The following is a 243,793-nucleotide window of genomic DNA, read 5'->3' on the forward strand; positions in this document are numbered from 1 at the left end:
GGAGTTTCAAGTGGTCATGAGCCACCATATGGGTGCTGGGAACCAAACCTGGGTCCTCTGAAAAAAAGAACAGCTGTTCTTAACTGCTGAGCTATCTCTCCAGCCCTAAATCATAATGTATAATGATCTGTAAGTAATCAGTAGAGACCATGTTAGGATTCTGACGGTGGCTATCACCATACAGCGTCAGACAAAAAGCTCAGGACTTTGTATTGTCGGCTTTGCACGTGCTGTATGATCTTAAATCAAAAGCTATGCATGAAGTTACAACGCCTCAACTAGGGTATTACCAATAAAGCAAGCTTGGATTTTTAAAATATCAGACCCTTCACCAGTTAAATATGAGAGCTAAGAAAAAGGATTTTATGTAAATTGATGGTAGACAAAGACCTTTTTTTCTTTTCTTTTAAAGCGAAGCCCAGAGGACCAAGATAGCATGTATATTCTCTCCCCTCTAAGTCTTTGAGCTCTAGCTGAGCACTCACCTAATCTATAAAAGCCTGCTGTGATTCCTTACCTCTGATTTCCTGTTATACTTACAGTCCCTAACACATGGCTTAGCCCTTAATCATAGAGTCTTTTATCCTTTCCCAATTATTGCCCTCGGCTCCCCAGCCAGGCTGTCAATTCCTTGAGGACAGAGTTGGTCCGGCCACCATCCCCTCCAGTGCTGACTGTTTGGGACGTTGATATCCAATGTAGCTCGAGACACACAGTAAGTATCTATTAGAAACATTTGTTGATCTCCAGTCTCCCAATCCAGTAATCTTTCTGGCAGACCATTCCAGTTACTGAAGCATATTTTAGGTCCCTAAAGACAAATCTCTAGGAATACAGAAACTTACAAATATGTCAAAGATAGCCACTTCAATTTAGACAGTCTCTAAATAATCTAGCATTTGAGGTTTTTTTTTTTCCCTTCCTTCAGCTAGAAACCTAAGCTCCCAAAGCCCCCTTTTTCCTATTTTTCACCAAATGACAGTTACAGTGACTCCCAGAGTTCCAGCCAGTACACAAATCATACAGAGGACCATGGACATCTGCAGTTCTGTGTACTTGGTGAGCTCATTACACAATAAAACTTGAGGTCAGAGATTCAATTCTGTCTCTCAGCAAACAAAAATCGGTCTGAAAATGTGCAGCCAACAGGCTGTTTAATACAGTGTTTCAAATGGCAAGTTTTGCCTCTGTTGCAAACATTTTCATATTTTTAACACTTGGCTATAAAACTAACAGAAATAACAATCCTAAAATAACACAGAAGTGATGAGTGGTGTTTTCTTTCCTTGTTGACATGAACTTAGGACAAATGACCATGAAATTGATCACTCACTTTTAGTATTGGCATTTTTTCCATGTGATTGCTTTTTATTTTTATTAGGTGTGTGTGTGTGTGTGTGTGTGTGTGTGTGTGTGTGTATGCACACACACGCTCACAGCCTGTGAGTGGAGGTCAGAAAACAATTTTGTGGAACCAGTTCTCTCCTGCTACCTTTAGGTGGATCCCAGGAATTGAATTCAAATGACCAGTTTGCTCAACAAGTGCCTTTACTCTGTAAGCCATCTCACTGGCCCACTAATATAATTTTTATGAAAAAAGAAAACAATTAATCTTTAATTTTTCTTTCTTTCCCCTTTTCATTCCTTCTTTCACTAAATAATTAATGCTTGTGATACATAGACACATTTAAATACCTCAAGAAATCCAAGAGTTAAAAGAAAAAAAAAGTTATCTAGGCTTTTAAAATATTTTATTATTTGAGAATGTCATACATGTATCAATGTGTTATAACTGTACCTCCCAACTCCCCTCAAACACATCTCCCTGCCAACTTCCTGTCTTCTTTTCTTTATCTCTTTTTTAATATATCCCATTGCATCCAATTAATTCTGTAGTGCTGCTCCTTTGCACACGATGTAGGACCATCCACTAGAGCATGGGCAACCTAGCAGTGGCCGTGTCCCCAAAGAAAATGACTCTCCCTCCCCCAGCCACCATCAGCTGCAATCTCTCCTCAGCTGGGAGTGGGGCCTTGTGACTCCCCCACCACCATGCTGGAGTTATTGACTGCCTTGCTCTTGCGCAGTTAAACACTGCTGTTGTGAATTCACCAGTGCAGTAGACCTGTCATATCTCAAAACAGCATTTCACAACACTTGTCATCACCCTCTGGCTGTTACACTCTCTGCTCTCCTCTCCTCTGTTTCCTGAGCCTTGGGGGAGGGAAGTACAGGTCTATCCTAGGCTTAGTGTGTGTGTGTGTGTGTGTGTGTGTGTGTGTGTGTGTGTGTGTGTCTGTGTCTGTGTCTGTCTGTGTCTGTGTCTGTGTGTGTGTCTGTGTCTGTGTCTGTGTCTGTGTGTGTAATCAGAAAGTTTCTCTGATCCTGCCCAGCCACCTGTGGTCTGGATGAATCTTTCCTACCTATGTCTTATAGCCTCTTGGCCCCAAGTAAACACACAGAGGCTTACATTATTTATAAACTGAATGGCCTTATAATTTGTCTCATTTCTATTCATCTATAAGTTGCCTTGTGTATCTGCATGAGTGTATGTGCACATGTGCATTCCAGTGCCTAAGGAAGCCAGACTTTGGATCCCTAGAGCTGGAGTTACAGGACTTTGTGAGCTGTCCAACTACCCTCATGATAGAACAGGGTGTACTCTTTTTTTTTTTTTTTGAGACAGGGTTTCTCTATGTAGCTTAGGAGCCTTTCCTGGAACTCGAGGCTGGCCTCAAACTCACAGAGATCCACCTGCCTTTGCTCCCGAGTGCTGGGATTAAAGGCATGTGCCACAGCAGGGTGTACTCTTACCACTGAGATAGCTCCCCATCCATCTGAAGCTTTATTTATTTATTTAATGTATATAAGTGTTGTATTTGCATGTATTCCTGCATAACAGAAGAGGGCATCAGATAGAAGAGACCCCATTATTGATGGTTGTGAGTCACCGTGAGGTTGCAGGGAATTGAACTCATGACCTCTGGAAGAGCAGCCAGTGCTCCTAACTGCTGAGCCATCTCTCCAGCTTCCTCCGAGGCTTTTAAGAGAAATATTTTTAGTGTCAAACAACAACAGCAGAATTGGAATTTCAGAGAAAAAAAAAAGAACAGTTCACAGGAGCTAAAAATCAAGAAACATTGTCAATACTAGTTGAGAAACAAACTATAAAACAAGAAAGCACCACAGTGGAAAGATGTCTGAAAGGTAAACTTAGAGTTAAGTCGTTGCTGATGACGATTTGAGACACAGTATCATCTATCCTTAGCTAGCCCAACTCATCATGCCCAGTTTAGGCAGCATTGGCCAGCTTCCTGCATGCTAAGCAAGCACTCTACTGTCCTCAGACCCGTTAGTGTTTTATTACTGTTCTAGTTTGCCTGTTGTTGTTGTTGCTGAGATGATAAAACCTATGACCAAAAGCAGCTTGAAGAGGAAAGAGCCAATTTGTGTAACAGGTGACAGCCCATCATCCAGGGAAGCCAGGGCAGGAACTATTAGCCGCAGTCTGAAGAAGGAACCACAGAGAAATGCTGCTTCCTGGCTTGCTCCCAGGCTCAGAGTCAGTTACCCTTCTTACATGGTTCAGCACCCCCTGCCTAAGGATGGTATGGCCCATGGTGGTGAGCAATCAAAAACATGCCCTGCAGACGTGCTGACAGGCCAGAAGGATGGAGGCCGTTCCTCAGTCAAGGCCCTTCTTCCAGGCACGTCAAGCTGACAGCCAAGATCAGCCATCACACTTGCTTTTTCTGTTTGTTTTGTTTGGGTTCTTGTTTTTCAGCCCATCACACTTTCTTAAACTTCACTCCAATTTTTCCCCACTGATGTCTTGTATCCTTCAGCCACCTCGTCCCCTCTGCTGCCCTGGCCTCTGGGAACTCCCATTCTACTCTGCTTCCATGAATTGGATTTGGTTTTAGGTTTACTTATTTTTATTTTGCGTGTTTGTTTTGCCTGCCTCTATGTATGTGTACCATGTGCATACCTGGTGCACACAGATCAGAAGGCATGAGATCCCCTGGGTAGTACTGTGGATGTTGTGAGCCACCATATGAGTGTGGGAACTGAATCCCAGTCCTCTACAAAGGGCCGAAGAGCTCTTAATCATGAGCCATCTCTCCAACCCAAATGAAGTGGATTTGGTTTTTCATCCCATATATGTAGCGATCATGGGGTCTTTGATCTCTGAAATGAATTTATTCCAATCAACATAATGTCCTCCGGGCCCTCACAAAGCCTCCCTCCCTTAACACTGAGTTGGTAACTGCTGTGTTGGCCGGTCACAGAAATAATACCTGCAGTATCAATCACAATGCATGCCATACAAGAGAAGGCTCCTGCTGGGTGTAGTGGCGTATGGCTTTAATCTCAGCACTTGGAGACAGAGGCAGGCAGAGTTCAAGGCCAAACTAGTCTTTACAGTTTGTTCCAGGCCATGAAGAACTACACAGTGAGACCCTGACTTAAAAATAAATAGATAAGTAGGTCCTTATTACTCTCTTTATAAGAGGGTGACCCAATTAGGCTAAAAGTCAAGAATGACTCTTTTTGAGAACACAACAGACGTTGTTGTCGTTGTTGTTTGAAACAGCATCTCAGTATGTAGTCTTGTCAGACCTAGAACTCACTACCTACACCAGAACAGCCTCAGACTTGGAGTGATTCTCCTGATTCTGCCCAGGCCATGGCATTTGTTTGTTTGTTTGTTTTTGTTTTTTGTTTTTCGAGACAGGGTTTCTCTGCATAGCTTTGGAGCCTGTCCTGAAACTCGATCTGTAAACCAGGTTGGCCTCGAACACACAGAGATCCGCCTGCCTCTGCCTCCCGAGTGCTGGGATTAAAGGCGTGCGCCACCACCGCCCGGCCAGCATTTTTTTTTTAACTTGAGTCAATATTGCCACTTACCATGCCTAAGACATTTATCCAAACAGTAAGTGTTTGGTTGGCGCTCCTCCAGCTCGCCCTGCACAATCCAGAAAGTCCCATTCCTCTCTCTTTCTCCAAACCCTGCTGCTAAGAGAGTCTCTGAACAAAGGAAAGGCACCTAAAAGCCTAGTTCCGAATTCCCGGTGGCCATTGTCACTTCCCTCCCTGCGTAAGTCCCCATCTAAACACTTAGTTTTGACTGTACTCGGACACAAATCCAGCTTGTGGTGGACATGACATCACCCCTCACATATAACCTATAAAATCTCCTCACCCTAGTGCAGGGGTGTGACTTCTCTGGCACTGGAGAACCCACGCAGGAGTTGCTCTCAAGAAACTCCTTGTTATACTTTTTTGATTTGGTTTGATCTGACTTACTGTGTCATCAGAGAAACCTATTATGAGGGAGGGGAGGGCAGAAAACGTATAAATAGGCATATTTGTCAAGAGCCTAAAGGTGTCAGGGGTCTTATTTAATTCTCACAGACACTACTATATAATTTCCATTTTATTGATGCTGTGGCTGAGGTAGACTTTGAAGTTCAAAGTCAAGAAATTAGCTCAAATACACAGAATCAAAGTGACAAGACTCTTTAAGCAAAGACAAAGCCCCAATTGAGCCCAGACTCCATACATGCCTATTCAAGTTAAAAGAGTAGCTTCAGTTGGTGCCTGTCCAGTTCTGTGTGTGACAATGATGCCTGGCATAAACAGCTTATGGAGACGTGTAGCCGGAGAGCTTCTCTCCAGCTCCCACCAAGCCCCGGCCATCCCACAGCCCACTTATAAAATAAACACACAGACTCTTATATTATTTAAACTGTTTGGCCTAATGCCTCAGGCTTCTAGCTATCTAGTTCTTACATCTTAAATTAACCCATTTCTATAAATATATACCTTGCCACATAGCTCGTGGCTTACCAGTATCTTACACTTTGGTACTCATGAGGGCGGCTGGTAGCATCTCCTCAGCCTTCCTGTTTCCAGAATTCTCCTCTCTCCTTGTCCCCGCCTATATTTCCTGCCTGGCTACTGGCCAATCAGTGTTTTATTTATTAACCAATCAGAGCAACACACTTGACATACAGAACATCCCCCAGCAGAGAAGAACAGTGTGTTTAGGCTCAGAGCGTCACATGTCTCCAAGTCAGCTTGGCCAGCTCCATGTTTCCGGGTCTGTGATGAGGTGTAGTCCTCAGAAGATCATGATAGAAGAAAAATGTTCATCTGACCCAGAGCAAGGGAGCAGAGAGCAGGGTACTTATGCTGGCTGTCTTCCTCTTTTGCTCCTTTTGGGGCCCTCAGCCTATATGATGGTGCCCCACACCCCAGTGTCTCCTCTCCTTAGTCAATCTTCTTTGGAGACACCTTCATAGATACACCCAGAAATGTGCTTTACTGACCCAAAGATACTTTTCAGAGCAAGCAGGATGACAAGATAAAACACAGATTCTTGAGGTCAGTTCTCTACTCCTCTAAAAACACATGGCAAGAAGATCCAGTGGGAGCCGTTGCCTTTGTCTTTGTAATGAGACTGACCTTGTCTTGGACATTTCTCCTGCTCACCCTTACTATACAGCAGGTCACTGTTTTAGACCAGCCTGTGATGGAACTGAAGCCCAGAATCTCTGGGTGAGACTTGAGGACTAGTAATATCTTCAATGATTGTAAACTGAGCCACATGTATACAGTCCCTTATTGTCAGTACTCGCCCGCCATATTGGAGGGTACTTTCTGCTCTCCACCAGACCCAAGAGTTCAAGAGAAAGTCCTAGTAGATGAGACAAAGTTCTTTGAGACGACCAAGCATTGGTGAAGCAATGTAACCTGAAGGACATCTAAGTTCTAATACTCCAACTGTAATTTTTTTTGTTTGCTTGTTTGCTGGAGAGAGAGAGTACTCAAATTCCTTATCGCTACACCCATTCAAAGTTCTCCACCTCATCCATGATACCAACTTAACAGTGAGGGGGAGGGACCAAAACAGCTTGACCACACAACTACCATGATAGGCTTAGAGGCCCAGACACAGCTTCTGTGACAGGCTTGCTGGCAGGCAACACCGGAATCCAGGAGAAGCCATAAGCTGACCCCACCCAGGGAGGGCCTGCATCTAAGGGGAAATACCTGACATTCCAAACATTCCCTATACCCTTAGACAAATTTCAGCCAATCAGGGTCCTGAACCCTGGAAATTGCCTCACCCCAACCTCTGCTATAATAAAAAAAACAAACCCACCCTTCCTGGGCTTGGGGCTCTCCGCTCTCATAGCTGCATCAGACTGAGTCCAAGCTCTGAGCTTGAAATAAAGGCTCTTTGTTTTTACATGTGGGATTCAGTCTCCATGGTGGTCTTTTGGGGGATCCTTGGAATCTGAGCATAACATTTGGGGGCTCGTCCAGGATCTGTCAAGCCCATTGGGACCACCGCCCCTAGAGCCTGAAACAGGCCAGTGTATTTTCTGTGTCTGTGTTTGCTTTCTTGTTTTCTTTGTCTACTTTCATTTGGATCCCCTTTTGTAAGTGGGCTTTTGGGATATGCTTTTGTAAGTGGGCCTTTTGGCCTGTTGGATATCCTTTTGTAAGTGAGCTCAAAATTTGTAAGTACCTGCAGAAGGTCCTTTGGACGGGTTTGGATCCCTTTTGTTGATTTGTATTTGAATTGGATTTGTATAGATGGAGACAGCATGAGGCCCGCGTCTTCCTTTGGGTTTTGTCTCCAGGCACCAGGAGAGCTGTTTGTTGTCTTGTGTGTTGTAATTTTGTTCTTTTCCTGACTTACAGAAACTGTAGACTCTTACTTTAGGATTTTGAGTTGGTCAGCTGATACTGTTGCCCTGGGAAAATTGTTTGCCTTTTTGTTGGAATGTCCTGCCTATATGAATATATGAGAAATGTGGCATGTGTTATGTCTGGGCTTATGTATGTGTTATGACTCCAGATAGGAAACTGTACATGGACAGCCTTTGGGGCCGTATGGCCAGCAGAAGGGACAGAGGGTCCCTTTGGTTGAACTGGGACAAAGAGTACTCCTACCCCCATTGTTCCTTGTTCTCTGACCCAAAGCACACACAGGGGTAGGCAGGGGAGCACACTGTTGAAGTGCTGCACACCACGTAAGTGGCAGCCAGGGCAGGGATTCTGGAGGAGTGGCCTACAGGGGCCCTACCTTCCCCCCACCAGTCTGCCGCTCTCAAATCAGGGAGAGAAGCGACAGTGGCCACAAAAGTCTATGCAAGTTTTGAGGGTCTAAGAATGTTTTAAGATATATAAAGGTCTGAGGATATGAAAGCTTAGAAGCTTTGAGAATCTCAAAAAAATGATTTAAAATATAGGGTCCAAGAGATGGCTCAGTGGTTAAGAGCACTTCCAGAGGTACTGAGTTCAATTCCCAGCAACCCCATGGTGGCTCACAACCATCTGTAATGAGATCTGAAGTCCTCTTCTGGTGTGCAGACATACATGCAAACAGAACACTGTATACATAATTTAAAAAAAAAAAAAGAAAGAAAGAAAGAAAAAACAACCTTTGGGGGAAAAAAAGTATTTAGCTGGGCAGTGGTGGTAGCACACGCCTTTAATCCCAGCACTCGGGAGGCAGAGCCAGGTAGATCTCTGTGAGTTTGAGGCCAGCCTGGTCTACAGAGAGAGTTCCAGGACAGGCTCCAAAGCTACAGAGAGAAACCCTGTCTCAAAAAACCAATTTTTAAAAAAAGATTTAAAATATAAATGCAAGTTATAAAGATATAAATAAATGGTTTAAACTATGAAACATGTTTCAGATTGCTTTCCCCTTCTATGATATAAAAATTCAGAGCTTAACATTTAATAGAGTCCTGATAAGCTGGTAGAGCAATGACTATTTACTGTTTAGTCACAAGTTCAACATATTAGACTTATTTTGGTTGTCATCTAAATATGAACTTAAAAATGCTTCTCATGAGGACAAAAAAAAAAAAATCTTTGTCCAATTTATACCAGGCTTTCTGGACAGAAGGAAAATGTACATGCTTTTAACCCAAATCTGTAGTTCTTGCTAGGACTCAAAGGTATGAGTCCACTTCTGGTGTTTTACAAATGCCCATTACCTGCTTTGTCTACAATACAGATGTCAGTACAGATTTGGTAATACTAATGTATCTAAACTTTTATGTCATTTTGTAAGATAATTCATATAGGCCTCAGAGGATTAAGAGAGTCATAATACTTGGATCTGAAAGGCCATTGTAAGGGAAACAAGCCCCCCCCCACTAGCTCTGCTAATTGTAGATTCAGTGGAAAATACTGCACTCTACCCCCATGCCCCATACCAGAAAGTTAGCCCATCATGCTGTGCTAACAGGATGCTTGCAGGATAACCGCCTGCGGTTGTGCTTGCAAGATAAATTGCTTGCAAAATAACCCCTTGCTAGATAAGCTTGGAACTCGTTTACCCACCCAGACTCTGAGAAAGACTGAGGAGACATCTGGCCTCCAGATGTCTGCACTCTGGATGACCCCACTCCCCTGCCCTGATAGAACCGCCTCATAAAAGGCCTGCGAGCCTTAGACTCGGGGTCACCAGTTACTTCTCGAGCTGGTGGCCCACGAGCTTGTGCTAAATAAAGTTTCTTTTGTGACCCGATATCAGAGTGAAGCTCTCTGTTTTGGACGCCGAACCTAACAGATCCACTTCACGGAGGTTGGAAGGACTCCAGATAAGTACAGCTTAAATTTTCTCAACTTGTCTATTCCTAAGGTATTTTTCTCTCTCCTGGTTTTGGGACTCCTGTCCTTCTCAATTACTAAGACTATGGGCCTAAAAGTTCCAAATAAGCTCATAAGTTTTAACTTCCGTTCCTAGTTTAAATTTGTCTCAGCAGGCTTCCACTTGGCTGACAGACATCTCCAAGCTTCAGTTGCTGACTTCACTGCTCTGGATGACTATGAGCTCTGGACTTGTTAAAAGCTGAGGTGGACCCACTCAACCAATGTGATTGTTCCCTGTCTCTACAGCTGGGTCCGATAGCCACATGCTTCTGATGGATGCCCCATTGCCCAGCATTAGGAGGGCATTAAGAATGTCAATAGATACAGATGTCAATAACCTAGAAAATTTGTTAACTAGTGATTCTTAGGTCCCTATACCCTTAAACCCCTGGGCAGATAAGACTCATTATTGAGTCCTGTCATTGGTACTTGTGAAGGGGAAAATGGGGGGGGGGATCAGCTTGACCACACAACTGCCATGATAGGCTTAGAGGCCCGGACACAGCTTCTGTGACAGGTTTACTGGAAAGCAACACCAGGATCCAGGAAAAGCCTAAACTGACCCCACCCAGGGAGGGCCTACATAAAAAGGGGAAATGCCTGACATTTCAAACATTTCCTATACCCCTAGATAAATGTTAGCCAATCAGGGTCCTAAACCCTGGAAATCCCCTCACCCCAATCTCTACTCAGGGCTCTCTGCTCAGGGCTGTGTCAGATAGACCATCTAAGCTCTGAGCTTGAAATAAAGGCTCTTTGTTTTTACGTATGGGATTCAGTCTCCATGGTGGTCTTCTGTGATCTAGGCATAACAAACAGAACCAGGAAGAGCTTTCCAGGGCTTCACTGCTGCTACCCTCTCTGCTCCTTTGTGTGTGGAGGACACCAGGGAATACTTGCAAAGCACTCTGTCACCAATGAATACCCCTAGATTTTTAACTTATTTTGATACTAGGTCTGGTCAAGTTGACCAGGCTGAACTTGAACTTGATATACTCCTGCCTCACCTTTCCAAAGAGCTAGGATTAAAGGTCTGCAACACTAGGCAAAATGTCTGTCTATACAAATTCAAATCAAATGTTAAAGTATGACATGATTTTTTGCTTTGCTTTGCTTTGTTTTGTTTTGTTTTGTTTTTCAACACTGGGTTTCTCTGTCCTGAACAGCTCTGGCTGTCCTGAAACTTGCTTTTTAAACCAGGCTGGCCTCAAACTCACAGAGATATAATTGCCTCTGCCTCCTGAGTGCTAGGATTCAAGGCATGCACCACCACCACCCAGAGATGACATGACATTGGGTTTTTGTTTTCTTTTGTGAGACAGGGTTTTGTAGACGTAACTGTCTTGTTAAATAAGAAACACAGAACCAATTGCAGAGTTAAAAGCCAAGAGCAGCAGTGAAGAGTAAGGTTTTTAGCTCTCAGCTATTACTCTGACCTCTTGGCTTTTAATTCTGCAATTGGTTCTGTGTTTCCTATTTAACAAGATGGTTACATCTACAGGGTTTCTCTGTGTAATTTTGGTGCCTGTCCTGGATCTCTATCTATAGACCAGGCTGGCCTTGAACTCATAGAGATCCACCTGCCTCTGCCTCCTGAATGCTGGGACTAAAGGCATGCGCCACCACCACCCAGCTGACATGACATTTTTGTTTATGTAATCAATTAAAAGATACAGAGTGTTGTGCCCAGATTGAGATCCCCAGAGAGAACACCGAAGACGAGCATGCCAGAATGCAAAAGCAAGGTTTAATTGAGGATATCCAAAAGCAATACACGCCTAGGCAGGGACTTTGTCCAACAGATCCAAACACAGTAGAGGCTAGAGGAAGTGTCCGCCCCTCTGGAAGCTCAGTTTTTAAAGGCAAAAACCACAAGGTTACATCAGTTAGGGGTGCTAGTACAGGTACAATTCTGTTTGACTCATTTCTAGGGACTTTCTAGAAATCATGGCTTAATCTTACTTCTAAAGAGGTGGTTGCCCATCACCATTTCTCATTGGCTGCCCTCAGGTGGGGACATTTCTGTGGTCAGTTACCCTGGAAACCAGGGCTGGAACATTCTTTGGTTAAACAGTCATCACCAAATGAATACCTTGTGACTCTGTACTTTGCACTTTCTAATTTCTGGAATCTGGGTTGACTGGTTCCAGTAACTCAAGGTCTATACCTAAAATAGAGAAAGCGTAGGCCTTGTTTCTAAGATGAAGGCATTTTGTTCTCATTTTGGTCTTACAATAGATAAATCCTTTATTTAAATTGTTGTTGCTGTTAATTACTATTATTATACAAAGACAGAAAAGCAAAAATCTAAGTATCCTAGGATTTGAGGAGGTGGGTTTGTTTCCTTAAACATAGTTTTGTTCTTCAGCCTTGGATGGCCTCAAACTTATGATCTTTCTGCCTCACCTCTAGAGTACTGGGATTACATACTGGGCCACCATTCCCAGCAGTTTCCAGCTTTCAGAAGTAAGATCTGTAAATCCACCTTAGCATCATAACACTGCAGCCCTGGCCACAAAGGCATCGCCATCACTGTAAGGGTGACGGCCAGCACTCCCATAACAAAAGATGGATTAACAAGAGAAAAGCATGGCTCATTTTCACTCTTGAGTTTCACAGACACAGGAACCTTTCTAGTGAAGATTCAGTGCTACAGGAAATTCTGTTCATTGTTATGCTTATTTCAGTGTAGGATGATCAGCCACTGAGAAACAAAGGGGAGTGGACTCATAGTGAGGTACTGAAAAGGGACGCTCAAGCAAGGTCATCCATTCAGTTTCCTATTGGCCTCTCCCAGTAGGGCTCCTTCCTCTTGGAGATAGAGTGGGACCCCTCCAGGGTCAAACAAGGTGTGTCTGGGAATTCCTGTGCATGAGCTCTTCTGCAGGAAGACAACGGAGGCCTGGCAAGGTTGTATACACCTGGACTCCTAGCCTTCTGGAGGCTGAAGTGAGTCTAGATGATCTAGAGTTCAAGCCTAGCCTGGGCTTCAAAGTGAGAATCTGCACCCACTCACACACCCCTCAAAAAATAAGGGGTGCTGAGAGAACATTTCTAGGCTTTAATGGACGCTTAGAGGAAGAAGGGTTCTACCTTGGAAAGACAGGGAGTATGAAAAGGGGAGAAAAGGAGCTTCAGAAGAATCTTGCTTCAGAACCCTTTTCTTCATGTAAAGTATTTAACATGCCAAAGAGCCCTGCTCAAAGGGGTGGGGTGGGGTTAATGTTCTGATCCCCAACAGTAAGTCCATTTGGAAGCTTTCAGGCTTCACACTAAAAGAGATAAACTCACTACTATTCCTTTAGTTAAAGGAACTTTGCTTTGCAATGACTGCTCTCAAAATCAACCACATGTTCTCATGGTAAATGACTGGATGGAAAGGTAAGGTTTAGAGCTTGTATACGTGCTGAGGGTCTAAGAAAGTGTTTAAGGTGTGTAAATACAAGTTGTAAAGGTGAAAGGCCATTGTAAGGGAAACAAGCCCCCCCACTAGCTCTGCTAATTGCAGATTCAGTGGGAAATACTGCACTCTGCCCCCACGCCCCATATCAGAAAAGTTAGCCCACCATGCTGTGCTAACAGGATGCTTGCCAAATAACCCCTGGGGTTGTGTTTGCAAGATAAATTGCTTAAGAAGAATGCTTGCCAAATAAACCCTTGCTAGATAAGCTTGGAATTCGTTTACCTACCCAGACTCTGAGAAAAGACTGTGGAGACATCTGGCGTCTAGATGTCTACACTCTGGGTGACCCCACTCCCCTGCCCTGGTAGAACTGCCTCATAAAAGGCCTGTGAGCCTTAAACTTGGGGTCACCAGCTACTCCTTGCGCTGGTGACCCACGAGCTCGTGCTAGAAATAAAGCTTCATTTGTGACCCGATATCGGAGTGAAGCTCTCTGTTTTGTACACCGACCCTAACAAAGGTCTAAGGAAGTGATTTAAGGTATATAAAAATGAGAAATATTTCAGATTTCTTTCCATCTCTACGCTATTGTTATATTAAAATTTCAAGCCAAGCAGTGGTGGCACATGCCTTTAAACCCAGCACTTGGGAGGAAGAGGCAGGTGGATCTCTGTGAGTTTGAGGCCAGCCTGGTCTACAGAATGTGTTGTACCCATTTCACAGAAGCCCCAGAGACCACCAAAGAGACAGTTTCCGATGTAAGCACATAAGGGTCCTTTTGTTCAGGTTCAACCTGGGCCGCCGCATGGCAGGTGAAAGGAAATGTGGCCATGGCCACAAGCCCGGGTATAGAGGATTTTTTATAGGGAAAAAACATGAGCTGGGAATTGGCAACTTGGGATTAGGTAGAAGGGGCAAGGTGATTTTTTTTAAACTATTGGTCTAGGCTTTTGGTGGGGAACCACAACCCGCTGAACAGGATTATATGGACTGCTCAACAGGATTATCTAGATACCTCCAAGGGCCATAAACCACAGACAGGATCTTGTTAAGCTTCCCTTTCCTGTATAAAGAGCAGACAGGATGTCTGCAGGAGTATCTGGATCCTGTTAGGCTTTCCTGTATAAACTGCAGACAGGATGTCTGCAGGAGGATACTGCTCTGTATCCATTCGAGTTATCATGGCATATTCCTGAGCCTGTAAAGTTAAGTCTAGGCCTTCACAAGTGAGTTCCAGAACAGCCAGGACATGGAGAAACCATGTCTTGGGGGAAGAAAAAAAAAATTCATGCATGCTTCCGGGAGTCGATTTAGATATACCTTCACAGGTCAGACAGATTCCGGATGAGTAGTACTGCTGTCAGTCAGTAGCCTAAGCGTCCCTGCCTGTGGCCTATTTTTAAGGGTGGGATCTCTCTCTCTCCCCTGGTCTTGAGACTCTCACACCCAACTACTGGGACCATGAGCCTAGAAGTGTCAAGGGTACACGCAAGATAAAGACTGTCCCTGAGTTCCTTAACTTGACCCTCTGTCCCTAGGCTCTATATGCCCCAGCAGGCTTCCAGTCAACTGCAGACCGCTCCAAACGGTCAGCCCGAGACGCTCCTGGCTGAATTACCCAACCAGACTGAGGTTCTGACTGCCCCAAAGTAGCCCTCACTCCCCAGCCTCAGGTGGTCCGGCAGATGTCCCCAGCCTGCACAACTCTCTCCCTTCCCACCCTCTGACCACCATTCCAGCCTTCCTGTGTCTCCACCTCCCCACCACCACACACACACAAACACCTCAATTTGGACAGGAAGTAGTTACAGGAGAGATGATGTCACTCTTTATCAACACAAAGGCTGGAACACGTTGGCTCCCACTCAGTAGCTGTGGCTCCTTCCAGCACTTCCTACCCCACAGGCTACCCCAAACCTCCCTCTCTCGGGGATAAGGCTTTTACTTCCCTTCCCCCAGCCTTATCCTGGGTCATGGCTGGCTCTGCTCCTGGGTCCCTCTTAGTTCCCTTGTACCCCCATCTCTTCTCTCTCGCCCCTGACCACATGACCTGGTCAGTTCTACTGGCCATGTTCAGATGCCTCTGGCTGTGTTCTCCCTCATATCTACAATGAACCTTCTCCTCAGCCATGCCTGGGAGCAGCCATGTCCTCACTGTTTTCAACCAGTAGCTCTCCTCCTCTCTCCCCTGAGATACCTCCTTGCCTCTGATATTTACCTCCTTCTACTTTCATGTCATGGTTTGTTTTATTTTCTTTTTTAAGATTCCACATGAGAGAAAAATATGTGTCACTTGTCTTACAGCTTATCTTGCTTGACATGGTGATCTCCACTCCCATCCATTCTCCTGGAAAGAATACAGTTTCACTTCTCTTTAGGGTAGAATATCCCACTATGTATACACACTACATTTTCTTTTTCCATTCATTTGTTGACTGACACCAAGACTGGTTCCATATCCTAGCTGTTGAGAACAATGCTGTAATAAAAACTGGATGTTTGTGTAATTCTGTGGTACATTGACACTGATTCCTTTAGGAAAATACTCAGAAAGGGCAGAGCTAGATCATGTGGTAGATCTATTTTTAGTTTATTGAAGAACCTCCATACTGATTTCCATAGTGACTAGACTAATTTACATTCCCACTAACAGTTGAATAAGGCATCTTTTCTCTCATTTGTTATTTGGGAGAGGAGGTTGTTACTTGTTACAGCTTTGTTTTGTTTCATTGAGACAGGGTTTCTCTGTGTAGCCCTGGCTGTTCTGGAGCTCGCTCTGTAGATCAAGCTGGCCTCAGATGCAGACCCACCTGCCTGTGTCTATGGAGTGCAGAGATTAAAGGCCTGTGCTGCCACACCTAGTCTTAATTGTTGTTGTTTGCATGATTTGGAGTTTTCCTATTTTGTTTTGTTTGTTTTGGCTTTTTTGAGACATAATCTCACTATGTAGTCCAGACTGACCTCAGAGTCAAGAATCTTCCTATGTCAGCCTCTGGAGTACTTGCACATGCATGTATGTGCCACCTCACACAGCAATGTATGTGCATGTATGTGTATTGTGTGTTGGGGGGTACATAATAACACTTGTATATGTGCATGTGCTCTTAACCACTGAGCTATCTCTCTAATACCAATTAAAAGTTTTTGACTCTTATGATTTTACTAGACAGGAGATATTCTCTTCTGGCCTCTTTGGGCACCTGAAACTTGTGACATACAGACACACATGCAGACACACAGAGGAGAGAGAAAGAGAGAAAGAGGCAAAGAGAGAGACAGATAAATGAATTTTAAAACATCATTTTAAGAAAGAAAAGAGCTGAATGGTGGTGGCGCACGCCTTTAATCCCAGCACTTGGGTGGCAGAGGCAGACGGATCCCTCTGAGTTCGAGGCCAGCCTGGTCTACAGAGTGAGTTCCAGGACACTCAAGGATACACAGAGAAACCCTGTCCCCCAAAAAAAACCAAAAAAGAGAAAAAAAGACAGAAAGGAAGGAAGGAAGGAAGGAAGGAAGGAAGGAAGGAAGGAAGGAGAAAGCAATGACTTACTTTCTCATGACCAGTTTTTTGTTTGTTTTGTTTTGTTTTGTTACTCAAGACATGATTTCTCTGTGGTAACAGCACTGGCCTAAAGGTATGCACCACCAACACCCTGCCACCTTTTTTATTTACTGAACAAATTGTATCTAAGAACACCTCCTGGGTGGGCCGTCGTGACACAAACTTTTAATCCCAGTACTCAGGAAGCAGAGCCAGGTGGATCTCTGTGAGTTTGAGGCCAGCCTGGGCTACAGAGTGAGCTCCAGGACAGGTACCAACGCTACACAGAGAAAACCTGTCTCAAACAAACAAACAAACAAACAAACAAAGAACACCTCCCAATTCAATGTCAATAAAAGTAACAGTAGTAATAACCACCCACCCCACTTTGGTTTTTTGAGAGAAGGTCACCATAGACCCCAGGCTGGCCTTGAACTCACCATCTCCTGGTCTCTGCACTTCAGCTTCCTGAATGCTAGGTTGACAGGCTTCACCACTGTGCCCAATTCATAACTCCACTGTATGCTTGTGGATTTCACAAAAAGCCCTCATACAAAGAAAGGCAGTTCATCAGCCTTAATTGTGCTCTGAAATTCCCCCTGCACCGGGTTGAAACACTGATCTCTCTGTGCACATCAGTCGCTCAAGGGCCGAAGGGACGGTTCAAGTGCATTGGTGCAGAAGGGTAAATGGCACCTTCTGACCTGCTGGAGTTGGTAGGAAGCCCTCCCCCACGTGTACTGCTAGAGAGATCTCCGAAGGGTCACTCAGTCCTGGAAAGAAAAGACCCATTTGTTCCCAAGGTTTTTCACTCACAAAGTCCAGCCGAACCCACCCCCCTCTCTCTATCTCCAGCCTCTACTGCTGTCTACCTTAAAAACCATATTCTGTAAACCAAAATTCTCAAAACTCCAAGACTGGCTTCTCTCGTGAGGCAAAGGAAAAGCATCCATGATTAATGCCTCAGCTAAAAGCATAGGCTGCAAAATGGAAGGATTATTTATGGTCCTTCTCTTTGGGAGCTAATAGAGTAGATGTTAGCCTAAAAGGCTAGGAATCCTACAGTGGGTTGTTTTTTCCCCCAACTGATAAAAGTGACTCTGGAAAGCAGGATAAATACTGTCTGCAGCAAGCTATAAGTACTAACAATTTGGCTGTAAGTGCTCAGTCAAAGGGAGATGAACATGTTAAATGTTATTTAAAAATGGACGACACGTTATCTTGAAAGCCACCGTGAAATGGTAGCCAGATGACAGACAGCACTGTCGGCAGTGCCCAGCTTTAAGACGGGCCGTGGCTGGGGCAGCAGGCCATTGAGCTATACAGTCAAATCACCTCCAGCGGCTCAAATGTAACACAGATTGAGTTTTCAATCTCTAGGTACATTTTCCCTCAAGGCTGTTAAACTCTATTTCCCCCCTGAACCTTTCATGCTTCTTAGGTTAATTCTGTTTAAAACCTGCCCTGCTAGTTATCTAGGATGAGCAGATGAACCCAAAACTTGATTTCACTACTTTTGACATGGCTAAATCTGTTTGCTTGTTTGTTTGTATGTTTGTTTGTTTGTTTTTATTTTTGAGACAGTGTTTCCTCTGTGTGGCCCTGCCTGTCCTGGATCTCACTCTGTAGACCAGGCTGGCCTCAAGCTCACAGAGATCCCTCTGCCTCTGCCTCCTGAGTGCTGGGATTAAAGGCGTGCGCCACCACTGCCCAGCTATGGTTAAATCTTAACTTGGCAGAGAAGATTGTGTTTTGTTTTGTTTCTGGCATAAGGCCCGGCCAATGAATCATTTTTGTATTCTTGTTCTTTCTTGGTATGTACATGTTGCGAATCTGGGGTCTCACATGCTAGGTGAGTACTCTTGAGCTATCTCCAGGCCCCTTTTTGTTACGTTTTCGAAAGCCAGGGAAATCAAAAGTTTCCTAGATGTACTGGGGAAGGGGCAGCTATATAAAGGCACACGGATGTAATCCCAGCATTTAGGAAGTTGAAGTTGGAAGATGGTAATCTGAGGCCAGCCGGGAATACCTAGTAAGAATCTGTCTCAACTGAAAAAGAATTGGATTCAGTGAATTTCTGAGAATAAATCAGTAGCAACTTGAAGACAAAAAGTCAGAAGTATAATGCTATGACAAATACATTGTCCCTACACAACAGAAAGATTTCCATCCAACAAATGCGTTGTCAATAGGCAATGACGTAGTTATTGATTACCATCTACATTAGTGGTTCTCAAACTGTGGTCTGTGACCCCTTTAGGGTCAAACAACTTTTTCTCAGGGGTCACATATCAGATCACTTGCATTTTAGATATTTACATTATGTCTTATAACAGTAGCAAAATTACAGATATGAAGTAGCAACAAAAAATTTTATGGTTGGGGGTCACCACAACATGAGGAACTGTATAGAAAGGTTGAGAACCACTGGTTTACATTCATCCACATGCCTGGGAATGATTGTTGCCAAGCAATTCATGAATGACTTTGGTCAAAGTGATGAATAAATCACAGCATCATGGGAACCAGATAACTACAGAAGAGCCCACCCACATGAGGATGGACAGGGGCAGGTGTGGGCTGGTGTTAGAAAAATGCTCTAAACCAAGCATCCTGAGTGTATTCAGAATATTGTGCCGACATGGTTACTGTCATGAATATAGGCTAGACTACATCACAGTGGCATGGACACAGGGGAGCCAGCAATGAAAAGGGGGCACTCACAACATTCTTAGAGCGAATAAGGCATAAGCTGATATAATCCTAGGGTTTGGGATATAATTCAATGGTAGAATTCTTGCCTAAAGAGAATAGGACCCTAGGTTCAGTAAGCATAAAAGAAAAGCAAACACAATAAAACAAAAACACAGCTTTTAAAAAAACTAGATAAACTATAGTCCTAGCCTAATCAGTTCCAATACGAGACCAATGACATTCAAACTGGACAATTCAGTGTCGTCACATGAAGGAATTATTTATAAAGGTGTTGTAGCATTTTACTACAGTGGCCACAAGAAGTTAGCAGGAGCTTAGATATGTGTGTGGACAAGTGCACCATGTAATGTTATCAAGTTCAGATAACGGTTTACAGGAGTCCACTCTTTCCCTCCATCCTGTGCATCTCAGAGATCAAACTCAGGTCCGTAGTCTTGGTGGCAAGCTCCTTTATCCCCTGAGCCATCCCACAAGCCCCAGAGTCAATTCCTTTTGAGGACTGTTGGAGATTTGTGGGCACAGTCTTCTCCCAGGGTCCTTGACTGTCTTCCTTCTGTGTACACCTGTTTCTGTCCAGGCTTACCCCTTTTGTAAGGACATTCACTGTGTTCGGTACCCTCACCTCGCTGTCACCAACATATCTGACAAAAACAACCCAAGAGCAACAACAAGAGAGAAACTGCTCATGGTTTCAGAGGGGTCGATCCATGGTCACATGGCTCTGTGTTTCTGGGCCCATTATGAGGGAATACATCATGGCGCTGGAGCTTGTGGAAGGGAGGGCTGTTCACCTCATGACAGACAAAAAACAGAGAAAGATAAGAGCAGACCAGGTTCAAGGGTATACTCTTGTAGCAGATTTTTTTTTGGGGGGGGCACCAACTAGCTCCCAAATCATGACATGGAGACATATTATTAATTATGAATGCTCAGGCTTATCTTGTGCTGGTCCCACTAGCTCTTATAACTTATTTTAACCTGTTTCTCTTCATCTATGTTTTGCCTCAAGGCTTTTTACCTTTCCTTCAGTCTGTATGTTCTACTTCCTATCTGGCTGGCTGGCCCCAGGCATCTCCCTTTTTTTCTCCCTCATTCTCTCTCCCTTTTCTCCCTCAAGCCTAGATTTCTCCTCCTACTTATTCTCTCTGCCTGCCAGCTCTGTCTGTCCCTCTACTGTCTAGCTATTGGCTGTTCAACTTTTTATTAGACCCATCGGGTGCCTTAGGCAGGCAAAGCAACACATCTTTACATCGTTGAACAAATTCAACATAAAAAAATGTAACACATCTTTGCCTAGTTAAAGTAATATTCCACAACATACCCTTAAGTATCCACCACAGTGACCTACTTCCTCTAGCTGGGTCCTACTTACTTAATAAGCTTTCCAGAACCTCCCAAACTAGTGCCAACAGCTCATGGGGACCAAATCTCAATGCATGAACCTTTAGGAGGAACACTTCATGTCCGAATCATAACACTAGTCATAAAGAATTAGACTCCACCTTCATGCTCTCATTTTAACATGATGTAAGATACTTTCTCTGCCTGACTTCAATCCCCAGCACTGCAAATAACAATAACATCTCTCAGGGCTGGGGAGCCATCAATGGTTAAGAGCATTTGTTGCTCTTGCAGAGGATCCTGGTTCAATTCTGAGCATCCACATAGCAGTTTAGAATTGTCTTTAAGTCTAGTTCCAGGGTATTGAAGGCCTCTTCTGATATCTGTGGGCACCAGGCATGCGTGTAGTACACTTGTGCACACAAAATAATCATTTAATAATAATAATTAAAACAATTAGTTAAAAAATAGTAGGGGTTGGGGATTTAGCTCAGTGGTACAGCACTTGCCTAGCAAGCACAAGGCCCTGGGTTCGATCCTCAGCTCCAAAATAATAATGATAATAATAATAATAATAATAATAATAATAATAATATTTCCACCGGTGGCAGTGGCACACACCTTTAATTCCAGCACTCGGAAGGCAGAGGCAGGCAGATCTTTGTGAGTTCAAGGCCAGCCTGGTCTACAGAGCAAGATCCAGGACAGGCATCAAAACTACATGGAGAAACCCTGTCTCAAAAAACATAATAATAATAATAACAATAATAATAATAATAATAATAATAATTAATACTTTCCCAAATACAGTCACATTGTGAGGTACTGAGAGTTGGAACTTGAACCCCTTACAGAAGCCAATGACAGAGTGTGCAGTAAGTACCCTGGAGGTAACCATAGCAGAGAGCTCTTTCCATTCTAGGCTGGATGATTAATGTAGAACCAAACAGAACCAAACCATCAGAGACAATGATTCAAGTGTCTTGCATTTTGAGTAAGAGTCAAACATTCAGGGGCAATGTAGGAGGGACTAAGGAATTACATACAAATTAATTATATGTTAAAGCCATCCATCACTGCCACATAATATTTGAAAAAGACTATTTAAAGGAAGATTGATTTTGACTCATGATTTCAGGGATTTGGTCCATGGTCACTTGCTCCTCTTCCAGCGGGCCTGTGGTGAGAACCTCATGGCACAAAGGACATTGTGGAGCAGAACTGCTCACCCCCTGGCAGCCATAAAACAGGAGAAAGACAGGACGGGGCCAGGAACAAGGGCCACTCTCCAAAGGACCTCTCCCAGTCACCTACTTCTTCCAGCCAGGCTCTTCATCCAGTTTCCATCTCTTCTCAATGGCAATGGCAAACTGTGACTCTACCAGTGACTAACACAACGATTGGATCCAGAAGTGAGGGCCATTCAACAATGAGACTTTGGGAGCCAGGGAAGTGGCTCACTGGTTAAAGCTCTTGCTGCACAAGCTGGCGGGGGGGGGGGGGGGGGGGGTTAGATCCCCAGAACCCACATAAGCACTGGATGGGCCTGGTAGCCTACCTATGAGCTCTGGGCTCTGCCTCAATTAATTAATTAAGCTCTCCCTCAATGAATTAATTGAGCTCTGCCTCAGATAGTAAGGTAGAAGAGGGGCTGATGCTCACAAATATCAGTAACTACAGTTCCAAGGGATCCGACAACCTCGCCTGGCCTCCACAAGCACCAGGCACACATGTGGTTCACATACATATGTGTAGGCAAAATACTCATACATAGGGAACAAAAGAAAGTCTTTTTAAAAAATCTTTTATGGAGCTTCGCAAAGACCCTCTCACCATAGAGTCCAAGAACACCCAGCCTCCTGTGATGGAATGTGGACAGAACTGAGATCATTTTTGGGGGTGTCAACACCATAAGGCATTCTGTTTGGCCTCTGAAATGTCATAGTAGGATTTCAGTTTTTATACTGCTTAACAAATGTTAAGTTTTAACTTCAATATCAAAGTTACAGCATAAATTTCTTACGTCTTTGTAACATCTCTGACATGGTAAATAAGGTAAAAAAAATTTTTAAGTGGCTACATATATGGTATGAAAGTCTCATATCAGTTTTCATCAGCAGATGAAGAGTCACATGCCAAGCATGTACAAACATGTAACATTAGAGCTATCCAGCTCAAAAATTACTAAACTTCTTCTCAAACTAACGACCATTGTATTCCTCAGAGGGCTGTGAATATGGGGAGTTTGAAGGTTTTATGTCTAACTATTCTGAAAGTTATTTGAGGGCAAAGAAAGGTCACCCAGATTTTTAAAAAATAATTTCTATAGAAAAGCAGCTGAACTAGTGTGCTCCAACAAACACTAACTATGAAATCCACCCAGTTTAAACGGCAGACGGGTCTTCAGACTGAGAGCAATGAGACTTTGGAGTTGGAATGCTTCCTGGAGTCGATCAACTGCTATATGTTAAAGCTGCTACCATTCCTAAGAACACAACTTTTCATAAAAATTTATGGAAACTTTTTTAAAAATTGTTTATTTTTTGCTGAGATTGGGTAATAGTAGGTAAAAGAGAAGATAAGAATTCAGAACCTTAAAACCAGGCTGGGGAATTGACTGACTCAGTGGGTGAAGGACCTGCTGCACAAACTGAAGAACCAGAGCTTGGATCTCAGCACACATGGAAAAGCCGAGTAGGAATGGCGACCTGCCTTCAGTCCCAGCACGCAGTAAGCAGAGATGGGGAGCCCCAGAGCAAGCTAGCTAGTTAGGCTAAGTTCAGTCAGAGACTGCCTCAGTAAAGTGGAGAGCAATGGAGGAGAACACCAGATAAAAACTTCAAGCATGCTGGGTGGTGGTGGTGCATGCCTTAAATCCCAGCACTCGGGAGGCAGAGGCAGGCAGATCTCTGTGAGTTCGAGGCCAACCTGGTCTACAAAGCGAGTTCTGGGAAAGGCACAAAGCTACACAGAGAAACCCTGTCTCAAAAAACAAAACAAAACAAAAAATTCTAGCATGAAAGTGTACACACATGCACACACACTTGATGGTTTATGGCTTTCTGAGAAAAATCAGAATGATACCCTTAAATTATTTAGCATTGGGGCTGGAGAGATGGTTCAGTGATTAAGAGCACTGGCTGCTCTCCCAGATGACCCCAGTTCAATTCCCAGCATCCACATGGCAGCTCACAACAGTTTCAAGCTCCAGTTCCAGGGGATCTGACACCTTCACATCAATGCATATAAAATAAGTAAGTTAAATAAATTTAATAGAAAAAATATTTAGCATTAAAATTCAAGATAGGAACACTTTAAAACTGTCTAAATGTTGCTGGGCAATTAGCTTATTTGTGGAGTGTTTGCCCAGTAGGCTCTGGTTCTGGGTTTCAACAAAAGCTCTGAAGAGAAGAACAAGAACAACAGAAAGTCTCATTCCCTTGTAAAGAGTTCTTTAAGACAAAGAGTAGGAAAATCCTCAGAAATTGTCTGTAACAAGACCCTCACTCAACAGGTGAACTTGGAGAGACATGGAACAGGAACAATTCAGAACAGCCTCTCTCGAGGATGAGGGGCAGGTGGGGACGACATGGGAAAGAATGGAAAAAACACACAGTCCTGGGGGAAGATCAAATTCCAGAGGCCTCTGGGCCTGGTGCTAAATCACTTAGATTTTTATTCTGGAGGTGACATTCAAGCTGGGGATAGGATTTGTGTTTTAGAAAGATAACTCTTGCAGTCAGCTGAAGACTGGATTATGAAGAGCAACTGGAGCCTGGAAGGCCCTTCACAGATCGGATAATGAAGCACTCATGGCTCTTGGGGTTTGGTTTTGTTTTTTCCAGTTAAGAATTTTTAAATTATGAGGGAGGTGGGGTTATCATGTTTTCAGGGGTGTGTGTGTGTGTGTGTGTGTGTGTGTGTGTGTGTGTGTGTGTACGTCTATGTGGAAGCCAGACATCAACATCAGATGTTTTTTCCTCCATTGCTCTCCACCTTATTTTTTGAGATAGTCCCTAACTGAACCTAGAGCTGACTGATTCGACTAGGCTGGCTGGCCTATGGTTCCAAGCATCTGCCTACCTCCACCTCACCCAAGCCCCAGACCCCCAACACTGAGGTTACAGACATGGCACCCAATTTTTTGTCTGTCTATTTATGTAGGTGCTGGGGTCCAAACTCGGGTCCTCATGCTTTTATAGCAGACAATTTACCATCTGAGCCATCTACCCAGTCCCTTGGTATTATGAATCTGTTTGTTTGTTTATTTTTGTTTTGTTTTGTTTTTTTTGTTGTTGTTGTTTTTGCTTGTTTGTTTGTTTTTTGCTTACTTGAGACAGGGTTTCTCTGTGTAACTGCTCCAGCTGTCCTGGAACTTCCTTTGTAGACCAGGCTGGCCTCGAACTCACAGAGATCCACCTGCTGGGATTAAAGGGGTTCACCAGCACTGCTGGGCTGGAATTATGGGTCTTAACCCTCTAGTACAAAAAACCCAGACATCAGATATTGACAAGGACAGCTTCCGCTTGATGTTGACCAGGCATTGGCTTCCTCTGAACCTCACCACCTTCACCTCTTCCTGGGAACAGAGTGTTCCTTTCACTTTCTCTCGAGTGCATGGAAATCCACTCCTATTCCCATCATAGAACTTTTCTCCAGCGGGGAAATGGGATCTGTCTGCCTACAAAATAGAATATAAACGGGACAAAGAGGCTTTGGACTTGTAGCTGAAGCTCTGCTCACAAAGCACGGAACTTTAGAAAAGAGCTAGTCACTCAGGGAAACGTACAAAGAAGGAAAGGAGGAGGCCTGGGCGGGGTAGACAGACACAGGACTAGCAGAAGACTTAGAATGAAGACCATCCTCAGACCCCTTCTACCCATCTGCTGAGATCAACAAGGGCAACCAATGAAAAGTCCCCAGACCCTCCCGGCAGGCTATTGGTATATGATCCAAAATTCAACAGTTTGCTGACACTTGTCATCTCATGTCCTTCAAGATGGGTGGGAGATCAAAAGTTTGAGACCATCCTGTCACTTCGAGGACAAGGAACAAGCTGACGTTGTTGGTGTCTGGTGATAAAATATGATCTTTCAAGTAAATAGAATTGTTGAAAATGTAAAAGCGCTACTGTAAACTCAACATTTTCCTAATATTTAAGAAATTGTTTGATGAGTGTAGCCCATTGGTAAAGAAATTATTTTTGTTTAGTGTGCACACAGGGTAAGTTAGAACCCCGAACCAAAAATATAAGCAACCTTGATGATACTGCCAAGCATGGTGGGCACACCTGTAATCCCAGCACTTGGGAGGCTGTGGATTAAAGATTCAAGGCCAGTTTGGGCTATATAACAAGACTCTGTCTCAGAAAACAAACAAGAAAATCTGATGAGATTAATATTGGTAATAATAAAAGTATATCCAATCATGAGGTGGAAGCAGGAGGTCCAGGGTCATATTTTCTGACCTGACAAAGTCTATCTCAAAGCTTGGTCATGGAAATAAACCTGCTTGGTTCTGGGGGATATCTTTCTGTACACTGTGAATATATGTTGTTCCCATTGGTTAATAAATAATAAGCTGCTTGCCCTATAGCAAGGCAGCTTAGAGGCAGAAGGGAAATCCAAGGAGAGAGACAGGAAAGAGATAGGTGGAGTCTGGGGAGACGCCAGCCTGCCACCCAAGAAGCAACATGCCAGCAGACCATTAAAGCCACAGAACACATGACAAAACATAGATTAGTAGAAATGGGTTAATTTAAGATGTAAGAGCTAACTAGCAAGAGGCCTGCCATAGGCCATACAATTTGTAAATAACATTATGCCTCTAAGTGATTATTTTAGAAGCGGCTGTGGGATGGTGGGGCCAGGTGGGACTGGAGAAAACTTTCTGCTACAGCTTGGGGATAAGAGCATCCTGGGAAGAAGCAATCACACCCTGCCCCTTTCTTTGAGATTCACTTGTAGCTAGAGTTTTTCTCTCTGGGTCCCACCAAGCCCTGGCAGTCCTGTAACCCACTTATAAATATACAGACGCTCATATTATTTAAACTGCTCGGCCATTAGCTCAGGCCTACCATTGTCTAGCTCTTACTCTTATACTCAGCCCATTTCTATTAATCTGTATGTCGCCACTTGTTCCGTGGCTTTACTTGCTGCCTTTACATGATGCTCCCTGAATGGAAGGCTGGTGTCCTCTCCTCTCTGCCTTCCTGTTCTCTCAATTCTCCTCTCTGCTAGTCCCGCCTATACTTCCTGCCTGGCTACTGGCCAATCAGTGTTTTATTTATCAATCAATCATCCACAGCACTCACTGTCTTGCAACCTCTCTGAAGGCTGGAGAACTGGTGGGAACAAAGGACATCAACATTTTCAAAGTGGGGAACTCACCAGGAGATGGGGAAGGATGGGACACAGGCGGCCGAGAGCCTGGTAGAGCATGACAAGGAGTAGCTTTCTGCAGAGTGTGAGGCTAGGGTAGCTAACCTGGCCAGACCACCCCACTCGGTCCCAGTGTTTAGAACTCAGAAACAAGGCTTCCATGATTGTAAGCTTTTCTTTGGAGACCCTCTGCTGGCTTCTGCAGAGATCCATGAAGCTATGTCTGGACTCACTCCTGCTCCCCTTTTGTGGTGATATCACAGGACACAGACTAGAAGAACTGCAGTCCAAAACCAAAGTCCACTTAAGAACCCATTCCATTCCACAGCTCTATCTCTGCCTTGTGTTTACTTCCTAATAGTTGCATACTATTGTTTTTTTATGTCGATGTGTGTTTTGCCTTCATGGATGTCTATGCACATTTGTGCCTGGTGCCCACAGAGGCCAGAAAAGGACATCAGACCCCTGGAACTCGAGGTACAGCCGGTTGTGAGCTGCCATGTGGGTGCTGAGAATCACACCTGGGTCCTCTGGAAGAGCAGCAAGTGCTCTTAACCACTGAGCTATGTCCCCAGACCCCTCTGCATGGTGTTTAAAAGCAGAACTTGTCCTTTTGAGGTTAATATGCCCCCATTATTATTGGAAAACGTGGGGAGAGGCCTACAGTTGCAAAAGATAGGCTCTGTGTGTATATTTATTTTTCTGTTGCTGTGACAAAACACTATGATCAAAAGCAACTTAAAGAAAAAAGAATTTACTTGAGGTTATGGCTCCAGAGGGATAGAGTCCACATGGCAAGGAAGACATGGCAAAGCTGCAGGAGCAGGAAACTACCTCATCACATCTTCATCCACACAGAGGAAACACAGCGAAAAGAAAAGACAGGATGAGGCGGGAAGTCCACAAAGTCCTTTCTCCAGCAAGATTCCACATCCTAAAGCTTCCGTGACCCCCCAAAACAGCACCACTGACTGGGAAACAAGTGTTCACCTACACCACGAGCCTATGGGGACATTTTTCATTCAGACCACCCACTGGGCTTCATGCAAGCAGGAGTACTCATTGATTAACAGGATAAAGGCTGAGGGTGTAAGCACCTCCTTAGCACTTGCTGATTAATAGGATTAATGCTAGGGGTGTAAGTCAAGGTCAGGATACTTGCCTAGCCTGTACGAGGCTCTGGGTTCGATCCCCAGGACTGCAGTTACTCAAGATAAAAGATGTGTCTGCATTTGTGTGGCAAGCTGACAATGAGTAACAATTGTACACAACGCTATGATAGGCAATAATGAACAAGATCCAATCCCCAGCCTCAGAGAACTTACAGTTACCATAAAGAAACTAGCAAATGAAACTTTGTGTAATATAATGATAATTCTACACCGAAAAGAAAGACAGTGCTGTGGAAAGAGAGAGAGAGAGACAGAGAGAGAGAGAGAGAGAGAGAGAGACACAGAGAGAGAGACAGAGAGAACCAGTCAAGTCTAAAGCAAGTACAGAAATGGATTCTCAAAATATATTAACCAGGACTTTTGGTGCTGGCTGATTAAACCATCCCCATGTCAGAGAATTAACACAATAAATTCATTCTCTCTCTCTCTCTCTCTCTCTCTCTCTCTCTCTCTCTCTCTCTCCCTCCCTCCCTCCCCCCCCCCCTTAGTTTTCTTAGTGTTGTCCTAAAAAGGTGTCTTAGGCTCCAGGCTGCTTCCTCCTTGCCTACAGCATCAAGCTGCCCTGGAATCGGCTGACCGGCTTGTAGGGCAGGGGCCAGAAGTGGCTGGTGATGGGATGTTGCATCAGCATACTTAACAAACTTTAACAAACTGGCTCTGGAAGTAAAATATGCAACTTTCATTTCTGTTTTATTCACCAGGACTTGTCACAGGGCCCCAACGCAGACAAGAAGACACAGGCTTTCTAGGTTATAGGAGAAAATGGAACGATTTGATAAACATACAGCATTTACTCTGCCACATTAAAGAAATGACTTCTAGAGTGAGAAGGATGAATAAAGAAGATGAAGTCAGAGAGGCAGAGGGGCTCCGTTGATTTTTTTTTTCTTGTGCTGGGGTATAATCCAAGATTTGTGTATACACTAAGCAAATATTTTAACCACTAAGCTATGCTCTCTACCTCAAATTGATTTTTTTTCTGTTGTTATTGTTTGTTTGTTTGAGACAAAGTCTCACTATGTAGTCCTAGCTGCCTTAGAACTCACTATATAGTCTAGGTTGGCCTTGAATTTATAGACATCTACCTGTCTCTGCCTCACAAGTGCTAGAATTAAAGGTGTGTCTCATCAATCTGGACCAAAGCACATCACATGGAAGTCCAAGAAGTGAAAACTCTTAGTGGGAAGGGGATGGGTTAGATGGGGTCAGGAGAAGTTGCAGTAACCCATGCGGCTGACAAGAGAGATTGGAGACTAGGCTCAGTCAGCAGAGTGCTTGCCTAGCATGCCAGAAGCTCTGGGTTCAATTCCCAGCACCATATAAGTGGAGCGGAACAGCACATGCCTGTAATCCCAGCATGGAGAAAGGACACATAAGAGGATCTGCAATTCAAAGTCATCTTCAGCTACATATCAAGTTCAAGGCCAATGTGGGCTACAGCAGACCCTGTCACAAGGTGGGAGGGGACATAACAGGACTTAGTGTGGTAGTCTGTGCACTATGTAAAACCAGCCAGACTTTTATCACTAAGAACAGTGGCTATAAGGCTTATGCAAGGGTTCCAGACGAGGGAATGAGATGAGATGTTCATATTTGTGCGTCTGAAAGATCATTCTGGCGGCATTGAAGAGAACAGATTTGAAGGAGGGAGGACCAAAAGGAGGAAAGCCAATTTGGAAGAAGTTTTTGCAATAATCTAGAAAAGAAATGTTGTCTTGGGGCTGTTGCAGTGGGTCTAAGGAGCAGAGGCATTTCAGAAAGAATTGGAATTGCCAGGTGTGGTGACACCCAACTGTCTTCTCATCATTCAGAAGTTCAGGTTCAGCCTGAGCAACAGTGAGAGACCTCCGCTTCCAACAGCAGAGAGCTGACAGTGTAGTTCAGCGGTGGAGCATTTACCTAGAATCTGTGAGGCTCTGGGTTTGATTCCCAGAATGAGAAAGGAGGAGAGGGGGGGCAGCTGGAGTAGTAATCGCATATTTCAGGATGGAATGAGGAATGGAGAAATGAGGGTGAGAGAGAGGTTGTTGATGGTGCCAATCATGGAGAGAGAATTAAAAAAAGAAAGAGCAGTTTTAAGGAGAAATATGATGGGCTGTGGAACAGCCAAGTGAAGCCAGAAGGAGTTTGAAAAACTGGGCCTACAGACAACTCTTCCCTGGAGGGAAAAGACGTGACAGTACAGAGATGATTCTTGAGCCTGTAACTGTGGATTATGCAGGGAGAGTGTGAAGAACAAGCACAGTGATATTCGGGGGTTTAGCTTCCATCTCTGCAGCTAAGGGAGGCCTCATTTGTAGCATTGCTGGTGTCTGTGGTATAAACACCGGCACCAGTTTCAAGCCACCAACTTGTCATCACTGAACACGGAGTTGTGAAGGGGTGTGCCCAGTTGGGTCTCCGGAGCTTCTGTGAGCTGGCTCCAGCTCGCCACCAAATACAAGAAAGCCTCAAACACAGTCTTACCACTAGTTCTTAATGAATGGACAGAACAAAAGAAGTGAAAGAAGACGCCATCGCAGGAACTGGAGGAAGAAAGGACAAGAGAGGTAAAGTAAATATCTCAGGGGTGGGGGTTGGGGGGTAAAAATTGGTTACTGTGAAAGCAAGAGGATCTGAGTTCAAATTTCCAGCACACAGATAAAGGCAATGCATGTCTGTAACCCAGCACTCGGGACAAAGATGCATATATCACAGGAGCTCCCTGGACAGCCTGAAACACTGCACTTTAGGTTCAGTAAGAAAATCTATCTTTTAAAAAGAAAGCAAAAAGATAGAGAACAGAGGAAAACACCCAACAATGTCTTCTTGTCTCTGTATGCATACACACAGGCCCATGCACCCCATACACAAGTGCACACACTGCATAAAACATGCTACGTACACACAGAAAAAAAGGTGTATAAGGAAAGAAGTGGTAAATTCTCATTTTACCTCTGAAGATAAGTTTTTTTTTAAGTGCATTGGATTTAGTATCTAAGAGTCATTCACATCCTTGACAAGATCCATTTCAATGGGGTGGCAAGAATATACAACATAGGATATTGTGTATAGATGTAAATGTGAAATCATACATTGAAAGCCACTGGTGTAGAATAGGAGAACTGAACTCTATTTCCCAACAGAAAATCAGATTGTATGAATTGTCTTTGTTTTTTATTTTATTTATATATTTATCATGTGCACCATGGTGCATGTGTGAAGGTCAGAAAACAACTTGCAGAAGTTCATTCTCTCCAACCATGTGGGTTCAGCTATTAAACTCGAGTCATCAAGTTTGGCAATGAGCACCTTTACCCACTAAGGCATCTCATTGGCCCAAGTTTTACCAATTTGCAAAACTTTTCCCCTTCTACTATATGCCCCCTATACACATAAATGCATGGTTTCTGTTCTGTGGTATCATTTCCATAGGTGCCAAGTAGTGTATAGGTTGAGTGTTGGACTGTGCTACTGTCAACTCAGATAACTACAAGTCCCAGAACGTCCTTCCCTCTAAGTTTAATGTCAGAATTGATAAAAAAAAAAAAAATTAGTATCAACTGGAACTTGAAAGGTAGACATGAAACAGCAGCAATTACCATTGGGGGTCTACAGTCAGACATGGAAGACAAGCTCCGGTGTTTGGTGGCCCCAGCTGATCAACATTCTCTTTTACTATGCATCCAGCTACTCTTCCCAACCATCAGACGTCCAACTAACAGGCAAACCACCAGAAGCCATAGAGCAGCCCCACAGAGGCAATAGCAGCCCAAAGACCTTTCCGGGGGCCTCTCCACTGCAGGTTCTGAGCAGTATATAATGTCAAGAATTTCTCTGCAGCAACAACTGGTCTATGCCTTCCAGACCTCACACGGACTGGATGGACAATGTATCTCTTGTGAATCTTTCCAGCAGACCTTCACTTCTCTGGTTCCTCTTACTTTTGTACAATGTCTCTAGTTTCTCATTTCCCTAAAACTTCTCAAGACTCTGCTTCCCTTACTAATCCTACTCTTGGTACTGGTCGTGAAGTACAACCAGGACAAAATCTAAAATACATGAGCGTGGTTTGGGGATTGGAGAGAGGCTGGAGAAGCAGCAAGGACACTATTAGTAAAAGGATATATGTATGTGTGTGTGTGTGTGTGTGTGTGTGTGTGTGTGTGTGTGTGTGTGTGTATGTATATATACATACATACATACATACATATATATAGAGAGAGATAAATATAGATATATAACAAATCATTAGCACAGTCCAGAAAGTGAAAGTCTTACTGTAAGTTAAAAAGGATTATTTCTATTCTACAACTCAGAAATGGGTGAAGAAATGTCATGGTCAGTAATGTGGATAATAGTAAATACACCTAGTGAATTTTTGGAGTGTGCTACAGTGATTTCCAAGTAAAATACTAAAAGAAAGATGGGTCTGGTGAATGTCTAAAATCTTAGCTATTTGGGAGACTGGGGCAGAGGAGGATGAATTAGAGACCTATGTGGACTACACAATGGAGTTCAAAGCCAGTGTATTAGCTACTTCTGTGTTGCTGTCATGAAGTCCATGACCAAAAGCCACTTGGGGAGGAAAGGATTCTTTGGTCTTCCAGCAGCTTATAGTCAGTCACGAAGGGAAATCAGGGTAGGAACTCAAGGCAGAAACCTGGAAGCAGGAACTGAAGCAGAGGCCATGCTGGCGTGCTGATTCCTGGCTTGCTCCCATGGCTTGCTCTGTTCACTTTCTTGTATACCCCAGGACCACCTGCCCAGGGATGGCACTGATGGCAATGGACTAAGCTCTTCCATACTAATTAATCATCAGTCAAGAAAACGTCTCACAGGCTTGCCTATAGGCCAATCTGATGGACATGGTTTTCCTTTCTTTTCTTAATTAAATTTATTTGTTTTACACCCCAACTGCAGTTTCCTCTCCCTTCTCTCCTCCCAGCCCTTCCTCTAGCCCCCCTCCACCTACTCTTCCTCAATTTTACAAGGTATATCAAGTTGGTATAGGATTAAGCTCCTCCCTCCCTTGTAGTAAGGCTGGGCAAGGGAACCCAGTATGAGGAATAGGTCACCTGCAACTCCAGTTCCGGAGGATCTGATGCCCTTTTCTGGTTTTCTTGGGTACCTGCATGCACATAGTACACATAAACTCATGCAGACATATGCACATACACATAATAAAATAACTGTTTTTTTAAAAAAAGAAAAATCGCTGGGTACCATACATGTATAATCTTTCTTTCATGTCATTGTTTTCTAAACAATACAATTTAAAAAAAGAAAAAAAAAACCACTTACATAGCATTTCCATTATATTAGTTATGGCATGCAATCGAGAGGTGACTTAAAGTACATACATGGAAGGACATGTATGTTACATGCAAATACGTCGCTGTATATGAAGGACTTGAGCATCTGCAGTTGTTGGTATCTATGTGGGTCCTGGAACCAATCCCTTCATGGTTTTTTTTTTGTTTGTTATTTGTTTGTTGTTGTTATGTTTTTCGAGGGGCTCCCTAATAATACAAGGTGGCCACACTAGGGAAAATAGACTTGAACTTCTGATCCCTCTGCCTCTACCTCCAAAATGCTGGGGTATAATAAGCAACTCTGTAATTCCAATTTTAAAACCACAAACCACAGTCTCAGTTACTGGGAAGGCTGAGGCAGTAATATGGTTTAGGCCCAGAAGTTCAAGAGTCAGGTTGGGCAAGACAGCCAGAGCCTGACTCAAAACCAAGGGCCTAGAGAGATGAGTCAGCCATAGAGAGCATTTGCTGTTTGTGTGAAGGACCCAAGTTTGGTTCCCAAGACCAGTTATAGGAGTTCCCACACTTTCTGAGGGTGACAGGCACACATGTAGTACACATACATATTTGTAGGCAAAATACTCCTAAACATAAACTAAAAATGAATAAATCTTAAAAGAAAAAAAAAAAAAAAAGCATCGGGGACTGACCGATGCTGAGCATGTGGTTCAGGACTAATGCACTTACCGAGCAGGCCCTGGGTGAAATCTTCAAGCCAACAGTAATAATAATTGTAGTAGTTCTCATTTCTAAAACATGAAGCAAAAATACTCACACAAAGCTATTTGGAAATTATAAGTTTATTATTTAAAAAAAAAAAAAGTGAACCTAGTGGTTCTTGACTGCAATCAGAGGCTTGCAAACTAGAGGCCAGCCTGCGTTATGTACACAATGAGTTTAAGGCCAGCCTGTACAGTTAATGGATACCCTGTAAACAAGAGGCCTGGGGCTACAGCTCAGTAATAAAGCAGTTGCCTAGTAGGGACAAGAATTGAGATACAAAGGGCTCACATGCAAATAGTCTCATACATGCACACACACACACACACACACACACACACACACACACACACACACACACAGGTGCACACAGAATCAAAAATAAAAATACATAGGAAAACAAAAGAATACTTCAATGGATTCTGAGGACTGTTTCTCAGTTTCCACTTAGTCAGCAAACTGCTTCCTTCACCTACTTTTAACCATTTATCATAAAATAGGATCGATTTGGGTCCTGAGTTACAAATTTGTTGAAGATGGCATTAATTTTCCCACTTATTGAAAACACTAGCCGGGTGGTGGTGGCACACACTTTTAATCCCAGCACTTGGGACGCAGAGGTAGGTGAATCCCTGTGAGTTCGGGCCTAGCCTGGTCTACAAAACAAGTTCCAGGGCAGCTAAGACTGTTCCACAGAAAAACCCTGTCTCAAAAGAAGAAAACATTGGAGGGGCTGCAAAGATTGCTCACTGGTTAGGAGCACTGGCTGCTCTTCCAGAGGTCCTGAGTTCAATTCCCAGCAACCACAGGGTGTCTGTCGCACAGCCATCTATGGTGGAATCTGAAGCCTTCTTCTGGAATAAAGGCATACATGCAGATAAATACATACATACACACACACACACACACACACACATACATACATACATCTTTAAAAAGAAACAAACACTGACTTGCCAGTGATGGTGCACATCTTTGATCCCAGCACTTGGGAGGCAGAGGTAGGTGGATCTCTGTGAGTTTAAAGCAAGCCTGGTCTACAGAGCGAGTTCCAGGACAGCCAAAGCTACAACGGAGAAATCCTGTTTGGAAAAAAAGAGAAAACACTGGTATCTGTCATTGCAGACAAAGGAAGTTAAAAATCTAATCTAATGCAAAACTTGGTAGAGTGCTTGCCTGGTATGCATAAGGACACACACACACACACACACACACACACACACACACACACCGTAAGTTTTTTAAATATGTCTATCTAGTGCCAAATGTTACCTCTGAGATATTTTTTAACCCTAGATTTATTTGTTTTATTTTATGAATGAATTTTTACCTACACATGTCTACAAATATCGCCTGTGTGCTTGGTGCTTGGGGCGCGCGCGCACGTGGGGGTGGGGTGGGGTAAAAAAGAGGGCATGGGGTCCCTGGAGCTGGTGTTACAAATAGCTGTGAGCTATCACGTGGGTGCTGGAAACTGAACCTGGTTCTTCTACATCAGCAAAAAGTGCTCATAACCTCTCCAGCCCCTACCTATGAGATTTTATGATTTGTGTTTGGTACTATTAACTCAGTTAGCAGTATTTGTTCACAAGGAAGTAAATCAAACACATAAAAAGAGAAATTGATGTAAAAATAGTAAACTCCCAAATTTTCTGCTCAAAAGAATAGAAAATAATTTTAAATGATAAATTAAAGAGAATTTAAACCTGTTACTTTTCTATTGAGTTGAATATCATTTCTCATTAGTAATTTTGAAATTCTCATATTTATTTATTTCATAAAAGCTATCAAATACTTTAATAGTGGGGCTATACCACAGTTTCTAATCAATGTATTTTATTTCTGAAAAATACGTTCAGTTCATAAGTCTACAAGCAAAATATGAAGATTTCTCCCTTTTTGTATCCTAGGCTGGCCTCAAACACACTATGACCTTGATTTTCTGATTTTGCCTCCACCTCTGGGTGGGAAGGTTGACATTACAGGCATCCACATTGATTTTCTGTGATCCTGGAATAAAACTCAAAAGTCCCTATATTCCAGGCAAATGCTCCACCAACTGAGCTACATCTCCAGCCCCTAAATCATGAACTTTTAGATGACATGCATGGTTTTTTTTTTTTTTCATTCCTCTTAACATGTTGGTCATATTTGTTCACCTAAGATAAAACTGGTATTTTTTTTTCTCTTTCTTTCTTGCAGCTATTGTTTAGATTTTTATTTATCTAGTCAGACACTAACTTTTAAGCTTTCGGATAGTATATCTGTCTGATATACTACTTCTTCCAGGGTTTCCCCCAGGGAACTATAAATCTGCAACAAGAAGGAGGGTAGAAGTATGGGTAAGTGGCTAAGAAAAAAAATTGCTCAGGAAAGAGTCCCTGTGAAAGACAGTATGCAGCAGAATATTTCATGTTTTAAGTTATTCCCAATATTGTGTGTCTTCTAAATGGTCACTCCTTAAAGCCTTACCCACCCAGATGACCTTAATTAAACTTGGTTCAGATTTATGAAGACTATAAAATTAGGAAACTTTCATTTAAAAAAACAATCCAGCAGCCCTGGATGGTTTCCCAGAGCACACCCAGCATTACTTAAGGCTTCATTGTTACAGCTGGTTGGAGAGATCACAGCCACAGCGCCAGCCAGGTCTCCAAGAGTTCTGTGACTGATGCCTAATGGAACCAATTTTCACTCTGGCAGAACAAATTCAAGTTCAATACTAACTTGAATTCGTTGCCTTCAGATGCTAGGGATCAGATCTTTGGAGAGGAAATTGTATCAACGCCTCTGTCTATTAAGTGATATTCCATTTATTTCATCTAAATAGCTAGCAGGAACCATCGACAAGAGTCAAGTCTAAAACAGAAAACAAATCTTGTTTAATTATGGAATTTTCTCTATTCTGTTTTTAGCCTTCTTTCTTTCGTCTCCTTCCTGGCCTCCATTTTCTACAAACTCCCCATCTCAACTGTGGACCACTGAGCTTTCTTAAACAAGAGGGAACGCCCCAGTGCCTCCGCTCACCTATGCTAACAATCATATTGCAGTCACAGGCCATTAACTGCCACTCACATTTTTATCACCCTGAGTTTGATGAACATTGACACCCTTGCATGTCTCCCTCTGCACCGGAAAGAAAAGTCATAATTTAGCTAGAATTCTAAAAGTTAGTATGTTTTGTCAATAGCTTCATTGTCCCCCTGTTCATTCATCACTGCTTGCCTGCCATTGAAATCCTTCCTCCCTGACATTATTAAAGTCAGTCATTATTAAAGTCATTTCAAAAAGAGATACATGGGCCACTTCTAAGGTATTGTCAAGCTGGAATCATATTTTCAGTACTTTATAGTGTATTGTATTTTCAAGCATCCGAAGCAAATACAATATTCTTGCATATTTCCTGTGATAGAATCTCATGTAGACTCTGATGAGCTAGGAAGAGCGATGCTTATCACATGATTTTGGCATCATGCCTTCTGATAACTAAGATGCCCTGAGAAAATCAGCATCAGTTTTCCTACTATGAAACAAATTAAGTGCATGAGCTGGAGTTCTTATATGCCTTATACTTGTGAGAAGAAAAACAAAACAAAACACTTAATAGTTGGATCTGTATTCATCCAGTTTCACTAGAATATCGCTTGGGGATATAATTTCTAAACAACCATACATTGTTTTACAAGACCGTTTAGGGATCCTTGAATTGTGTCCATCTCTCACACATGCACAAATTAAATTTAATTAAAACTTCATAAAAGGCCCAAAACACAAAAACTGCACAGTTCCTAATTTTCCAACCCCTTTTTCTGTAGGCATTAAGTAATTTAAACCAGATAGTTCTAAGTTATTGATGGCATATAGCAAAGTGAATAAGCCTGTCTCTTTATGGGATGCACACACTGGGTAGTCATTTTCAATTACCATGATGTAACTTTACAAAATATGACTACAAATGGGAAGCCATCCTTCCGAACATTTGGAATGACTGTGGCATACTTTTCAATATCTTTTGATATTTTGATACAAAAACATGGCTTGAACAGTTCAGTAATGTTATTTCCCCTTTTAGTTACAAAGAAATAAATTCAGAGCAAAGACGGTCATTTTATTTGCTAACAAATGATCTTTATAATAAAGTGCATACTCAGACAGAAACAAGGTAGGTCCCAACTTCAGTGAAAACCGAAAACAAGTCTACACTGACAAATAACTTTGGTCTGCATAAGTCTGCGCATGTGCACGCTCATATGTGAGTAAGAAAACACACCAGTGTGTGTTGAGGGCTGAGGGTCACAAATTCACGAGTTATTTCATTTAAATGTATTGCCTCTTGTCCCTGAAATAGACCAGAGTACTATAAAGTACTATACACATTTTCTGTTAATAAAATTGTGATCCAAGTTTTGCATTACATCAAAATTAGTTGATCTTCACACAGAGACAACAGCAAATGCTTTCGAAATGAATTAAAGAGCAGTATCTCTCAACTGTACAAACATGTTACAAGACTTCCTGCCCCTCTAACATTTTTGGATTTTTAAAATGTTCTAGGTTTCAAAGGACAAAAAAAGAAGGGAAATGCCACCTCCATCCATCTTTCCCTCCCCCCTTCCAGTTTCACCAAGTAATTTCTCTGTTTTACTTTTTAAACAAAGGTCATTCTCCAGGCTTTCTTTTGCCTTCCTTCCCTTTCTGTCGCCGTGAGCACATATTTGGGCAGTGAGAGAGAGTTCCTAAAAGGGACCCACTATCCTGGGACTTGCTCACTTGACCCTCAGCGTTCCCCATTCGACCCCTCGCTGCTCTCCCCCTTTCTCTGGCGGTTCCTCCAAGGGCCTAAGCAGGTCAGGTCTGCCCGCGGTAAACGGACTTTTGCTGAGTGAGGCACCTAACAACTTCGGTAGTTTCCCCATGGAAAGCTGTGAGAGGCGTCTGTGAGTGTTTCTTGTGGTCCTCACGTGCGTAGATGCTCAGAGCCCCTGCACAGTCGAGCCAACCCCAATCCCTACCCTGCCGGTAGATCCACCGACCGAGCAGGCTCTCTCAAGGAATGCCAACACTCAAATGCCACCCACTGCCCTCTAGTCACAGCGAGAAAGTACTGGATGGGGCTTGCCTGGAGCACGTGGCCTGCGATGACCCGCGGCACTCGGGTGAGAAGCCCGGGAAGAACCTGGCAGTCAGGGCTGCAGCATGTGCCTGGATCCCCGCCGGGCTCCCTACGTGCTGAAGTCTCCCCAGCAATCCAAAGTGCAGATCAATTTCCCTTGCTACCAGAAACATAGCTTTTTGCTGAAAAGTGTAGTGTGTGTGCGGGGGGGAGGAGGGGTGCTCACGACAGTAAGGAAAGGAGGAAAGGAAGTGTGCTCTCATGTTAATTTTTTTTTCCTTCCCTCCATGTGCTTCCAAATTAAAAAGTTGCTTCTTAGGCGACAGGCCTGCGGTTTTCACAGTGTAAAACGGATTAGTGGGCAAGCTCCTGCCCTTCTCGGCTTTCGCTTGCGGTTTGCAACCCCCGGGGCGGGTCTGACCCCGCGGCACCTGCCCAGGCGAGCTTCGCCCACAGCTGCCTAGCGCGTGGACTCCGCTTCTCCGGCGCCAGCACCCACCCCGGGGACCGTCGGCCTCCCACCCCGCGGGGCGGAGCCCAGGCCCAGTGCCCAGGGGGAGGGGAGTTCCCACGGTGTGGATGATCCGCACGCCCAAAGCCAGCAGCCGGCCTTCATGCCGTTGCGCGCTCGCGTCCTCGTTCCCTTCCGTGACTCCTGGGTCCTGGGTGTACCGGAGTCTAAGGACCGCCTTGCAGCCGCACGCTCCCAGGCGCCTCCAGGAAAGGGTCCAGAGGGAATTTGCTGAGACCACGCAGAAACCCGATTGCTTGTTTCTTGCTTGTTCATAGGCTTTCCTCCAAGAATCTGGAGTTCGTGGAGGACACTTCCAAGAGGCGTTGAGTTCTCATATTCTTACCAGTCGGTTCAAGGAAGAAAAATAAAAGGATAAGCTATCCGAGCTGAGTTCACTGAAGCTGAGATGCACGAGACGTGGTTTCCCCCACGTGCACCTGTCCACGAATTTGCAGAGAGTGAGAAGATTCCGGGATTGGCCAGTCTCTTCCCATGCTCATGTCAACCCTTGGTGACCTTTCGCTTCTACGTTTAATAAACAAAAGTAAAAGTTTGCTTTCCAGTTACAGAAACACCCTTCTGGTCTTACCGCCTCGGCGCGGGGATTTAGGCATCTTCTTACACTGCAGGGAATGATCAGGATGACTTGTCGAGGTCCATAGTAGGGCATCCACAAAAGAGGTCTTGCTGGCGGTGGGGCCAAGGGTCCAGAAAATAGCAGCAGTAAGCGATAGGCTCCGGGGTTCTGAACCGTCAGGCTTGTTTTGGTTAGGGGACACTTGAGCCGGAGGGTGGAGCGGGGACTCTCCGCCGCCACCCACGGCCGCTAGCGCGGTGGGGAATCAGACGGGTTCCACTTTAAGAGCCGGGGAACGCCTGACACCTGCAGGGGGCGCTGCTGCTTCGCGGTTCCTCCCGCGCCAAGGCACAGCAGGCTCGGGCAGCTTCCTGGCCTTCGTCCCCGGAGGGGGTGGGGACGCTAGGGGAGGAAGGGCGCGAGTGCCGCCGTTTAGGTAAGGAACCCGAGCTCTTCTGGATTGAGAAGCAGCCTCAGTGAGGCGCTTGCAGCGTGGAGCTTTCCATCATTCGGCCCAAAAAGGAAGTGCAGGCAGGCGCCCTCCCCTGCCCCCACCGCCTGCCTTCCTGCCTCCCTCCACCTCTCTTCTCCGACCCCGACCGTGCTTCCCAGACCCTTTGTTCTCCAGGTTGGGAGCGGCTGGGTGGGTTCCCCAGGGAGGAGGTGCCCCTGCTGCACACGGAGGGGAAGGGATTGTCGCCTGGCTTCCGACCCGCAGCCCTCGCCCTTAGAGTCCCCTGCGCCCCACCGCCCCTTGACTTAGGCTGCTGCGGGCGGGCGGGCGGGCGGGCTTTTCCGCCCCTCCGGCCACGTCGCCGCCTCCCGGGTCTCCAGGAAGAGGATGGGTAAAGACTGACGCCGGGGGCTAGAGAAACCGTGTCTACTTCCCGGCGCTGAGAAGTCCCAGGGACCCTTTTGGGCCTGAACCTCCAGCGCCCGCCGCAGGTCGCTGGGGACATCCTCGGACCTTGGGCGCAGGGTCCCGGCAGCGAGGCGAGGCGCGCGGCGGCCTCTCGTAGTGAGGATCCCAGGTCCCCAGTGGGGAGAATGGGACCGTGTATTTCGCGCCCGGGAGAGTCTGATGGCAAACGAGAGCTCTCACCACACCACACCACCCTCGGCGGCGCCACCCGCGTCGCCTCTCTGCCGCGCGTGACCCCAAGGGCTTGGGCGATTGTGTCTCCCTGAGTACAGTTACAATTGTGTTCAGCTTAATTTCTTACTCGGATGGAGGCGTCTCATCGAGTAAAGCGCGGGGAGCAGGATGTGGGGGAGGGGAGCTAGAGCGGGAAACGACGGGGGATGGGAGGGCCACGGCACAGTCAATAGCTTCTGCGGGTCCCGGGTCCGAGGTGACCAAGTAACACTGCTTATCCAGGCCCAGGATCTGGGCCCAGCAGCCGCAGCGCGGCCGAGCCCTCCCCAGCCTCGGCCCAGCGCGTGAATCTCCATAGAGTGCCATCCACACTCCCTGCACTCCAGCACGTCTGCGCTAGGCCGGGTGTGGGGGAGGGCTCCTTACGAGCAGGGTGTCACCAAGCTGAGGCTGCAGCTGGAGCAGCGGCTCGGCCTGTGGCTGTCAGCTCCAGGCTTCCTGGAGCCCCCTCCCGCCTCTTAGCTTGACCCAGGTCCTCACTGGCTGGTCTAAAGGCGCGCTGGCAGTTCTCTCCGCAGCGGGTTCCGGGGGACACACCCCGTCCCCACCCCCGAGAACTGGCGGCCAGCTCGGGATGCCAGGCGACCAGACGGGCGCCCTGCCAAATTCCGCGTTCCTCTCTAGGAGACGGGGAATTGCGTCCTAGGCTCGGGAAAGCCCGCAGTTCGGGCTTGGGACTCGCTTGCAAAGCACACCCCCCACCCCAAGGCGCCAGGGACGCCTCTGCAGGTTGAATTCCTGCTCCGTATCACTTCAATTTTAATTAATCTTTTAAAACACCGCTGTCACGTCGCTTGCAGAAAATTAATCAAACTTGAATCCTTGTTGCATAGCAAGAATTTCGATCCAAGTCTTTTAAGAAGGACTTGACTTTGCAAAGTCACGTCTTTTACAGTTCCCTCATTCCCCCTTTAGCAAGGGAAATACTGCAAAAGTCAGGACATGTTTGCTTCTTTCTGTCTTTAAAATGAAACTCTGCTTATTTCTGGTCTTTATTTTCCCATCTTTGGGAAAAAAAAAGTTAGGCGATAAATTGCCTACCTCTGTTAATTCAAAATATAATTAGTTTGAATGATCTTTGTTTAAGAGCCCAGATAAACTAAGATAATCTTAATTTTAATGTGACACGACCCCTATTTTTCCTTGTGAATAATGAGAATAAAGAAGTCATTAATTAATACCAAGGTATCTCCATAGAAGATGGTATCTGGTATCGCTGAGACACTGAAACATCGGTTGTATTAGTAATTGATACTGTATAATTGAACATGGAGATAGTCGTCTGTTTTTAACCTCAAAGCTCGGAGTTTATTTGGTGATTACTGAGCTTCTAATAATTAATTTTAGTCCCTTCTTAATGCAAAAATAATTCTTACGATTCCCATGCAACAGAGGCTTCTCATTAAAACCTACCCCTCAAAATGATTGTGAAGCTACATCATGTAGCAACCCTTTCTGTTCCTTTATTTGTAATAAATTTGCTCTATTTTCATACCCCATTACATTTTTCCTTTGCTGTAATTGACCTACTAAAATGCAAGAATGTAACTATCTTCTACTATTGCTTTGTCTTCCTCCTGGAGTCGATTAGTTCAGCCTCATACATGAATCCCAAGACTTCCAATATTTTAAGTTTCTAAGATTTGAAGATGAATTCCACTGAAGAATCAAATGTTTTGTACAGAGTGCTTGCCACACACCAGACTCTGATCAAACCCACAACCTGCATTAGCTTACACTTTTCTGTTATTAAAACAGACTGCAAAACACGTTCCCCCTTTCCAACACGAACTGAGAAACAGCTATTGCAATTTCCTGGGCTAAATTTAGAGTTAACACAACTTTTGGCATTAATATAAAAATTCTCTCCAAAGTAATAAGGTCTTCCAAATAACAATGGATGTTTAAACTCTAGCTTTAAAGCGTCTGGTTATTTCTCACCATGAATTTGCTAATGGCCCTGATTTTTAACCAATAGGAGGGCTATGATATTTTTCTCTTACAAAGAAAAAAAAAAAACAAAAACAAAAACAAAGTCTTCCTATACCTTCCTCCAAACATGTGTCACCCCAAGTAAGTATGGAGTATTTCATACCACATCAATAGTCTTAGTACCTACCCTACCATACCCAAGCATCCTACTTAATTGTCAGCTCTACTCCTGAAATGGTTGGAAAGTAGGTTCAGTTTCACACTTTAATTTCCCTTTTACCACAATTAAAACTTTAGGTCAGTATATGCTGGCGTAATTCTCTTCTCCTGGATCTTATATTCCCACTATAATTTAGGCTGAAATGGGATTAAAACAGGATCTAGAGTTCTAATCTCGGCTGATGTTTTGGTGCATTCACCGTAATGAGTCCTATTCCCTGCGGTCATGAAGCTCCCAAATGTCAATCAAGCAAACTGATTCAGAAACGCCATTGTTCGGCTCCCACGTCACTCGCCTTCCTCTCATTTTATTGAACAATACCAGAGTTCTCTGATCAGTCATTCGGAATATGAGGCATTATCTGGGGAAAATTCACAAAGTGTCTTGATCTTTCTTTGGGCGATACTGTTAAGGGGCTTGGGCAAGGCAAAGTGCTTGTTTATATTTCTGTCTTTGGACCGCACTGTGGAGAGACCGAAGCAATGAATACCTCCTGAAAGAAAATCATACCGTAAATCCGTCAAAAATTAATTCGTCCAGTCGAATGTTACATTTCTATTTTCGTGTTGGAAGCGTACTGATTTGTCATCTGGGAAAGTATCATGGGGTCGGGGTCCAGTTGACATGCCCCCACATCCAACCCCCTATGTTTCACTCATTTAATAATACTAATGTGTTTACACTAGTTAACTAAGAATTTATTTGGGAGCGAGGAAGAGCTAAGCTTCACTAGGAAGCTCTCTCCCCTGCCCACTCAGGCGTCAGAGCGTCTCAGCCACTCGCTTTTCCCAGTCACAACCCTGGGTCATTCATGCCTGCGTCCCCGCCTCGCTACAATTCCCAAAGCCGAAGGCATCAAGAGTGTTACCAGCGCCAAACAGCCCAAATTAATAATCAACTTAATTCATGGAGGACTCGAGCCTTTATCCTCAGTTCCCTGAAGGCACCGGGTATGGAGCCCGGCTCCTGCGAGGACTTCCTTGCAGGGAGGCAGGCGTGCAGGGACAGATGTCAGGGGAAAAGCGATCGATGGAGACTTTCACCTACAGGGTTATGGGCAAGGAAGCACGAATCAACCCTCTCAGTCCCCTAGCTCTGGGTTCTTAGATCGGAATTCCTGCAAACGCGACAGTCTTGCAGGCTCGGGCTATTGGCGCTTGCAGCACCCTTCGCCACACGCACACGGCGCGCGCGTCCTCCGCGCACTTAGAGCCGAGGTGAAGAGCGAAGGCCGCAGAGGTGGGGACAGAAGGTGGAGCCACTATCGGGAGGGACGTGATCGATCACTTTAAAGTAAATGGTTTAAAAAAAAAAAAAAAAATCCCAGGCTACTCTTCGGAAGACAGAGGGAAAGCTTCCCGCGGCCTGCACGATTCTGCTATCCGCGGCTTCCGAGCAGCGGCGCCAGGCGTGGAGGTCTCGGAAGCCTGGTGGTGGGACCCGGGACCCCAGGCTCCAGCCGGCTCCGCAGGTCGAGCTTTACCCAGCTGGCCGAAGGCCTCCTCCCGGAGGATCGGGCTCCCCGGGCACAGACGCGCGCGCCTGGAGCACGCCGGGCCCGCGCCGCATGCGCTTTTCCCTTTCTCAGCAAGCGGGAAAGGCCTGTTCTCCCGATGAGCTGAAGGCAGCTGGCCTAGAGGCCCCAGGGTCTAGGAGGAAACCCGAGCTCCCTGCGACCAGCTCCGCGAAAAGGGGGCGGGGGAGAGCCTAGCAAGCTGCCCCGGAGGCCGGCTGTACGAATTCCAGAGGAAAAACCCCTCTGGAAGAAGCCGAAGGCTTCCGCCCCTCCCCCGTCCTTCGACCTTGCTTCCAGTTGCCTGGGCACCGCCCTGCTCAGCTCTCACCTGCGACCTAGCCCCTCACCCTACCCCATCCCATCCTTCAGTTCCATCTCCTCCCTGACCTTTCCGAGGCCTGGGCCAGAGCGCTACAGAGGAAATGAAATTGTTCTGGAGATTACAGTGGGGCTTTTAGCCTGCATGCCACCCCCCTTTCTCCTGCGTCCACGTTAAGTACCGACGTGTATCTCCCTTCACAAGAATAGGCAAAGTTTCTCGCTTATTTGCAGTTTTGCAAAGTTCTACATACAGATCAGTGAACCTTAAGCGCCCTTGTGCAGACATACATTGTGGAGGTTTGTCAACAACTCTGGGCAGCGATCATAATGACAGGTGAATCCCAGCAGCCCCATGGAGAGCCCAACATAACCCCAAGATTTACAATATGTTAGGGACTCAAGGCTCCTCAGACACTTCAAGCAACAGGTACCTACATCAAGGAGGCCTTCAGGAGTCTGCTCAGAGCTTGGCCCCGGAGTCAGTGACCTGGGAGGAAAGCCCCCACCACGTGTCTTCCCCCAGGAGATCCCTTCTCTCCAGATTACTCAAGAGTCACATAAAACCAGAAATCTCCATACTCTCCTCCCTGCCCAGGCTCAGTCAGGCCTGGCTTCCGCTTCAGCAGGCCCTCACCTTATACATATTCTCATACGATTCAAAAATAGAGGAAGAGGATAAAAGAAGGAAAGATAAAAAGGAAATAGAAAGGGACCAGGGAGGTACAAAATAAAAGGTGGTAAAATGGGGTCCATAACAGGGCACAAGAACTATCTTACTCAAATTCCCCCAAATCAGCCTTCCCCACTTTAGAGAAGAGATAACTGGTTTCAATAAGTACCTTCTCAAGGTCACTTCTTGGAGTGATATTTCACACCTGAACCTGGTTGGACACAACCTGAAGAGAGGAAGAAGCCATGTAGCTTAAGAGAGATAAACAGCTTTATAGGACATAATAGCCTCCCTGTAGTCACTGTGCGTTTCACAGAAAGCCTGGGAGATTCAAGCTGCAGGAACCTAAGTGCTCTGTTGCACAACCAATCTCAGCCTTAACCCACCATGTTCAGCCCGTATTAGATTTAAAGAAATGGGGAAGCTTAGGGTTCCTTCTCTTGCCTGGTCCAGTGCATGATGGGGAGATGCTTACACAGAAATACAGCTGGTCCTTTGGGCCATATTGCAAGTGAGAACTACTCATCACGGTGACGAATAGAAGCCAAGACAACTGATGACGGAGAAGGAAGAATTTTTATGTGTGGTGGGGGGAGGGGGAGGATGCAGAGAGGCTTGCTTCTGCCCAACTCAGAAATTCAGCTCCACTCAGACCTTCTATGCCATCCTTACTTACCCACCAGGGTAAAATAGAAGCCTGTGTCTGGGTTACCAAGGAGTGCTGTGTGGGGTGGGGGTTGGGGGGGGACCATTTCCAATGCCCAGTTATCATGTAAAGAAACACAGGAAGGGAAAGCATCTTAGGGGAAAGACGAGACAGAGTATCAACACTAGCACATCATCAGTCTGAGGAACTCTTCCTCATTAAAGAAATCCTTTGTATGGTGCTGCATTTCTTTCCCAGATTTGTAGCCTGGCCACACTGAAGGAGGAGGGTAGCTGCAGTAGCTGCTGCAGCTACCTGGAGGCATCCAGCAATGTCCCTAGCAGCAGACTTGGTGTCCCCAGTGTGTAGAGCCCAGGCTCTGCCCATTAGTCTGTGACTGAAAACAATCCCCCTGCTCCAAGCGGCCTCCACCATGACTACCCCAAATCCCTAAGCAGATTCCTGGACTTGGAGAGAGAGCAAACCATTCGTGGCATGAGTATCTAAGAGCAAGAATCCCACTCAGTTCCGCAATCACTAATAAAATCACATGTGGTAGCAGGTATTTGTGCCTATGTGTAGGACAAATTCATACTTTTGCTCCCAGAATGACACTTGGAAAATATTTTTCTCCTTCATAACACAAAATGCTGTTTCCACATCCCACTATGGTGATTAACCTTCTGTAAACCATATTGTGCATTTTTCACAGGGATTTTAATGAAAGAAGAATTGGACAAGCTGCTGCTTTGTCCCGGCGCTGAAACAAAGACTGACTCACAGGAAAAGCTCAGCTCTCCAAAATGTCCTCTGCTCTGACTTGGGAGGAAAGCTCCTGGAGTCACCAGCCCATAATTGTGGCTGCTCTTTAATCCTCCTTGGTACACAGCTCATCTTTCCACTATGCAGAAGTGCCATTGAGATATGACTAACCTTTAGGGTTATATCCCAAACTGGGAGTCTGGGGCTTACACTTGGATTGTCTGGGCCTCTTCTAACCTGAACAAAAAGGATTTGAAGAAAATCACATTTTTCCCCTCACAACAAAGCATTCCTAATCACCTCAGCTTGTTGGTGAATTTTTATTCCCGTGTCCACTTGGGGTATTGAAATCGATCGCTGCAATATTTAATATATTACACCTCTAGGGTCATTGCTCTCCTAAGACCGAATTCTCTCCCTCTCGCCCTCAACTCAGCCTGGCTCCTGCCCTCCCACTCCCATCTGTCCGAAGGCCCTCTGTTTATCTGTCCACATAACGCCTTTAATTCCCAGCCCACCCAGGGAACTTCACCATGTTTATTCTGTTTTCTTCTAGTATGGACAATTCTGAAAGCTCTAGGCAGCAGCGCACTTAAAAGGGAAAATGAGGAGCTCAGTAGATTGGAGAAAATTAACCTGCTACAAACAACCTCATTAAAGAACTGCCTACCAAGAGTTAAGAATTAATAGCAAAATGGATGGGAAAAAAAACCCTTGAGTGAAGAGACCTTAAACCCCCTTCCCTGAAAGGTGCATAATTTACAGACCAAACCTAACAGTGAGTTTATTCCCTGTTCCTAGTGACCTGTCCCATAACCTTGTAATCCACTGTGGGGGCACTTTTCTCTTTGGTTCTTTTCTTTTTTATAAAACCATAGATTTGCAGGTCCAAATACTTTCATATATATATGATTCCATTCATATATATATTTGGTCAAAAAATGCACTTAAATTGTTTGGAGCCTTTTAATTTAGAAAGGCACTTTAAGAGACTCCTGGGTTCCCTTTGGGAATTGCTAGATGATTTGAAGAGTGCCCTTAAAAGAATTATGTTTGGATAGGAGAGGGGGTGGGGGAGTCATGCAGAAAGAAGCATGAAAAACCAGAGTGAGGACATGGTGTAGATTTAGTGTTCTGATGGTGCTGTGGTTTATTTGGTATATGAAGTTCAGATTTAAGTAAAGCCTATGTCTATGGGCTGTAAGTTGCTCTTCTAATGTTTTATTGGGCAGTGTATTCTATATTGGCATTTTATATGCATAATCTCATTTCAGTGCAGAGCTGCATACTAAATCCTGGAGCAAGCAGATGAGAATGCTGTATGGATATTACACTCAATTTCATTGGCTTCAATGAGACTTTGCACAATGCGATTTCCATTGTAATGGCTTATCTTTGGCTAGAATTTTACACATCGACATGCTATTCCTTTGGCCAGGATCCTGAATGAAGCAACCATGTCAATGGATCGGCCAGCCATAATGATTCCATTCACATTATAGCAGGTAACTGGGATCAATGGTCCTAACAGTATTTATAAAAAGGTTCCTGCTTTGGTTTTCTTTAACAATTATTATTATTATTATTTGCACCTTTTTTTCCCCTTGAAAATCACATTTAAGATCAGTATTGAAGTATTCACTAAATCATTAGTTCAGATCAGGAAGAAATGGGAAGTTCACTGAAATCAGGATGCTTCCAGTTCATCTGGAAATTCCTCTGTTGTGTCAGGTCCCTGTGAGGTCAGACCAACAAGACCCTGATGCAAATGAGAAGATTTTAGAATCCCTTCTACCCCACCTGCACGATAAATGATATTTCCTCCCCACATAAGGTCCCCCAAATGAGTTATGTCCCCCTTGTATGTCATTGCGACCTCATATTACAGCTGCAAACACAGGGTGGGATGTTTGAGATGGTATGAAATGGTGACAGTGTAGGGAAAGTGGATGTTTCATGGATAGGTCTTGTCAAGAAGATGGTGTGAGTATATGACTAATTTCCCAGTTTACTTTTTAAAATTCATGGTTTGTTAGAAATGAAAAAGGATTTTTCTAGAGAATCTAAGTATTTTTATTATTTTTTAAAAAGCATGTGAATAGCAGAACCACTGAACAAGTCTAATGTTACTCAAACTTCTACTAAAAAACAACAACAACCAAAAAAAAACTTCCTTAGGAAAGAAAACAAGTGTACTAGTCCTCATTTAAAAATCAGATAAGAAACAGTGGTAAAGATGTACACTCTTAATTCTCAATCACATACTTTAAGCTTGTTTAAGAAGTCTTTATTATTAACAGAAAAAAAAAATGAAATAAAATTGACTTTCCGAAGGCCAATTTACCACTTGATATGTAACACTTGGAAGAAAATTAAAAGCACTTCTGGCAATGCACTCTGTGTTAGACCTGTAGCCACGTGTTTATGGAATGGAGCTCTTTGCGTTTGGTATACATGCTGGTTTTGATACTTAAAGCAGGGTATATTGGTATCTGCAAGAAGAGGTTGGGACACTCTGGCCCCTCACCCCAGCAAGAGAGCTCAGCGTGGCTGCAGCTCTGCACACTGCCTTTCTCAGCTCCGGGGTCAGTCTAGTGCTTCTCTCTTTCCACCCCAGGAGAAAGGTTTCATAAATGTTGGCCTTTCCCCCACAGCCTTCACCTGAGTGTGAAGGTTAGGCAGGGGAGGGGGGAAGAAAGCTAAGAGCATGGGAAAAGAGAAAGAAGGGGGGACGGATGGGGAAAGGGGGAATACACCTGTCCATGGCGATATCTACAATACTATGCAGTTTCTAATGTGAATAGGTGTGATAATAAAAACTCTGAAAGCATAACCATCCTCTTGACTGCATTTTTGGACCTAATGGAGAGGAACAAAACTAACCTTTGACATTTGCCCTACTGACAATCAGGGTATTCATTCACAGGAAGGGAAAAACAGGGAAATTTGAGGGGAATGTGCTTTGATTCCTGGAAGAGCCAGGAGTCCAGGCCCTTTCAGGTTGTTTCAAAGATTGAACTGTTTCCCCTCTTACCCCCTGAGCAAGTTGCGGTGGTAGGAACTCCCATGTACCTGCCTCTGTGTCCTATCCAATTTTCACAGGAGAGGGGCAGGGCTGCTGCTAAGTTTGGCCCAGTCCCTCTTCCTGTTGTTCCCTGACACTGCTCATCACTCATCAAGAGCATTGTGCTCTTCCTGGAGCTAACTCTAACTGCTCTGAAAGAAGGCAGGCACTAACAATGGAAACTCTGCTCCAGTACCTTCCAAGTGCTCCCTTAGTAGCCTACTCTCCAGGAGCATGTTGGCTTGTTTGTGGTTTGGGTGGCTTGGAGAAGAGGATGGCATCCACTCAAATGCTTTCCCTCCTGGTTCCCTCTTCCTTCCTTCCTTCCTTCCTTCCTTCCTTCCTTCCTTCCCTCCGGGCTGGGAAGGCCTTTGCAGACCACTGAGCTCTTTCCTAAGCTGCTACTATTTTAGGGTCAAAGTCTACTGAGTGCTAAGTCTTTATCCAAAAAGGGTCAAGCACAAACATATTGGTAGCACCAATCAGAATACTGGATCTTTCTGGAGAACCTCAAAGCCTTTCTCCACCCCCAACCCTGCCACAGTTTTCTGTCTTGTTCCAGACACCTAACCTGAAGGGAGACAGAGACAAGAGCAAAAAACTGGGATACTCGAATGCATTAAAAACCTAGGCTCTTCGGTCGTTGTCCTTGGGTATCCTTTCAGACCACATGTGCGCCCCCCCCCCTTTATGGGCAGCAAGCTCTTCTAATTCTTGTTCAAAAGCCACTCGTGTCTCTGGTCTTAATCTCACTGTCCCTTGCAACATGAGGACAACTGCTGTCCACCCCTCACCCTCCTTAGGCACCAGTCCATGTAGCTATGGTCTGCCCCCCCCCCCCAATAGTATTGTATAGCATGTACTGTAACTCTAACATCGCAGACCTAGAAGTCCTGGGGGTCAAGTGGTGGCTGCTCCCTCACCAATGAAATTTTAAATTGGGCAAACGTTTATAGGGCACCCACTAGGCCACTTCTAGATGCTCCTGTTAGATCTTAGGAAAAATAAAGTGAGGATATCAACATGAAAGCAGATGATGACGGTTCGGCCACAAAAGTTTTGGGGTCGTGTTTTTCCAAATGATCTTTAGGTAAAGCCAAATACACAGAAGGAAAACATCCTGTTTTGAGAGAGGCAGGAAGTGTGGACGCACAGCTATAACCCGTGAGTGTGTTAATTACTCAGGAAAGAGGCTTGGGAGCCCAAGGCTTGAATTTGGTGAATTCATGCAATTTGGAGCATTCCGACTTAGTATTGATCCCTAAACTCAATTTTGAAAACAGCCTCCACCGCAGATGTGTGGGTTGTGTTATCCCAGTATTTGTGTGCATCGATTGAACTAAAATAAAATGCATCATACTCTCCGCAAAGAAGGGAGAAGCAGGGACAGTCACAGGAGGAATAGCAGAAAGTGCATAGTTAATATGGGTTGTACGCCAATCCGCGGAACAAGTGCTCCAAACCCAGGGGGATTTCACGTAATAGCTAATTTGGTGAGAGCCAGAGTGTGCTAGCAGAGGGCCATCTAAGAAGGGGAAGGAAGACAGCTGAATACAGGTTTTTCCCTGGCTGGAATTAACATTTCCTTGTGATTTGCATCAACTAATGTCCAAACCCTCACTTACAGTCCACACAAGCCAGGTTTCTGCCACCAGTGTAAGCTTAAGAAGAAATTCGCTTTCTTCTAGTGTAGTGCCAGAGCTAAGAGGCTGCAGAGAGGCAGCAGCTGCTTTTCCCTTAGACCCACCCGGCCCTTAGGCCCTGGAAAGGCCGGCCGGACCTAGTCCTGGAGGTGCTGTCTGCCTGCTCTCCGGCCTTTCCAGGACCAGCAGGACCCTTGGGATTCTGTCCTCAAAGTTCTAGCAATGAACCCAGAGCCGGCCTGGTTTTGCCTATTCGAGTCCCGGATCCTAACTGGCTGGACAGGGACCCGGAGGTGACCGGAAGAGGAGATAGGAACATTCCATCTTAGACTAAAGAAATTATTTTCCCATGTTAAACAAACAGAACCAATCCCCTTCCTCTTATTTCTCCCATCTTCTGAGTCCTTTGCTGGTTTCTAATGAAGAGACTTGTGTGTGTCCCCGCGCGTAAGAGAGAGGAAGAGAGAAAATGAGGGAGGGAAGGAGAGAGCGCTTTAAACAAAAGACAAGCAGGCCCAAGCTGGGCCCTGGAGCAGTCCCCGGAGCCTGCTCAGCCTGCAGACCCTCCAGCTCCCCAGCCAGCCAGGCAGTTGGGAGAGGCTCTGCCACCGAGGCGGAAGGTCCGGAGCTCGCGCTGCACGCGGCCGAGGAAGAGCTGGAGACAAAGCCGGGGATCCAGTGCATCCCAGCGAGGCTCCAATCAGCGCCCCGAGCTCGCAGGCCTGCGGTGGAGGCGCGACCCCCTGCGGGCTGTGACCGGGGACCGGAGCCCAGGCCCGGCTCTGCAGCCCTGGGTAGCCCTGGCTAGTCGGGGTTCCCCCTGTGGCACTCAGCCAGCTGCTCTTGGGTGCTTGCGAGTTCAAAACACGCTTTCTCGTTAACTGCAAGCTGGGCAGCCTTGTCACTTTCTCTCCAGGCCGAAGCAGCACCTCTAGAAACCCCGCGCCTGCTTGCGCGCGAGGCCTCGGAGGTCGAGCGGCCATTTACTGCCCTCTGATTGCGCCGAGGACCAGGTTAGCTCATAAAGCCTTTCACACTCAACAATGGGGATTTTCTCAACAATTAACAAGAAACAACATAATAAAGCCATTTACAAAGACCTTGCTATTTACTATAAATTAGGCACTCTTTAAGAGACCAGTGCGTAATTTCACACACTTTACAGCTGGGGCTGCATTTTAAACACCCGGGAAAACAAGCTTGTTGCACTTTCCGGTGACCCTCGGCGCAGTGCACCTCTGTTTCCCCTCTTTCCCAGGAGCGGCTTTGTTTGCATTGCTTCTCTCCAACCTCCCAGCCCAGGGTGGTTTTCCAGGTCACTGTCTCACGTTTCCCGTTTCCAGGTCATCATGACTCCACTTGCAGACACACTGAAAGAAGTTCCAAGGGACGGGAACCACGCAGCCAAAGCAAGCAAGCCTTGCCCCGGGTTACTCCCACGCCAGGAGTTACGCTGGGCCTGCTTAACGCGCCGGCTCCCTCCCCACTCGCTAGGCCTCTGCTCCTGAGCTACTTCCCTGGAGGAGATCGCAGCCATGCTGGCCCAGTCCCTTTGCCACTCGCCTCCCACAGGCGCATTTTGGAGGCCATGGAGTCCGCTGAGCAATGAAAAGAGCTGGGTTCCTTTTGCCTGGGGAGTAGGGATGAGGCCTGGGCAAGAAGGTGAGCAAGACTGGGCGGCAAGTGCAGGAATGGGCACACAAAAGAAGTGCAAAGTGAGAGGAAGCATTCCAGTCTCTGATGGGGAGGAGGCCCAAGGCAGCCCAGGCGCCTAGCTGCCCTCTGCTCTCGCCTTATGGCCGCTCGGTTTGGAGGCTGCGCAGGACGAGCTGGGGTGCAGGCTCTTCTGCCTAGAGGAGCGAAATCGTCCCAGGTTCAGAGGAGAGCAAGATCTGGGCGGGAAAAAAAAAAAAAAAGTCACAAAGAAATTTGTTTGCCACCATGCAAAATGGCGGCACTTACACCACTTTCTGGTGGGGATGGTGACCCTGGTCAGGGAACCCAGGGCTGCCCTGGGTCAGGGCAGTCCCCAGAGCTCTGTGGCTGGGGAAAGCGACCCTTGGAACCCCCTCAGCCCTTCCGCCTGCGGTCCTTGGCCGGCTCCATGGTCCCTGGCCTCCCCTCCCAGGCCGCGAGGCCCGAAGCCCGCGCCAGCAGCCCCTGGCCACTGACCCCTGTTTACAAACACAGCCTGGGGGCGGGGAGGGGCCAGCCGGAGCCCGGGCTGGAGGGCTGGGGGGTGGGGGGCCGCTGCCCAGGACGCCACCAGCAGAGAGGAACCAGGAGTTGGTGCGAGAGAGCCGGCCCGGCAGCTGGAAAGGACTGAACGCCTTGTTTTTGAAACTGTCAATTCCCTCAACCCCTATTGTGAGGGCTTCATGCAAAACATCTCAGGCCTTTTAAAGTAGGAGCTTGTGAGGCCGCCACAGTTTGAAAAGGAGCGAGAGGAGCGGGGGCCTAGGGCATGGGCAAAGACTGATAGCTGCCTGCCCCCACTCCCTCCTCGCCTCTGTATTTTAAAGCAAAAGGGGGCCTGCCAAACAGGTAAAATGCGGCCCTCCCCCACCTCCTGGATGGGCCCTACGTACCCAGCCCCCAGGCTAGTTTGCAGAATGCCCTTTGGCCTAGGGAGCAAACCATAACCAAAGCCAGAGGAAAGTAGTTGTTCCTCACTGGGAAGGGAGAGGCCTAGGGATGACTAGGATAACAGGGAGGGCTCGCCAAGGTAGGTCCCTGTTTCTCCTGGCCAGTTTCCTGAGTTTGGTTGATAGGAGGCTTGATTTTCTTTTTTTTGAATTCCTTTTTGGACCCTGGGAAATCCGCCCCCCTCCACATATCCTTTTCAGTAGGAAGATGTTTTCAAGGTGAAGCAAAACTCACATTTTCTTTCTTTTATAGGTGCTGATGTTTTATTGTTTTTTAGAAAATTTTCACCGTGGAGTGTTTTTGTTTTCTTTGAAAGAAGAAAAAAAAAATGCTTTTCAGGAATTAGTTTCATCTCCATTTCTTCCTGCATGCATATAAAACTACTGTTCTCAGAAATTCCCAGCCCAATTCTTGCTGGCTGAGGACTTTGAGGAATCTCTGGACCACTGAAAGTCACCCAGACACACACACACACACACACACACACACACACACACTCCACACACCAGTCCATCTAGTGTGTGTTATTGCTGTTTAGTGGTGGCTCCTTGTTGGTTTTCAAATAAACAACCATTATTGAGATTACTCCACTGTAATCAAGTAAGGCCATAGAAAGGAACACCCACTCTAAAAAGTAAATACTGGGGGGGGGAGGTGCTGCATTTTCTATAAAGGCAGATAACCTGACTGGGGAAAAAAAGTACACACATTTCTTTATAAAATAATTAAATCTTCACAGTCTATCAGGAAATTACATTTATAGGAGACCAGAAATAAGTTTGCTTCACCAAAAAGACAGCAAAAGCAGCTTTTCCTACCCTTTCCCCATGTCTGTGGAGCTAATTTAGACACAGGAACCAGTGACCCTAGAGCCTTATAGCACTTAAAAGAACAATTCTATTCCCTGAAAACATTTAAATGTAAAAATGCAATCTGTCAATGGAGGTAACTTTTGTTTTTATCTCAGTAAGGCTTAACTTTTGAACAAATGTGACATTTATAGCAGCTGAGAAAGACCTAGAAATTGTCTTTAATCATAAAACGACCCAAATAAAATAAACTCTGCTGGGAGTAATTCCCCAGCAGGATGGGAGACCAGCTGAGGACTACTAGGAATTGAAAGGGTACCTTATATTTGCACACTAAGACTTACTATTTGGTACACTTTACTGACAGAAGCCCCAACTCAAGAGTTTGCTCTGGTTGGATGGCCTATAGGAACATTGTGGAGTAATATTTGTGTTGACTGCTTAATGTCTTTCCTTTTGATGGTATCACTCTGGAATGCCTCGGCCTCCATACTGCTCATTCCCCAGTTCCTATAAGCTGAAACTACTGATTCTCTGAGGATTAGAGAACAAGTGTCCAAGGTAGAGGCTGATATTTTGTGCAAAATTCTATGGGTTATTTACTTTAATTTGTGCTTATTCCATCTCACAGTGTTCCCACATTCAAGATCTGTAGACTTCAAATATATTCTCAGTTTATAACAGTCTATAGCCAACATAGAAAGTCCTAGTCTAAATGCAGTAGTCACTGTACTTGAACTTTCTTGTCTTGGCACTAATTAAAGAGTAGAAATTACAGACTTCCCTTGTGTGGGTGTCATTCCTTTTACAGACTGATTTTTTTTTTTCTGACAACTCACTGTCCCTAAGTTCTTCATTGCCTTCCAAAGGGGAAAGAACTCAGGCTCAGAAATCAGTTGTTCAGTTCTTTAGGACTTTTAACTGAGAATATGGACTAGTCTTTGGAATTATATACAAGCACAAGTTCAAGGATAACATCCCCCAATTTTCGCTTGGCCCATATCTATGATTCCAATAAAAAATGACCCAGAGAGCCTACATCTGGCAACATTCAAGAAGGAAAGGAAGGGAGGCAGTCCAAAGCATCAATTTACTCCATCCAAATGTATCTGGATGCAGGTACTCTGAGCCTCTGTCCTTTACAACAGGGGAAAACCACAGATCATACACAGCAATTAGGCCTGAGACCATCCAGAACTGTCTGAAACATTTATAGACAAAAGGAAATTTTCAAAAGGAGTAGGAATTAAAAGGTTAAGGAAAATAAATAGCTGAATTTCCATGAGAAATAATGATTTAAATCCACACAGTAAACATTTCATTGGTGTTTTGTTTTGCTCTGTGATTTATGGTCTATAGATGCAATGTCTTAGACTAAAGATAACAAGGTCTGAGATACATAATTTGGTGGCCCAAGAATTACTGGATTCAACTTTCATTAAAATAACAACTAATCATTGCTTTACTTTCTTAAATATGAAACTTGTCGGAGTTGGTCTGTAACAAGTTTGGAAAGTTTTTCTCTGATTTGAGAAGAAACCTGCCGGTGTTATGCACAGAACCCGATTGGTCTCATCACCAAGTATTCCCACCAAACACTGCACCCAATGAGTGCATTTCTTCTAGGCAGAAACATTACAAGTGAAAATGTCAACAAAACCATTCATTCCTGTTAACCCTTCTTCAACCTGGAATAAGTAGAAATGTATGGAACCAGGAGTTTTAAACAGTGTTTTTAATTGAAAATAAAGCTAAAGCATGCTTTCCAACAGTGCAAATTTCCATAATTCTGATTTACTGCTCTGAGCATTACAGCACAGTCACCAGCACGGCCCTTCCAAGGGGTGGGCCATTTGCATGTGGGACTCCTTCGATTTTAAGTGCAAATATAGATAGTCACCTCTGATTGTCACTTGCAGTAGAAACTCCTGTTCTATACCCAGGATGGCCTGAAAACAGAAGTTTAGAGAGATGCAGGAGGAAACAAAAAGCAGAAGGTAATACAATCCAAGTGCCTGAGTTCTGGTACCAAAAAGCCCTGAAATAACTGTTATTTTTCACTTGGGGTGTTACGACTCTGACTCTTTTTCTTTTTCTTGCTTGTATTTAATGATTGGTCACTATGAAGAGTTAGACCATTAAATATCCTGCTATTAAGAGAAGTGTTCTAATTGTTTTGAAAGCTTGAAGAGTCAGCTTCAGACCACAAGCTAAGCAGGACCACACTGAGAGTCACCCTATTTTAGATGTTTGGGTAAGAGTACAGAAAGGACCTTTCCAATTGCAAGGAGTGACTGTAAAGGTAAAAAAAAAAAAGCACATCCTTTAAAACAAATCCCATATTTCTCTTACTTCTTATACAAGGGACAGCTTTTTAATCAGCATCCAATCAGGACTCATACCCCAATCTTTCCATTAAAAAAAAAAAAAAAGTTAAGTGCAACTACTCTTGGAAAGGGAATGAGGATAGTTTAAAAAAACAAAAAAACAAGACACCCCACAAATAAGAGCTCCAGAAAATTACATTTTGGGCTCACAGAAACTTCTTGCTACCTTATTGTGTAACCATGTAACCTAACAAACTTTCACTGAATACCAGTTACACTTTCGGGTCTGAAATCTAGTGCATAAACTTAATGGCTCATTGTAATATTTATTATTCAACCTTTTGACATTTATTTGTAGCAGTTGAATTGAGGTACCGGTGCAATATTAGCATTGAAACAGTAAAGTGTTCCAGCTCTACCATAATAACTGAGTTTTACTTGAGTCTTTAGCCTGAAGTAGTCTGTGGTATGTAAACCAACCCTTCTCCCACCCCCCCCCCCCCCCACTTAAAAAAAAAAAAAAAACCCGCAATGGGAAAAAAAGTAATCCGATTTCTGTCTTCAAAATGCGATAAACCAGGACTCCAAAGGGGGGTGTAACACCATTAATGGACTTGTACAAGCCATCCTGTGCAGTTTACAACAAAAGGGAGGTGATACGGTTCGAGAAAATATCTTCCAAAACATTTCTATGAATTAAATTTCCTGAATTTGTGACTAGGTGGAAGAGGTATTGCAGAACCGCCCAGCTGCCATTTCCATACAGGATGGGCCTTGTGAGGAGGTTGGGAATCCTTGGTGGTGGTTAAGGTATACGCTGGCCTCAAGTCCCCGTCCTTCCCAAGAATGAGTGACGGTGGACAAGGAAAATTTGCCATGAAATTAAACGGCCTTTTCACTGCTGATGCTACATTGCTGGCTACCTTTTTGCGTCTGTTTAAAACTGTTAAGTCATCCAGTGTTCCTTCATGTGTCTCAGTTTTACCTGTAGGACGAGGGCTTCTAGCTGATTTCAAATTTGGTTTGACTGGAGGTGTCTGAAGGACTGGTCGTTTACCCAGTACTAGTGTCCGGTAATTTTTCCTCACCCTGGCACCAAATTTATATTCCCCATCCTCAGGTTTTGGAGATCCTAAAGTGCATGAAAGGCCCTGACTCTGAGCCAGTGGATTTAAGGAAGGCGTTTCTTTCTCAGGGCATGCAAAACCTTCCTTGGCTGTGGTTAAAAAGGCGTCCTCCTCTTTCTTCTCAGTGACACTGTAAAACTCACCCTTTGTATCATTGCACTCATACTTCAGCTTATTTGTGATAAGATCAGGTTCATATTCTTCATTAGCACTACTGTCTTCTACTTTGATTTTAATATTGTGCAGAAATGGCAGTGTCTTGTCGCCTGGGTCGGTGCAGAGATTCTCAGCTTTAGCTGCTGCTGCTGCTGCTGCTGCTGCTGCCGCTGCTGCTGCATCCACTTCGGGATCAGTCTGAGAAGAGGCCAAATCCGTAGCAAATTCAAGACAATGAGGGATTTTGGAATCTTTTCCTGAATTTGTTGCTGTTCCACAAGAATCATTATTTAAGAACCTAGCAGCTATTGTGTTATTATCTGAACAGTGTGTAGTAGGAGTTGCTTGTAGGCATTTCCTAGCCTCTCGGAGTATTCTTTGTTGTGGAAATACATTGTTTGTCTTTGGGCTAGGTGAAGAGGCCCCCTCTGCCAGGCAGTTAATTGTCAGGTCAGTTCTCTTTACAGTACTGGAAATTTCAGAGTGTGGGAATGTAATCTCAGATACCCTATCGTTTCTTATCTCTGGGAAATAACTCCCCATGCTGGCCGGGCAGTACACCGGAGCCCCTTTGGGAGCCCAGCCCTGCAGGCTCCACTCCTCTGGCGACTCGGCTTTGACACTACTCTTGAGGTCGGGAAGTCGGCCGGCATCCTCGAAAGCAGCGGGTTTGGTTGCAGCGGCGGCGGAGGCCAGATGGTACAAGAAGTTGGCCTGCGCCTGCACGCTGGGAGGCTTGCAGAAGCTGGTGCGCCTGAAACGGATGCTCTGCACTGACACTTGGCTGGAACCGGAGCTGGAGTCTGACTCGGTGGACGAATCCTCCTCCTCGGAGCTGATTTCACTGGAATCCGAGGCCCCGCTGCCCCCCTCTTCCTCCTCCTCCTCTTCCTCCTCCTCCTCTCCTTCCTCCTCCTCTTCCTCTGAGGACATCGAGTTGCTGGAGCTGGACAAACTGGAGCCAAAATCCGAGTCGTTGGCTGCATGGTCGGAGTAGGAGCTGGACTCGGAGTCGCTGCTACAACTCTCGGGAAAGCTTCCTAGATGGGGCTGCGGTCGGTGGTGGTGAGGGGGGTGGTGACTCGGCGTTGGCTGCTGGGCCCGATGGTGGTGGTGATGGTGATGGTGGTGGTGGTGGTGATGGTGGTGGGGAGGCGGGCAGAAGCTGTTGACCAGATGAAACCTCTCCAAGCAAGTGGCCCCGGCGGCCGCCGCCGCCGCCGCTGCCGCCGCTGCGGCCGCCGCCGCCGCCTTGGCTTTGTAGGACCTGGGCAGCAGCAGCAGTCGCCGGGCGCCGGCGTGGGGCGCGAGCAGGCAGTTCTTGGCGCCCCCGCGCTTGCGTTTGCAGCGGTAGGTCAGGCTCACCGGGCCTCCGGCTCCGGTCGCCGCCTTGGGCTGGGGCCCGGCCGCCGACGCCTGGTAGTAGGCGGCGGCGGCGGCGGCGGCGGCGGCAGCGGCAGCGGCGGCGGCGGCGGCGGCGGCCGCCGGGTGCTTGCTGCACAGCAGGCTCCGAAAATAAGCGGGATCCGAGTGGAAGGCGACGTAGTTTCCCTGGAGCGGGGCAGTTTCATAGTTTAAAGGGGGTTTGCAAGGCGAGCGAACGATCTCCGGGTAGTGCGAGCCCGGGTATTTGCTAAAAATCTGAGGTAGATGGGCGGCGGGGCGCGCGGCTGCGGCGCCCGGACGCTGGGACTGCGCGCTGATTGGCAGGGGCCGCGCGGCTCCGCTCAGGCCCCGCCAAAGTTGGTGCTTGTCCTTCCAAAAAGCCGGGCGGGGGCTGGCGGCGGCGGCGCGCTCTGGCGGCGGCGCCTTTGTGGCCAGGGCCCGTCCGACCCTCCTGCGCTTGGTCTTGAGCACACGCTCGGTTTTGCAGGAGGTATAGAGCGCTTCTACGTCTTCCCGGGAGATGAGCGTGCATTTGGCCGCGTGGAAGGCGATACTGTTGATTGCTTTGAGTTTCCGCAACTCCTCCAGATCGCAGTGGTGCTTTTTCACTTTCAGATGATCCATGCGCTTGTGCACGGTCGTCCTCGGGATGTTTTTCAGCAGATCTGTGAAGACTTGGGAGAGAGCAAACATTTGCTTTCCTTTAATGATGAGGTAGCCGAGCCTCACGCCATCCACCTCTTCGAAACCTGACTTCAGGTCTCCCATCCTGGGCACTAAATGATCCCCACCATTTGCAGTAAATATATACGTGACGCATACATACACATGTATGTATGTTAATCCTCCGCCAGATGCTGCGTGTGTCTCAAGGCATCCTGCTAATAAAATAACAAAGACTGTTATTCCCGGCGAAGGGAGTGCCAAACTCTAGGCGAATTATTGGGGGGGAGAAAAACCCCATGAAATTACACTGACTTGATTCTTGCTTTTTTTTTGGTTTTCGTTTTTTTAAAAAAGAGGGAAAAAACCATCCGGTTTCAGATCTGCCAGCGTGTTGGTCTGAGTCCTCGATGCGGATCAGTACCTGGGCCCCTCTACTCCTTCTCTCTCCATTGGAGCACTATGATAATGGAATGTGAAGGGAGAAAGAGAAAAGAATTGCAGCTGCTATTCCCGCCGCTGCTTTAGCTACAAATAAAATGACAGAGTGAAGTGAGCTCGTCCGGAGACACCTTCATCAATTAATTCCCCTAAAGCCAACGCTGATTGGACACTCCTGACAGGTGATGCAATAAAAATTGATATTCCACCCCTTCCCCCCAAAATCTCCTACTAATTAGCATACCCTTATACTGCCACCTCCCCTCCCAAAGTAAATAATACAGCCGGTATATAAATCTTTCCATTAAACTATCGGAGCTCAGAAACAGCCTGACTCACAGACTTCATCAGAAGCAGTGTGTGTACGCAAAAAAAAAAAAAAAAAAAAAAAAAAAAAAAAAAAAGCCACCGTATATTCCCCTTTAAAGAAATACTGCCTATTTTTTGCTTTATTTGCATTTTACCGATACAGCTATTATCGTTTCAAAGGAAAGCATTTTAAAAACATTATCAAACCCAAATAGATATACCCCACCCCTCTTTTCTTTGGAAAATGAAGCTTAAGGGGAAACGTGCCAGAATAGCCTGGTATTTCCCTTATGGGAGTGAGGAAGGAGACAGGCTGGGCGCTCCAAAGTTAAACCGAGAGGTGAACCAACCCAGGACAGACTTACGTCTGCAATTTCTTTGGATCCTCCCTCCCCCCCAACCCCCCTCCAATGCCCTTTTACAACCAGAAACAAAGTTATTTGACCAAGAAAGCAGTTCAAGGCTCCAGCTCAGGAACGTGTAACAATTCAACTAGGTTTCTCTGTTCTCTGCTGGCGAGTGGGGTAGGGAGGAGGTAGTTTCACGTCAGACTCATAACAAAGCATAGATAAGCCAGAAATGTGTACAGTTTTCAGATTGACCAGCGTGGACTAGAGGTGGGGTCATTCTAGAGTGTCCAGCACACGCTTTAGCCAGGGTCCTGATTTCCACAGGGCAGAATTCCAGGGACCAGATTACTTCCTTCTGCAGCAAAGGGAAGAAAATGTCAAGCCCCAAGGTGCTTCCAGAAGTTTTACATAAAAATGAGGAAAAGAAAGTGACGATGTATGATGCAGACCATTTCAGTGGTTGATGATGGTTTACCTGGTAGTTTAGATGAATCTTCTACCCTCAAGAAAGCCAGGCATCTGTTTTAACAAAAATCACTTTGGATGAATATCAATCTGGTTTAACCTCTTCTTAGTCACTAGCATGGCTTACTGTCATTTTCAAGAATATCCAAATTATTGCCAAGTGAGAGCGAGGGTCTTCCACTTGGCATATGTAGGACCTCAGGGTGGTTAGTTGGCTGCTTGGCAAAATTAGACAAAATCTCCATCCATGTTTGCAACTATAGCATAAATGCAACTCAGGCATCTACATGTTTCCTTCTTCCTCCCAAAATAGACACATCCCTGAGGTTAAAGAATGAACAGATATTTCTGAACCTACAAGGGAAAAAAATGCACAATGATTTCTTTCTTCATATTCAAAAGTTCCAGTTTCCCCTGCTGTGGTCTGGCCAGCAGGAGCAGGTATGAGTCAAAAAAGAAAGGCAAAAAAATCTTAAAAAAAAAAAAACCCACAAAAAACCAGGAATCAGACATATAAAAAGGTAGTTTGCTTGACAAGATGAAATCTCAGCCATGGTTCCCCACCCCCACCCTCATCTCCCTTGTAATTTTCCCAGGAATTTTGAAGAGAATTGGGAATTTCAAGAAGTACATCCGGAAATTAAGGAAGTCTATTTAAGAGCGTCTGTAACTCAGGAGGTTGGGATTTGAAAAGTCAGCCCTGGACTACTGTTGCACTCAGCACAGATGTAATCGCCGCTCTTCAACTTAATCAATGTGTGTACAAACCGCGATGTCTAGTTCTTGCCTTTGAAATCTAAGGCTAGCATTTCCATCCACGAAATCAGAGCTACAGCAAATTACATTTTTGTCCCTGGAATGAGAGAAGGATCATTGAACGGATCTCGTGATATTTCAGGCTTTAAACGTAACCGAGAGGCAGCAACGAACAATGCCTCGGCACAGCTAACACCATCCACCGACTTGGCTCTCTTTTGCATCTGGTTCTAGCACGCCGAGTTTTTCTGTTTCACTTTCACAGGAGGCAAAATGTGCAAGCTTTAAGCAGAAATCGAAGTTTCCAGGAAAAGCAAATGCTGGTGTTTGTTGTTTTAAAGTGGGATGACCAGAGCCTTTCTATTGCCAACGACAGTGTTTAAAATTCCTCCTGATGCACTTATATACTGCCAGCCCTCTCCTTCCCACCCCACCCCCGCCCATTCCCCTCCTCCAGCTCTAAGATGTAGACCAAAGAGTCAAACAGCTAAGAAACAGTAAACTAAAAAAAAAAAAAAAAAAAAAAAGAGGGGGTGGTGGTGGTGGTGGCTTTAAGAAGACAGTACAAAAGGTTGGCTAAGGCGTCTTTTTTGAAGGGGGAGGGGGGGGAGGTAGTTTTAGTTGTTCCTGGTTCTTGTTTAGATTCTCTCCCCCTTTGCCCCCATGCGCCTATTTACCTTGCACGTAGGAGCATACTTTAGTAAACATTTCAAATTTACCATCCTGTCCTCTACCTTTAAAACACTGGGAATGTGGGTGCTTTTGAAAATTAGTACAATACTGAGTATTATTTTTAAACTAAAGGTATAATCTGTTGGATCAATTACAAAAAAGGTAAAGAACAAGGGATTTGGGGGGATGTACCTATGTATACTTAGAAAGTGTCTCTATGTACAGAGACATACCTTTACATTTATACATTTTAAATGCTCCTATTACACATCTTTCTTTTTGTCTAATACATTCTTTTGTTCCTATAATGTCCCCATCCTAGGGTGAGTGTGTTAAGGCTCCAGGACTGGGGCTTGTGCACACACACACACACACACACACACACACACACACACACGCACACAGAATGTGACAGACAGCTTTCTTGTGGCCATCAGCACACGCTGCATATCCGGGGTCTTCTCTAGGCACATTGGGGGTCGATCTCGATAAAAAGACCTAGCAGAGGCCCCTGAGCGCTCACACATGAAAGGCAGGGGACTTTAGGATGGATTTGCATGCACACCGGGGATTTCGATCAATAGCTACCAACATTTATGGCTTAGATTATTAATGTGAAAGCTAGCCCAAAGAATAGGGATAAAAAATTAAAGGTATCTGTTATCAATTATGCTTAAAGTTATGCAATAATTTACTTAGTTTGCCTGGATGTGCAGATCCAGATGTATGAAGTACTATTCTTCAAAAGCCAGGGGGTTTCTTTGATAAATTTGTTGACCATGTCAGCCGCCTCTGCAATCAAAGATGAACCCAATTCAGATGATGGACTGTATTCAAATTCTTTTTAAGAAAGGATATATCAACTTCTATGCTTCTCAAACACATGTACATATGTGGGGGGATAAGCTTAAATGAACATTTACACAAATACATATACACATCTCTGTAAGTCTAGGGAATAATTGAGAATTTAGGTGTATCTATATGTATATATGTACATACACACACATATATGTTATGCACTGAGTTTGTTAATGAAATGTGATCATTTACTCAGGGAGAAATGCAAAGTCTACACTATCCTAAGAAGTATTTCAGCTTTAAAAACAAAGCTGCTTGCTAAAGAAAAATCCTCTGTAGCAAATACAGTTTCAAATGTATTCTTAATGTCCACTTATTTCTGCATTTATTGTTAAAAAAATCAGCACTTTCAGTTTTTAAAGTGATGGACTATGAAGATCTGAACATATTTGTCTTTACTTATCCCATATGACTGTGCTAAATTCACCTTCAGATGCTCTATTTTGATTTATTTTCACTGTATTTTATGTTTAAATACCATAGCAATTCAGTCTGACCTCTTTCCTCTGGAGCGAAGTAATGCACAAGGCATTCACAGTCTTTTAAATGGTTAGCTGGGAAATGCAACAGCAATTTACAGGAGTAGTTTACTAATGGGGAAAGTTCTTTTGAAAATCTGAAGGAAAACCTAAGAGTACTTTTGCATTTCTAACCTACAACTGTTATATAATTAAAGTATTGAAGGGCATTAAAATAATCCTTTTTCATCCATGCTCTCACCCATACATACATAATTTAAATGAGGATCACACACACCACAGCCACCACCACCACCACCACCACTACCACCAAACTCTTCACCATATATATTTGTTTTAATGATTGCTGCAGACATCTTGTTCAAAGTGAATTCAAATGGAAAAAAGTAAGGGATATCACAAAGGCCCCAACAGTGTAAGTACCATGGTTAGCAGAGTAAAAGAGTCTCTTATACTGTTAACTAAAATTAACTTATAATAATATGAGGTATAAAATGATAAAATCTCATATGACTGAATTAGTTGAAGATATAGGACAACACAATCTAAAGGATCCTTTAGCTACACTTAACTGATACCACATCTTCTTTCCTTTCTGGGAGGTGAAAATGGGAAGAGAAGAAGAAGAATTAGCTAAAAGGAAGGATAAACTATAATTTAGGATATTTTCTTTAAACTCTTTCTTTTCTTTTCTTTCTTTCTTCTTCTTCTTCTTCTTTTTTTTTAATCTCATTCAAATATATCAGGGCATGTCTCCCAATGGGCCCATCCTTCTGTTCTTAGACATTTAAAAATCCTGTCTTTAACAGAAGTTTGGGACACAGAGTATATGGCATGTTGTCTATTGACCCATAATCAAAATGCAGTGACCTTCTACCCCTTTTTTGCCCCCTGACCCATCTTGAATTCAATGCAGCCTTTATAAATTTGCAAATCCTTGGAGGTAAAGGGTTTTTTGTGAGGCTTTGTTCTGAAAAAGCCCTAAGAGTGTGCTTTCTAAATTAGACAAAGGTAAAGCTGAAAACCTTAGTGGATGAGATTTTATGCAGGTGAGCACTAGGCAACTCTTCAGATACGAATATTGCAAGCTAAACAAAACAGTTATAAGCACAGGAGACAAGGAGGTTACAGATTGCATTAGAGTGTGGTACAAATCACTTCCATGATGTAAGAAATGGTTAGGCCACAGTCTTCCTGCTTTTCTCATCTCAAGGGCTGTGGGGGACCCTAGTGACCAAGGAAAGAATGGGGGGGGGTTCACAGAGGAGGGAAGAAAGGTGGGGGAGGACTGAGACCTGCCTTGAATCTGGAGGCACATCCCTTATCTCTTCTGCTATCAGCCAGTTTAAAGGACACCATAATTATGATGGTGATAAAACAATGCCTGCTTATGTGTGCTGAATAAATAAAGAATGTTTACAGCTCAAGAATCTTTTAATTCCAATTAAATGCTATCAAAGAAAAGCCACTTTTCCTACTACAACTGCCTTTCCCCCAATTATCCTGTTTTGTTGCAATATTTTCCTGTGAGACACAAGGGCCTTTCACAATTGATCCTGAACATAGAGGACAAACTCACAGAAAGTAGAGTTCAATCTTCTATTAAATAATACACAAATCTCAAGAATGAACATTTATTGGGGTTACCCAAGTTTTTGTTTATTTTACACTAAGGCCAAATGTGAAGAAACTGAAGTGACGATTGATTCTAAGTGTTGAGGCCTATCTAAGGGCTGCTCAAGCCACACTAAAATCTTGAGCACCCAGGAAAGCGGGAAAGATAAGGCAGAAACAGCGTGATGGTCTGGAAAGGGAATCCTCTGGTTCTGTTCCCCTGGCTTTAGCCCAAATCCTCCGAGAAGCATTGGAGCCAATCACTGACTTCCATTTTCAGCTACTGGGAACACACAAAAAAGCGGGAGATTAAAAAAAAAATAAATAAAAATCACAAGTTTGATTTTTATGGGTATGTATCATTTCATATTCATGACATCAGCAAATCACACCATGATCAGATTAAAACATGGTTTGAACGCTAGTACCCATCAGGATGGTCACTAAACACCACTAAGCAGAAAATTTGTTTTTTATTTTGTGATTATAGAGTAAAAATAAAGTCTGTTATCTTAGAAAAGCTTACTTTTCAAAACCTGGGAACAATTCACCCTAGTAAATCTCACATAAATGCTTCCTCTAAAGTTGATCCGCAACAGTTTAATTCAAATCTTTGTCTCCTTCTTTTCTGTGTGGTAGTGTTTTGTTTGTTTTTAAAAAGCACGTGGCACAGGACATATGACGGAAAATGCACGCATTCTGTTAAATGCCTACACAAACTTGCTCTTTACTCCATCTCTAAGTGATGCTTTGCTGAGCAGAAGCCGAACAACAAAAAACTATTTTCCTCGAAGAAATACATTTTTTTTTTTAAATTTCAAAGTAAATAGTATTGGTGAGGTGGTTAAAAAAAAAATCAATCGCAAAAAGAAAAAAAAAAAGCCAAACAAACAAAAACTTAAGGTTATTTCCAAGTTTTCTGGAGAGTTGCAGGCCCCTTCCCCTTTGAAAGTTTAGAGATCCAATACCCTCAATTCTACTGGCAGAATTAGGTGGACTTAGAGGGTCCTAAACGTGACCGATTCACTAAGGCGGGGGGGCTACAGCATGCAGCAACGTGCTCGGCAACTTAATCCTACGCTAAAAGAGGGCAGAGAGCGAAAAAGAATGGAATACAAACTCTCCCGACGTTCCTAGTTACTTTCAAGGTGGATTGTGTATTTTAAGGCCGATGGGAGCGTCTGGTTTTTGGAGGAAAAAGAAGAGAAGGTAAGTGTTTGTCCTTGTATCCACCAGTTGGTAGAGAAACAATGAAAGAACAAAGGGAACCACTTCCTCATCTGAACATTTTCTGATTCTCCTGGGTTTCAAGCCTCAAGCTTGTACAGGGATTCGCCTTACTCTATCTTAAGTTGTAGATTGCTATGGTCGTTGAACTAAGAATGAGAGAAAAGTTGAGAGGCAGTCTAAATAGGCTAAATAATAATAAAGCCTTGCGGGTGGCGAATCTGCACTCCGCCTGGCGCGGCAACTTGCAGAAGTTGGAAAACGCGTGAAGGCACAGCCCAGGAAATAACCTTTGCATACTAGGTCTCGAACTCAGTTTTTAAACAGCCTTTCTCGTTGTTTGAAGGAATCTCTGCGCAGACTGTGTAGTAGGAAAGAGAGTGGTGTTCGATTTAGGTCTAAAGTTGATTTCTATCGCTATCCTAAAAAAAAAAAAGTATTTTTAAAAGGAAAGAGGATTCAATTATTGACGCTACTGCTTGCTAATGGAAGAAATGGCAGCGGTGGCTGAGGGAGGAGAGGGATGGTATTTAAATATATTTGCTTTGGGGGTACTCTGATTATTGGCAAGTCTGCTTTTGTGGGTCTGTGTGACTAAGTGACTGGGCGCTCTCTGCATTCTATATAAATGGATCGGCGTGTGGGGGGAGCCCTCAAAGACGTCGAGCACGTGAAACATGATTTTTTTTTTTACTGCCCCCCAAGCAGCGACCAAGCCCCCATCCACCCCACCCCACCTCAAAAGGCGTATATTACCTGCCCTGTTACAGTGACACATGTTTATGTTTATAGTGCTGGTTTGTAGTAGTGTCAAGAGCCGCGGCGAGGAGGGGGGGGGGAGAGGAGGAGAGACGAGAGGGAGGAGTAAATGCAACCACCCCCACTTGTTGTTAAAGCAAATTTACTGCGTTCTTGCCAGCCCCGTGCGGGGGGCTGGGATGAGTGGAGGGGAAGGGGAGAAGAGTTGGGCTGTGTGTCGGCAGTGGAGGGGGGGGGGTGGGGCGGGCTGGGAGCCGCTAGGCAGCGCCTCTCTTTCCAGCAGCCCGGTCAATAGGGGAGCATGCTGGCGCGGTGGAAAACAAAAAGGTTCCTCCCGCTCGCTGCGTTCACGTGGGGGAGCTCTGCGCGCCGGGCTCCTGGGGCCCTGACCTCTGACCCCGGCTCCTCTCGGCTCTCTCCCGGTGTGGCTCGGCCACTTTTTACCCAGCATGCCACGCGCGGGCCGCGCTCGTGTCGGGCCCGAGCCCTTCCTAATCCTCCATTGCCGGGACTGGCGGCCCCTCCCCCTGCGCCGCTCGCCCCGCGGGAGGATTCTCCGCCGGGGGAACCCCCGCCCCGCCCCCACCGGGGCCCTGGTGGCCGAGACGGCAGCCGGGCAGGGCCGGCGGGGGCGGGGAGGGCCCCGGGCGGCGAGAGGAGGCCGGGCCCGCGGCCCTGCCGAGGCCTGGACCTGTTGACTGCCATTGGTCCGCTCGGTCCGCGCCCTCTCTCTGCCCGCGCCGCCCCAGCCCTTCCGCAGAATCCAGGGGAGGAAACGGGGTGGCTCCTCTCCCCGCCTCCCTTCCACTTTTTTTTTTTTTTCCCCTTCCCCTCTTGGGGTGGGGGGGAGACGGGAGGGTGAGGCCGATCTGCAAACTCCTCGGCTGCCCCAGCCTTCCTCGGAAAGTATCGTCACGCGCGGGCCCGCCGCCCCCTCCGGCCCCCGCTATTTAAGTCCTTCGCCCCTGGCGGCCCGGCTCGCGGCCGAGAGCCCGCGGGCCCTGCGCCCCCGCCGGGCGTCCCGCGTCCCGCGCCCGCCGGGCTGCTCTCCGCCTGGGTTGAGCTCCCTCGTCCTGGTTACTTTCTCCCTAGTCCCAGGAGGCGTAAGCTAAGACCCTCCGGTTTGCTGCGTGCTGCTGGGCAGGCACATCCTCTCTCTGCAGCGGAAGGCATTCGCTGGCGAGTTTTAAAACAACTGTAGTGGAAGGAGGAAATTAAAGAGGAATTAGTTCATTGCAGGTTTTTTTTTTTTTTTTAAGACTACGTGCTTCAAATTTTATTTTCCCTTAACACGGGAGACGGTAGTTATGGTTCAATAAGGGGTATGTTGGATTGCCTGTATTTCCTTCTAGATTGGGATTTCTGGAGGAAATCTTTTTCCGGAAGGAAACAGCAACTCAGCATGACTCTGGCGATGAGACTTCCAGACACACTTCTGGAAACCAAGGGAGAGAGTAAAAATACGTTTAGAGAATAGGAGGAAGGAGGCCACGCTAAAGCTGGGGCCACCAAAGGAAGCGCCCCATGTGGCATGGGGGCGGGCCGGGCTCGGGAGGCCAGAGCGGGGCTGGCGAGCGGGAAAACCCGCGGGCTGAGGCGGAGGAAGCGGGAGCCGCGGGGCTGCAGGCTGCGCCCATTGTTCGGCCCTAGCGCCAAAGCCCTGCGACGCCCTTTTCCCGGGGGAGGGGACCGGCGACTCGTCCTCCCCAGCCTGCGGCCCGCGGAAGTCCACAGGGCTCCCCCGGCTCGGCCCCGCCGCTTTTATGACCCTCCGTGGCCTGCGAGGGGATGCCAGCCGCAGACGGCCGAGAAAGGCGCTTTCCCAACGTGCAGCTGCCCGGCAAGACTTTAGGCCAGCTCACACGTTACCAGGGAAAGCTGCATAGATGTTTATAAAGTCATCACTAGATAAGCGACGATGTGGCCCCCCCCCCCTGGGAAATTAGAGCAGATTTTATATAATATTTAAAATGTCTTTCAATGTATGGATTCGAAAATGAGCGTTAGGGCTCAAAGGAGTTCGGAAAAGCACGTTTTTGTTTTTGTTTTTTCCCCTCATTTGTTACTACTCCGCTCTTTGTTGTGTACAAGAAGTCTGGTTTTAAAAGGAAGGGCTCTAACAAAAAGGGGCTTGGTTTGTTAAGGTGAAACGCGTTTCCAAAATCACAGGGAATTTCAAAGGGGAAAAACGTCCATTATGACTTTAAACCACGGTTTGGAAACAAAATAAATTGCAACCCATCCTAAGAAACTGTTTTCCTTTGTGAGTCATGTGGAAAAAAATATTTTTGGCAAACGTCAGTTTTTAAAAAATGAAGATTTCCAACAAGTGATCCTGGTCTTGTAGACAAAAGTCTTCCTGCGTGAGAACTCGTGAAGAAATAATTTCAATCCTGTGACCCAAAGCTTACTAGGAAAAAGAGTAATTTGGATTTAGGAATTATAATAGACTTTGTGGAAATTCCTTCTAAAATACTCATTACGAGTCTGTATTATGCAGCACTGTTTCCCAAGGTGGATTTTAAAAAACCAATTAGAATTGATCTCTAATGGAATATTATATTTACACGTCATCATGAAAACATCATTTGGCAAGAGTTTTGAATTAGAAAATGAAGTTAACAGATGATGTCGTAAATAGCATGTTTGAAAAGACCCCTTAAGAGTCAGTTAAAGGTGGTGAAGGTTGTGATTTTGCATTTGAAATGCTAGAGAAGTAGTCTGCATTTGAACACTTTCATTTTGCAGGTCTTCTTTCTAAAGCTCCATTTCCTCCTGGAAATCCTTCACTTATTTCGAAGCACAGGGAAAAATTTTATGTGAGAAGTCATTTAAAGCATAACTATGGGAAGGTTGGAATAGGAGAAAAATCGAGGTTGAGAATTAAGTATTTTCAATCTGTTCATTCTGTTTCACACTCATCCCCTGCTCAATTTACATTTTTTATTTATAAGCCTTTGAATATTTAGAATAGCTTTGCAAGTTTATATGTTATGTAGTTGATAGCAGATGAATCTTCTTTACGTCTCCTACTATCTCAGATGTTTTGTGTTTCATTCAAAGAAAAAGAAAAAAGGAAGAGTCAGGATACACTTGTGAGAAAAACAACAAATGGGCAGGAAAAAGTACGAGTGGGGGTGGGGGCGAAGAGGGGTAGCGTTCCTGGCCAGTCTTTGTGAATCCTTCCTTTAATAGTATGTCACTATATTTGCCCCCTCTGCTTGTGCCAAAGATACTGCTTTTTTAATTGGGCTAAAGTGCCACCATATAAAAATTACCTACATTCTGGCTCTCAGTTCCACAGGAAGGAAAGACTGACAAAAAGATCTGAGGCTTGTGTGCTTAATTCGACAGGAATGTTAAGCTTCATAAGATTCACCCTATGGGGTCATGTTGGTCCTTGGCACTGTTACTGTACAATGGCAAATATACACATTATAGATTTAAAAAATCTTAGATGGCTAGACAAACACTTTATTAATTGAAAGAATAAAAATGAATTTGTCAAACTCATTCTTTCTGGGACACAATGCACTTAATTAACATATTCGTAGGCTTGTTTCTGGATTTGGGAAGCAGTGGCCCCTTTCACAGAGGAAAACATTTAAATCTTAAAAAGTGACCTTCTTTAGTCCAAATACTATTTAGCAATTCAGCTTAATTTGTTCTTTTCTTCTCTTTCCTTTCTTTTTTCAGTCCCAGATATGTTTCATTTCTTCTAAGGACTCTTCCATTTCCAAAACTGATTTTCCTCTTTACATGTTGGGAATCTTTCACTTAACATAATCTTATTGTGTCCTATCAACAGACAGCAGAATATGTCACTTTAATTACACTTTAATTATACCAGAGATGGAAATCTTCAATGTCAGTAAAAAAAAAAAAAAAAAAAAAAAAAATGGAAAATGGGCCCTACATTATATTGATGACACCCTGAAAAGTCAGCGTTAAGTGTTGTTGATCATAGGAAAAAGCACCACTTTGAATGTTTAGGGTTATGTAACACCCACAAGTTTTAAAGGCCTTCTAGAGATACTGTTTTTCTGTTGGAAATTATGTGGTGGTTTATCTCCTAAAATGTGAAAATGTAAGTGTATTATGTTTTTATTAGTATTAATTTTATAGCAAAAGAATCAACTCGGAAGCCAAACACAAGGTTAAGTAAAGCAAACTCTTTGAGAAAATACTAGATCTTGGTCTTTAGAAATATTTTCAATTTAGATAACATAGATTTAAATTTGAGAATCACCCCACTTTCCAAGAGTTAAATGCATTTACAAACAATATTCATTATAATTGATCCTAAGAGACTCTTGCAAATACAGTTGTGACTTTTATGTGAAAGTCACAATGTGGACAACTGTAATAATCTGGGAAATGCAAACTCTTACCAGACTCAGAAAGAGAAATAGTGCATGTTTTCCTTCATATGCTGAATCTAGACTAAGAAACACAAAGACTGGAAAACAGAAGGGACTGTTTGGAAAGGGGGAGATGACCAGGGGGGGGGGGAGGGGAGAGGGGGCTAGAGAAGGTAATGGAGGAGTAAATATGATGAGAGCAAGGACATGCTATACACTCATGAATATACCATAATGAAACCCATTATATTGTACAATTATTATATGGTAATAAAATTAAAAGCCCTCTTCTTTCATGTCTAGAATATTAATTTTAACTATTGAAAATCTTCGAAGATTTCACTTATTAGAAATATTTTTAGAAATTTTAGTTTGTGTATGCAAAATAAAGGCTTGCTTTATCCTGAAGTATAAATTTCAGACTGCACTCATCTTTTCAACACCAGCATTGTATATTAAATGTTTCTGTGGGCTTACTTCTTCCAGGGTACTGGCCAGGCACTTGGTAAGCACTATGGCAAGGGAAAAAAAGGATCAAGAAGACTAACATGGCTCATTAAATGGAATCTTGCAAAAGTCATTAACAGATTTTCAACTGAAAACATAATTGGAAAGAATACTCTTTCATGAAATTTGAATATGTAATACATATGGGAGACATGTGTAGGGTTTGCATCTATAAAGACACAAGAGCCACTTATTGTAAATAACAAAACCAGTTTCAAAATACTTATTAAAATAATATAAATATATATAGCTTGTGATAAACTTTTCACACTAAAGGTAACACTTTAGGTATCAAATGAAAAAAAAACAACTTTTTACACAAATTTTATCTGAAAGTGTATGTGGATCCTAAGAAACTGGATTTTTTTTTAAGGTTTCCAGCTGATTTATTTGGAAACGATATTATAGTTTTCAATAAAGTTTTATAATAAATGAGTTCCAATTGTTTAGAAAATAAGTGTGAGGGTAATATAGCATCTAAAATGCTTCCTCAAAGTAAAGAAGCTAGCTAAGGAAAGTATATAGTGTTAACTATTATAGAAATGTTCAAAATCATACAGAAATATACCGTAGTTTCTATGCCATATTATAGAAAATAATCTTAAACAAGATATAATACATACAAACAGAAGGCAAATAAAACTGTAGTTTAAAAAGGGGCTAAATACGAAAACAGATAACCTATGAACCAAATATAATTTTAAATATTCCTTTTATAGAGTCTACTTAGGTAAATGATTATGGAAAACTAAATTGGAAAAGTTAGTGTCCAGGTTAGGAAATAAAGAAAGTTATAAGGAGGTATATTACCTATGGAGTGAAAGTAGATTTTCCTGTTATAGTAGGAATAAAGATTACATCATAAAATACTTGACTTGTGTCTTTTTGTGGTTTGCCTCAGATGATTAATTTAGAGAAAATAGATGAGCCAGTACCGTGTTAGACACTATTATGTGAAGAATATTCGAGACAATAGGCTTTGCGTTCTTTCCTACAGGTACAAGATGTAAGTGAGTATTTGGGGAATATGGAATTGGATTTAAATGGGAACATTAAGATTGAAGTTCTTTTCTAGAAAGATATTCTATCAATCACATGGCAATATAATTTGTATCACTAATTAAAAAAAAATGTTCTTGAACAAGTTTTACCCATTCTGAGACATTAGTATTAGCATATTTAGCTTAGTGTTTTTACTATATGTATCTGCGCAGTCTGTGATTGTACGTATCTCCTAAAGGACAAATACAGTTTTCTTATTTCTATATTCCCTATATACAAGAGTTCCTGGCACACACTGACTGTTTAGTAAATATTTACTGAGTGAATATTCCACTGCATATTTGAGCACATTCTGCCTGTTCTTTTGTACTTGATATATTATAGAAATATACCAAATACTGTACTTTAGACATAAAACAACCAAAAGTTCAGTATCTTGTACATCAGTTAAAATTAAGTGTCCTATGAATTCCCAATAATTTTCCTTATTTTTATGACTCCATTATAGAATGTTAAAAATTGATTTTAAGTAATTTGAATTCTAGTGTCAACATGTATGCATTTATGTATCTTTCATAAATTTTCTGCTTCAGATACTATTATTTACATTAAACACCTGTTAAAATTGTGCATCTTTCCTATTTTTTCTTTTACACATCATCCAGTCCCCCCCGCCTTTTTCTTTGGTATTTCAAAACTTCATATAAATGACCATTTTTTTGTTGTTTTGAAAAGAGTAAGCATTTACCTATATTTATTAGGTGTTACAGAAAGAGGTAAGGTACTTATCCTTCTTTACACACAAATTAATTTCATCACAAGAACTAAGCTTCAATGCATTCAAAATAAAATGAATACATTTTAAAGTAATTTAGTGCATTAAGGCTTGACTGGAGTGTTTGGGAAGTTCCACATTGATTTGAACTCAAAATTACTCTACATTAGGAAGCAGAGCATGAATTAGACATTGAACTGATCTCTTTTGTATAAGGGTGAAGTGAAAATATTCTGTACAGTTAAGATAAACAAAACAGTATACTGTTTGAAGGTTGCTGTAGATTCAACACTTCATAGTTAAGAGCATCATTCGAGGTCCAGAAATTTATTATTAGCATATCCTCTTGAAAATGTCATTTTACTAATCGGCAGTCACTATTTCCAAATGTATTAAGATTAAAAGAGAACGCTCAGTTTTGTATTTTAGAGTAATTTCCCCCCTAGCCCAAGCTTTGGTAGACTCCTCATTAATGTAGGTACCTCTCATAGCTTTGGAACATTTGGATATATCTGCCAATAGATGCTTGCTGTGCTGTGTTTATTGCTATTCTTAGACTTTTACTATGAAATAGAAAAAGAGCAGCCACACATTACCATTTTTGAATATTTTAAAACTTAAATTATTACGTTATCTGGGGAGTGCCTAGAGCATTCTAGCATTGAGTAAGTGCATTTTCCAGACCATACAATATGGTTAGTTTCTAATAAACACCTTTGTTCCCCCAAGTAATTAACCAAAAGCCATGAAGTTGTCTTGGAACTGTTTGTCATTTAAACAATCTATCCATAATTCCCATGCTAAACTTTATAATGACTTAACACTTTTTACTTAGTATCAGTGTTGGATGTACATGGAGAAAGGACTAGGGAGATGGTATTTTTTGCTTGTTTTTTTAGCCAAAAACTACTCAGCATCCAGCTCACTAGTCTACTCACATTGGTCTAACCTATTTTCTATTTGTGTATGAGAGCTCCTGTATTTCTCCCACTTAAATGACATCACATTTGCCAAGGTAAATTTGGAGAAACAAGCTAGATCAGAGGAATCCTCAATCAGAACTGAGCACCACACTCTGGTAATGTTACCCTTTGGTGACAGGCTAGAACGTGGGTTCCTTCGTCCTCTAGCTGCATTTTCCAGATCACTCCATTAGGCTGCTAATGCCTCCTATCATTTGTATACCTACCAAGCTATAATGTAGTCCTGGGGCTCCCGCTCAGAGTCAACCCAAACACAAGCTTTTGACCTGTTGCTGCACTTTCATTTGTCACGGGGGGGGGGGGGGGGCGGCAAGGTGGTGCGTAAGTGGGCGGTAGATATGGCAACGCTTCCACTGGGTGAACTTTGGGAAGAATCCAGGTTGTGAATTTAAATGGGAGGTGAAGCAGCGACAGCACTGGGAAGTTAGAGCGGCCAACTGCAGGAAGCCATGCTTCATTACACCCTTCATGGAAGCTGGCACCCTCGCCCAACCATTGTTACCCGCGGGCCAGTTCCCGAGGCGCAGGCCTTCAGGTAGGTGCCCGGTGCCACGCGAGACGCCCCGGGGACAGCCCCCTTCAGCGACTCCGGCCCCCGCCCGCCCGCCCGCCCGCCGCGGCCTCTTCCCCCACGCGCGCCCCGGGCCCGCGAGGCGAGGCCGGCCCAACGTCCCGGGCCCCGCGCGCGCCCCTGAGCCCTCCGGTAGACTCACTCGGGCCGCGCCGAGCAAGCAGCCGGCTCCGCTCGCCGGTCCCCCACCTCCGCACACCTCGGCGCCGCCGAGCGGTGCGGGGGAGGGGAAAACCTGGAGGTAGGCTGGGGCCAGGGGACGCGGCGGCGCGCACGCAGGCCTCGCCTCTCCGGGGCCGCCTCCCTGACGCCGGCCGCAGGGCGGGCCGGCGCGCACGCCGGGTGACGCTCGGAGGAGGAAGCGCAGCCCCTTCCCCTCCCTCGCCGCCCCGGGCCCAGCGGGAGCCCCCCAGTGCGCCTGTGCGGAGGCCTGCTTGATTATGTGTGCCCTCCTCGGGCGGCGGCGTTAGCGGCCGGGTGGAGGTGGGGAGGGAGGACGCCGCGGAGGAGGAGGAGGAGGAGGAGGAGGAGGAGGCGGTGGCGGGGAGGTGGGGGGAGTCAGCAAGGACATGGCTCCTGACTCCTGTGCGGAACGTGAGTGACTGAGCGGCAAAGCCCGAGTGAGCGAGCGGCCGAGCGGGCGGGCGGGGACGGGGACGGGGACGGGGACAGGGCCCGGGCCGGGGTCGGGGCGGAGCGGGCGAGGGGGCTGCGTGTGGGGAGCTCTGGCTGCCTTGCTCGTGTTTGTTAATGGTCGCCCCCCAACTCCCTCTTAGATGGTCTCTAGCGACCGGCCCGTGTCACTGGAGGACGAGGTCTCCCATAGTATGAAGGAAATGATTGGAGGCTGTTGCGTTTGCTCAGACGAGAGAGGCTGGGCCGAGAACCCGCTGGTTTATTGCGACGGGCACGGCTGCAGCGTCGCGGTGCATCAAGGTAAACACCCAACCGCCTGCCGGGCCGAACCGGCCTGCTCCCAACCGTCACTGCACCCCCTCCTCCCCTCCCTCCCTCGGCGGCAACTGCCACCGCCGCCCCTCCCCCGGCCCGCCCGCCCGCCCGCCGGCCGGCCGGCCCGCGGCCCCGCCCCGCCCCGTGCGCAGGCCGCGGGAGCCCGGCGTGGTGGCCGCGGGCGCGGGCCGTGCCTCGGCCCGTGGGAGAAAGTGCGTGTGGCCCCGGCTGTCATGTGATTCCGCGCTCACTCTCTCAAGTGTCATTGGGTGGCTGCCTGCCCGCCCGCCTGCCCGCCTGCCCGCGTCGGGCCGGGGCTGCGCCTGGGGAGGGTAGGAGCGTGCGACCCGTGCTGGAGTGAGTCCCCAGGACGCACGGTGTGCTTGGTGGCGTTGGGAACCGGAGGCTTTCTCCTCCCTCCCCTCCCCTGCCCGCTCCCTCTGCCGCAGTGTGTCAGGAGACTTCCTGCGGTGCGGGGCGACCTGCCCCTTCAGGTGGAGGGAGAGAGGGAGGGAGGGAGGGTGGACCCTGCTGCACCCCAAGCTCTTTGGCAGAGACCCTGCTGCTGCCGCCGCCGCCGCCGCCGCCGCCGCCTGCCACTGGGTGCTTCTGTGAAGACAGTGGAAGGCGCCCAAGAGGGAGTGAGTGTCTGGGCTGAGCTGACTTGGGCTGTTGGAGGAAAGCTGGTCAAGGGCTGCTGCAGCACACAGCCCCTATGGCTCCACACTGGGGAGGGAGATTCATAGTTTATTTTTGGGTGCTGTCACCCAAAGGCTTTGAATCACACAACCCCTTCCCCCCCAGAATAACTGGGGGACCTAAGATAACCTTTCTGGTCATTGAAGTTTCTGGCCGTCCATTTCGAGTGGTAGAGGGATCCAGGAGGCAAGACTAGATACTGTTTGTGGTGGCTAACTGTGTGGTCATCCTTCCTATCTCTGAGGCTAACACTGAGTGGTGGGAGTTTTTGTGTTTTTTCGATAGGGTCTTTCTATGTGGCCCAGGTAAGACCCAGGTGTGCAGCAATCCCCTTGCATTAGCTCTCAAGTAGAGAAATTATAGGTGTGAGCCTAAGGAAGTTGTAATGAGAAGTGTCCTACCAAAGGGGGGAGAGGGCAATTGGAGCTTAAGATGCCAAAGTGAAATTTTTATTTCAGGGGGTTGGGGATTTAGCTCAGTGGTAGAGTGCTTGCCTAGCAAGCACAAGGCCCTGGGTTCGATCCTCAGCTCCACCACATACAAAAAAAATAAAAGAAAATTTTATTTCAGTTTTTATTTTTTTGAGACAGGGTCTCATCAGCTCTTTCTCATCTGGAATTCAATTAATTATGAAGCCCAGGGTTACCTCAAGGCCCAGAGTGTTCCCTGCTTCTGCCTCCAGGGTGCTGGGATTAAAGGCCTATACCATCACACCCCCAGATTGTCCAGTAGCCCAAGCTGACCTTGAGTTCCCCATCTTCATGCCTTCTCTGTGCTAGGATTTCAGGCATGCACTACTATTCCTGGGTTACACGGTCAGGAGGATGAAACCCAGGGCTTCATGTAGGATAGGCAAGCACTCTGCCAGTTGAGTCAAATTCTGGCCCCAACTTGCACTCGCCAGACATTTCCTCTGTAACAGCACTGGCTGTGCTGGAGCGAGATCGAGATCCGCCTGCCTCGGCCTCCCAAGTGCTGGGGTTAAAAGGCATTTGTCACTACTCCTGGTCCCAAAGTGCATTCTTTAAAGAATCAAGTATTACTGTTTGGGAGGGACACATTTAGACTTGTAATGATACTGAGAGAGTAACTTAACTTTAAAAGAAACTTAACTGGTTTCTTTTAAAAGAGAAAGTTACACATTGTCCTAGATACTTGAGTCTTTTGCAAAAATCAAATACAAAAAGGAATGAAAATTTATGTCAAACATACATAATTTCTGTTTTCATTGGCATTTGTATGTGTTATGATCTTTAGTTGGGATAAAAATTAATGGTTATGGCATTCTCGTACATATATCTTGTTACACTTTGCTCATTACACTTTGCTCAAATATATTTCTCCAATACCTTTTCCCCTCTGCTTTTCTGTCTGGGGGCAGGGCATATCTCATAAATTGGATGAAAAACTTTTTTGTTATGTAATCTTTGCTTGTCAATACAGAAAATGTACATCTAAATCTTTTCCCTTCTAAAGGTGCTTAAATAAAAGTGTGTGTTTGGACTCTGTGCTGTTTCTTTTCCTTTTTTCTTTTTTGATACAGGGTCTCACATAGCCCAGGCTGGCCTCAGAATTGGTATGCAGGTCTTGAACTCCAGTTTTACTTCTGCCTCCCAAGTTGTTGGGATTACAGATGTGTACGATTACCACCCAGTCACTGATGCTGTTTTCTTTAATTAGACTTTCACAGGTTTAAAAGAGATTAGCTGAGGCATGGTGGTTTATGCCTGTAATCACAACTCTGGGGAGTGTCAGGCAGGAGGATCTTTTTGAGTTTGAGGACAGCCTAGATTCAATTAGGACAGCATGTCGTTTAGTTGAAGTAAGTAGGTATCATACACAAGGCCCTGGGTTTAAACCAGTGTGGAATAAACCTGTCATGAAGGCATGTGTCTGTAATCTCAGTACTCAGTAGGCTCAAAACCTCAAGTCCATCCTAGGGGTTGCGTAGCAAGTTTGAGGCCAACCTGTGCTATGGGACACTCTTGAGTCAAAAAGTTTAGCTCTTGGTATTTAGAAAGTTCTGTGATTTTATTTTATTGTTTCCCAGTATTTTAAGACATTTTTCTGCTGAGTATGATGGAAATGAATGTGTTTATAAGTTCTCAGAAAAATTTAAAATCTTAACAGATTAAATATGAACATTAAAATCAACTTTTTCAGCTGGAGAGATGACTGGGTGAAAGGCACCTGCTACCAAGCCTGACCAGTGTGATGGTTGAGACTCATGGTGGGAGGGAGCGAGCCAACTGCTGAAAGTCCTTTGACCTCTGCTGCTCACCCTGGCACACTGGCCCCCCACAACATACATAAGAATAAATAAATAGTAAAAACATTTTGTAAGTTGCTAAACCAAACAACAAATCTTTAAACTTTTTTTCTCCTTTTCCTTTTGTGTTTTCATGCTGAGGGTCAGATTCAGGACTTTGTTCATGCTAGACAAAGTTGTTTTAATCTGTGAGCTGCTCCAGTAGCTCCCTACTTCTCGCCAATCTCTTGGATTTTGTAGACAGATTCTCACTGTGTAACCCAGTCTGGCCTGAACTTGATTGAGGTCCTCCCGTTTCAACTTCCTGAGTGCTGGTGTTACACCATGCCCAGTTTAAAACAAAACAACTCCGTCCCCTAATTCCATCCCCTTATAAACAAGGAGCCTGGGCCAGTGACATGGTCTAGTTATAAGGCACTTCTTGCTAAGCCTTGAAATCAATTGTTGGACCCATATAGTAGAAGGAGAGAACAAATCCCTGAAAGTTGACATACGCATGTATATACAATAAATAAAATACATTCTAAAAAATATTTTTAAAAAGTGAGGCTGTGAATTAGGTATGTGAGAATGAGAATACTTGGGGTATGCAAATTGTATAAAAGTTTTTTTTTTTATATAACAGTTGTATTGAAATACAATTGCATACTGTGCAGTTCACCTGTTTGGAGTGTGTATAGTCCAGTGATTTTTGATATATTTATAGAGTTGTGCAAACACCACAGTTCATTTTAGATCTTTTTCATCACCCTAATAAAAAGCTTGGATCCATTAGAAGTCACTTCCTGTTTCTACCTGATTCTCATATAGCTAGACTACCACAACTTTGTCTATTAATTTGCCTTTTTTGGATACTTCACATAATTTTTTTTAAGTGCTGGAGATTAGACTCAGGTCCTTGAACATGCTGTGTAGAGTGCTCTACCATAAACTATCACTTTAATATCGAATAACCTGGGCTGGCTTTGAATTTGCTGTGTGGTAAAGGTTGACCTCCATTTCCTGAGTGCTGACGTTGCAGGCTTGCTGGAGATAAACCTGGGCTTCACACATGCTGTGTACTGCTCTATGCTGTCAGCCACAGCCCTAGCAGCCCACAAGTATCTCACTGTGGCATATTCTGTTTTGTATCTGTTGCTTGTCTTAGTCTTATTTTTTTGTTTTTAATCTGTTTTTGTTGTTTCATTCATTTGTGTGCTTGTAGTCCCAGCACTTCAAGTGGCTGAGGCAGGCTGTAGTCAGTAAAATCCTACCTCAAAGCAACAGGAAACACTTGGTACTTAAACCAAGGAATGAATCAATGAATTTCTGATTTATTCTGTACATAAACTTGTGCTGTTTACACAATCACTGAAAAACAGTATCCCAACATGCAATTAAAAAAAAAAAAACATTTGTAGCATTTTGACTTATTTGAAAATAGAGTTTCTGTGCAGTTCAGAGTGACTTGAAACTTAGAATCATCTTGGTTTAGCCTCTATAGAGTTTTGTGATTACATTTATGTACTGTCATACCAAACACTTTTTGGATTTTAGTGGAAATAACTCAGAAGGTTGAATTTTTAAATTTTATTGTTATAATTTTACTTATTAATTAAATGCACACTCAACATAATATAAAATAATTTATAAAGTAAGTTGTTGAATAGTGTGAGAAGTTGGTAGGGTTTAAATTTTTTTTTCTTAGTTTTCAAATATAAATATTTTGTTTTCAAATTCAAACAATTTTGTTTCCCCACAGCTTGCTATGGCATTGTTCAAGTACCTACTGGACCATGGTTTTGCAGGAAATGTGAATCTCAGGAGAGAGCAGCCAGAGTGGTAAGGACTGTTTATCAAAAATATTAAAAAAAACTTAAGTAGTTTAGGATGTTAAATTTTAAATATTGGCTTCAAGTTTTAAACTGATTTTGTAAAATCTGAAAAATTTAAGTTGTGTGTGTGTATGTGTATGTGTGTATGTATGTATGTGTATGTGCGTATGTATAAGTGTCTAAACTTTGAAAAGTAGAGAGAAATGATACTCAGGAGCTGAGGATTAAACTCAGGTCCTCTTCCATGTCAGGAAAGCGTAGCTCTGAATGGTGTTCTCAGCACTCTACCTGGGGCTCTTTACTGGAGCTGTCTTGCTGGTGTGTGTTAGGTTTCATGAGTACAGGGGGGGTTGGGGGGGCTCAGGGCTTACGTTACTGTCATCTTACCGAATCTGTGATGTGTAGTTTAATTTTCCGTGCCTTCTGTCTTCACATCTTAACAAGTTTGGCAAGCAGCAGAGGGTTTCTGTTTCTGTTGTTTTAAACTTGTCACCGTCTTTGTGAGCACTTTGGTGACTTTTTGGGAAATGAGAGAGGTTTGGCCTGAAGGTAGAAAACAGACATTTTAACTTCTTTTCTTAGGCATATACCAAAAGTAGAAGTTTTATTTTTGCCTTGGGGTTCTAGGTGAATAGACCTTATGGCTCGGTAGCTTATAGAAGATAGTGAATCTCAGTTGATTGTATGTGAAAATCCAGTGTAGCAGAGTTACAGCTAATTATTGTAGTGTTAAAAAAATAGGACTTAGCAGTGGAAGATGAAGTCAGTCATGCACATTTCAAGACTTTCAGGGGATGTAGTTCAGTTGGTAGAAAACTTGCTTAGTGTTCGTGAGGGGCCCTAAGTTCCCTCCAACCCTGCATGAAAGTGGATGTGGTACCATATACATCTGTAATTCCAATGCACAGGAAGTGAAGGTAGGAGACCTAAGTTAATAGTCTTCCTTGGCTACATAGTGAGTTCTAGTTTGAGACTAATCTGGGCGTCAAAAGGGGTGTGTGTGTGTGTGTGTGTGTGTGTGTGTGTGTGTGTGTGTGTGTATAGAGACTTGAAATATGGAAAGTCTACTGTTGACTTCTTCTCTGTGTTGGATGTTATGTTTAGGGTGGTCTCTAAGCAAATGAAATTAGCTTGAATTACCAGAATTATCAGTAAACACTAATAGTGGAATGAGGAGGACAAGGTAGGAGCATTACATACATAAGAGGAAAAGTACTGGTCGGGATGTGGTGGGATGCCTCAGATACTAGTCGTTTTTATCCCTTTGTTTATGGAAGTGGTCAGAATGTCAAGGTAAATATGGCAGCTGTATTGGGAGCATGTTTTATTTCAATTTATTTAAATTGGTGGGATGTGGGAAACCATTAAAAAAGAGGTATAGTCTTTTAAATTCCTGTAGTGACAATTATGAGACAGAAGTCCGATTCTAAGCTTGTATGAACAGAGCGGAGTATTTTTTGTTGTGAGGATACAGGAACCAAAAGTCTTACTATGGACAGGGACTTGAGCTACTCCTGTGTCTCTTCTGTGGTACCTTCCTTTATCTTGGTGGAAATTACTGAGTAGGAGTTAACCTCTCCAAGTGTCTAACTATGTTGCAGATACTGTGCTAAATATTTTACACCAATTACTTCATTTAACTGTCAAATTGCTGAAGTAGTTTTCATTGTATGGATTAGCAAGCTATAGTTTTAAGGGAAATACATATCTAGAATTGCAATCTAGGCAGCCATTAAGTTGTTTCTACCTTCTTATATTGCCTCCTGTGGAGAGGGATGACTGTTTCTCAGCTCCTCTTTTCACCTTTCTGTCTCTCCCAATCTTTTTTTGAGACAGGTCTTTAACTTACTGTGGAAACTGGGCTGGCTTGCCTCAAACTATTAACCTCTTGCGTGCTGAGATTGGCGAGGGCCGCCAATACCTAGGTAGCTTGTGGCTTGAAAAAAAATCTTTTGGCATTAAAAAAAAATAGGTGTATGTGTGTCTCTCTCTGTGTGTGTGTGTGTGTGTCTGTGTGTGTGCACGTGTGCACTTGAAAAAGAATGGGGGGGTTGGGGATTTGGCTCAGTGGTAGAGCGCTTGCCTAGCAAGCTCAAGGCCCTGGGTTCGATCCTCAGCTCAAAAAAAATAAAATGTGGGTTAGAGGACAGCCGTTTTATCAGTCCCACCTTTCAGGTTCTTTAAGATGGTCTTGGTGAAGCATGGTGGCAAATGGCTTTAATCTCTGCATTCAGGAGGCAGAAGCAGCCTGGTCAATACAGAAAGTTCCAGGATAGTCAGGATTACATTGACCTTGTCTCAAAAATTAAAAATAAAAGATAGATAGATAGATAGATAGATAGATAGATAGAGAGAGTGTGTCTCTTTCCCTCTGTATAAACAAGTGAGCTGGCCTGTGAGCAGATGTCCCAGCTCCACCTCTGTATAGGCTTGCTGGGCTTACAGGTGCTTTTTACGACTGAGTCTGCCTTTTCCATGGGTTCTGGGCATATGAACTCAGGTGGTCAGGGCTGATGTGTGGTACTGGTGGCAAGTATTTATACACTGAGTTGTCTCTCCAACCTGTACCTCCTGTCCTAAGAGCCTAAAATCTCAGTCTGAATCTGATATTCTTTTGGTTAAAATTGCCCTGGACTAGTTTGACTTGGATATGGTGCCTACCTCTAGACCTCTTTAAGATCAGATCAAGTTGCTCAGATCCAGTTAGGGAATTCTGGATCAGAAATGGCTCACTTGCCATAAGCTTGTTGTAAGAACTTTGACAGATATGGAATAGTAATGATCCAGAAAGATAAAGCCCCATTTTCAGAAAACTTTTTTGTTTTTAAGACAATTTTCTGTGTAGCTTTGGAGCCTGTCCTGGAACTTGTCCTGTAGACTAGGCTGGCCTCGAACTCACAGAGATCCGCCTGCCACTGCCTCCCAAGTGCTGGGATTAAAAATGTGTGCCACTACTGCCTGGCCAAGAAAACTGTTTTTGTTGAATAGTATGTAGAATGCATTTAAAAGGTGAGATTAGAAAAAGGTACAGGATGATACTCTCAGAGATGAAGGACGACCTTAAAGAGAGGACATAGAAATCAACTGGGAGCACCTTAAAAGGAAGAATGATGGGTGACTCAGTGATATCGTGATCAGTTACTCTATAATGACTTTATTATCGTTAATTGTGTAGGAACGTGTACTTCAAAGCCCAAGGCCCTAGGAACACCAAAAGTTTCTCAGTAATAGTAGTCGAAGAGGAGGCAGTAGAAGAGAGAACAAATGAAAACTGAGGTGGCTCAGTGGGTAAGGGAACTTGCCACCAAGACCGACAAGTTAAGTTTGACCCTGGGAACATGCATACCACAGGTTGTTCTCTGACTTCCACCCACACCCCAAGTCACACCTCCAAGTAAAACACAACAGGAACAAAATGAAATAAATGTCAACTTAAAAAAAGACCTGGAGTTTTTATCATGTTGAAACATGGGCGTAATCCCAGCATTCTAGAGGTAGGGAGAGGATTGTGAGTTGGAGGGTAGCTTGGGGTGCTGTCTCAAAAAGAAAGAAAAAGAAAAGAAAATCCAAAAGTCAAACATGGTCGCTTATGCCAGCACTTGGGAGGCTGAGGCAGGAGGGTTGCTATGAGTTTGAGGTCAGTCTGAATTGCATAGTGGTTTCTAGGCCAGACTGGTCTCTATAGAGTGAGACCTTGTTTCAAAACCAACAAAACAACAATAAAATCTCCCCCCACAAAAACCAAAGACCCCAAACAGACAACAACAAAAAACCAAAACATACATCCCTTATTGTATAGCGGAGGACGGCCTTAAATCTCCTTCTTTTTTTGGGGGAGGGATTTATTTTATTTACTTATTTATTTATATATACAGTGTAATGTCTGCATATATCCTTGCAGGGCCAGAAGAGGGCACCAGATCTCATTACAGATGGTTGTGAGCCACCATGAGGTTGCTGGGAATTGAACTCGGGACCTCTGGAAGAACAGCCATTGTTCTTAACCTCTGAGCCATCTCTCCACCCCCTTAAATTTCTTAAAAATTTTTTTTTTAATTAAAAAAAAAAAAAAAAGGAAAATATATGTGTTGTTCCTGAAAAGGCCCTGGGGAGTTAAGGTGTTTGAGCTGCATGGGAACTGAACATGAGAGTCCTCTGCAAGAACAGTGTGCATTCTTAAACCAGTACTGTTCCCACTGATGGCTAAGCCATCTCTCCAGCTACCTAAAGTAAACAAATATTTCTGTTATTGAAACAAGTCTCACATAGCCCAAGCTGACTGAAAACTCATTGTATAACTAAGGATGACCTTGAACATCTAATTATCCTGTCTCTACCTCCCAAGTACTGGCATCACAAGCCTTCACTTATTCCAGTTTTATAGTTTATTTTTTATTATCTGTATATCTGTGGATTTGGAAATTAGATTTTCCATGAGCCTGTTGTGGATGCTGAGAACCTAACTGATCCTCTAAGACCAGTACATCACTAAGCCATCTCTCCAGCCTCTAACAGATTATTAATAGGCAAGTTTATTTCCTGCACTCAGTTATTGAGACTCTGTTTTCATCACTCTCCCAAAAGAAAAAAAGAAATTAAAGATTAAGTTGAGCTGGGAGGTGGTGGCGCACACCTTTAATCCCAGCACTCAGAAGGCAGAGGCAGCCGTGAGTTCGAGGCCAGCCTGGGCTACCAAGTGAGTTCCAGGAAAGGCACAAAGCTACACAAAGAAACCCTGTCTCGAAAAACCAAAAAAAAAAAAAAAAAAAAAGATTAAGTTGATTTTTGTTTTTTTAACCTTCACAGTCTGAATTTTTATTAACTTACTCTCTTAGACCATCCACATTTCATTAGTCATATTATCATATGTATACATCTATGAGTATGTATAATTTGTATTATTTTATAGGAATAGCAGCCTATGTATTAGATTAAAAGATGCTGATGATTAAACCCAAGGACTTGGACATACTAAGCAAACCCTTGACCAGTGAGCCAAAGCTGCAGCCCTGCCCATGCTGGACTGTCTGGGCCCTTGGTCCTCCTGAGTAGTTGTGACTGTAGGCACAGTGATGCTGTGTTTTGTTCCTTCTTCTTTAGTGCTGGGATTGAACCCAGGTTGTCACTGTTTTACCCTTAAGCTGCACTGCAGCCCATTTGCCTTTATTTTGAAGTTATTTGGTATCTATCTGTTTAGCATTTTCATTATTTTGCTTTTGTGTGTTAGTTTGAATTCTAGGATAATAGCTATTTAGCTGGAAGTAAGATTTCATTCTAGTCTGCCTTCTCGTATGTTTGAATAGACAGTTGGCAGCCTATTCTCTTCAGGCTTGGCCTTCTTTTTTCATCCAAGGAGGAACGTTCTTTTACTTCAGAATATGTTCTTTTCTAGAAGAAAAGTATGGTTGACACCTGTAGCCTCAGCACTTTGGAGGCTGAGACAGGATTGATGTCAGGTAGCATTACATAGTGAGTACCTTGGGTTACAGAGTGAGACTCTGAACTCAAAAAGGAAAAAATGTACTATCTTCTTTGTCTTCAAATACTGTCAACTCATTTAATTTTCTTCTCTATGATTTAGGTGTATGAGACTTTCATTTTGTTTTTCATGTCTTTTATTCGGTTTTTTTTTTTTTTTTTTTTTTTTTGTGTGTGTGTGTGTGTGTGTGTGTGTGTGTGTGTGTGTGTGCTTATATTATGGAAGCCAGCTGTCTTCATATTTATGCTTATTGTTTATCTAATGAGTTAAAAAATTTCAGCCTAAACTGGGCGGGGTTGGTGCACCCCTTTAATCCCAGCGCTCTGGAGGCAGAGTCAGGATGATCTCTGAGTTCAAGGACAGCCTGGTCTATAGAGCAAGTCCAGCCAGGACTGTTACACAGAGAAACCCTGTCTTGAGGGGAAAAAAAAAAAACAAAAACCAAAAAGGTTTTACCCTAAACCATCTGTAGACTACTAACCATTTTCATTCATGCTTTTGAGAAGATGGATTCATTTTTAGTTTTCACTTTGTATTTTGTATTTTGTTTCATGGTAAACCCCCCCTGGTTCCCCTCCGTCCCCGCCCCCTTCCAAAGACAGGATTTCTCTGTAACTGCCCTGGCTTTCCTGGAACTTGCTTTGTAGACCAGGCTGGCCTTGAATTCATAGAGATCCTCTTGCCCTCTACCTTCCAAGTGCTGGGATTAAAGGTATGCACCACCACACCTGATTTAGTATTTTTATTGTTTGTGTGTGAAAGTTCTGAAATGCTTCAGATATATGCAGTGCCCATGGAGGCCAGAAGATGTCATTGTATCCTTTGGGACTGGAGTTTTAGACTGTTGTGAGCTGGCATGTGAGTGCTGGGAAATATACCTGGGTCACTCTCCTCCCCCCCCCCCCCCAAAAAAAATTTTGTAGCCCTGGCTGCCCTAGAACTTGCTTTGTAGACCAGCCTGGCCTCGAATTCAGAGATCCACCTGCTTCTGCTTCCCACATGCTGGGGTTAAAGGTGTCCACCACTATGTTCTCCATTTTTTTCTTTAACCAATTTGTTTTTATTTGTATATGTGTGTGTGTGCTTGTCCCTTGTGCATATGTTGGAAGACAGCCTGAAGTTCCTTCCTTCTCTTCTTACACTATGTTGGTACCTCAGACTGCCAGGATTGGCAGCAAGTACATCTACCCTTGGAGCCATTCTTATTTGCCCTAAATTAAAAAAAAAAAAAAATTTCCTCTTAAAACCCAAGGTAAATCTTTGTGTATTTTGTAATTGCTCCTCTTATAATTCTGTATGGTTAGGCTTGGTGTGGTGGCCCATACCTTTAATCCTGGCTCTCAGGAGGCAGTTTGAGGCCTGCCTGATCCACATAATGAGCTCCAGGAAAGCCAGGACTACATAGATTTTGTCTCAAAAAAAAAAAAAAAAAAAAAAAGTTCTATATAGTTAATCTTCATGGTAGTCTATAAATTCTATAAATTGAGTCTTCTTCCCCCCCCACCCCCCAAGACAGGGTTTCTGTGTGAAACAGTCTTGACTGTCCTGGAACTCACTCTGCAGACCAGGCTGGCCTCGAACTCAAGGGATCTACCTGCCTCTGCCTCCCGAGTGCTGGCATCAAAGGCGTGCACCACCACCGCCAGGCAGATTGAGTTTTCTTTTCAGCATCTTTTTCTTTTCTCTCCTTTCCATCCCTTTGTATGTGTGTGAGCTGCTGTAGAGTGAACCCAGGAACTCATGCATATCTAGCCTATGCTGCCTTTCTTGTCTCACTCTATGGCCCATGTTCATGTGGAACTCACCATATGACCTAGACTAGTCTTGAATTTGGTGGCCATCTTTTTACCTCTGTCTCCCAAGTACTGAGATTATAGCTATATACTGTCAGTTTCTAATTATTTGTGAATGTTCTTTCAGAATTCAATACCCTTTTCTCCAAATGCTAGGGATTGAACCCAGACTCTCCTCCATGTAAGGCATTTTCTCTATTCACTGAGCTACATCTCCAACCATGATTTTAATATTTTTTTCTTTTCTCCCCCCCCCCCCCCTTTTTTTTTTTTTCTCCAGAGATAGTTTCTCTGTGTTAACAGCTCTGGCTGTCCTGGAACACACTGTAGACCAGGTTGGCCTTGAACTGGCAGAGAGCTACCTACCTCCCAGTGCTGAGATCCAAGGGTGTATCTACCACACCTGGCTGATATTTTCTTCTTATCCAGGTTAATTCTGATACTGTAATACTGGTTTACTTTTTTTTTTTTTTTAAGTGATTATTCTAGACATATAATGGTTTTTGGAGGCAGGGTTTCTTTGTGTAGCCCTGGTTGTCCTGGAACTCACCCTGTATACCAGGCTAGCCTCTATCTACCTGCCTTTGTCTCCCAAGTGCTAGGATTAAAGGCATGTACCACCATGCTTGACCTGGCACACATTGTTTTAAGTTGCTAACTCATGTTAGGAAAAACTAGTTCAGGTCAGAGATTATATCTTTTGGATTATATCTTTGATAATTTCCTCATTTTTTGTTTTTGTTTTTTGTTTTTGTTTTCTGAGACAGGGTTTCTCTGTAGCTTTTGGAGCCTGTCCTGGACTAGCTCTGTGGATCAGGCTGGCCTCGAACTCACAGAGATCCACCTGCCTCTGTCTCCCGAGTGCTGGGATTACAGGCGTGCGCCACCAGCGCCTGGCCCTTATTTTTTAATATTCATTATTTGAGGGTTTTTTTTTTTTATGCTTTTGAGTTTGGGCTTTGGTTCATCTGTTATTAATTGATCTTAATTTTTATTTAGTATTTTGTATTTAACTTTCAGTTTTTTCTTTTGTTATTTTCATGTGATAGTTTGTTTTTTTAATTCTTTAATAATCATTTGAAGTTCTGTTGAGGGTTTGCTTTGTTTTAATTTTCTGAAATATTGTTTTGTTCCTAGGCTTCCATTTAGTTCTTCGTTTTTAGTGTGATCTCACTGTTCTGTCTCAGCTGTCCTGTCTTGTGATCTGGATTTACTTGCCTCTCTTTTAAAAGACAGGGTCTTATAATATAGTACTTATTGGCCTCCAACTCCTTACGTTGTCAGGCTGGTCTTGAACTGCCTCTGTTTTATGAGTGCTGGTGTTGCAGGTGTGTGTCACCATTCTGTTACCTGCCTCGATTTCTTTTGTTTACTATCTCCAGAAAATTCACCATTGTAGTTTCTTGGTTGAGAAGAAAGATAGTTACCTGATAGTGTGTAGTGGAGAGATGAAATTGATTTGATTGCTTTTCCAGTTGCATCTAGTTCTTCCTGATTTCACCCTTACTAGAGAACACTTGTGTATTCATGGCTCATCACTGTACACATGAATTCCTCCATCCTGCTTTGGCTGGGATCTAGTTGCTCCTGTTTTCCAAACTATGTAACACGTTGTGAATTAATTTTGGAATTGTCTTATTTATGGTTTATGCAGTCTGTAGGTTTTCTTGTTTTGGTGCTGGTCGAGTCTAGTGCCTGCTACATGCTAAGCACACACTGCTACAGAGCTATACCCTATTCTCCTTGGAAGTTTTTTACTTCTTGTCTGTTTCCTTTTTATGTCTAGGATTTTCGAGCTATTTTTTTGCTGTTTTATATTTGTGGCTTCATGCCTTTGTATCTCACTCTTGTTACCCAGTAGATGCTTGAGGGAGAGAGAAGATAGCTTTTAAATGAAATGAACTACCTGCACTACTTTTCCAGTTGTTTTCCAACTTGAAATTCTGCCTCAGCCTTCTGAGTACTGATACTATAGACATATGCTACCATGTCAGCCTTTTTTGAGGTCTTGCTTTAGAAGGTAATAGTTGATGACTTCTATCTTCAGTTTGTCAGTTTCTACTTGATTTTTCCTACTCACAAATGATTGAAATCTTCCCTTTGGTTCTGCTTTCCTTTTATATGTTCACTATTGACTTTTCCCCTTCATTGGCCAACTTTGTGGAAGAATAAACAGTAGTTTACTTTGTCAGCTGTCTGCCGTATTCTCTTAGCTCAATGATTGAGAAATGACTACTTGTCATTTGCAACCTGCCTTTGCTGTTTACCCTTTCATCATGGGCACTGCCTGCCTACATTATCCCTGTTTCCTTTTGGTGACCATTAAACAAAGTTCCCTGCCTAGGAAGATCTTTACTTAGCATCAGAGAAATGATCAACCTTGGAAATTTCCTTCTTTTTGTTAGATAAGTGAAACGCTTTGTGTTTTTCTTTTGTCCTTGATACTAGGCAGCCCAGAATCAAATCTGGTCTTTAGTTACATCAGTCACATTAATCTTATTAGTATATTTGTTTTCTCTTCCTCCTTTCATTGGGGTTAGGACTTCACTTCTTATCTTTGCTTCTCTGCATGTTGATTTCATTCTCTTATACTACAGACTCTCTACTACATGAGGCTGGAACCATGACTGCTGGCAGCTCTTGACTTTCATCTTTCCAGCCCCTTCTACCAGGAAAAAGGGGCTCTTTTGAAGAATCCTGAGAAGGACTCTGACCTGTCTTGGATCATGTACCCACCATCCCTCTGGCTGGAGTGGGGGGTTCTATGAATGGCAGCCCTCACTAGAGCTACATAGTTGGAGTCAGGGGTAAGAGCAGTTGCCTGATTCTGGTGGGTGGGTGCTGTTTGAAGAAAGTGAGTATTATGAACAGATGAACGAACACTAGATGTCTTTAATTCTGGCTTGTAATACTTATTATATAGGTCCTTTACTACCTTAAGTACTTTTCTGAAAATTTAAGCCTAAGTTCATAGAGTATTATAAATATGTTTACCCTTCAAACTACTATATTTGGCTTTTAATTCTTCTACAAGTTATTTTGCTGTTATTTTAATGACCAAATCTAATTTTTTTCATTAATTTGATTCTATTTGATTGATTTTTGACATTTAAACCATTTTGCCAAGCTAGGTGTGGTGATATAGATTACTAATCCTAGCACTTGGGAGGTAGAAACATGAAGATCAGAAATGAAAGCCCAGCCTCCATGTTACATGAGACCTGGTCAAGAATCTCAGACAACAAAATTAGAGCTCCAGAGATTGTTCAAGTTTCTTCAAGACTTCCTAAACACTACTAGTTTTTTTTGTTTGTTGAGACAGCGTTTCTCATTGTCTCCCTGGCTGTCCTGGAACTTCTCTGTAGACCAGGCTAGCCTTAAACTCACAGAGATCTACCTGCCTGTGCCTCCCAAGTGCTGGGATTGTGTGCCACCACCACCCTGCTGTTACTTTGTTTTTATCCCAGGTGTTTGAACAGTGCTGTTTTGATTCCTTTTGACATTATTTTCTTACTGTAAAATTTAAGTTATGCAATTGCTTTTCTCGCTTGTTTATTTGATTATCTCATTCATGGGAACAATACTGTTAATTTTTCTACTTCTGTTATCATTGCCATGAGGCTCTAAGCCCTTTCCCCCCCTAGATTATTGCATTAGCTTTATTTGGTTATTTAGTGTTTTTTTTTTTTTTTTTTTTTTACATTTTGTGTGTTTGGTGGGTATGTGCCTGTGCATGCAGGTGCCCATCATGGTCAGTTCCCGGAGCTGAAATTATAGGCAGTATGGCGGATGGGAGGGAGGGAGTGCTGAGGACTGCATGGAGGTCCGCTGCAAGTAAAGAGCCGTCTCACTAGCCCACCCCTCAAGTTTTCGTATTTCTGTAGTGTGATACAATTGACATTGTGTAAAAAATAAAATGTTAAATAGAAAAGAATAGGGCTGGAGAGATGGCTCAGCCGTTAAAGGCTAGGCTCACAACCAAAAATATAAAACAGTTAACGTTAAAAAGAAAAAAAAAAAAAGATGAAAAAATTATCCTTCTCCTAAGGCCTAGGAGTATGGTTCAGTGGTAGTGCTTACTTACATCAGATGGGAATCCATGGATTCAATTCTCAGCACCAAAATCGTACATTTGTTCATGTATTTCTTTCTCCTTCAGTTCTGTTGCTTCTAGCCCTAAGTAAAGCACAGTTTTTGTTGTTAATTCCTTTCCTGCTTGTGTAGACTAAACTAGCTTCAAACTTGCATCAGTACTCTCACTGTGGCTCAGCTCCTTATTATTAAGTTTGCAAGTCTTTCTGTATGCCCATGCAGTCCACATTGCCTGCCTTTTCCTTGTTGACCTCTCTCTCAGTCTTACCCCTAGGAGGGTAGGGATTGCTTGTTCCTGTCGGTAACGTACCACTTCCTCCCCACAGTTGAAGTGCTCGTGCAGGGCAAAACATTCTTTCTACTGTTCTGTATTTTTACTAAAAGTAAAGGGAGGCTAGGGATGTAGCTCAGTTGTAGATTGCTTATGTAGTGTAGTGTGTGTATGGCTTTGATTCCAGCACCCCTTCTTCCCCAAAGAAAAGAAAGAAGAAAAAAGAAAGCAGACCAAAAAAAAAAAAAATCCCACAAAATTTCTTTTTTTCTTTTATTATTTATGTGTTTATTTTTGAGACAGGGCCTTTCTATGTACTCCTGTCTGAACTGGAACTTCCTGTGTAGATCATGCTGGTCTTAAACTCACGGATCAGCCTGCCTCGGCTTCCTGAGGGCTGAGACTAGAATGCAGTGCTGCCCCAGGGAAAAATTCTTTTCTTTTTTTCTTTCCTTCTTTCTGTCTCTTTTGGATTTTTTGAGACAGGGTTTTTTTCAGTGTAACAGTTCTGGCTGTTCAAGAACTCACTTTGTAGACCAGGCTGGTCCTGAATTCACAGAAATCTGCCTGCTAGTGTTAAAGGTGTGTGCCCCACCACTGCCTGACTGAAAATTACTTTTTTTTTTTTTTTTTTTTTTGTTTTAGAGACAGGGTTTCTCTGTAGCTTTGGAGCCTGTCCTGGACTAGCTCTATAGACCAGGCTGGCCTCGAACTCATAGAGATCCACCTGCCTCTGTCTCCCGAGTGCTGGGATTACAGGCATGCGCCACCACCACCCGGCTTAATTTACTTTTTTTAAAGATTTATTTTGTGTGAGTGTTTTACCTGCATGTATGCCTGTGTATCTCATGTAATGCCTGGTGTCTGAGGAAGTGGTGAGTCTCCTGTGGCTGCTGGGAGTCCAGCCCAGGCCTTTGCAAGGATAAGTGCTCTTTAACCACAAGCCAGCTTGTCTGTCTCATGTCTTCAAGGGCCGTGCTGACTGAGATGTGCAGGCACTGTTTATTTATCTGTCGTTTTTGGCATACACTGTTGAACATCTTTAAAAAATTGTATTATTGCTTTCTGTGCATAAGTGTTTTGCCTGCATGTATGTCTTCACCATATATGTGCCTGATGCCCACTGAGGTCAGGGGAGAGTATTGGTATTGTGGGTGCTGGGGATGGAACCCATGTCCTCTACAGACACAAGAGTAACAAGTGCTCCTACCTGCCAAGCCAACTCTCCTAGTGAGCATTTTAAGCCTCATGTCTTCTTCTTCCTCCCTCCCTCCCTTCCTCCTTCCCTTCTTTCCCTCCCTCCCTCCCTCCTTCCCTCACCTCCCTCCCTCCCTCCCTCCCTCCCTTCCTCCCCCCTCTCTTTTTTTCTTTTCTTTTTTGGAAATATAGGGAGGGTCTCTCTTACTGTGTAGCCCAGGCTGGCCTCTGCTCGACCTCCCAGATGCTGGGATTATAAGTATGTACCATCACTCCTAGTTTTTCTGTAGCACTTATTTCTTAATCAAAGAGGAAATGTGAGACATGGATAAATATATCGTATTTTGTTCAGGGTCCTGTGAAAAATAGCTTGAGACTTGGGTACTTCAAAAATTGGTGATCTTCAATATGCCGTTATATGCTTTAGTTTATGTGTTCAGTGTGTGTTTCTGAGACAGATAGATTTGAACTGACAGTCTCATGAATGTAAACTTGACATTATTTTAGAATAGAAGTAAAATGTAATAGCATCTATGTGATAAGGCTGGAGGTGTACCATCATTTATTAGAACAGTACTCTTAAATGGCTGGATTGTCTCATAGATTTATTTTACAAATTTTGCCATTGTTCAAGTCCCATAATCTCTATTTTTAGTCTCTTTATCTTGAAAATAGGATGGAAAAATTTGTAAGAAGGGATTTTCTACTCTTGTTAACTTTGGTAGCAGTGGAGTGTTGAATTTTTCCCCTCCTCTCTTTCAAATATACTTTATTCTTGGTTATCTTTTGTTTAGAGCCAGCTTTTTGACTTGCAGTTTTGACTGGCTTTGGACTCATGATCCTTCCATTCAGTATTCAGAACGCTGGGATTATGGGCCTCTGACTCAGCATTCCTCAGTTGCCTGTCGTTCTTTGTGTAGGCCGAAGCCTTACGGTTTCCCCTCTCCAATTTGGCATGTCTGTTGTTGTCCTTATTGAGCGCAGGGCTAGTCAGTCATGGTAGTGAGGCTTTACAGGAGTAGCTTCTGATACTACCAGCAGATGCAGTCTCACAGTGAACTCCTTGACTCTTTTGGTCTCGTAGTCAATCTCTCCACCATTCTTCCACAATGTTCCCTAAGCCTTAGGTACTGAAGTGTTTGTAGATGTAACCATTGCAGGTGGGCTCCACAACTATGTATTTTGATTGAGAGTTGTAATGGTCTCTGTCTGTTAGAAATCTCTCTCTCTTTTTTTAAAGATTCATTTATTCTTGGGTGCTGGAGAGATGGCTCAACCATTAGGACCTGGGCTTACTTTTCAGCATCCACATGGCAGCTCAAAACTGTAACTCCAGTTCCATGGGCTCCAGTACCCTCACAGAGACATATATGTAAACAAAACACCAATACACATAATATAAAAATTAAAAACAAGTTTTATTTATTGTGTATGAGTGTTTTGACTACTTGTGTGTGTATGTGCACTGCACATGTGCAGTGTCCATGGGGCTACAAAAGGGCACTGGATCCCTGGAACTGGAGTTGCAGATGGTTGCGACCCGCTGTGGGTGCTGGGAACAGCAACTGGGTCCTCTGCAAGAGTAGCCAGCACTGTTTTAGCTGCTGAGCCATCTCTTTCCAGCTCTGGTTTTTGTTTTTGTTTTTTAATCTAGATTCTATATATGAGATAAATTTTAGTCGTATGTATGTATTTTAGTCCGTTTGGTGTTAGCTTTTTAGCTTTTTATGTAAGGCTAGATCCTAGCAATCCCCCCTCCCCCCCCCCCCCTTTTTTTTTTTTTTTAAAGAAATGGTGGTTTAAATCTGCGATCTATTTTATGTTAATTTTTTGTTTTTGTTTTTTGAGACAGGGTTTCTCTGAGTAGTCCTGGCTGTCCTGGAATTCTGTAGACCTCCTGTGTGATGGGATTAAAGGCATGTGCCACTTTGCCTGGCTATTTTAAGTTAAATTTTAAGCCCATGGGTGTCTTGCTCTGGTACCTCTGAAACATGTCTTACCTTTTTCCCACCTGTGCCCTCTTCACACTTCAGAGCTCAAACTATAGCCTTGTGCATTCTTGCAAATATCCTAACACTGAACTATCCTCAGCTCCAGCCCTTGGCTTCTTAGTCTCTACCTCTTAGGTGCTAGGATGAACACCATGCTGACCTTGTTTTTTTCCTTTCTTTTTGAGACAATCTCTGAATGTAGCCCTGGCTGTCCTGGAAGGAACTCTGTGTAGATCAGCCCTGCCTCTGCCTCTTTAGAGTTCTGGGATTAAAGGTGTGCTCCACAATGCCTAGTCAAGCTGAAACCTTTAAAATACATATATATCAAACGCTATACATTTCCCATTCAACTATGGTGTAAATCCTTTGAAAGTATTGCCTATGTCCTCATTTGAGTTTCAGTTTTAATTTTGTGACAATATGAAAGAATTTTTTTGTTTCTGGCTTTGTATGATTTATCATGTTTTACATTTCCTTTTGTTGTTGTTTTGTTTTGTTTTGTTTTGTTTTGTTTTGTTTTGTTTTTGAGACAGGGTTTCTCTGTAATTTTGGCTGTCCTGGAATTTGATCTGTATATCAGGAACTTGATCTGGCCTTTGGGAGATAAGCCTGCCTCTGCCTCCTTAGTCCTGCGATTAAAGGCGTGTGCCACCCCTCTTGGTTGTTTTACCTTTCTGGATTCTGGTAGTTGATACTTATTAGAGTGCCTTTTTATGTATAATTATAATTTTTTTTTAGTTTTAATTATGTGTATATATGTGTGTTTCTGTAGTTGATACGTGTATGCAGGTGGCTAGAGGACGTTGGATTCCCTGGACCTGGAGTTGAGATGCCTGAACTATGCTGTTTGGGTGCTAGGACTGGAGTCTGGGTGCTCTAGAACAGTCTGTCTCTCCAGCTCCTCTCTCTAGTTGTTTAAACAAAGTTCATGCCTTGGAGCCCTGGCTCGCCTGGAACCTGCCACCTAAACCAGACTGGCTCAAACTTGCAGTGACTGTCCTGGTTCTGCCTACCAGGCATTAGGATTGCAGGTGTGAGCCAACATGCTTGGGGTATACTTGAGGTCCCCCACCCCACCCCCTGCAGACAGGGTCTATGTCCACATTTTTAACCAGATGAAAATGGTTTACTATTAGATTCTCAGTATGTTTTCTATATTACCTCCTTTGTGACTGACTATAAATACATTTTTTTTTTTTTTTGACATTGTTAAGCTAACTGAAGTTCACCTTGTTTGACTCAGGTTATTGAAAGTTACTTGAGGGTCTGGGAAGATGGCTCAGCGGTGAAGTGCTTGTTGCATAAGGATGAGGATCTGGGTTTGGATTCCCAGCACTCACATAAGCCAGGAACGGTGGTCCCGACACAGAAAGGCAGAGTTAGGGGATATCTGTGATTCTTCTAGTCAGACTAGCCAGTTGGCAAGCTCCAGGCTCAGTGAGAGACCCTGTCTAGAAAAATAAGGTGGAGGGTCATAGAGTAAATCATTTGATGTCAGCCTCTGGTTTATATGTTCATATGCATGGGTGTGTCTACTCCTATACTCCACACATTTGCAAAGACATGCATATATCACTCCATGTGTAATAAACAAACATTACTTGGTTTTATGTGCTGTGAACAAGTTTTTCTGTTAAACCTTGTGCTTTTTATGTTTATAATTTCAAATTTTTATTTTATTTATTTTTTGAATCAGAGTCTCAGGTAGTCTAAGCTCCGGATCCTCCTGCCTTTTCCTTTCAAGTGCTAGGACTATAGGCAGGTAATAAGATAGCTCAAATTTAAAATTTTTCTCCCCCTAAGATTTCTCTGTATAGCAGTTCTGACCGTCTTGGAACTCTATAGACCAGGCTGGTCTTGAACTCACAGAGATCTGCCTGCCTCTGCCTCCCGAGTGCTGGGATTAAAGGAGCATGCCACCACTGCCTACCAAATTTTTAAGTGTTATTACTTGCTTAACTTCCTTTAGCTTTCTGCTTATTTAGCCATTATAACTGTTTTAAAGGATTTGTCTAATAGTTATCTGCATTTCATTACTGGTTTGATTAATTCTTATTTCATTACAGGGTAGAATTTCCTGCTTTTGTATTAGTCTTATAAATTTTTCCCTGTGTGCTTGCATGTGCGTGTGTATGTGTGTGTGTGTGTGTGTGTGTGTGTGTGTGTGTGTGTGTGTGTGTGTGTTTGGCTCTGTTCAAGAGTGTGAGGATGTACATGCCATGGTGAGTGTGTGGAGGTAAGGGGGCAACAACTTCAATGTTTGGGGGTCAGTTCTGGTCTCCTCCCATGGGTTCCAGGTGTTAAACTCAGGTTATCAGGATTGCCCTGCAAACACTTAACCACCAAGCCATCTTTCCAGCCCTCTCCTGTTTTTCTTAATCCCTCTGATGTGATGTTCTGGCTTTTGGGAGAATGTATTAGTCCCTTTGTGTAATGCTGGACCTTGTTCCCTCTGATTCTTCCTGGCTTTGGATAGGCCCTTACATGTAAGTGCTGATTTGGTGTTCAACTAAAAGTTCTAGAATGAGCCTTTGTAGATTTCTTCATTTCTCTCTCTCTCTCCAGCTGTCTACTCATTGCTGGTCTCCTTTGTGAACTCTAGCCACCTTGGCTTCCTTGGACTCCCAGCTCCATTTCCTCAACTTGGGGAGACCACAGGCCCTGTCTGGGTACCTCCTCCCTGTTCCTCGGCCTGAAAACTCTCCCAAGGCAGTAAGCTGGGCACTTTGTGGCTTGTGTCGTATGTTCTCGTCTCCTAGGTATCATTGTCTTGTTTCTTGTCTAGTATCTTCAGTGCTATTGTTTACTCATTTTGTTAGGTTTATTATTTCATATAAGAAAGCTGAGTTGCGTTCCTTTTGTTCACTGCATCTTGATGGAAGTCATGTCATTGTGATACTTGGGGTGTCATTGTGAGCAGTTGATAGTGAGCATGTCGTGGTTTGTGTGCTGACCTGAGTTCTCAGTCTGCTCAGAGCTTTAGCTGCTTTAATCTCTCTCTCTAGTTTAATTTGCATAAGGTGTTTATGTGTTGGAGATGCCAGTCTTTGTTAGAGAAATGTTTTATATATACTTCTTCAAACCTATATAAATCACCTATTTATTTTCTTAATTGTACCCGTAAGCAGAAATATTTAAATCTGATGAAGTCTAATTTGTCAGTGTTTTCTTTTATAGTTGTTGCTTACTGTGAGCTAAGACACTTTGCCTAACCCTGAAGTCATGAAGGTAATTTCCTTTAAATTTTTTATTTTTGCTAATTTATATTTAGGTCTGTGACACATTTCACATTATTTTTGTAGGTTTCAGTTTTCATATATGGCTATGCAGTTACTTTTGTAGGAACCTGTCTTCACTGCATTGCTGTTGTAGAGCATGCTGTATTGTAAAGTGAGCCCTCTGAGAATTTCACCTTCTTCAATTAGTCTGTTCATCTAGCCTCATTTTTACCATGTGTTCCAAATTTTTGTTTTGTTTTTTTGTTTTGTTTTGTTTTTTGTTTACACAGGGTTTCTCTGTGTAGTTTTGGTGCCTGTCCTGGATCTCACGCTATAGACTAGGCTGGCCTCGAACTCACAGAGATCCGCCTGGCTCTGCCTCCTGAGTGCTGGGATTAAAGGCGTGCACCACCACCACCTAGCTGTTCCAAATATTTGTAATTTATTATAATTCTTTTTTTTTTTTTCATGATAGGGTTTCTTTGTATAACCCTGACTAATCTAGACCAGGCTGACCTCAAATTTACAGAGATCTGCCTGCCTCGACCTCCCCTGTGATAGATTAAAGATATTTGCTACCACTGCCCAGCGTTTTATTATAAATCTTGAAGTTAAAATTGCAAGTCTTTAATCTTCCTTTTTCTCTTCAAGAGTGCACAGTCTGAATTCATATTCTGTATTTCCTCTAAAGCGTCAATGAGATGATGACATTTGCTTTGAATCTATAGATAAGTGTTAGAATTGACATGTGAAGTTTTGAACCCTGGTATCTATATCAGTATGTATGTATGTTATGTATATATGTATGTATGTATCTTGGACATGTCCACCTGGAATTAACAGTTGTGCAGCATCATATGTCACCCCATTTTTTATTTTTCCTTTTTTAAAAGACAAGGTATCACTGTGTAGCCTTGGGTGACCTCAAATTTACCAGTAGACCAGTCTGTCCTTGAGCTCATAAGAGATCTCCTTGCCTTTACTTCTGGCTCAGTCCTATTATTCTTTTGCTTTTCTTACATTTGTGGGAGTTTCTTTTGTTTCCCTTTTGTAGGTCTTGGGGATCAGACTCAGGTCCTTAGGTTTGTCAGCAAGGACCTTTATCTGCTGAGTCATTTCACCAGCCTTGGCCTATTTTTAAAAATCTATTTATGTGGCATTTATTTATTTATCCATTCATTCATTTATTGTTTTGTGTTTTGTTTTTTTTCGAGACAGGGTTTTTCTGTGTAATAGTCCTGGCTGTCCTGGATCTCACTCTGTAGACCAGGCTGGTCTGGAACTCAAGAGATCCACCTGTCTCTGCCTCCTGAGTGCTGGGATTAAGGTATGTGCCACTACACCCTGGCTTGTTGTTTTAAAGGTAACCCAAGCTGGCCTTGAACTTGTAGTCCTGAGTGCTGGGATTACTGGCTACATTTTTTGCAATCCTTTTGAGAGTTGAGGTATGTTTATATACCTCACTGTTGCCTGGCTAAAATGGCAGTTTCTAATTATTCTGAGAATTGATTTTATTTTTGATTTTTTTGAGACATAGTCTTCCTTAGTATTCCTGGCTGACCACAACTCACTTACGTAGACTAGCCTGGCCTCAAATTCAAGAGAGTTGTATGCCTCTGCCTCCTGAGTGCTGGTGCTAAAGGCTTGTGGCTTTTTATTAGTGATGTTTATTGTATTGTTTTTAAATACAGGTTTTATTATTTAAAATGTATCAAGAAACCAGGACAAACTGCCATTAAAAATGTCTTTACATTCACCAGTCACTAGAAGAAGGGAGCAGTGGGCCATGCCACAGTGTCAACCTTCAGTGGTGCTGGGATTGGTCATGTGGCGGAGGGAGAGAAGGGAAACCTGAAGGAATGAATGAGTTGGTCTGTACTTGTTTCTCAGGTTGGGGAATACCATGGCCTAGACTTGCGTAGGCTGAGAAGGTTAAGGTTTAGGTTTGGGTTCTTGGTTTGCAAATGAAAGCTGTCATACTGTCTCAAGAATTTGTAGTTCTGGGAAGGACAGTCTCTTCAGAATAAGCATTAAAAATACAGCAGGTGCTGGTGCTTAGCATATGTACAGCCTTGGATTTGACCTCTAGTACTGTGAAAACAAAACCCCAAAACAACATGAAAACATAGCTGGTGTAAAGCAAGCACTTGGGAAGCTGAGACTGGAGGATTGTAATGAGTTATCTGAGAATTTGTATTGTAAATGAGTACTGAGTTTTCTTAAATGCTGTTTTTGTATTGAGATGATATATTGTTGGATTCAGATTGTTAATATTAGATCTTTTTACATTTATGTACATCAGAACTTTTATGATTTTTGTAGCTATTTGCTAGATATGATTTTATTGGTTTTTTTAAAATTGTTTGAATTTTAGAGTGTCACATAGCTCAGGCTGACCTGGATCCACTTTTTATTTTTTAAGATTTTTTTTTTTTTTACGCTGAGAGGCAGTGGCGCACGCCTTTAATCCCAGCACTGGGGAGGCAGAGCCAGTTGGATCTCTGTGAGTTTGAGGCCAGCTTGGTCTACAGAGTGAGACCAGGACAGGCACCAAAACTACACAGAGAAACCATGTCTCGAAAAATCAAAAAAAAAAAAAAAAAAAAAAAGTTTTAATTTGTATGTGTATATTTATCTGCATGTATGTCTGTGTATGCTGGGTGTCTGCAGAGTTACACAGATGGTTGTTAATCGCCAGGTGCAGGGAATTTAACTCTGGTCCTCTAGAAGAACAGTGGTGCTATTAACTGCAGGGTCATCTCTTCACGCCCGCCTCCTCTTCCCCCAATTAATAATGCTCCTGTTTTCCCAAGTTCTAGGGTTACAGGGATTTATCACCAGCCCGGTTATTGATTATTGGTGGGATTTTGGAGGGGGGCAGGCGGGAGTTTGAGACAGGGTTTTTCTGTATAATACTGGCTGTCCTGAAACTAGCTTTGTAAACTATGCTGGCCTTGAACTCACAGAGATCCATCTGTCTCCTGGTGTTGGGCTTAAAGGCAGTTGCTACTGCCATCCAGCTGTTTATTATTAATTTTGAGACAAGATTTCACTGTGAAGTTCTAGCTGGCTGCCCTCTTGCTATGTAGACCAAACTGGCCTTGAACTTCCGATGATTTTCCTGTATGTTTCCCAAGTGGTGTGATTATAGGTTTGTAACATCATGTTCTTATCATGTTCTTGTTACCCCCTTAAAAAAGGGGGGGGGGGCTTGCAGTTTCAGCTTTATTATTAACAAATGTTTGATGGACTTTGCTTTTAGGCTTCCCTGACCGATTTTTTTCTGTTTCATCCATCCAATTCGTTATTATTTTTTCAACTTATAAAAAGAGAGCATTTATTCATTTGCTTATTTGTGTGTGTGTAAGTCAGAGAACAACTTGTAGTTGGGCTCTACATTGTGTAGGTTCTGAGGATCAAACTCTGGTAGGTCTGATGGCAAGCACTTTTACCCTCCTAGCCCTCTTGTCTTGCTAGTCCTAGTCTGTTCGTTCAGCCTTTTTTTAGGGGGGGGTATAGGTGGGATCCTAGATCATTAATTTTATATATTTCTGATATAGTCAGTAAACATACTAAATGATTTAATTCCATTGTGTCTTGGGCAGGTGGGTGGTACATGCCTGTAATGTACTGTGAAGGCAGAGGCAGATAAATGGCTTTAAGTTTCAGGCCAGCTTGGTCTAGATAGTAGGTTCTAGGCAACCAGAGCTGCATAATGAGACCCTGTCTCAAAACAATTTTAAAATTATATCTTACTTTATAGATTTATTTATAAGGTCTTTGGTGAATGTATTATGTTTATCTAAAAGTACATGTTTTATATTTATACTATGGCTCAAATTATCTATGTTTTTGATGTATGTATATTTGTGTATGAATGGAATTCAGAGATCAACATTCTGTGTGTTCCTCAGTACCTCTCCACCGTGCTTTATTAGATAGAACTGCTCATTAAAACTTTGAGTTTACCGTTTTAGCTAGCAAGCTTGATTGGCTAGCACAGCCCAGAGATCCTATCTCAGCCTTTTCAGTGCTGGGAATTACATACAGGTGTTAGCCATTATTTTTATGTAGTTTAGACTTACAAGTAACTTAAATTTATTTTAGAATTACTTTAATTAATACAATTAATATACTGTACAGTTCAAGAATTTGAAGTGCGTAGTTTATGAATTTTTGTGCATTGTATGTTTGCATGTGTGCTTTAGCTGCAGACTTGTTAAGCATCTTATGAAATTTCCTGGCTGGGCAGTGGTGGCACATGCCTTTAATCCTAGCACTAACACCTTTAATCCCATACCTAACTGGGCAGATCTCTGAGTTTGAGGCCATCCTGGTCTATGGAGTGAGTTACAGGACAGCCAAGGCTACACAGAGAAACTGTGTCTTGGTGGGGAGGGGGGATTTTCTTTGTTTTTTTGTTTTGTTTTGTTTTTTTTGTTGTTGTTGTTTTCTTGAGACAGAGTCTTACTCTATAGTTGGAATGTCCTGGAACTCACTATGTAGACCTTACTGGCTTCGAATTCAGAGATCTGCCTCTGCCTCTGCCTCTTGAGTGTTTGTATTAAAGGTGTGAGCCACCACACACACACACACACACACACACACACACACACACACACACACACACATACACCTCTAGTGTCTGTTAGTGATCCTTCAGGATCCCTTTCCCCAGGACTGGAATTATAGGCTTGTGCTGCCATGCCCAGCTTGTTTCACATGGATTCTTGGGGATCTGAACTCAGATCCTTGGGCAGCTGACAAATCCATCTCCCAAACTCATTTTCTTCTAATTCCTTCCTCCCTCCCTCCTTCCCTCCCTCCCTCCCTCCATCCAGTGTACATATGTGTGTGGGTATGCACATTTCCATAATGTGCTTGTGGAGGTCAGAAGACAGTTTGCAGGAGTCAGTTTTTTTCCGATCTTTGTAGGAGTCAATTCTCACAACAATGTGGGTCCCGTGGTTTGGTTGGTTCAGGTCATCAGATTTGATGACAAGTAATAGGTTTTCTGTAACCTGATAATAGATTTTTCCACCTACACAGTAAATCAGATCAAGCAAAACTGAAAAAGTATATAACAACAGGTTTATTTGAGCAAATTAACTCCAGGGAGGCTTCTCCAGTCCCAGAGATCCAGGCTGGAGAAGCTGCATGCCCGAACTAAAGCAGGGAGATTATATAGCCTGTAGGCAAGGGGTGATGATGTGTCCACCACAGGCTGTGTTTGTGCCCGAGTATGGTCAAAAGCTGGAATGCTTAGGCAGTGTCTTGGCCTGCTGGTGGCTACAGGGGAAGAAGTTGAATGTGGAACTGGTCTTTTTTGGCACCTTTTGTTTGTTGGAGATTCTCTGAGAGGGAGGGGTTTGGAGAGAGAGGGGGAGGAGAGAGATCTGGCTTTCCTGATCATGCAGGGGGCTAGCTGGAGGTTCCAACTGAACAGCAGGACTTTTACTGCTGAACTATCTTGTTGGCTCAGTTTGTTTATTGATGTCATTGTTATTTGTATGTTTGTAAATGTGTGTTGCACACATGTTGCGATGCTGCCATAGCAAGCATGTGGAAGCCAGAGGACAGGTTTGTGGAGTTCTGTTTTTCATATTTACACGGTTTCTAGAGCGAGAACTCAGCTCACCAGGTTTGCTGAGTCATCTTGCCAGCCTTTCCTCCTTATGTTTATAAAGTATGTTTTCTGATGATGAATTCTGCTTGCTATTTTAATGTTAGTTACTTGTTTCTGAGACAAAATACCCAACAGAAAGCTGGGCAGTGGTAGTGCACATCTTTAATTCCAGCACTCGGGAGGCAGAGGCAGGTGGATCTCTGTGAATTTGAGGCTACTAGCCTGGTCTACAGAGTGAGTTCCAGGACAGTCAGGGTTGTAACACTGTCTTGAAAAATAAAAAGGGGGAAAAATCTGACAGAAAGAAGGAAGGGCCCGGAATGTTGACTACCTCACATACACAATCCACTTCACTTAGGCCTCCAGTAACCCAGTTTAGGGTGGCTCTCCTACTTGAGAATCCTTACCTCACACATAGTCCCATCAATGTGCTAGAGTCTTCTGGGTGATTGGCCTTTACAGTTCTGCCCATATCAATTGCATATATATGCAGTGTGTTGACAGTCAATGCTTTTTCTTCCAATACTTGATCACAGTTATATTTTGGATCTCTTTCTCTTCTGTTTTTTGTTTTTCTTTGTTTTTGGTTTTGGAGACAGGGTTTCTCTATGTAGCCTTGGCTATCCTGGAATTCACCCTGTAGACTAGGCTGGCCTCAAACTCACAGAGATCCACCTGCCTCTGCCCCCCACCCCCCACCCGAGTGCTGAGATTAAAGGTTTGTGCAGCAGCCACAGCCGCAGCAGCCGCCGCCGCCGCCGCCGCCTTACCACCACCACCGCCTCACACCACCACCGCCACCACCACCACCACCACCACCACCGCCGCCACCACCACCTGGCTCTGTTTTACTGTGTTTTTGAGATAGAGTTTTTGTGTAGCCCTTGCTGGCCTAGAGTGTGCTTTGTAGAGTAAGCTGGCCTTGAACTTGTGACAGTCTTTCTTTTGTCTCTGCCTTTCCAATGTTAGGATTAGAGATCTGCATCACTAGGTCTTCCAGTTGAGCCTCCTGTTTTGTTCCTGAGTTCTCTGAGCATTCCTTTTTTTTTTTTTTTTTTTTTTAAATATAGTTCTCTCTCTTTTCCTCCTTTTGCTGTTCTGCAGTGCTGGTTTTTACAGTGCTGAACAATTAAACCCAGAACCTTACATGTGCTAGGTAGTTTTCCACAGCTGAATTACATCTCTAGAGTTTTGTTTTAATTTTGAGACAGGATGTCTATATAGCAGAGGCTGGCCTTTAAATCACTGTTACCCTGGTTGGCCTTAACTTGGCTCAGTCTTCCTGACTTTTGTGTTTTGTGTGCTACCAGGCAGGCTTTATTGTTTGTTTGTTTGTTTTTCTCTTTCCCAGAGCCTTGTAAAAGCTAGGTATTCTTTCTACCATTAAGCTATATCTGTAGACCCATTCAGTTATTTATAGCTTTTCTTTTGTTGATATTTCTCATTTCATTTATTATAGGTACATTTTCATTCTATTTCATGTATTTAATTTAGAGTCTCACTATATACATCCCTGGCTGGCTTAGAACTTGACGTGTAGACCCAGGTTGGCCTCGGATGCATGGAGATTTTGAGATCTGCCTGTTTCATATATATTTTAAAACTCTTCTGCTATCTCCAAAGTGCAAGTAATCTTGGAGTTGACATTTGTTGACTTCCTTTTGTTTTAACAATGATTAACCCTTTTTCTGGTTCTTTACAGGTCAAGTAATGTAGATCATCTTACAAGCACTATATTGATTGTTGAAAAGGCCATGTTCTATTATATTCCTTTGAAGGGACTGGAATTTTATAGTTCAGTAGAGTCTATCTAGCCATTACTTAGCACCTCATAAACCAAGTGTGGTGTGGAGCATGCCTAGAATTCTAGCACTAGAAGGTAGAGATAGATCATAATTTTAAGATATCTCACATAGGAATTTGTATAAGACTGTCTTAAAATAAAAGAAATTGGTATATTACTATCTTTGTGTGTGTGTATGTATGTGTGTTTGTGTGTAGAAGTTTAGGCATATACATGCGATGATGCATGTGTGGAGGCTGAGGACAACCTTGAATGTGATGTGGGTCCTCAGTATTCATCCTGTTGTTTGATGCAGGGTTGCTTGTTTCAAACTGTATGCCAGGCCTGCTGGCCAGTAAGCTACTTTCTTTCCTGTCTAGCTGTAGTGCTCTGAGGGTCACCCACGCTCTCTGCTCTGCTCTGCTCAGCTCATCCCACTTGTTTGGCCTTACCCATTGAGCTGTCTCACCAACCCTGAAATTGAAAATTTAAAATTAGAGTTGGTTGATTGGTTGCATTTAAACCCACCTTGTATGTATTTCGAATTCCTATTTAAATCTCATTTTGTTTTTATGTCTGTCTCTCTCTTTTCCCTTAGCTAGGCTAGTGGCTTGCCCTGTATATGTGTGGTGTAAGGTCAACAAGAGATTGGCTTGATTTTATAACTATGAAAGTAGCTTCTCTCTTCTCAGTTTGCCCTGTTTGGGGTACAGGGATCTTACTTCACGGACACCAAAGTTGTTCTGAACCCTCTGTTGTGGTTCTTAGGTATTATAACTAAAGAAGCCTCTAAAGGTTAACTTTGTCTTGTCAGGGTAATGCTTTAAAACAGTGGTGTACTCTCATCCTTTCCAAGTTTTCGCTCGTGTGCATTCTAGACGCTTGCTCTTTTTTCCTTTGGTTTATCGAGACAGGGTCTCTGTGTGGTCCTGGCTGTCTTGGAACTCACTCTGTAGACCAGGCTGGCTTCGAAACTCCCAGAGATCCGCCTGCCTGTGCCTCCTGAGTGCTGGTGTTAAAGGCGAGTGCCACTGTCATCCAGTTTTAGATTCTTCCTTACTGTCATCCATTTCATTCAGGTAGCAGTTACTTGCATTCTCCAGAATTTACGGTTGCCTGTATTACAGATTTATCCTCTCACAGGCTTACCACTTTCAGAAGTAATTTATTGTAGATTTTTTTAAATGTATGATACAGTTCAGTTGATTGTAATTTTCTTTTTAATTTTTCTTGTTAAATTTTTGAGACAGGTCTTTATGTAGCCTAGGTGGGCTTCAGATTTATTATGTAGCTAAGGATAATCTTGAATTCCTCTTGCTTCCTTAAGTGCTGGTATTACAGTTGAGGTCCACTACACCTGGCCCAGTGCAGTCAGTCACCATTAAAGAAACTTTTCCTCTTCAGCCTAGATTGGGTCTCACAATTTTGTTAGTAATGACTTGCCTGGAATTGGCTATGTTGACAGGCTGGCCTTGAACTCAAGAAATCAGCCAGATGGTGGTGGTTCACGCCATTAGGCTTTAATCTCAGCAGGGTGTTGGTGGTTCACACCTTTAATCCCAGCACTCCAGAGGCAGAGGGGAGGAAGAAGCAGAGGTATTGGTGAAATTATTAAGGCCACTCCATGTAGTTAGAGTTTTCTGCCTGGCCCAGTCAGGACAAATCTCTCTTACCCGCCAGTCCCACAGTCGCTCAGACCCAACCAAGAAAACACACGGAAACTTATATTGCTTACAAACTGTATGGCCGTGGCAGGCTTCTTGTTATCTACTTTTTCTATCTTAAATTAACCCATTTCTGCTTATCTATACTTTGCCACATGGCTTGTGGCTTACCAGTGTCTTTACATGTTGCTTCTCATGGCGGCTGGCGGTGTCTCTCCAGCCTTCTACTTCCCAGCCTTCTCCTCTTCCTTGTCCCGCCTATACTTCCTGCCTGGCCACTGGCCTATCAGAACTTTATTTACACAGAGCGATATCCACAGCAACTCCAAGTAGTTAAAAGGGAGGTTTATGGCGCAGTCCGGCGGTGTTCTCTGGAGAACTCTGCTCTGTCTACTTCCAGCATCCAGGGTCCTGGAACCAAGAGAGGCCTCGCCTCTCCATCCTGGGTCTTCAGCCTCCTCCCTCAGCCCTGTCTTGTAGGCGTGACCATTACCGGAGCCTCAGTGGGGGTTGGAACTTGGTCTACAGCACGAGTTCACTCCCTGCCCCCACAAAAAGAAAGAAATCAGTTTGCCTCTGTCTCTCTCCCAAGTGTGCATCTCTATGCTTAGCAAGCTGGTTCTTTTTTTTTTTTTTTTAAAAATGTATTTTAGGATTTATTTTTATTTATGTGTATGCTATTTGGGTGTGAGTATGTATGCATGTTTGTTCCTGATGAGGCCAGAAGAGAACATCAGATCCCCTGGAATGGAAGTTTGAGACATTAGTGAGCCACCTGATGTGGATGCTAGGAACCTGACTTGGATTCTGTGGAAGAGCAGCCAGTGCTCTGCACTGCTTCACCATTTCTCCAGCCCTCAAGCTTGTTCTTGCCTATATTAGAAACCAGAGTGATCTAGGTAAATGTTACAACCTTGTTCTGACCTATGTGGAAAGTTGTCTTTTGTTTTTAAATGTTTTCGCTGTAGCTCTTACTAGCCTTGAGCATGGAGGTCCTGCTTCAGCCTCCTGAGCGCTGGGCTATCCGGTATGTCCTCCATGCCAAAGAGTTTTCTTTTTCTTTTTTCCCTGCAAGGATATCTTGGCATGTTTTCTGGGGTGGCCTCAAACTCCTAGACTTATCTTCCTGCTACAGCATCCCAAGTGTTGTTGCATCCTCAGTATCTGCTGCCTCATCCAACTTGGTTTTTACTAATATAAAATTCAGAAATTTGCTTGCTTGTTTTGAGAAACTCTCTCATGTAGTCTAGGCTGTCCTGGAATTCTGTGTAGCCCATGATGACAGGCAAGGGCCACTATGTTTGACCTCAATATAAAACTGAAAAAGGTGTGTGTCCCAGGATCCCTCCCCCCTTAGTTTTTTAAGACAGGGTTTCTTTCTATAGTAGTCCTGGTTGTCTTGGAATTCGCTTTGTAGACCAGACTGGCCTCGAACTCACTGGAGATTGCCTGTCTTTGCCTCCCAGGTGCTGGGATTAAAGGCCTGTGCTCCCGCCACCATCCAGCTATGGGGCAGGATTTTTAAAGTATACTTTTAAAGAAGTTGTTAATCTAGTATTATAAGGAAAATTATGGTTATTTTGAGGAATGGAGAGATGTCTTAGTAGTTCTTAAAAGCATTTACTCCTTTTGCAGAGGACCTGGGTTAGGTTTCCAGCAACCACATGATAGGTCACAATCATCCATAGTAACAGTACCAGGGGATCTGGTGCCCTCTTTTGGACTCCATGGATACCTGCATACATATGACATGCATGCAGAGCACTCAAATATAACATAAAAATGAAACTTTAGAAAACAAGGTGTTTACAGTGAATAGTTATTTTGTGAGAAGTGTTCTGGAATTTTCTTGGTGGCAATGAATAGAAATGCTACTATATTTTTGTTAGTTTTGAAGTTATAGGAAAGATACGGTTTTGGTGATCTGAAAAAAAAACTTCATTGCCTTTTCCTTTTTTTTTTTATTTTTAATTTTCTCTAAATAGAGATGTGAGCTGTGTCCCCATAAAGATGGAGCTTTAAAAAGAACAGATAATGGGGGTAAGTACAGTCTTTCAAAAAATATTGAAAATTAATATGGTATAGTACTTAAAAGAATTTGGTAGTTCATATTACTACTTAACTAAATTTTGTTATTAAAATATTAATAATGATGTAATTAATTGGAGACAAGGTCTCACTGTGTGATCTAGGTTAACCTGAATACCCCATCCTCTTGCTTTATTATTCTGTGCTTTGGGATTGTAGACGGGCAGTTATGTGTGGTTGAACTCAGTTTCTGTAGTCACACAGTTTGTCTTCATTGTATATTGGCTGTTTATACAGAATGATCGGCATTCTACTTGAAACCTTGATTTATTTTATCTTTTGAGACAAGGTCTTACTATGTATTCCTGGCTGGCCTGGAACTCACTATGTAGACCAGGCTGGCTCCAAACTCACTGTGATCTGCCTGCCTCTGCCTCCTGAGGGCTGGAATTGAAAGTATGTGCTACCACACATGGCTTGGTTTTTGTTGTTGATTTTAAGATGAACTCAATACTGTGTTTCTCCCAGGTTCTGGGGTTACAGGACCAATCATACCTGGCCAAGTATTCTCACTAATGTATCACTCCTAAGTGTGAGGTGCCAATGACATCTGGCAAGGAGTTCTTTTGTGAGGATTCTGAGCATGTCCTCTTCTGAAAATTCAGAATTGAAGGATTATTAAAATCCAACACCTTGAACATCGGTTTCAGATTTTGGATTTTTTTCTGTAAATATTCAGAAAGCTGAATCTCCCTTATCTTCCAGTTCCGAGCATTTTGGATGAGTATTACCCTGTATTTATTTTGCATCTCTTCTTTGAGTCATCTTTCCCTGAGAAATTTGTCTGGTTTTCTTTTCCCTTTCTTCTGTTTTCTCTGTCCTTTCTTCATTTCCGTGTGTATAGGTCAGGGCTTGGCACTTTCTGTGTAGCCCAGCCTGGCCTAGATGTGTGACAATTCTTCTGCCTCTGCCTCCTGAGTTCTAGGACTACAGGAATGTTCTACATGCCTGGATTAAAGTACTTACTTATTCCTTTATGTATCAGTACCATTCTTAACTATGTAGGAGGCATGAGTTGAGAGGACTGACTGAGCAGACGCCAAAACAGGGTGCTCCGTCTTCTGTCAGAGATAAGGCCTCAATTTGTTTCCCGAGACTGAGCAAGCAGTTTCTGAGGAAGCCAGGAACGAACAAAGGACAATTAATCTTCAATACCCCTGACAGCAGGGAAGAAGGAGATAGCACATACCAGGCCTGAGCCAGTCCCCACAATCAATAGCTTAAGGTATTAACAAAATAAGGACAAAGCTTGGGACTTGTTCAGGCCTTTCCCAAGTGGAAAAGCTGTAACCTTAACCAGCCCCTGACTAGCTCTAGCCAATTGGAATGTTCTAATATGATTGCCACGTGCTTAAGCCAATCATACCTGAGATGACCTAACTGCCCTAGGAACTCCCATGAGCAGTGCTTAAAAGGAGCCTATGAGCGCCTCTCCTCACCATCTTGCCTGTGTATAGGATGGAGGCCCCAGCATGCTGGGATATAAACGCTCTTGCTGATGGCATACGTGGATGGTGGTTTTTTTGTGGGACTTGTTAAACTATGAACATTAAGTGACTGATACAGAAGTATAAAGAAAGATTTTCTTTTCTTTTTTTTCCTGTTGAGATGGTCATATAATAGTTCTCCCTTATTTTGATAAAGTTTATTTAACTGGTTTATTTTTAAAAGTAAAGTCAGCCTATTTTCCTAAAATAATATGAGATTCATTTGGGTAATATTTTGTTAAAGATAATGGTTTCTGGGGAGTTTAAAAAAAATGTTGATATCTTTTCATAAGGGGCTTAAGCAGTGACTTCCCTTTTTCACAGTATTTTTCAAGTTTTATCAGTAATATTATGATGGTTATATAACACATTGGCAAACTCTTTCTGGAGGTATTTTTGTAAAATTGGAACTTTATAATCTGTAAGTATTTGGTAGAAATCACTGAGAAGTATATCCTGAATATTCTCAAAGTTATAAATCTGTGCAATTGCTTTTAGTGATTAAAGAATTTAAAATTTTCTATTTTGTTGGTTTGTTGTTTCATTTGTAAATGTTGATAATTTATTGATTTCTCTAGTTTTAAAACTTTATTGACAAAGTTGATTATTTTCTCAACCTTTTAGACAGACACAGCCATAGATTGCTTAAGTTCTGAGAAATGTGTCATAGCTGCTTTCTTATTGAGTGAACATTATAGAGTGTATTGACACAAACCTAGACATATAGCTTCTATAAATAAATTATATGATATAGCCTATTGTCTCTAGATTACAAACACATACCATATTGCTATACTACTGAATAATGCAGATATAACATAGTGGTAAGTTGTTATAAATCTAAGTATGGAAAAGATATAATAAATATCTAAACATCAAAAATAAAAACAGTTTACCTGTGTAGGGTACTATGTAGGCGTGAGCTTGTGAAGTGAGAACTGAAGTTGTCCTAGGTGAGTAACTGAGCGAGTGGTATGAAAATGTGAAAGTCTAGGACAGGAAGGTATTCTTTTCTAGAACTTTCTCTGTAGATCTATCTTCCTCTACCTGCCTCTGTCTTTGCCTCCCGAGTACTGGGATTATCAAGCACTACCATTGTCTGCCTTTTGCTGGGATTAAAGTCCTGCACCACCATATCCAGCTACTATAGCATTTTTACAATATAATTTTTCATTGTTTTCACTTTTTGACTCTTGTAATAACATGAGCTTAAAATGTTATAGAACTATCTAAAATAAAGTGACATTGTTATGTTCACCAAAAATACTTGCTTACACACACACACACACACACACACACACACACACACACACACACACGGTCTTACCATGTATCCTTGTTTATCTGGAACTCTTTATAGAATAGGCCTGCCTTAAACTCAGAGTGATCCTCCTGCCACTATCTTCCAAGTGGTGGGATTGAAGAGGTGTGCTATTTATTACATCCATCATATATTTTAAGTTTTTTTTTTTTGTTGTTGTTGTTGGAAAATTAGAAACAATATACATTATCCTTGTTCTGCATAACATCAGGGGTATCAACATCACTGTTTCCCACCTTCACCTATCATCTTGAAAAGTCTTCAGGGAAGTCATATTCATGGGCTCAGTATGTTGCTTAGTGATAGAGTGCTACCTAGCATGTGTGAGGAGCTGAATTCAACCTCCAGTACTACAGAAGACCAAAAACCACTGCCACCAAAGAAACATACAGAGCTATTAGAACTGTAGTAACAGTGCATTTTAGAATAACCTCTTAAGGACCTTCCTTTATAGTTGACATATTTTGTTTTTAAAAGCAAATAGAAGGGATAAACATGAACCATTAACCAATAGCATAATTGCTTATTACCACTATTTAATATTGTTGTACATACGTATAGTTATATGTGGTATATGTGTGTAGTAAGTTTATTTAGACCAGCATCACTATAAACATGTTAATAATGTAGTGCACAGGGATGTGTAATGGACGTATAATTTCAGATGACACTGGAAAAGTTTGCCTTCTTAGTAATCTTATGGGAACACGTTTGTATATATGGAGTGTCTGTCACTGATCGAAATGTTGTTATAGTATGCCTGACTGTACTGTCAGCTGAAAATATAGGTAGTAGTTTAAAACTGCTGAATACCATACTTTGTCAGCACAGTTCTGTAGAGTTCTGGCTGTTTGATTGTTACGTTGCTATTGGCTTACGGGGAAAATATGATACCACATGTTACCAGGCTAGAAGAACTGCCAGATGCCAAACTTGAAATTGTCTTGATTGAATGCACTTTGATTTTGTACCAGTGTAGAGTTCAAAACTTGTAAGTCAGGCAGTTGTAGGTTGTGTATTCTTACTGAACATCTTATTATGTGTTGAATAACTTCTCCGTGCTTTAAGATGATTATAGCTGTTTCTTGGCATGTAACACTGATCATTCTGTCTCCTTTTACAGTAGTTGAAGTTTTTGAGACTCTTGAATTACATATTCATGTGTTTTTATGAAATTGTGGAAATTTGGAACCATTATTTCTATATACCCCCATCCATCTTTCTTGTTCCTCTACTCAAGAGAATCCTTTTATCAATACATGTATATAGGATTGTGTCCTGCAGGCATTTTACCCACACTTTTGTGTTTTCTCCAGTGTTCTTTAAATGATATTATCAGTTGGCTTATCTTTTACTTTTGTCTTTTTCTGTTTATTTGTATTTGCTGTTGGCATTGTTGTAATATTTTTATTTTTCATTTTTATAAAACTTAAAGCGATTTTGTTTGGTTTTGATTTATCTTTTTAATAACTTCTATTTCTTCAGTATTTAATTCTTGGGAGTGTGTAAGATAGAAAATCTTTTGCATGAAGAGTTTCTATTAATATCTTTTGTGAATGAACCATACTTAAAAAATAATGTTTTTTTTTTTGCGTGTGTGCATGCACACAAGTGTGTGTGTACATGCATGTGTATCTGTGTGTGCATGTGAAGCCTAGAGGTTGATGTTGAGTGTCTTCCTCCATCTACCTTATTTTTTGATACAGGGTATCTCATGGGACCTTGAACTCTAGACTGACTGGCTAGCAACCCTCTGTCATGTGTGCTTTCAGGCAGAATACCTGGCTTTTTATGTGTGTCCTAGGGTTCCTGAATTGAAGGCCTTATGTTTACACAGCAAGCGCTGTACCTGCTGAACTATCTCCACAGCCCCCCCCCCCATTTTCCTTATTTTAGAATGTATGTATTCATTATATTGTGTGGTATAGCTCAGTTGTAGGGTGCTTGCTTATCATGCTTTGAGATATATCCTCTAAAGCATTGCAAAACCAAGCCAAGTGGTGGTGGCATGCACCTTTAATACCAGCACTCAGGAGACAGAAGCAAGAGGATCTCTGAGTTTGAGGACAGCGTGGTCTACAGATCAAGTTCTAGGACAGCCAAGGCTACACATAGATGCCCTGTTTTGAAAAACTAAAAGAACCAAAATAAAACAATCCTTTCCCCTTCCCCCCCAAAAAAACCTGGATATAATTGAATGTTATAATGGGTTAACTCTGGAGTAAAGTTCCGCCTTTCCTTTAGGGTTTAGTTTTTGTTGCTGTGTTCTTATCCTTTTGTTTTTAGTGACTCCTTAAAGTATATATTTTTGTTAATATAATTGCTGGAGACTTCAGTTAGTGTTTTGGTGATGATTTTCTTGACCATCTAATACAAAATAGTGAGAAAAGGGGGGAAATTAAAAAAGAAACAGTCTACCTGTATTTTGTGTCGTTCCTGTGATATTTTCATTCTATTTTGCCCCCGCACTTCCTGTTTTTACCACACTTTGATTCCAGTTAGAAGTAAAAATTGATGGCTATCTCAAGTCTTTTGTAGAACAGTGGCTCTCAGCCTATGGGTCACAACTCCTTTGGCAACTCTGTATCCCCTATAATACTTGCATTATGATTCATAACAGCAAAGTTACAGTTAGGAAGTAGCAATGAAAATAATTTCATGGTTGGAGTCACCACAACACAAGGAACTGTATTAAAGGGTTGAAGCATTAGGAAGGTTGAGATCCACTGCTTTAGAAGGTGAATTCAGCCCTCGGCAGGTCTGTGCCTCTCTTAGTTTTTCCTCCTAGGCTTTGGGTGCTCAGTGTGTGCTTCAAATCTAATCTTTTCCTCCAGGCATCTCTGGGTTGTTTGCCTTTCATTGACTTTAAGAACTGCTTTCTCTTCTGAGTGAACTCTGAGAGAGCAGAAGGACAGGCATGTCTCAGTCCCTGGTTAGCTTTCAGACACTTTGGAGCAGTGGCAGATACACAGAAGCCAGGGGTCTCTACACTGGGAACTCTGGCTGTTGTATTTAAGACTCCGAACCTAAAGCATTTATATGCTAAGGGGGAACGAGGTCAAAGAGCTCCTGTCTTTGTTTTCCTTCCCTTTTACTTAGTACTGAGTAGGTACTGGGTTGCTGCAAACCTTTCACTGATTTCCAGAGTTCTCTAAGAGATTTTAACAATTTCTATGTAATTTTTATTGTTTCTGGTATGGTACCTACCTTTATACCTTCCACCATATTTTGTTGGTATAAATCTGTATATTTTGCACCCTGTGTGTGTATATTTATATATGTATAGTCTCATGATCTAGGCTACTCTTCTTTTTACCTTAGCCTCTTTAGTACTGGGATTGCCACTGTGAATGCCCTACCGTGCCTTCTTACCCTTGTACCGTTTTTTAAAAAAAAATTTATTAGTGTTCTGCCTGCATGTGTCCCTGCAGGCCACAAGAGGGCGCCAGATCTCATGACAGGTGGTTGTGAGCCACCATGTGGTTGCTGGGAATTGAACTCAGGACCTCTGGAAGAGCAGAGGTCCTGCTGAGCCATCTCTCTACACCCCCTTTAACTATTTTTAAGCTTTGTTCTGAGATATGGTTAAGGTTTTGGGAAACAAATCTTAAATTTATTAGGCTTGTATCAGTGTTGATCTAGGGGATTTATTCCTGACCATTGAGGCAGTAATTCTTTGGTTTTAGTTTCTTTTCTCCTTTCTTTCCTTTCTTGCTTTTGTAGGCTTACTCCCACCTCCACCTTACAAGTGTGGGCCACTTCACCTGGCAGTGGTTTTTTTTTTTATTTTTTATTTTTTTAAAGATTTATCTTTATTTTATATGTATGTGTGTTTTGCCTGTAAGTATGTATGTGAATCATGTGCATGATTGGTGCCTGCACAGGCCAGAAGAAGGTGTCCAATCCCTGGAGTTAACAGTCGTGAGCTGTCATGTGGGTGCTAGGGACTGAACCCGGGTCCTCTGTAAGAGCAGCAGGCACTCTTTACCACAGAGCCATGGTCCCAGCCTTTGTGCTTTCCTCCCCCTCTCCTTTCTTTTTTTGAGGCAGTCTCATTGTGCAGCCCTGGCTGGCCTGGAACTCTCTCTGTAGTCCAGGCTGGCCTTGAATTCACAGAGACCTGCCTGTCTCTGCCTTCCATGTGTTAGGATTCAAGGCGTGTACCAATACATCTGGCCTGCGTTTCTTTTCTTTCTTTCTTTCTTTCTTTTAAAATAGAAGCACTTATATTTATAGTCAATATCCACACATCTCTCTCCCTCCCCAATTCAAGCTTCCTTTTTGAGTAATTTTTCCTTTTGGAGGAAAATGGTGCTTCCTTTGGTGTTTGAAAGTACTTTTGGGTTTGTGTGGTGGTTTTTTTTTAAGGAGGTTTTCTCGCTGACTTGCATTCTTTGAATGTATTTGACCAGAATAAACATAGGGATACTCTGGTAACTCCAGATTGTAGATATTTTTGTTGGTACTGGATTTCAGTTGTGCTGTCTTACTTTCATGTGTTTAGTGATTTTTATTCTAGAAATTCTAATTAACAAATTATGGACATTATTTGTGACTAAGTTGTGAAAAGTTATCATTTTCCTTTAGAGTATATTTGTTTGTTTGATGCTGGCCACTTGTTTAGGATTGCTTTGTTCAAAGTTTAGTGTTTAAGATGATTAAAGCCTAGGTGTGATCAGCCTAGGTGTGATCTTTCTGAGGTCCATGGTATATCTGATCTTTAATCCTAGCTTCTAGTCTTTCAGTATTACTACTTCCCCTTGTCTGTGGCTCTACCCCATCTTCCTGGAATTTTTTCCAGTTTTACAGTAACTCTTAACCATAACATCAGCTTTTTAGCCTCAGTTACATTTTTATAATTAAAAAAACCCTTTATTATTAATTGGTAAATATTTCAGATAAAGATTTAAAATAGAAAAATGACAACCATTATATGAACATTCAAAATGTTGACAAAGTATAAATAATACTGTCAGATATAAGATTATTAAGATTAAAAGTATTAAAATCATTCCTCTTTTTATTTTCTTGATGATGGTGAGAATGGAACCGACCATAACCCTTGTGTAGACTAGGGCAAGTATTCTGCCATTGAACTATCTCCAGCCTTTTAAGACTTGAAGCTGTAGGCTATTTAAAGCTATAAATTATTTATTGGAGAACTGAGAATGGAACCTAGAGCTTCACAGATTAATCAGGGGTGCTAACTAATGAATTATACAGCCTTCACATTATTTATGCATTTATTTGTTTTGGGCTTTTTAAAGTGGTTTTAACTTGGCAGTACAGTCTGATCTTCAACTCACTGTGTAGCGTTGACTGACCTGGAAATGGATAAATTCCTTTTGATTTAGTTTTAGAGTGTTTAGAGTGCTGGGAACCATCATACCTGCTTTCCTCAAATTAAAGTGGTTTTCAGAAGTAGTGTTAATCTGAACTTAGTCTGCCTTTAAGTTTCAATGTCAGCACCTGAATACATAAGTGCTCCCTTTGTTTATGTCAGTGCATAATAGATGCAGCCATGATTAGGATCCTCTGCACCAGTAGTGAGTGGGTGACAATTATTACATAAATAATGCAGCAGCTAGATTTTTATTATGGTTTTGTTATGAATTTGCTTAAATAGTCTTTTAAGGGATCTTTTAAGACAGATAGTAATTTTATTTTTTGATAAAACTTGAAGAATGACATTGTGTATGTATTTGTTTTTAGGTTGGGCTCATGTGGTTTGTGCCCTCTATATCCCAGAGGTACAATTTGCCAATGTCTCTACAATGGAGCCAATCGTTTTACAGTCTGTCCCACATGATCGTTATAATAAGGTACAGTGGACGCCAATCTTAATGTTGTTTGCATTTTTAGTTTGGAAGCTAGGAGATAGAAAGGAGGTGGGTTTAGTTGTTAGGGTTTTGTTTTTTGTTTTTTGTTGTCTTAAAAAACTAAAGACCTCCCTCTAACTTCATAGAGATTTGGAGAAAAATAGTTACCACCTTAAGTTACAGTATTAAAATAAGCTCACAAGAGCGAAAGAGTGATAAAATAAATCTATGTCATCTTTTATTCTAATCTAGGCATTTATTAATATTTTCAGGACATTTCAGTCTCTCAGTGCACATTTGTCCTTGAAATTTTACTGATCTCTTGTCAAGTGTCAAGGTTTTTATTAGATTTGAATTAGTCATTATTTTCCCATCATTAGTCCTAAGTATTTGGGACATTGAGGCAGGAGGATGAGTTGAGCCCAAGAGTTCAGGGCCTACCTAGGTAACATGTTTGGAGATCCTGTGTTTTAAAATAAAAACATTTAACCATTTGCTTTGTCTCTTCCTAATTTAGTGTATACACACACACACACACACACACACACACACACACACACACAGAGTTGTTTGATGCTGCTACTGCATTGTCAAGATTTTTCTGCTGTCCATTGCCTTTAGATAGTATTACTGTGTGTGTAAATGAAGGTACATGCTGCTTCTGTGGATGAATGTCATGATAGTCAGTTTTGAGATTTCAGATATTTTAACAATAATCTTTTGATTAATATTCATTTAAAACATTTGAAAAAGTAAATCTTCCTATTTAATTCTTTTGACTTTCTGTGTATTTTTGTGTATCTCACATGTGCTTATAAAACATTTAGATCATATTGCTGTTTCCTCTATTTTTGCATCGATAAATGGTATTTCTGTCATAATTTTTCTGGCTTCTTAGTCTTTAGTACAGAGTGTTGCTGGATTCCGTCAGCTGTGGAGAAGCCCCTCATAGAAGGGCCTCCTGTGGTGTCTGGTTTCATACTGTTAGGGTTCCATGTGAAAGAGTGTGAGTGTTTTGGAAGTTTCACTGTTGTGCGAAATTTTTCTTTACAATGTGATTACCAGTTCTTAAGTAATTATCAAGTTAAGTGTGATTATGTTGCCATTAAAAGTATTGTTGTTTTTAAATTCTTTTTTTTTCAGAGATTTTTCAGGTTGGTTAATTGACCTTGTTTTATTACAACATTTTTTTTGTCCTTCAAGGTGTTTTGTGTTTTCTTTTTGGGGTTTGTTTTGCTTGCTTGCTTTGGTGGTGGCAGGCTCTCTTGTATCCCAGCAGGCTTTAGACTTGCTAAGTAGCAGGAGGGTGACCTTGAGTTTGTGATCTTGCTGCTTCTACTTTAGGAGGTTGGATTATAGCATGTATGCCAGATGCTATCCAGAGAATAGCTTTCTTTATAGAAGTGTATATATTTTCAGTATTTTAAAATTATTTTTCATTTTCGTGTGGTATATGTATGTGTATTGTATGTGTACATGCATGTGTAGGTGTGTGTCAAGGAAGTCAGAAGAAGATATTGACTGTTCTCTATTGCTTTCCACATTGTTCACTGAGCTCTCTTACTGAACTTGAAGCTGGAGGTGTTTTGTTTTTTATTTTCCTCTTTTGGCTAGGCTGGTAGCTAACAATCCCTCTCTTCCCTCTGTCTATAGTGCTGGGGTTAAAAGTGTGTGCAGGACCTCACCTTGCTTGGTACATGTATGCCAGGATCTGAACTCAGATCTTAATAGTTGCATTGCAAGCACTCTTAACCACTGACTTGCCTCTCAAACCTGTGTTTCTTAGTACAAGTTTATATACAAGCTGTGTGAACAGCATAGAGTTCCTCCTTTCTTATGCCATACTATATCTTCCTATAAAGATGGACGTTCTTGGGTTGGAATAGCTCAGGGTTAGAGTGTCTCCTAGTATGTACCAGGTCCTGAGTTCAGTGCTCTAGCACCACAAAATAGAGAAGGAAGGAAGGATGGTACTTATACATGTATAATATAACTATCAAAATCAGGACTCATTTGTTTTCTCATTTTCCCTAGAAATGTGTCTCATGCAAAAATAACAAGTTTTGTTTCTTTTTTTAATCTTTTTTAATCTCAAAGAATAACATAATCTTTCCTTGACTTTTGTCAGTTTGATACTTTAGATTATTGTAGTTTTTAGTTATTTTGTAGCATATCATTCTATTTGGACTTGTCTGATGTTTCTTTCACTATAGTGGATTTCTATTTTTGAAGGGAATGGCACAGAAATGATTTTGTGTTTTTGGGCTTTCAAGACAGGGTTTTATTTTGTGTTCTTACTGCGTTTTGTCAGGTGGCACACTGATTTCAGTTTTCTGATACCTTGTAATCTTACTTTCATCATTAGTTAAGGGGTGTCCGGCAAGTTTCTCTACTGTTAGGTTGATTTTATTCCCTTTTTAATCTTTTGCTATTTTTGTGGGAAAGCAATTTGTATGTAAACATTTTGTTCTGTATGCCTTCTGTCTTTTACTCATTTTGGCATTCATAACTATTTCTTATTTTATTGTTATGATTCATGGCTAATTCTGTAATTTTTTAAAAACATTTTTCATGCATTCTGTTGTAACAAAAAGCCCGGTTATAGTGTGGACTTAATGTGGTGCTGTCATATTTTGTTTTTACACAACGTCAACTGTATATCAAGCTAGTCTCATTTGCTGTGTAGATAAGGATGAACTCAAAATTTCATTAAAAAATCCTTGATTTATTTATGTGTATGTGCCTGCATGTGTGTGCACCATGTATGTACTGATGATGCTCATGGAGGCCAGAACAGTGTGTTGGATCTTCTGGAATTGCAGGTATAGGTAGTTGTGAGCAGGTTGATGTGGGCACTGGGAACTGAACCTGGGTCTTCTGCAATAGCAACAAGTGTTGTTAAGTACTAAGCCCCATGACCATGAACTTGTGATCCTTCTGCATCTTTCCTGAATGTTGGGATTACAGGCACGCACTACTATGCCTTGTTTGTTCTGCTCTGGGGAACCAAATTCAGGTTCTCATGATGCTAAGCAAGCACCCTGCCACCTGAGCCGTAGTCCCATATGTTTCTATTTTATTTTAATAGCTCATACTCTCTTACCTTCATTTATTTTGATGTCCATGTTATGTATGTTGCTGCTTGGCTGATGGCATCTTTTTAATCTGCCTCCTTAGTCTCTTAACTTGTTTCTTTCATTCTGTGAGCATTTTCTTTTTACATAGCAATGTATTGTGTGTGAATCATCTTGATACATGGGTGGTCTAGTACTACTAGAATTAATTTTCTCCAAAGAACTAAATTTTCTTTTATATAAGAATGACAGTTAGAAACCAATACACTAAATGTACTTATTGTTCTTAGGGCATTTTGGGTCTCGGGTTCTCTCAGTTGTTATATTTAGAAAATAGATAACCTGCTTATTAGCACTGCACTGCAAATTTATATATGTTAATATTCATAACCTTTATGTATGTTGAAAACTATGAGGCCATAGTTATTTAATTCTCATGCAATATTTGGATAGATATACCTCTGTACAGTATCTCTTCAGTATCTGTGTTTATATATTGAGAGTACATAAACTTAATGACTTTACCAAATGTAAACTAGAAGATCTAGGCCTATTATCATTATTTCTTGTCATATTAGGACTTGTTTCAGTCCAGCCGATACATGACTGCCTTTGTCTTCAGTAATTTGCTTGTTTGATTCATCTTCTTATATGAACGGATCCTGTTGCTTACCGCTCCATAGCTTCATTTAGGCCCACTTGCTTCTTGCCCTGCGTACAGTCCTTCTTATCCTCTCAGGACTGGCGGCTTTACTCTACTAGTGCTTACTTTCCCCTGTGCTTGATCTTCACATGTTCTGATGTCATACTCACTCCTTGCCAGCGGCTTTAGGGGAGCAAACCCTGGTCAAACTGTGACACTTGTGTCGGACTGTCCTGACTCCTAGTATAGAGATTTTTCTTTTCCTTGCTAGGTCCCACCTCATGGTTTTAAGAATAAAGTTATTTGAAGGGGAAGAGAGAGGGGTGAAAGGAAGAATGAATTACCTAGGTGTAAATCTTCAATCCATCTAAATTAATTTTACAATCTTACAAAATACGTGTCCTTTCACTCTGACCTAGTTAGTCAGGTTTTATTTGGGGGGGGGGGGGGGACAGGGTTTCTCTGTGTAGCCCTGTCTGTCCTGGAACTCTGTAGACCAGAGTGGCCGTGAACTCACAGAGATCCACTGCCTCTGCCTCTTGAGTTCTGGGATTAAAGGTGTGTGCCACCATCTCCTGGCACTGGTTAGTCATTTTTAGTCTGTTTTGACAGTGATTTGAAATATTAGTTGTGATTGCTAAAATCTTGGGTTTGTGTTGGTATGCTTCTGTGGGTGGTTTTTTTTTTTTTTTTTTTTTTATAGAAGCATATAAATAATTCCATTGATATGACTTTTTATTATAGTACTATATACTATTTTAAATCATTACAACTTTGCATAAATGTACATGGTCAAACAAATATCTATTTTTTCTAGATGAATATTAACAAAATTCAGCTTTTAATTTTTTTTAACTTTTAATTTTTTGTTTGTTTGTTTTGAGACAGGGTTTCTCTCTGTAACTATTCAGGCTGTCCTGGAACTTGCTCTGTAGATCAGGCTGGCCTTGAAATCAGAGAGATTCTCCTGCCTCTGCCAGTCAGGTGCTGGAATTAAAGGTGCAAGTGCTCTTAACTTCTGAGCCAACTCTCCAGCCCCAGCATATCATTCTTTTCGTTTTGTTTTCTTTTTGAGACAGGGTTTCTCTGCGTGGTTTTGGTGCCTGTCCTGGATCTTGTTCTGTAGACCAGGCTGGCCTCGAACCCACAGAGATCCCCTGGCTCTGCATACAGTTCTTAAATCATAGTAATAATTTGAAAATGGATTACTGAATTTTGGAAGACTTCAGTCCAAGATGAATGTTAAAACGATGACTTTGTTTGTTTGTTTGTTTGTTTGTAACCCTGGAATTTCCCAGGACAGAACTTAGGACATTGTAGGCACTTACATAGACATGCATTGTACAAGCTAGAACTCGAAGTGAAATTGAGCATTCTATAGAGGACACTTCAGCATTTGTAGCAAGAAAACCGCAGATCCATATGTTACACGTAAAAAGCTTGCCAGAAGTTAGTATCTTTTATGCCATAATATGCATAATATAGTGGTTTTTTTTTTTTCATGAAGAAATAAGTGAAAATACCACTTATTTTGGTATGTTGACAGTTTCTAGGAACTCTTGGAAGACTCCTGAAAAGAGCAGTTGACTTGGGCTCTTCCATCCATCCTGAAGCATAGAGTTTCATCCACAGCTGGTTCCAGTGCTGCTAGATTAGCATATTTTTCCTTGACAAAATAATAAGTCAATTTATTAATTTGGTATCAAAGAAAATAGCAAGATACAGTAGAATATGCAGTTTCAGAAAGGGTATGAAAATTGAAGAATAGTTTGAAGACAGATTGGCTCATATAAGTAGTTTGTATTTTAAAAGTAAGAAAAAATGCTATGTCTATATATTTCTAATCACAGTGGGTTATAGGTTGATTGAGATGCCAGATAGAATCAAGGCATCTAAAAGCAAATGTTAAGGGCACAGTTAGGTTTAAAATTGAGATAGTAAAGTTTTCTACAAATAGTAGGGCCATTGTTAGATTAGTATCAGAGCATACCTAGCATTAATCTCTAATTTATTTAATTTATTCCCCTTCCTTCCTCCCTCCTTCCCTCCCTCCCTCCGTCCCTTCCTTCCTTCCTTTTTTGAGACAGGGTCTCACTATGAAGCTCTGGCTATTCTGGAACTCAATATGTAGATCAGGCTAGCCTGAACTCAGAGATCTGCCTGCCTCTGCCTCCTGAGAGATTAAAGGTGTGCACCACCACACCCACATATATATATATAATTTGAGAATTTCACATATAGTCAAAATGTATGAAAATTTCACCTGCAGTCAGTGGTTTGATTATGTATATCCTCCCACATTCCCCCCCCCCCCCAACTTCATGTCATCTTTCTTTTAAATAACCCAAATTCAAAATTAATGCTGTTCAAATGCACATGCTGTAAAGCCATCTCCTGGAGCATGGTCAAGCAACTCAGAGCTACATCCCTGAAGAAGACGTTAATTCTCCCTCCCTTACGAGACATCAGCTGCCAATAGCTCCTCAGCTAGGGATGTACCTTGTGAGCCCCTTGTTGATCCATACTGGAGTGATGACTAGTCTGATCTTATGCAGGCTTTATATAGGCTTCCACAGTTGTGAGTTTGTGAGTTCAACGGCCTTTCATTCCCAGAAGACACTATTTTACAGCAGACTTCTGAGTCTTACAATCTTATCAACCCTTCTCTCCTGTTCCCTGATCCTTGGGGGCAGGGGGTATGAGATGTACCATTTGGAGTGAGCATTCCACAGTCACTTGTTCTTTGCACTCTGGCAAATTGTCTGTCTATATTAACCACCATCCACTGTGGAAAGAAGGATCTCTAATGGGACTGAGAGCTAGTCTAATATATGGATATAGAAATAATTATTTAGAAGGCAGTTAGATACTATGTCAACTTAGCAAAATAAAATAGTGGTACGTGAGGGCCTATACATTCTTGAGCCTTGAATTCTTGGCCAGATTTGCAGCACCAGGCATGAGTTTCCTCCTGTTGGAACAGACCTTAAAGCCATGCTGAAAGCAGTTGGTTGTTTTCATACCACTGCTTGTCAGGTTAAAGTTAAAGTTATTGTTAAAGTTCACAGAGTTCACAGCTAGGTAAGACTGTGGATGGTTTTTCTCCCCCAGAAGCCTATATAGCACCTTCTGGGACTAGGAAAGCTAGCCAGTAGGGAGTAAGCTTCCAAAGTGACAGCAGCTTGTTTTCTCCAGGTCCTATGACCAAATTAATGTGGTGTCTTCAACAATAGGGTTTTACTATTAAATTCTGGTAGGTAGCTAAGAGCAGTGACAAGAGCCTGTATTGCTTTGGGGGTGTCTGGGACCTCCCTGACCAACATTTGAAAGGGATAATATAAAGAAATGAAAATAAGGAGGGTGTAGATTTAATGGGGAGGGGAGTAGGGGGCCACGCTAAGGAAGGGGAGATGCAGAAAGAGATAATAAGGGTATTTGAAAAAGTCATCCAGAAACCTACTATTTATTTTATAAGCTTCCTAAAAAATATATAGAGCTTATTTATTTGTTTGGGGTGGTAATAAAGGCTTATTGAGGGGAGGGAATTGGGTAGAGCAGGCTCAGTCCTAGGGTGGAGCTTTCCTTAAGGCTGGCAGTATATTTCTCAGTTCCTCTGGCTGCCTCTTGCATGAATGTGGGTGTTGACTTTGTTCTGGAGGAATTTGAGCACTCTCTTGTCCTTGGAGGCCCTGAGCAGTTCTATGGCGAGCTACTCCCGGGACACAGCACCACAGACCTCCTGATGATGTCCTGCATGAACTTGTGTTTGATAAGGTGCTGGTGGTGCCAGGTCACAGCTGTGGCTTTCAGTTGTGGCCCCTGGCAGCAGGTTTGTTGTTTGTTTTTCCTGTCTGCCTCTGCCTCCCAAGTGCTGGGATAAAGGCATCTGTCACCACTCCTGGCTGTCAGCAAGTTAAAATTTTGACGAGCTGCAGCTACTTTTGATGAGTCTTTAGCTATGAAATTTATAAGAGAGTTTACACCCCTCCCTGCCCCATTATGTGTGTCAAATTTAATTTTAAATTTCAAAACATTTTTTAAAATTTAATCTTTTTTTAAAATTAAAATTTGTCATTTATTTTACATACTAACCACACTTTTTCCTACTTCTCTTCCCGTTCCCTCCTCCCACCTCCCATCTACATCCCCCCAATCCACTCCTCTATTCTGAAAGGGGCAGGCCTCCCATGGGAGTCAAAGCATGGCATAAAGTTCAAACCATTTACCTGCTCATTGTTACACATTCTAGATAGGGTACCACAGGGAACCTTGTACATCTACGAGCTCTGTAGTAATGAGTAGTAAATAAAAGAATGTATTCTAGGCATAAAAACTCGGGATTGAAGTAGTTAACTGGATTGATGTTTGCTCTAGGATTGATGATGAGTCTAGAAGTTGGTATTTGTAAAATAATGTATATGTAATATTTCCTTTAAAACTGATTTCAGCTTTGTCTAGTTGCTGGGACTTCCTAATTTCTTCACTTCTCTAAAATTAGGGCTGTCAAGAGGCTCAGTGGGTAAAGGCACCAAGCCTGCCAACCTGATTTTGAACCTCAGGACCATGTGGTAGAAGGAGAGAACTGACTCGTGCAGGTTATCTCTGACCTTCATATGTGTGTTTTGTGTTGGGTGTGCCACACCCAAAAGAAATGTAATAAAGAAGTCCCTAAAATGGTTCTTTACACAACATGTAAATAAACCATCACATTTATAGTCCTTTCCAAAATATCTGAGGCATTGCAAGTTAGGATTACTATTGCTGTGGCAAACACCGAGACCAAAAACAAGTTGGTGAGGAAAGGGGTTTATTTGGCTTATACTTATATATCATACATAGTCCATTGTTGAAGGAAGCCAGGGGAGGAACCTGGAGACCCGAGCTGATGCACAGGCCATGGAGGAATGCTGCTTATTTTCTTACTCATCAGGGCTTGCTCAGCCTGCTTTATAGAGTTCTGTAGCAGGAATCTTAAAAGGTCTTATTAATAAAGACAAACCTGGAAAGATCAGAGAAACAGAACCAGCCACATCCAACCTCACCTTGCCAATTCCTCAGCTGACCTTGTTTCCTCAAACTGGGAGCCTCTGTGTCCTCATCCAAATGGCTCTCAGCTGAACTGCTGCTCAAAAGCCTAAAAGCTTAACAGATTCTAGTTCCTGGTTTTCACACCTTGTATACTTTTCTGCTTCCTGCCATCATTTCCTGGGATTAAAAGCATGTGTCACCATGCCTGGCTGTTTCCAGTGTGGCTTTGAACTCACAGAGACCTGGATGGATCTTTGCCTCCAGAATGTTAGAATTAAAGGTGTGTGTGCCGCCAATTTTTTGGCCTCTATGTTTATCTAGTGGCTGTTCTGTTCTCTGATCCCAGATAAGTTTATTAAGGGGCACAATATATTGGGGGACACAACGTCACCATATAGCCCAGAAACACTAGCCCAGGGATTGACCCACCTATAATGGTCTGGGCCCTCCTCCATCAATTACTAAGAAAATGCCCTACAGCTAGTTCTTATGGAGATGTTTTCTCAAAGTGAGGTTCCCTCCTTTCTCATTGACTCTAGCCTGTGGCAAGTTGACATAAAACTAGCCAACAATATACATACATCCAATTCTGTTTATGGCAGTGTGCTTTCTGACCCTCTTCAAATTACATGTTCTCAATTTTGTTTTTGTTCTTGTTATGTTTTGTTTGCTTTTGATTATTTTCTATGTAGTCTGGCCTTGAACTCTATCTTGCCTGCGTCTGTCCCCCAAGCTAGAATCACTCAGCCATTTTATCTCAGCACCACTCAGATCTTAATCCATTTTGTTATCAAGCCTAAGCCCCATATTTTACCTAAATACAATAAATTCAAAAAGTCCTAAATCTTTTCTTTCTAAATCAGGGAAGTTAGTACACTATTTTTCTCAATTTGTAATCCTATAAAACAGAAAACAACAGGTGTGGTATAGGTATTCTTATTCCAAAATAGATACATTGGAAGGGTAGAGGGGGTTGCTTGTTTAAAGAAAGGTTATAGGGCTTGGAGACAGCTCAGTGGCTAAAATGCTTGCTGTATAAGCACGAGGACCCAAGTTTGAATCTCCAGCAACCACGTAAAAAGTTGGGCATGGTGTTATGTATCTGTGATTCCAGTACTGGGAAGAGACAGGAGGATAGATTTCTGGGGTTTGCTGACCAGCCAGGCTAGCCAAATTAGTGGGCCCCAGGTGAGAAACTTTATCGCATCAAATAAGACGGAGAACAATAGAGGAAGATACCAGTGTCAGCTGGTTTCATGTGCATATATGTACCTGCCCTCATAGATACATACACACAAAAGTATGTTCATTTAAAAGAGTAATAAAGCAGGGCTGTAATTCAGCAGAAAAAAAATCTTTTAGGTTCTTTGATCAGAAAATAGTTTCATGGCTTATTGACTAGTCTCTGGGCCCTTTGAGGTGCCCTGTAAACCAAGAGCAATACATAGGTTTAGGCATCTGTAGCTGTGGCTTATCCTAGACTAGGGTGCATGCGTCTTTGTTAAATGTGTTTGTTTTGGGGAAAAGAGCAACAGTTGTCTAGTTCAGATTTTAGGTGAACCTGGGATATTGTTGCTCTGATTACTTTCATTGTCTAGCAGGATTATGTCAGGTTCCTTTTTCTTTTTTCTTTTTTTAGCCAGGGATGGGTTTTATGTATGTCCTGGGTGTAGTAGTTTGCTGCCAAGTCCCCAAAGGGCCTAGTGCTTTTGAAAATAGTGTCTGAGTAAATGGTGGGATTCTGTGCCTTTCCTTCAGTGAGTGATGCTTGACCTGAGCTCCACCCTCTCTTCCCCCCCTTTCAGGCTTGCATTACCAAAGGAGATTCTTTTTTGTCTCCCTTGTTCCAGTCTTCCCTGTGAAGTGCTATGGAAAATAGCCTTTGAGTAGATGTGAATGCTATATGAGTATCATTCATTATAAATATGCTAATATGCAATTAATTTTGGGCAATTTTAAATCCTAATTTTGCTTTCTAAAAAGGATTTATTTAAGTCAGGTGTTGGTGGCACACCCCTTTTAATGTCAGCATTTGGGAGGCAGAGGCAGGCAAATCTCGAGTTTGAGGCCAGCCTGGTCTACAGAGCTAGTTCTAGGACAGGCAGGGCTACTTAAGAGAAACTCTATTGGTGGGGTGTGTATGTGTGTTTAATTTATTTATATGTGTTTTGCCTGCATGTAAGTGCACTAGTGTAGTGTCTGCAGTTCCTGTGGAGGCCAGAATAGGGCATTGGATTCTCTGGAATTGGAGTTACGGTTGTGAGCTGCCTTGTGGTGCTGGGAATCAAACTCGGGTTCTCTGGAAGAGCAGCCAGCGCTCTTTACCACTGAGCCGTCGGCCTTCCCCAGGAGTCCCTCTCCTCCTTTAAAGATTTTGAGGCAGTTTTTTTTTTTTTTTTTTTTTTTTTTTAAATTTGTTTTCCTTTTTTAAAGTCCAGATTGGTTGTACCTGAGAATGGCTTTGAGATGGAGAGTATTTGGGATGGTATGGGCATAGACTCACTCTCCTCCTGCTTCTACCTCCAGGCGTGTTCTGTTGTGCCCAGCGTTTTTGTTCTTGTGAGACAAGGTCTCACTCTCACTCTCGTTTTTTGTTTTCTGAGACACAGTTTCTGTGTAGCCCAGGCTGTGCTGGATCTCACTCTGTAGCCCAGGCTGGCCTCAAACTCAGAGATCCACCTGCCTCTGCCTCCTGAGTGCTGGGATTAAAGGCGTGCGTTCTCACTGCCTGCGAAGACAAAGTCTCATGTAGTCTGGGTTGGTCTTGAACTCCTGATCTTCAGGTATGGCCCACCACTAGCTTGCTACTGTAATTTTTAAAAAACTTATTATTTTATGCATAAGGGTGTTTTGGATACATATATGTGTGTGTATCACATGTGTGCCTAGTGCCTACCAAGGCCAGAGGGGGTTTTGGATCTCTTGAGACTGGAGTTAATAGACAGCCTGTGAGCCAACAGATGGGTTCTGGGAATTGATCTTGGGTCTTGTGGAACAGCAGCCAATCTTCCTAACTGCTGAGTTATCCCTCTGTCCTCTTACTACCATAGTTTTGAAACGCCTGTACTGTTAGGCAGTGTGGTTACACCTTTTTAGAAAGATGTGTGAAGCCTGACAGTGGTGGCGCATACCAGCTCTTGGGAGGCAGAGGCAGGTAAATCTCTTTGAGTTTGAGGCTACCCTGGTCTACAGAGTGAGTTCTGGCACAGCCAGAGCTACACAGAGAAACTGTGTCTCAGAAAACAATACAAAAATATGTGTACATGTGCATAGAGGCCAGTTGTCAACCTCAGGTGTTATTTCTCTGGTCCCATCTATCTTGGTCTCCTCCCTCCTCCCCCCAGGTTTTCTCTCTGTAGCTTTGGCGCCTTTCCTGTTACTCACTCTGTAGCCCAGGCTGGCCTCGAACTCACAGAGATTTGCCTGCCTCTGCCTCCTGAGTGCTAGGATTAAAGGCGTATGCCACCATCACCTGGCCCCATCTTGTTTTTAGACAGGGTCTTTTACTAACCTGGAGCTTGCTGAGTAGGCTGGTCAGGCTGGTGGCCTGGGTTTTGGGGGTTGAACTGAGGTTCTCATTCTTGCATGGCAGTTGCTTTTCCAATTGAGCTATTGTATTGCTCCTGCCCTTCTTTTTAATTTTTATTACCAGCTGGATGATTTTATTAGGTATTATGTGATATTTTGATGCAATATAGACTTCTCTTTGTTAAACAGTGGCTTTATAAATGCATTCCAAACCCTGTTACAAATAAAAATATATCCTTTCAAGAAAAACTGCTAAACTTACTCTTTTTTTGTTTGTTTTTCAAGACAGGGTTTCTCTGTGTATCCCTGGCTGTTCTGGAATTCTCTCTGTAGACCAGGCTGGTCTCGAACTCACAGAGATTCACCTGCCTCTGCCTCCCGAGTGCTGGGATTAAAGGTGTGCTCCACCATTGCCTGGCAACCATTCTTTTTTTTTAAATTTTTTTTTTTTTTTTTTTTTTTTTTTTTCTGAGGTCCTGTTATCAAACACATAGCCTGGACCTTGCAATGTAATCCAGGCTGGCTTTGAAGTTGTTCTTTTTACCTCCAGCCTATTGAGTGCTAGGATTATGGATGTGTGTTTTGTCATTCCTGGCCTCTCGTTTCTTAAAGCCCCCTTATGGGCATTACAGTGGTTAGACATTGTTCTTTGTTTTATTGGCTGTTAAGTTTTATTCACTTATATACTGCTCATCATAAGGTAGTATTTCTGTAGTTACGTTTCTGTCACATGGCTATCCATGATTTTGAGCTGTCAAAGCCTATTTTTACATGAGAAGTGAACAAAATGTCAGTTGAAGTGGCTGGTGTTGGTTTAAAGAAGAATTTCTGATTTACTAAGCTAACATGCTTAGTAACAATTCCTTCCTATGGCACATAATATGTTATCGGGACTTCATTACTAATGTGGAGAGTTGAAGTAACCTAAACTTCCCATGTTTTGTCCTATAGGTTATGGAAGACTGTGTTCTGCCCATGACCTCAGTTCTAGAGAAGAGGCCTTTTGTCTGGCAGGGTTTTTGAGCCCAGTGAAAAGGCTAATGAAAGCAGTGCCTTTAGGAACTTAACATTCTTCAGTAAAAAAGATTAGATAAAAAGTTTGATATTAATTTCTGAAGATAGCTATAAAGTACAGATTGGTATCAAGCATGTCTATGATTTTTGTCTCATTCTTGATTTTGTCCTTTATCCCAAGACTTGCTATATATGTGATGAACAAGGAAGAGAAAGCAAAGCAGCGACTGGTGCTTGCATGACGTGTAATAAGCACGGATGTCGACAGGCTTTCCATGTAACCTGGTAAGTGGCTTTCCATCATTGTACATACAGAATTGGAAAGAACATCAAATATATGCTACCTATGTATTGTGACACCGCATCCTACTGGAATAGGTTTTGTTCAGTGCTGAAGATCAAACTGTATGTTGTATAAGTCCCTGAGGCATAGGGATCCCTGAGGACCTCCAACCCCCAGGCTCCACCTCCTGGCAGGACCCTACCCTCCAGTCTCAGGTGACCAAGCTCCTCCCTACAGAGTAAAAAGTCCAAGTTCAGGACTTGAAAACCTACTCATCCCCACCCTGGAAAGCTCTGTCCCCACAAGAAACCCTATATAAACCCTGTCCTCTGCTTAGTTTCCTGCTTATTCTCACCACAGCAGAGGCAGCCACCCCCTTTGGTTTTCCCCTCCCCATAAATCACTTGTGCGAGGTTTGTTATATGGTGTGACTTTGTGGTATTCAGAGCTGTAACACTTGCACCTTGTAAATGTTGTAAAAGCACTTTGCCATCCGGCTGCATCCCCAGCCCTGTTTTATTGTTTTTTTTTTTTTCTTTTTTCTTTTTTTTTTTTTTTAACCAAAAAAGGTCTATGTTGATCTTGCTTCTCTCTGCTATGATTTAGAAGCATGTATGAATTGCAAAGAATTTTTCCTTTTAAGTTGATGTATGAGCCAGGCCTGGTGGTACAAGCATGTAATTCCTGCTACTCAGGCGGAGGCAGGAAAATTACAAATTCAAGACCTACATGAACTATATGTATATAGTGAGTTCAGAGCCATTTTGGAAAACTTCATGAGAGAGATCCTATTTCTAAAATACAAAATTAAGAGCTGGCAAGATAGTTCAGCAAATAAAGGTGCTTGCTGCCAAGCTTGATAACCCGAGTTTAAAACTCTTGATCTTACATGGTGGAAGGAAAGAGCCAACTCTCCCAAATCGTTTTCTGACCTCTATACATGCACTGTGGTTCAAGGGTGTACCCTCCTCAAAAATACATGCTGAATACATGAATAAAGATAATAACAAATAAACAAGGAGAGGGTTGTAATTGAGTAGTAGTGTGCTGGCTTAGCATGGGAGACCCCAGTACCATCCCACAAAAAGAAAAGGCATTGTTTGCATCAGTCTACTCACAACACATTGCTGCTTCAGACCTTGATTTGTACTAACACACTGATTTTAAAAGTAAGAACTACTAATTATGAAGAGAAAGGAAGTTATTTCTCTCCCTCCTTTTTTCATCACTTGTATTTATTTTTCTAACATTGTTTTATTTATTGAAATAGTTATCTTAGTGAAACACTGTTACTGTGTTTTCAAGGGCTCTCATTGTTACCCAGGCTTGTTTCAAACTGGGCTCAACCCATATCTGAGCCCTAGGGATTACAGGCATGTGTCATCAAATACAACTTTTAGAGCAACTTAATCACTGTTTGGTGACATGAAACCTTGATATATCTTCATTCAAGATAGAGCTGAGTTTATCGTAAACTACACCATAGTCTTAAAGAATGATACCTTTACAAATTAAGGTGAAGTGACTGTGGTCATAACTACAATAGAGCTTTTCTGCCCCGGTATAGCTCGGGCACGACAAGGACCTTGCTCATACTAATGAAATAAGCAGGTGGTTTCATAACTGAGCCAGACCTCTGGCCCCTATAGTACCTCTTTTTCCTTTATATTGTCCTACAAATACTAAAAAGTTAATTTTCTTTGCTTAAATGTCCTATGGCTTGAGGTTTATTGATGTCTGTGGCTTTTGTTTGCAGTGCTCAGTTTGCTGGGCTGCTTTGCGAAGAAGAAGGGAACGGTGCAGACAATGTCCAGTACTGTGGCTACTGTAAATACCACTTTAGTAAGCTGGTAAGAGCAGTTTCAACTTAGTATTCAATAGTGGTTGATTTTGACAAGATGGTGACACCATCATATAAAGGACATAGAATCGGAGCACAGTCACAGTTTCTTCCTTGATTTTTACTGAAGATTAAATTCATTTAGCATGTTCTTATTGAAAATGGAAAGAACTAGTAATTTTAAAAGACTTAAAGCAGAGTATAGTAGTAATTGATAGCAAATATCATGTAGTGGAGAAGTTAACTTTTAGAGAACTCTTGAATGTTGGAGTTGCTTTATTTCCTGTTAGTAATCACTTTGATTTTGTTGTCGTCACTTGTCTCGTCTTCCTGTTGTAGCGCTGTTATCCAGCTTATTGTTCTAGACACACCTTGTTTTATTTACTAGGAAGTAGTAAAACAGAATAAGGCTGTTTTATAACTTCGTTAAAGACCCTGATAAAATATATTTAGACCCAACTTGGAAAGTTTTGAGATTTTTGTCAGACTTTGTGGTTAAACACTTAATAAACTCTTAAATGCTGAGTTATGTCTCTAGTCCATAGTTAGAAACTTTGGATTCTATGTAACTTACATCCATTTTCCTTTGAAAAATAAGTTTTTAATGCTCCCAAGTATCTATTTCTCTGTTCTTAAATATGTAGATTTATACACATTTTTCTTTGTTTTTAACTGTCTTATTTTAATTACCTTTTTCTGTTGAATAGATCTTGTTTGTCCATCTTATAAATATTATTATTAACCATCCTTCAGGTTTCTACTGATCAAATCACCTAATACAGCACATTGTTATGGTGTTTCTCATCAAATGATATGTGTGTCTCTGTACCTCTTATTGCTAAAGACTGATTTATCTTAATAGCTGGTAGAAAGGAACTGTTTATAAGAAGTTGAGACATTATGAAATTGGAAAGTTTGAAGCCGGGTGTGGTGGCATGTTTGTAACCCCACCCTCCCAGCACTTGGGAGGTAGTAGACTAAAGAGCTGAAAGTCATCTTCCTGCCATATATTGTTCAGGGCCAACCTGGACTACGTGAGACCTTATCTCAAACAAATAACTAAAATAATTTTGACATTCATATAAATAGTTTTCCTCATTACTAATAATTGCTGAGTGTTATTGCTAGTTATAAAAATTCATGTGATTAATAGAATAACTTGTGTAGAACTTGAAGTTATTTTATTGTCACTTTTAAAATCTCTTTAAAACTAGTTACAATGTGAACAACTTGTAAGTACCCAAACAACTCTTAACTTCATACTGTATTATGCGGTGCTATATTTTAAACAGAAATATGTAATGCTTTTAGTATTGCTTATAAAAATGCATGGGTCTGATACTGATATTTATCTTAATTTGTTCTAAATAACCTGTAGAGATAAGCTGTTAGAGAACTGTTTTTCTCAGTATTATTGAAAGTAAATGCTTCTTGCTTTACTACTGGTATAAAGCGACTCTTGGAAATATTTACTTTCCCTATTCTGCCATTCTTGCCATCTACTTTCCCCTGTGTCCCAAGTGCTGGGATTGCAGCTGGGGCCGGCCACTGTGCCCAGTGGCATTCTTTAATACAACTTTTGGTTAAAGCTTTTCTTCCTTTTTTTTTTTAAAGTCAACTTTAAAAATATAATAGCTTATTTGAAAATATAGTAGCTTTTTTTGTGGAGTGTGGGGCAGGGTTTCTATATGTAGCCTTGGATGTCTTTTCTCTATGTAGGCCATGCTAACCTTGAACTCACAGAGATCTGCCTGCTTCTGTCCCCCAAGTGCTGGTATTAAAGATACATGCCTCTATGCTTGGCTTGTTTTCACACAACTTAATAAATAATAAAAATATGGCATTGATGTTAAATTTAAGGTTAGTTTTTTTTTTCTTTATAATACAGTGGATTGATGGTTAAACTCTATTATATAACTTGGAATACTGATTTAAAAAAAGTTGACATTTAAACATTTCACATTGAAAATAGTTTAAGCCTAATAAAATGGATTTTTTATATACATATAGACATATGTCTATATTTTCTCTTTTAGAAAAAGAGCAAACGGGGATCTAATAGGTCATATGATCAAAGTCTAAGCGACTCTTCCTCTCCCTCTCAGGATAAACATCATGAGAAAGAGAAAAAAGTAAGTGAATCTGCTGTTGCTAAGTATGTAGCAATCACTTAATACAATTAAAACAAATCTTTTTAAGTAAAATTGTTTTTTTACAGCTAAATGGAAACATTGAAATTCAGCAAAATTTTGGCCCAGTAGAATATTAAATCAAAGACTAGGTTTAAAATAATGCCATATTTGTAAATGTTGTTTTGACCATTGTAATTGAAATTTTAAATACAACTTGATTGGCAGCATGAGAGTGATTTCTTGCATGTGTTAACAGGTCATCTTATAAAATGTTGAGGTGACTTGAGCAGTGATAGTTTGTTGCTATGTATCACTAACTGATTATGTCACTTGTAAGTAATTTTCTCATCGGCTTTTCTCTTTTGTAATAGAACAACACTGAATTCTAAATATTCTTGGCTGATTTGTTTTTTCTCAGTTATGCTAATGTTTTTTTTTCATGCAACCAAATAGTGTATCATTTGTTTGTGAATTGTTTGCCTTTTTAATCAAAATACTAAATCTTGCCTAAATACTAATCTTTATTCTGATTTACCTGTTTTCTGCTTACATTTTTACTTACTTTAAAGGCTTTTAATTAATTAAAAGCAAATATTATAGAACTATTCATACTTCATTTGTGGTTCTTTTAATAAAGAATGTATTGGCAGTATATATAGTAAAGGGATAACCCCTCTGAATTATCTTAATGGAAATAAGATAAAAGAGAGTATCTTAAATGGAGAAAGAGTGTTCTTGTAGAGTTGATATGAACCAGTTTTGAAAGTATGTTTGGAGATTTTATTTAGTGTTTGAAAATAAGGTCGTAAAACATATCTGTAAGTGCTTAGGATTTACAAAATACTAATGTATAGTTATTTTAGCACTTGTTGATTTCAATTTATGTTTGTACCTTTTTTCAAGTTAAATACTGAAAAAAATTTCAAAATTTAGTTTTGAGATTGCTCTTTTACTATGAGCAAAATAATAAGTGCAATTAATTTAGTGTAGTTAGGGTTATATATGTAAATATTGGTGGTCTCTGGTAGCTAATGATTGCATGTTTTTATCTTATGAGGTAGTTGTGTGATAAACTGACAGTAGGATTATGTTTATTGCTTGGACTGTTGATTAAAAAATGGCCTATTTGGTTTAATTATGGTTTTAATAAGTGACACCGTGACTTTATTGATTTTATTTAAAAAACCACAAAGTGAAGTTTCTATAGGTAGGCCGTACTACAGTGTGAAAAGGGATGTGTTGCCATTATTGGTCTTTAGTTGTGGTATTTCAAGAGCATTGTTTTGTTTTAGAAATGACCATCGCATGGTCATACTGATTTGAATGTATGCTCTATCGTGTTATTGAAGGACAGTTACTAATGTAGTACAGTGTTGAATAAGTATAGTTCTGTGGTTGTGCTTGTCATTTATCTCCCCCAAATGAATGTGATTTTGTATTTTACCAAATTTTTATAAATTGTGGAATTCTAGATTTAAAAAAATGTATTTAGTTAAATTTGTTTAGCTCCAGAGTTGTAAACAATATTTGGATTTTACTTTTAGCATTTATTAAACAATTTTTTTGTCATACAGCGTAAAATCTTATTTTTTTTCTCTAGTGTTGGTAGTTGAACCCAAGGCCTCTGGCATGCAAAATAAGCACTCTTAACATTGAACTACACCACCAGTCCAAATTTCTGTGTTTTATTATTAGTTGAGTTTTTTTTTTTTTTAAATAAATGTATTACACATGAGTTAAACCTACTGTAAGTTTTATCATTAAACTTACTAGCTTGCTTTGGAGTAGGACTTTTAAAATACAGTATGGTGTTAGTAATAACATAGTTGAATTGATGGGAGTATTACATACAGACAGATCTTTTCCTCCTTCTTTACACATTTATTTTCACACCTGTCACCCTGTCTGTCTGTCCAGTCGTCATTCATTAGAGGAAGGGGTTCTTTATATTGTTCATGCAGGACACTTAAACCCTTATTTTTAAATTGTCATCTTGCTTCATCCTCCTTAGTAGTTGGAATAACAGACCTGCATCACACTGTACTTGACTGTTTTCTTTTAGATGTTTATATCTTTTAGATGGCATGGTGATACACACCTGTAATTCCAGTATGCAGAGAGTAAATTAGGAGGTTGAATGCTGTGGGATGTCCTGTATGTTGTGAATAAATAAAACGCTGATTGACCAGTAGCCAGGCAGGAAGTATAGGATAGGCGGGACAAACAGAGAGGAGAGGCTGGGAGGTGGAAGTCTGGAGGAGACACCAGCCTGCCGTTCAGGGAGCATCATGTAAAGGCAGCAGGTAAAGCCCTGAAACACGTGGCGACATATAGATTAACAGAAATGGGCTGAGTATAAGAGTAAGAGCTAGACAATGGTAGGCTTGAGCTAATGGCCGAGCAGTTTAAATAAGCGTCTGTATATTTATAAGTGGGTTACGGGACTGCCGGGGCTTGGCAGGGCCTGGAGAGAAAAACTCTAGCTACAGTTGAGTAGTTTTAGGCCAGATTGGGCTACTGACAGCAAGCACAGATAAATATTAGACAGAAAAAATGGTACCTGCATTGAACATTTATAGATTTTATTGTATTAGCCATTACAGATAATCTTGAAATCAGTGTTTGGGAGAATCCCAGAAGATTATATGTAAGGCTACAACATTGTATGTAAGAGACTTGAGTATCCATGAATCAGTATGTCAGACACAGGAATGTGTCCTGGAAGCATCCCCATATCCATCCCCTTAGGAATATAAATCAAATGACTGCATTTCATTGAAATGTAACATTCACAATCTGTCTATACTTGGATATTTTATTTATTACTCTGGTTATTGAGACAAGACTAGCCTTGAATTTCTGATCTTGCCTCTACCTCCAAATTCTGGAAATGTAGCTGTGTGACACAACACCAAGCAGACATTGGCAAATTTTGGTAATACTTTTTTAAAAAAAATTTATTTATTATTGTTGTTGTTTTTCCAGGCAAGGTTTTTCTTTGTAGATCTGGCTGTCCAGGTACACTGTCTTGAACTAATTATGCAGACCAGACTGGTCCAGAACTTGCCATCTTGCCTCAGTCCCTTGAAAACTAGAATTGCAATTGTATACTACCAGGTCTGGTCAGTTTGAAGGTTTATGTAACCATTTAAGACTTGTGAAGCCATCATTTCCTAGAGAGCCTAAATGACATGTGTAAGTCAATAGATTATAGTAATTAGTAGTAGTTAGAGGAAAATAAAATTATTTTTAGTTTTATGTGAAGCATAAATCTAATCAATTAAAACCAGGCATTAGATATCAGGGTAATAACATGAAAGATCAGAGAACCAGAGGAGCAGCCACCATTGACTTCTTACCTTTCCAGATCCTCTGACCAAAAGGATCTACCCTGCGTTGTCACTTTGTCTCCACATCCTAAGTGCTGGGATTAAAGGCATGAGCCACCAGCCATCCAGCTTCTATGGTTAACTAGAGGCTAGCTCTGCCCTCTAATCTCCAGGCAAGCTTTATTTGTCAGAACACAAACAGAATATCCCACAACATTTATGTCTAATTGTTCTTAAGTAAAAGAAGCATAGCCATAGAGAGGAGTTGAGAAATTTAGAAGATTACCCTCTGTGGCAACATGCCAACACATTGGGAATTTCAGAACTTCAGAAAAGATTTATTGCTTAACTAGGTGTGGTGGTACACACCTTTAATCCCAGCAGTCCAGAGGCAGGTAGATCTCAGTGAATTGGAGGCCAGCCTTGTCTACACAATTGAGTTCCAGGCTATCTAAGGATGCATAGCAAGACTCCATCTTAAAAAAAATATTGCTAAAGGCTAAGTTGTAGGTCATTATTTGGGATTCACTGGTTATTTATTACACTGAGACAATCCTATATCAGTTTTTTTTTTCTTTATAGTATTTAGCCTGCCAGCATTAGTGACTTTACTATAGGTACACTGCAGCTTAAATTAGAGAGTGATACATTGAGATAAATTCACAAATGAAAATGTAAATTGGAAGTGTACATCCTGCCTGTTGAACACTGCAGTAGCAGTACACTGTGTTGTACAGTGTATCCTCATTGCTGACTGGGAGCTGCTGCTTGCTGCCACTGCCCAGTGTTTCTAGAGAGAATTGTGCTGTATGTTGCTTAACCGAAGAAAAGATGAAAATTTATAATTTGATGTGTAGTTTCTGTGTCATGCTGAGCCGATTATACAGATTTTTGCAACAGCTTAATTTTTTTTGTCTTCGTTTTTGTTTTGTTTTGATTTTTTGAGACTGGGTCTTTCTACATAGTTCTGGCTGTCCTGGAACTTACTATGTAGATTAGGCTGGCTTTGAACTCAGAGATCTACATGCCTCTACTTCTCAAGTGCTGGGATTAAAAGCATGTGCCACCATGTCCAGCTCCATTTTAAACATCTTAAATCCTATTAAGTAAAAAATTATATTTCTTAAAATGTACTCAGTTCCAAGTAGGTCTGCCAAAGTCTATATGTCTCTTATTGCAGTGAGAAGGGATTATGCCTTGTCCTTGCTTGTAGTCTGCTATTGATAGTTGGCAACAGAAGGAAGAGCTCTTGCCAGTGTAAACACTGGAGAAGTAAGGTGGAGGTTTCTGGGTGGCAGGCTTAAGGTTGACTAGATTTAACTTTTCTTTAGGGTTTCTCACCTCACACAAGAAGTAGAGAACTTTCTACTGTGGCTCAGAGGAAGAGATGGAATCCTTGCATTGCTGTTAGCTTTCTGTGTCTCAGCAGAGCTTTCAGTGTTGGAATTACCAGGCACCCGTTTTAAAATGTGTTTTCTTTTTGGAATCTTGTGTAGACACTGAAGTTTTTTCATAATTAGAGAGCTCAGAGAGAGTGGTCAAGAGCAATGGTATGGGGTGGCTGTAGTGTGTTTGGTGAGACTAAAGTATGAGAAAAGTTAAGACTAAGGGGAGCTGTAATGATTCTAGCTTCAGACTGTATCCTCGGTCAGTGAGCACCAACCCAAGGGCTTCATATTTATCTCTTTGCTTTTACTCATAGTGCTGAGGATAGGGACTGAGCCCTCATGATTGCCAGGTAGGTGTGGACTGTACATCGAGCTTCAGTCTAAGCCCACTTTTTAATTTTAATTTTAATTAATTAATTTATTTTTTGAGACAAGGTTTCTCTGTGCAGTCCTGGCTGTCCTGTAGTGAGTCTTTGTCTTGCCAGCCAGCTTCCAGATCATGGCATGTAGTGAGTCTTTGTCCTGCCAGCCAACTTCCAGACCATGGCATGGAGACTTATTATGGATTATAAAAGCTCAGCTGGTAACTTAGGCTTGTTTCTAACTAGTTCTTATAACTTAAATTAACCCATTTCTTTTTAATTTACCTGTTGTCACATGGCTCATGGCTCACATTACCTCATCTTCTACATAGCACATTTCCTCTATGTCTCTTCAAGACTCCACCTGTCTCCTTCCCAGCATCCTCTGTGCATGGAAATCCTGCCTATCTACTGGCCATTCAGCTCTTTATTAAACTAATCAGAGTGACATATCTTTACACAGTGTAATCAAATATCTTGCAACAGCTATTCTGGAACTCACGTTGTAGACAAGGATGGCCTGGAACTCAGATCTGCCTGCCTCTGCTTCCCAAGTGCTGGGATCAAAGGTATGCACCACTACTGCTTGGCTAAAAAGTTGCTTTTTTGATACAGGGTCACACTCTATAAGCCAAGCTGGCCTGGAATTTGTGGCTGTTCTCTTACTTCACTTCAGTCTCCTAAAAGCTTCAGTTAATTATAGGCACAAGGCACAAATCCTTACTTCTTTTTAACTTATGGCTTTTCTTTTTTGTTCTCTATTTTTCATTTATTCCTTTTATTGAAAATAGATTATTTTCTCATATAATATATTCTGATTATAGTTTCTCCTCCACCCACTCCTCCATTTGCTTTCCTCCTGTCTGGATCCACTCCCCTTCTGTTTCTCATTAGAAAAAAACAGGCTTCTAAGAAATAACCAGCCACCAAACATGACAAAATATAAGATGAAACACAAATAATTATAATGAATTTGAACATGGCAACCCAATAGGAGGAAGAATCCCAAGAGCAGGCACAAGAGTCAGAGACCCACTCTTTCTCACAGTCAGGAGTCCCATAAATAAAAGACGCTAATAGCTATAATATATGCACAGAGGGCCTGGTGCAGGCCCTTGTTGGCCCTGTGTTTGCTGCTTCAGTCTCTGTGAGGTCATTGATTTGTGCCTTGCTTATTTGATTTAAAGGGCCTTGTTCTCCTAGTGTCCTCTATCCCCTCTGGCTTTTAACAATCTTTCCACCTCCTCTTCTGTGGGATGGCTGGAATAGAGGGATTTGACAGAGAACTCCCATTAGCCTCTCTTTCTATAATAATGTCTGGCTGTGGGTCTCTGCATCTGTTCCCATCTGCAGCTGGAGGAAGTCTCTCTGATGAATGGTAAGGATCTATGAGTATATCAGAATATCACCAGGAGTCATTTTATCCCCCCCCCCCCCTTTTTTCTTTTCTTTTTGGTGACCAGTTGTGTTTAGTTTTACTATAGGTCTCTGGGCTATCTGGTCTCTGGTTCTTGGTTACCCCCGCAGTGTTAGATATGGGTTCCTTCTTGTGGAGTGAGCCTCAAGTCAAGTTAGACATTGGTTGGCTACTTCCACAAGTTCTGTGCCACCATTGCCCTAGCGTATCTTGCAGGCAGGACAGATTGTAACTGAGAGGTTTTGTGGCTGGGTTGGTGTAGTTAGAGTTTTCCTGCCTGGCCCACAGGACAAATCTCTCTCACCCGCCAGGCCCACAGACGCTCAGAACCAACCAAGAAAGCACACAGAAACTTACATTGTTCAGAAACTGTATGGCCGTGGCAGGCTTCTTGTTATCTACTTCTTCTATCTTAAATTAACCCATTTCTATTAATCTATACTTTGCCACGTGGCTCGTGGCTTACCAGTACCTTACATCCTCCTTGTCATGGCCGTGACAGGTGGTGTCTCTCTCTCCGCCTTCTACTTCCCAGAATTCTCTTCTCTCTTGTCCCGCCTATACTTCCTGCCCGGACACTGGCCAAACAGCATTTTATTTATACAGAGCGATATCCACAGCAGGTTGGTGTCCACATTCTCCTTCAGTGGCCTGCAGAGTCCCTTCCTGCACCAAGGAGACAAATGTAGGGGTGAAGGCTCCATGTTGAATGAGTTGTGTGGGTGTTTTCCTAGGTAATGCTGTCAGTTTGTGGAGAGCAACCCTTTGTCTTAGCAACAGACTGGGTTGTTTGGGATTTCCATGGGGGAGCAACTTGGCCAACAACTCAATTGAATGCAGCCCAGTCCCTCCACTGGAAAGCCTTGCCTGGTGACAAGAGCTGGCCAGTTGAGGCTGCTTATGCCCCATTACTGGGAGTCCTCATTAGGATCACCATGTATTCCAAGAAGTTTCCACCGAACTAGGTTTGCGTACCATTCCCCAATGCCTCCCAATTCCAGCTGTCTCCCCGCACTCACTTCACCCTCTCTCTCCCCTCCATCTGATCCCTACCCATTCCTGTCCCCACCTGTCTCCAGTCTGCCCTAAAAATCTCTTCTATTTTGCCCTACAAGGGAGATCCATACTTTTTATGTTTATAGATGTTTTGCCTATATCTTTTCTAAATGACTGCCATTTTAACTAGAGTAGATGGTCTATCAATTTAATTTTAATTTGCATTCCTCTAATGGCTAGTGAGGTTGAACATTTTGATATGTTTATTGGCCATTTGTATCTCATCATTTGAGTATTGTCTTTTGCATTGGCCCCTATATTGATGGGTTTGTTTGTTTTTTTTTTTTATTTTGCTTTTTAAAGAAGATTACTTATTTATTTAATCTATATGAGTGTTTCGCCTGCGTGTATGTGTGTGCACCATGTGCGTGCCCAGTGCTCTCAGAAGTCAGAAAAGGGCATCAGATTTCCTGAACTGGAGATAGAGTTGCCACATGGTGCTGGGAATTGAACCTTTGCAACAGCAGCAAGGGTTCTTAACTGCAGAGCCGCCTTTCCAGCCATTTAGTTTTTGAGTTCTCCGTGTATTAATCCTGTCAGATGTATACTATAGACTGTCTCTTTATTTGACAGTGTCATTTGCTGTACAGAAGCTCTTTAATTTCATGAGATCCCATTTGTCAGTTGTTGATCTTATTTCTTGAGTTACTAGTGTCCTATGCAGAAAGTTCCTACCCATTCATGTGCCTTGAAGTGTGCTCTCCCTTCTTTTGAGTTAGAGGCTTTCTGTGTAGCCCTATCTACCCTGGAACTGGATATTTAGACCAGGCTGGCTATCTAGACTTGTCTCTACCTTCCCAGTGCTGGAATTCACTGTGACTGGTCTGTTTTCGCCTTCTAACAGTTTCAGAGTTTAGGTTCTATTAATGGCCTTCCATACATTTGGAGTTGATTTTTATGTAGGGTAAGAAGAGATAACCATCCAGTTTTGTGTTCACATGGATATTCAGTTTTCCTAGCAGCATTTGTTGAAGATGCTAATCTGTCCTCAAAGGTATATTTTTGGCATCTCTGTCAAAAATTAGGTGGGTTTTTATCTGGTCTTTTACTCTTCCATTGATTGACATGTTTGTTTTGCTACTACTGTGCTGGCTTTGTTACTGTGGTTCTGTAATATAACTTATGATCAGGCACAGTCATAACTCTAGTATTCTTAAAAAAGAATTCTTAAAAAAACCTTTTTTACTTGTTGGCAGTTTCATGTATGTATACAATATCCCAGCCTTCCTCCTTCCCATCTTCTGGATTTCTCCCTAGAGTGCTCCCTTCTCCGTGTGTGTGTGTGTGTGTGTGTGTGTGTGTGTGTGTGTGTGTGTGTGTGTACACACCAGAGATCACCCTTGAGTGTTATTCCTAAAGCATCTCTTCTTTTTTCATGTGGTGGCTGTGTAAAAATGGGACTCGGGTCTTCTTGCTTGTGTAGAAAGCATTTTACCAACCAGGCTACCTCCCCAGTTGTTTACTTCATTTTTTCCAGGTTATTAATAAATAGCAAGGCCACTAACTTTTGTTTGTTAATTTTGTTTATTTCTACATTGATGAAAGTATTTATCAGATCTAAGAGTTTTCAGCAAGTGTCTTTAGAGTTTTATTTATAGAATCATACCATCAGCAAATAAGGATTTTTTACTCTTTTCTTTTTTCCTTTTCCTATTTGTATTTCTCTTCTGCCTTTTCTTTTTCATCTTATTGCTCTAGTTAAGCCTTTAAGGTCTACCTGATTTTTGTGGAAATGCTTTGAAGTTTCCCCATTTAATATGACTTTGGCTATAGGTTTGTCATATATTACCTTTTTACATTGAGATAATGTCCTGTTGTAGCCCCCCCCCCCCCCTTCTCTGTGTAGCTTTGCGCCTTTCCTGGAACTCGCTTGGTAGACCAGGCTGGCCTCGAACTCAGAGAAATCCGCCTGCCTCTGTCTCCTGAGTGCTGGGATTAAAGGCATGTGCCACCACCACCTGGCCTGTTCTAGGCTTTTATCATGAAAGTATGGTTGGATGTCGTCATGTAGTGTGATGATCATGTGATTTCTGTCCTTGCAGCATTTTAGATAATCCCTTATATTTAATCATTTGTGTATGTTAAACCATCCCTGTATCTCTGGAATGAAGCCAACTGGATTACAAGAAGTGATCTCTTTTGGTGTGTTTCAGTTTGCAGATGTTTTGTTGAGAAGTTTAGTATCCACATTCAAGAGAGACATTGTTCTACAAGTAATTGTCTTGTGCCCGACCTCTCAACCACCCCTCCCCTCCCTCTCTTCTATTTGATTTGCTACCAGTGTGGTACTGGCTTTGTAAAAAAGAATTTTGTAGGATGCCTTCCTTTTCTGTTTTATGGAATAGTTTGAGAAGTAGTGATGTTCTTGCTTAATGGTTTGGTGTAATTTAGCAGTGGATCTTTCCAGGTCTGACCTTTTTTTAATTTGGGAAGTTATTTAAATTACTGCACTAATCTCACTGCATACTTTAGGTTTATTTAAATTGTCACATTTTGGTAGGTCATATATCTAAAAATACATCCACTTCTTTTTGGCTTTCCAATTTAGTGGATAATAAGTGTTTTATATGTATTACAGGTTTGCATGTGTGTATGTGCACCTGCGCATATAGGTTCACATGCATATGTGTGCTTATGTGTGTAGAGGTGCCTTCCTTGATCGCTCTCCACCTTATTTTTTGAGACAGGATCTCTCACTGAACCTGGAGCTCTTCGATTCGGCTAGTCTGGCTGGCCAATAAGCTCCAGGGGACTGCCTATCTCCGATCCACCAGTGCTGTGGTTACGATGTACACCTCCATGCCTGACTATTACGTGGGTGCTGGGGATCCAAACTCAGGTCCTCATGCTTATGCAGCAGGCACTTTATCGACTGAGCATCTCCCCAGCCCTGGAATATAAGTTTTTAAGGTATATTGCAATGATTTTATGAATTTCATTGATATCTGTTATAATTAATGTGTTTCATTCCCTCTTTTGTAAATTTGGGTTATCTGTTTCTGTATTTTGGTAGTTTGGCTAAGGGTTTATCAGTCCTCTTTTCAAAGATCAACTCTGTCATTGAGTCTTTGCATTGTGCTTTTTATTTTTATTAATTTCTCCCTGAGTAAGTTTTCTCTGTGTATATGTGTGTATCTGTCTCTGTAGAGACTGTAAGTTATTGTCTCTTCCTCAGTTGCTTGCTTCCCAACTTTGTCTTTCCCTTTTTTTTTTTTTTTTTTTTTTTTTTTTTTTTTTTGGTGACAGGGTAGTAAACTTGGAGTTCACAGGTTTGGGAAGGCTGCCTGGCTGGTAAATCCCAAGGATCTTCCTTCCTTTCTGTCTCTCCCCAGTGCTGGGATTTCAGGTGCTTTTACATGGGCACTGGGCATTAAATTGGGTTCTCATTGTTTCAAAGTAGTCAGCACTTGATTCTAGATGATTCTCTTTGTCTGTTGATTCTTGGCTTGGGTTTTTCTTGTTTTTCTAAGGTCCTAAGGTACATCTGATGTTACTTATTTGAGATCTTATTTAATGTAAGCATTTAGGGCAGTAACTTCTCTCTTAGGACTGTTTCAATTGTGTCCAGTAGATTTTGATACGCTGTGTTTTCAGCTTCTTGGAATTAAAAAAAATTTTTTTTCTTGATTTCTTCAAGGATTCAATCAGTAGTGTGTTTTTTATTCTCCATGAATTTTTTTTTAGGGGGGGGGTGGTTTCTCTTGCTGTTCATTTCTAGTTTTACCTCATTTTATTCAAATGGGATACAAGAAGTGATTTTTGGCTTCTATATTTATTGTCACTTTATGTCCTATTATGATATTTTAAAGAAAGCTCTATGGGCTGCTTAGTAGAATGTGTACTTGGCAGTCTTTGAGTAGAATGTTCTGTAGATATTTGTGAGGTCCATTTGATCTGTGATGTCATTGACCAAGATGTGTTTCTGGTGTCTTGTCTCGTCCCACCCCGCAGCCCCCACTCCCCATCAGGATGAGAATGAGGTATTGAAATGACCTACCATTTCTGTGTGGGGGCTGTTGTAGGAAATATTTAGTGTGTATTTGCTGTTTTTTTCCTAGACTGGGTCTTGTTATGTAGCCCAGGCTTATCTTAAACTTGAGATTCTCTTGCCTCATTTTGAGTGTTGCAATTAATTATAGATTTGTAGCGTTCAGGCCCAGATGCTGTTTTAACTTTTTCTGCTCTTTACTGTCTCTTTTTCTTCCCAGACTGTGTGCTTTTCTTCCTCTCTCTTTCATTTGAGACAAACTATCCTCAAACTTGAGGAGATCTGCCTGCTTCAGTAGTGAGAGTGCTTAGGAGTACAAGGTTTTTGTCCATCTGGTTCATGTACTCTGAAATTCTATGCAAACTATATGTAGTTGCAATAAAAGGACATTTTAAATATGATTACAGTACTATTATCGAAATAACTGTTGTTATAAATTCTGATCTATCAGTAATTCTCCGAAAATTTAAACATTAAGTTCTTTGGGAGGTGGTGTTGGAGACAGGAAACACACCATGTGGAGGTCAGAGGCCCACTTGCTTAAGTTGCTTCTCTCTTACTACTGTGTGGTCCTGGAGGTAGACTTCAGTATTTTGATTGTACCAACTTGCTGGCCCTAATTTTTTTTTTTTTTTTAAAGACAGTATCACTATGTAACCCTGTCTGTCCTGGAACTCACGGCTTCTGTCTCTATCCCTTAAGTGCTGAGTTTGAACATATGCACCATCACACCTGGCATAATATTCAGTTAGCTATTCAGCCACCCACCATCCATCCATCCATCCATCCAGGTTTTTCAAGACAGGGTTCTCCTGGCATAATGTTTGTTTGTTTGTTTGTTTAGTTTTTTTTTTGTTCCTCTGTGTAGTTTTTGGTACCTGTCCTGGATCTCACTCTGTAGACCAAGCTGGCCTCGAACTCAGAGATCCGCTTGTCTCTGCCTCCCGAGTGCTGGGATTAAAGGTGTGCGCCATTGCTGCCCAGCCATAATGTTCAAATTTTAACCACTAATGTCTTTAATAGCAGCAAGGGAAACTTAAAAAAAATTTGAACCTTGGTCCCAGATGTAACTCAGTTTCATAATGATGATATAATGTATTCTCAGATCTATTCAGTGTTTGGAGTATTTGAAACCCCCTCCCCCACCAATTCTTTTATGACCTTGACACTAATGAGAAAATCTCCCGTTGCTTTACATTTTCTGTGACCCTATTTCTGACATCTTAACAGTGGATTTTTTTGGCATATGCCATTGGTGGTTTTTTTGTGCTGTGGTTTGCTACATAGCCTGGGTCAGCCTCGAACTCAAGATGATCCGCCTGACTTGTGTCTTTGAGTACTAAGATTATAGGTCTGTACCATTATGCTCAGCTAGGAATATTATTTAATTTTTGTTCAGTGACCTAAAAACAAGTATTAGTGATTGAATTTATGATTTCATTCATGAGAGGCAGGTAGTTCATCATTGAGTTATAGGCCTAGTTCCTTTTGTGTTAGTCAGGGTTTTCTAAAGGAACAGAATGGAATATAATATTACACATACACACACACACACACACACACACACACACACACGAGAGTAGCTATATAGTATAGACAATAATATATGTAAAGAGTGCCTTATAGGCTGTGGTTCTGTATCTGTAAGTCTGTTAGTTATGCTTTGTAGCATGACGCATTAAAATTTATTGGCTTAAAACTATAATAAAAATTTATGGTCTTGTACCTACCTGTTGGTCAATAATTGGAGTTTAGCAGCTATTTTTAGCTCAGGGTCTCTTATCCAGTTTCTTTCAAGATGTTGGCTTAAAAATGAGGTTTGTGCCGGGCAGTGGTGGTGCACGCCTTTAATCCCAGCACTTGGGAGGTAGAGGCAGGGAGATCTCTGTGAATTCGAGGCCAGCCTGGTCTACAGAATAACATCCAGGACAGCTAAGGCTACACAAAGAAACCCTGTCTGGAAAAACAAAAAAAACCAAAGGAAAAATTTTAAAAAAGAAAAAGAAAAAAAAAAAAAACAAATTGAAAAAAAAAAAGGTGGGGGTTGGAGGTCTGTAGACATGGCTCAGCAGTTGGGAGCACTGGCTGCTTCTTCAGAGGACCTGTGTTCAATTCTCAGCATCCACATGATGGCTCACAACTGTAACTCCAGTTTCAGGGGACCTGACACCCTCACACAGACATACACACAGGAAAAACATCAATGCACATTAAATAAATAAAAAGTTTAAAAACATTTATTAAAAATGGGGTTTGGAGGACTGCAGAAGAAATCAGGGAGTAGGCTTGATACTCTTGGAGAATTGTCAAGGTGGGAAAATTTCCCAAAATGCCTTATACATTTGGTTTTCAAGCTGGTATTAGCTGGAATTTTTGCAAAATGGATCATTCTCCTCTGAGGGCTATCTGAGTGTCATGACAGTGACACCTACCCCTTTCTAGCTTGAATGACTTAAGAGAGAAGAACAACCTGTTTGAACACTGCTACTTTTCTCAGGGGTGGTTGTGTCAAAATAATACGTGACGCAATATTTTTTGTTTGAACTGTATTAATTGTCATACTCTTTTTGGAAAGAAGGGGTCTAGATCAGGTTACTGTGTTTGTGTAGAGAATTGTCTTGATTGCATTAATTGATTAGGAAAAACTACCCATTGTTAACCTGGGCACTGGATCCTGCACTGTATAAGAGGAGTGGAGAAAGTGGGCTGGAGAGATCGGTCAGTGGCTCAGAGCACTGATTGCTCTTTGAGAGGACCTGAGTTCAATTCCCAGCACTCACATGACAGCTCACAACTGTCTGTAATTCCTGTTACAGGGCATCTGACACCCTCACACAGACATACATGTGGGTAAAACACCATTTTTCATAAAATACAGATTATTTTTTAAAAAGTGGAGAAAGTGATCTAGTGCTTACTCTCATGGATGTGCTTATTGCCCCTTTCTTCTGATGTGGATGTAATGTGTCCATCTCTCTCAAACTTCTACTTTTGAAATTATGATTGACAAAGGTACTTTTGTCATTTTATTCTGTCCATATTTGTTTCTTGGCATTCTACTGTACAATCTTCTTTTCCTTCAGTAGTAAAGAAGGGAGAAATTGGTGGTAACTAGGGAGTAGACTAAGCAATGCAAGGAGAGATAAATATCCATTGGATTCAGTGCTAGGGAAGCTGTTGGAGTTTCAAGGCAGTGTTTGGGGCAAAAGCCCATTGAAGGTTGCAGAATGAAGACCAGGGTATATAGTGAGAGTACTTACTTCTTTCAAGAGTCTTAGATGTGGGGCTGTAGAGGTAGCTCAGCAGCTTGGAGCACAGGATATTGTTCTGGAGGACCAAAGTTCAATTCCTAGCACCCATATAATAACTCCAGTTTTAGGAAATCTGGCTCCCTTTTCTGGGTACACAGACACATATACAGGCAAAACATTGATACATACTTTATATATAAAACTTTTTTTTTAGGATTAAAAAATTAAATTTTGAGGCAGAAGCAGGCAGATCTCCCAAGTTGGAGCCCAGCCTGGAATACAGAGCAATAGTTCCAGGACAGCCAGTACTACACAGCAAATCCTTGTCTTGAAAAAAAAAACTTAACTTAAAAACTTAGATGTGAAAAAGGTACATGTATAAAGAACATACTGTTGCTCTAATTTGGTTCAGAAAGAAGTAAAGAAAGAGGAAGGGCGATAATGCTGTGTAGAGTGGTTCTAAGGAAGAGTGTTTATGATCCGAAAGCTGAAGGTGGATAATAAGTGTATAGGAAGTAGGGAAGGGGAAGACAGGGTTAGAGAAAATCCTCGAGCTAAGGGCCTAAAAGATTTCATGAGCTCCAAGAATCAACATAGTAAGTTATAGATTTAAATTATAGTTGGTGGCATGTGCTTTTAATCACAGCAGAGGTAGACCTGCTTGGTGTACATAGCAAGTTCCAGGACAGTCAGTGCTATGTAGAGAGATTTTTGTCTCAACAACCCCCTCCCCATAAAAATAGATTATAAACAGAGTAGATCATTGTCCTTTAGTATTTCTGTGGTTCATTTTGGGTAGTGGAAGTATGTAGGGTGTTGAGACATTGTTCTCCATGGGATAATTAATGTTTACAAACATCCTAGACTTATAAGGGGCTCTGACTTCTTTCTTCCTGATTATTGTATCTAGGTTATTTGTATAGCAAACCGTTTTAGAAAATGGAAGCTCAGTCATTTAGAGCAAAGGGCAGATTTGTTTACAGCTATAGAAGATAAAGAAATGATACCACCTTTTGTAGTAATTGACAGGCATACTTTATCCCACCCTTTGATTACAAGTGTCATAGGGACCTCTTCAAGTCATCTTGTCATCACTGAGGCTTGGACTATCAATAGAGATGTAGTCTTATCTGTTCATGGGGCAGTGAGTAATAAACTTTTTATCTATCAGTTTGGGAGCATTATGTTCTCTCTTAGCATCCACAATACTGCAGTGGGTACCTTATTAGCGTGCTTGCAGAGGCAGAGCTAGGTTTCATATTGGCTGCCCTCAGTGCTTTCTGATAAGTATAAACCCAGGGGGAATTTCTGAATTACTGGGGGAGTTGCTTACTTTCCCCTCATGTTTATTGTTACTATGTATATCTAGTAGTTCTTTTCTCCTTATATGCTTACATTTAGGGGTTCGTTGTAATACTTGAACAGTTGAATTTGTTGTTCTGTGATTTTTGATTTTGCTGTCCAGTTTGCTTTTATGTGGTGTTTCATAGAGATTGCTGCCAATGTTTTTTTGTTGTTCTCTTCTTTCACACTACTTTAAATGGGGTTTGAAACTACTGGTTGTGTGTGTGTGTGTGTGTGTGTGTGTGTGTGTGTGTGTGTGTGTGTGAGACAGATTCTCATAATCAAGCTTGAGCCTCCTGAAACCTGGGATTACAGGCATGTGTCACCCTATCTGGTAAAGCAAGAGATGTTTTGTTTGTTTTTTTCCTCAATTTTAGTTGTGCCTTTTCTATTAAGTGGAGAACCAAGTGCTTTAATCTTAAGTATGGGAATCAAGTGGGCACTGACATTGAGGTCAACCATTAGCACTTTAAAAATATGTATTTTCCTTTATTGTTGGTGTGTGTGTGTGTGTGTGTGTGTGTGTGTGTGTGTGTGTGTATGTATGTATGTATGTGTGTGTGTGCTTTGTGCCCATGAAGACCAAAAGAGCATTGGATCTCCTACAACTGGTGTTGTGGTCTATATATGTTTACTCATGGGATCCTTGAGATAATTTAGACTTGGCAAAAAAACGAAACAAAACAAAACAAAAAAGTATTGCATACAGTTGAATTGCATTTACAGATAGTAAGGTAGAGTTGAATTTGAACCCAATAGTTTGTTTCCTTAATGTGCTCTTAACTACTGTATTACTCTCCTGAAGTGTGCCAGTGTGAGATAGTAACGAAAAAAACCTTAATGTGTGAGGACTGTAGCATGCATGCATGCATACTACTGTCTGCAGAGGCCACAAGAGAGTGTCAGATTCCCTGGAGCTGAAGTTCTAGTTGGTTGTGAGCTGCCAGTTGGGTGCTGGGAATTGAATGAGTCCTCTACTACAGCAACAAGTGATTTTAACTGCTAAGCCATTACTCCACTCCCCAGAGAAGTAATGGAGTTTTTAGTGAGCTTATTTATTAGCTGTGTGAATTGAGGTGTGGGAAATGATTTCTGAGGTACTTACAGAGTAAGATTTATGTCGTCTAGATCTTTGGTAGTTACAGGGCAATGGAAAATGTGCATGCTAGGTCATGGATGGTTATGGGTATTCTAGTTAGAAAAGTGATGGTGTAAATATAAATGGGGGCACCAGAAAAGCTAATAACTCTGTAATCATGTAGACTTGAAAGTATGCATTTTATTTAAAAAGAGCTGATGAGCCTGATTTCAGTAACATTAGGTAGTGAGACAGTAAACACTTGGAAGGCATGTATTGAGTTCAGGCTAGATGTTTACCTGTTTGATAATAAAATAATTACTTTCTTCAATGTTCATAAAAATAGGACACTATTTCAGTAGAAAAGAAGTTAGAATAATACCAGGTAAGCTTTGCTTAGGAGAAATAACTGATAGACATTGAACATAAAAGAAAAGATAATTTGTTTGAATGTATCTCATGAATTATATATTATCAATTGTTTTCAAATAGGTTATGGTGTCTAAAAATTCATACATATACATATAAATACACGATTATGTTTGTTATTTTTGTCAAACGATAATTGTCTTTAGTTTTAACTTTGCTCTTTGATTTGAACTTCAGTCCAACATCTAGCCCAGTTTTACCTTTCTCCCCTTTGCTTGAGTGACTTAATGTTAGGTATCTTGGCTAGAATCACAGGGTCTTAATGATCTCTCCAGTACTGCTTCAGCCAGAAGCCAGCAGCATTTAGGTCCTTTAAAAAAAAAAAAAAGGCAATCCACAGTCAGGTAGGGAGGCAAAAGTTTGAAAGCCTCAGGTGGACACCTGGGCAGAGGATGTATTTGCTAAAGTCATGGTTCATGGAACCAAAGGCAAAATGAGGACTGTGGGTTTTTATAGGTAAAAGTTATGTTACATGCTGTTGCGTTCTCAATAGGAAGGATACCCTTTGACACTTTTGTGTAAAGATAAGCAATAACTCAAGACTTGGTAAACTTTAAGTAAAGCACCATATAGTAAGTGTTTTAGTATCTGCAGTACAGCCTCCTCTTCTGATCATGTCTCTCCTTCCTCCTCCTCCTCCCTTCCCTTCCTCATTTCTTCTTTGACCCCTCCTCCCTCCAACATTCTTTAGCAATAAAAAAACGGCCTTTCTGTCTTAGGATAGGTGTGTACATGTAGCTGTTAGTTTCTTTTAGGGTGTGGAAACCTCATTTCCCACCACCTCCACTAGTAGAGATTGAACTCAGGGCCTCATGCATATTAAGTAAGTGCTCTGCCATTCAGCTACAACCACAGCTTCCATTTTTTTCTTTTGTTCTTTTTTTTTTTTTTTTTTTTTTAAATAAATTAAATTTACTCATTTAACAGTTGAGGACATTTGCAGCCATCAGTGGCTCCAGTGCAGTTTCAGATGCAATTGGGAATTTGGGCATCTCCGTGGAGCTGCTAGTAGAGTTGACCTTGTAGGTGAAACACATTTCATAGTTTGAATAGCGCACGTGAAAGGGATTTCTCTAAAATTGACCTCATTGCTTTCATTCTTAGCAAACTGACCTGGTTCACTCAACAAGGCCTTTATTGTTTCTGATGTTAGCGTTATTCTCTTTTTATAAGAAATTCATGGCCTTCACATGGTTGATATACATGGTGTCAGGGCCTTCACATAGGCTCTTTTCTTCTCTGCCCACTATTTTCTAACAAATTCTTCTTTGATCCCACAGGAATTTACATAGTTTGCCCTGCAGGTTCCAAGACGCAGGAAGGAGTTACTTTCCTTGGGTCACAGCAACTTTCTGCAATGCACAGGAGATTAGTTCCTGTTCAGTTTTCTCTAAAGCAACTAGCTTACATAACTGTTATTTCTTGTTGAGTGGACTATAACTGAATATCAAGTTGTTGATGAAGTCCTCCCTTCCCTTGGTCTAGTGAGGGCTGGCAACCACAGGAGCTGTGTGTGGATAGCTCTTTTGAAGTGTGCTTCCCAGTGCTCAGCCTGTGATCATCTTCTCAATTCCTTTTCATTATGTAATCAAAGTCATTGGTTGCCTTATGGCTTGTACAGTTTTTCATTTTTCTACTCAATGGATTGCCCTCAAAATCACATATTAGCCCATGAGACTGTCTTAGCTAGGGTTTCTATTTCTGTGACAAAATACTATGACTAAAAATAAATTGGGGGTGAAAGTTTATTCCATCTTACAACTCACAGGTCATCAAGGGAAGCTGGGGCAGGACTACAAGGTAGAAACCTGGAGGCAGAACCTGAAGCAGAAGCCATGGAGAAATACTACTTAATGGATTGATTGCCCTGGCTTGCTCAATTAGCTTTCTTTTTATATGCCCAGGACTACCTGCCCAGGGGTCGTACCACCCACAGTGGGCTGGGCACCCCCACATTAATCACTAATTGTGGAAATGCCCCACAGACTTGCACACAGGCCAAAATGGGTGGAACATTTTCTCCATTGAGTTTCTTCTTCCTGGGTAACTACAGCTTGTGTCAGGTTGGCAAAAACCTGACCAGGATAGAAGCCTGAGTGCTAATATTAATTTTTATCACCAAACTGTCCAGGACTTAGAAGTCTGTCATTTACATTCTTTGTAAAGTCCAGGTAGGGCACAAGAAACTTATGAATCAGAGCAGATCTGTTTTATTACAGCAAAGCAGTAGCCAGAGTATCAATATTTTCTGTATCATTCTCCAAGTGCCATTTGCCATGAGATAATGCAGAGAATCAGATGACATCTATTCCTGCCATCTCTTACATTAAAAGAGAGGACCCTGGGCTAAGGCATCTGAATCGTGTGTGTGTGTGTGTGTGTGTGTGTGTGTGTGTGTGTGTGTATGTATAAACACCATGAGTGTGCAAAGGGGCCTAATTTAGAAACCAGATTAGATCCCTTAGAACTAGAGTCTGTAAACTGTTGTGAACTACCATTAGGTGCTGGTAATTGAACTCGGGTTCTCTGTAAGAGTGGCAAGGGTTCTTAACTGCTGAGCCGTCTCAACACTCCCAGTTTTAGAATTCTCTTCTCTATAAGAAATGGGCTTATGAGATGGCTCAGAGGTTAAGAGCACTGCTTGCTCTTCCAAAGGTCCTGAGTTCAATTCCCAGCAACCACATGGTGGCTCACAACCATCTGTAATGAAATAGGTGCCCTGCGGGGATATGTGCAGACAGAACACTGTGTATATAATAAATACATAAGTCTTAAAAAAAAAGAAAGAAAGAAAGAAAGAAAGAAAGAAAGAAAGAAAGAAAGAAAGAAGAAAACAGTGTGAAGTCTCTTCCTGGGGGACAAGCCCCCACTGGCTGATGCCTTTTTAAAAAAAAAAAAAGACAGAAAGAAATGGGACACTGTAGCCAGGCAGTTTTCTCCAGGCCTGCCTGGCCCCATAGTCCTGTGGCTGCTTATAAAATAATCACTCAGAGCTTAATATTAATTACAAACTGTGTGGCCTATGGCAGGCCTCTTTTGTTAGCTAGCTCTTATATCTTAAATTAACCCATTTCTATTAATCTGTGTCTTGCCATGTGTTCCATGGCTTACCGGTCTGAAGGCATGTTGTTCCATGATTGGCAGGCTGGTGTCTCCCTAGACTCCTCCTTTCTCTTTCCTGTCTCCTTTCCTGCCTGCCTCTAAGCTGCCTTGCCATAGGCCAAAGCAGCTTATTTATTAACCAATGGGAACAACATATATTTACAGCACACAGACAGACATCCCCCAGCAAGACACTGAAATCATAGTAGCTAAAAGAGTTGGAAATTCATTTTTCTTATTTTTGTGTGTTCATTGTTTGTGTATGTTTTATGTATGTATGTGTATGTATATGGAAACCAGAGTCTGCTACTAGAAACCGACCCTGATTTGTTTTTTTCACACTATCCTTTGAGGCAGGGTCTTTTTAATCAAACCTAGAGCTCACCAGCTGATAGGGTTAGTCTGGTGAGCCAGTTTTCTCTGTGGCACATTAGAAAAAAGTGATTAAAAAATTTTATGTTTATGTGTGTTTTGCTTGCTTGTCTGTCAGTGGATCGACCACATGCATGATTGATGCCAGCAAAGTCCTGCAGAGGGCCTTCGATCTCCTGGGCCTGGAGTTGAAGACAATTATGAGCTACCATGTGGATATTTGGAATCCAACCTGGGTCCTCTGGAGGATGAGTCTGTGCTCTTAACCACTTACCATCTCTCCAGACTCCACCTATACATTAAACAAAGATATTTGTAAACTATAATTTTTTTCTAGTCAGGGTTTCTTTGTGTAGCCTTCACTGTCCTGGAACTTGCTCTGTAGACCAGGCTGGCCTAAAAGTCACAGAGGTCCTCCTGCCTCTGCCTCCTGTATGCTAGGTTTAAAGGCATGAGCTCTACCACGTTAATTTTTGAAGAATTATTTGTTAATTAATTTTTAAGATAGAGTAATTATTTTTATATACTTAATTCATTAAACATTCTTTCTAGTGGAAAACAGCATGAAAAGCATCTTCCAGCTTTTGTGCTCACAGGCTGGGCTCCTTGTCCACATAGTGAGATGGAAGGGTGTATTTCCCGTCTTTGGTTAGCTTATCCCACTGTTGTTTAATGTGACCCATGTAGTTCATTGTTTGGCACTAAGCAAACTTCCTTTGAAATCTTCATTATTCTGCCTTGCACTCTTTGATCCTGGGCAGCAGTGTTCCATCCACTCTTGTAGGGCCATTCGGTCAGCACTTTGGATGGTGAAGTGACAATTTATCTAGGTTAATGCCCTGGCTTTTCTGCACATCCAGGAAGGGCATGGAGTACCAGAGCAGTGCCCTTGTCAGCTCCCTGGGTGCAATCCACTACCGTTGGCTTCATGGAGTCACAGACACCTGAGAATTTTTTATTATAGTTATTGAGTCAGAAATGATAACTATCTTAACCTGTATACTTAAAAATTTGCTAAGTGTAGACAGACTTTTCTTTCCTGTCATCTGGAAAAATTATAAACGCTCAGCCAATTGCTCTGGCTTTTTACTAGCTAACTCTTATATTTGAAATGAATCCATATTTCTTATCTGTGCTCTGCAATGTGGCTCAGTACCTTTTCTCAGTACAGCAAGTTCGTCTCCTGCTTCCTCTGCATCTCCTCAAGATTCCTCTTGTTCGTGCTCTGTTTGTCTGGCAGCCCGCCTACAGTCTGCCTGTCTAGCTATTGGCCAGTCAGCTTCTTTATTGATCCTGTCACTGTGCTGTGTATCCATATAGTGTAAAGGAATATTCTACTTTTCCTCCTTTTTGTCTAAATACAAAAGGAAGATTTTAACTTTTAACATAGTAAAATTGTATATAACAAAAACAGCTGTCAAGTAGGAATTATAGTTACAATACCCAGTCCATTTGTAGTGGGCAAAATTAGAGAAAGTATTCTATTATTTATCTTATCTTAGCGAGTCTAACATTTTATACTTAATTTACCTTTTTATCATAACTAAGGAAAACTAAGGCTAATTATTTAGTCTTTAACCCCAACACAGACCCCAGAAGAGTATAAATACCTAACAGCAGGAACATCTGGTTGCCTGGACAGGCACCCGAAGTTCTTCTGTAACATTGAGGTAGCCATCTTTGACCTACATGCCTAATATATCTGACAGACATTTTTTAGAAGCAGATAATCTCGAATGACTGTCCTGCCTTGTTTTGGCAAAGTTTTGCAGTTGCTTTCTTTTGTGTCCTGCTGGTCCAGTTTGAATAGTATACTGTCAGGAATTGAGGTGAGGCCAATTTTTTGGTCAAATGGCTAGCTTTTGCCATAAAGAAACTATACAGAGGTTCCTTCATGCCCATCATATTCTTTTGAAGATAAATGGCTGTCAGGAACAGACGTATCTGACTGTCACAAAAAGCTTTAGGTTACTAAACATATTAAATGCCATATTTTGTAAGTCTTTGAAGTGTTTGAAGACCATCTTATCTATCTTAAATATATCTATTTAACCTTGAAAACATACCTAATATGACTACAAATTTTATTATAGATGACTACTAACCTGTATTTCTTTTTTCTTTTGTTTGTTTGTTTGGTTATTTATTATTTATTTATTTTTTGAGACAGGGTTTCTCTGTGGTGTTTTGGTACCTGTTCTGGATCTCACTTTATAGACCAGGCTGGCCCCGAACTCACAGAGATCCACCTGGCTCTGCCTCCCGAGTGCTGGGATTAAAGGCATGCGCCACCACTGCCTGGCTAACTAACCTGTATTTCTTAATTATACATTACATTTTCAAATGAGCTGTATAAAAAAAATACCCCAAGCAATAGTAGAAATATACTGGCTGGGTGGTGGTAGCACATGCCTTTACCCAGCACTCGGGAGGCAGAAACAGGTGGATCTTTGTAGGTTCGAGGCCAGCCTGGTTTGCAGAGTGAGTTCCAGGACAGGCTCCAAAGCTACAGAGAAACCCTGTCTAGCAAAACAAAACAAAACAAAACAAAAGAGTAGAAACATACATACAGTGTAACAAAATTAATTTTAAATTATGTAAGTAAAACCAAATCCATACCTATGTAAAATATTTAAGAGTAGTAGTTGCTTTTTGGATTAAAGTAGATTCAATAATCTATCCTTTTTTCCTTATCATTCCTATATCATAGTCCCCTTTTTACCTTCAGAAAAAGATCTTTGAACTTAACGCTTTTGTTTAGCTTTTTTTTTTTTTTTTTAAAAATTATGACCAATAATGGCTTGTATCCAATCCCCCTAAATAATGACAAACACTTATAATCCATTGAATAACTAAAACTCACCCACTTCCCATCTCTTGGGAATGTATGTATCGCTTTCTAGACTACTTCCCGTTGTCTGTGATCACTGGTGTCTTTGTGGGAACCTTGAGAAAATTAGGCAAGTTTTTAAGTCTTGACTGGAGTAGTTTGTGAGGTTGAACAATCTCAGCCAGCAGCCTTATGTTCTGGATGCAGAATTCAGAGACTGTAACAGAGGCATTTTGAGATGCTGGATCACCTGGGCTATCTGTTTTCATTGGTGTTTCTGATCTCCTTGTTCTGAAAATACATAAACTTTTAAAGGTACCATACCTTTCTATACACAAGTTAGATTTTTTGTTTTATGTTTGAGCAAGTAAAATGTATGTTTTGTGTTTTTCTAGTTTTATTTATTTCTGTAGTCATGATTTTCAGGGAATCTCTCCTGATCAAACCTGATCCATATCAACCTGGAATAATGAATCCATAGTTTCTTATTTTCTGTGGAAATAAAAGCATAATTTCTTCCCCAAAGTAACATACCTTTGACTTCCATTTTGAAGTAAAAACTTTTAAAAAATATGTAGCTTGGTTTAATCCAGCAGTTTTCATAATCCAGTGTATTTTACCAGCTGTTGTTCCTTCATTAGCAAATGGAAAATGTAAAGACAACACAAAAACATACAGGATCCAGATTCTCTGTGTATTTTCCATCTTTGCATGGCTTATTATTATTATTATTTTACATTATTCCTTTTTAAGGACTTTACTGTTTCTAAACTATTTTTAATCTATGACTGTATATATGCCCTTTTACTTTTCTCTTCCAAGCGTGTGTATATTTTTAAACATACTGTAACCTATTTAGAGGTTTTTTTCTGTCTGGATCTGTCATAGTTCAGAGGGTTACTCCATTATCATCATGGTGAGACATGGAGACATGCAGACAGATACGGTGTTTGAGAAGGAGTTGAGCACTCTGCATCTTGATTCATAGGCAGCAGCAGGAGATTATGTACCACATTGGCCATAGCTTGAGCATGTGAGACCTCCAAGTCCACCCCCACGATGACACACTTCCTCCAACAAGGCCCCACCCCCTAGTAGTGCCGCTTCCTATGCGCCAAGCATTCACATAATTTGAGTCTGTGAGGACATTCCTGTTCAAGCCACCACAAAGGGTTTGTATGAGTACTTGCCCAGTTGATGCTTTTTGTAAATTGTCCCATGGTATTTATATGTGGTTTTTTTTTTCTATTTATAAAAAGTTAAAATTAGGAAAAATATATACAAATGAGAATTGGGGGTGTAACTGATGTGTAGTGTGCTTGCCTAGGATGCACAGAGCCCTTGGTTGCACATAGTGATCCAAATTTATAATCCTAATGTTAAGTCGGTGGAGGCAGGAGGATCAAAAATTCATGGTTCTTCTCTAGTGCATACTGAGTTTGAAAACACTCTGGGATATATGAGACAGTCTCAAATTAATTACCTTAAAAATTGAAAATATATTGTACTGTACTGATCACTTGATTTTGTTTTGTTTTTTGTTTTCCAAGGCTGGTTTTCTCTGTGTAGCCCTGGCTGTCCTTGAACTCACTTTGTCCTTTGAACTCACTTTGGCTTCAAACTCAGAGTTCCACCTCACTCTGCCTCCTGAGTGATTAAAGGCATGTGCCACTCCTGCCCGGCAGCTATTTGAAATCATAGTATTATTAAATAAGTTTAGACTTATCTACTACTCATTTAGGTATCTTTCATGATCATATATAATTGAGTCTAGTCCTCTTGTTCTATTAACCCAGTAAAGTCAGTTTGTCTTTTTTGATACGGGTTTCTCTGTGTAGCGTTGGTGCCTGTCCTAGATCTTGCTGTGTAGACCAGGCTGGCTTTGAACTCACAGAGATCCGCCTGGCTCTGCCTCCCAAGTGCTGGGATTAAAAGCGTGCACCACCACCGCCTTTCGAGTTTGTCTTTAATGACTATTTTGATTGAAATTGTATAGGCTATTAATACCAGTGTAATCCATGCACAGCCTATTCACTGAGCTTTAACATTTTTACTTCAGGATACATTTCTTTTCTTTCTTTTTTGGTTTTTTGAGACAGGGTTTCTCTATAGCTTTGGAACCTGTCCTGGATTAGCTCTGTAGACCAGGCTGACCTCGAACTCACAGAGATCTACCTGCCTCTGCCTCCCGAGTGCTGGGATTACAGGCGTGCGCCACTACCGCCCGGCCAGGATACATTTCTTGGTGTGTTGCACAGTGACAGAGTTCTGTATTCCTTCCTAGTTTGCTTTGTATTACCTGTGTCTCTGTGCACAGCACCTTTTCTTGTGTGTGTGTGTGTGTGTGTGTGTGTATGCATATGCATATTTCATGTTTTCTGTCAGGCTGTCTGAAGTATTAGTGTTTATTTCTTCATTGTCAGGCTCATTTTGTATTAATTAGGTCAGCTTTTGTACCCTGCATTAATAATATCCAGTATGGGAAGAATATAGTAAATATTAAAATGGTTTGTTTACTATGGTCTCACTCCCTCCCCCAAATAATAATAATAAAAAAAAACCCCTCTTTATACAGAAAATTACAGTGTAGTACATCTAGGCCAGAATCATTTGTACCTTATAGGTTAGATAATGCATTCTAAGACATTTTAGTATCCATATATAAAAATCCCCTAATTCTGTTGCTTTTTTTTTTTTTTTTTAAAGATTTATTTATTATGTATACAGTGTTCTGCCTCCATGTATGTCTGCAGGCCAGAAGAGGGCACCAGATCTCATTATGGATGATTGTGAGCCACCATGTGGTTGCTGGGAATTGAACTCAGGACCTCAGGAAGAGCAGGCAGTGCTCTTAACTGCTGAGCCATCTCTCCAGCCCCCTAATTCTGTAACTCTTGATTTGTGCTTTTTTTGGCTTGTGATTTGGTTGTATACTCTTGCCTTTTTTTCCCCCTTCAGTTACTTACTGTTTATTGATAAAGTACTCCAAACTTTTAGTGGCTTGTATACGTGAGTCTCAGCAGTATAGTTCTTTATTCATGTCATGTAAGCTGGGTTTATTCTTGGGCCTGTAGAAACTGCTGGTTGATTTGGTGATGGTTATTGGTCTTATTCATATACTTGGAGCTAGTATTCTATCGGAGCAATGAGTAAATTTTAGTAAGTTGTTTTCAATTATGCCTGCTATTGGTATTAGGATAATAATAATAGAGAAATAGCTGATGGAGGCTAGTTGACCAATTATAATGAATGGGTGTTCTACTGGTTGTCCTCCGATTCATGTGAGGGTAAGTAAATAGGTTAGCTCCTAGGATTCAGAAAACAGTTTGGGTGATGGTCAGAATGTTAGTTCTCGTTTTGAAGTTTGTAGGAGTGGCAGTAGGGGCTAGAAAGGGAATTGAGAGGACCAGGGCTATGACTCCTCCTAGTTTTTTTAGGAATTGAGCGTAGGATAGCGTAGGCAAATAGAAAATATCATTCTGGCTTAATGTGTGCGGGAGTATTGAGTGGATTTGCAGGAGTGTAATTATCTGGGTCTCCTAAAATATCTGGGAAAAATAAAACCAAAATTATGAGAGTTGTTCATAGTAGGATAGTCTCTAGAATATCTTTGATTGTATAGTAGGGCATTGCTACACATTGGCAAAGGTACCTCAGTTCCTTCACAGAATGACTTTACTGTTCATTTGACCTTTCTCTGTATTCTCTACAAGACCACCAGCATTCTTTTTTTTAATTTTATTTTATTTCTTTTGTTTTTCTGTAAATGGATGTTTTCCCTGGATGTATGTCTGTGTGAGGATGTTGGATTCCCTGGAACTGGAGTTACAGACAGTTGTGAGCTGCGAAGTGGGTGCTGGGAACTGAACCTGGGTCCTCTGGAAGAGCAAGCAGCTAATGCACTTAACTGCCAGTCCATCTCTAATCATACACCACATGTTATTAATTGGAACCTTCTCCAGCCCCGGGGCAATATTTTTCCTTTGTTTTGTTCTCATCCTGATTCCTACCATTAGGTCCATAGTAGAGGTGGAAGCCGAACAAAGCTTCTTAAAGTCCCATATCCTGTTGATCACAGAGTCACAAGGTTAACCCAGGTTAGGGGGTTGGAGGAAAGAATACTTTTTGATGGAACAATGATGTTCTATTGCAAAAAATGGAAGTATGATTACTTTGGAGTGATCAATTAAAAGACCTATAAAAATTAAGTTTCTACTATAATTTGAATGAAAAGTTTTATTGTGTTTACATTTCCTAGTAGATGTTTTTATAATATTGGAGTAAGAACCATACTCTTAGTTTTTATTTGTTTTGTTCTGCTGGACTGTAATAATGCCTTTTACGACAGGGAAAACGAAACATTTTCATGCCTTGAACAGGTAAAGTGGTCTAAAGGGTTAAATATGCACCTCAGGAAATAGATATATTCTACTAAATGAAAATTCATACCCAATTCTGAAAAAATCTTTGACATTAAACACAATTGGGACTTCAATATGTAACTTTTTGTTTAACCAAATTTTCTTTTGTATTCAGATGTATATTGGTTCAAGTGCTTCACAGTTACGTTCCTTTCTCCTTGCCCTGATTCCACCCCCCCCCCCCCCCCTTTTCGAGTTTTTGGTTATTGTTAGTAGAAACTGGAATCAACCTTTTTTTAAAATTTTTTAAATTTTTTTAAGTCAACCAAGGAAACATTTTTTTGCTTGATAGCTGGGTATGGTGGTGCCTACAGTCACAACACTGAGGTGGATGAGGTGGGGTTAGACAGCAGCCGCTTCCTCTTACAAAAGGAAACGAAGAATTAATATATGTGACATGCCCTGTAAATCTTACAGTGCTATGTATTAAGAAAACAGGTTTTTAACAAGAAAAAATGTCTGTATTTGCTATGTATATATAAATACAGCAAATAGTCACAGGCTTCAGTTATTATTGTTATTGCTTAAATTGAACAAAAATAAGGGTCATTTTAAAATAAAAGGGGTGATTTAAAAATTTTTTTACAAAGGTTGTAAAAGTATATTACATATATATATATGAGAATCATTGTTTAATTTTAAAACGTGTTACTGCTGTTTATTTTTAGAAATATAAAGAAAAAGACAAACACAAACAAAAACACAAGAAGCAACCAGACCCATCACCTGCCTTGGTTCCTTCTTTGACTGTTACTACAGAAAAAGTAAGACTAAAGTATCAAATTTTGTTTTATATAATAACTAATGAAATACTGGTTTCAAATTTTGTTTTATATAATACCTAATGAAATGCTGGTTCTTCAGAGGAGTCTTCATTCCCAGTGCTCTGATGATAGTTTTGCTCACCTTTCCAGCCATGTGTCATGCATTAGAACTGTCATCTTTTTAGTCCTTTATGCTGCTTTGTTTCTTCCGTCCTTGTCTCAAGTGAATGGCACTTCTAAATTAAGGAATAGGGTGTAATTCAGACTTCAGCTACCTGTGACTTTCATTTGTTTGGTGTTTTTTTTTTTTTTTTTTTCCCAAGACAGGGTTTCTCTGTGTAGCTTTGTGCTTTTCCTGGATTTCGCTCTGTAGACCAGGCTGTCCTTGATCTCAGAGATCCGCCTGCCTCTGCCTTCCAAGTGCTAGGATTAAAGGTGTGCCATCACCCAGCAGCCTGTGACTTTGAAATCATGCTTCACCACTTAATAATTGAACCTTAGGTTAATTTACCTCTCTGCAATGCTATTTCAATACTTACCTGTAAAGTATGGAAATAATAATTGAAATTGATTAAGATAAAATATTGAATATTATTATTATTTAAATATTATTAAAAGCACATCTGGTTCATAGTGTTAGGTATTTTTTTTTAATTTATTTACTTTTATTTTATGCATATCAGTGTTTTGCCATGGGTGTTGGGTCCCCTGGAACTGGAGTTACAGTTGTGACCTGCCATGTGGGTGCTGGGAATTAAACCCGGGTCCTCTGGGAGATAAGTCAGTGCTCTTAACCCCTGAGCCATTTCTCCAGACTATGTTAGGTATTATTAAGATTATCATATGATGAATTTGAAAACAACATGTGGTTGGGACAGAGTGGCAAGTGAAGAGGTGTTAGAGTTGAGGCCAGTGGAAACACCTCATCACAAAGGGCTAGCTAGATGGCCAGTGTAAACTCTTAGAGTTTATAAGAACTTTTGGTTGCTTTGCTGAAGGGGTGGTGGTGGGAGGAATAGCATGTAGGGAGCATGTTGTAAAGAGGTCATTAAAATAACCCATTGAAGGTGGCACTAAAACTTGAGAATGCATTCAAACATGACCCCTTGTGACTTTCTAAAAGGTAAGTTAATCCTCATGTTTGTAGGTTTTGGTATCAGATTGTTACTATAGTTCACCGGTTTAAAATAAAATAAAAATTCATCGTGTCTCTGGTTCTGTTTGCAAGATAGTCTGGATACATTCTACTGGTTTATTTATCACAGGTAAAGAATAAAATCAAGGTGTTGGATCGCCTGGGTTCTTAGTGGAAAGAATCTTCTAAACTCATTCAAGTTCTTCAAAGTTGAGTTCTTTTTGGTTATAGACTTGAGGGTCCCATTTCCATGTCAGCCCCTTCGTCCAGCAGCCTACTTTTCTCTCCTAATGCTTCTCCCCAGCCAGGCTCTTCATCCCAGAGCCAGTAACATCACATTTGAAATTTCCTAACTTCACCTATACCACGTCCTCTGCTTTTAATTAATTTGCAGTCTTTTTGTACATTCTGAACCAGATTGTCTTCTTTTCATGGAAGAACAAGACGTTGCCAAGGAATATGAAAGGAGAAAAAGCCTTGGCTCTTGGTCTCTGGAGATTTAGTTTCTGTGTCAGTGTTTTTCTAAAAAGTTCCTAGATGCTTGCAAGCATCAGTTTATTTCTGTTTTTAAATTCGTGACAAATTGCGCCTGACCCAAAAAAAAAAAAGTAATCTTAATAGATTCGTTACTTTTTATAATTAATAGAAGACATGGTAGTTCTTTCTGCCATTATTGCAAATAACTTAGGTTTTAGTTTTGTAGCCCCATCCCGTAACTTAAAATTGTGTGTGTGTCTGTGCATGTGCTCACAAGCTTGCAGAGGGTCTCCACACCCCAAAAGTTTCTCTCTAGTTAGCCAGATTTCCTTCTTGGGATATTTATAGGAGGGAATTAAGAAGATTGCCCTCCTTCCAAGTTCCCTTCTTCCTTTCATTTTTGTATTGTAAAGTTAGAATACTAGGCTTCACTCATGCTAGGCAAATGGTTTTTTTTTTTTTTTTTTTTTTTAAAGATTTATTTATTCATTATGTATACTCTCATTACAGATGGTTGTGAGCCACCATGTGGTTGCTGGGAATTGAACTCAGGACCTCTGGAAGAGCAGTCAGTGCTCTTAACCTCTGAGCCATCTCTCCAGCCCCCGGCAAATGGTTTTTAACCGAGCTACAGCCCCAGCCCTTTAAGACCCCCCCCCCCCTTCCAAGCTAGGTTTCTCTGTGGAGCCCTGGCTGTCCTGGAACTCACTGTAGATCAGGCTAGCCTCTAATTCACAGAGATCCTCCTGCTTCTGCCTACCAAGTGTGCCACCACTACCTGTCAAGACTTTTTGAATGTAGAACAAAAGTATTTTTGTAAAATGAATTCCTTTCCTATGTGTAATTTTTATACTTTAAAATTTTAATGATTAATATTGTAAGAAATTTTATGAGCTTTTGTTACAATGAAGTCAAAGTATAAATTTATAAAAGCCATTTTCTTTGTGCTCTTTCCCTGTACTATATTTGAAAATTACCTTTTTCCTTTTTCTTTCTTTTTTTGTTTTTTGTTTGTTTGTTTTGAGACCAGGTTTCTCCGTGTAGCCCTCAATGTTCTGTAGATCAAGCTGGCCTCTCTACCTCAGAGATCTGCCTGCCTCTCCCCCAGTGCTGGGATTAAAGGCATGTACCACCAACACCTGGCTACTTTTTAAACTAATCTTAATTTGGAGAAATAGAAATTTTAATCTTACCATAAAGTTCAATATATCAGATACATTGGGTTTTTTGTTTCTCTGTTTAGTTATAATCATTATATAATAAATTACACATATTTAAAGTAAAATAATATTAAAATTAAAAAGATGATGCTAAGGAGGAAGCAGGTCTCAGTGTATTAGCCTTCCTTGACTGGAAATGCACAGCATGCCACCTGCCTCTGCTTCCCGAGTGCTAGGGTTAAAGATGTGTGCAGCCACACCGAAAAAGTGGCACGTTTGATCAATTTTCATGTGCATGTATTAATAAAACTACTACCACAGTTCTAGGCAAAATTTCTTTGTAATGTCTTTTATCCTTATCTTCTGTGTCTTCCCACCCCTGCTCAGGTAACTCCCAATCTACTTTTGTTTTTCCCCTTTCTTTTTGAGACAGGGTTTCTTTGTGAAATAGAGAAATAGCCAGTTCCTGGCTGTTCTGGAACTTTCTTTACCAGGCTGTCTCGAACTCATAGAGATCTGCCTGCCTCTGCCTCCCAAGAGCTGAGATTAAAGGTGTGTACCACCATTTCCTGGGTCTCCAATCTGCTTTTTGAAATTTTAAATTAGCTTGAATCCTTTAGGAAGTTTAATAGGAGAAACATACAGCATGACACTGTTTTTCTTGGCTTGGATTAGTTCATTCAGCATAAAATTTGAACCATGTGATGTGTGTCAACAGTTGAGTCATTTGTGTAGTTGTCTGCTTCCCTGTTGTATGTATATAACAGCTTGCTTACTGATTCAGTAGTTGGTAATATCTGTCTCAGTTTCTGGTTGTGGGCTATTCCAAGTAAAGCTGCTGTGAGCATATTACAAGTTTTACATAGATACCTGCTTTAATTTCTCTATGAATTCCAAGGAGTGGGAGGAAGATTGGGTTGTTTAGTGTGTAGTTGTTTGGTGACTCACTATGGTAAGTGTATATATTAATTTTTTAGGCACTGCCAAACTATTTGCAAAGTGTTTGTACCATTTTAACATTTCCATCAGCAATGTATGAGAATTTGTAATTTTTCTATATTCTCTGCAATATGGTTACTGTATGGTTAACATTACTAATTTTAACTATTCTAGTGACCATATAGTGTTATTTCATTGTGGTTTTGGTTTGCATTTTATATATATTTATATAAAATTGTATTGGGGTTAAACCGTTGGATCTTACAAATGCTAAGCAGTACTCTACCACTAAATTGTATCTTCTACCCTAGTCTGCTTTTTTTTTTTTTAATATAATTTTTTTTTGAGTATCAATTTAGGCAAGTCTGGCCTTGCACTGAGGATGACCTTGAACTTTTGATCCTTCTGCTTCCGTCTCTAGAGTGAGTGCTGGTTTAGAGATAGGTTGTACCATCCCTGGATCATGGTTAGTCAGGCACTCAACTGAGTGAAGTCCTAGTCTCTGACTTTTATTGTAAGTAAGTCCTAATTATGTTCATTGCTTTTTTCTGCTCAGAATTTGCCAGTTTGTTTTGATAGTAAAATGCCCATTCAGTTCTCAACTACTACTTGACCCTTTCCATTGTTTTGTGAGACTTTCTATTCTGGTTGCAAGTTGTTTAATCAGAATCCTCACAGCTCTATCAAATTGAGAAATTTTCCTCTTTCTAGTTTAAGAGCTTTTTCTTTTTTTTTTTAAATTGTGAGTGAATTTTTTTCAAGTATTAGGTGATTTTTCTTAAGCTTATTAATGTGAACAGGTTATATGACTTGTTTTTCTGTCCGTCCATCCATCCACCCACCCACCCACCCACCCACCCATCCATCCATCCATCCATCCATCCATCCATCCATCCATCCATCCATCCATCCAAGACAAGGCTTAACTGTGTAGCCCTGGCTGTCCTGGAATTTGCTTTGTAGACTAGGCTGGCCTTGAACTCAGAGAGAGCCTCTTGCCTCCCAAGTGCTGGTATTAAAGGTCTGAGCCACAACTGCCTGGCTTGTTCTTTTCATTCTTAATATTAACTACTGCTGTATTTGGGTTTAGTGTTGGCATGCCTTTATTCATCCATGTCGTTAAACCATGTGTGTCTGTACTTGATGTCATAGTTACTTTTCTTCCTTCCTTCCTTTTCTTCCTTCCTTCCTTTCTTTTCTTTCCTCCTCCCCACTCCCCCTCTTCAGGGTTTCTCTGTGAAACAGCCCTGGCTGTCCTGGAACTCACTCTGTAGACCAGGCTATCCTTGAACTCACAGAGATCTGCCTGCCTCTGCCTCCCAAGTGCTGGGATTAAAAGTGTGGGCCACCATCTCCAGGCTTTTAGTTACTTTTCTTTTTTGATAACTACATTGACAATGGTAACTCAAGAAAAATAGCTTATTCTGGTTCATAGTTCCAGGGTACTGTACATCCTGCAGTTGTAGGAGCCTGAGGCAGAAGCTTGTCACATGGTACCTGTAGTAAACACACAGAGGGAAATGGATCCTAGACTAAGGAGTGTGGCTGCCTGCAATTATGAAGCCTTCCTACCCCAATTATTCTGACCAAGATAACCTCCCTCGAATATGCCAGGTGATTGTAGATCTCATCAATTTGACAGTTGAGAGTAACCATGGAAAGTAGGTTTCTTGTAGGCCCCACATGTAACTGGTCTTTGAATTTTGATCTCCTCTGACAATCCTTCTATGATTAAATCATGTTTAGGATACTTATAATTTATATACATGGGTTAGTAGGGGCCATAATTGTTACTGGTTTCTATTTGTTGATTTTGTTTTTTCATCTCTCTATCTTTACAACTTTTTTTTTAAATGTGTGTGTATTCTGTCCCCTTGACCCCTTCCCTCCCTCCCTCCCTCCCTCCCTCCCTCCCTCCCTCCCTCCCTCCCTCCCTCCCTCCCTCCCTCCCTCTCTCTCTCTCTCTCTCTCTCTCTTTCTTTCTTTCTTTCTTTTTTTTGGTGGGAAAGGAGGCACTGTTGAGACAGTATCTGCTGTGCAGCTCTAGGTGGACTCCAGTTCACTATTCTCATGTGCCTAGGGTCATGGGAGTATATAGGAGGTGACCACTAGTATTTAACAAGTAAATAACTCTCTGATGGGATCCCCACCTGGCAAGGCTGTGGGGTCACTGACCAGCTGTTCCTGTCTTAAGTTCTCTCGTGTCACTGCATTTCTTACCTAACGACAGCCATGGATAGTCTCCCCACTGCTTGTGTGTTTTCCTCAAGAAAATATTCCATATTCTGGGCACACATATAGCTGTGGATGGTCAGAAAGATGATTTCTGTTTAAGCTGTATATAATTCTGATGACTAGAAATAATACTAGAATATTTTTCATAACTGACACAGGAAATTAACAGTATTCTCAGTCACAAAGACAGCCCTTTACACATTTTGCTAGACTTCAGAACAAATTCAAAAGACTGGCTGCCTCTGGAGACAGGTACACAAGAACAAGTTCCCAGGTGCTTTTTTGCTGACTCAAGGTCAGACTTGAAGCCACTTTGGTGGACATAAACCTCTTCAGTAATTGATTTTTGCACATATTTCGATTTATGTTACCCGACTCAGAGTTAAGCCAACTAACTGTTATTGTTAAGTCCTGAATTTCAGTGTCGTTTTCTGTCTGGGAAACCTGACCAACTCAGAGCTATGGGTAGGGCCAAGCATTACTCACTGGCTGGTCAGCAAAACCTTCCTAGCCTGAGAGAAACTGACTTATCATGTGTTATGAGAATGGGTCAGACCCTTAAAATGTAACATATAATTGTCTAGAGATTGTCTGTGGCAGAGAACGGGAGGAGAGAGAGTGTGAGTGTGTGTAGGGATGTGCCGAGGGAGATGAGAGAAGATGAGTAGGTAGGCAGGAGAGAGAGCAAGAGAGATTTTCAGAGAGGAACTTTTTCAAGATGAATTAAAAGAGAAAGTTGCCATCAGAAAGTGTGTATTTCCTTATTTTCCCCTAAGAGAGAAAAAGTCTAGCCCTCGAGGAATTTGTGGATTTTTTTTTTTTTTTTTTTTTTTTTTTTTTTTTTTTTTTTGCATACCCTGGTTCTGACTGGAGGCTGGACCATCCAGTTACTGATACTCTTGCATCAGTCTCCAGAATGCTGAAATCAGGTATGGGTTACCATACCTTTTATTAAATATATCAAACACATACACATACTGTTAATTACTGGCCCAATAATTTTGATATTCTTGTTGTATCTGATGCTATTTTTTATGTTCTTTTGGTTCTTTTTTTTTTTAAAGGATTTTAAAAAAATCTTTTAATACTTTTTACTTGTTGCAGTAAATACAGTGTCCCAGTAAAAGGAACCAAAGTAGATAGATAAACCTCCAGTAATATACTAGTGTGACTTATGGGTAGAGAAAGTTTTCTGTATTTGTATTAAGTCTTAGCCCTTAAGTGTTTCTCTGACCCGGAACTGAATTTCACAAATGTTTCTCAGTTTTAACCATCTCTCCACCTCCCTTGAGGGGGGCAATGGGTGTACCCAGCACTGATAAAACTCCAGCACATTAGGCTATAGGTTAGCTAGTTCCTCCTAATGATAGGCCTGGTTGAAAACAGAATGCTTTGGACTGCTTCTGGGATTGCTGCCAAGCCTGGCAACCTGAGTTGATGCCCAGGCTCCCCATGGTGGAAGGAAAAAAGTAGCTCTGACAGATTTACCTCTAAACATGCATGTGCACTGCAGCACACTCCCTCCTCCCAGGAAATCAATGACATTGAACAAGCAACAAACAAAAATAGAACAGATGTTCTATGTACTCTACATTTTTTTTTATTTTTTTCCAGTGAAGCACTTTTCTCCTAAATTATCTGTGATCACTGGATGAGGGTTCTATCATGACAGGGTGTGTTTGGCCATCTGATCACTGGAGTAGGTCAGCTCAGGCACCCTCTTGACCTTTGCCAGTAGTCTATAGTGGAGGTATCTTTGTGGATTCCTGGGGACCTCTCTAGCACTCTTCCTATTCCTGTGGTGTCCTTAGTTCATGAGCCAGTTTTTTGGAGCCTAGTACCTATGCTGAGAAACTTTGCTCAGCCTTGGTGCAGGGAAGAGGGGCTTGGACCTGCCTCAACTGAATGTACCAGGCTCTGCTGACTCCTCAAGGGAGACCTTGCCTTGGAGGAGATGGGAATTGGGGGGGGGTGTTTTAGGGGGGGGAAATGCTGGGGCCTGGGAGGAGGGAGCACAGGGGAATCTGTGATTGATATGTAAAACAAATAGAAAAATCTCTTAATAAAAAATAAGAAATTTCTTTGATTTTCTTTAAAAGTCCTAGGAAATATAGAAACAGGAGTTGTCTTACAATTGGACATACTACTTGACATTGTACAAAAATGCTGTAAAACAGTTTATTGGTATGACTGTGCACTTACCAGAGGGCACTGAAGAATTCTGTTTTCTGAAAAATATAAATAAATTCAATTTAGGTGACCAAAAAAAAAAAAAACCAACAACATAATTTCAGGAGGTGAGACTCTTGACAGGTGACTCTGGACTGAACACAGGTGGGCATAGGCAGGTATATACATAGTCTGCACAGAAATAGACACAAGGGTGTACAGGCCAGAAACATGGACAGGTTGGCGAAGGCCATATGTATAAAAACAATAGCACAAAAAGGCACTTTGCCGGAAATAGTTACATAACATATACGAATCCATTCCTACTTTGTAGCTTTTCTGCTAGCAATGCTCTTAACCTCCGAGCCATCTCTACAGCCTGAAATATAGGTTTTAAATAAAGCCATAACTGTAACTTTTTATTCCCTAGTACAGTCATTCTTTCATTATAAATTTAAGACTTTTGTTTGAAGTAAGAAATAGTTTTTTGTACCTAGTTACAGCAACTTACTAGGTATATTAGTGTTCTATCTTATCGCAGCCTAGTGACTGTAGCTGGATGCATATTATTAATTACTCATTAAATTGCCTATAAATCAGTTCTCAGCACCCATATGGTGGCCCTGGGTCAGTTCTCAGCACCTACATCGTGGACCTGGGTTAGTTCTCAGCACCTACATGGTGGCCCAGAACCATTTCCAGGGGTATCTGACCCTTTCTTTGAACTCAAGCATGCACTTGGTGTACCACATACAGGCAAAGCACTTGTATACACTTAAAAACAAAACAGACTGTATTGCCTCCAGTCACGTGTACAGTAGCCAGCTTTCTGTCACTTTGGCACAGAAAGCAGATAGTTTAATATCCTGGGGTCATTCTCAGAGGGAGGTATTGCCTCAGCAGCACATGATTGAACACACACTTGAGATACCCTTAAAATATGGGGGTTAGGTCAAGGTCCCTTTGAATGAAACCTGGGTAGCTTTTGAGGTAGGGGCAGTTCATTATGTATAGTATTTTAAAAGTAAGGTCATCAGCTAATATTTTTTTTCCAAAAGTATAGAAAAAATTTAAAGCAAAATATCAGTTACTTTATTCAATTTTTTTTGGGGGGGTCACCAGATTTTGTTTACTCATTGTTCTCTAATTGCCCTCTCCCCCCTCTGTGGAAAGGCTTAGACTTTATAGTAAAAACAAGGATATTCTCTTAAATAAATAAATGGGGAAATTGACCAGCAGTTTTTAAATTGTCTGTGGAAATAAGTACTACATTTCCACGTAGAGTACAGTTCCTCTTCATCCTTTATGTAATGCTTGAACAGGCATATGAGTGAAGAGCACAACTGTTTCCTAGATGACTTTTAAGCTTCACAGGGTCATACAAGGATTATGTGAGGAGTGAAGAACCTCAGAATCACTAAGTATTGAAAAGTGAGGTGGGGTAGTTTCCAAAATGACTGCCCAGCATGGAAGAGGGTCACGTTTTTTTAAAGTAAGCCATGAAGATTCATCAGTTTAATGTGGTTAGTTCATTAAAAGGTTTTGTTATTGTTTTTGTTTTTTCCTGTCAGACTTTGAGGGCTTTCTTTGATCTAGTTTGTGGATTGTAGTTGGTTAGAACATTGACTGTTTTGCTTTTATGAGATAATACTGGACTTACTGTTGAAAATATTATAAGATGATAAGGTTTGAGGATGTTAGCAGAAGTGTAGCAGGGAAGATTTGACTTTTTTCTTTCTTTTTTACTTTTATTGATTCTTTGTGGATTTCACATCATGTGTTCCAATCCTACTTATTTCCTTGTTCACTTGAACATGCCCACTGCCCTTGCAGTCTCCCCCCAAAACAAAACCAATTTTAAAAGAAGAACCAAAGCCAAAACGAAATAAAGAACCAAAATAAAAATAAAAACAAAAACAGAAACAAAAGACGAAGAATCTTGTCGTGGAAGCTGTGGTGGCCCAGTGGTGAGTTATACAGTTGACCCTTTAGTCCACACAAAAGTTTTGATTTTTTAAAAAACATTTCTCGGGCTGGGCGGTGGTGGCACACGCCTTTAATCCCAGCACTCGGGAGGCAGAGCCAGGCAAATCTCTGTGAGTTCAAGGCCAGCCTGGGCTACCAAGTGAGGTCCAGGAAAGGCTCAAAGCTACACAGAGAAACCCTGTCTCGAAACCCCCCCCCAAAAAAAAAACCCAAAAAACAAAAACAACAAAAACCAAAAAAAAACCCCAAAACATTTCTCTTAGTCCTTTTGAAAATTGATTTTTACTATTTTTCAATTTCAAGTTTATTCTCATCCTAAATGCTACATAGAAATTAATACTTGTGTATCTTCAAATATTTTCATTTTCAAATTAAATTTGATATCTGGTTTATCAGAAAGATTTATTCAAAATTGATTACTAGTTATATTCAAAGTAGTGAGTGACTTTAAATGCCTCAGAATGTAATAGTGACATAAAAAGTTTCTTGCTCCTAAGGGATGCCATGAATCATGTTAATTAGTGTACATCTGGTTTAATATACATCCACACTCACTTAATTTGCCATTATTTGGCCATATATTGTATTTAAGCTGATTACCAAACCCAGAAACTAGTTGTCTAAGCAATCTTTATTTTATTTTTTTCTAGTCATATGTACATCGTATAACTTTCCTTCAAAATTGCAGAGAAATGATTTGTTTCAAAGACTGGAGCTTTTCTCTTTGAATATGAGCTTTTCTCAGGCTCTTGAAGTATATTCTTGCTACATCCTAGGAGGGAGCCTTGTAGTCTAATGAGTGTAGTTCTCTAATGGATTAATAATGTACTTTTGTTCTCTTTAATTGTTGACTGTTGTTTTGAACACTAAAGCTTGTAATTTTATGGCTAAGCAATACTTTGTTCTTGGTGAAAATAATGCTTGAGAAATGAAGACCTTTGGTATTTTCGTGTATTTTTTAGAGTGTGTTAATAAGATCAGTTGTTGTTTGCTGTAGTCTGACCTCCAGTCAGTCATTTCATCAAGCATAGACAATTTGTTAAAGTAGTGATAGGGTGGGACATGGGAAGCCAGTGCTGGACGACGCCGAACAGTTGAAAGGTCCTGGGACAGTTGAAAGGTCCTGGGACAGTTGAAAGGTCCTGGGGTCGATCCCGAAGATGGTAAAACAGCAGCAAAAAGGGAATGTAGATTTGATGCTCATTGTTTGTGTTTGAGTTTCTTTGGTAGACTGGCTGACTTTCTTAGAGTGGAAATGTTTGCGTGAGTTAAGTGCTTATTCACACTGTTTTTTGTTTTGTTTTGTTTTGTTTTTGTTTTTGTTTTTTTTTTAGCCAAATTTAATCAGTTCTTTTTCCTTTTGCTTTCTTTCTTTCTTTTTTTAAATCAAAATGTTAGACTTATACAAGCACTAGCAACAACTCTCTATCTGGATCACTGAAGCGCTTGGAAGACACTGCAGCAAGATTTACAAATGCAAATTTCCAGGAAGTCTCTGCACATACCTCTAGTGGAAAAGATGCTTCAGAGGCTAGAGGGTCAGAAGGAAAAGGGAAGAAATCTTCAGCTCACAGCTCAGGTCAAAGGGGAAGGAAGCCTGGTGGTGGCGGAGGAAGAAATCCAGGAACAACTGTGTCAGCATCTAGCCCCTTTCCACAAGGTATTATTTTTAGTTAAAATACTTAATTTGATAGTAGTCAATAGTTGTTAATGTTTTATAAAAGAATTCATTTTTTTAACTTAAAACGGATTATTTTAGATTATGTAAAGTTGGTAGTGTAGGATTACTTCTAAAAGTAGTGTTTCATTCTAAAATGTTTCTGGAACTTTTGCTCTTTTATATCTAATCATTTATGTTTTTCAAGCAGTAATGTTAATGTTTAAATGACTGTAGAAATTAAGATTGGGGAGAAAAACAGATGTAGTTTGATTTCAAAGATAAGTGTCTTTCTATAATCTGTTTTTATTTACTTTTCCTAATAACATTTTATGTTTTAGTAGATAAATGAGAACTAAGCAAGTTTTATGGAATCTAAGTAGGTCTTAGTGATATTATAAGCAGTGCATTTATTACAAAGCTTGAAGTTAAAAGTAAACTTTTACTTAACAGCTTATGTTCTGTGCTCAGGCTGCTATTTTAACAGAATTCCCTGAATGTTTGAATTTCACATAAACTGCAAGTAGTATTTTAGTGTGTTTCCCAAATACTGTTTGGTGTTAGACTGAAATTCAATATTAACGGGGCATGTGTAGTTTTATGACAACCCAGTTTATGGAAAATAGGAACACTGCTAAATTAAAATGTGCATACTTACGTGATTGCTTTCTATGTAGTTTTAAATGTGAACACAGCTCATTGAAAAACACAACAGTTAAGTAGCTGTTGACTTGTTTCTGTTGTCCCAGAAGTGATGAGTGAAGACTGCTGCTTACCTTTGTTGAAGCATTGGTTCCACTTCAGTCCAGAATCTTGCAGTAATATGCAAATAGTAGATTGCTAATCTTTTGACTTTTCGTTAAAAAACATACTCATATATCTCATACTAGTAATAATTTGGAGCTACAGATTTATAGTATATGTGTGTGCATATGGTCCTTTTTGAACAAAAAGTTCAGTAAGAATAGATAAAACAAAATGCCAAAGTCACTTTTATTTAAATAAAAATTACAGTTACTTTTTATTTATTTTTTAATTATTCATCTTTATTTTTTTGTGCATTAGTGTTTTGCCATAGGTATTGGGTCCCCTGGAACTGGAGTTACAGTTGTGAGCTGCCATGTGGGTGCTGGGAGTTGAACCCTGGTCCTCTGGAAGAGCAGTCAGTCTTTTTAACCATTGAGCCATCTCTCCAGCCCTACACTCTTATTTTTATATCACTTTGAAAATTAGCCAAACCTTAATTAACCTTAAATGTAACTTCATTCACATTTTGAATGAATGTTGTATTAGTAGAAGTCAATTCATCTTTTTAAATTTTTTATTTAAGTCTGAGTTTTTGGGATGTAGCCCAGCCTGGCCTTTGATAGCCTGTGTGGTTCTGGTCTTCCTACTTCAGTCTTCCAAGCAGGAGTTATAGGTGTGGCTCACCAGGCCTGCTTTATTCTTAAATTTGTATTTGTATGAAGTGCTAATCCATTTTCAAGAGGTAGCTCCTATACTTTTGGAACTATGTAATATTGAAGATAGAAAATATGTTATAATTATGTAACTGAGGTAATCAATAAAATGTTGAAATAGGAAGATAAGGTACTTAAGATGGCCTTGTTTTTTTTTTTTTGTTGTTGTTGTTCTTTTTTGTTTTTTAATTAACTGTACCCTGTGAATTTTAGAAAATTTAAATATACCAAATAGTTAAAAGTATTTGATCTCTTTTTTTAACTATTACGTGGGGGTGTTGAGAGCAGGGTATCCTGTGTGCTGTGCGAACCCTATGATGTAGTTTAGGAAACAGTAGAGGTCAGAGCTGAGTCTGTTCAGTTGCTTATCTCATTTGCAAACCAGGAGTTTTGTGAAGTAGGGATAAGGGAAACTTTTCTCCTAGGGCAGTTTTCTTACCAGGCAAACAGTGACTTTTGAGGTTCTTAACCGCATAATGATAGGGGTTGCTAAGTGGTTTTTGACTAGAGTGAGGAGAGAATAAGCACTTGGAAAAAAGGCATAGAAGAGCTACCTCTTCCTGCATGATTTTTCATTATTTTTGATTTATTTACTTTATGTGTCTGAATGTTTTGTCTGTGTGTATGTCTCTGTACCATGTGTGTGCCTGAAGAAGTCACAAGGGGGCGTAAGATCCCCTGAACTGGAGTTACAGGTGGTTGTAAGCCACCATATGGGCGCTGGCAGCCAAACTTGGGTACTGCGCAAGAGGAACAAGTGCTCTTACCACCGAGCAATCTCTCCACATGATAATTTCTTTTTTAAAGTCAGTAAGACAGTATTCATGGCTGGTTTTCCATTATGAACAAAAGACCGTTCCTAATGGGCAGTTGTGGCGCACGCCTTTAATCCCAGCACTTGGGAGGTAGAGGCAGGTGGAGCTCTGAGTTTGAGGTCAGCCTGGGCTACAGAGTGAGTTCTAGGACAGCCAGGACTGTTGTACAGAGAAACCCTGTCATGAAAAACTAAAAACCAAAAAAAAGTTACGTTAAATAAGGCATAGCCTGTGTCTCAGTAATACAGTACAATTCAAGAGTGAGTGTGTGGTGCTTACTACCTTTGACAAGTATTTGAAAGATAATTTAGAGATAAAATTGATTTCAATAGTAACCTTTATTGTATGATGCTTTGTTACATAGTTATGACCTAATTTTTATAATTTACTTTTTGATAATCATATTTTGCTTAATGCTTAAAGGAATTTTGAGTCCAAGTTTTCTTCCTCTTCCACTTTGGGTTTTCTGTTTGTGTTTTGCTGCAGGCAGTTTCTCAGGAACTCCAGGCAGTGTAAAATCGTCTTCTGGAAGTTCAGTGCAGTCCCCCCAGGACTTCTTAAGCTTTACAGACTCAGATCTACGCAATGACAGTTACACTCACTCCCAGCAGTCATCATCAACCAAAGATGTACATAAAGGAGAGTCGGGAAGCCAGGAAGGGGGAGTAAATAGTTTTAGTTCTTTAGCTGGTCACCCTGTGACCTCAACTGTAATTTCACAGCCTAAAAGCTTTGAAAATTCACCTGGAGATTTGGGTAGTTCCAGCCTCCCTGCAGCAGGATATAAGCGGGCTCAGACTTCTGGTACAGAAGAAGAAGCTGTAAAGGAAAAGAAACGCAAAGGAAATAAACAAAGTAAACATGGGCCTGGCCGACCCAAAGGAAACAAAACTCAAGAGAATGTGTCTCACCTCTCAGTTTCTTCTGCTTCACCAACATCCTCTGTAGCATCAGCTGCAGGAAGTGTAACAAGCTCTAGTCTTCAGAAGTCTCCTACACTGCTCAGGAATGGAAGTTTGCAGAGTCTTAGTGTTGGCTCCTCTCCAGTGGGTTCAGGTAGGGATTTGTGCCTTGTTCTCCCTCCATCCCCCACTACCCTTCCTTTCCCTAGTCAAAAAGGTATGGACAGTTGCTATGGTATACTTTGAATTGCTAGGCTACATTTAATTAAAATGGCGTTTCTTAATTTTTTTTTTTTTTATTTTATTTTAGTTTTTGAAGGCAGGGGCTTCTTAAATAGCCTAGATTGTCCTGGATCATTCTGTAACCCAGGCTGGCCTCAGACTTTTGATCATGGATCAGCTTTCCAAGTGCTAGAATGGCAGTTGTCTGTTAGTATGGCTGGCCAGTTTTTTTCAGGAGGTGATGGTATGGCTACAGCATGTGGATGGAGGTCAGAGCACAGCTTGCAGCAGTTGATTCTCCCTCCCTCCCTCCCTCCCTCCCTCCCTCCCTCCCTCCCTCCCTCCCTCCCTCCCTCCCTTCCTCCCTTCCTCCCTCCCCCCTCCCTCCCATCCATCCATCCACTGTGTGGCTCTCAGCTCAACTGTCTTGGTGGCAAACTTTTTTTTTTTAACTTCCTGAGCCATCTCACTAGTTTCTTTATTTCCTAATGAGAATAGGGAAAGTATCTTACAATCCTGGAAAAAGTATTTGGTGCTGAAATGTTTGTCATTAATTTTATGTGTTATTTAGTTGAATGAAAATTAAACAGCTGCTGGGCTTTGGTGGTGCCCAGCACTTGGGAGGCAGAAGCGGGTGGATCTCTGTGAGTTCGAGGCCAGCCTGGGCTACAGAGCTAGTCCAGGACAGGCTCCAAAGCTACAAAGAAACCCTGTCTCGAAAAACCAAAAAAGGAAAAGAAAAAGAAACAGCTTATTAGTCAGTTGTGCTTTTGCTCCCCTGCAGATTATGTTTAACACTAAACCAGAGTTCACACCTGAGACACTTCTCCACTAGCTTTTGGTGTCTTCTTATTTTGAACTCTTTTGCTAAACTTCATTTTTAATTTTCACTTTCTCTGTAATTGCACACAAATAATGTGAATTACTCTGGGACTTTAAATCAGTGATAAATAAGTTAGAATTTGTCAGGTGCTTTTCATGTCAAATGATATCTGAATTGTTTTAAAATTAGTTTTAAATGCATTTAGTGATTTTTGCCATTATTTTTATCTAGAATTAGAGTTGATTGCATAGATTTGAAAATGGTCCCGGGACTTGCTTTTATTTTTAACTTTGAAATACTGTCCCAGTCTTGTCTAGAAGTGACTGTCTAGCACAGACAAGCCTGAAATTGGCCATGAATCAGTTGTCTGTGTTTTCTTGGTGCTGAGAGTACAAATGTGTGCCACCATGCCTCATTTCTCATAATTTTTATGACAGTACAAATGAATTTATATGTAGTACTCATGTCACTGGTATACTTCTATGTAACCTGTAATTTGTGTTTCAAATAATTTTTAAAAATACTGGAAGTGCATACTTTATTTTATTCATTTTAATGATTTCTGTTATGAGTGTTTGTGTGTCTGGGTAGCATGTTAGTGCCTGGTGCTCTCTGAGCCCAAAAGGGATGCGTAGGATCCCCTGGAACTGGAATTATAGATGTTTGCAAGTTGCTGGGTGGGTACTGGAAATTATACCTGAATCTTTTGCAGGGTCTAACTATGTAGCTCTGACTGTTTTAGTACTCAGAATGTTGAAATTCACAGATATTTGCTTGCCTCTGCCCTATCTATGCTGGGACTAAAGGTGTGCACCACCTTATCCTGCCTCAGGTGTTTTTTTTTTTTTTTTTTTAAAGATTTATTAAGATTTATTACTATTTTCCTTTATGTCTATTTGTTTGATGGCACATGTATGGGCACCTATGGAGGTCAGAACAGATGAGGGCACTATATCTCCTGGGGTTGAGGTTAAACAGGCTATTATGAGCTGTCTGGCATAGTTGTTGAGAATTGAATCCAGGTCCTCTGGAAAAACAACAAATGCTATTTAACCTCCAAACCATCTCTTTAGCACCAACCCTTAACAGTTTCAAGTTTCATTTGTCTATTTTTTTCCCCTTGAATATGAGATAAATGGCTGTCAATAAATCTTAACTTTACCCCTCTGCTAGCTTTGGATTTCTGATGGTTGAAATGAGATTTCAGCTAAGATACACTATTGTGGATAATATCAGTTTTATTAGCTCATAATGAGAGAAGGAAGAAATGGTGTATAAAATAAAGACAGGTGAAAAAAGTTCATACGTTTTCATATTGTATATTTTATAAATACAAAGTAGAATTTTTGAATGGTTTATATATTAACTTCAATAAGCAGAAAAAACACTGACTGTTCCAGCAAAGAAGCATATGTACATAATCTTATATGAAAACATTAACTGTGTTATCTGTTGTATTAGGTCTCACTAAGTGCATTGTTATTTAGATCTCAGTTAGCAGTAGTTTTGTAAAGGGCTGTTGATGTCCCTGTTCCAGAGCTGGTGAAACTGAGGTTCTGAGGGTAGCGTTGCCCCCTCCAGTCTGGTGTTCTTTGTGTGTTTCTTTCTAATAGATCCCCTTTGGTACCTGTTGTGGTTTGCACACAGCCCCCACTTCAGAGGAATCTGTAGAATCGTTACTTTGCTCACACTGATGGGAGGTTGTGGACGCAGGCCCTCAGTCTTGGTGTTGCTGACATGTGGGGGTTCTGTTTGTGTTCAGTCTTCTAGGGTGTTGCTGGACTCTGCAGCCCCTTCCCGTTAGTTGTAGTAGCACTCCCTCATATGAAAATGTCTCTAGACAGTGTTACGTGTCCCAGGAGGCCAACATTGCCTCTGGTTCAGAACCATTGCTTCAGGAAGTGGGAAGAAGAAATGACAGCGGGAACAAAGTTCATTAAAAAGATTTAAAAATATTGCACATTTGAATAAAAATTTTTATTTATCTTTCCCTTGAGACCAAAAGGACCTAACAGTCAGCCTTAACCTTTTGCTACAAAAAACAAATTTAAATTTACTCATAAAAATTTGCTTCATACTATCTTTAGCAAAACTTATAATAATTAAATGAGTATCTTAGAACATAAAGCTTAAATTTGTTTTTGTGGTGGTCTTCCCTGAGTCCTGTAATTTTGAAACAGCCGGAAAATGTTTGAATTTAAAAGTTACATTTGAATGCTTCTTTGAAACAGATTAATGTCTCTAGATTAATGGAATTAAAAATAACTAATTTACAGCTCTCAAATGATTTTTTTTTTTAAATCTGTTACAGATTTAGGGAGATTTTAGTATGAAAAGTAGAGTTCCTTTCATTGAGCAGAATTTGTGGTACATTAGTTGCAGTAAAAAGCTTAATTCATATTTCTTCTTCCTCACGATTATATAAATATATTTATCTAGAAGGAATTCTCATTTAGAAGATAGTATAGTTTCAAATAAATAAATTTTATGTTGTGTTAAAACAACTAAAGATGTGTTAAAATAACTTAAATTATAAAATAAAATCATTTTACTTAATGCTGAGTTAATTAATGTTATACATTTCTTTGGTTTTTGAGACAGGGTTTCTCTATGTAGCTTTGGAGCCTGTCCTGGAACTCACAGGGATCTGCCTGCCCCTGCCTCCCAAGTACTGGGACTAAAGGTGTGCACTACCACTGCCTGGCCATTTTATTATGCATTTCTAATAAAAGTTTTGTAACTAGATCAGAATGCTTTCTTACTGGTGAAGCTTGGCTAACTGCTGTGTGCGTTTAGGATTACACCTTCCTAACAGTACTGTTAGGGATTGACAACTGCTGCTGAATGCTCGGTGCGTGCGTTTCATACTGAGTTAGGCTCTTAAGACACATTAAATATTATTGCTTATTATCGAGGACAAGAAACTAACACATACAGATACCATAGCTTTAAGTGCTAAAACTGAATTCCTGATTTGAGAACATTTTGTTATAAAATTCAACAGATTGTATAAAGTCAGTCATTCTTAAGCAGTGGAATGCATGAGCAAATTTAAACAAATAATATAATTTTCAATAATAATACCATCCTTCTGATACAAAAAATTAATTTAATTTTAATTTTTTTTCTTCAGGCTAAGTTTTAAATTCAGAATTCATTTATTAACTGTAAAAGTCATTGCTGTTTGGTAGTGATGAACACCTTTAATCCCAGCACTTGGGGGCAGAGGTAGGTGAATCTCTGAGTTCGGGGCCAGCCTGGTCTACAGAGGAGTTCCAGGACAGCCAGGTCTCAGTAAGGTTAGGGGCTGTTTGCCATGTCCTGTCACAAGATCTTCGCTGCCCAGCACAGTGCTTTTAACATAACATGAAACATTGCCTTTTAAATGTGGAGTTAATACAGTAGTAAGCACTGAGTTTATTTTATGGGGGGAATAGTGTCCTGTGTAAATGTATATGCCATTAAAGTGCTTGCAGTTAGGCTGTAACACAATCATTTCATTGTAAAGTTTTTAATCAGGTTGGAAAAGAGAGACTAGAGAGGGATGAAGTTATACTTTGGAGTAAGAAGAAAAAGTAGTCCCAACTATTTGCAGAAAAGGAAGTAAATACATATTTAAGGGATAAACCCTAACAGACAGAAGAAGCCTGTGTTTATGTACCAGTTGGAGGTAATAATGGTTGGGTAGATTGGGGGTGGGTGGGCTTATTGAGGCCAAGGGCCAGGGTGAAGAAATAGGACATTCTGGATTAGAGAAAAGCATTGCCTCATTCAGCCTATAATAACAGTACTGTTTTATATTTGAGTTTCTGCAGGTACTGTGGTTCAATCCAGGCAGGAGAATTGTTGTTGTTAGCATTGTCATTTTATTTGTCTTAGCCGAGGCTCTCTTGGAATTTGAGATCCTCCTGTCTTAGCTGCTTGAGTGCTGGGATGTGTGCCACCACGTCCATCTGAATGCTAAGATTCTGACTCATTTTCTGTAAATAAACTTTTAGGTCATGAGCACTTAGGTAGACGTGTGCCCCACCCCCCAACCTTTTCATTTTACATGTGTCAATGGTGTGTGTGTGTGTGTGTGTGTGTGTGTGTGTGTGTGTGTGTGTGTATGTGTATGTGTGTATGTGTATAAGTGTATACCACATGCATACCTGTGCCCACAGAGCGCATTAGATGCCCCTGGAACTGCAGTTACACACAGTTGTGAGCTGCCATGTTAGTGTTTGGATCTGAATTCAGGTGCTCTCTGTAAGAACAGTAACTGTTTTAACCACTGAGCCATCTCTCCTACTCTGGTACCTGATCTTTTGAAACAATGATTATTAGTACTTAGAACATTCAAAACCTGTACTTTTCTTCTGTATCTTATATGGACTCGTGATTTATCATACTGTATAGAAGATCTGAAGTGGATCAAGTATTTATTTACTTGACAACCATAAGGAACAACACCAAGTAAAGACGCATGCATCTGTAATTCCAGTTCACCTTTGGCAGGGTGAGAGGAAAATTAGGAATCCCCAGAAATTCTCAGGCCAGATAGCCTGTTGTATACACAGTAGTGGAAAATTGGAGACTCTGAAACATGAAGGAAGGTTATTCCCTGACCTTCACATGTGTGCCTGTGCCCAAGCACACACAAACGTGCTTATACACATCACACACACACATGAATTATGAAGAAAAAGAAGATAGGTGAGATCATTTAGCAGATAAAGACACTTGCCATGCATGCCTGGTAACCTGTGTTTGATCCTGGCACTCAAGTAAAGGTGGGTGAAGAGAACTCCACAAAATTGTTGTACCTCCTCACATATACATGGCATGGTACATCCACACCTTAAAGGTTGATAGTTTAGCATTGTTTGCTGGAGAATGTTGTGTCTTTAAAATGAGAAGCCTCAAGTTATTACTATAATACTGACGTAGCATGTGTAAACAGATTGGAATTATTTCAGTGCTGGAATTGTGTAGTGGTGATAAATGCTAACAAGCAGATTGTGGGAAGACACTTTGGGGTAATAAAGTCATAGAGGCAAGTTCTTGAAATAGCAGACACTCAGGAGTGAAGGTCTGCCCCTCACTTTTATTTTCTACCAAAATAAAAGTTCCCAGTGATCAGTGATTAAAGAATTCTTGCTAAATAGTTCTTTATATCATGCCTGACAAAAAGCAAAGGAGCTTATTTCACCTTACAGTTCCAGGTTACAGATTTGGCTCTGTGGGGAAGTTAAGATGTAACTTTGGATCACCAGTCAGAGCAGAGGGAATTGATGAATACTTGGTGCTTGTGTTTCATTGGTTTGTGCACCTCACACATATTTCAGGACTCCTTGTCTAGGAAATTGTGCTATTCAAAGTGAGCTGGGTCTTCCCACATTACTTAAGACAACTCCATGGACAGGCGTTTATGTCAAGCTGGGCATAACAAAAACATTCCTTCTCAGATACTTGTTGTGAACATTGATTGCAAGCCTTATGTCTTTTTCTTATTCTTTGTACATATTACATGTGTATTCTTGGACTAGCCCGTTGATACTTGTGAGAAGTAGGTTTAATTTTCCTACCCCTAACATACCAAATACCAGCTCATAATTTTTATTCTTGCAGGTCTGTTTTGTCTTCTCAAATGGACTTTGTCATGAATTTCCTCCAGCTTTCTGCCCTCAAGTCACTAGCAGTTTGTTTGCTAACTCCCCTTTCCCTTATCCACAGAAATCTCCATGCAGTGCCGGCATGACGGAGCTTGCCCAACAACTAGTAAGTTGTCCAGCTGGTCAGTGACCCGGGCCTCTATAGTACATGACACCACCCTTAAAGGCGAAGTTCCATTTTCCAAAATGCATTAGGTTTTTAAGAAGATGCCTTTGTGTACTTTGTCTTGTGTTCAGGATCTGTATTATAGCCAAGTATTGCAAACTTTAATTATTATTGGTCTTTTACTATGGTACTTATGTTGCAGAAGTGTGACCTCTGCCCTTGGTGACATGTTATTTTCAGTATTTGGGTGCCATTAGCTTTAGTGTTAATATGTTTTCAGTATTTGTATATTAGCATTAGGTAGCTTTATGTTTGGACTTCTGTAGTGTTGAAACTTACGCTGAAATTTAAAAAGTGAAAATAAACGTAGGGTTAGAAGATGTAATGAGATTTTGTTTTATAATCTGTTGATTGTGCTTTAAGGCTGAATATTACATCCTTGTAATCCTCACATTTAGCAAAATACTATGTAAATGAATGGAGATACTATGTAGATGTCTTTTTAAAAGGAATTCTCAAAAATATATTATACTAAGGAAAGTGTCACCCTTGTGACAGTGCACCTAGCATATTATCTCAGTTTACTAGGCAATGTGAGAGTAAATGGAATGTACTATTTAGGGAGTTATGCTATGGAAATATGAGTAAAGCTTTCAGTTTTAATAATTCAGCCAAAAAATAACTGAAATTTTGTTGAACTGATTGAGTCTTTGCCTATGTATTTCTTTTGTGTGTTTGAGAATGATCTTAACCTGACGTCCTTTTTTCCTTACTTAAAAGCTTTCTCAGAGTTGCTGAATGCAATACACAATGGTAAGTTTCATTAGAATCTTCTCTGGATGTTCATTTACCACAAAAGTTGCTTTCTGTCAAGAAGCTCAATTGAAAGTTAGAATGGTCTATGAACTCTAGTGTTCTGGTGAGTCAGTTAATTGTCTGGCACTTGAGTAAAAGCTTCAGCGACTGCCCACAGGAGGAGGGCAGGTAGGTTATTGCAGTTCATCAGTCTGGCTTCCATTGTCTCTTCTAAGTTTCTCAAAGTCTTCCATGTTTGCAAGTAGTCTCCTTCTGAGATCTGTCTTACTAATGCATTAGTAATTAGTATATACAACAGGAAGTTTTTGCTTTTAACTACAATGTGGAATGTGATTTTTGTTACTTTCAAATCTTTTATCTCTTATATTTCATGTAGTAAATAAATAAAAGATAGTATTTTAAATTGTATCTAATTGTGTACCATTTTCACAATGGGGTTGCATCTGCTGCTTTGGATTCTAAGTCAGCATATAAGGCAAAGTCTATCACATTTCACTTTAACAGTGTAATTATAATGATGGTCATTATTAGAGAATGTATGAGATTTCTTCACTTTCCCCGAGAACTTTCTGTAATCCTTTGTTGTCAAAATTTTTTAAATTATATTTATTTATTTGTGTGTGTGTGTGTATGTGTGTATATTCTGAAGAGCCCATTCTCTTCTTGTACCACAAGTTCCCTGGATTGAATCTGCTTGTCAGGTTTGGTGGTGAGTGGTTTTACCTGCTGAGCCATCTTGTTGGCCCTGAAAATGTCTCTTTCCACTATGATGTCGTCTTTATTGATTTTCTTTTTCAGTTATTTGAGCTAATTTACTTGAGACTGTGATTTCAAACAGTTTTCTAGTACATTTTCTCTGACTTTGAATTTGTTTCTGTAACTGATTGGCATCATGTATAGGGTATAATGTCAGATGTTTACAGAGGACAGTAAACAAGAGACTAGTGACACAATGAGCAAACAGAGGGTAGAGGTGGTCGATGTGCAAAACCCAGAGGTGTTGCTTATGAGAAAAAGCATTGATTTACAGTGTTTTGTTTTTGTTTGTACAATGCTAGGGATTGAACCCCAAGGCCTTGTGTATGATGGAGAAGTGTTCTGCCATGGAATTACACCAGCTTCTAGTTTAACTTCAGCTTTCCTACATACACAGAAATAGTAACTTACACAGAAATAGTAACGATAGAAAAAAAGAATGGGAAGCTTTTCTTGAGAATAAGTTAAACATTTAAACATTTTACAGGTCTTTTGGGGGATTGGAGTGTATAAAAACTGAAGAACCTTAGCATCTCTTTCAGTTTACACAGTTTTATTCACTTATGTTCATTAATTGCTGGAATATGAAAACTTTAAGCCCAGGTGTACTTAAGTAAAATAGACATCACAGGGAGTAATTTTGATGAACTGTCACAGAGACCTTTCATGCCACTGTGCACTGAGGAAACACTGGGCTGTGTTCATTTGATGGGAAAACTGTTTTGTTCCTCTGCAGGTAAATAAGTGTCATCAGGTTAATATCACAAATGTGAACTTTCTTTTAAAACTTTGGGTTTTAGCAAATTGAGGTTGAGAGAGAATTCTCCATCCTTATTACAAAAGAAGTGAATGGACCTTTTTTTTTCTTGGTTGTAAAGGCAAATGAAGGATTGATTTCCAATAAATGATATTTATTCTGATGTTTTTTCCCTTTTTTCCAAGTACAGATTTTTTTTCCTCCTAAAAATGTACTTTAAACCTTACAGATTTAAAAAAAAAAAAAAAAAAAAAAGTGCCTGCCAATGGAGAAACTTGAAGCTTTGGTTTTTTTGTATTGTTTAATCTGAAAGTCAGGTTAAACATACTTCCTCAGACATTTACCAGTTTTGTTTCATTTTTATTTAAAAGTGTGCATGAGTACTTTCCTGGCTCCCAAGGGGTTTTGTGTGTGTGTGTGTGTGTGTGTGTGTGTGTGTGTGTGTGTGTGTGTTTCTGTTTGTATTTTTGTGAATGTATGTATATGTATATTGTAGGTGTGTACACCTGTGTGTATTTGTTTTCGATGTTAACTCTCAGGTTCCTTTTTTTATTTTAATTTTTTTAATTAAGAAATATTCTATTTGTTTTACATACACCAACCACAGATCTCCCTCCCCTCCCTCCTCCCACCTCCTGATTATCCCCCCCCCCCAACCTACCCTCCATTCCCATCTCCTCCTAGGCAAGGCATGGGGAGTCAGTAGAGCCTGACATACTCAGTTGAGGCAAGTCTAAGCTCCTCCCCCTGCATCAAAGCTGTGCTAGGTGTCCCACCATAAGGTAATGGGCTCCAAAAAGCCCACTCATGCATCAGGGATGGATCCTGATCCCATTGCCAGGGGGCCCCTTAAGCAGACCAAGGTATACAACTGTGTTACCCATCCAGTCCCATGGAGGCTCCACAGCTGTTGGTCCACAGTTCATGAGTTCTGACTGGTTTGGTTTGGTTGTCTCTACGTTTGTCCATCATGATCTTGATGCTCTTTACTCACAGAATTCCCCCTCTTCTCTCTCTTTGACTGGACTCCCAGAGCTCGGCCTGGGTGCTTGGCTGTGGTTCTCTGCATCTGCTTCCATCAGTAACTGGATGAAGCCTCTATGATGACAGTTAGGGTATTCATCTATCTAGATTACTGGGGTAGACCAGTTCAGGCACCCTCTCCACTATTGTTAGTAAGTCTAAGGTGGGGTCATCCTTGTGGATTCCTGAGAACTTCCCTAGCACCCGGTTTCTCTCTATCCTCATGATGTCTCCCTCTATCAAGATATCTCTTTCATTGCTCTCCCACTCTGTCCCTGTTTTATCCTGTTGCCTTATGTTCTCATCCTCCGTCCGTCCCGTCCCCCACCCCCACCCCCTACCCCGTTTATTCATGGAGATCTCATCTATATCCCCTTCCCATGGTGATCCATGCATTCCTCTTAGGGTTCTCTTCGTTAGCTAGCTTCTCTACAGCTGTGAGTTGTAGTCTGGTTATCCTTTGCTTTATATCTAGTATCCACTTATGCAGACTCCTTTCTTACAGCCTTCTGATAAGTATACACTAGTTCCTCTGCTGTATATACCAGGAATACATTTTCTTGCTCACGTATATTTTAATCTTTAAGTTGAGTAATGTTACATTTTGTCAGTGTTATTTAGACACAGTCTAGAATCCTTCTCTTCAGTACTGAAGTGCTGTGGTCATTAAGCAACACCTAATGTCTCTTCCCCAGCTCTGTAAAGTAGAATGGACAGACTCACACATTCATTTGGTTTTGTTTTCTGTTCAGACCTTCACATGGCTGAAATCAAGGTGTTTACTAGGAGGCTCATTCTGGTTCCTTCTTACAGTTATAGGACTGAAGTTAATAGAGTACCAGCCTTGGGCGGTTGGTTTTGTATCTTTCTGTGTTTCAAAACTAGGGCCTTAACTATAAAGCTATAAAATCCTAATCTTTTGAAAAAAATACAAGTTAATCATCAGCCACTTCATGAAGGATCAACTTCTTTGATATGTTAAGATTTTGTGTGTGTGTGTGTGTGTGTGTGTGTGTGTGTGTGTGTGTGTATGTATATATATATATATTCTCAAAGTTAAACTTAAACAAGTAACTAGAAACAAACATATGTCTAGTGTAGATATACCTAACAGATAATGAATGATCCTCAAGTGCTTCAGAGATCTGAGAAAAGGTAAATTGAATTCTCAGACTTTCTCTCTTTCCTTTCTGAAGAATATCTCTGTACTCTTGTTGTGATGAAACCCCATGAACAAAATCAAGATGAAGAGGAAAGAGTTTATTTGGCTTAGACTTCTACATCATTGTCCATCACTGAAGGAAGTCAGGACAGGAACTCAAACAGTGCCGCCAGGAACGTGGAGGCAGGAGCTGATGGAGAGGCCATGGAGGGGTGCTGCTTACTGGCTTGTTCCCCATCTCTTGTTCAGCCTGTTTTCTTACAGAACCCAGGACCACCAACCGGGCACGGGAATAGGCTGGGCCCTCCCCCATTAATCACTAATTAAGAAAATGCCCAAAGACTTACCTATAGCACTATTTTATGGTGGCATTTTCTCAATTGAAGTTCCCTCCTTTCAGATAACTCTTGTATCAAGTTGATATAAAACTAGTCAGCATATCCTTGTTTTCTTTTTAACCACATATCCTGACTCTTCTGCCATTCTATTGTTCTTAAAGGTTCATATAATTATATTAGATTCTATTTCAAGGTCACCTAACCAGTATGTTTTGTTCGGTCTTCAAAGCTTCTTCACAGTAGTTTACATAACCAGAACATTTAAAAAAAAAAAAATGGGTTACAGGGGTATTCTTTAGAATTCTTCCCATTACAATAATTTCATGCCCATCCTATACTCCTACTCTGACCTTAATGGAAAGTGTTCCTCCTTTATTTTTCTCTCTTTCAAAAAAAAAAAAAATATTCTTTCTCTTAGAGTGTGTTCTCTTAACCCCAAAAGTTGGTCTTTTCTTCATCTCCCCTTCCCTTTTTTGCAGTAGAAGTAATTGAATCATGGGGTTTATATATGTATGGAAGGCAGTTGGTCCCGTGTCTTGGTTTATTACCATCTTTCCTTTTTGCTTTTTATTTTGCTGCTGTAGGGTGTCACTAAGTAGCCCAGGCTGACTTTGAATTTCTGGTGCCTTACCCTCTTGAGTAGCTGGAATAACAGTCCCACATTGCCAGGCTAGGGTCCTCAGGGTTTTTCTGTTTGTTTGATTTTGTTTTTGAGATAGGGTTTCATGTAGCATAGAGAGGCTCAAGATGATGACCTCCACCTTCTAAGTTCTGGGATGATAAGTGTATATCACCACACCCAGCTCCTCATAGGTTGTTAGTCATTCACAATATGTTTCAGATGAGTTTTGTTCGCTAGTTCTGTCTTCTGTGGTTCTTGGAGGGCAGGCAGAATTTCTGTGTCTGCTTATCTCTGTCATCCTAGGATTTGTTTCCTTACATTTTCTGATCTTGAATTGTGAATTCATTGTAGTTGGGTTAAGGTTTTATCCCTAAGAAGGGATTTGTGCACATCCTGGTCAGTTCAGGCCCCAAAGCTACTTGACAGTAAGGTTCTGCTTTAGGGAAGACTTTCTACCAACTCTACACTATAAAATGAATTAGACAGGATTCTCTCCACCACTGTCACAAGATTTCTTGTTGAACTGTCTTTGGATCACCAGGCCCCAAATAATGACACAGAGACTAAATTATGAAGCTTGGCCTTTAGCTTAGGCTTGGCCCCAGCTACCTCTTAGAACTCAAATTAACTTGCTTCTACTAATCCATATTCTGCCACGATGCATTTTACCTCTCCTCAGTACAGCACATCTGACTTGCTCAGGGTCTGCTGACAGAATCCCCCCTCCTAGATTTCTCTTGAGTTTCTCTCTTTCTCAGGAAGTCCCACCTATTCTGTCCTGCCTAGGTATTGACTGTTCAGTTTTTAAACCAATTAGAAGGCACCTTAGGCAGAGACACATGTTTACAGTGTACAAAAGATTATATCCCACAACATCCTACCACCAAGACAGGGTTTTTCTCGTAGCCCTGGCTGTCCTAGAATTCACTCTATAGACCAAGCTGGCCTTGAACTCAGAGGTCCACCTCTCTATGTCTTTGAGTGCTGGGATAAAAGGTGTGCACCACCATGCCTGGTTAAGGCAGGATTTTTGTGCTGTGATCATTGGCTTTTGAGGGGTGATAGCCCTCCCACTGATAGTGTGGTCCTTTGAAAGCCTCAGCCATATGAACAGTGTTATCCTTTTCAATTTCCCATTCCTTAGAGGCTCAAGGTTTCACCTTTTTCTTGTTGGCTTTAAAACCAAAGCTTATGAGTTACTGGTACAGGATGAGTCCTTTAGGGCAGGCAGCAAGCTTTATGGGTTTTTTGTTTTGTTTAGGTTTACTTTTATTCTTGACCTCCATGGCTGTCATTTTCTTTCTTGTGAGCATGGATTTTCTTTTTTAAAAATTTAATATTGTTAACTTAAATGTGTATGGGTGTTTGTGTAGTTTGTGTAGGGGTATGCTTATGTGAGTGCAAGTACCTGACATGCCAGAATATTAGATTCCCTGGAACTGGAGTTCAGGTGATATGAGCTCCCTAATGTGGATGCTGCCAATTAAATTCTGGTCCTCTGTAAAAGCAGTTTGTGCTCTTAACAATTGTGCCATCTTTTCATCCCCTCAGGTACTCATTTTTAACGTTAACTAGGATAGTTTATTAGTTATCTAGTTCACCTTATTTCTAGAAACAGAAATTCTTCCATTGCTTCTGTTTTAATTTTACTTTTTAAAACACATCATCCTGGCTTCTGCAGCTGCCACTTCACTTAGGATAACTTTCATGTTGTCAAGTCAGTGAATATTTGTTATTCTTCACCTTAGAGTAGCTCTTAATACATTTGTTTTTGGTAAAGAATTATTGTTGGAAACACTTTATTACTTTTTTCTATCCTTGACATTCAGCTTACCATAACTTGGTTGCACTCTTGACTGCTTGTGGCTTCTCTTTGTCCTAGTTCAGTGCTTAAATTCTGTGAACCTCTCTCTGTTTTTTTCCCCATGATTGCCACTGAATAAAATATTACTTAATGATCTAATTCTACTCCTTAATTTTACTTTTAGATCTTTGTCCACACTATAGCTATAGTGGTTTGTTTTTTGTTTTTGTTTAAACATTGTCTCATAAAGCCACTTATGGTTTAAGAAATTGTGTGTGTGTGTGTGTGTGTGTGTGTGTGTGTGTGTGTGTGTTCAAATTAAGAGGTGTTTCTTCTTAGTTCCATCTCTGAGCATCTTGTTTATATATTTGTTATATCAAACCAGCTGATTTTATATGAAATTGTAAAGCTTATGTGGTCATATTCTCTTAGCTATGGTGTCTATCTTAAGTTTTCTCTAGTTTTAGTTGTTTGCTATGAACAATTGTCTGAAAACATTCAACAGATAATTCCAGAATTAATCTTGGGAGTGGCATAATGAAATGTCCTGCCTTTTTACTGTATCCCACCCTGGGTGAGACCTGTAAAACCATGCTGTGTATTTTAAGCTTGTGTAGTAGCTGTGTGTAGGCAGACTTTCTGTCTCACAAGCTGCTCCCAAGTAACCACAGAGAGGCTTAATATTTATTATAAATGCCTGGCTAATAATCAGGCTACTTACTAGCTAACTCATTTTTAATGAACCCATATTTTTATCTACACTTTGCCATGTGGCTTGGTACCTTTTCTCAGTTTGGCATGTCATCTTGCTTCTCTTTGTGTTTGCTCACTATTCCTCTGATTCCACCCTTCTTCTTCCCAGCATTCTCTGTTTGGCTCTCCGCCAACCTTATCCTGTCCAACTATTGGCTAGTCAGTTTCTTTATTAAACCAGTCACAGCGACATATTTTTGGCAGCCAGTCTAGAGAAAAGGGTAAGCTCAAACAATGGAAGAGGTTGACCTCTGACTTCCACATGCACACACACTTCCCCAAATCTAATATATATGCAAGGAATTCTATATTCCTCATATAGGCTGATATGTAGAACAAAACTGAACTGTAAATTACTTAGTGAAATGTGTGAAAATATACCAAAATACCAGTGTTTGTGGGTGATTTTTTTTTTAACCTTTCAATGTTGTAGCATGAAAAAATAATTTGTCTTAATAAAAATCAAACCTTAAGCCACGTATTGGGGTGAATACTGGAAGATCAGAGAAGCAGAACAAGCCACAGCTACTACCTCACCTTGCCAATTCCTCAGACTAGAAGCCTCTGGTCCTTAACGAATCTCAGCTGAACTGTGGTGCTCAAAAGTCTAAAAGCTTAACCAGCTTCTAGTTCCTTGTCCTCACACCTTAAATACCTTTCTGCTTTCTGACATCATTTGCCTGGATGATTCCAGTGTGGCTTTGAACTCACAGAGATACAGATTGATATCTGCCTCTGGAATGCTAGGATTAAAGGCGTGTGCGCCACTATTTTCTGGCCTTTATATGTAGTGGCTGTTCTGTTCTCTGACCCCAGTTTATTAGGGTGCACAATATTTTGGGGAACACAATACCACCACACAATGTATTTCACATTCTTTTTTTTTTTTTTTTTTAAGATTTATTTATTTATCATGTATACAGCATGTATGACCAGAAGAGGGCACCAGATCTCATTGCAGATGGTTGTGAGCCACCATGTGGTTGCTGGGAATTGAACTCAGGACCTCTGGAAGAGCAGTCAGTGCTCTTAACCTCTTAGCCATTTCTCCAGCCCTATTTCACATTCTTATAACCAGCCTTTTATAGGTAATGTCAAAAAAAGCAAAGGTGGGAATCATATGCAAGGCCTTCTACATGGTTTGCAAACATTACCACTAAACTATATCCCCAGCCAGAATAAATCTTCATGTAAAAATGGAATGACCAGGACTTATCCCAGGTGCATGAACTGACTTTTTGGAGCCCATTCCCTGTGGTGGGATACCTTGCTCAGCCTTGATACAATGGGGAGGGGCTAGGCTCTCCTTCAACTTGGTATGCCAGACTTTGTTGACTACCATGGGAGGCCTTACCCACTCTGAGGAGTGGATGGAGGCAGAGTGGGAGGGAGGGGAGGAGGCGGGAGAAGGGGAGGGAGGGGGAACTGGGGTTGGTATGTAAAATGAAAAAAATTTTAATAAATATATATATATTTTTAAATGGAGTGACCTGTGAAATAGCTAGGTAGTTTTCCTCAGGATGGCCAAGAAACTCAGGAAAATGAGCTGTAACTTTTAATTGCATAGTGGGGCCGAGGTTGTGGTGGGGTGGAGGAGATTCTATAATCTAGAAAGGGAATAGACTTTAAGGCAACAAACATTTAGGAGTATTGCTTTTCTTTTGTATTAAGAGGTTTTTTTGTTTTGGGTTGTTTTTTTTTTTTAAATGTACTATCTTAGGGTTTTTTCATTTTTTGATTTTCAGGTTTTTTGTTTGTTTGTTTGTTTGTTTTCGAGACAGGGTTTCTCTGTGTAGTTTTGGTGCTTGTCCTGGATCTTGCTCTGTAGACCAGGCTGGCCTTGAACTCACAGAGATCTGCCTGGCTCTGCCTCCCCAGTGCTGGGATTAAAGGCGTGCGCCACCACTGCCCAGCTTAGTTAGGGTTGTTTTGTTTTGTTTTGTTTTGCTTTGCTTTGCTTTGATAAAACATTATACCCAAATGTAATTTTAGCAAGAAAGAGTTTCAGTTTACAGTTCCCAACCACAGTAAATCACTGACAAGGTGCCTGGAGGCCGTAACTGATGTAGAGACCATATAGGAATCCTATTTACTGGCTTGTTCTTCATGGCTTGCTCAGCCTGCTTTTTCTTATAGCACCAAGGACCCCCAACCCAGGGGTGGTACTGTTGTGCCCCACTACATCCGTCCTCAATCAAAAAAATGCACCATGGGCTTTTCCACAGGTCAGTTTTGTGGAGGTGTTTTCTTAGTTGAGGTTTCTCTTCCTAAATGACTAGCCTGTGTCAGGTTGACAGCCTGTGGCGTCTCAACAGCATTTGATAGAGCTAATGCTCTTTTGTTGGCCTCCTTTGTCAGCTTCCTTTATGAATTCCTTTTTCACAAAGCGTCCTTGAAATATTGGTGATCCCAAGGCCGGCTGTTCTAGTTTGTCTTTGATTGACTGACTGAGATGAAGTCACACTTTCATCCAGGCTGGTTTTAAACTCAACAGATCCTTCCTGTTACAGCCTCCCGAGTAGTATTTTGTCCGCAAGGTCAGCTTTTGTTCGTTTTGTTTTCTCGAGACAGAGTTTCTCAGTGTAGCCCTGGTTGTTTTGGAACTGTCTCTGATTGGTTTACCTATTCCCCCTGGGTGCTGGGACTAAAGACATGCACCATCACAACTCAGTAAAGGCCAGCTTTTAACAGAAGGTCCATTTGTTGTGTATCACTTTCACCTCCTAATTATTAATTTTCATCAAAAGTGAGAATCCTATGACATTTTCTCTCCTCTAGTTAGCATCAACTTTAGAGGATTCCAACCTTGAGGTGTGCTTCAGACCCACCCCTTTGCATTGGCCCAGAGAAGCGTACACTTCCATTGACTTGGTGTAACTGCGCCTCTTCCTTTCCGTCTGTCCTCTCAGTCCACTTGTTACATAGGGTGAGGGTGGATCACGATGTGAGCCTTGGTGTTGTCCCACTGATAACAGCACATTTTAAATGCCTCTCTCCTGTTTGCAGGCTCCTGTGAGTTCCTCTCCTGGCTCTGTCTGGGTAGCACCTATCAAACTTCTTATTTACATCTTGGCTTACTGTGTTCTGTTTCTTCAGATAGATCTTATTGAGTCGTAATTTTTTTATTCTTTGTTCTTTGAGACAATGTCTAATGTTGCTTAGGCTGGCCTTGGCTCTGAAAATGTTCTTGAATTTCTGATCATCCTGTCTGTAGTTCCAGAGTCCTAAGATTACAAGCATGTGCCACCTGGTCCTTTGCGGTACTGGGAATTAAACCCAGGGATTTATGCATCTAAGCAAGCACTCTCACAGAGTTACATCTTCAGCCTCTTAATTCTTTTGCTCATATTAAAGTCCCTTTTCCTTGTCCATTCTAGTTTATGTTGGAATGCATTTTCATATCTTTTTGTAAGCTTTTCTTTGTAATTGAACTGTATATTCCTGGTGAGCACAGTTTTATCTTCTTTTCAGTTTTATTTCTGCTCCAAGCTCATTGCCTGTTTCTTAGTAGTTACTAAGTACTTGTTTCTCAACTGGATGAAGGGACAGAGGAATGGACGGGTGGATAAAAGAATGTGAATCAGTACATACACTGCCATCCACTATATTTTTTTCTGCATTATCATTTCTGTTCTCTGCCCTGAACTTCAGAGAATTTCCCTAGAGCTTGTGTGTTGTAAGATTTACTTCCATTGAACTCAGTGAATTGTCCGATTGATTTGGATTAAAAACTGTAAAACTTGTAAAAGATGGAAATAGAATGAAGTTAAATATAGAAAATGGGGGGGGGGGGCTAGAGGGATGGCTTCGTAATTAAAGAGTACTTCTTGCTCTTGCAGAGCATTTATTTTATGTGTATGAATGTTTTTCCTGCATGTATGTTTATCACATAGATGCCTGGTACCTGCAGAAGTTGGAAGGAAGGCATCGGATTATCTGAAACTGGAGTTAGGGTTGGTTGTGAGCCACCGTGTGGGTGCTAGGAATTGAATCCAGGTCCTCTATAAGACAGCAAATACTCTTATCTTCTGAGCCATCTCTCCAGCTCTAATTTTTTTTTTCTTTCAATTTTTCAAGACAATTTTTGTGTAGATTTGTGCCTTCCCTGGAACTCACTTTGTAGACTAGGCTGGCCTCGAACTCACAGAGATCTGCCTGCCTCTGCCTCCTGAGTGCTGAGATTAAAGGCATGTGCCACCACCGCCCGGCCAGCCTCTAACTTTTAAGTTATTTTATTATTATTATTTTAAAGAAAGTAGATACAGTAAATTTAAGCAATTACCTAAGTGTTCATGCCAGGGTGGTGAGTGAAATCAGGGATCTTTCTTCAACTTCTGTGCCGAGAAAGGATGCTTCGATTTGCTGTATTTTGTAACAAAAGCCCAAGTGCCACCGAGGGCCCAAAGCAGACTCAGTGGCTAATGTATATAAGGTGAGTACATGCTAGTGCACTATCAAACAGGTGACCTTCCAAGATTGAAGGTCCTCATTCACCACGTGGTGATGATTGCCGCATATGGTGATGGGACTTTGGCTTTCATACTGTTGTTGGGGGCATTAGTGAATGAGAAAATTATACTACTACTTACTTAGAAAATTTAAATTAGCCCTTAAAATACTAAAATAGCTGTAGCAACCATTTATTGAAACTTACTATGGAGTAGACATTGCTAAAGCCTTCAAATTAAGGTAGCTATCTTTTTTGTGGATAATAATATAGTGACCTGGAAAACTTGAGTAATTTTGATTATGATCACATAGCTGGCAACATCAGGACTCAATTTTATCTCAGCCAAAAGTTTGTACTTAAAAAAGAACTTGTACTATTTTGATTTCAGCATTCCCCTTCCTAACTTTTGTCTTTTAGTTTTAAAAGTTAGATATTCTGTGTATGGTATGGTTTTCACTTTCAAAACTTCTAAGCAATTAGTGCTGGGGCTGTGGTAAAGTATATGCTGGACCTGAATCAGATCCCTGGTGCCTGATTAAAGAGCAAAGCATGGTGACAGATACCTGTAATCCCAGTGCTCCGGAAGCTGAGACAGGATTAGGATATGAGGAGATTGCTGGCATCTAGTCTTGTTGATTCAGTGAACTCTAGGCTCAGTGAGAGACTTTGCTTCAAAAAAAGGGGGAGGGTTGGAGCAGTATAGAAAACACCCAATATGCAGGGCGGTGGTGGCACACACTTTTAATCCCAGCATTAGGGAGGCAGAGGCAGGTAGATCTCTGTGAGTATGAGGCCAGCCTGTTCTACAGAGGTAGTTCCAGGATAGCCAGGGCTACACAAAGAAACCCTGTCTCAAAAGAAAAGAAAAAGAAAAAGAAAATGCCCAATATCAACTTTTGTCTGCCACACACCTATTTACAAATCCTGAACATTCACAAACACATAGGTAGACCACATATACAAAGATCTAGGTGGTCAGCATTTTATGTTTTTAATATACCTTGAAGAAAATAGTCCAAGCATTTCATTAGTTCTTCACCCGAACCCCTTCAGATTTCTGTCATCTGTTTTTTATTCTCTACAGTGGCTGCCTCTTAAGCAAAGGCTGTCATAGTTGGAGATTGCAACTCGGCTGCTCACTTCCCGCCTCACAGGCCACTGCTTGAAGGAATTCTGTTCTATTTGTTCCCTTAGGCACCAACTCTTTCAGAGCTACTAAAGGAAACTTTATCTAAATCCAGAGAAGTCAAGATTCAGCTGTTTAGGTGAAATTCTGCTGGCTCAGAGAGGCTGAAGGCTAGTAGCTCACCTTCTTTCTTTGCTGGTGTCTTCCACAAAACTCAGTGTCCTTCTCTCAGCCCACACTTAAACAAACCTTTGCTCTACATGGTTCTTCCCTACCACTTCCTGTCAGCTACTTACTGACTCAGCTTCCTGCTCTTAGGTTAATTTTATTTAATGAAATACATCTTTGAATTGTTAACAAAAGCAGTAGAAAACAATGCAACACACTTTAAAATAGTATTCCCCAACATTTCTGCATACTAGTCCTTCCTTTTCCCCTCTCATTTCCACCCTCCCTCCATTTTTTTGGTGGCATAATTTTACTCTGCAGTTCAGACTGGCCTTGACTTTGTAATCCTTTTATCTGCTTCCTGAGTCTAGGATGATAGACATCTGCTACCATGCCTACCTACCTCTGCTAGATTAAATGCTTACTGTGAGAATATTAAGGCAAAATTCTTTTTGCTGTTTTATACATATTGTTATAGAAAGCTAATATTCTTTGAGTAAACCATTGGAATAATCCACTTTCAGAAGTCCCTTTTTGGTCTAGAGCAATGTCTCTGCAGTTAAAAATCACTTACTGCTTTTGCACAGGACCCAGGTTTGGTTCCTAGCACTCACATGATAGCTTACCACCATGTGTAACTCAGGTTCCAGGGAATCTGGCACTCCCTTCTGACCTCCATTGGCTCGTGCACATGGGTGGTGCACACATATATACATCTTTCTCAGTCATGTGTCTATCTTTTGTATATAAATATTCATTTTACTGGAAGTACTGTTTCTTTGTATTATTTTAAAGGTTTATTTATTAATATATAGTGTTCTGCCTGCATGTACCCCTGCAGGCCAGAAGAGGGCACCGGATTACATTATAGATAGTTGTGAGCCACCATGTGGGTTCTGGGAATTGAACTATGGACCTCTGAAAGAGCAGCCAGTGTTCTTAACTGTTGTTGTTGGTTTTTTGTTTTGTTTTGTTTTGTTTTGGAGACAGGGTTTCTCTGTAGCTTTGGAGCCTGTCCTGGACTAGCTCTGTTGACCAGGCTGGCCTCGAACTCACAGAGATCCCGAGGCTGGGATTACAGGTGTGTGCCACCACCGCCCGGCTGTTCTTTTTTTACTCTTTACTCTTTGGCTCTTTTGGGGGTCTGCCACCCAGCTCTCAAATCAATACACATGGAGGCTTATTCTTTCTTAGGAATGCCCAGCCTTAGCTTGCATTTCTAGCCTTATTTCTAGCCAGCTTTTCTTAAATTATTCCATCTAGTTTTTGCCTTTGGGCTTTTACCTTTCTCTATTTTTATATACCTTTCTTCTTAATCTGTGGCTTGCTGTGTAGCTGAGCTGCTGGCACCTGATGTCCTCCTTTTTCTTCTCTCGTTCCTAGAACTTTTCTTCCCAGATTTCGCCTATTCTCTCTGCCTGCTGGCCCCGCCTAGCCTTTTTCTTGCCTTGCTATTGGCCATTCAGCTTTTAATTAGACCAATCAGGTGTTTTAAACAGGCACAGCAACACAGCTTCAGAGTCAAACATAACATAAAATAATGCAACATATCTTGCATCATCAGACAAATGGTCCACAGCATAAACAAATGGAACACATCTTAAAATAACATTGTACAATACTTACCTGTTTCTTTTCCGTCCAGCATGACCTACCTTTTTTTTTCTAAGAGAGGATTTTTGAGATCCTCCTGCCTCTGTCTCCCAAGTGCTAGAATCAAAAGGCATGCACCACCTCCAACTGGCTTAGAGCACCTGTTTTTACATAGAAACTAAAAATGTAGTTTTCTGAGTGAAATTTGTGCTCCTCTAAATATTCACTACTTAGAGCTTTGAACCATAGCATGGAGCAACAGAGGTTTTTTAAATTCACAAGATTACATCCTGTCACTGTGCTTATGGCCCTGAGATCTGTCTCAATGCTGGTTTTTAAAAATATAGGCTTTGTGTGTGTGTGCGCGCATGTGCACAAACATATTAACAGTACAGATGTGGAGATCAGAGTACAACTTTGTGGGATCAGTTTTCTCATTCTACTTTTATGAGTTTTGAAGATTTTAATTAAGTTATTCTTGTATAAAAAGCACCTTGGGGCTGGGGATTTAGCTCAGTGGTAGAGTGCTTGCCTAGCAAGCGTAAGGCCCTTGGTTCGATCTCCACCAAAAAAAAAAAAAAAAAAAAAAAAAAAAAAGCACCTGGCTTTTCTGCCAGTGAGGGGGTGGAGTGGCCCTGGGACTTCATGATTATCCCATTATGTATAGATTATGCAGGTATTTTATGGCCACAGACATATCCAAGCATGATAATCACATTGATACTCCAATTTGTATTAGGAAATGGTTTTTATTCATCTTGATTTTGCTACCTACTAGGATCATCAAGCATGTTTCTTGCTTTATTTCTATTTTTTCCACACACACACATAACTTTAAATCTAAATTCCCTATAAGAGGAAACATGTAGTATTTAAGAGTCTATATCATTTTTTTTTTAAAAGATTTTATTTGTTTATTATATATTATAGTGTTCTGTCTGCATGCTCTCATTACAGATGGTTGTGAGCTACCATGTGGTTGCTGGGAATTGAACTCAGAACCTCTGGAAGAGAAGCCAGTGCCTCACCTGCTGAACCTTCTCTCCAGCCCTAGCATACTTCTTTTAACATTATAATAACCATTTACATCATTTTTCCTATATTCTTGATTTCACTTTTCCTTATGGCTGTATAAAATTCCATTGTGTTGCCAGGTGATGGTAACATACAGTTTAATCCCAGCACTCAGAGGCAGGTGGTGAATTCTTCTACACACTGGCTAGTGCTTAAGAATTATTGTGGAGTATGCTCTTTTTTTTTTTTTTTTTCCAGGTCTAGTCACCAAGCCCCATGCATTTTGCCTTTGTAATGTCTCTGTTGCCTTCATTGAGTTCTTGTTTTTGTTTATCAGTAACATTGTAACATCTCTTGACAGCTTTTCTCAGCCTGCTGCCAGTGACTCCTATTTTAAGTGATCCCCAGTAGTGACCACAACAGTTTGCTTAAAACCCTTTAGTGAGTTTTCACTGTGTCTAAGCTTGAAAATTGAACTTTCAGTGTTGTGCATTTGGTCCCTGCTTTCTTGCTCTTATTACTCCATAGATTTGTAGATGGTACCCACATGTCCCTTGCTCTCTGGCACATGTTTATTTCACACACCAACCATCTTAGAGGTGATACGCAGTTCACTCTGTCATGGAGGACAAGGTTACACGCCTTTGTGAGCCTTCACCCACCCTATCTCAAGATGGTCTCCAGTATTTTTCATAGGTTATTGTAGTTGTATTTTCTGCCAATTTTCTCGAAGGCAGAGACCATGTATCTTGAATAATTCTACCTATATCTTAGAATAATGTCTGGGAAACAGTGAGTTGTCATATATTTGCAGAATGAATAAATCATTTTTTCTGTAGAGACTGTTGAGACAAAAATTACATAGGGACCGAAATGCTAGGTTTAAAACCTTTTAATGTGTCTGTTTCTCCTGTTTTGTTTGAAGAAGGCTATAGGTGCTTCTATAAGCATAAACTGAAATTTATATGTTTTTTTAAGAATCACATAAACCATGTTGATCATCTGATATACTAATTATTATTGCCTTCTATAGGTATAGTTTCTGAGGGGATGGGGAAGGAGAAAGTGTGTCTTAATGTAAGATTAATATATGTGTACATATGTGCAGAGGCCAGAAGCTGATAGTGTCTCCCTCTATCACAAACCTTAATTTTTGAGACTGTTTTTTGCTGAACCTGGTGCTCACCAATATGACTAGACTGGCTGATCCTCCTGTCTCTGCCTCAGGGGTTCCAGGTGCCTGGCTTCTTTTTGCCATAGATTGTAGTCATTAAGTTCAGGACATGGTGCTGGCATAACAAGCCGTTTACCAACGGAGCAGTCTCAGCTCACTTATTCCTCCCTTCCTGTTCTTTCTTCTGTTTAAATGCCAGGTTTCTTGATCTGTCCTTCTCTCTTTCCCTCCATTTCCACCTTTTCCCTCTCAGGTTTGTAGCAGGGTTTTCTGTTTCCATTCTCTTTGATGCTCTGGACCCAGGTAATTTGTTGTTCAGAAGATTGTCATGTGCATTACATAGATGTTAGTAGCATCCTTGACCTCTCAGTATGTATCAATAGCATTCCCAAGTTTTGACAAATTGGGACATTGACAAAAATGTCTCCTGAAATTAATCAAGTGTTTCTGTGGGGCAGTCATTATGGTTGAGTATTAGCGTCTTTTTCTCTATATGTACTCCCATGTCTGTCTCTCTGTCTCTCTGTCTCTCTCTCTGTCTGTCTCTCTCTCTCTCTCTCTCTCTCTCTCTCTCTCTCTCTCTGTGTGTGTGTGTATATGTGTGTGGTGTTTGTTACTTCCCTGTGTGCAGGTGGATTTTCCTGTGCACATACATAGAGGCTGGAGGAGGACATTAGGTGTGCGATTTGCTCTATTACTCTCAACCTACTCCCTTGAGCTGTCTGCCATTGAACCTAGAGCTTGCTGCTGTGCTTAGGCTGGCTAGCTAGCAAGCTTCAGTGAGCCCTCCAACCCTACTACCTTAACCCCCCTCCCCCAAGCACATACTGGAGTTAGAGTTACATGTTGTCGTACCTAGCTTTATATCTATAGGTACTAGTGACCTGAACTGACCTTCCTCTGCTTATACCATAAGGGCTTCTCTCATTGAGCCTTTCCCCAGCACAAATGGGGCAGATGATGGCACAGTTTTTCCTCAGTTTTTAACTGCTAGTTTCTGGTGAGGTTTTCTTCTCTCCTGCTTCTCTTCCTAGCTCTTCTAAAATGAGTAATATCTACTTCCTGATTTCCTTCTACCTTTGTTTCTTTACCAGATAGAACAATGAAAAAATGTTTTTATCAAGAGTGCTGTCATTTTCTTGTCCCCCATGTTTCCAGAATTGAAAGGTGGCTACCACCTCATCTTCCATTTCATGCTGTTGGATTCTCCCCTTGCCTTCACCCTTACTCACATGGTAGTGCAGCCCCTCAGAAACTCCTGTTTGCCCCTTTCCTGGTTATTTCCAGATGCCAGGTCTGTTCTCACAGCTATGACGAGTGAAAGCCACCAGCATTTTTAATATTGGCATCAAATCAAGTAATGCTCTACTTTATTTTGTACATTGTAGCTTTCTAAAGCAACCTTCTCCCCATTGATAGCTTGTCAGTTCTAGAGCAACCTTCTCCCCATTGATAGCTTGTCAGTTCTAGAACAGCCTTCTCCCCATTGATAGCTTGTCAGTTCTAGAGCAACCTTCTCCCCATTGATAGCTTGTCAGTTCTAGAACAACCTTCTCCCCATTGATAGCTTGTCAGTTAGGATCTCTAGGCTCCTAAGCATTTTGAAAGACTTACCACATGGTTTTTAAAACTGCTCTCAGCGCTTCATTCTCCTGTTTAGAAACCTTTTGTTGCTTTTACAAATGTCTTCGACGCTTAGCTTTTTTGGTTGTTTAATTAACAAAAATACTTGCTAAGTGAAAAGCGAGTTTAGTTCTTTTAGATAAATATTTTATGAAAAGTTAGGTGTTAGCTTATTTTAGTACAGTTTTTAAACACTAATTAAATTTATTATTAGAGGAGGGATCAAGGCGAATCTTGTCTGACCCATCTGACTGCTAAGTTGTAAAATACTGAAATACAATGTCTTTGGTTGCAGGCATTTATAACAGCAGTGATGCAGCTGTGTCCTTTCCAAACGTGGCGTCTGGCTCCGGATCTAGTACTCCTGTCTCTAGCTCTCACGCAGCTCAGCAGTCTTCTGGGCATTTGCAACAGGTGGGAGCCCTGTCCCCCTCAGCCGCGTCATCTGTAACCCCTGCTGCCACTACAACTCAGGTAGGTCATAGTTCAGAGCCAGCCCTAGTCTCCAACAAAAATCAGAAAATGGAGAAAAAAGTATGAGTCAAGTTGCCACTTGTGGGCTTTTGTTTTGTTTTTTAAAGAACATTTAAAGCTGCACAAATAGTATTTGAAAACCTTTTGCTTAAATTATTTCAATTAACCTTGCAGAGAATATTGAAGAATAAATGCATCCAGGCTGAAGAGATGGCTCAGTGGTTAAGAGTGTGTGCTGCTCTTGTAGGGAATCAGAGTTCAGTTGCCAGGGCTTTTTAACTCCTCTTGTCTCCATCGGTACCTACACTCATGTGCACACATACATCCACATACATGTACTTAAAAATAATAAAAGTAAACCTTTAAAAATCCTTAAATGTGGAGGAGGTAGAGCCAGGCAGATGCCTGTGAGTTCAAGGCCAGCCTGGTCTACAGGCACCAAAACTACACAGAGAAACCCTGTCTCAGAAAACAAAAATCCTCAAATGTAAAATAACCCACCCAATACATTATTTAATTTATATATATTTTATATGTATATATGTATATGTTTATGTGTGTGTATATATATACATATACATACATACATACATACATACATACATACATACATACATATACGTATAATCTCTTTATATACTTCAAGGTTTTTTTTTTCTAGTGGGAGATAAGTGTTCACAAATATATGTTTTCCCATTCATCTCTCTTTTCTGCCACACTCACATCTGTAGCTTAATATGCAGCTTACTCTGTAGGTTTTTTATTTTATTTTTCAGTCTTTAAATCTAAGGCTCCCATTGAGCTGTATCTTACCCAGCCTTCTGCCTTCTTTTCTTTTCTTTTCTTTTCTTTTCTTTTCTTTCCTTTCCTTTTTTCTTTTCTTCTCTCTCTTCCCTTCCCCTCCCCTCTCCTTCCCTTCTTTCTTTCAAGATTTATTTATTATGTATATAGAAGAGGGTGCCAGATCTCATTACAGATGGTTGTGGGCCACAATGTGGTTCCTGGGAATTGAACTCAGGACCTCTGGAAGAGCAGTCAGTGCTCTTAACTGCTGAGCCATCTCTCCAGCCCATTTTTTTGTTTATTGAGATGGAGTTTCTCTTTGTTGCCCTGGCTATCCTGGAACTCACTGTGTAGATCAGGCTGGCCTCAGACAGAGACCCATCTGCCTTTGCCTCTGAGTGCTGGGATTAAAGGTGTCTATCACCACAACTGCCTGGCCCAAGCCCTCGGATTTAAAAAAAAAAAAAAAAAAAAAAAAATTTTTGAGTTGGAGTCTCAATTGAGATGCTCAGGTTGGCTTTGAACTCATTCTTTGGGCTAAGAAGGCCTTGAACCTGGTGGTCTTCCTTCCCTAGATTGCTGAGTAACTGATACTGGTCAGCTCCACTAGGTCTGATAATGAGAATTTTGTAAAAATAAGAGACAGATAAGAAAAACCATAGTCTTAAATGTTATTTATAAGAAAAATAATTAAATGTTTTGCAGAGCTATGTAAATAGGCACCTCTAAAGGTAATATTTTGAAAGCCCTAAACTTTATACATTTGAATTATTTATTTGTGTTTGATGTGTGTAGGTACAACCAGTATGCATGTTTAGGTCAGAGACAACTTGTGGAGTTGGTACTCTCTCTCACTGTTGGTTCTAGAGATGGAACTTAGATGGTCGGGCTCGGGTTCTAGGAGAGAGAAAGTCCTTCCCCACCTGCTGTCCTGTGCAGGCCTCTTCTCCCTGTCCCCACTACTGTAAATCCTCAGACTGACTCTTCGGGGTTCATGTGCGAAGTTTCAAGGCTTTAGAGGTTTGTGCCACCACGTCCAGCTTACTTAGAATTCTGCAATCATCTTACCTCATTTTTTAAAAACTCTAGTAATAGATCTTTTAAAATTGAAGAAAACTTGGTATAATTTCATTTTTAAACTACTAGTTTGTATAGTGGGTATTTATTAATCACTGTTTGTTTAGAGCCTTTGCCTAGCCTGCGTGAGGCACTAGGTTTGGTTCTCCACGCGAGTTTAAAAAACAAAAACAGACAAAATAAATGAAAAAACCCACAAATTTGAACTTTTATATATGTGCATATTATATGAGACTTCAAAATATACATGCATTTTTTGGTATTTTGTATACTGTATTTTAATTTTTTTAAATTTATCTTTGTTTTTTCAAGACAGGGTTTCTCTATATTGTCCTTGCTATCTTGGAACTCACTCTGTAGACCAGGCTTGCCTTGAACTCACAGAGATCTGCCTGCCTCTGCCTCCCAGTCCTGGGATTAAAGGCGTGTGCCACTACCTCCTGGCTGTACATTGGATTATTAGAATACAAGATCGGATTATTGTAATGTATGTGTTCATGATTGATGTTGTGCAGTCATCATTCTGATTAAGCCAAATATTAGAATGAACAGCAGTTCAGTCAGTGGTATGATTAGTTGTGCCATCTTTGGACATGAATATTATTTAGTAATTAAGGGTAGCTTGATTACTTTAGAAGGGGTTTCTTTAGCTTATTTCTCTGGAAAAGTAAGGTGATAGAAATGATAGGGCTTGATGAGAGAGAGGGTGAAAGGATAGATGAAAGAATGACTCTGATAAAATGGTTATCTCTCTCTCTCTCTCTCTCTCTCTCTTTTCCAGACAGGGTTTCTCTGTGTATTTTTGGAGCCTGTCCTGGATCTCGCTCCGTAGCCCAGGCTGCCCTCGAACTCACAGAGATCTGCCTGGCTCTGCCTCCCGAGTGCTGAGATTAAAGGCATGTGCCACCACCACCCGGGTTTTATCTCTTTTAATTAAATATAACAATGTGTTTAATAGCTTTATACTGTTGGACCAAGTATCACTTGAACATTTCCAGTTTGCATTTTCTCTTCAGTCTTTATCAAAGTCTGCTTTAATTATTCTGGTTAGTTCTGAGCTGAAGTAAGCAGAATCTCATTCATTATGTCAGTGGAGGTGGCATTAGGGAGAGGTGGTAGTGGAAGGAACTGATAGTGCATGGGGCTCAAAGAACAGAGAAATCAGAGTTGTAAATAACCAGGATCAGGCCGTGTGTGTGTGTGTGTGTGTGTGTGTGTGTGTGTGTGTGTGTGTATCAATGATGGTCCAGTTAGATTCACATGCTGCATGCTGAGACAGCTGCATGTGTGTTTCTGTCTAGCAGGAAATTCATTCTGCCGTGGAGCTGAAGCTGCTTTAGTCTGGCTTCTCTGGTGCTGCCGTAGCAACCGTCAGTCTCGGGCAGCTGAGGCATGTTGATTCAGTTGCACTGCGTGCAGATCTACTCAGCTTAGCTGCCTGAGACAATGAAGTGATGGTGGTCAATGTCACAGCTGCTTCTAAGCAATCTATAAGGGAAAAGATACAGAACTATTTTGATGGAATTAAGGGAACTTTAAAATTGTTCACTGAATCTCTTCCTCTCTCTCCATGGCAATGTTCATTTCATCTTAACCTTTACATAGGTCTTAGTTGGCTTTAAAACATCAAATCCATTGTATTTAGGTAGTTGCTTACTTCTTAGCATTTTAATTACATACAGTGTAAAACAAAGCAATGTTAAAAGATGGGTAGTGGAAATTATCAGTATTTAAAATGTCATTCTGAATGTCTTGTCTCAGTTATTAGGAACCTAGCATGTGCAAAGGCCAGGGTTCACTCATTAGCATCACCAAAAAGAAAACGAGATAAAACATGCAACACATACACACACTTTAGCAGGCGGATATTTTAAAATGTGTGTGGAGAATAGAAATCTAAATAATGTTTGGCCAACATAATTTACATTTATTTTTTCCCTACATAATTTAATAAAATCAGAATTTTTAGTGGCTAGGTTGAAGCTAGAAGTCCAGGGTTCATTGTACTCTTTCTGACCCTCAGTGTAAGTAAAATCAGCAGAGTTATTTTTTGATGCTATATAAATTGCCACTCAGGGAAGTGATCAAAAAAAAAAATTAATCAGGGCAGGCTAATAGAAATTAAAGACTAAGAATAGTTTGGTTTGGGCTTTTAATCGGAAAAGGACATTTGCAAAATTGTGTGGAGGAAAAAGAAAACATATAAAAAACTGCTTCATAGCTTAATTTTATATTCTTAAGTGTTATGTCTCAGCTCCTTGATATTGTAGTTGTTTTTTGCATAATTGTTCTTTTACAAGTAATTGATATAAAAACTCATTACACAGTAGGCTGTCTAGAACACATAAGGAGTAGTAAATGTAGTTCCTGACCATTATTGGAAGGTAAAATGTTGTGATACTTAGTGATATGTTATTTCTAATTGGGTCATAAGTAAAGGATATAAATATAACTTTTCATATTGCCTTTCAAATTCCACTATTTCCTCCCTAAAAGATAAGTGATAGCATTGATTAAATATTAGCCAATTAAGAAATGTATTTAGAATTGGTTATTCTGTCCAGTCTTTGTCCCATTGAGAGTGTTCAGTAATGGTTTAACTGCACTTTAATCCTCCGACTACTTTTTGGAGACTCAATTGTGGAACATTTCAGCATTAGCCTAAGCAATGGATTTTGAATACATTAAGCTCTTAACAATTAGGGAGCAGTTTGGGGCATTGAGTAATAGGGAATGATGTAATTGAACCTGACAGCTTCAACAGTCTGCCTACTCATGGGACCAGAACATTGTTCACACTTGGTTTCATTTCTCATCACATGCTGGGCGTTCGCGCCTCACTGGTGGTAGCTGATTCAGAAATGGAGTTTGTTCTCAGAAAAGTATGAAGTTTGAATCATGGCAAAGAATACATGAAACTTGATTCTGTCCTTGTCTTATATTCATCCTTATTTCTTTCAGAAAACCTTTCTGGTCGAACGTGGTCTTACAGTTTTATATATATTAAAAAATTTTAATACTTAACATTGTATTTGTAATCTTGTAGTTTTGTTGTGTTTTCGTTTATTGAGACAGTCCTGCCATATAGTCCTGGCTAGCTTAGAACTCCCATGTAGTCTAGAGTGGTCTAGAACATGTCTTAGTACTCCTCTGCCTTGCCAGGGTTGAGATTACAGGTGTGACCGCTATGCTTAGAAGTATGGCTATATTGTTTTTAAGTCTGCAGGTGAAATAATACAGTAAAGCATTTATGCTAACTAATGGTTCTTTGAAAACTGCTTTTACTCATGGATATTTGCCACAATTAGTATCAGTATATAATTGATAATTTATCCTGTCCAAGTTCATGGGAAACCAAAAACCGTAATAGTTTACAAACAATATGTTGTTAAATGTTGTTTTTTCATTGTATGTTTATTTTGTGTGTGGGGGGGTGTCATACACATGGACAGTGTACATGTGTGTTGTCAGACTAGAATAACAGAAGTCTGCTTTCTCTTTTCCTTCAGGTGCCAGGAATTAAAGTTAGGTTGTCTCACTTGGCAGCAGGCACCTTTACATGCTAAAAACATCTTTTTGACTTCCACAAAAATAAAATAACAAATTAAACTATGTGATGCTTACCTACCCAGTTCCAGGCATTTTTGTGAGCCCATTATGCATATCAGCTACATTCTTAGGGTATTTTTGTAAGAGAGGCATTATACCATCATTCTCATAAATAAAAATTGAGGATAGAGAAATTTAATGACTTGCCTACAACTTAGTTACTAGCAGATACAGTGGTGATTTTTTAAAAAAAAAAAGTTTTTTCCTTTAAAAGTATATATGAAGTAGGGACCTGGAGATGGATAGCTTAGTAATAGAATACTTCCCTAGCATATGTGAGTCCCCATGTTTCATTCCCAGCCCACAAAACAAACTAAAAGACAAGTTTATATGAATTGGGAACTTTTAAAAGTAGGGTTATTATTATTTTTTAAATTATTTTCATGTGTATTGGTGTTTTGCCTGAATGTATGTCTGCTCCGAATGTGTACCTGGTGCTTGTCAGAAGAGGGCATTGAATTCCTTGGGACTGGTGAGTTAGCTGCCATGTGGGAGTTGGGAATTGTACCTGGATCCTCAGGAAGAGCAGTTAGTGTTCTTAACCATGGAGCAGTCTCTCCCAGCATCCAACGAAGTAAATAATCGTGATAAAATTTTGGAAGAACACATTTTTGTTTGTTTCATTTTGTTTTTTGAGACAGGTTTCTCCATGTAGCCTTGGCTATCCTGGAACTCACTCTGTAGACCAGCCTGGCTTCAAACTCAGAGATCTGCCTACCTCTGTCTCCTAAATGCTGGGATTAAAGGTGTTGTACCATCATGGCCCAATAAGACTTTTTCATCATAAAACCAAACTATTTTTTTTTTTTTTTTGTAAAATTAATTGCTTCCTTATGTGTAATTTTTTTTACATTTAAAAATTTTAAAAAACGTTTGTTATAATGTAGTCAAGGTGTAAATTTATCTACAGTTTTTCTTGTTAAAAGTCATTTCTTTTTGCTCTTTCCCGGTACTATCCACCAAGACAGTTATATTTGAAAGTTAAGGTTTTCTTTCTTTTTTCTTTTTATTTTTTTGGTGTTGCTTGGTTGGTTTTTCAGACAAGGTTTCTCTGTGTGTCCCTGGCTATTCTGTAACCAGGCTGTCCTCAAACTCAAGAGATTGGCCTGCCTCTGCCTCCCAAGAGTGCTGGGATTAAAGGCGAGTGCCACCACCACCTGGCTACAAGAGTACATTTTAGAATTATGTCCAGTGCTAGCTAGAATGTTGGAGAAAATAGCTACTGTTACATTTTAGAACTTGTTTGAATATTTTGACTACAATGTTGACAACAGATTAATTGTATGCTGTAGAACACTGTTTGTCCTGATTGGTCCTGTATGCTCGAACTATAAAGTTTCAGTCCTGCATCTAAATGATATATTCACTGCTACCATACTTTTTAGGAATGGAAACTTCATCTTTTTCCCCTTAATTTTTATTTTTATAAACTGGTACTCCCTCATCCACCTCCCAAGTCCTGGGATTTTAGGCTCACACCACCATGTCCTTTCTAGGTCTAATTCTCCTTGTTCATTTATCATTTTGAGGGGAAAATAATACCTCAAAGTAATGAAGCTTTTAAGCCTTATATTTATATAATTTATTAGACCTATGCCTTCCAGTTTTCTGTTTATTACATTAGTGTGTGCATGTGTGCACATGTGTGCTCATGTGATTGTGCGCACACACCACAACGTGTATAGAGGTTAAAGGACAGCTAACTTACTTGTTGGTACTCTTTCATGTCAGTCCTGAGGATTGAATCATCTGGTCACCAGGCTTGGCAGCAAGTTCAAGTCATCTGGTCAGCCTTAGACCTAACCTTCCCCCTCCTCTAGAGCAAGCCAAGCATGTAGGCATTGTTAGTCCCCACTTTGCAAGTGCTCGTCATAGACATGGCAGTGGTCATAAGCTAGACCTTACAATAGGAAAGGTGTGTTAACTGATTGACGCAGAGGTAGTTTCGTCTTAAGATTTCAGTAGGGTAGGCTAGTCTATTCAGAGAGTACGGAGTTATTGAACTTGAGTTTGAACACTGCCTGAGGTTGATGCCTGAGCCTTTCGTAGCTGTCTGATGCCACGGAAAGGCCTTTTTGTTTCAAATATTAGGCTCTCATTTAAAAGTGATTTATATCAATAATTATTCAATATTTTAGTTTGTTGGTCTTTGGTTCCAATTATAAAATAATTATAATTCATACTGAGCTTTTTCCTAGAGTGTTAGAATTTCTTCCAAATTCACAGAAAAGTTGTAAGAGCAGTGCAGGACGTTCATACATACACTGTGAATGTCCTCTTCACTTAGCTTCCCTCATGTGAACAACTCCGAGAGTCTTTAGAAGAAGTCACTTTCCTAATCCCAGCACTTGAGAGCAGAGGCAGGCAGATCTCTGTTCAAGGCCAGCCTGGGTTACAGAGTGAATTCCAGGAAAGGCCAAAGCTACATAAAGAAATCCTGTCTCAAAAAAAAAAAAAAGTCACTTTCCTTCTGGGCAGAAAGTACTATAAAATAGGTACTCTTAAAAAAAGGGGGGGGGGGAAAAACCTCTTCTTTATACCCTACTTTCTGAAGTAGACCTGTGGTACATTGGTAATTTGCTTTATATATATATAAATAAATATGTGATTTTATGATTAACTTAATTTACATATAAGCCACAGATTCCCCCCATCTTCCCTCCTCTCAACCCCCAGCCCTCCCCTCTAACCCACCCCCCATTCCCACTCCCTCAAGTCAAGGTCTCCCCTGGGGAGTCAGCCCAGCCTCAGCTGAGGCAGGTCCAGTCCCCTCCTCCCTACACCAAACCTGAGCAAAGTGTCCCAGCATAGGCCCCAGGCTCCAGAAAGTCAGCTCAGGCACCAAAGACGACAGGTCCTGGCTCCACTGCCCGGGGGCCTCCCAAACAGTTCAAGCTAATCTACTGTCTCACTTATCCAGAAGGCCTGATCCAGTTCCATGGGGGCTCCTCAGCCATTGGTTCACAATTCATGTGTTTCCACTAGTTTGGCTATTTGTCCCTGTGCTTTTTCCAATCATGGTCTCAATATCTCTCGCTCATACAATCTCTCCTCTTTGTCGCCGATTGGGCTCCCGGAGCTCTACCTGGGTCATGGCCGAGGATCTCTGCATCTGCTTCCATCAGACACTGGATGAGAGTTCTATTATGACAGCCAGGGTGTTTGGCCATCTGATCAGAGCAAGTCAGCTCAGGCACTTTCTCGACCATTGCCAGTAGTCTATTGTGGAGGTATCTTTGTGACTTTCTGGGGACCTCTCTAGCACTCTGCTTCTTCCTATTCCCCTGGGGTCTTCAGTCATCATGGTATCTCCCTCCCTGTTCTCCCACTCTGCTCCTGATCCAGCTGGTACCTCCTACTCCACTAAGCTCTCTTTCCCGACTCCCTCTCCCTCCATCCCCCCTCCCAGTTTGCTCATGTAGATCTCATCCATTTCTCTGTGTCTTTCTCAGGGTCCTCTTTACTAGGTAGCCTCCCTGGAGTTGTGAGTTGTAGTCTGGTTATCCTTTTCAGGTAATTTGCTTTCAGCATACTCCCTTAAAACCAGTGTTGGAAGTATGTTTTAGAGAAGTGTATGTATGTTAATAGCTCCTTTGCTCCTTGTTCAAGATTTTTTTTTTTTTTTTTGTACAAAAGTTTTCAGTACCCTTTGCTGTTAATTTTTTTTTTTTTCTGTTACTTTTGTAGGTTAACGTGGACTTTTTTCTAGTCTTATTGAATCTTGATACTTTCGTTGGTGACAACAAAGCTAATTTTGGAGAGAGAACGTGGTCTCTGTTTGTTGTTCCGGCTGGACTTGGACTCAGTGATAGTTCTGACTCACGTTCTTCCCCTCAAGCTGATGTGTGTCTTAGCAGAACTCAATGTGTAGTGGTTTACAAGCATTACTGTACAGAACCAAAGGACCATCCTGTCCTGCAAAATTATTAATTACAATTTCTCTTTTGAAAATGTATTTTCCTTTTTGAGACAAAATCTTTCCTTTTTGTAGCCTCAAGCTTATAGTCCTCTTGCTTGTGCTTCTTAAATGTTGGAAGTATAGGAGTAGAACACGATACTTGGGCTGACCATTTCTTGTTTAGATAAATGCAATAATAATTTTTAGAAAAGAAAAACACTGTCAATTATTTTTCCACCATTCAGATAGTTTTAGAAATTGGTCATGTAGAACAGTACCTGTAGTTTATTTTTTATTAAGTTTTGCCAGTTTACCTTTTAAGTAGGCTTTTCTGGAGCTGGCAGGATGCATCAGCTGTCAGGAGTATTGGTTTCTCTTCCAGAGGACCCAGGCTCAATTCTCAGAAACCATGTGGCAGTCTGTGCTTCCAGTTCCAGGGGCCCGGATGCCCTCTTTCGGCCTCTGTGGGTACAGCACACACGTGATACACAGAGACACATGCAGACAAATTACCCATACTCATAAAAATAATTAAATAAAAATTTAAAAACTAGATTTAGAGCAAGCTAAAGACAGTTGTATTTATTCATTGATCATGGTTATCAGGTGGACCAGTTACTATACTAGACTGCTTTCTGCTGTGATGTTTAGTGTGGTGGTCTTAATGGCCGAGGGAGGTAAGAAAATGCTACCCTTCAAATTTGAAGCTATCAAGAATAAGTATAAAACCTGTGGCAGCAGGGACCCTTCCTTTCAAGAAGAGACTAGTAAGAGAATTCGGCCTCTTGATTTATGAAGAAACTCAAAACTGAGGCAGTATTCCTGCTAGTGGGTTACAGAGCAGATAGCAGCAAAGATGAAGGGAGCCCTAGGCTGGATGTCGCCTGCTGTGCGGTAGTCCTTCACCCAGCCGTCCTCCCCACCCAGTCCCCGCTACACACAGATCTCTCTCTCTTGCTGTCCACAAACCTCAAAATAAACTTCTTCTTCCTCCTTGTAATTAATTTTCTATATGCTTAGTTGATATTTAAAAATTTGTGTCCCAAGAATAAAAAGGTTCTGTGAAAAGAACTTTTTTTAAGTGTCAGTATCTGAGACTTGTTACTGGTGCCCAGTAATGTTGATTTGTTTACATTGTTCTTAGTTACTTTATGAATAGCTAAGATTCCTAAATAGTTGCTTTTGGAGAGGCAAAAGGTCACTTCTAAAAAAAAATACTTATCCATTCCAGTCCATGCATATGCCATAGCCCACTTGTCAAAGTTAGGATTTGGAGTAGTCAGTTCTTCTGTCATGAGAGTCATGGGAATGGCCCTCGGGTCATCAGGCTTGGGGGCCTGTCCCCTTACCCATTGAGCTATCTCTTACTTTTTTGTTTTGAGCTGAGGATCGAACCTAGAGCCTTGCGCTTGCTAGGCAAGTGCTCTACCACTGAGCTAAATCCCCAACCCAAGCTATCTCTTAATCGTCCATAAAAGTTATATATTTTAGTTTATGAATTGTGTTTTAGGTATCTATACTACTGAATACATAGTAAGTAAACATTGTTGATCTTTAGGTTGAAGTTGGCTTATCTTTCACTGTGAATTAATTGTGTGTGTGTGTGTGTGTGTGTGTGTGTGTGTGTGTGTGTATGTGTGTGTATAGAGGGCAACCTGTAGGAGGAAGCAGTTCTCTCCAAAGAGTGACCAGGAATGGGACTCAAGTCATCAAGCTTGATTGCAAGGGTCTTTAACCAATCAGCCATTTTGTCTGCCCAGTTATTAGGCAGCAGAAAAGAGACAAGTCCTTGTGCCATCTCTCCTTGAGTTAGAAATACTCCAGCTTTTTTGAAATTATTTTCAAGAGGTTTATTCTGAAATAGCTGAGGCTTGATTTTAGTCATGAAAAAGAGGAGTAAGTACTTTAAATTCTGTGATTCTGTTAAATCTGACAATTATTTCAGGGTGGTAAAAGTTTCTGTTAACTGCCATATTTTGTGTACAAGAGATTTGTTTCCAAAATGGCACAGTTTTTAGGTTCTGATATTTGTGGAAAGTGGGAGCCTGTACACATCAAAGAAGGCATTTTTATTACATTGGATTATGCAACACTTTGGCCAGCCTCCTAACTTCATCTGTTTTAGGGTTCATTCTGGCTTGTTTGGCACAGGTCCCAGTGAGAGGCCTTCATACTTGTGGTTAGCAACATGAATGAATCACAAACTCTGGAGGACCTCTTCAGTTGGTAGAACTGGCTTCCTGCCAAAAAGGCAGTGCCTTATATGGGGTCAGGGCAAAGCTGTGATTGGTTGAGCTTCTGCATTGTATAGAAAACATACTTGTGATGCCTGTTTGCTTTCTTTTAAAATAAAAACAAAACAAAACACCACAAGCAGCAGGCTAACAAGTCTTATCAGAATAGGAAGTAACAAAACACCGCGCAGGTTGTCCTGATGGCAGGGTTAGGCAATAGCAGTAATGGCTTTGAGCATGGAAGTACAAATTGAATCTTTGACCTCCACAGTCAGATTGTGATGCAAAACATCTGTTGAATACCTGCCTGATTTTCTAAATGGTTTAATGAGATTAATGAATCTAAGTCCACATGGTTACCATACTCCTAGGCTTAAAAATAGCATAGTTTTTAAAAATTGACCTATTAGATGTTCGAGCATTCACTTTGCAGAAGGTCAGCATTTATGCTCACATTCTGAGATAGACAATACTGCTACGACTGTAGGAGGTAAACGTTAAGGCATTTCCAATCTGACTTACTAATTATTGTGCTTCTTTTCATTTAGGCAAATACCCTTTCTGGATCTTCTCTTAGTCAGGCGCCAGCTCATATGTATGGCAGTAGATTAAATCCAAACCCACCCATGGCAGTTCTCATAGCTCAGTCTGACAGCAACCAAACAGGTAAAGCCCCTTCCTGGTGTAAACTTTCTCTGTGTTCGGTCATTTTCTTTAAAAATAGAGAAAGAAAGAAAACCAGCTAGGGATGTGATTAATCTAGGATTGTGGTTTTATTTATCTGTTTTTAAAAACCAAAATAATCGTAATTTATCAAGGTTATTTTTTTTTATTTTAATAAAAAGGCACGCACGCGCGCGCGCGCGCACACACACACGCGCGCGCGCACACACACACACACACACACACACACACACGTTCCATATATTTTATTGATGTGAAGAGCCACTTAACAATTGTAGTCAATGGTATATAGGGTGCTGTAGAAATGTATTTTGTGACTTGTCTGGGATACTAGGTGTTAAAAAATACAAAGCGTAAGGATTTGCTGTGATAAGCATACAGATTAGCTGTCTACAGCTGTGATTCATTACTTTAACCATAGAAATTAAAAGTGGCTGAGGGGAGGGCAGTACAAATTCAAACCACGCTTCTGTGCTGTAAAATTGAAAGGAATGAAAGAACAGAACATAATCCATGGCCTTCTACACCCACAAAAAACGTGTACAGACGTTTTACACGCCACAGTTCAACAGCTCTCAACAGCAACATACCAGGTCTTCACTTTCATAACTGGAAAGATTCTGGTATGGGCTTGATGTGTATTTTAGGAAAACTCAGAGTTTGAGTTTGAAACTCTTATCTAGTAAGAGACCCACTTTATCATCTTTGAAATATTTACACTGCAGATCAAGATCTCGGAGACAATAGCCGAAGCCTAGTTGGTCAAGGCAGCTCGCCCCGGGGAAGCCTCTCACCAAGGTGAGCATTGTTTATACTGCAAAGCTTAGGAGAGGAACACTTTGAGATTTGGAAACGTTGTTATCGTGAGCAGTGAAGTGTATATTTGTTGAAGGCTATAAAAGCATTCTGTAGATAAGAAGCCTGTCTAGACAGTCAAGAAAAATGATTCTAAATTAATTGAAATGTTAATTTTAAACACATTGTTAGATTTCTAAGCTAAAGGGAATACATTTTCATGTTTCTAATCGGTTTGAACTGTTTATCATTTGTATATTTAGCTTCTGGTATGCTTAATGCATTGACTTGGGTGATTATTTTTTATCATAGAATACTGATACCTTAAGATACAAACTCAAGACTGTGTCACTATTGGGTTACAGCTTTGGCTAAGTCTCTAGTTGCTACCCCACAAATGAAGCTTTTAAAGCCTGCTGGTTCCTTTTAGATAGTTGAAGCAGAGTAAAGCCAATGTATTATGTGTTGCATTAAAATTTCGTAGGTTTTCGGTGATATCCCAGAGCCATCCACTACTATGTAATTTATCAGAGTGGGATTGTGGAACTGTAGAACTTCCGTTCTAAATGAGGGGAATGTTGTGGGGTAGCTGTCAGTTTTTAGAAGGAGGTGGAATTTAGTGATGTCTATCTTCTCGTTCCATTTTTGACATCTGCATCCTTCTCTAGTTGGCTTTTTTCTATGTTCTCCACTTTTATAAAGTCTGCCTCACATTAAGTTGGTTGAGGATAAATACAGAAGGAAAAGTCAGTCCTTGGTTCTTTTCATGTAAGGGAAGGATGGGTTCCACTGACAACGAGACCCTTTCATACCCTGATACGGGGAATCATGTTGCCTGTCCAGTTGGGGAGTGTTTGTTAAGGAGCACATCCTTCCTCCTTGTAGATACTACTCCATCCAGTACCTCATCCATTTCCTAATGGGCCATCGAGTATGTATTCCCCGTATAATTCCTGTAATGTGCAACTCTGTAAAGTAATGCTGTTTTTCCATATTAAATTCTGGAGAAAATGTTCCTCATTTGGAAACTATGAATCTGAACTACAGAATGAGAAAGTTAAACCACTGGTCTGTGATTTTATATTGTATTTCTATACTGTTTAGATCCTCAGCTCTAAAAAAAAAAAAAAGAAAGAAAGAAACATTTTAGAAGGACTAAGATCTCTTTGAAGAACTAACCTAAGACATTTTAAAAATACTTGTATAATCTGCATTTTCCATATATGATTGTTTGGACTGAATGTTTTTCTTTTCACTGAACTTTAGGATTTTGTTGGTTATAATTCAAATGTCCCTCATAGTATTACACTTCTGATATTAAGACACAGTGGTAGAATTTTTCTGGCTGTTTCATTTTAGTGTTTATTTGTGCTTTGCCTGAACGTCATGTATGTATGAGTACCACTTGAAAACCTAGTGCCCGAGGAGGCCAGAAAAGTGCATTGGATCCTCCGGAATTCGAGTTGCAGACAGTGTGAGCCATCATGTGTGTTGTGGGCACTAAACCTGGGGCTTTCTTCCAAAGCGGCCGTGCTCAACCCCTGCACTATCTCTGCAGCCCCATCCTCTTCCTATCTCCCCTGTATCTTACAGAGAGAGCCATATTGTTTGCTCACAGCCTATTAGTAGTTTATTTTCTAGTGGTTTTTTTTATCATTTCGGGAGGAAGAATGACGCGGACTCAAGCATGGTTTTATGAGACCTGACACCTCTGCCATGGGCGCTTGGTGCCAGACAGTTAGTGCAGCATGGCGCAAGAGGCCGATGCACAGCTACTGAGAAGCATTCCCTTCTTCTTCTTTTTAATTTGAAAATTAATATTTTTGACAGATCACCTGTGAGCAACTTGCAGATTCGCTATGATCAACCAAGCAATAGCAGTTTGGAGAATCTGCCTCCAGTAGCAGCAAGTATTGAACAACTTTTGGAGAGGCAGTGGAGTGAAGGACAGCAATTTTTATTAGAACAGGGCACTCCTAGTGACGGTAAGTATTCACTCTCTTGTGTCTAAAAATGGACCAGCATTGGGCGGAACAACAGATAGATTAATGATGCAGAAGAAACTGTTTACCCAGTATAATAATGACAGTGTGGCCTGTACTTTATATAATTAGAGAGGGCGAGGGACTGTGCTTTGACCGAGCTGACTCTATAGTGTTCACTCCTAACAATAGGATCTCAGGCAAGTTTTGGTTGGTTTGGTTTGGTTTCATTTTTAAGTTCTTTAATCTCTTATTTTTGGAATTGGGAGTGAGACTATACCTGTGTCCTAGGATTGTTATGAAGATAAATTACGTGAAAAATTGAAAAAAATGGCCTTACCTGCTTTCTGTTAGTTGGTTATTGGTTGAAATACAGCTTTGCTACTCCTTATCATACTATACTTGTTGTCAACTTGTGAAAATACACAGGATCTCCTCTCAGTCTAGTATTTGAAAGAAATATGCCTACTCCCAGAGATCTTTTAAAACCATGTATCTAGGGGCTGGAGAGATGGCTCAGTAGTTAAACAGTGCTGGCTGCTCTTCCAGAGGATTCAGGTTCAATTCCCAGCACCCACATGGTAGTTCACAGCTGTCTGTAACTCCTGTTACACCCTCACACAGACATACATTCAGGCAAAACACCAGTGTACATAAAATACAAATAAATAAATTAAAAAAGAAAAAAATGTATCTAGTCAGATAGTCAGGCATGGTGGTACCTGTTTCTAATTCTGACACTCAGGAAGTAGAAGCAGGTAGTGCACTCCTTTAATCCCAGCACTTGGGAGGCAGAAGCAGGCAGATTTCTGAGTTTGAGGCCATTCTGATTTACATAGAGAGTTCTAGGCCAGTTAAGGGCTACTTAGTGAGACCCTATCCAAAAGGAATAGTAATTGGTAAATTTTATATGTAATTGGAATGTTAATGTTTTTTTTTGAAATGATATGGTCTGTGTTGTATGTCCATATTGAGTACTTCTGGTTTTAAGTATTAAAACCACCAGGGGAAAATGCAAAAACCAAACAAAACAAAACCCTAAAGTTGGCACAGGTGAGGGAGTAGGTGGTTGGTTTCTATCATTTTGGCATGGAAGCTCTCACTGCTTTAATTTATGAAAACAAGACTTAAAAAAAAATTGCTGGTTAGCCAAGTCTTTAAATTGTTATTTTTATGAATGATGCCCCTACCCAAAACTGCTGATTGTGAGGAAATTGATGTGGAGGAGAACCTTTTACACATTAGCTGGAGGACAGGTTCTTTTGTCTCATCTGGGCACCTGAGGCGGGTGGGCATAAAAGTTAGTTCTTGTCTGCTAGAGCTCTAGTTCTTTGGAAGGCCCTAGAGTTTTACAGTGCCCATCACTGAGGCCTAACAGCAACATTGGCTCTTGATTATCATTTGGAAGTTTCAGCCTTGGAGGAATCACATAGTATCTGAGGTGATCTGGCAGGGCAAAAGCTTCTTAACAGGTGAGGCCTTTCTGTGGGAAGAGAAGTAGCAGGGTGCAGATACAGCGCTCCCTGCTGGGGAGCCTGCAGAGAGACAGGCTGAGCAGCAGGGATGGCAGGCTGTCTGTCAGGTGTCTGCTGGCATGCTTGGGTTTTGTTGTTGCTGCTGCTACTTCTGTTACTGTGTTTGGGTTCTTGAGGAAAATAAAATGTCATCATTTCTCTCTGAGAATAAAAACGACTTGAACCTGATTGGGTTGGGGTTTTGTTTATTTGGACAATATTGGCAGCCAATCTTTATAGGGTCCATCTAGGAACAGTCTTCCTTTGTGTATATACTCCTAAATATAATATGATGTTTTTTTATATATATCTACATTCAAATCTAGAGATAAATCTCAGTCATTTAGTTTACAGGATTTCCACATTTTTATTTTATTTCTAAAGCAATTGACCCTGTGACCATAAAAGTCTTAGTCATGGAAGTGGAGTTGTCTTTACTAAAAATCACACAAATAATTTGCTAGTTTTAGGAATGCTGAAGTCATTACACCAACTTCAAGTTGAAAATCGAAGATTAGAAGAACAAATTAAAAACTTGACTGCCAAAAAAGAACGTCTTCAGTTACTGAATGCACAGCTTTCCGTGCCTTTTCCAACAATAGCAGCCAATCCTAGTCCATCTCATCAAATACATCCCTTTTCTGCACACACTGGTGAGTATGGAAGCACTTGGTTTCGAAGGAAAGCAGGCTGGACTCCTGATGCCATCTGCCTAATAAACAATGACCGGTTACTGGTTATGTGAAGCTATAGGAAACAAATGGTGGGTTATTCTTGTTAGTTGTCGTGGGTCTGTTTTCTCTTCAGTTCATAGTTGAATGGTAAAATGTATTTAAATGCAATGGTTTCCTTTTCAGTATAAATCCCCTCTCCCATTTAAATCAGTTTTAGAAATAACCGGAGTGGGTTCCAGCCTAACTTTGAAAACAGCCTCTAACGTTACACATGATACAATTAACTTGACAGGGCGCCTGTTTTTATCTTTTACCATTTCTAGCTCCTACTACTGAGTCATTGAACAGCAGTAAGAGCCCACATATAGGAAACAGCTTTTTACCGGACAGTTCTCTTCCTGTATTAAATCAGGTATTTTTGTGGTTGTGTTCATTTATGTTGCATCCTATGATTTACAATGACTTGAAGCAGTCTTGCTGCTCTTTCTGACCTCGGCTCTGCCCTTTCTCCCATCAGGACTTAACCTCCAGTGGACAAAGCACTAGCAGCTCTTCCGCCCTTTCCACCCCCCCGCCTGCTGGGCAGAGCCCCGCTCAGCAAGGCCCGGGAGTTAGCGGAGTCCAGCAGGTCAGCGGTGTGACAGTAGGGGCATTAGCTAGTGGAATGCAGACTGTAACATCCACCATTCCTGCCGTGTCTGCAGTTGGTGGAATAATTGGAGCTTTGCCAGGTAACCAGCTGGCAATTAATGGCATTGTAGGAGCTTTAAATGGCGTCATTCAGACCCCTGTCACAATATCCCAGAACCCTGCCCCCCTTCCCCACACCAGTGTCCCGCCTAATGCAGCACATCCAATGCCGGCCGCCGCACTGACTAACAGGTGAGAAGCTTACTTCAGTATAATTTTTATTATTAGTTGTTTTTTTTTTTTTTCCATACAACATGTTATCAGTGTTGTACTTGTTCTGGATTAGGATTTTTAATGTATTTTGTAGATGTTCTCTAGGAAAAATGGCTATCCAAACTCACTGAGAGTAAGTGCTTGCTACTCATAGTATTTTTTTTATTAAGCTGATACAATTCAACTAAAAATCAGTTTCAGTAACATAATATCAAATACATTTGTGTTGAAAATGTCAGTCCCAATCTGTGATATCTGTCTTTAAACATCACTTTTTAGTCCTTCTTACTGTGCACATGTATCTTATTCTGCAAAGATACTATTGCAACAGTCACGTGACTGATACTGGTTCTGCAAGATTTAGCAGCACAATTTTGATATTCTCTAATCAAAGATTTTGATAAAGTAAGGGATAGATGATTATTACATATACTTTATTATAAACACATAAATTGTGTTTCAGTTTGTGCATGTTTAAAATAACTTCTTGAAAGTGCGTTCCTGTATAGTTATATACATGTGCATAGGAAAAAAGAATAATTTGTGCATAATGAAGTGTTGTAGGTAAAACTGGGTTTTTTATATTTTTGGTTGTGAGCCTAGCCTTTAATGACTGAGCCATTTCTCCAGCCCAAAACTGAATTTTTTAAATACTCACTTTCTCGTCACACCTGAGAAGGCTGCATAGAAGTAAGGGTTGCGATGTTTTTCAGTGCCTCGGGACTAGGGTTACTGTCAGACCAGCAGAGACAAATATTCATCCAGCAGCAGCAGTTTCAGCAGCTGATAAACTCCCAGCAGCTCACACCGGTGAGTTCTTTGCGCAGCAGTGTTTTTTTGGTCACGGTCTGGTGTTGTAGACTGTAATAGATGTTGATTATGGTGTAGGCTCCTCCATTGTGAATGCTTCGCCATACCGTTGTCTTGTCCTTTGACATACCTGTACCATCACCTCTGCTGATTGTCTTACACATGTGAAAACATGTATTGTGGTGCTAAGTAGGCTCTGGGGACTGGGAGCAAGCTGTCTTTTCCTGGTGGTTCCCTCTGAGAGGGGAGCTAGTGAGTACTCACTCTTTCATTGGTGGTAATTCCAAGAAGGCTGTAAAGTAGGATGTGCGCATTAAATGGTCCCAGGGATGAAGTAAGGTGAGGACAGCTTACTTCTTTTGTGCGTTAGGAGTAGAACCCAGAGCCTCACACGTGGTAGGCTTACTGGACTAGCATTCTACCATGATGCTTCATCACCAGTGCCAGTTTTAGATGGGTTGGTTCAAGCTTCTTGGGAGATGGTATTTGGACAGCCATTCTGTCACCTAACTCTGATAGTCAAGTCAGTTGTGCTGATCTTGCCTCATCTATGCCCTGCTTTTCTTTTTTCTTTTTTTAAAAAACATTCACTTATTACATATACAGTGTTCTGCCTACATGTATCCCTGCAGGCCAGAAGAGGGCACCAGATTTCAGTACACATGGTTGTGAGCCACCATGTGGTTGCTGGGACTTGACCCCTGTAAGAGCAGCCAGTGCTCTTAATCTCTGAGCCATCTCTCCAACCCCTGTTCTCTTCCTTTTTTTTTTCTTAAAGGATTCATTGGAGAATATTGAACTTGAACAGTGGTAGTAGTGATCACGGGTTTGTTTAGAAAGATTAGTTGCGTGCTCGCCTTAGCAGCACATAGACTAAAATTGAAACAATACGAAGAAAATGAGCATGGCCCCTGCGCAAGGATGACATGCAAATTCACGAAGCATTCCATATTTTTAAATTAAAAAAAGAAAGAAAGAAAGAAAGATTAGTTGCTGAATGGAAACATTTTTTGGGGGGGGTGGAGATGGGGTCAGCAGTAGAAGTAGGGATCACGGCAGGACAGTGTATCTTGATATAGTGCCATCTCTGGTGAGGTAACTGTAGGATAACAAGAAGGAGAGGAACCCTGAACTAAACAGTTGGGTGTTGACTTTTACAGACATGTAGAGGAACAGAAGGGGAACAGTCTTCCCTTATCACACACAGTTCATCCTGCAGACCCATGGATTCCCCATCTGTCATTCCTTTATCTGCAAATAAAAAATGTGCATCTGTACTGTACCTGCATATTCATTTTTTGCTACAATTCCTTGAACAACACTGTAACTATTTATATATTATTTTCTTGATATTCTAGCAATGAATGTAAAGTATATGGGAGAGTACACAAGTTAAATACAAACATTATGCCTTTTTTTGGAGACAGATTGGCTGGCTTTGAATTCATGGTCCTCCAGCCTCAGCCCCTCAAGTGCTGGGATTTCAGGCATGTGTCAGCAAACTTAGCTTTAACCATGTCCTTAAAATGTAGGATGAAGTACACTTCTAACAGTTTAGTATATGGGATAGAGTAGTACACATCTGTAATCTAGCACTTGGGAGCTGAAGCCAGATACCCCCTTGTCTGCCCACCGTCACCACCACCATTTGTCTCTGCACAGATAGCGACAGACTTCTAAGTCCACTAGTCATTCTCCTGTGTCTTCAGTCACACCTGACAGGTGATCATTCCCTGCTGTGACATCACAGTCCTACCTAGCTGTCCTTTTTGTTTTCCATTTTGGATCTTCCTCTTTTCTTGAATTTTCTTACCTAGAAGTTGAGTTGAGCAATACCCTTTACTTGAAGATGTCTCAGTTTGTTCCATGTACTTTAGACCTCTGTCCAGAGCATCTCACTCTGTGCCCACTTGCTTACCACATAGCTACACTTGGACATTCTGAAGGGCATTTTAGACATGTCCCAGACTGAGGTACCATGCTTGGTTACCCCACTTTCTTCAACTCCAGCCTTTTGCAAGTTGCTTAAGTAAAAAAGATTGTAATTAAAAAAAAAAAAAAACATATTACAGTGACTTCATCAGCAAATCCCTTCTCATTTAACTGGGTGTGGTGGCACACACATTTAATCTCAGCATTCACGGATGGAGGTAGGCACTCTACATAATGAGTTCCAGGCAGGACAGGGCTGCATAATGAGACCATATCTGTCTCCACCCCCAAAAAGAAAGAAAGGGGGAAAAAAAAGAAAGCTCCTTCCTCTGCTCAGAAGCTTTCTCCTAACTTCCCAGCTTCCCTCATAGTTAGGTGGGTGCACCCTGCATTCCCCACCACCCTCAACCGCCAGCCAGCACTGCCTGCCAGCTTCTTTGAGCTCGTGTGGGTCCAGAATCTCTCTGCACAAGCTCTCACTGAGATCCTAGAATGCCTTCCTCCTTCCTCATCCACCCGGCTAATGCCAGTGTGCTCTAAGTCTGTCCTGTGTTAACTCGACAAAGCTGCCCTGACGACTGACTGCATCCACATACTCTCTGTCTACTCTTAGCAGTAGTCACACTGAAGCATTGTTTCTCATTCCCTAGGCAGGCAGGGACTCCGACCACTGTATACCCCAGACAGCTAATACAGTGCCTATCAGTCAGCACCCAGGAAATCTATCTGGAAAGGAATTTATGCTTCTTGAAAAGACGAATCCAGAACTGTAGAACTAAATACTTGTTAGGAGTGGATGGCAACTTTTGGAAATGCTTGAGAAGAATTACTGGCAGGGTTTGACTCATGTGATGCAATTCTAAAGTAGCTAAACATAGTGTGATTAACCTGTTTTTGTTGGTTCCTCTGCTGCTGTGACAGAACACTGACCAAAGTCACTTAAAGAGGAAAGGATTTAGGATAGCTCACAGGTCTATCATCTATGGAAACCACAGCAGGAACTCTGCTTACTGGCTTGCTCCTCATGTGTAAGTGAATTGCTAAACAGTCTTAGTAAATTAAAAAACATGGAGCCAGATATAGGGGTGAAAACCTGAGAGATCAGGGAAATAGGAAAAGCCACAAACTAACCTCACCTCACTGACACCTCAGTCTCCAAAGAGAGCTTCCTGTATCTCCACGCCTATATACCTTTCTGTTCTCTTTTCTCACTTACTGTCTCAGCCCAGCTACATCACTTCTTCTTCCTGCCCAGCTCTGTCACTTCCTGTCTGTCTGTACAGACCTCCAGACCTGTATGGGTAGTGCTGGGATTAAAGGTGTGTGTCACCATACTTGGCTGTGTTCCCCAGTGTGGCCTCAGACTCACAGACATCCAGACAGATCCCTGCCTCCCATGTGATAGGATTAAAGGCATGTGCTACCATTGCCTAACTTCTGTGTTAATATAGTGGCTGGCTTTTTCCTCTGATTCTCAGGTAAATTTTATTGGAAGACACAGTATATTGGGGAACACAATACATCACCACATTTCCCCTTTTTTTGTCTAATAAAAAAGTTAAAAAAAAGTTATAACAAATATAAGAAAAACTATATACAGTAAGTACAATAACTACATGTAATATATACAAGCAGTATATACATCAACAATGTCTAGTCCATTTGCATTTGACAAATTTAGCGAAAATATTCCATTATCGATCCTGTTTTGGTGAGTCCAAAAGGTACCTAATTCACTTTCTATCCTATCTTGTATTACTAACAGAAAACTATTTTATGATGCCTTTCAAATTTATCCACTTTATACCTCTTTAGTGAGTTTCATTTCAGAAATTTTTAACAAGGAAAACTGTAACTACAGGTATTTTAATCTTAACTTCCCCAGAGACCCAAGAAGGAAAAATATTACCTAGTAAAACAGGAAGTGCAAACAAGTGACTTAAAAAAAAAAATGTGAGTTATGACAGAAACAGCCAGCTGCCTGGACAGTCGCCCGAGGTTTCTGTGCAACGTTGGGGCATCATCTTTGGCCTACAGGCTTAGCATATCTTACAGACTCATTTGTGAAGCAGGATGTACACAAGGCCTGCAGCTCAACTTCACATTCAGTGCGAGTATTCCATGTACCAGGATTCATGATTCAGGATTTTAAATTCTAGAAATTGCTGGTGTTTTTGGAATTCAGCTTCCCGTTCTTGGCTTGTGGGTGGCTTCATCTCCTTTATTAAATGCCAGTCTACCATTGAGAGGCCAGACTAGTTACTCCTTCAAGAATAACTGTTTTGCCGGGCGGTGGTGGCACACACCTTTAGTCCCAGCACTCGGGAGGCAGAGCCAGGTGGATCTCTGTGAGTTCAAGGCCAGCCTGGGCTACCAAGTGAGTTCCAGGAAAGGCTCAAAGCTACACAGGGAAACCCTGTCTCGAAAAACCAAAAACAAACAAACAAAAAAGAATAACTGTTTCAGCTACTGTTCCACTGCATACCAGGAGTCATCTGCCCACTGCCTGCTCAGTTCCCTTTGAAGGAAGGGGTACTGTACCTTTTCCAGATTGCAGAGCCACTTCAGTGATGGTTCCATATTGCCCTGGCCTCAGAGGACACTTGTTGTCAAAGCTGCAACCATACTTTTCTTGGCAAGGATCAGCAGTGTGTGTGTGTGTGTGTGTGTGTGTGTGTGTGTGTGTGTGTGTGTGTGTGCGCGCGCGCAGCAGTGTGTGTGTGTGCAGCAGTGTGTGTGTGTGTGTGTGTGTGTGTGTGTGTGTGTGTGTGTGTGTGCCCAGTCCGTCCATGTGTCCGTCTGTCCATCCTCTGCTTGTCTATTTTGGACAGCATGCTGTCAGCAGTTGATGTGAGGGTACTTTCTTGCCCAGTGCCTAACTTTGGTTACAGTGAAAGTAAACTCCATGTAGAGTTTATCTTCTTCTTGACAGAACTGGCCATTTGGGTGAGAAACTGTTCTTACCTGGACTGCTTGACAAATTATTATATAAACTGCCAGACATTCTATAGGACACAGGAAAATAACTGAGAGACTAGGCCTGTGGGCTGAAAAGTGGATGCCCCGGTGTTGCAGAGGAACTTTGGGTGACTGTCCAGGTAGCCAGCTGTCTGTGTCATTCTGGATTTTTGGAAGTTGCTTACAATGTATGTCCTATTTACTTAGGTAATAGTATAACCTTTTGGGGTCTTTCATGTAGTTGAAAACTAGATTTTCCTTGGTTATGATAAAAGATAAATTAGATATGAAACTTTATACTCACAAATATAGGATAGATAGAATATTTTTTCTAATATTGCCAAACACAAATAGATTAGATATTATAATTATAATTCTTGCTTGATAACCGTTTTGTTATATGTAATTTTACTATGTTAAAGTTAAAACCTTCCATTTTGATTAGACAGAATAGGGCAAATGCTGTGGAATGTCGTTCTGTATGCTGTGAGTATGTGTTGCTCTGATTGGTTGATAAATAAAACACTGATTGGCCATTAGCCAGGCAGGAAGTATAGGTGGGGCGAGCAGACGAGAATTCTGGGAAGAGGAAGGTTGAGTCAGGAGTCACCAGCCAGACACAGAGGAAGCAAGATGTCAAGGTAAGACTGAGAAAAGGTACCAAGCCATGTGGCTAAACATAGATAAGAATTATGGTGTAAGAGCTAGTCAGTAATAAGCCTGAGCTAATGGCCAAGCAGTTATAATTAATATAAGCTGCTGAGTGATTATAAGTGGGCCTGGCGGGACCAGAGAAACCTCCTTCCTACATTCATGGCTTGTCCAGCCTATTTTCTTATATACTCTGCCTAGAAGTAGCATTGTCTACAGTGGGCTGGACCCCTCTACATCAATCACCACACAAAATACCCAACAGACTTGCCTGCAGGCCAGTCTGATGGAGGATGCATTTTCTGAACCAAAGCAGCCCAGTGCCCAAACTGCTTCTGTTCCCATTCTCTTTGTTCATGATGGACGGCCTCATTTGAACACACCTCTATATTTGCTTGGTGTGTTTTTAAAATGGTCAATTCCCAGGTAGTTCTGGGGATTTCAATAGATGGTTATTACCTTTTGGAATTGATTTTTCTAGACGGGGTGGGTGGTCTGTCTATCCATTCTAAACCGGCCTCATCATAAAGCTCTGGCTGGCAAGGCACTGTGTAGACCAAGCTAGCCTGGAAATTCAGAGAGGTCCACCTGCTTCTGTTTGGTGAATGCTGGAATTAAAGGCCTGTGCCATCACACCCAACCCTTGTTTTCTTAATAGTGTGAATGTGATTTACTTTTAAGTAATTCTGTAAGAGAAAGAAATAGAAAAGGAATGTTTTGCTGACTGCTATATTCGCTAGCTAAAGCTTGTCTTCTCTCGCATGTTTGCTGAAGGAGCAGCATCAGGCTTTCCTGTACCAGCTGATGCAGCAGCAGCACCACCCACCTGAGCTCCAGCAGCTGCAGCTCCCTGGGCCCACACAGATCCCCATCAACAACCTCCTTGCAGGCACTCAGGCTCCCCCACTTCACACAGCCCCCACCAACCCCTTTCTCACCATCCATGGGGACAACACAAATCAGAAAGTCACAGTAAGTATGTTGTATGATACACCTTGGGTCATCGTGAGCAGAGATGGGTGCTCTTTAGCCAGTATTTCCTTCATAAAACCAGTTGTTTTAGCAGCTGGATATTGTAAACAGAGGGTCTGAGCTAATTTAATTTACATGTCCCTTAAGTATACCAATTTGATTTGCATATAAGTTTGAAGGCCATTTGTAATACAGCGTTTTCTGAATGCAAGATGAGACAGCCCATTTAAGACATATGTTCTTTTTTAAAAAGATAATTTGATCATAGAATTTTTCTCCATTTATTTTTTTATCTCTCTCTCTCTCTCTCTCTCTCTCTCTATATATATATATATATATATATATATATATATATATATATATTAGTTTTATTATTTTGTTCCAACATGCTTTTTAAAATGGAGTTACATATTTGATGTGGTAAATATATAAAATTATGGCAATATTCCAAGCTTTCTCCCAGATTCCTTAAAAAAGTAAATTGCTGTGCCAGAGAGATGACTGAGTGCTTGAGAGGGCACCCAAAGCACCCAAGTTCAGTTTCCAGCACCCACAGCCACAACCACTTAACTTCAACTCCCAGAGTTCCATGCCCTTTTCTGGCTTTTGTGGGCACCTACACACATATGCATAAACCCACATAAGTTTAAATCTTCAAAAAATTAATTGCCATCACAATTTTAATGGAATGTAAAATTTAAATTTGCTGATTTTTATAATTTATAAGTCATAGCATCTCACCCTTTGGGGATGAAAGTGGAGATAGGTGTGGCCTATGAGCAACCTGCACACGGGAGCCCATGGTTCAGGGCTGTTGCCTTAACGTTACTTCTCCCCTAACTCCAGTTGAGGACAGAAAGACACTGCAGTACATGGAGACCAGGGGTCAGGTGGGCACAGGACTGGAAACTGTGAGCTCTGTTGTTAGCATGGTCCACTACTTTGAGACTTCCTCTTGTGGTTCAGTTGTCACCTTTAGAAGCATTGGCTTTCATTTAGTAATGAATGCTGGTTCAGCGTCTGGGCTCATTGAGAGTCCTTTCTGTCTGCCCCTGCTGTGCCTGCTTCCTGAGTGCGAGTACTGTCACTATGATCTGATCGTGTTCCCTTCCCCATCAGTGACTCCGTGTTTATATGGTCATTTGATAGCATTTTCTATGCTTTTGCTCATGAATATTTTTCATATTTAAAATAGAGTAATTATAAGCTAGTTTTTCCTAAGTCATGCAATAGGGCTTATTTTTAATGAAAGAGCCACGATAAATAATCAGAATAGCCAGATGGTGGTGGTGCATACCTTTAATCCCAGCACTTGGGAGGCAGAAGCAAGTGGATTTGTGTGAGTTCAAGGCCAGCCTGGTCTGCAGAGTGAAATCCAGGACAGGCTCCAAAAGCTGCACAGAGAAACCCTGTCTTGGGGGTGAAAAATGAGAATAACTATCCTCCTGGGTGTTGGCACATGCCTATAAGCTCCTTGGGTGGCTAAAGCAGGAGGCTCATCAGTTTGAGGCCTGAGTCATATAGAGAGACCTCATCTATCTGTCCATCTGTCTGGGTCTGTCTCTCTCCCTCCTCCCACCCCCATCTCAGATACAGTGTCTATATAGTCCTGGATTTTGTAGAACTCACTGTGTAGACCAGGCTAGCCTCACACTCATAGAGATCTACCTTCCTCGGCCTCTGAGTGCTGAGACCCCATCTTAAAACAAACAACAGTGTTAACTGGAAAGCTGGGCTATGAGGGAAGTCATAGAGTCCCTGCACGTCCCAGGGCCAATGGAGTAGAGTTGTTGCATCATTAAAGTGATAGGTGCAACCCACTTATTGTAGGCAAGAGGTAGAAGAAGTCAATGCTCAGGAAACACAACAGTGGGGTCAGAATGATGGCTTTCTTAGTCCTTCTAGATGCCACACCTCTTTCCTCCCGTGGAAACTGCATTCAAAGACAGACACACCACCTTTTAAAGTCTTTGAAAATTCATGTTCACTATGCTGAAAAGTAGCCAACTTCAGGGTAAATCAGAAGATGTGCCACATTTTATCATCATGGTCCCAGTTAGAGGGAATCACCTCAAGGCCGGCCAGAATTGAGTGAACGCCTCTCATTTTTAGTTTTCTTTTGAACCGCAGAGACTCAGTGATAAAACGGGACCTGCAGCTCAAGAGAAAAGCTGACTCTTGAAAAGCACCTACTTGCCTCTCCTGCTGTCCGGCACTCCACCCAGCTCTGCCCAGCTCTGCAGGAAGGTGGCAGGAGGGCACAGGAAGACACCACACGTGCTCTTGTCAGGCTTTGTTAGTTTTCTTGTCGCTTTGTTGCACTGAAATGAAATTCCTATATCCCCACCCCCTACCAAAGTGTTTGAACTTTGGAAGAAAAATGAATAGCTAACTTTTTTGTTAATGAAATAATTCACATGCAGAGTTTATGAACCCAAGAAAAATGTAATATGCTGGGTGCCCAGCTAGTTTTGTTTTAAATTGGAGACAAATAGTAAAACTGAAGACATTTGCAAACCACTTGGTTTTATTGTAAAAGTCAGAATATGAAGTATCTCATTGGAATCGAGTGTGCTTGCTCTCTGGGGCAGAGTTTTGAGAACTGTCCAATTTCTTCTCCTGGAGTTCTAGTCAATAAATACTGTGACTATCCAGATCCTCAACTGGAGCTTTGCAAATGTTGTTCTAAAAAAATTCCTTTCTAATGACATCTGTCCCTTTGGTGATCAAATTAGGATGGGAACACCAGCTTCTGCTGACAGTAATTTTCTCTTGAAAAAAAAAAAAAAATGCTTTTTCTTATTGTTAAAACTTGCTCAAAAAGAGATCTTGAGTTAACCAAGTTCTACGCTGCTGGGAGAACCAGATCAACTGGAAATGTGTAATTTTTTCAGAAAGAGACACCAATACGGAAACTGCTGGTAGGGTCTGGCCTTGATGAAGTGTCTGCTGGGGCCTCTCCAGATGAAGGGCTCTAGACTGCAGGCTGGGCCCCCTCTAGACTGCAGGCTGGGCTGGCCCCTGTGCCAGCAGCTTCCTCATCCCTCTGCCTTTGCTGAAACACTCTGCCACTGTCGAGAGCTCATACAAACTGTTACCTGGGTATTTGTCCCCTAATGACTCACACGGAACAAGTGGATTTGGGGAGTCTATATAATCAACCTCTCAGAACTGCCTTTTGGAACAAATGGGCCACCACAGTTCCTAAGACCTGTCCCACAGCCTTTTGACTTTGGGTAGTCATGCTCTTGATTGTGACAATATGGCAGACTGGTAGTTTAAACAATTGGGGGATAGAATCATTGATGTGTTTCTGAAATGCATGACTTACTTGTGGAAAAGGCCCAGCTGCAGTTCGACCTCCACTGTGCTTAGCTGGAAGAACAGGCTAGCTCTGCAGGATGTCTCCTGGGGACACTGCACAGTTCTTACCTCACTTCTGTAAATAAGGTTTGTGAATCTGTTTTGTAATGTGAAAAATTCATAAGATAACATTGATATTTTGATTTGTAATATTTCTACTTGGTAGATTTAATTGAAAAGTAAAATTAATTTATTTTTATATGTTCAGGGGGATTTTAAAGAAAGTCAAACCTTTTGTAGATAATTTAAAAGAATCAGTGTGGTTTATTTTACTTATTTAACCCACTGGTTGTTATTCTGTAACAATTTGTATAAATGGTAAATTTTGAATGTGCTGTTATTTTCCTTAGATGTAAAATTCCATATGTATTAAAATGTACAAAGTTTTTGTTAATAAAATTTAATGATGTTTATAGCTCTGTGCCCTTCTTTTTTGAAGAGGTGATTGTCCTCAATCCATGGACCCTTCTGTGTGCAGTGCTCCAGTACTGTGGTATGTTTGTTGGGAGCCTCAGTACAGTGCCATCTTGGAGTTGTCTGACTTCTCAGGGGGGTGGGCTGTTCAGAACATCATGGAGCCAATTAGCTGTGTCCAGAGATGGCAGGGGATTGTTGAGGAGAGAGGGTGGGGGTGTCCATAGTAAGAGGAAGGAGAATCTGCTGCTCCAGAGGAGATGTTTAATTATAGTACATTAAAAAAAAATAAAGTAGCATGCACACTTGAGTGAAGTGAGCTCTCTTGTCCACAGAGTAAAGTAGGGCATTCTCTGAAGGAGAATGCACATGTGTTTACTGACTCTTGGATCAAGGATGCATCAGAATATAGAGGTGTGTGTCATGTCTTCTCAGTAATTTGGAGTTGAATGAACAGAAGAATCCTTTCCTAGGTTCCTAACTGTTGTATTGCAATTGAGACGGGCCTCATGTATCCTGGTCAACTCAACTCAGTATGTAGGAAAGGGTGGCCTTGAACTTAGTGATCCTTTTGCTTTTGCGTCCTGGGTGGTGGGGTTGCAGGTACATGCAGTTCACCTGGTTTATGTGTGCTATGATAGAACCAAAGATTCATGCAAATACTCTCCTGGGTGAGCTCCATCTCCACCCCTGAGCTCCCAACTTTTATTAAGGACTGAATGTTAGGTTTGTGGGAAGAGACAAATGAAACTTGACTTTAAGAAGGCTTTTCTGTCAGCCAGATTTGGTGATTCACCAGATGTGGTGATTGACACCTGCAAACCCACCATCATCTGCTGCTTCAGAGGACCAAGGTTCAGTTCCCAGCCTCTTCATGGTGATTCAGTTATCTGTAACTACTTCCAGGGCGTCTGGCACCCTCTTTTAACCTCAGGCCACAAGGCACATAGATGGTACATGTATTACATGCATGCAGGCAAATACCCAAAATTGGAAAGAAGAAAAATAATTTTTTTAAACAGGAAGGCCATGTCTGGTCTTCAGTTGGCAGTCCTGGTAACTCTGGGATCTATAGGCTTGTTCCATGCTGCCTGTTCACCCAGTTGTTAAACTGTCAATCATCAAAAGGAAGGAAGGGAGGGAGGGATACTCCTCATAGCTTTGTGGATAGTTTCTAGAAGCAGAGGTCCTGACTTCAGGGAGGGTCTTAGGACTAAGTGTCCCTTTGCTATTGCTAAGTGGGCCGTGTGTTTCTGACTAGAAATCCACAGAGATAGGTACAGCTGGGCTGGAGCTAAAGGCAGGAGGTTCAAGAGTTCAAAGTTGTCAGGATGCAAGGTGATCCAAGTTCAAGGCTCATCTGGGCCACTTAAGAAAGAAAATGAACCAGCTACCCTAGAACCATCTTTCTGTCTAAATTAAAACAAGCCTTTGATGAGATGGCAGCTGGCAGTTCTGTTTCTGCAGCACTGGTACCCTGGGCCTTGGAGATGGTAAGCAGTTCCTTCACTCCTGAGCTGTGTCCCCAGCCAGGAAGCTCTGTAAGTCTGAGGTCCATGTCATGTTCTAGCCTACACTTCCTCTTGCCCAGTGTTTGCAGCAGGAGAAAGGACACCCAGCACCCTGCCCCTGGACAAACAGAGGCTCCTATTACTACTCTTCACAGTCTTGATGATATATGAAAACACATACCCTGTTTGCAAAGTTTTCCTGTTTCTTATAGTTAGCATATTATATATACATAGATTTTTGACCAGCTTTTGTTATTTTAATAAAGTGGTGTACATGAATGAGTTTAGATTTTAAGAACTGAATTTTGTTTGCCTAATTTTCTGGTCATCCTGTATGGTTCCCACCACATGGACACCTTGGCTGCCTCTGCAGAGGTTCTGTGGGAGTTGGGAGGAGGACTGTGGGTGGGGAACAGGAGGGTGCAGGGCATGCAGCCTGGAGCCTGATGGAGGGCAGGAAAGAGATCGATAAACATGTTGCTAAGTTTCTGTGGACAGAGCTGAGCATGGGAAGAGGCAAAGCATGGACCCAAGAGAGGTTGATGGGGAAGCAGTGAGCGGAGAGAGGCAGAGAGAAGAGAAACATTGTCACTGGGAGCCCAGGAAACTCCTGTCAAGTTACTCTTCACTGGCCGCCTGCTGGCTGCAAACTTGGTTCCCTGCAGCAGCCTGAAGTGGCCTAAACTGGGTTTTCTAGTCTGGGTCCCTCCCAACCTGAGCCTGTTCCTCCTGGCTGGCATGTGTTGTGCAGCGCCTCTGGTCTTCACGTAGCCCAGCTTTGTTGCCGGTTTTCTAGATTAGGGAGCAGTGGTTTAATCACATAAGGCCACACAATGTTACATAGGGATTACCTGAGGCGGATAATGTCTGTTCTCCCAGTTTCCTGTAGCTGTCAGGGTCAGGCTTCCCAGATGGAGCTGCTGTAGAACTTGAGACCCTCGCCACTGCAGCAAGCCAGCCTCCCTGTTCTCCAGGGTCCCACATCTGCTCCTGGGCCCCAGTGGAACCTGGGTGCAGCTGCATTGGTCCTGCATTAGTGTGGGTCAGGATGTGGAGTGTGCTGGCCTTGGCACACTAGCATGGCCACAGAGCAGAATGAAGTTCTGGCAGTTCAGTCAGGCAAACACCAGTGAAGATGGAGCCACAGTAGGACTGGGGATTGGGATGATCTGAAGAATTCAGAGGAGAGCATGTGGGCAGGGCTGGGTAGAGAAGCAAGATTGCGTCCCTTAGGGATCCTGAACCCTCAGTGGCACAGGCTCCATACCAGTCAGGAGCAGCTTGTGAATCGTCAGCTTGTTTTCAGTCTCTCTCCTTTCTCACCCCATCTATTAGTTGCTTTTCTCTTGCTGCTACAAAGTGTCACCACCAAGGCAACTTCTAGACGGGAGGGATTGTTTAATGGGAGTCCATGATAGCCTAATGGAGGTGACAGTTCAACAGCCACCTCCAGGAGCCCCAGGCAGGAAACAGCTAACTTACCCCCAGGGACGTAGCCCTCCAGCAAGGCCGTACCGCCTAGTTCTCCCCCAAGAGCCACGAAGTATGGGTGGCTTAGGGTCTCTGTTGCTGTGAAGGGACACCATTACCATGGCAACTCATAAGGAAAACACTTAATTGAGGTGGCAGCTTACAGTTTTAGAGGTGCAGTCCATTATCATCATTGTGGGTTGGACATGGTGGCGTGCAGGCAGACGTGGTGCTGAAGAAGGAGCTGAGAATTCGACATCTTGATCTGCAGGCAACAGGAAGTGAACTGACACTGGGCATGGCTTGAGCATGTATGAGACCTCAAAGCCCACCTCCTCAGTGACACACTTCCTCCAATGAGGCCACATCTCCTAATAGTGCCTCTCCCTATGGGCTTATGGGGGCCAGTTACATTAAGACTACCACAATGGACTGAGTATTCAAATGCCAGACTTATGGGAGACATCAAGACCACCACACCCTGCCTGGTCTGGAAACAGATCTACCATCTAAGTTCTAGGATGATGGGCATGCAGCACCACACCCAGTTTCATGGGGTGCTGGGGATCAAAACCAGGCCTTCATTAATGCTAGACAAGTACTCTACCAATTGAGCTACAGCCCCAGCCCAGAATTTGGGAGCATTTACATGTACTTAATTCACATAAAAGAATGTGATCCTGGAAAATAAAAGATGACTTCTAATGATTTTCTCAGCCTCAGAAAATGCCATGGGTGCGGTACCTGGGTGTACAGTGATGTGAGCAGCAGTTTGGAGGTGGAGAGAGAGCCAGGGCATGGTTAACTAGCCAAAAAGTAAGTGCCCAATAGTGAGTGGGAGGTCATGCCTGATGTTCCCTAACAGGTCTGTGAGTACTTCCAGAGCAGGGGCGCTGCAGAAAACCACTCCGGGGTTTGGTCTCCTTTACTAACATCCCGTAGATGGCTGACAGCAGCAGGAAGAGCACAGGACTGGAAGGAAGCTGGAGGCTGAGGCCAGAGTGCGTCACCGCCAGGCCTGGGCCAGTAGGGCTGGCTCCCTTCTTGTGTCTGCTCGTGAGGAAGAGTTGGACAATTGGCTCCCTAGGGCTCTTCCCTGAGGAGCCCGTGACCTGCAGGAGGCCAGCTGGGCCTGCGTGGCAAAGCTCACCACACTGGCTGGGTCTGCTGACTTGTTGTTGACCTCCTGTCTTAGAAGGAAGGGATGGGGACGCAGGCTCATGAGGCATCCCTGTGAGTGACCAGCCACCCTTCCCACCAGTTGTATGCATTTCTGCTATAATCGTGTGTACCTTGGGGTGCCTGAGAGGGGCTAGATACCATGGGTGGGGAAGGATTGGGGGAGCTGGCTCCCTCAATGTAGCCACGGAAAGCCGCCATCTCTGATGGGTGCAAGGGCCTGCTTTAGGGTCACCTCTGTACCTATCCATACCCCTTTCCCCATTGCTCCGTCAGCAAACCTAATGAACTCAGCGGTTACCCGACATGAACTTTCGGTTTGTATTCATACAAAAAAAAAAAATCTTTAAGAAAAGCAAGAATTTTTTTTTTTTTTTTAATTTTTTTTTTTTGGTTTTTCAAGACAGGGTTTCCCTGTGTAGCTTTGTGCCTTTCCTGGAACTCACTTGGTAGCCCAGGCTGGCCTCGAACTCACAGAGATCCGCCTGGCTCTGCCTCCCAAGTGCAGGGATTAAAGGCGTGCATCACCACCGCCCGGTGAAAAGCAAGAAATTTTATTTAAAGGTTTTAAGTTACATTTATTTGTGTGCATGTGTATATGTGGGCTGTGGGTGTGGGGTGTGCGTGCGGTGATTCCAGCACAAACTCGGAGATTGGAGAACAACCTTTCAAACAGTTCTCCCCATCATGTGGTTCCTGGAGAGTGAACGTGACTCACAAGATTGTCAGCAAGTGACTTTATCCACCGAGCCACCTCCCAGGCCCCAAGTTCTCTTTTTTGACAATCCAATTTACTTGCTCTCTCAAATTCTGCCTGATGTATCTGTTTGTTTGGGTTTTTCTCCTTGGCTGGCTAACAGGAGCACTCAAGGTCTTGGCACTACAGCCTGCTCCCCTGGGGCACTCGGTTTCCTGCTGTAAGAGGGTCCCCTTGCACACACAGGAGGCTTTGGATGCAGTCTCCCATTTGACAGCCAATCTGGGTATGCGAATCCCACTAGGGATTCTCCTTGGGACCAATGACCTGGGCCCTGGAGGATGGACCACTCTGGCCTGCTGGCTTCTGCGCTCCTCTCCAGAGTTCTCCATCCCCACTGGTCAAAGAAGCCTGTGTTCTGAGAGCTTCTC

The 243,793-nt window shown here is 41.5% G+C and overlaps 3 protein-coding genes, 1 long non-coding RNA gene, 1 other non-coding gene and 1 pseudogene across 5 annotated transcripts; 3 read left to right on the forward strand and 3 right to left on the reverse strand.

Moving 5' to 3' along the window:
* Positions 1 to 57,552: 57,552 nt before the first annotated feature.
* On the reverse strand, positions 57,553 to 62,138 carry Skida1 (SKI/DACH domain containing 1). The gene has a single exon (XM_036189046.1). It carries the CDS (start codon positions 61,595 to 61,597, stop codon positions 58,850 to 58,852), a length of 2,748 nt encoding a protein of 915 aa, XP_036044939.1. The 5' UTR covers positions 61,598 to 62,138; the 3' UTR covers positions 57,553 to 58,849.
* Positions 62,139 to 68,329: 6,191 nt separating this feature from the next.
* On the reverse strand, positions 68,330 to 77,927 carry LOC118584358 (translation initiation factor IF-2-like). The gene is made up of 2 exons (XM_036188546.1): positions 77,767 to 77,927; positions 68,330 to 70,620 (listed from the first exon to the last, which is right to left on the reverse strand). Exon 2 carries the CDS (start codon positions 70,128 to 70,130, stop codon positions 69,714 to 69,716), a length of 417 nt encoding a protein of 138 aa, XP_036044439.1. The 5' UTR covers positions 70,131 to 70,620; positions 77,767 to 77,927; the 3' UTR covers positions 68,330 to 69,713.
* A 5-nt stretch (positions 77,928 to 77,932) lies between these two features.
* On the forward strand, positions 77,933 to 238,506 carry Mllt10 (MLLT10 histone lysine methyltransferase DOT1L cofactor). Its single transcript, XM_036188547.1, has 23 exons — positions 77,933 to 78,244; positions 78,401 to 78,560; positions 83,285 to 83,364; positions 112,457 to 112,511; positions 121,080 to 121,189; positions 134,655 to 134,758; positions 136,513 to 136,606; positions 138,633 to 138,728; positions 167,764 to 167,859; positions 179,359 to 179,620; positions 182,379 to 182,948; positions 189,555 to 189,599; positions 190,380 to 190,412; positions 209,074 to 209,252; positions 221,402 to 221,519; positions 222,263 to 222,335; positions 224,163 to 224,317; positions 226,293 to 226,481; positions 226,826 to 226,914; positions 227,020 to 227,384; positions 228,119 to 228,215; positions 234,531 to 234,728; positions 236,859 to 238,506. The coding sequence occupies exons 2-23, from the start codon at positions 78,401 to 78,403 to the stop codon at positions 236,901 to 236,903; spliced, it is 3,213 nt and encodes a 1,070-aa protein (XP_036044440.1). The 5' UTR covers positions 77,933 to 78,244; the 3' UTR covers positions 236,904 to 238,506.
* On the forward strand, positions 78,670 to 80,782 carry LOC118584360. The gene is made up of 2 exons (XR_004945024.1): positions 78,670 to 79,216; positions 79,865 to 80,782. It is a non-coding gene; the product is annotated as an uncharacterized LOC118584360 (long non-coding RNA).
* LOC118583827 lies at positions 157,291 to 159,505 on the reverse strand (annotated as a pseudogene).
* On the forward strand, positions 229,065 to 229,171 carry LOC118584981. Its single transcript, XR_004945136.1, has one exon. It is a non-coding gene; the product is annotated as a U6 spliceosomal RNA (small nuclear RNA).
* Positions 238,507 to 243,793: the final 5,287 nt, after the last annotated feature.

Source organism: Onychomys torridus, chromosome 5 (genome assembly GCF_903995425.1).
Source record: "Onychomys torridus chromosome 5, mOncTor1.1, whole genome shotgun sequence".
Lineage (NCBI taxonomy): Eukaryota > Metazoa > Chordata > Mammalia > Rodentia > Cricetidae > Onychomys > Onychomys torridus.

What these genes read in the sequence shown, in the direction of transcription:
- Skida1 (XM_036189046.1), bottom strand. Translation starts at nt 61,597, where the DNA reads ATGGGAGACCTGAAGTCAGGTTTCGAAGAGGTGGATGGCGTGAGGCTC.
- LOC118584358 (XM_036188546.1), bottom strand. Translation starts at nt 70,130, where the DNA reads ATGGCAGTCAACAGGTCCAGGCCTCGGCAGGGCCGCGGGCCCGGCCTC.
- Mllt10 (XM_036188547.1), top strand. Translation starts at nt 78,401, where the DNA reads ATGGTCTCTAGCGACCGGCCCGTGTCACTGGAGGACGAGGTCTCCCAT. An exon ending in CACATGATCGTTATAATAAG is followed by an intron (nt 121,190 to 134,654) that starts GTACAGTGGACG and finishes CTTTATCCCAAG; the next exon opens with ACTTGCTATATATGTGATGA. An exon ending in ACACAAATCAGAAAGTCACA is followed by an intron (nt 234,729 to 236,858) that starts GTAAGTATGTTG and finishes TTTGAACCGCAG; the next exon opens with AGACTCAGTGATAAAACGGG.